Source organism: Emydura macquarii, unplaced genomic scaffold (assembly GCF_026122565.2).
Source record: "Emydura macquarii macquarii isolate MOO-44397 ecotype Brisbane River unplaced genomic scaffold, CSIRO-AGI_Emac_v2 contig_561, whole genome shotgun sequence".
In the NCBI taxonomy this organism is placed as follows: Eukaryota; Metazoa; Chordata; order Testudines; family Chelidae; genus Emydura; species Emydura macquarii.
Window position 1 is genome coordinate 7,134,813 of NW_027130698.1, and position 288,358 is coordinate 7,423,170.

The window sequence follows — 288,358 nt, forward strand, 5'->3', positions numbered from 1 at the left end:
GATTGCAGCAAGATTTAGCATACCACCTCCCCTCCCCCAATGATTGAATCTAGCTAGTCCGTCTAACAATAGCAGTGAAGATACAGTGGTATTGACTTCAGTGCAGGTTAGCTATGCAAGTATTTACCCAAGATCCCTGGCATGTTTGTACAGCCCATGCTGAAATCTGTGCTGCCACGTCTACACTGCTATTTTTTGCCATGCTAGGTATATTAAAGCTACCAGGGTATGGACAACCATCCTGAAATCAGACTTCCACTTCCAATGTAGACATACTCTCCACTTCTATTCCCATTAGCACACACACCTGCAATTAAAACTTGGTGAACTAATACCTGCACATGAAGCTGCGAGAATGTAATGCACATGAATACAGATAACACTTTTTAGGTATGACTGTACTTTGAGCTGGAGGAGATATCTCTGCATTTTCCCTGATCAAGCTAGCATCCTAAAAATAAGAGTGTAGCCATGGTGGGGTACGCGAGGCAGGCACAGCTTGCCACCCCAAGTACGTGCCTGGAGTCTTGGATGGGTATGTACTCAGGATAGTTGGTCCCTCCCTCCTCTTGTGCCACCTTGGCTACACTTTTTTAGTGTGATAGGCTGATCAGAGCTAGTGCAGGGATATCTCCTCCAGCTGGGAATTAAACCTCCAGCTTAAAGTACAGCTCTAAGTACTTCACTCAAAATACAGACATACCTAAAAAGTGTTATCTGCATACATGTGCATTACATTCTTGCAACGTCATGTGCAGGTATTAATTCACCAAAGTTCAACTGCAGGTATGTGCACAAATGTGAATGTAAGTGGAGGCCTGGTTGACGAGCCACTGAAAATTTGGTTCTCAGACTTTTGTGCATTTACTGACGGAATAGTAATTCCTAAATCCTTTGCACGTGTTCAACAATAAAAACAAAGGGGAGATGATCAAGCTTCAGATATGCACCCCTCCCCCACGAATATCAAGGACTAGTGCCCCCACTTTATAATAAATGTATAACTCAAACAGGGCTGAGCCAAAAATGTTCATATTTCCCTCAACTTCAAAACTGTGTTTTGTGGCTGAGATTTTCATACTGCAAGACATAGTCTGTCACAGATAAATTCCCACTGATGTCTGTGGGAATTGCACATGCTGATCCAAGTGTATAGTCATAAGTTTCAGCGGGAATGAATTTAATTTTAGCAAAGTTATGAACACCTCCAAAGAAGAGTGTATATAATGGTGAGTGCAACACAGAGCACTCTCTGCAGGTATCACTCTAATTATAGATTTTTTTCACTTTAGAATGCTTTTAATTTGGACGTTGGGACAGTGATACCATGTATTGTAAGTAATTAATGCAATATCCTTTCTTGCAATCAACTCTGCTATTCTGATGTTAATTGAGTCTCCCTCTTATAAGGCTACCCTACTCTAGTTTGTCGGCTCAGTCTGATTCTAATATGTTTCTGCATATTTTTAATATAACAAGAACAGCCTCTTAGATTACATTATTTATTCTTTCACTCATTTAACTAGAAAGCAATATCATCAGAGAATGTAAAACTTGTCATTAGCAGGGCTATCTTGGTAATCACTCCAGTGTACACTGAAACTTTTCAAGGAGGTCTGATAGTAAATTACGGAGACATCTATATTTTTCATTTTCTTTGGACAGTTAGTTTACATCTACTATAAATGTAAATCTTGCTCAGATGTGACTCTAGTACTGTATAGGATATTTACTGCTTCAGTAAAGCTTCACTTGTCTTTTATTCTGTCTCTCAGGGCTGGCTGGTAGGCCAAGCAATGCAGTCATGTCTATGTGAAAGAAGAAAAGTAATGATGAAGTCTGGTACTTGGCATAATATCCTTCAATGTGGAAATTATTCAGCAGAATATATATTCCTGGAAAACCAAGAATTATGACCTATATTTTCAAAGGGCCTGCACCCAAATGTCACAAAGCCTAACAAGCGTATGCAAATCAGCCACCTGGAAAGAATATACCTGTGCAACCCTGACTTGTGCATGCATATTTGGTGTTTTACATGTATGATTTTGAAAATATGTCTGTATCTTCTTATAATGTCAGTGAAATTTGCTACTGAAGAGTATCTCAGATGAGGTGAAGGGGGCTGTGATCCCTTTAACATAGCCAGCCCTCATTCCCATAGAAGAAAATCTCCCCTTTTGTTTTCTTTGTTTTTAAAATGAGCCTGTACCGCCTTTCTTTATGAAAATAGCCTTTAAAATGTAAACCTACTAGTGCAAACTGACTGCTAAGAATTAAATGAATGAATGAAAATTAAGATGGGATCCACCTCTGAAGTAGGAGGCTGTGGAACCTAAAAATTCCTCTTCCAACCTTCCACAAACATTTTTTTTATGTAAATGATCAGCTAAATTTTGGGTGTATCTGAAGGAACCATATCACTAACACTTCCAAAACCTCAAGTCAGCCATTGTGCATAATGGTGTCAGCAAGAAAAGCAAGCAAGAAAATATAGAGATATGGTCATATATAACACACACGTCTAATGTCTCCCACACAATAGTGTATAATAGTGCTTGTTACAAAACTAAAAACAACAAATAATTCTGCCTGGCGGGGACCCACTCTCCTTCCCTATATTCTTTTTTTGTTATTGCTAGTTTCTGTTTATCCAAGGTCAGTTTGTTCTACATCTTCTGCCACTCCTTTGAGGGAAAGCCTGCTTATACAAGTGGATCTCAACTTGATCTCTTCTGGCAGAGAGTTCCTCAGCTTATTGCTCTCCGTTGAAAATGTTCTATCCCTGTCACATTACATTTTCACTCTGAGGTCTGCCAGTCATGGTGTCCAGAGGTCACTGATGATGAATCATGGTATGAATTATTTGTTTTGCACATATTTACCTCAGTGAAGAGTCATGACATGAGTTAAAACACTTGCTTAATTGATGGAGTTTATAGACAGATTATATTATTTTCAGAATGTTGTATGAATCAAATGCACATATTTTGTCTTCTTTCTGTTTTGCAATCTCCCTCATTACAGTTTTATCAAACTAGGTGAATGCAGTTCTTGCCAATTTTGCTCTGATTTCTGCTTTTTTTTAAGTGTCTTGCTATTTCCTTTACATTGTTTTGCAGTTGTAATGTGATATCATTTCACAATGTATAAAAACATCATCAGGAAAAAAAATAGGCTAATGTAAATAATTAGCTTAGGAAGGTGTCTTGTTATTTATAATAGGACACCTTGTGAATTTTCACCTGGGCCGCATCTCCATCTCACTTTAGCAGATGTTGCTGATCCTCCTAGGGATGTTCTAACCTTCAATGCTTTATTTTCTCACTGAGTAACCAGATGCTCAGCCATGGAAATATCAAGTTCTGGCAAAATGTGTGTCTGCTTCAAAAATCAGAATACAAATGAGAGGCATTAATCTATTCCAGCAGAGTAGTATAAGAAAAAATGTTTAAAAATCCTATCCTTACTCAGCCAAAACTCCCACTGACATAAACTCTGCAGCTATTTTGAACACACCGATGCTTAGGAGAAATGGTTTTGAGATCTTGACTCTATTCCGGGATCTGCCACTGACTTCCTGTGTTACCTTTGCAAGATATTCTTTCCCTTTATTTCCCAATCTGTACAATGGGGCTAATGCTCACCTACGGCACAAGTTCTTTGTGTGTCTTAATACATCAGCTTTTGAAGTTGGAGGTGTTGGTGTTACGAAATACCAACTGGTAGTGGTGTTTAAAATGATACTAGAAAATTCAGTGAAAATATGTATGCTTCCCCAAAATTGTTCGGCGGGAGAAGTAGGCGTGGGCCTTTTGCAACATTGTCTGTTTATTTTCTTTGTCAGATTGCAAATGAGTATGATGCTTGTTCAGATTCACTGTATAATTTAGATTCAAATCTTAAGCAATGTAGATCAGGATAAAATGCTGAAACACTCTTTGTAATATGTATGTGTAATCTGGTTACTATGAGCATGTGGGACCTAATTAGTGCAGTGTATTTAGTGACTAGGGATACCAACATCAGGGAGAACACAAACTAAAATAATATAGAAACTGTCACTAATACTGCAGTCACACATTTCCACCTAGAGAACACAAACTGGGCATGCTTCAGGCTGAATTGCTTATATGACACCCATTTCCTATAAACAGGAGGGCAAAAACCTGGTCATGATTGCATTTGCAGTCTGCTGCTTCCCAAGCTAAGACATACCACACCTTAAAGGAAAAATGATCATACATTAAAGGAAAAATATTGTAAATGATCATTAGCATAGATGTGATTGTTACTAAACTTGGCCAAAAAATGGAGACGAAACAAACCTGCAGAAATTTCAGCAAATTTGTAACAGGTTTTAATTCTATTGTGTCTTGTCATTGTCCAATTTTCATTGTCTGGATTTTCTTAAGAAGTGTTTTTGAAAATAGAGCAGAGAAGGAATCTGGTCCATTAGGAGTACCTTCACTTAATCACTGGTAGAAATATTCTTGTAAAGTACTTTGTGCCCATGGGGAAATGCAAGCATAAAAACGACATATATCTTTTTTGTTCCTGATCTTTGATGAAAAAGATTCTTTTCTGGATACTCATTATTGTTTAATGTTTTCTCAAAACAGATTTGGTTTCATACAATAATGGTAGTGAGACCACTCCTTGGGGAAGACTTTATCTAATGATGTGACATATACAACATTTCTGTGCTTTGGAGATCTCGACTGCTGATAAATCTTTATTCCCTCTATGGTTTATTAAATCTCTTTTGTTTACCTACATACAAAAATATGACTTCTCACATATTCAAATACAGATACAGCTCCACATAGTGAAAACAGAGTACCATAACCTCTCAAGTCCATTCAGATATGTTCATTGTGATCCAAAAATTATTAATGTCAATAGATAGCCTCCATTGGCTTCAGAGGTCCTATTTTAGCAATAGTCCAATATTTTCTATTCCAATATACCTCTTGAAAATATCTGAACTATGGCTTGTTCTGTGTACAAGTATTGGCTGGCACTGCACTTTGATAACTTCACGCTTACCATTATATTTGAAGAAATATTGTGTGATTAACTTTCAGGGTAACATATAGCAATGGTATGCAAGCGATATGCTGCTGTACCTTCAACATGTTAGGAGGAGAGGGAAATCATCAGTTTAAAAGAAACATTTCAATCATTCTCCTTAGTAATCTAAAGGGAGATGTAGGAGCTTTCAACAAAAAGATTAAAGAGCAGAGGAGATACATTGGTTAGATCGCTCTTTCATTTGGACATAATAAATGATACGCCATGTGTCACTATAATAAATAATTTCTAGTATGGGGAATACACTTAACAGTTAAGCAATAGGTGAGTAACTTATATTGTCAGGTCAGTGGAAAAAAGACGAAGAATTAACAGAGTACTTAAATGGTAACTGAAGGATGGATAAAAGTAGTTAAGAATTATGTCATGTGACACCACTGTTAGATCTTGTAAAACAAAATGTGATATTATCTTAAATGACAGTATTATTGTTGGAAATTTAATTGATTAATAAAAGCTATAGTGATGATACAAATCTGAGATGGCAGTTTATTAAAGATTTATCTATCTTGCATTTTTAACAACTTCACTTTTCTTATTATATCTTCAACTACTTATCTAATACTAAGCAGGGAAAGCCACCAGATACAGTATGTATTATCCCCCATCAAGATTCTATAGCATCGTTATGGGTCTAATTCTTCTGCCAATGAATTTTCTGAGAGCTTTGCTATTGATTTGGATGGGACCTAAGTGTATTTAGGATTGTGTTTAATTTATATTCACACTGGATTGAGATCTAATCTCAACCAGTCCTGATCCTGGATTCGACCCTTTTGAACACCTCCTCAGCTGTATAAATCAGCATACCTCAAATTCAGTCCATGGAGATATGTTTATTTACACTAGCCAAGGATCTGTCTCCTTAACCAGCACCAACTTCCAATATTCCAACATTTTTAAACAATGTTCAATTCTAGTTTATGTTTGTTAACCAACAAATGTGGGGGAAAATGTTCTTAATTACATCTACCATTGCCAAGAGAATTTCTTACTCTCCTCCATTGTCCCCCTCTATCATCACCTATTCATCTTTGATGAAAACATTTCACATTTCTCCTCTAAACAGAAAATCATCAGTTACATTTTACCAGACTTCACATGTATTAATGCCAATCTCCTCTGCTTCTCTCCCACATGCACACAAACACAGCACATTGATAGTGTGAAAGCTGACAGATGAGGGGAAAAAGCAAGCTGAGTTCAGTGTTGATTTAGAAACCATCCAGGCCTGTAAAATATTAATTTTTAAAAAGCAAAACAGCAAAAAACCCAACTCAGGTTTATATGCCTTATTTCCTCATTTACATATATCCATGTTCCAACAGATACTAAAGTTTCTCAAATTATTATTTGTTCATGGCACGCAGTGCATTAGGTTCTCCACAGACACATAGAATACACAAAGGGGCAGATTTACCTCACTGTTACCCTCCCCCTGGCCTAATTATTTACCTCAGTATAAAGTCGATTATAGTGCTAGCAAACTAGACTAGTAGTGTTTTGTACCCATAAGAGCTGCCATACAAGGTCAGACCAATGATCCATCTAGCCCAGTATCGGTCTCCAACAGTGGCCAGTACCCGAGCTTCAGGGGGATTGTACAGAACAGGGCAGTTTCAGAGAGATCCACCCTTTTCTTCCCCTCCTGGCTTCTGGCACTCAGATTTTAGGGTTGCCGTGATCATGGGGTTGTGTCCCTGACCATCTTGGCTAATAACCAGTGATGGGCCTATCCTCCATGAACTTATCTAGTTCTTTTTTTAATCCAGTTATACTTTTAGCCACCACAATATCCCATGGCAATGAGGTCTACAGGCTAATTATGTGTTGTGTGAAAAAATATTTCCTCTTGTTTGTGTCAAACCTGCTGACTATTAATTTATTCAGGTGACTGATGGTTTTTGTATTATGGGACAGGGTAAATAACACATCTCTATTCACTTGTTCCACACCATTCATGATTTTATAGACATCTCATATCCCCCTTAATTTTGTCTTTTCTAAGCTAAACAGACTAATCTTTTTAGTCACTCCTCATATGGAAGCCCTTCCATATCCTTGATCATCTTTGTTGCCCTTCTCTAAGCCTTTTCCAATTCCATTATATCCTTTTTGAGTTGGGGAGACCAGAACTGGACACAGTATTCCAGGTGTGTGCACACCATGGATTTGCATAGTGGCATCGTGATATTTTCTGTCTTACTTTCTATTCCTTTCCTAACGGTTCCTTACATTTTGTTAACTTTTTTTTGACTGTTGCTGCATATTGAGCTGAAATTTCCAGAGAAATATCCACAGTGACACTTAAATCTTTTTTTGAGTGGTAACAGCTAATTTAGAACCCATCATTATATATATATTGTTGGGATTATTTTTTTCCAATGTGCAGTACTTTGCACACACCTATGTTGAATTTCATCATCTTTTTTGTTTCCCCGTCACCCACTTTGGTGAGATCCCTCTGAAATTCTTTGCAACAGCTTCGGACTTAACTACCCTCTTTGCACTGCAGTAAATGAAAAGAAATGATGAATGAGGCCCATCATCCTCGCTGCGAAGATCTTAATGGTAAACATGACATAATACGTGAAAGCCACAGGGGTTCAGATAGGGGAAAGGAGGATAAAGTCACACATAGGTATGTAAATTTGCTGTGCACACATCTTCATGGTTGCATTTTATCTATAAATATTTTCCATCCTAGCCCATTTACAACTAGAATATTCCCCCAATCTTTTTATCTGAAAATATTTGGTCAATTTTAGAATCACAATTATTCCAAAAAGCATATCAAAGCAACAATCACATCTCACAATTTGTATGAACTTTCAGGGTGCATATTTCTGATTGGAGAACTGGAAATCCAAGGAAGTTTCCGTCTGTGAACAAGTTGCATATAGGCAGCTGCAAGGTGGATGTTTCATAATTTTGTACAAAACATGGCAGTTTCAGTTTGCATTGCTGAAGCAAAATTAAATAAGACTGCTTGCTCAGTGGGTTTCATGTCTCCTATGGTTCCCTTTCTAACATCTCAGGGTCATGTGAACATCAGGAAAATCCTGATGAAAGTCACTGGTTTCCCAACAAAATAATTAGTTTTGCCCCCAACAGGCTTTTGTCCCCAAAGTTTTAAAACTCTCCTGCCATGTCGCCAGCAAAGAGACCTAATTGTCTTCAAACTTCCCAAATCTATAAGAAGGCTCTTAAAAGGAAGTGAAATGCTTGCTGCTCCATTTAACCTTATTAAACCTGTGACCTCTCAGACTGTACTCTAATCAAAGTTTCCAGAACTGTTCACTATATGCCATAAGCACAATATTGCAAATAGCTCACTCAGATTCTCCTTTGCCTCAGGTGGGAAAGGCCTGTGATCTTCTGAGCAAGAGGATCTGTATCCTATTCCCATTGTTGATAGGTAGCATTGAATGGCCATAGTGTGCAGCACAGAAAACTGTGATGTTCCTACACAGGTAAAGCAGAATTGTTAGGATATTACAGTGGGTAAGACATCAAAGAACTTGAACTCAATTCACTGTCTCTTCACAAAACTCAAATACTGAGGAAGAGAAAGAAAGGTTTATCTATTTTTTTCTACCCTACAATGTGGAGTCAAGATGGTGAGTAAAGATTTCTTTGGTGATCTCATCATACTCTCCTTTCTCCACATCAGAAACATGCCATGCAATTTGACACAATTGGAAACCTTTGCTGCACTGGAAGAGTGTAACTCTTTCAGGTCAGGAGTGAAGTGCATTGGCAGAGCTGTATGTAAGGAATGGTATCTGGCTCAAGCCAGTGTGATTAGTACCTTATTCTATTCAATGTGATATTCATTTAAAATTAAGCCCCTGTTGCAATCTGAAATATGAATAAAGCTAGAGTATTGCCTTAGCCACAATAATGAAATTACATAATGTTTTACTTTTCTATAATCACCATTCCAACACTCAGGGGTGGTACCAACTAGAATGGAATATGAGCAAATCTGAAAGAAAGGCAGTTACCTAAGTTAAATGGTTTTGATCCTAGAAATGAACAAAGCCAAATTGATTTATTTTCCTAGATATTCAATTATGGAGGATTTAGTGCTTCAGGTATCATCATCACTTATAGATCTGATCCAAGTGACAAAATCCCAGTATATGATCAACTACAAAATTCTCTGTGATATAGCTTGATAAAGCTGTACAGAATATTTGAAAACCTTCTGTCATCAGGAATTCCCTGTTATCCAGTCACGGTGAAATACTGTATGTCAATAATAGTGTCACTTAGCAATTGTTCACATAGGAATTCTATTACATTTTCCAGAAGCACTAGAAATTCTATTGACAACCACGGAAAGGACTGATGAAAAGCCTGCTTTGGATTACTAGAATTGCCTGTCTCTGATTTTCTTCCACTACAAGGATTGTGTGACAGGGAAGATGCATCCCAAACTGTGCCTGGCAAGCAAAAAGTTAACTTCAAGTCCTTTCTTATATACCCAAACACCTGTTCTAACGCTGCCACCATGTCATGGTGATGAAGATACCTGTCTCTGTGGCTTATAAGCCACCCTCTTACCTGTGAGCTACATGTTAATACTATCTATCTCAAGACAAGTGATTTGTCTTAGAGGGTACATTCCCAGGGGGATGGTCAGAGCAGGATTTTTGGAGACTATCATATCCTATAACATTATCAGTACATGACGTGACAAGTTAATTCTGTAACAGCCAACAGAACATAATATATTACTAAACCAAATGTCATGAGGAAATAGGCAAGGTTGAAATGTGTATCCAGAAAATGTATAAGTTCTGTAAGCTTCCAATTCTTCTACCTCCAGGAAACAGACCCCCAAAATATTAAAGTTTTCAAATGAAATATTTGTAATCCTTAACTGTTCACTTACGCCATATTCTGTGGTTACTATTCTCTAAAACCTTCCCAACCTTAATTTTGTCCCTTTATAATTTGTGATCACAACAGTTCTGTAAAGTGGAGGTGACAGCATATACTACAAACAGTATCAGAGATGTTTTACCACGTGCAGATGGTGGCCATCCATAAATTAATCATTCCTATAGTTCATTCAAGGAATAATCTCTAAATATTCAGATACATGTTATTTGGATTAAATTAAAAGTGAACAATTATATTAAAATAAACTTCTTTTTAATGAGCCGTTAAATTGCATCAGCATTTCAATATTTAAAGTTAACATGATTTACAATATTGTAAGTAAAAGGCTGCCAAAGAAATGGATATAATTGGAATTAGGACTACTTCACAGAATGCAATAGTTAATCATGATTAGCTGCAAGTTAAAAAGACAGCAAAGTTTAGGAAGTGTTTTATTTATTTCTTTAATTCTTTTAGTCCGGGGACTGGGATATGTGTGTTAAGTATTAAAAGTTTTATTCTCCTATCATTTATACAGAGTATAACTCAGATATTCATACAAATTTGATGACTGAGGTGAACTACACAGGTCTGTATGAAAATGATATTCTGCCCTTAAAAAGGTCACACATCTTGGCAGTTATATAAATGAGAGGGTCTTAATCCCAAAAATGAGGCTGGAAATGAAGCAAAAGAGTATGGAACTTCTTAAAATGTTGGCAAAAATTATACCGTCATCTGCTCTTCCAAAATAATACATATGTGTAACTCCCATTTCACCTGCTCCAAACCCATAGGAGAAATCCTGACTCCTCTGAAGTCAATGGTAAAACTCTCAATAACATCAGTGGGGTCAGATTTCCTCCTTGGTGTGAAAGTCAAAGCATTCACACTAGCACTGCCATCATACCCAACACATCATAAGAATGTACTGTTGCAATTTCCTAACTACAACACAGCACATTACAGGCTCCTCATTGGATACGGGACAATAGTGGAAACGTATTTTGTGAACATTCCTTACAGAATTCCTTAATTTGCTTCACTGGGATTCATGGTCAGGAACACAAACCAGGCATTTTTTGTTAGTGTTGTTCAGAAGAACTTTTGCAGAAAGTAAAAGTGTCTAAGTATTCATGCAAGCACCTGTTCATGTAAAACTTTGACAAACATTTGTGTCATCATCTTGAAACCTCTTTGATTTCTTGCCTGTTTAAAAAAAGGTTGGAAACAATATCATGTGGCAATGTTGACCAGTTACACACCATAAATTAGAAATAGTCACAGCCGTAGGTGAAGTAAATAGCATGTAAATAACTCAGAAGTGGAATTTTCTTTTGCGCAATGTTCTCAGTCACTGAACAATTTCAAATAGCAAACAAATTCACAACAGTTGAGGTTTGTACAGACAATTCATGAGCAGGAAAAAAGGAACCATTTCTTGGGATAATTAGTTGCTGAATTAGTTGATGAATAGCTTGCCTAATACTGATCTCGACACTATGTGTACAATGTTTGCATTCCGAAATGGACAGAATAATCATTGATTCCCCAGGATATGCATCATGTAGTAGTTAACTTCCATAAATTAATAGTGTGGATTAAACAAGATGCTTTTTTATAAATAAAACAGTAACATATTTCATCCAGTTACAGGCAATACCCTTCAATAGTGGGGATTTAAAGATGGGGCATGAATTGAACTATTTTCAATATGCTGATGATACTCAGATTTATCTCTCCTTTTTTTCTGACACAGATGATTGGTTAAGTGTCCCTTTTTTTAGTCTATGGTAGTGATTTTGGCATAGAAGAGTGGCTGCAGCTCAACACACATAAGGCAGATGTTGGGGGAAGCAATTGAAGATAAGCACAAATTAAATCAGCCCATCTGGTTGAAGATGTGTGTTTACTACTAAGTGTATGTAGAACATGACATAGGCATGCTTTTATGTTTTAAATGTTGAAATCAAAATAAACCTGTAGTTTTGTGTTTCCTGAGTGGTGGTATAACACTGACATTGTGAGGATATGTAAGCCTTGCTAACTAGGACAGCATTCCCTGCAGGGGCTTGTGGGGGGAGGGTGAGGGAATAGAAAGGAAAGGAAAAAAATTTGATTGATGCCCAGCTATTTACCTTAGTTGGAAGACCATGGCTGTCAAATTGTGGAGTCCAAAGATTTGGGGTCTTATGGCTGTAAGTAGATGCTAATGTTCATCTGTTGAATATGGGTGGCTGGGTGATGTGTACGTGTGTATTAAGTATATATTGTTTGTGAACAATAATTGTGATGTCAATGGGAATTTTGCTTAGGTAAGGACTATGTGACAATGAACATCTTCATTAAATGAATAGGATGAAAAGAGCAGATCTGACAAAGGAAATTTAAAATATATTATAAGCCACATTACAGAACATTCTTAAATGTTTGACATTGAAAAGAGAATTAACTCACCAGTCGAGTAATACCATGGCATTATTTATATATATATATATAAAATAGAGATTTAGAGATTGTGTTGATATGAGAATCCATTTTTCAGATTTGCACTGCTCAATCTTGTATAACTCTTTGTGTTAAAGTACCATTGAAAGGGTATTGTATAGATTAATCGTGGGTGATCTTTTCTTTGTCTTCTCTTACAAAAGGTCACAATAGGACAGATGCAACATTTTGTTTCTAAGGATATCTTGAGTTTCTTAGATAAAGGTATAGAAAGAATAATAATACGAAGGAATGGCTATGTAGATAATTATATTGGTTCAGATACACAGAGCATCAATCATTTTACAGATCACTCAGTTTGGGTACCAATTCTGTAATGATCAGTTTTTCAGAGGTGGTCTGATACATACAGAAATCACTTAATTACAAAGAAAATGTTTTACTGAATAGTAGAGAGATTCATGGCAGACTTATAATGTAAAATTTCCTATAACCAGAACTGCATGGGTAACTCGCAAAGCAACAAATACCATTTTGTTTTAGCATGTCCCTTTAAAAATAATCCACCCAAAGAATCCTTTACTTCTTTAACATTTCAAGGAACTGATTACAACTCCATATACATCTATCTCCTCAAACTATATTGCTCTTCTCCCTACCCATTTACCCAACACACATGGCTCCAATCAAAATAGTTCATTTTAGTGTCATTTAAAGCCTCTGAAATCCTAGATGGCATGTGCTCCCCATCACCTTTGCTTTTGTATGCAATCAGCTATCCATTACATAATTGTTGCTTTTAGCAACTACTACCTTTGGGCCATATCCTGACATTGATCTGTATGCGCTGAACTTCCCATTGAAATCAATGGGGAGTTCCGTGGAAAAAAAATCGAAGGCAGGAAATGGCCTTCGTAATGAACACACACAAAAATCCATTACGACTCTAATGCAACAAACTACAATATTAGGAAGTTACTGATGTTAAATGAATGTTGAGTATTCTAACTGGTGAATATGCTTATTTAATCAAAAACATAATCCCAGTTCCAGCCACTCCCCCCGCCCTCCAAAAAAGCACAATTCAATTTATTTCACTCACATTCTCTCTCTCTCTTTTTTACATAATAGTACATTCCCAGGGAGCTGCACTAGATGACCCATTAGGTCTTTTCCATCTCTAACATCTCTGATTGATTGACCCAGGAGAGGAAACAGCCTTGGAAGAGAGATCAGATATGGCAGTGCATTATCTCTAGAAAGAATGCTATGCAATCGTACAACAACAAAATATTAATGAGAAAAGGCCTGTGCTGTATTCTTTTAGCAGAGTGCCTACTCCTCCAGTCCTGTCACAGGCTTCAATGGAAGGTTTGACTGCAAAAGGATGCTTCCTGTTGCAAGGATTTATAAGATGGTGCTCAGTTTCTGCAGCAATTTTAGATGAGTCAAAGGCAGAGCTGGCAGGCAGACTTTCAATATACCCATGAAAAATAGAAAATATTTTCTGCAAACTTCTTTATTAATTCCCCCTCCCCATGAGCATTCACTAAAGTGGGTTGAAAAAAATGAAGTAAAAGATCATGAAATAAAACTGCTCCACTTGGTTATGTATCTCTCTGCATTAGGCCCAATCATGACCTACTGTTCAAGCACTGTCTAGGTAATAAGGGGGCATGAGGCATGGGATGGGGTCCAAATATTCCAAGAAATCTTTTGAAAGAGACCATTAAAATGACAAATTATTAATATATGTCAAATAGCATATTTGGTATTTTTTAACTTTTTACTAAGAGGTACTTTTATATTGGAGAGATACGTTCAATAAACCATCACACATTTTTTTTAAAAAAGCATTAAATAAAAAAACCCAATAATGATACCTACTCCACTAGCAATGAGCCACTCTGGAGTGTGGAATACTAGCCATTGGGGCTGTTTGCTGGTACTGAAGGCATCATGATACCTTGTGATCCTGGAAATCCATGGTAACTCCATTGAAGACAATGGAGATATTCCAGACTTGGGTGAAATCCTGGCTCCACCGATATCCATGGCAAAACTCCCATTGATTTCGATGGGGCCAAGATTTCACCCGTAGTGTGTAAAAATGAAAACCTGAGAAAGCACATATGTGTACAGATAGTAACATAAAAAGCAACAGATTTTTTGTATCCTGTTTGTATACTGATATATTATATTGTTGAGTTTCTTTTAAATAAGAAATGCTGTGGTAGCCTAGTAAACAATTACAATTATCTTTGTAAATACCACTAGGGCATTCAGAAATTGTCTCAACCAATGCACTATCCTGCCATCTTCTACAAAGAAGGCACATAGACTATAGGTTTGGTGAATTGTTCATCATGCCAGGGGTTTCACTGCCTAAACTGGGATTTCTGTAGTAAACAGATTATCTGTGAAAATTCCACGTGTTAACTAATTTTTCTCTATCACATTTTCCAGATTTACAAAATATTTAGGCTAATCAGACATTTTGAAATGTTTTAAAATGAAATTGTAAAACTACTTGATTTCATAACCTTATTGTTTCTCACATTCGTAAATGTTAAACACATAGTTTAAAAAGGTGTGTCTCATATAAAACATAAAAGTTAGGTATAGAGAGAGAGCTCATGCAAATGACACATTTATCACATATCCTCTGTATTTTTCATTGTCTGAATAGCTGCAGAAATGGAAGATAAGAACCAAATAAAAGAAAAAGTTTTAAAGAATTTTGTCCTTCCTTTGAGCCATGAAGCATTAAGTAATTGCATTGAAAATATAGAGTCTGATCTTTCAGCTTTTCCACTTCACCAGAATAAGTACAGGGTCTGATCTTGCAGCCTTTCCACTTAACCAGCATAAAATCCAAGTAACTGGTCTTTATATATGTGACAAATGAAGGAGCAGGGAAGGAAAAATCAACCCCTTTAACAGGGGATTAGAGAAATGGGTTGCACAATGCCCACTCACAACTGCTTCTCCAGTCTCTTGGCTGGAATAGCAGCCCCTCTGCATCTCTTGGTGATTGGGGTTATTAATTTATTATTATTATTGTTTATTATTTATTACTGTAGTGCCGAGAGTTGCCGGTCAGGATTTAGGCTTCATTGTGCTGAGCACTGTACAAAAAGGATTGCCCTGAAGGTAACTTACTCAGATGAGTAAGTACAGATCTGAAACTCTCCCAGGACTGTTCCCTAGGCTCTGCCTTAAGTAGTGAAGCTTTGCTCAGCCTCTTCCTTATCATTAGGCTAGTTTTTCCTGCCTTGGGTCTCTGTCATGAGAAGAGCATCTAACCAGCCTTGCCACCCGTGCCGTGTCAGGAGCATTCTGACTTCAGTAGCAAACTATTACTCGTGGTGGAAGGAATTGTTCATTGATCCCGGAGAATAACATAGCTCTTCCACCTCAATGTGACTCAATTGTGCCTAGAGATAAGGGGAAGCTAATACCAATGTTATTTATATGGGTGATTGATGTACATGCCTGGAAGGAATATAGGCATGCCATTTCACCAACAGATATTAATAAAGTCAAGGTGAAAACCAAAATACGTGCTGACACTCCTCTAGCAATTATGGTAAAATCCTAAATGCATTCTAATATTTGAAGGATGTCACATGGCGTTTAGAAATGTCTTGTAATAAGTATTTACCAGTTGAGTGTATATACTACTTATGATTAAAAACAACCTGCATGTCTGAATATTAAATTTCATTACTTATTGAATATAATAGACACTTTAAATTAAAATAGTTAGGCTGAAATATTATTTTTTAATACATCATGGACCATTTTACAGACAACAGATTCTTTTACAAGGCAATATGCAATTCTAATTATTTTAGAACCTTGGACTATATATGGAGTAAAGTGAATTAAGAATGTGATGTTTTTTTCTTTTTCCTGTTCCATTGAGTCCTTTACTGTAATCTGGTTTATACCTGTTTTAATTTTGTTTATGTGACCTCTAACACTGTACTTATTTTTTTAAGTGCTCTGCAATAAGCTGTATTGAATATGCCATGTTACTACTATAAATAAATGGCATTTCATACATTCTGCTTGCAATGTATATTTCCATACACTCTCACTGATAAAGCTGAAAAAAACCACATAACTACTGTAGGCTAATACAATATCAAATAGTAAACTAGTCCTGAGCTGTTCTGATAAGCTATAAAAGGACAGTATTGAAAGACGCCTATACAGCAGAGCCCACACAAAGTCATATGAGACTCAGAGGCCACTAAGACCCTGATTCAAGAAAGTGCTTAAGCACATGCCTTCTGAAATCAATGAGGCTATTTACATACTTAAAGTTAAACACATAAGTAGCTTGGGGCCAGAAACAGAAGCCCTTATACCCTTTATCAGACTAAACTCATTTTAAGATCTATATCCATTGAGAGACCCCTCTGCAATGGGGCATCTTGAAAAGGGGTACAGGTACCAAAGGCCAGCTAGAGAGTGAAGCAAGACTCTGTTGCATTGGTCTCTCTTCCATTAATGCTCCTTTGTTGTGCTGGTTCACAGAGGGGAAGAAATGAGGGCCATGGTTGCAGCTCTCCTTTGCCTCCCTTGGGATGGTTTGGGCTCCTAGCAGTGCAGAGAAGGAGCCATCCCCACATTCCTCTGAGTGCACTGATTGCAATTTCAACTCTTCCTGTACAGGGTGCAAAAGAACCCAGAGGAGGGAGGTTTCTGGTGTCCTCCCCCTAAAACTGCACACACACATACACACACACAATCGACCCTCTGTGGGTGGATCTAAGGTCTGATCCAGAGCCCACTGAAGGCAATGGGAACCTTTGCATTGACTTCATTGGGCTTTGGATCAGGCCCTAAATGCACTGGTGTCCCAGAATGGGATAGCTATTCTTTTTAGGCATAAGGAGGGCAAAATATCACCACTCAGAAGAGATGAAATCTGCCAAGCTTCACACTGAAGTCCTTAAACTACAAAATGAGTGCTGTTTCTCGCACCATCATTCCCACAAATCCTCTGCTATTGCAGAGCATGGTACCAGGTGTCATCTTATGAGTTCTTTATTTATAAGAAGCTGGTCATTGCCAAGCATTATTTTTATATTACTTGTTATTAGTGGCCATCCTCTGTGCTACTTTGACTTCTGCTGTATTGGGATCTCTGGTTAAGCAAAACCTTAATTCTAGATGTCAGCATGCATGGCACTAGCTGTACATTTGTTGCTAATAACCGATCACATTTTTCCAGGTCCCTCTGTGATACAGTACTTGACAGCAAATCAATGAAAGCTGCATTACAATACTTCTTTCTGTCATAGCAGTTATTGCAGTATGGTATGGCAAAGGGAAACTAATAGTTCTTTACCAGTTTTATGGAGCTGTATTACAATAAATGCAATGAAAACATCTCTCTTGTCACATTAAGGTTGTTGATGTACATAGTGATTTTTTTTTTTGTCTTTTCTTAGTAAACAAGAGTGTAAACCATTTGGAAAGTTAGAGATCTCTTTCATTTTTTTGAAAACTTGTCTTCTCTTTGCTAGCTAAAGTATTCATTGTGAATTTCAAAGCCTTTCGCAGTCTGTAAACTGCCCTCAATCTGTATGCTCACTGGCATTTTTGTCATGGCTCAAGGGGCATATACGGTCCATAAGTTAAGATGTGACATGCTTACTTTACTGTCCTCTTGACCACAATTTCTCCCTTCTAATTTGAAAAGCCCAATTATATTAATTCAAAGCAATCTATTGTTTAATTGGATCAATTTCAATTGCAAGTGACGACCATTGATTTCAACTAAAATCTCATTTAAACCTGGCTATGAGATTGTTAAAAAGTTTTGCAGAAAATGATCTGAGACAACAGAGAATAACTAGGGCATTCATTTGTGTACTAAGGTGTCACTTGGACATTTAATTATACTGCAGCAGTTTGTTTTCCACTCTCTAATTCTCTAAATTAAAAACAGAAATAGACCACCTCTCCGGTGGTGAAAAATATCATGGGTAAAGAGCGTTGTACATATACTCTTTATTTTTTACTCTTATAACTCAGAGTTTTTATATCAACTACTTTCATTGTTTATTTCAGACTATCTTCGTAAAAAGGCAGTGATGATTTTTATGTTTATTTGCTTTAAAGAAATTAACTAGAACGTATAGCATAGCTGTGATGGAATCTATAAGTTCTTCTCTGCTCCTGCTCGAGGCAGCAGTGCCCTGGCATGCCCTGCTGATGGAAAAACCACTCAGATCAGGCTACCAACAAAAATTAGTCCTCCAGAGCCTTAAAAGGGCCAGGAAGAGACACTGGCCAACTGGGATCTAGCAAGCCAGTGAAAACAATTTGCTTCTTCTCAAAGCATTTTGAGGTGAGACTGGGACAGGGAAGGAGCTCCTCAGTGCTGGTCTAGAAACCTAAGGCCAAGTCAGGCTCTAGCCCTCTGGTACTGCAATTAAGAGCTTGCCTCTGAGTTCTGTTCATTTATTTAAAGGTGCTGACAGCCAGATTCTGAGTTTTGTTATCCCTAGTTAACTGTTTAGAGACTGACATTGAGCTTATGGCATGGGACCCCAAGCTCTGAGTATGTGACCACAACTTGTGGCCTAAGGCAGGGACAACATGAAACACTGCACTTGGCCCCAGAACACACAAAGAAAAGCCTGAAAAGAGGGACTTTTCAGAAGAGCCGGTAAAAAGAGCTTGCCAGAAAAGGGAACCTAGGAAAGGTGCTCCTGGAAGGAGCAGATTCCGAAAGGGGTAGGAGTAGCAAAGTCCTAGGAAGCTCTCGTCCCAGTGAAAGGACATTACCAGCCAGAGGAAAGACGCCCAGGCTGTTGGGGAACTACATGCTGCTCCAGAGAGAGAACTGCAGCATTTTGACCTCTGCGAGGACCCTGAATCCAGAGGAGGAAGCCTTCCCTAGGTGAAGGAAGGAGGCCTGTCTCCAAAAGAGAGTCCTGCATCAAAAGGGCCATCCTGGTGAAGAGACTGGATAGAGGGGTTGGGTGGGTGAACTCAGGTGAGGCAGACAGATTAATATTAACTTGCCTCCCACCTCCCCGGCTAGGGCACTGGGGCAAAGACTTGCTTGCATGTCTGTTTAGCCTTTGGGTAAATAACTTAGAGCTCTGAAGGGGCACTGTTGCCTACATAAAAGCCTTATTGACAGCCTGTGATGCTATGTATAAGAAAGATGACCAGCTGTATCCTTGTTGTTATACAATTGCAACAAATCTTGTACAAAATATTTCATATACAGTGCCAATGGAAAACTTACAATCTACCAAATATGGTTATCCTGGTTTAATCCATGTATCATCTCTGTATCTGAAGTTATGAATATTGGCTATGTATTTGGATCTGAAGCCCATGTTGTATTCCTGGGTGACACCCACCAGATGGATTTACATCAGGGCTAGTCAGCTATTATTGAAGGCCCTTCAAGGACGCTTAAATCTCACAATGGGCAATAGAAGAAACTCATCCTACCCAGAGAGCTCTTCCTGTTGACATCTCAGTCTCCAAGGGGACAATAGGTTCCCCCTGTGGTTCAGTGAACTATATAAGGACATGTGATATGCTCATGTGATCCTGGACTCCATCTTAGCCCAGTAACTTTCCACAAGCAGAGGCTGTGGGGTTTCTTTGGAAAAGTACATTTCCATGCGCACGGCAGAGATAATAAAAAAGACAACTGAGACATTTCCATTTTGTCTTCATTTCCTGCTTCATAGCTCTGGACTGGATTTCTAGAAGAAAGCTCTAAGCAAGAACTGATGATCCCCAATCTGTCTGGGTGTCTCCGGAGAGATTTTTGCAAGCTAGCAGTTTATTCCATCTCTGCTACAAACCTAATATAAAGACTTTGCAATCAGTTGTGTGTATATGATTCCTTAATCATTTATAACGCTTTTCTTTTCTTATTAAATCTTTAGTTTTTAGTTGCTAAAGGATTGGCAACAGCGTGATTATTGGATAAAATCTGAATTATATATTGACCTGGCTAAGTGGCTGATCCCTTGACATTAAAAGGACCCTATATCTGATTAAATTGGTTTTCAATAACCACTCATCATAAAGTCTAGTGTCTGGGTGATAAGCCAAGAACTGGAATATCTAAGGAGACTGGATTTTTGACTCCTTGTTAACCAGTGTGGTGGTACAAAAGTTTACTTTTGTTACTGGCTTGGTATAATCTACTGATAGAATAACCACCAGTTTGGAGGAATTCTGTCCTTTTTCTCAGCAATTTGTTCTGAATTTGGCATTCTCAGCTATGACCCCCTGAGGCCTAGTGACACAGTCCATTAGGGGAGATTGAGACAGGGATACACTGGCTGCTATGCACCAGGCCAACGGGGAAATGCCAGCAATGACACCAGGGGCTAATCTGTGGGTGAGAGCTCACATTATTACAGTCATACACAGAACCATTTAAAAGGGAAAATGTCATGTGAAAGGGCAGCATCCCCACTCCAATCTCAACCAAGTATACACAGTGAGTTAGCATCCAAATTCCTTTCCTAGGTTTTTACCTTTGTTATGAATGTGAGAAAAACAAACCATAGCCTAAGCTTCCTCCTGTCTGGCTATTTCAAGAGAGTTTCCCAGCATGATCACCTATCTTACACTTATATCTCTTTCTTACACTGAAGACTCTAGACATGATTTTAAAGTTATTCCGTTTCTTCAGTACATCTCAAAGTGCTCAGGCACCTAAAGAGGTAGGTAGGTGCCTATGCACTTTTGAAAATCCCATTACGTGCCCATCTGTATCTTTAAGCACCTAAATATCTTTAAAAAGCTGGCTCTCCATCTTTTATCCTCCTGAGTTGATAATGCCACTCCCCTTTCTGGCTGCCAGGATGAGTCATAAGAGCAACGCCACATCTCTATTTAGGTTGCTACAAGCAAAAATCCCCTCACAACTCATATCAATGATTCATGAAGAGGCTTTAAGAAAACACTAAGTACAATAGCATTATCAGAAGAACTTCTCCAGCAGTATAATGTTTAACACAAGTCTGCTGTCAAATACTTGATAATCTCTGGGTTTCTTAATATGATTATACTCTTCCTGCAAGTACAGCACTCTGTGTTGGGCAATCAGTATTGGGAGCAACCCCTATTTTCCAAGTATGGTATTTTTCCCATGATTCCCCACCCCCACTTCTGTTTGATGGATCAGTGTATTTAAAACACCAGCATGCTAAGCCAATTATCCTGAAAAGTTCCTATTAAGGAACTGACTGAAATAAATGCATAAACCAAAAGGCATTGACTGAAATTCATTAACAAATACTTATGTTAAAGCAAATGCAATTTTTATACTGTAAACACTATGGTCTCTGAATTATATTTGTAGGCAGGTATAAGAGAAAAGGAAGTGGAAATTAAAGAGAGAAGCTTTGCAAATTTGATTTGTAGGACAAACATACTCAAAGGAATCAGTTTCTGTGGAAAATTATACACCCGTGTACACTGATACAATTATTAGTGTTTTCATTAAACATGGAAGTTAAATCGGATACTTTATATCAGATCAGTATTTAATTTGGCTTATACATGAACAATTAACAATTTGGACTGAATTATACACACTGATTGCATTATTTATTTATTTAGATTTTTACAGAGCTTAAACTACCTTATACTCTTCCCCACCCACCAAAGCAAATCCTGTATCTACCCCATTCAGGGCCCAAGCATAATTCTTTTGGGCCCAGTACAAACTTGTAACATGGGCCCCGCTCCACACACATACTACAATCCCTCATCCCATACATACAATCTCATGAGCCATGAAAAAAGTTTGAATTTTGAAATTACTGTTACATATTCTACATTTCTGAAAAAATGCCCCCTTCTCTGCTATTTTTGTTTAACATAACACCCAGCCTAAGAGTCCTACAAGTTTGCTGACTATTTTGTAACTTTTCGGTCATTATAAAGGTATTATATCCTGTCAATGTCTTGATTTTTTTATTCTAATGGACCAATGTGACTGCAAACATTTTATAATTAGGCCATTTAACTTTAAAGCTTTATTTTTCTGGCTTTTTTCATTGCAAAATCATGAATTAGCCCCCCAAAGTCAATTTTTCTTGCAAGTCCACACTCAGTAGACAAGATAGCTAGGTGGCTTAACCGTTCTTGCCCCATTGTAGAACACCTGCAGTTTTGATGAGTGCTTGCTTGCTGAAACTTCTTTCAGCTTCTGCCACAGACACTGGCAGTGTGCAAAAAAAAAAAAAGTGTTGCATGTTCTGACAGCTTTTCTTTGTCATCAATTGCCAGTGCCCCAGACACAGTCTCTATATTGAAATCATTTTCATCTTGATTTTGTTCATCTGCTTCCCTAGTTAATATATTGCCTAACTGCAGAAAGGCCTTGTCTGGTTTAAAAAACTGGAGGATAGATTGGTGTCCTTTAGCTTCTTTTAGTTCCCTTTCTTTTACCTCCTTACGTTCCTGGCTGCCTTGTTTGTATTTATAGCCACTACCAGACATGGCAGTATGAGGTGTGTATGTGTGACTGTGGGTGAATTAGACACTTACATATATTTTAGGCCTGCAAATTCTACCAGAAGAAGAAGCAGCACTGGCTCCCACTGTCTTATGGTGCTTTGATTTGCCCCTCCCACCAGTTGTCCCTACCTCCTGCCTTTGCACAAGGAACTCTGGGACTGGTTGTTCTTGATCTTGCTACGATAGACTATGTCACAGAGAGGAGCACAAATCTCTCTATCTCTCAGTCTCCAACTACAAGTCTTAGTTTAACCGCACAAGCGCACACTCTCTATTCTAGAGAAGGGCCTGGGCTGGGCCAGCAGGCCCAGCAATTCACTGTTCAGAATGTTGTTCGAGACTGCCCTAACATTGCTTCAGATTGGCTCCAGCCAATCTCACGAGAGCTGGACAATAAATACATAGATACAAGGAAATAAGTTTCTATAAATATCCTCAGGCATGATCTACAATTTAGCCTCAATTTTTTCCTCATGATATTGGGGGTTGCAGCCTGGGCCGGGTCCCCCCAGGGCCTCCAGGCCCCGGTAAAGTGTACCCTTCCCCCCCACACACATGTGAGGGCCCTGAGCCTATTACCTATAATCTTACCAAAGAGGGAGGGACGAGTTGGCTTTGAAGTTGCACAAGGTGCTAACAAATCCTGGGCCTAATACTGCCCCAGCTCTTCTGCAACGGAGCATCCTTTGTGCTGGTTACCATCATTGTGGGAAGCAGCCCCAGAAAGAACATGGTCTCTATAGAGTTACTAAATCTGCCTCTCCCTGACAAAAGCAAATGGTCAGGGCAGGAATGGAGTCTTGACCAACCTTGGAATAGACCTAGTAAAGTTTAACCCTCCCCAGAGCAGCAGGAGAACCAGAAGGGACATTGTGATTCAGACAGTCATATTCTCCCTCCGAGGCTGCTTTAGCTGTTTCTCAGGGCGGATCACAGTGGTTCCCAATCTTTTTGAAGGAAAGCCCCACTAGTTAACACTAGGTAAAACTAGTTAACACTAGGTAACACTAGGTAAATCTCCCCCCCATCCCCTGCTCTGCCCCCTCTCTGGCCATAAACACATATAATGATAATAATAATCATAACACTAAATTACATAAATAATAATAAATTACTCTTACCTGAGTAAGAAACTAGACCTTCCCTGGTGCAGATGCCACTGCACGTCCACTTCTTCCCGTCTCCGGTCCCTCATGAACAGAGGGTAATGGAGGCGACGGGAACTGGCGGGACGGCAGGGACTGCTCCAAGCCCTCACCGGTGCAAGGCTTCTCTGCTCTGGTTGGTAGCCCAGCCAGCTTGGGGCTGCTCCTCTGTTCCGGCTGGCATGGAGATCGGGGGGCTAAATGACCTCAATACCACTGAAGCCTCACGGACCACTTGTAATCTTTGGCAACCCCCCCGCAAGAGGGTCCCACAACCCAGGTTGTGAACCGTTGACATAGTCACAAGCCCTAAGGGAGAAAGCAAATTCCAGAGCAGAAGGGTGTTCCTTAAAAATGCCCTGTTAGCAGTTCCCTCGTGTTGTAATGAAAAGAACTACAGCTTAAGTGCCTGTCCTGATGGCAAACCTGTAGTATCACTTGAGAATTACACCAGGACTGCTGTGTAACTGGGCCCCATATCATCTAGGGTTGTGATGGTTAAGAACAACATCTTGAACAACCCCAGGAAACTGATTACCTGCCAGTGAAGATTATGAAACATGGGTGTGACATGCTTTCTATGTGGTTCTCTGCATAACAAGTGGATGGCTGCATCCTGCCCTAGCTTAGGGTTTTAATATCCTGTATGCAGGGTTGTCTTGCACAGGGAAAGAAGTCTCTGTAAATTTGCATTTATGGTATTTACTAGACTTCTTTTCACTGGTCGTGAGTCAGTAGTTTCTCACACATGGAAAAGAAATGGGGACTCAGCTCCCAAAATCAGCAGTTCCCCAATGTTTGAGGAGGCCAATGCTTTTTTCAAGGAGGCCCTGTGCCTATTCACTTGCTCCCACAACTTTCCTCATTTGCAGGCACTGTGCTGCCAGGGAATTCTTTGACTCCCATTGATCCAGCAACATCCCCATTTAGGGCTAGCTCCATAGAAGAGGAGAGAAGAAGGTTTGTTAACTTTGAAAAGCCCAGCTAAATATTACTAGTGGCGTAAATGTCATGGATTTTGTGCTAGATCCATTCCCTCCTTTCCTCTGCAGCTCAAAACACATGAAGCCTCTATGTAGATTCTTTTTGCAGGTTCAATGGAATTGCAAAATAATTACGGCAAACAGACAATCTGCCCTTCCAAGTTCTCACCTCCAGATCTTTCAGCTTCTGGGCTTCTTCATCTGCATAAATGTAGAGGACGGCAGGACACTAGTAATTTAAAGGCATTATAACATTTATCAGAGAAGGTATGTATATGGCTACTAAAAGTATGCATTTAAATTACTTTAAACAAAAGTAGTTAATTAAAAACAGGGTAATCACTTTTACAGAGATCTCAACAATGTGGCAGAATGTAACTAATACCTGAAAGAGTGTCAATAAAATCAAATGGAACCAAAAGGGATTCAGACACCTACCAGAAAGTATAAATAACACTAGTCTGACTAGTCTGTGTCAATGACTTACATGAGCACGGTGATAGTCTTACAATTACACATACATACATAGCCATATCTCTCTCACCCACTAGTTATCCACACAAAAATGAAAATGGGTTTGCATTCATCTAACTTGAACTCCAACTTTCTGACAGCTGAACCAATTTTACGTGTGAAGGATTTAAAAAGTGGTGAAGGGTGGATGGGTTGCACCTACTATATAGTAAATTTTCCAGAAATCTGCTTTATATTATATTCTACTTTGTGTTGATGTTTTATTTCTGAAATGTGTCATCTATTTTATGTAATAGAAGACTACACATCTGTACTGTAGCCACAAATTGGCTTGACAAAATAAGAAGCTGGCTGAGAAATAAATGACTAGGCTTTACTGGATAAATGATTAAGGAATTTCATTTAGGAAAAAATATATACTTTAGCACATTATTTTTGTTAATGTGTTGCAACAAGTGTATGCTGGATATCATAAAAAAATGCTGATATATAAGCTGGACATCTGTCTTTGAACACTATTTTTTTCCTAATTTTAGGTTAATATCTGGAAATCTGCAAATATCTGGATAAAATTCCAGCATTCAATTCCAGTTTGGTTAATAGTTTTTGTAAGTCTGTAACTGCCAACACATCTAGTATAAATTTAGATCCAGACCTCCAAAATATAAATTCTTTTGTCCCTAAAACTTATTCATAAGATACTTCATGGAGTACAAGAGAGTCTATTAGTAATTTCTGTTATCAAGCAGAGCTGTTTTCCACAAGAATCCAAAAAGCAGAGCAGAGCATCTTAAATCCTGACAACTTTGTGTCAACTCAATCCCATTTAAAATACAGACATCATCTTGTCACCCTTAGAAGACCTGGTTCCAAGTCTGGAGCCAAACCTCATTTGCTTGGCAATTGTTACTGTTGGCTCAGTAAATACCAGTATATTAATCTGCCAGCTGTACTCAGTAAATGAATCTAAGAAACTAATCTTATTTTGCTGGATGAAAAATGGCCTAAAGTACTATACTTTGGAACCGATCCTGTCAACAGGTACACCATCAGTAACTCTAGGCATGGGAGTAATTTTATGGAGTTCACTGGGGCTACTTACATGTACAAAGTTACTCATATACTTAAGTGCTTACAGGATCATGGTCTTACATCTCTGCCCTCTGCTTTCAGCCTATCACAAAACACCTTTTAAACATATATATTATTGGACTCTAGAATTATTAATTTATTCAGTTAATTTAAGAGATTCTATACATTGTTGGAGGTCTCAGTGCTTCCTCCTGTCCCTATCACAGTTTCCTCCTGTAACGTTATCTCCATCTGTCCCCAAGTCTCTGACCTTAATGGCTTCTCAAGACCTAACTTTTCCATCTCTTCATCAGCCATACCATGTGCATTAAGGCTCAATGAAGACAGCCCTATTTTACTGTGTCTTAGGAAAACAGATGACCCCTCTTTTAGACCTCTTCCACACCACTGGCAACCGAATACCTTCCTTCTTTAAATGAATTAAATCAAGAGATAAGTGATAGTTTATCAAATAGATTTAGGTGTGTCAATTGCGGGTCCCATCACTTTTTAAATTAAATATTTTTTTTCAATGGAAGGTAACTAAGGACAATTTTGAGGCTGGGTAACTACTCAGATCTTCATGATCAATTTAATTCATTAATTCGTGCATGATGATAGTATTAGATTTGTTCAAATCTTCTTCTTCATGAGATGAGGACATAATACATTAAGGAAGAGAATGTGTATGGGAAAAAAATGATACTTGGCTAATACAATATACACTGCCCATTACAAAAAATAATTGATAAAGTCTTACAAGAAAAGGTGACACAATGAAATCTGGTACAGTGCAATCTAAAGAAATAACTCAATCTAAAATGTGGCCATTAAGTAAGTGAGATGGGTGGCATATTGAATAAATCCATAAGTCATTAGATTGTCTAAAAAGGAACAATTGAAAGGGTTATCAGGAAAATCTATATTAATTCTGAAATCTCCAAGGATAAGCTAACTGGATGATATAATTACCAAGTCTGAAACAAGCATGAACAATTCAGTGATAGAATCAATGTTTCAACAGTAGAAAAACCAGACTTTGAAACTCAAAATAAAATGAAGAGGGTAAGAGAAAGTAGCTGCGACCCCATTGCTCTTGCCAAATGACAGACACAAAAGATAAAGGTACCATCTGGACAGATCTCATTTGCAGGAAAAGTTTTTGATTTCCCTAACCACATCTAAGTTGGATGTTGTGACTTATATCTTCACAGCTTGTAGAATTATATGTGAAATATGGATATTTTTTGCATTGCCTGGGGATAAAATGCATGTCGTATAGATTCAGCACAGCTATATATTTAACAAAGTAACAGTTCAACAGAATATGTGTAACTGTTCCTCCAAATCTGAGTGCATTTGCTGTCAAATAAAATAAATAATTTGACCTATTCTACCCACTAATTTACCCAGAAACAGAAACAGATTCTCAATTTTCTATTTCAGACAAACTGAAAAATTTCTGCAGAGAAATAAACTATCATTTACCAGAGCTGGTAAAAAAGGGACATTTTTCAACATTAAGTTCTAGGACAACAATCTCTTTCCATTGCTTACTTTTGCTTCATGTCAGCTTGTATTATGCTACCTGAAATACCTGTATAATAATGCAGCAATTTCACAACACAAGAGACCATCTATGAAATGTAATGTGATTTTTATTGAAAGAATAAAACAGCTTTGGAATTTGTGCTGTCAGAACATTAAAAAATATCTGTTTAAATATAGTATTTTTACTTTGTTTGGGAGATCTACGTTCTCACACCACTTAAATACTGAGCAAAACAAAAACAAAAATAGAATAGAGCCAAATACATCACTTTACCACTATGCAGTACATATAATTACATATGAAAATGAATGTTTTCTCGTTATCTATAAAATTAAGTATCATATAATACAGTTTCAGATAACTCTGTTCTTTGTGAAGTCCTCATAGATATTCAAAACCAAGACTGTACACCAGTCTTTAATAATAGGAAAATACATTGTAATGCAGATTGCATTTAGTTTTTTATCTTTAGTATTTTGAATAATATGACTGTCAATAAAAAAGAGAGAATAATAAAAGCATAGGTTACATGTCCATATCTTGATTTCCTGTAAACCAGTACTTAATTTAGGAAATCTGCTATATATGGAAATTACAACTATGCATGTAAAATACACTGGTAAGTAAATATTATTATATTCTAAGAATATACACAGATTTGTAGCAGCACTTTTAGATGCTGGCATAGTTGCCTTCCAAACAGTTCTCCTTGGTTTGATTCCTTGCTAATGGAGTATAATTTAATGTACATTATAAGAAGCTATTTTTCACAGCAATGAAGTAAGCAGGTGTGAAATCTAAGCTTTAGTCTTAGTTTAGAAACAAGTGTATTGTCTGCAAATAGGATGAGAAGAAAGAATTGTTTGGCATTGGAAGTATGGAGTTCTATATCAGTTTGTGCTGACTCCCAGGTTTTAAGTAAAGTGACTGAATCAGATTCGTGGCCCTTCAGAAGTCCACTTTTTACTGCTCTAGCTTATCTGGCATAAAACCAGAGTAGGGGATGAGGATGAGTCATGCCAAGAATGGGAGAAGCTGAGAGTTTGCAGCTTGGGCGTCTAGCTGGTGAGTCTTGCCACATGCTCAAGATTTATCTGATTGCCATATTTGGGGTCGGGAAGGAATTTTCCCCCAGGGTAGATTGGCAGAGACCCTGGGGTTTTACGTCTTCTTCTGTAGCATGGGGCACAGGTCACTTGCTGGTGGATTCTTTGTATCTTGAAGTCTTTAAACCATGATTTGAGGACTTCAATAACTCAGTCACAGGTAAGGTGTTTATTACAGGAGTGGATGGGTGAGGTTCCGTGGTCTGCGTTGTGCAGGAAATCAGACTAGATGATCATATTGGTCCCTTCTGACCTTAAGTATATGAGTCTATGAGACCTTAGGCTGTTTTAAGTTATACAACTGATTTTTTTTGGCCCTCAGATGCCCTAGGATGAGGTAATCATCATCAGCATCAGTTGGTGCAATTGACTAGTCCAATATTTTTCCCCCTACAAACACCTGTTCAAATGTGTGTGAGTGAATGAGATTTATCCATTTATTAACGCTCAACAGTGAAAACTTTTTCAAAACGGCAATGGTTGAAGATCGCCAACTATTTGAAATTGTTTATAATTCAATATGGTCTGGTAAAGAAACCTTTTCCAGAATTAAGTGGATATTAACTGCTTAATTTGCTCCTCTGTACATTTGTATGGATAATTACATTATTGTAAAAACAAAAAGTTGGAAGCTACTCAAATAATAGTTGAATAATGAAGGTGAGTTTTGTCTGATAGTAACAGCCCGTCTTTGTAAAATTTCATAGAGATTCAGAAAGCTATCATTAAAAAAGAGGGATGTTTGTGTTGAAGAAACAGATATAGAGCCTCATATATCATTGAACCTTCCTGTTCTAAACTGTGTATTGTGACAGGGCCAGACCGCATGGCTATGAAAGAGTGCTGGAGGGCATGTATTTTATCCCCAGGCTCCATAAAGCCCTCTTCCCTGGGTAACCCAGCTGGGGCTAATTCAAGACAATTGGGCCAATTAGGCCACCTGGAGCCTATCAAAGAAGCTGCCCCAGCAGATAAAAACCTCCACTTCAGACAGGCCAGGAGGGCTGAAGGGAGTTAACCGCCAGAGGAGAGGAGGCAGAGAAAAGCAAAGCAACACAGAGCAAAGTGAAGCGAAGCAAAGCAGAGCGAAGCAAAGCGGAGCGGAGAAGAGCTGCCCTGCCCTGCTGCAGCGATAGCCGCAGGGCTTGGGACTATCATCCGCTGCTGCTACCACACCAAGGCGGAGAGGCTCCAGTCGGGGAAGGCTGAACAACCCCTCACGCCAGTACAAGGGAGCAGGCTACAGGCCAGGGACGCCACGGACGCCAGGGAAGGTAGTCGGTCTCAGGGACTGAGCAGGGTGAGACCACTCCTCACAGGGTCCCTAGGTCGGGGGCCCGGGGCAGAGGGCGGGACCGGGTCCCCCCCCTTCACTCCCCTCCCAGCCGCACCACTGGCGTAGCCGGTGAAGCGCAGGATCCACAGGGCGGAGCAGGCGCACCCCGCCACAGTATCAAGTTTGGATTTTGACACATTAATCAGTCTGATTTCAATTTTAGCTTGTCTTGGTTTGATAGACCTCTAAACTGTAGAGGTACCCTGGAAGGAATTCAATACTTGATATTTGTTCTAATAGAAATACTCCTTTTGCCTGATCCAAAACCTATTGAAGTTAATAGAAAAATTCCAGTGACCATCAATGGGCTTTAGATCAGGCTCCTTAAGTCTTAAATTATATTCCTATGTAACTTTTAATTTGTAATTAAAAAAATGTAAAATGATTGGTGAACAATTAGCAAGTTTTAAATGAATTGCTGAATTACCACATAATCTTATTCAATGGCATCTTTTTCATTGCTTTAAAATTTTAAGGTGTGTCATAATAGCAATTTAGTTTGAGCCCAGTCCTTCAAAACCTTACCTGAGTTTCTGTAGGATTAGTTCCAACGTGTGTATCATTTATTTTAATACACTACATCTAAATTCCTAAAGTTTCCACAGCTCCCAGTTGGGGGATTATATGGGATCCAAAGAGAAAAGCAGAAATAAGCCAGTTATTTTTCAATAATCACACAAGGAAGAGTCTATTCTAATTCCTATTTATTAAAGCATTTAAACTGCTTGATTGAAAAGGATAAAAATCTTTGTGCATTTTAGGAGGATTTTCTGTTCTAAACTGATTAAGGTAAATTCTTTATTTATTGTGCTATAAGTTATTTTGAGATAACTTATGGACACAGGGAATTTTTCAATTGTTTCAACACTTGTTGGAAAGTTATATAGAATCCCCATTTAAAGGCCATGATATTTTAGAAGATTAAAAATTATAATTGTCTAATATGTGTTCAGACACCAATTGCAAGAATGAAAGGGTTATGTTAATAATGATTGAAGATGTAGTTCACATTGGGACAAATATTGCAAGACAAAAAAATCCCTAAAAGAATCTAAACACCTCTAAATTGCATAAATGTCTTGGGATATCTATGAATTAAGTATAGATCATCCTCTCCTAGTAACTTTTGATAGATCTCATTAAAACTATAGCAATAGAATCTGCTAATGGTCTCCTGAGAGATATTATGTGTAAATGCAGAAATTAAAAAAATGAATATTGAATGATTCTATTGAGAAATTAGGGCCATTCAATTGTGTTAATGCCAGTAGAATATCAGATCTATCTTTTTCATCTGTTTTCCTAGAAAGAAAATGGAAATCTGCATATAATGTACAAATTTGATTAAGTATAATTCAGATAGCACTTTTGCATAATACTTAAACAACACTTTATTAAACATTAACTCTTTGGTGCTAGTGATTTTTGTCGCACCTATTCAAAGCAATTGATTTTGTAAAAGAAAAATCTGACTTCCCTAGCATGAAATATTTATTGATGAAACCTTTCTCTCTGATCTATACAGTAGATCTCTTTTTAGGATTATGCACTTATCCTCCATATGCCATAATGGCACCAAAATGGTCATATGAGGGGTTCAAAATCTACACAGTGCACCACAAAGGAAAACCTTACCTTTATTTAGTTACTGGAAGAAAAATCAGGGCTTTTAAAATGATAACTCCGGACACTGAAAATGTGAAAAAGGGACACTGATGTTGTTTAAGGACATGTCTGTGTCATCTGTCTCTGACGGAGTGGGCCAAAATATTACCAAGGAATGCATGGATGTTTTTACTATCATTGGCCTGAATCCTAAAGTTCTTTTTCTTTAATCTTTGACTTTAATGGGGTTATGACTAAGTAAGAACTGCTGTATTTGGCTCATTATTATTTCTTAGAACAGGTGGATTTTTTAAATTAATTTTTGGAATTTATGCTGTGAAATTTAGAATGCTTTGCCCATCAGATTATTTATAACAAGAAGATAGGTCAAATTTTATACTTGACTATTTCTTAGTGTCCCATAAAGGTGACACCAATACCACATAGACAAATAAAAACTATGACATATAAGTCCATAAAAGATCATTGCTCCTTTCTGACATGAAAAGAGAAAAAATTGTGTGCAAACATATGTATGAATAAAATCAATTCCAAAAACAATAGTCTATGGTCCTCATTTTCCATATTCTATGTGCAAAGAACGGAAGATAGTAGGCTATTATGTATATGGAACAGGACTCAGGAAACTTTATTTGAAAAATTAAACTTTAACTGTATGTCCTAGGTTTCTAATGTTTGAGAGTTTTTGTAACGTTCTTGAAAGGTAATTGGGACTTAAACTATTGATATGTGCCTCAGACTTTTATTTTACTTTAAAACATGTTTTAATTATTGTTTCTTTTTAGAGTACAGCTACAGTGAGTGGTGATTGGATTAGAAATTGATGATTTCTTGTAATTTGATGTGCTGCATCCCCACTGCATTGCTAACTCAAACATCACCAGCATTGAAGTTTCAACCCATACTTCCTGATGGGCCAGATAGCTCAAGCTTAAAAAATGACTTAACTAAAGCTGGAGATTTTTGTGTGTGGATGGGAGTCAGGTTAGGATGACACTCGAGTTATACCTTCAGCTAGCAATAGAGACACACCCTTAGTTTCCTTATCTCACAAGTTAGAAAAACATTGTTGCTTTCTTACTGTTGATATTGTGACTGAACAAGCTATGCTTGTTCAACATGTAGCTCTCTGACTTCTTAAAAAAGTAAGCAATCAACTTGAGAAAGATCAGTTTCAGAACTAATTTAGGCAATGTATCCATTGTTCCTTCTCTTTGAGCATGAAAATAACACTACCAACTGCTCTAAACATAAAAGAGCAAAAGTGCTTTTAGGTGTTAGTCGCCGAGGTAATCTCATTCCGGTGTAAACGTTTTGTTCATGAAAGTAGAAATAAAAGGGTCACTGAAGTCTCTAAAAAAAATGGAGAGACAAAATTTCAGAGGTTCAGCAGTCCAGAACTCCTTTTACCACACAGAAAAAAGCTTAGCCTAAGCTTCGCCTAAACCGTCACCCTATTCTATTGATTAAGCGTTTAAAAAGAGCATATGAACATTTTGATGGAACTTTGAATGTAAGAATACTTTTGTTTTAAGTGCTCTTTGAAGTTAAAGTTGTAAATATCTGTGAATGGTTCTAAATGGCCAATTATCTTCTGCTAATATAACTAGTTACCGATGTGCTTAGGACATAGGAGATGATACTTCAGAGTTAGAAGTAATAATTTATTCATTGTCCCTAAACACTAATCCTAGCCCTAACCCCTTGCCCTAACCCTCGCCCTCACCCTAACCCCTCGCCTTGGCCCTCACCCTAATCCTCGCCCTCGCCTTGGCCCTCACCCTAATCCTCGCCCTCGCCTTGGCCCTCACCCTAATCCTCGCCCTCGCCTTCGCCTTTACTCTATTTTTCGCCCTCGCCTTCGCCCTCACCCTTATCTTCGCCCTCACCCTCTCGCTCACCCTTGCCCTCACCCTAATTCTTGTCCTTCCCCTCAATTTAACACTAAGCCTGCCCTAACCCTCGCCCTGACCATAAACCCACCCCTCGCCCTCACCCTAAACCCTCACGCTCACCCTACACCCAAACCCCAACCCTAACCTTCACCCAAACCCTAACCGTAAACCCTCACCCTATTCTATTGATTAAGAGTTCATAAGGAGCATATGAACTTTTTGATGGAATTTTGAATTTAAGAATACTTTTGTTTTAAGTGCTCTTTGAAGTTTAAGTAGTAAATATCTGTGAATGTTTCTAAATGGCCAATTATCTTCTGCTAATATAACTAGTTACCGATGTGCTTAGGACATAGGAGATGATACTTCAGAGTTAAAAGTAATAATCTATTCATTGTCCCTAAACACTAATCCTAGCCCTAACCCCTTGCATTAACCCTCGCCTTCGCCCTTACTCTATTTTTCGCCCTCGCCTTCGCCCTTACTCTATTTTTTGCCCTCGCCTTCGCCCTTACTCTATTTTTTGCCCTCGCCTTCGCCCTTACTCTATTTTTTGCCCATGCCTTCGCCCTTACTCTAATTTTTGCCCTCGCCTTCGCCCATACTCTATTTTTCGCCCTCGCCTTCGCCCTCACCCTTATCTTCGCCCTCACCCTCTCGCTCACCCTCTCCCTCACCCTAATTCTTGTCCTTCCCCTCGACCTAACCTTAAGCCTCCCCTTAACCCTCACCCAAACCCTAACCCTAAACCCTCACCCTATTCTATTGATTAAGAGTTCATAAGGAGCATATGAACTTTTTGATGGAACTTTGAATTTAAGAATACTTTTGTTTTAAGTGCTCTTTGAAGTTTAGGTAGTAAATATCTGTGAATGGTTCTAAATGGCCAATTATCTTCTGTTAATATAACTAGTTACCGATGTACTTAGGACATAGGAGATGATACTTCAGAGTTAAAAGTAATAATCTATTCATTGTCCCTAAACCCTAATCCGAGCCCTAACCCCTTGCCCTAACCCTCGCCGTCACCCTTATCCTTGCTCTCGCCTTCGCCCTTACTCTAAACTTCGCCCTCGCCTTAGCCCTTACTTTATTTTTCGCTCTCACCTTCGCCCTTACTCTAATCTTTGCCCTCGCCTTCGCCCTTACTCTAATTTTCGCCCTTACTCTAATTTTCGCCCACGCCTTCGCCCTTACTCTAATTTTCGCCCACGCCTTCGCCCTTACTCTAATTTTCGCCCGCCCCTTCGCCCTTTCTCTATTTTTCGCCCGCCCCTTCGCCCTTTCTCTATTTTTCGCCTGCCCCTTCGCCCTTACTCTAATCTAAGTGTCATCTACACTTTTAAATGCATATTAATCTTAATTCTACAACAATTATATAGGATTAATGAAACTGTCTCAAATTCAGTTTGTCTGTAAATAGTACTATTGGTTTTGGGAAATTTATTAAACAAAAGACTTTCTTCAGTATTATCAACATTTTTTGTTGACAGGGATTTAAATTATTCTGTGAACTTTTCTGAGGTGTGGATCAATGATCAAAATACAACCTAAATAGTTTTCTGAAATTATCAAGGAGAATAGACAACCATCTTGCCCCCCAAAAGCATAACAGTATATCATTGAGCAATGGTGTGATTTACTCTCCACATGAGGTCCACTTAAAAAGTGGTCATATTCTCTATGTTTACCTATGAAAATCAGGTGTGTAACTGTGCAAACATTTGTGTCATTAAATATTTCAAAATCCTAACATCTCTGTATAATTTCATATGTACAAAAAATATGTGATTTTTTTTTCTCTCCTTAGTACAATCCTGTATAGCAGCAGCATTCCATAAATATTCTGACATTTTGTTTCCTTAGGCCAATTACAGATCCCAGTAGCTGAACATAGAGGACTCTTTGGAAATTCTTAAAAAGATCCTAGTAAACATGTTTCTGTCAAAAGGACAGGGACAGTCTCCTAGAGGATTCCTCTGACTTCCATTACAGAAGACTCTTTCTGTAAGTTACCCATCTTGTTTCTGGGGGAGCAGGATGTTGGAGCACTTTCCTTTCACATTTAAAACCTAGATTTAATTTCAACAAAGGATTCCTGTGTAATTAGAGTTGTAATGGCCTCAGCCTATCTACCTTTAAATAAAATTTTAGCTCATCTGCCTTCCAGAAATGGTGTGTGTGTGTGTGGGGGGGGCGGGGGTAGGATAATTAAAGGAAATTCATGTCACTCCTACTAGAAGTTTCCCTGTATTCGGCTGATTCAAAATGACTATCTTGTTACCCCCCAAGAAATGCTAAATGGGAATATGACATTCATTTATTTAGTTATACATATTTTATTCAACTATATGTAGCAAGAAAAAAACCCACTGACACCACTGAAAGATCTGATACACACTGACGTGACGGTTGTGAAACTGAAAAGCATACAAAGTCTGTAGTACTTCGATTTGCATATTAATGAAGATGAAGGCCAGATGCCACTAATTACAACCTTCCCACTCTGTCCAACGTACCACAACCAAATACTCATGAGCAGACCTCTTAATTCTATTATGCAAATGATACTTAAGAAGTGCAGAAATAAATTTGAAATAGTGTCATCTAGAACAGTGTATTGGCAGGAGGTAAATTAATAAATATATTCAAGAAATGGAAATTAAAAATTATTATTCAACTAGATTAATCATGGCTGAATAAATATGAAAGGAGTCCAGCTTTTTCCCCCAAGTGTCATGTGTAATAGAATAAAATTTCCCGTAACTTGCTAAAATATTTTGAACAGTATTTCCAGAAAGAATCAGTCAGAGTGTTGAACTAGTGTGGAGTTTTGTTAATGTTAATAGCAGGAAGCTTTCTTACTAATTAAAATCAACATCACCAAGAAAACCATGAAACCAAAGGGCCTGATCCTCAGCTGTTGTTAATTGGCAGAGTTCCATTGATTGCACTGCTTTACACCAGCAGAGACTCTGCCCCTAAAACTGTTACTCACAGGCAATGCTTTTCTTAGTTTCTCTGAATAATTAGTGGATGAATTAAATAACTGATAACTACAATAGTTCCAGCCTTAATATAATTGATTATGGTCAATTTCTTCAGAACACTGATCCATTAGAAATTGTGAGTTTATTCTCATGTCAGGTTTCTAAAGGGTTTGAAAACATTAGAATTTACCAATGAATTAAAATGAAAATAATAAATAATGCTCCTTTAGAAATTATCAATTTTGTGCTCCAATTCAGGAAGCCATCTGGTGTGGTATTACAGGAACAAGGGGTTTTGGAGAAAAGTGAGTTTCTAAGGGTGGTCCTATTACTATTTATTTGTATTATCATAGTGTATATGGGGATGTCTAGTCTGAAATTAAAGACCTGCAGCTGTCCCATGTCAGATGATTTGGACTCGCGTAGCTCGGACTGCGGGGTTGTAAAATTGTGACGTAGATGTTCAAGCTTGGGCTGGAGCCTGGGCTCTGGGACCCTCCACTTGGAAATGAGAAAAGTGAGGTTGCTTTGTGGATGTTTACAGGGAGCTCCTCCCAAGTGTGAGGAGCAATAAGGGAGAAAGCACAAAGGTGCTTGTTTGACAATTCAATACATGGGCAATGGAGGCTGGCATCATGGTCTGATTGGAGGTGGAGTCAACATTTTGATAGTGATGAGAATGATAGGTAGAGTGAGTACAGATTGGGAAGGCCTTAAAAGTGAATACAAGCAGCTTATGTTTGATACTAATTAAAAGGGAACTAATGAAGGGATGCAAAAAAGGGGGTGACTGTTAAAATGGAGGGCTAGGAAAACTAGGATCTTTGCAGCAGCACGCTAAATGGATATGGGTGGGGAAAGATTGCATTTGTCAAGGCCAGAGAAAGGGATGTTATAATAATCAAGACATGATATGATAAGAGACTCCTCCTTTACTTGCTATGACTTGAATATTCTTCTGTGTCATGGCTATTGTGTAGCACATCTGATACCTAAATTCAAGTAATAAACTAAAAGGGTTAGGGCATGCCTATGCCTACAGGATGTGCCTTGCAAATAAGAACAGAGGAAGGTGTTTCATATTTTTTTAATCTGAAGACTCCTCTGAATGTGGTTTTGAGACTTCAGAAATCCACCTTGCCAAAAAAAGAAGCAAAACCCACTTACACTGACTTTATGCGGCAGATAGAAAATTATAAAAATCCATACTTTGCTCATATATTATGCTTGCCATCCAAGGCTGTCAAAGCATTGACCTCACTCCTGTAAGATAGGGAAGTATGTTACCCATGTAACAGGATACTCACTCGTAGCCAAGCATGGCCTAATTCCAGTTCAGTAGGGAACATGAAAATTCTGGAAGCTGTAGTTTCCAGAGGGAACCTGAGAACTGTAGGCTGGTATCAGCTTGGAAGGAGTTCAAGAGAGTATAGGAAACAGTCTTTCCACAGAAAAGCAGGATATTAGATAGAGAGTAGACCTGGATTTTGGATCTCCACCAAGAGAGATAGGAAACAGCCCAGAAGGGGCTGTGGATAAAGGCTTGTGAAGAGTCAAAGAAAGGCAGCAGAAGAAAAAGGAACTCTGGGATAGGGATTAAGCACATACAGGAAAAAGCTTAGGGCAATATGGTAATGGTGTAGGCTTGAGCTCTGGAGATGGCAATTTGTCTTGGTTTAGTGGCCCCAGCCTGGAGATTCCAGTGAGAGTGGGGAAAATCCCCCTTCATAAACAGACTATTTAGTCCATGGAGGGTGAAGGAACAAGGTGGAAAACTGTTGATCCAAGGTAAAGTGATGAGTGTTCTCTATTTTTTTGTTATAGATCATTTGGATTGCCCAGGAAGGGGAGGACTCTTGGTTTGGCAGGAGAGCAACATTCTGAAAAAACATCTACATTAACTCTAAATAGGGAAACTTCAGACCAGAGAAGGAGACTGCAGACCAGAGAGGAAATAGAGGCACCTAACATGGGAAAACTGACCAGATCCAGTGCTGGAGAGATAGGAACCTGTTACAATCTCTGTTTTACAGATGATGAAACTAAGCCACAGAAATGGTAGGTGACTTGTCCAAGATGACACAGGAAATCTATGGCAGATCAAGGATTTAGGCCCAGATCACCTGTTTCCAATTCTCACAAAGTTTCCTTCTCTTTGTACAATAATGTGGGAGGGTGAAAGATGTGATGCTGATGTGGCAAGGCCTGAAGGAGAAAAACTAACTTTGGTGGTTTCTTTATTCACAAAATTTAGAGACCCTGAGTGCGCACTGTTCCCAGCTAGGGAAGACACCAATATGAAAAAAATAATAAGGCTCTTTAGTATTCTTGCATGGGAGAGATGCTTTGTAGTGAAAAAATACATATATAGCTTGATAGGTTTTCCGTAACTCTTGCAGTGACATTTAAAATCCTTTAATAATTTCAATGGAGTATCTCCATATTGTAGAGACCCGTGGGTTCAGTGGAAATAACCTCGATCCATTAACATTGTTGAGCCAATACCGTTCCACAATAGCAATGTTGGTAACTGTTTTAAAATTGAAATACTTTGTTTCTTTTTATAAATTAGCAAATTCTTTTAACACATTTTTTTTAATACAGAAGTCATGCACATTTCTTGTAGTAAATACACATGGCCAGATTGTACTCTCTTGAAGGAGGATTCTGCCTTCAAATTCCACTCTTCCCATGCAAAATAGCCTCAGTCTATCTTGAAGCAGTGACCTCCCATTGCCTGGAACTCATGGAGGCTTCTTTGTAGATCCATGTAGGTGGGCTAGGAGAACGGAGATAGGGCTGAGGGATGCACATTGTCCCTCACCATGCCCTTCCAATGTGTTTCTTGAGGCAACTGGCAGCTGCCAGTTGTGGAGGACTTGTCAGTGTGATTCCATTTGAGCTATGCTGATAAAGAGCATGGTGGGAGTTCTCCGAAAACAAAGTACATCTACATGGACAGTTCTGGCCTTCCGTATTGCCAGTATTAGTGGAGTTTAAGTACAGTCCTCATGGTTCATTTTATGGAGGTAGAAAGAGAGACAAATGCTGCCATCCCAATCAGTGACAGTTCTGTACTGGAAAAACTAAATTTACTCCCATTTAGTCCCCTACTATGGGCTGATTATTCTGAATATTGAATCTCCAATAAGGATCATCTATCTTTCTTAAACATTTGGAGAAGTCTTTACGAGCAAGTTTCATTTTCTTATAGGCTGGGCCAAGCTGCCATGTATATGTGCGTCCCATATATCTCTCTGTTCCCTTGGCCCCTGCTGGATCCTGAAAGGTATCTTCCATAGTTTCCACAGTGATGCTCTGGTATCCGTTTGAAATTTCAAGCTGTGTGAAATTCCTCCTTCATAAAGAAGGTTTGTTTTCATGTGTATAACTGGTATTGTTGATCCATTGGCATCCATATCTTGATGCTTTGGCTTCTGCTGATAGTTAATATTATTTATTTGCGAAACACTCCAGTTTGCATTCCCTTAAAGTATATTTGGTGTTATTGGAAGGTAAAAATTATATACCTAAATCATAAATATATATCGAATTCAGCTTGTTGAAAATTTGTGTTGGTGGCAATTTACACTGGTAGCCTACCCAACCCTTACACAGAGCAAGAATTCCTGATGCCTTTCTGAGATCTCTACTAACAACTCTGAAAGATTAAGAGATTGAACCACTGGATGTAACAAACCTTAAAAATAATATCAGAGTATTGGACTTTAAATATAACTACTTATTAATTTTCTACATTCATTCAGATGATATTACTTTCATTGGTTGTTTCACCAATTATAGGATTCCTAATGATCCTACGGATGTCCAGCTAAACTGACCTAGAGCTGGCCCATCCAATCCACCCAAAGAACTTGTAAACACTCTTGTCTGGTCTGATCTAGCTTCTTCTTCCAAGAAGTCTGGTTTGGTTCTTCACAGTTTCTGTGGTAGTTTGTTAGTCAAGAGATGCTAGGATAAATGTAACGTATACAAGCGAGGATCAATTTATCTGTCTTATTGGAAGAACTCCAGCGACTTGCACTCTTTTAAAAGTTATGATAACTAATTTGGGAAGCAACAAGATTCTCTAGGGACACACACACTCACAGGGCAGCAACTTTAGAGGTTGCTGTAGAGTTAGCCTGCTGGTTTTCAGACTCTGTGGGATCACTGGAAATTTTTGGGCAATTCACCTTATGATTGGCTGACTCCCATGGCCCCACTTCCTGGGGAAGGGCAGCAAATCACAAGTGCTGCATGTGCTTCTTCCTCCCTCAGTGCATGGAGCAGGCAGAGCTCTCTTCCCTCTCCTCTTCCTCTTTCTTAAAGGGATGGTTGTGCTCATGCCTGTTCCTCCCTGGTCTCTGTAGCTCCTCTCCAGCTTTTAGCACTGCACTTATGAGACTTCCAGGTAAGTGTATCTTCCCTCTACCCCACCCATTCAGGGTGGGGTGTGTCTAAAGAGACTATAGGTGGCCCTCACACCTCCTCAACTTCATTCAGCACTAGTAGGGGGTCAGGGAGCAGGGGAGCTGGAGATGAAACTGAGACCAAACACTACAGGGAACCAGAGCAGGATTTGTGGAAGGGTATATGTAAGGGCACCAGGATTAATTCCAGGAGGAAGAACTGCATGTGGGAGGGGGACACTAATATTAACTGTGGGTCTGGGGATCATGAGTATGAAGAGGGAAGGCACCAGTATTGATTGTGGGGAGGGAGATTGGAGGGGAAAACAGAACTGAGTAGAGGAAAGAATCTGGTTCAATGTCTTTCATGTGAAATTTCCATTCAATTTCTCTCCTCTCTCCTGTTGATAGCACCAACAATTTCTTCCTTGGATGCTCATGGGTAAGTGGTCCTATACCCCTTAAATTTGCCCAAATTATTCTGGGCTACAGCACAAGAATCAAATTGAGATGACTTGGAAAAAATTCCAGATTGAAGGAAAAAGTGACACTCATTTATGGGGCCTGAACATTGATATTTTGAACACCCTAAATTCCCATTGACTTCAATGGAAATAATGCAGGATTGATTCCCATAAGGAAATTTGGGTAGAAAATCTGAGGAAAACCTTTGTCACCTGGATATTTAATCTGTTTTAAATTCATTAACCCAATTCTATATTTACACTGAAATCACAGCAGATGTGTTACTTTTGCAATCTCAGAAAATAAATATTTCTGCAGCTGAAGGAAGGCTCAACAATAGAGATGATTAAAACAGTCACATGTACACTAGATGTTAGAAATATTAATTTCAACATAAGAGAAATGGATGTCAAAAGTAAGTTAATTTTTGGAATTTTATTACCCTGAAAGAGAGTCAAAATTATTTAAGATTATATTTATATAGTGGGTCCCACTGAAATCAATGGGAGTTTTGAGATTAATATTGAAGAAGAGCAGGGTCCCACCCTAAAGGGAATCCAGCAGATCATGTAGGAATGCTTTCAGTGTCATGATACATGTCAATAGCTTTAATTACTTTTGTTTGGGAAATAATTCTTACCTAATTCATAGATTTTATGACAGCATTAAGCAAACTCGGGGAAGGCAGGTAGCAGTATCCAAATCTTTGCTATTAAAATGACCTGTGAAAAGTAATTTTATTAAATAAGGTGGATTCCTCTAATGCAGCTGTTTGAGGCTAGTGAAATAATGAGTCATTTTCTCTGGAAACTGGACTTGCTGATATTTATTTTAGCAAAAAATATTTTTGGTAATGCCTTATTAGCAAGATAGATATCTTAAAGACTCTTTATTGTGAAACTTGGCTTCGCTATACATCATGGAAGCAATCTTTGCAACTTTGGTCATATAATATTTGTTTAGAAACTAAAAGATGAGCTGTATCTTCATTTAAATTGGATTCCTGGTATGTTGTGCCCTATGCTATTCCTGAAAAGATTCTGTTGGCACATAGTAGGACTTACATCAGCTCCTATGCTGGTTAAACACCTAATTCCCATTCATTCAGCAAGAGAAAAAAAATTAGAATGCCTCTATAGCTTGGTGGTTATAGCCCCCTTCTCTAATTAATATTTAATTATTTATACACAATAGAACAGTTTCAACAGGAGAGTCTGAAAGAACCCTGCCCCAGAATATTTGCTAGCCAAGCGGTAAGGACACTCTACTTGCAGTGGTGAAATCTAAGTTTAAATCCTTGTTCCACACCAGGCAGTGAGAAATGTAGGGTTTTCACAGGTTAATTGTGTGCTCTAGTCAGTCAACTGAAACTTACAGGAGGGGCATCTCCTCCAGCTGTTAGACATGCTCTGAGTATACCTATCTGACGTACACAGGCAAGGTAGGCAGGGATGCCTACTTTGAGGATCCCACTGGGGCTTCAGTATGTGTTAGGCTCCAAGTACCTAGAATAAGGAAGCTGTGCACATGTCCACTGGCTTATTTTTAGGTGCCCAGGGGACTTTAATGGCAGAAATTTAGTCACCATGGGACTTTTGGTAGAGTTCTGCAGCAGCTCAGTGGGGTTTTGGGGGATATCACTGGTACCTAAATATTAGACTTAGGTGCCTAAAGTGTCAGTTAGACAGCTAAGTCCTTTTGCAGCTCTATCTCTAGGTGCCTAACTCACTTAGGTACTTTTGAAAATCCCACTAGGCAACTTCATCTTTAAGTGTCTAAATACTTTTAAAATACAGCCTTTGTTTTCTTCCCTTTTTGCATTCTGGGTTTTTTCCTTCATTCACTGAAATGCTCTACAGAATATTTGTTATGTTGTGTTGTGTTGTGTTATTCTCTGATCCCAACACCAGCTGGTTAGAAAATTGACCAAGTGCATTCTCTGCCATCTCCTCTCTAACACTTATTAAACAAGTGAGAAAATATAATTGGGATTTTCTCTGTTTCTCGCTTCATAAGGTTATACATCTTCAGGAATAGTAATGAGTGCATTTTAATATGGCTGTTATTTTATCATCAGACCAATAAAATAATGTAGAAAAAACCCCAGAAATTTGTAATAGTGAGATTTCTTCTACTTCTATTTCTTCTAGTTCCCCCCCCACTTATTTGATTAGTGGAATATGTTTTTCTTTAAAGTGCTGAAGGAATGTGACTACAATATACTAAGTTTCAGAAGGAAATATTTCTCCTTTACTACAGACAGAGAAACACAATGATTTCTTGGGTGTGTTGGGAGCTGGCTCAATTCTCCAGTTCTTACTCAGGCTAATGTACCATTGAGAGAAATCCTACAGCCTTTATTTAGGCAAAGCATCCGTTAAATTCAGTGGGAACTTTGACTACAGGGCTTACTTTGTGGTGCTAGTGTAAGATACATAAAAACCAACATGTTAGTCCTGAAGGTGCTATTTTGACTGATATTGTTATGCTTTATTCTCTTATACTGTTTGTTTTCTGCTATGTTTTTGGTTATGATTATATAAGGTCAGAATTTGCAACAGCTCCTTAATTAGATATACAATTAGACCAGAATATTTTTCTAATGTTCAGCTAATTTCATGCTGTCTCCATATTAGTTAAAGGTGTTTCACACAAATAACAGGTTAGGGTATATGTGATGACTGTCAACATCAGTCAGGGAAAAGAAATGAAGAAAAGATTGTTTATATTTTTTAACTATCTTGAGTCATAGAAAAATATAAATCACTTTTAGATCAGAAAATATTATCAAAATATGTTGCAAAATCATAATAATTAACCCATTTAAGTGGTCAACCAATCCCTGACTGTAGCTATAGAATGTCAATCATTCTATCTCTCTGTAGTATATGAGTGATTTTAAGGGCCAAATTTTAAAAAGTGTTCAGCAATCACAATCAGGGCCACATTGCTCAGCTCCCATTTAGGCACTCGTGTGAAGAGCTCAGATTTTCTAAAGTGCTCAGCACCCAGCAACTCCTACTGAAAATCCAGCACTTCAGCTCTGCTGCATGACCAACTCTGATATCTTTCTTGGTTTCTTACACAAGGTCTTGAATAACAGCTCATATAGGTGAAATTTACTTAGGTGCACAGAGACAGAGTGTCTTATGCTCTTTCAAATTGACTGAACTGTGGATTTTCAGTCTCGCTGTGTGTCGGAGCTGGGGCCTACTTACATGAGACCAGTTGCAGGATTGCAACCTATGCTTATATAAGTAAAAGTTGATTATTTAGATGTTTTCCCTTATATCTTTGCCTTCCCATTTAACCCAATAATTATAGTGCAGCAACACAAGGATACTGGTCTCTTTTTCCAAAAGGAGGTTCTCACCAATATTTTAGTTATTCCAGTGGCATATGGTGAGTGGTCAGTTTGGTTATTTAAATATTTTCCTTTCTTTCTCTGTTTGGAGTTTTACTTTAAAAGCACCAGTGTGACCAAACATATAAATATTTTCTGTTTGTAGCACTGAGACACAGAAATCCTTTGGTAACATCTTCTTTCTTGAAATATCTTAGTCCTCAAATTGATATATAATCTCTGTGTTTCTGGATTTTATTTGAAAGCTGTGATGTATTCTTATTGGCATGGCAATTTTCAGATACCGGTGCACTGACATACATATTTGCAATTGTGCATGGACATGTCTCATTCTTGTTTTCATATTGGTCTAATTTTTAACAGATTAATTTTATGCTTTAAATGGTCATCAGATCTCTCTAATATGGACAGCCTCTACATGTACATTGAGTACTATGAATCATTTTCTCACTGGTAGCTTTAATGTGTACTAATTTATATCATAGCCTTCAGAGTGTTGGTTTGCTTTTAGGAGGTATTAATGGTGTGGGTAAGGAAAGGTATTTAAAGTAAAAGGTAAATGATGCAATTGTTCAGTCTTCTGTTATATAGCTTTCTAGGCTGTATATAATCAAATATTCTTTGGCTCTCTTGTTCTGCTGCACTTTGTTTTTTGTTTTTTTGGGTTTTTTTTTTTTTTTTTTTTTGAATTATTACTTTGTGCTGCCTTGTTGTGAAATTTAGGCCTATATTTGTTTATAGTAGGAAAGTTCTGATTGCACCGTTCAGTGATCGTTTATACCGTACTCTGAATAGCTTTCAGATAGTGAGCCATTCTCAAGGGAGTTAATTTTTTGACTTAGTTAAAACAAATTATAAACCATCACAGACTATGTTCTAGTCTCTTATTATGCTAAAAAGGAAATTATGCTATTCACAGATTTGTTGTTTTTCTAGGTTGACATTAGAGAAGGTCCTAAACAAAAATGTAAGGAGCAAACACTCCTCATCCTTGGGAGTGTCAGAAATTTGGATCCAGATACATCAATAGTTAATGCTTTGCTCCTACATAGTTCTTTCTTTCTTTAATTCATATATCTCAAAGTGATTTGCAACTGAAGGTAAGTATAATTAGCGCCCTTTTATATATTAGGAAACTGGCACAAACAGGTGAAATGATTTGCCCAGTATCCCACAGCAGATCAATAACAAACCTGGGAATAGAATAGAATGCTAGTCCTCTTTACGCAGTATTGTACTGTGGACAACACTAGAGTACATTGACGAAGAGCAAATTATTGCTACATGACAATTCATTGTTTTCCACTCTACATCCCAATTATGATAATGAAAATAACAAGTTCTAGTGGAAAATCATAAATTAGACATAAAATTAACTTGTGAGAAACCAGTCTCATCAGTTACTGATAGTTTTTTTAACAAATAGAGCACAGGCACTCTTGTATTTGAAAGCAAAGCTGCTGTACTGTTCTGTAATAAAGACTCAAGGCAATAGTTTAATATGTGATGAGTATGTGTTAGAATATTCACTTTATAGAACTAGCCCATTTACATGTGATCTGTTAATTATCTGCATTTGATCTTTTGATGAGCTATAATTGGGTATAGATGAAATGTCAAAGAAAGGAACACAGAGAAGCGGAAAGTGAGAATTAAGACTGGATTAGAGGAGACTACTTCAGCCAATGACTGATTTAACTGTCTCTCACACTACCAAGGGCTGCGTTACAGTTGTATAAATTAATACAGGTGCATGTGTAAGTTTTATTTTCATCAATGGGTTGTATTCTCAAGCTTCTTTTCCAAAAAGAGAGTTATAGTACAGGTGGTTAATTTCAAGATGTTGTTGATATTCTTCCTCCCCACCCCGTGCTCTGTGTGTTTAGCAATATTTTATAATAAAGGTGCCATTATCACAACCAGCTCAACGGTGGGTCAATCATGAAATTTATGTTTCACCAAGCTTTAAACATTAAGGTAAAAGTCTTTAATTATATCAGTGTGAGGCCTGTGATCCCCAACCCCTAGAGGGGAAAGAGCTCTCTATTCCCCCTAATGTTGAAAACGGGAAAAAGTGTTGTCACAGAAAGCTTCATTTGCCTAGACTATATACCCACAATTCCACCAGTGGCACTAAGGAGGTCACCATAACTATAGATGAATTTGGATTTTGGGCGAGTAGGGAGATTACTTGAGAGAAGCTTGGTTAAGGGAAGGAGCTTTATGGAATGGAGTTTGTTTTCAAGTAGCTTAGACTGCTGGAAGGTCAGAAATACCCGTGGCTCCTTTCCTGTAGAGATTTTACTGCAAGAAATAACGCACACTGAAGACTTCACTGTGACAGATGGCATAGAGGAGAACAACAGAGTGGACTCGGGTTAGGCACTTTAATAAAGTTGAATCACTAGAGTGGGTTAGGTAGTAGCAGTTCTTTTGGGGCTGGAGGTAGACCTGTAAAGAAACACTTGGACTACTGCTACTCCCTGTCCCAAATCATGAATGGGGTTCAGTAGATGGGAGTGGTTGTTCAGTCAAGGATATTCTCACTGGTGGGTGGCTGGAGAGTGAGTTAGTCTACTGCCATAGTGATAGAAAAGTGGGGGATTATTTACTGTTTGTTTGCATATGTTATTTTATCAAGTTTATGACTATTCCCTTTCCTCTAATAAAGATTTGTTTGTTTATATATAATCCCAGAGTGCTTGTGAGTGGGGAAGCTCTTTTTGTTAAGGGCGCTCAATTTTCTCAGATATCTGAGTGGGGTTGAGTCACTTTGGTTAGTTGTCAAGAGGTGCCCTAGCTACATAAAACCTGGCCCTTTTGCTGCTGTTAACTACCTTGCAGAAGAGTTGTACCAGTAACTACCATCTCATGCAAATTATTTTCTGCTACCGCAGAAGCAGATTAATCTTCACTAGACAATATTGTTCTATACTTTGAAAACTCATATGTGCAACTTACTTTGATATACCATGTCATGGGGTGAACTTAACCTTTTAAGCCCACCTGTGCCTCATTAACAACCTTAAGGGGACCTAATAGAGGACAGAGGTAAAGAGCCAAAGGGGAACAGGAAATAAGAGGAGGAAAATATGGAAGAGTGAGTGAGTGCAGTGAGTAAGAGGTTCTGTGACTGGGAGAAGGGTTGGGACCAGAAAGTTAGCACTAGAAGGCTGAACTCCATTTGGGAAGAGCTGGGAATGGCACCTTCATGAAGAGCGGAATGGGAGAGAAGAAAAGCTCTGGTTGTGGTAGAAGAATCCAGGGCTGATTATGAGCTTTTGTGTTGTGGTGATGGACTTTATTTGGGAATATTGAGGATGGCTTTGAATTGTTTCTGTTATTAAACCTAGGTATTGGTGATGTTAGTTACAAGATACTGTGGAGAGACTATAAGGGCCTCTGAAAAGGGGAAACAAAGGCAGGGTGTTGCAGAACCACCTGTTTGCAGGGGGGGAAATTGCAGGGGGCAGAGGGCAAGTACTCAGGGTGGTGGCTTCCCTGTTATGAATCCAGAGATGTGTTAGAATATGGCTCAAATCCTCTGCTGGCAAAATGTCTCAATATTATTTGTATGCATACTACTGCTTGGTTGTGTTTTTTGTTAAGACAGCTTGTTCAGTAGTATCCTTTGGCTATTGCTCCTACCAGTGCCATTTGTAGTCCCTAGTAATCTCACAGTTGTTGAAATCTTCATTCCTAAATAGGCTTCTGTGCACAAATTGGATATATTCTGAAATGAGCCATGCTGGTTGGCTGAAGAATACTTGTTCTTGGGGCTCCAAGCAGCAGGTTCAGTATTAAAAAGTAAAAAGGGGGGGAGGGAACCTGCAAAAACTTGTATAAAAGAGGAAGCATTTTTAGTGATCCTATAATCCCAGTGACGGCCGAAACATCCGTTTTTTTAATGGAAAATGTTGTGCAACACTGGAAATCCACTTATGACAACCAAATCATTGTTAATTTGTATTGCAGTAATACCTAGGTACACCAGTGAAGGATGAATACAGTGCCCTACCGCATTAGGCACAGTAAAGGATGCTATAAGTGCTTATGACTGAAACAGTTTTGGAGGCGTGTCACTTCTGCAGCTTGTGGTTGATGGAAAACTGACACATTAAAATTGTTAGAATATATATATTGTAGAGGTAGGCCAAAAGCAACCCCCTGTATTCTTGGGTACCCGTCAGTCTCTGTCAGCATTCTCCTTTGGATCTGAATTCTGCAGTTTTGGTAGCCTGTACAATAAAAATCAGAAATCCAGTCAAGATAATTCCTATTTCTTATTTTTCTTAGGTTTATTGGTGTCTTTCTAATTTCCAGTAGGAAGATATAAATGTCTAAGGAAAGTGACATGGTTTACTTTAACTTTTGACAATTTTTTTTGCAGGTTGTTAACCAATGCTGAAATGTAAAGACTTATACAATGAATATCAGCTGCTACTTTTGTCAGTAATGCTGATCATCTGCTGACTCCCATTGAAATGAGACTCACAACCTCATGGGGCAATGTGTCTGACTAACACTGCATAATGTTGGTGGCAGTACTGTTTGTCGAGGATAGGGACTTTCGATCTCTCTGCTGGGCAGTCTTACTGGTAAACAGACTGCTACTTAGAAAAGCAATTTCTCTTTATTTTCCCTCCAAAAACATATTGATTCATGCTACACACATTTTTTTAACCTTGGGTGCACTTATAAAGCTGGATCTACTTCTCAGGTTTGCCACTGACTTGCTGTATGATCTTGATCAAGTCACTTAGGCCCACATACCTAAATGTATTTTAGTCATTGCTCGATTAAACATCTGAAAGCCTAAGTGACTTAGATGGCTAAATCCCACTTTCAAAAGTGACTTAGTGACATTCAGTGAAATGTAGGCTCCTAAAACCATGCAATACAGAGCACAGTAATGATTTAGTACTCTTAATCTGGGACTAAATATCTCTCGGCCTCAATTTACCCACTTCTAAAATGTCTGTGCTTACCTAGATATTCTTAGCCTGACTTTACTCTAATTTACAGGATGTGTGCGCTAGTTAATGTAGAAAAAGGCTTTTAAAATCCTTGGATGAATGATAAGTGCAAACTATATAATTATGTCACAGTTTCATGTATCTGTACTGTTGCATAAATTAAAGATTCTGCAATCTGGACCCATCAACAGTCAGGTCAGTCTAAAAATTGTTTGTTTCAGTCACATGAAGAAAATAGGAGGTTTATCCTGAACTCTAAGTAAAACACTACTGATTCAGTTCCAGATTCTTCCCAGTGGCTTGGTTAAAATACAAAATAGTTTTGAACCTTGCAATAAAAGTTGAGCCTGATCATTATGTAGGATGAGAGTGAGGCTTTGTTCTTCCACCCTCTATATGTGTCTTATGGGTCTGCAAAAACTTTTTTTTACTCAGAGGTTGACTGTCGAGCAGGGAAGTGAGTAGACATGATATCCCCTTATTCCCCTGTATAGGTCTTGGTTCATTGTGAGTCTTCTAATATTTTTGAATGCTGTAAAATAATAAATGCAAATAATGGTGTTAATTTAATAAAAAGTCTAAAACTGATGATTTGCCAACAGATGATGCTTAACATGTTCCCCTTTCTGCATTGCTTTGGGGCCTGTTCCTCCAGCAGACCTCTGATACAAAAGGAAAACAATATATGTACAATCATGTATGAAACTGAGTATAATAAAGGAACATCTAATCATACTTTAGCCCTTGAGATCTTCTGGAAAGGTAAAAACTATAATGTCTGGACATACAGAGAAGATGTTAATCTTTCCTTTGTGGTTTTCCTTAACCTGGTTGACAATAAATAGTTTTAATTCAATTTAATTTTTTCCCTGTGTTATTTGTGCTGTGTTGTATCAATGAAATGCAGTAAGACAGCATAAAATGCTCTCAGTGCTCACTTATCTTCTGTTTAAATTTTGTAACAGAAGCAAATGCTTGGCCATTTGACATCTTTCAGGGATTAATGTAGCTTATTAAAATGGAAAAATGTTTTAACCGTCCCTTCCTTCCATCCCATTACTTTTCTTGGACTGTTGAAGATAGACACAAACATGAATGAACAAAAAACGTAGCACATACATGTTTTTTATCCTTTTCATATAATCCTATTTATCCTATATATTTATATTACTAATATAGAGATGTATACTACCAAGAGGCATTTCTGGTTGTTTATTTATCCATCCTGATCGCTCTATTTTTATAGTGTACCCAATACAATAGTAGTAACTTAACTTAAAAACATATATTTGAATGTATGGACCCTACTGTCTTCTCCGTCTTGTTTACTTAAATGGTGGGATTATGTTTTTTTCCATGATGATGTTGGCTGGTTCTTTTGCAATCACTTGTATTGATGGAAGGCCTGTGCAATGAGAGAAGTCTTAAATTTTGCCCTGAAGGTAACAAGACTGAGGCTTAAGGTGATGTCCAGAACTGGGGACTTCCACAGTGAAGGACCTTCCATGGAGAATGGTCAGCCCTGTGCCCAAAAGAGTTTCATTTTAGGATCCATCAGACACAATGTTCCTAGTGTCCCAGTAATAAGCTAGCAAAGATTATTCATCTCTGAGATATCTAGGTCCTAGTCAATCTAGAATGTTGAAAATGAGAACAAAGATCTTGGAGAGAAAAAAATCTGTAAATGGATCTTGTCAGGGTGGCTGGTTCAAAGATTCTGTGTAAGCATATAGGATTTCTTCTACCAAGTCATTCCAGGCTTAAGTGGTAAACTCTAACCTGTGTTAAGATTGAGGGTAATTACTGATGAGTTCTACAGTCAGGTGTACTCATTTAGTTCCAACCAGAAACTAAAGAGGGTAGAAATGTCTCTGTGCAAGAAGGAATTAGGACAGATGAAGTCCTGGAGGAAAACTTGAGGAACAGCCAACCTCAGGGAGGAAGAAAAGAAAGCTGTTTGTTATTAGTTTTGAATTACCATTAAACCCAAATCCCTGGAAAGGGCTGTGTTTGGACATTAACTCAGTGATCTGTTTTGGATGGGGTAGAGACTGTCTTAATGGATTAGTGGCCCGTGAAGATCTGAAAGAATTCAGTAATGTGCTACCTATATTCCATCACTTGGGAGGCAAGTTACTTTATATGGTGCATGAAGCAAATGCAGCTTCCATGTGTTTTTTCACCTTCAGTCTCACTTGCAATGATTATTAACAATAAACAAAGAGAGAAGTATAAACGGATTGCTACCAGAACTAAACTATGTAATTTTTGTTGCTTAAATTAATGCACATTGGTTAGGTTTAATGATCATATTGATATGTTTGCACTGTATTTTCAAAAAACTAATGATGTCCCTTGATCTGGTCTTCTTTTTAGCAATTTGTCAGCACTTACGTAGCATGACTTGCCAATAAAATATTCTTGCACTGGACATGTCTGTATCTGTCTTTACCCAGAATGTGCTGCTGAATGGGAGATTATTAGTGCAGTGAGTGAGCTCCATGTTAGTAATTTTTCCTCTTGCCTTCTGTGCTATTCTTGTCTGTCATTGAACTTTCATTTTTTTGTCTTGTCATCTTCTGTGTCTTTTTTTTCTTACAAAATTTTTAGTTGGACTTTTTCAGGCTTAAGATCTCCTATACAATATTTTTTCACTAAAAAGGATTGGTTTGTTAATGTATACTTGCCGAGTTTCTATTATGTTCCTTTTTTGTATGCATTAGGAAATATTCTTCATATCAAACCTCTGTCGTCATGAGTGACATTGCTAAAGCTACCATTGGCAATGTTTTCTTGCTGTTGTTGCAAAGGTATTAATTTGATGACCATGTGCTGCATTTTGTCACAGGTGGATCAGTTGCTTGTAGTACTAAAATTAGCTAAATCCATCCAGTAATTATTCACTATATATTTTTTCATAGCTGTTGTTAGCTAATGAACCTAAATAGTTTTAAATCTGTGTTTAATTAAATATAATCTTTATTTGTAATTTTACTTATCTAATGTATTTAATTTTTATTTATCCATGTACTCTCGATGGTATTGTTTGTCTAACCATGAGAACGATACACATTTCTCTTTCATCAAAAAGCTTAAATAACTGAAAGCATACACTATATAAGAGAAACTTTGGAACTGATTACATTGAAAGCTGTGGATGATCAACACCTCTAAAATTCAGTAAATTTACAAAAGTGGCAAAATGTGAATTGTAGTACCAAATATTAGGCAGTCAAGTTTGGGAAAAAATTGCTATAGTGAATAGCAATAGCCTGTGTCACAAAGTTTAGATTCATCTTCTTCAAAGTTATGGAGCATTAGGGTCCAAAGTCTTGCCTTGTCCGTGGTCTACATACTATTTTACTTAAATTAGTGTTCGGGCATAACAATTTCTCAAAGTGTATCTAGTGTTGCATTAGTCACAAACTACCAGGTCAAAGGGACACAAGACAAAAAGTGTGGGGCACTAGATACCTTGTATCTGCTCTATTAACCCACCTTGTTCACTATTAAAAAGAGGAGTTAAAATATTTTGGCTACCTGACAGAGTTCCTGGGTATTCTCTTCAAAAAGTCCACTCAACCGAGCCAACATATATACATACATATGCCCATGTATATTAATCTGTTAATTTAAATTAATGAAATATGGGAATTGGAACATTTAAGACAAATAGCACAAGTCCCCTCCCCCAAGTACACCTGTTACTAGATTTATAGTGTGGTAGTATCCAGAGTGTATTAAATGCTATACAAATACACTGGGGTTGCAATATCTGCTTCAGTCTACAATCTGAGGAGCAAAAAACAACTGAAGTGGGAGGGGTATGTAGATACTAAGTGCAAGCAAAGTAACTGGAATGACCAATTATATAGGTATTAATAATCCAATAGAGTGTGTTTTGTAAAATATGATTTCAATATTCTCTTTTATAATCCTGCATTTCTTGCAGTTGAAGTTACTCAGTGGTGAATTCCACTCTTCATAAGACTTTCAAGCCTGCTTCAATTGTAAATTGATTTTAAAAAAATCTGATATAGTAGCTGCAAACCGTGTATCATATACTATAGTCTAAAATTGTCTTGTATAAATCCATAGATCGTCTCTATGAATGTTAAATTAAGACATTTTGCGGGTAAATGATCTGTGGTGATTGAGTATCTCACTCTAAGGCCTACTTCTTTTTAAGAAAAAGGCTTCTATTTATTACAGACATAATTTACCTATTTAGAAGACTCTCCTTGATTACATCTATGAATGAAGTATTGAAATATTTAAACTGGTGACATGAGGCCACATTTAATTATGCCCATATTTAACTCTGATTCCAATATTAGAGGCTGGGTTTAAACCCAATGAAAATTCCGGGTTAAAGATGATAAATTTTGATAACTGTGGAGTATAATCCTGATTTCCTTTAACTATCTATACAGTCTGTTCTTCACTATGCAGATGAGCAACTGCTCCCAAATGTGACTGAACTCTGCAATGTTTTCATAACATTGTTCAGTTTAATGAACAATGTATCACATACTTCATTATAAAGTTTCCTGTTATAAACTATGAATTTTTATCTGCTTGGCTATCAGATCAAGTAGTGGCCTGCAATGTAGTTTCTTAATGAGATTTTTATTGCAAAATTTAAATCATCACTCTTTGCATTTAAAATTGAGCAGCAGAATAAATGGGATTTCCACACCATTCTTCTTATAACTAATTATAGCACTTGGTCCTTTTTCCTTTCAACTTAATTAGCCATAGAGAGTAGATTGAAGATTGAATCTGCTAGGGACTCATCACACCCAACTCATACGGAAGACTATGAGAGTTTAAGGTGCACAACATCTTGTAGCATTTGGTACTTATTTTTCAGTTTGTAGGACAGCATGTATTTGGTACATATTTACCACGAGCCATATTATACCATTTTATTTTAGCTGTTGTTTTTTTTAAATTGGTATGGTTTAGCTCTAGATTATATTTTAAAGACAGAACTGCAAAAGCCAAAGTCAATTTTTCAATTTTTTTTTTTTTTTTTTGAAATTGAAATTTTGAAATTGTGGGAGTTTTCCTACTTTGACTGTTGTCCATCTGGCAAAAATTAGAAAACAGTCAAAGTGTGGAATATTTCTTTTTCTTTCTTTTTTTCTTTTTTTTTAAATCTTTGTCAATTGGAACGCAGTTGAAAATAGCACTTTCAGGGAGAAAAGTAACCCTTTCATTTGTAAAAGTTATTTAAAAGAGAAAAGTATTTCCCCACCACCACAACTTCCTTACTGCTTTCCAACTTCTTTCAACTGGTAAAGAATCATTTTCCCATATTTTTTTGACTTTCATGGAGGAAAACTTTCAAAAATTGTCAGAAAATTCCAGAGGATTTTAATACATGAAAATGGCCTATTGTGTTTGTTTTTTGCTTGGGACTTGGGATTTCTTCTTCAGTAATATGGCCATACATTATTTTAAACCCACTGTGCCAATCTCATCTCAGACACACACAACAAAGGATTTGTATGAACTAAGCATTAGCTGGCTGTGAAGTTAAAAGTTAGGAAGGAGAAGAATTTTCCATAATTAAAGAAAATAAAGACCAAAGAAACTCATCTGTCATTGAAAATCCAGTGACAGAATTTAGAAAGATGGAAGTGCATCAGAGAATTTTCTGACAGGGATGGAATAAAAGGAACTTTGTCACCTTCATCCCAACATTTCTGAAAATAGATTGCATCTATTTTTTAAAAAAATGAGCACAGTTCAGCTAGACAGGACCCATAGAGATCTATTCCCACCTTCAACTGAAGAAACTCCACCCTGGGATTCCATTATGCACCTAAATTAGGAAAGAAAAAAAAGACCTTGCAGATGAAGAAAACCAGAACAGAGTTTTAAAATAAAGTTCACGATGTCTTTATTTTCCTAGATATGGCAGTTCTGACCTTTGAAAGAGGAATACAGTTGTAAAACTCACCGATATCTTAAAGGAAAAGGAGATTTGGGACAGATGGGGGGGAAGGAGGTTGGGGTCCCATTCAAGCTGCTCTTTATCTTTAATAATCTGAAGTATTCAGATGGAATACAGGAGGTAGGAAACTTTGTTGGGAGCAGAATCTAATTAGCAGCCTAGTTGGGTATGTCTACCCAGCAATTAAAACCCATGGCTGGCCTGGGTCAGCTAACCTGGTGCTCCAGTTGCAGGGCTATAAATTGCTGTGTAGATGTGAGGGCTCAGGGACTCTGAGGGCAGGGTGTGTGTGGGTGGGGCGGGAGACACAGAGCCTGGGCTCCAGCCTGAGCTCAAACATGTACACAGCAATTTTAGCCCAGTGAGTCCAAGTTAGCTGACTAGGGCAGCTGCAGCTGTGCCAAGGTCTTTTATTCCAATGTAGGTATACCTTTAGAGATCTGCATTATTGATGCAGCAAATGGAGAAGAAAAAACATCCTTTTTCCATCAAGCAAAACCATGGAGGCTTGTGATTAAGAGAATGGTGAGCAGAAAAATATAAAATGTGAAGGAGGAACATAGTGGAAAGAAAATGCAAGGAGAAGGAGGAATACTAGAAATACTAATGAAGTATCGTAAAGGGCATGAGATAAAGACAGCCTTCTCATTGACTTCAGTGGGCTTTAAATCAAGGCCAAATTGAGGATCACTTTTATTTCTATGTAAGAACATTAGAACTAGTACTGAGTGAAATGTTTCAACCAAAACCTTTTTCTGCCAAAAATGCAGATCTGGGGAAAACAAAATGTTCACGTCAGGGTGGGATTAGGGGATCCGAATAAGTCAGTTTCATTTAGATATTTTGATTTTTGTTGTTGTAGTTAGAATTCCTTTATTCTGAAGAGAAAAAGAAAAGAAAAGAAAAGAAACATTTAATTCAACCTAAAATAAATTTTGTTAACTTCGTAATTCTCCAGAAATTGGAAGAAAAAAATCACTTTTGGGAAATAAGTCACTTTGGGAATGACCCAAAACAATTTTTTTTTTCATTTTTCCGGAATTGGTAATAAACTGAAAAATCCAATATTCACACAATTCTAAGTAAGGCTAAGGAACATTCATCTGCTAATACACAGTCTTTAATCTTTTGTGTGTTCTCTCTGTCATCAGCTGTACATGAGAAAATAGAGAGGAGGAGGAAAAATAAGAATTAATTTTTAAAGAAAAAATGTCAACAATTATATTCCTGGAGGGTACTGATCCTTGTGTGCACATACCATGTGTATGTACATATAACAAGGAGGTTCTGTATTGCTTAAACTGAAGAGGCAGTATTTTCCTGGGCTACTCTGAGAAGGGGGACAAGGTGAATGCAGGCAGATTGGTGAAATACTGTAAGATAAAGTTTAGCAGTCTATGCTGATGAATATAAAAAAGCAAGCAACAGAAGGGGAAAAAAGGAATGGAAAACTAACATGTAAGAAAATATTAATGGGACCATTCAAAAGATTAGCTTTAGCAATATACTTGTATACTTAATGATTGCTTTCCACTTTGGAAAATTTGTTGCACAAAATTTAGTTCTTGACAAAATTCTATTTATCAACCCTTCTTAAAAAAAACCCCACAAACTTTTTTTGGTAAGAATTTTTTTACCAGCTTTGGTTTTCAGGTTATGTTTTGTTTTGTTTATTTTATGTACAAGATTAAAGCTGCCCTTTGACACCCTATGGATTTGGCAATAGTGAAAAGCATATTTTTGAGTGGTCTTTCTGGATCCTCTCACTTATGCAAAAAGATGTAGTATCTGATATGCATCGTATGTCTGTCTGTCTCCAGTACCTTTTCAGGACAGCCTTCTTATTTTCATGAATCATGTATTCTAATAGCAATCTGTGAATATAAACTCATTCCTTGCTTTAAGAAAATAAATATTTTTACATTTTAAGGTAAATGAAGGTACACTGGCTGCACAGTTACTCTATAGAACGGAATTTGGTTATGCCTCATTAGATAATTTATTAATTCTAAACTATTTACTATTAATGTCAGCAGTGATTCATTTGATTCATTTTAGGAATAAATCATATTTACTGAGCCTTGTAGCTAATCTTTCTGTCCTCTTGCTTTTTTCTTTTAGTAAAGCAAAACTGTTTTTTAGAGTCTACTTCATTGGTAGTTCCCCATTGAGTTACTGGTTTGGGTTTCTTTTATGATGTAACCTCATTCTATCTCTCATATCCTATTTTAGACATATGGAATTAGGGGAATATAATAGAATGGGTTATTCAGAAATATGCTGATGCTTCATAGTTCTTTTTTTGTTATACCTGCTTCCTTACAATGGAAAAGAGAAGATGACTTTGGTAGATGGTGCTGCAACGTTTGTTACATTTCCTTGTTTCATTACAATAAAGTGGAACAAAACTGGTATTTCATATAAATCACTCACTTTCAGATCCAAGTACTTCCCTGCGGTGCATTTTCTTGGCTTTCAATGAAACAAAGCAGAACCACAAGTCAGATAGAATTTCTATCTTAAGGAGTGCTTGTCTGCACCGTGTTAGTGCACCCCAGCTGGGGTGTAAATTCTAGTGTGCATCAGTCTGTTGCTCACTAACTATCCCTGTGTTTATACTGCTCACACTCTACAAGTTCCCTAGTCTGTACTGACAAAATACTGATTGAAACCAAACCAAGTCAATGTGCAGTAGGGAATTTATAGTACATGCCAGCAGGGTACACATACAGGTAGTTAGTGTGCAATGTGCTGGGGCACACTAACACACCATGTAGAACAACGTTGAGATCCAAAAATGGTGTCAGTCCACAATAACTCATTGTTTGTTTTAAATTGGGAGCGATTAAGTCGATATAACTGAGATCAGAATCTGACCCCACATTCCTGCACAGTAAAATAACAGGCACCAAGCTCCTCAGAGGTATCTTGCTGCCTAACCAATGAGAGTCAGGTGCCCAGATACCTATGAAGATATGAGCCTGAGATACTAGCTCTGTGTTGCCTGTATGGCAAGAGTAACAATCTAATATTAGCTGCATCTCTAGTCACTATTCTTTGCAGAGATATTTATGTTAGCCATAATTTTATATGTAGTTATTTGTTCACATTTCTTTGTAAAGTAATCTATATTCAGATTGTGACAGTGGCAGGCAGCACTGAAAGAATGGTGTTTCTTATATATTGAAATAGCCCATAATGGACAATGGCAGCCTAGAAGTTTGTCTATACTTGAAAGGATTCACTGATGTAGCACTTCAGTTTAGACACTCGCTACAGTGGTGGGTGCACTCAGGCAAGTGCAGTTTAATTTTGAACCAACCTAAAATGAAATGTTTCAATACAGTCCAACCAATGGATATTAAATATTTTTATTTGGGAATGTCAAAACAGTTTTGATGTTTTCAGTTGAAATGAAATAAGTGTTTAGACACTTCCAAATGGAAATTTTTCAGAACTTTTTCTTCCACAAAAAGTTAAATGTTCACTTTTTGTCCTAGTTCAGAATGAAAAGAAATGTGAAACTCTGGTTTTCATTTGGTTTCAGCAGATAAATCGGGCTTTGTCAAATTATTTGTCATTGACCATTAAAATGAACAGGCCTGAAAATGGGAGAAATTCAACGACATTCACCTTCTATTCAGAGCATTGTTTAGAGCCATCACTTTAGCTGTTTTTGTCAAATATATCAAGTTGATTTTATTGCCACAACCAGTTTTTAAAGAAGGTGCTCATATACAAGGCCTGGCTGGCAGATGGACTAAATTTCCATACACGTAACATACATTTTGAGCACACAAGTAATGGCGTTACAAGTTTCTCCAATCCATGCCACCAGAGCATGTCAACGGTGACTTGCAGAAACCAGCTGTGGGCAAGAAGGTAATTCACTGTTCAGACATCTCTAGTTTGTGTTCTATAGTCATTACAGCTTGAAATTAGCTGAAAAATTGTCAGATTTTTCATAAACAATGTGAACATTTTTGCAATATTTTTCTCTCACTTCACCAGCTTCAGATGACAATGATATTGGACACTGCTGTGTCACATTAGCTTCAAACTACAACCTTGAGATGAAAAACCATTAACTCCACTGAACTATCCAGTCCCCTGATAACCATTTTCTTTAAATAAAGCTCATTTTCCTAAGTAAATAGAAAAACTAGTGGAGTGAAAAAAGTGATTCTCTCGAGAAGCTGATAGTACTGACCATTGGGGAAACTCACATTGCTTCTCATTTGTGGGGGAGGGCCACACCTGCTTTAATGATATCCCAATTAAAAAGGAAGATAAAAAAAATACTAGAGGACTGTCTTTCTAATGAAGATGCTGAGAAAACTATTTCTCTTCACTTGTTGTCTGTCCTGCTATTGATATAGCTAACTAAGCCATTTTATTTCATCTAGAAAAAACACAGGATACAACAGTGATGTTACAGGAATACGTCCTATTATAAGTGGTGCAGATAGCAATGCTTACAGTTGAAAATCTCTACAGTCTTTGGAACAAGGGCTTGAAATTCAGTAGAGAGATCATTCTAATGTCAGGGATGAATCTTTGCTGTCCTTGTTTGTATAAATTATAAGGATTCTCAAATCTGTTAGTATGTGCTCAGTAAAGACATGTTAGAATATGGCAACTAAATTCTCCAAACTCAATTTTCTTTACTCTGCATGCTGCAGCCTGGCATTGCAGGGGTTGAGGAGGACTTTGCCTGCAATTGCCCTTAGCTGCTTAGAGCCAATGTGATGCCAGAAACTGAGGAGTCTGCCTCCCCTGTGCTCTCAGAGTTCCTGCTGTTGGCACCCAGGAAGCCAGCAAGAGGAGGAAGCAATGTGGCTGTAATGCAGAGATGTGGGGAACTGGTCCTATGAAGTGTGGGGAGTGATGAGACTGGAACAAATGACTGCAGGGGGCTGGATTGGGACTGGAATGTAGAGTCAAGTGGAGAAATCAATAAACCACCAGGACTGGGACAGGGATTGGGATAAGCATCTGGAGGTGGAGGGGGACTGGGATCAGGAGAGGTTTGGGGAAGGGGTCAGATTGGAATGTGGAGGCTGTGTGGGGGAGAAGGGAGATACTGGCTAGGTTGAGTAACCAGGCAGGCATTTGGGACTTGGATGAAGAACTGGGGAAGGGGACAGGTTATAAGATATAGTGAGGCTATGATGAGGAACTGTGAGTGGTGGGGGTGGTGACTGCAGAGGCTGTCCAAGGCAATCTGCTGCCATAGGCAAAACTTAAGTGTGACACTCTCCTCTCATCACCCATAATAGAGGTTCTCAACCAGGAGGGTGTGGTGCATGAGACTTTTCAGGGAGGTATGTCAAGCCTTCTGATGGTTGGGTGGTTATGGTTGAAGTGTGTGTGCGGGGGAAAGGAGGGCATGTGCCGGGTCACAGTGCTCACACTTAAACCCTTCATATATGTGCATTTCTAATTGGTGGGAGAAAGATGTTAGGCACAGGCCAACTCAACATTTATGACATGTCAGGCAACACACCATATGCAGTGTTTCTATATTCTGAAAATTGTGTGACAGAGAAAAATCCGTGACATTTAATCTTCATAAATAATGTAAGCATTCATTTTAGTCAGTTACATTGTTATCAACTGTCCAAACATTTTAGATACCACCAATCAAATGCTTAGGAGTTCTATTGTTTCACTTTCAAACAGAAGGCTGAAGTGAGATACGCACCAGAGAAGCTTTTGTGGGGAAAGTCTAGTGGGGTTAGGGAGGTAGGGATTTGAAATGACTCTTGCTCCCTAGAGCGCTGTGCTCATTAACTGAATGCTAACTAGTCCACAGTTATGGCCTTGCTATTGGACCTAACAGGAGGGTAATTTGTCATTGCTGTAAAGACTGAAAGAACAGAGAAATGAATTATAATGTTATCTGTTTGTTGTTTGGGGACATTGAATGATGCAATCTGAAACAGAGTACAGCGTTGCTTAAATTGTGGAAAAACTCCTGGGACTAGAGGTGAGAGAGAGAGAATGAGACTCTAGCGGTGTTCTATTTAGCACTGAATAGAGAGATTACTGAATGAGCATATTGCTTAAGTTTTTTGGGGGACGTGAGGGATATTAAAAAGCAATGCCTCATCTAATTGTTTTAATAAACTTGTGTTTAGTTAGTGTGAATATATCAACCATGTAAACTAGTCTACATTTTGGACAGGACACTGACCCAGGTCAGTCCTCTTAGCAGTTCTATGGTGAGTTGGAGGGATGAAAGATGTTTTCCCCTGAAGTATGGGGAGTCCCCAGGAGGCTTCACATGGGTGTAGTGAGCTTGCATGCACAATCTAATCCTAAATGTAGGGGATGATCCTGAGCAGGCCAGAGATGTGGCTAAAGGACAAGCTGGAGAGTGAGGGGCTTAAGTGATCCCTGATTGGTGGACCTCTCCTTGGAAAAGCATGCTAGCCAGCATCATTTAGAGCAGTCCTTTGGCTCCCTCAGAGCAGGGGCTAAAAAAGTAAGATTTAGATCCACATTTCCTCTTTAGATCCTCCTTGCAGGTGAGGTCCTGCACTGAATTCAGTTCAGTCAAATGTTGAGATATGACTTTCTGTCCTCTACTACATCCCCTGTTCCAGTGCCCTATCCAAATAGTATGAATGTCATCAAACGGGCTGAGAAGGAGAGGAAAGAAGCTTCCTTCCAGAATCAGTGGAGCCAGCACATAGAAATCTGACATTTATTGAAACAAACTACTTGGTGGGTTCTTATAATCTCTACACTAAGGGAAATCTTGGGTTAAATCTGCAACAAGTATTTGCACTTGCTCATGAAACCAAATACTTGAGTAGAGGTGGGTTTGAAAATTCAGTCCTAATAAACTTCCGAAAACCATGTTTGCTATGAGAGCAAAAAGAATATGTAGTAATAGCAGACTAGTGCTCTGTATGAATTCCTTGAGCACCAACTTATTTTGAACTGCAAAGGTCATAAAGTAGATTGTGCTGTAAATTGCCATAGTTTAAGACCTTAACTAAACCCTTGTAGTATCTTTATGAAAATCTTACCTTTCTTTATTGTGCTAGAGTCTAGCCTTGCTATGAAATCTAGGATACAAATGTCTAAGGAGAACCTGAAATTTTGTTCTTTCCTTTTAGTAATGGGAATCTCACTTTTTTGCTAAAGTTCAGATGGCAAATTTTCACTTGCATCTACATTCTAGATAACTGCTCTTTCCTTCTAATACTTTACATGTAGGGTAAAGTCACTCCAGTTCGGTGGGCCTACACAGGGTGCATATTCCATTGAATTATCACTTCAATTCTGCATAGGCCTTGTATAGTCTCTCTGCACAGGAATGAACTCCATCTTTCTTGCTGATCTGTGTTTCATTGCTATTCTCTATACATAGCCCACTTGCCCCACCAAAAAAAATGGGAAGGTCTGTTCAGTTATTTGAAAATGTCCATTTAATCTGAATTTTTTAGATATTTTTTAAATTATATCAATGATATATATGATGATTGTATCAATGATATAATATAATAAATGTTGATTTCAAGTTCCTTATTTGATCTGCACTTTGACAGGCAGTTAGTAAAGAGAACTCCTAGACACATCTTTATTTCATCTTCTTCTTCCTAATCTTAAACTGCACATCAAGATATTTTATATTGTCTGCATTTTTATCTAATCAACTAAACAAATATAACTAATTCAGTTGCTTCAATGGTTTCAGAGCTCTTTAGGAGATGTTTCATTACTTATGCAAATGTGTTCCTAAAATAATGTGAGTTTCATTATCACCGTGTATTTTGGATGGCCATGAAAAATACAGAAATCTCATTTATTTGTGGGATGACTTATAAAATACAGAAGAAAAAACAGTGCTTAAAAATGTGCATTAGATTGGCTATGCTCTGTTCCCTTTGGTTACTTACTATAGCCAAATGTGTTTATATTCATGACAATTTTCTATCTTGGCTATTTTCAGCTAATGTATTCATATATTACATCTTCTTTTTTGGTGCTGCATCAGTTAGTTTTCTTATTTGTAGTTATGGTATCCAAAGGTGAGGATCCTGATATGATTTCGACCCCTGCCTGAAAGAACAGGTATCTTCTTGCAAATTCACTCTTCCTTCAGTGAGTTCCTATAAACTCATGCCTTATCACTAAAAAAAAGTGGGTGGTCATGTCAGAAATACTATATTGGTGTATTACATCGGTAAATGGTTTCAAGGGAAACTGAACAGAAGACAGAGATGGTATTTTTATATTTACTTTCTGAGGCAGGTATAATATCATATTTGTCTTCTAGTCTGTCTTGATTTAGACCTTCACTCTGCAAAGACTTAAGCATATGAATAACTTAGCCCGTGTGCAATCTCATTGAACTCAACTGAAATATTCACATGAGTAAAATTGAATACTTAAGACTTGTTTGCATGGTTAGGGCTTTAGTTCTGTGGGGCAGGAATTGCATCTTCTATTGTATACAGCTAAGGTTATGCTTTAGTGCTGATTAAACAATATCTTTTTAATTCACTCAGAGTATATTCACCATCAGTTTTGAAACCCTAACTGATACCCTTGAGGTTGGTCACTTGGCATGCACAGGTTGGACATTTTAGATTTAGTCAGGTGAGTATAAGTCTGTAACCTGTACATTTTTCAAAGCTCGAGGCACTGTACAGTAATCCTAAATTCATATAAAAAATCCACATTCATATAAAAAAAAGATATTCATACTCACAGTGATCTTATCCCAACCCCTTCACTTCAAAAGAAATATTTGATCTCACGTCCCCTTTTCTCTGGGAACATAAATTAGTTTTTTAGCATGTGTTGTCAGCTACTAGGTTGTGACACACCAACCTGGGACACTAATTCCATAGCTGAAAATCATTCATTCCAAATGCCCTGTCACTTCTCACTTAAAACAGAGGCCTGCTAGCTCAAACATTTCAGCTGGTAGTTTTGCATGCAAGTAAAGCCTACAAAACTGGGTCCTCAGGGATAGTATTTGATAAGATATAAGTAAAGAATTAACTTTTCAATGCTGTCATAAAGTGTGCTTAACCCCTTGTGCGTTATTGTACTTTGGGAGTAGAAAAAGAGGAGGTGCTAATTATTCACTATATGACCTAGTTTTGGTCACTCACCAAAAAATTATACAGAGCAAAAACAGAATGATGACATCCATATTGAATTATGACAATAATATTTTGTGTAAAGGCCAAATCCTCAAAGCAACATAGCCTAGTGGATAGTGCAGTGGACTGTGATTCAGGAGACGTGGATTCTGTCAGTGGGTTGCTAGGTGATGTTCGGCAAGTTACTGACTCGCTCTGTGCCTCGGTTATATTCACCTCCTTTGCAAAGTGCTTTAAGACCTACTGATGAAAGGTACTATATGAGTTGGGTTATTATTATTTTATTATTGAGATGTGTGTGTGTGTGTGTGTGTGTGTAATTAATTTCCTTACCTTCTCAAGTATATGTTGAAATCTTTAAAAAATTTGCTCTAGAACTTTCGTCTTTTGGGAAGTCAAGAATTTGGTTTTCTTTTTAATGTGTTAGCTAAAAAGCAGTTGGAAAACATCTAACCATGAGTAGTAGCCCAGACTATCATTATTTTTGTTTCCCTATGTTCCATTCCCTTGTGCTGGCTGCCACCATAATAACTTTCCTCCAGTCAGAAGGGCAGAAAGTCCATTTCCTATTGATGCTGCACTTGGTGTGCCTCTGTAAATTGGCTTCTGTCTGGGAATTTAGAAGAGTGGTACAACTATAATCTCTTTCAAGGTGTCAAATAGCTCACCTACAAAGTGAAAGCCTGCATATGAGTATTTGACTCTCTATTTGTTAGGTAAGTAGACTTTTCACAGAGAAATTAGTCTGGGGATCAGAATATGAGGGCTCATCTAAGTCAGTTCTCTATATATTGTTTTTGTTAAATGGCTGGGAAGCAGTTTAGATGGACAAAGAGTGTCACTTCAGCAGCATGAATTTCATCTGTCAACCCAGGAATTATTCAGATGAATATGGAAGGGCATTTATTTATTTAGATAGATAGTTAGTTAGTTTTGGAAAGCTTAATTTAAATCTTCAAATTCTACCAAACCTGAAGTTGGCTCTGTCAGATTTAATTGCTGATGGTCTTTTAAATTAGGTGACAAATTTCATGCATGCTGGTACAATGAGAAATTTCCGTTGTAGTTTTTTTATCAGTAAACTTCAGAGAACTCAGTCCTGATAAACATACAGTGGGTCATCAGACGATGAACATTAATTTTCTTGTCCCTTTCTTTGATGTTGAGATCAGAAATGATCATAATGATTCCATCAGCTGAGTCAAAAAGTACACATTGTAGTTTTGTACTGTGGGCAATTCACTACTGAAAGTTCTGTTTGTTTAAGCCCAAAGGGTAGACACGGTCTTCATGCTCCAAAGGTGAAAAGCTTTATTTAATGAGCCTTCAAAGCATAGAAAGGAAGATGTATTTGAAACAAAACAAAAAAAAAAGAATTTATATGGCATGCTACTGTTTAAAAGAGGTGTGGGGGGGAAATCCAATCTCAAGACAATTTTCTGAAACCAGAAAGAAAACAATGCAATTGCCAAGAAAGCAATCAGACACTTTTTTTTATACTACATGTCTTGATTTTTAATAGAGATAGCTTTATCTTTCAAGAACACAATTTGATATTCAATATAATATTTTTGGAGACTACAAAGAACTTTCAAATAGCTCTGTTAGGATTTCAAAACCAGGTAATTTAAATATAAAAAGCTGTTGGAGAGGAAAAATTCTTCAGTATTGCAAAATGTAAGATCTATTTTCTTGCCGGTATACAACTATGTATAATATTAAACATATGTATGGATTAGATATGTGTGTATACCAGTACTTTCCAGTATTTAGTTCCCTTTTGGTCTACCCGTAAGCACAGAGTGATTCCCTGAGTTACTATATTCCTTTTCCAAGACAAGATCAAATACTGGTGCAGTATTTTATTCACGGAAACTATATTAGTTAGTAGCTAAGATAAATAGCATTATTTCAGATCTTTAGGTCATGTAGAGGAAGTAATAGGAAACCAAGAATATGTCTTTGCTATAATTGTGCATACACATCTATCTAATTTTATCTTATAAAACAATAGTGAATGGCATTGCTGGGAAAGAATATCCAATTTACAGAAGCTAGAATTTCATTGTACTCCATGACCTTGAGAGCAAAATGAATGTTAACCATTTAAGTTTCCTCAGAATCATTAATAAAGCTGCTGATTCCTTATCTTGTTAGTCTACTACAAAAAAGCATTGTTCTGTCTGTTGTGCCCTAGTTTATTTTAGATTACCATGTGCTGTGATTTTAAACAGTAAATTAGTATCTAAAAATAAAATTAGTTGTTTACTGCTCAGAGATGTATCTTAATCAGTCAATGGAATGGAAATGTACCTCGTCATGTCATACAGCTGACATACCTTAATGCTCTATCATGTTACATTTTTGAAAGTGTCACATTGGGGAAAAAATTCATAGTGTTTTGGGAGCAATCTAATCCTACTTGCTGACAGCCTTTAAATATGGTCCATTATGCTTCTGATAGAAGTAGAGAATAAGATTCCCTTTTTAAAATTATTCAGTTTTTTCATGTCTGCCCAGAAATAGGTCTATTTACCTTTGTTTTCCTGCCTACCAAAAACATACATTTATTTTTCTGGAAAAGAGAAGATGGTGGGGCATCACAAAAGTTCTACTACTCAATCTCTTCTCTCCCCCCACCCTTTAAAATATTCAGGTGTTCTTTTTGTCCTAGCCTGGCTAACTGCATGACTCTATAGAGCTATAAAGATACTATGTGCAGTAGTTGAGTGACTGAGGTATAAATGAGCTGTCATTTAAATATCAAGGATTCATAATTTCATTATAGATGTTTGAAATCTCATGGGCTTTATTACTGTCAGCATCCTAGTAAATTATGAATGAGTCTTACTCAATGTTTTAGCATAAATAAGAGAGAACTGATTATGGAAGCATAACACCCAACATTTCAAAAAGCATGTTACAAGTTTTTTAGGTCATCATTTTCCTGAAGGAATTTTTGTTTCTCCCCTGTCATGAAATGCAGTTAGGGCCAAACTGTATAGGAAGGTTGTGGATGTACCAGTAAAGCAGCAGCAGTGGCTGGAGTCATTATGACTTTGTAAGGATTTACAGATGAAATCTTGGCTCTAGTAAAAGAAACTCTGTTCACTGCAGTGGGGACAAGATTTCACCCTATACCTGCAGAGGCAGTCTGAGGAGCAGTTGTTGTTGTTGCTGAAGTAAGGAGCAACCAGTTCCGCCCTTGCCTGCCTGCACTGGCACCATCTGGTATCCGTTGCTATAATATCTACAACCAGATTATGGCTGCCTCTACTTTTAGGCTCACTCTGCCCTCACCCTTCTTTCATACACCTGCACAGAATTTGACTCTGAAAGTGGCTGTGCTTTAAACAGTAAATGACATTAAGCAACCTGGATTACAGTTTATTTGCTATCTTTATATTGTAGACATGTAGAAGATAGTGGAAGATGCCAAAGTCCAACATCTATGGGCCATTGCTCCTTTGATGCTAAGACCTTGGTTTTGTGCAGTGTGATAAACCAGATCCAGATACACAATCCATACTCACTGCTCCAGAAGGTTACTGCCTATGACACCAAGTTCCATGCCAATGTGCCCTCCTGGGGGAAATTCCTTCTTGAACCCAAACTTCGGAGTTAATTAAACCCCATGCATGTAACAAAGACTTACCATAGCTTCTAAAGTTAATTGTACCCCCAAGATTAGAGCTGCTCAGAAAAATGGAATTTTCATCCCAATGTCAGTCATGCCAATATTTTGATATTCATTTTTTTCCCCCCAATTCAGGTTGAAAACAACTCTTGAACTATTTTGTGGAATGGAAATTCTGAAATATTTTAGGTTTAGAAATGTCGAAATGATCTTATCAAAATACTTTGTTAATGTAAAAGCATTCTAATAGAAAATATTAAATATGTATGTTTTCTATATGCTATAACAAAATTAAAATTCAAAACAAATAAAAAAATAAGAGTTGAAACAAGCCATTAAATTCAGAATGAAACAAAATTAGAGACAAAGTCAAAACAAAAAAACTCCATTTCTATTTCAAATTGTTTAGAAATTCTTCTGTCAAATTTTGTTGTAATTGATATGTTTCCATTATTCTATGCAATGCTGTAGCGGTATCAATCCCAGGATATTAGAGAGATGAAGTGGGTGAGAGGTGTAAGTTTCTGACTATACAGAGCACTTCTTTAGGTCTAAAAGGTATTAAAAGTGTCCCAGGCCTAAAGTAGAGTTCTGTGTAGCTCAAAAGCTTGCCTCTATCACCAATGGAAGTTGGTCAAGTAAAAGATACTACCTCATCTATGTTTCCATGCAACATTTAGATTGCAACAAATCAGTATTTTCAGACAGAAAATAGTTTTAAGGGCAATTTTTTGATCAGTTGTACCCAAGATACCACTGACATCCAGAAGATTGTCACCTTTTTCCTGAAAAAGTGAATTAGCCACTATCTCTCGGAGCAGAGAACTCCAGATGGAACAGAGACATAAACTTTGTGAATTTAACCTAAACTTTCGTTTTGAAATAAAATCTTCCATGAGGGTCCATTATTGCAGTTTAAATCAAACTGATGTTTACTCAAGTCTTTGTCATTCCTACTAGTGCAGGTATTTCTGTACTGCAGTGAAATCCACATCCTTCCTACTGCCCTTGGCGCATTCTGTTTTCCAACCTCCTTTTATCATCCCACCTAGTGCACAAAAATTTCCCTTCTTGAAGTTCTGCCTCTAGGAAGCAAAACTTCAGAAAATAGCAGTTGACCTTATGGTATCACCCCTATGGATATAAAATGGAAAAGAGATTTTGACAGCTTGCAGTATGAATACCCTGTCACATAACGAAAATCCTTTCCTAGGGACTTGGGATCATTTCGCATCCAATAATATTAATATTTAATATGTCGTGGCATCTGTCTTACAATATATGAATTGTGATTTAAGATCTATGATAAAATCTTGCACATTCAGTAAATTTGAAGATCCAGTTTGTCCTAGCCAGAGAGCATAACAATAAAAGGCATGAATGAGCAGTCTGACATCTTGAATGCATTATACAATTGATTCAGTATATCCGTTTAGTCTCCATATTGAAATGTTAATGCACATTGCTGTGATAGCTATGCAAATGGCTGAGGAATATATGGGCTGCTATCCTGTGCCTGAGGAATCACTCTAAGATCTAGCAACAGGAGAGGCTGAAGCTGTTTATAACTTCTGTTGGTGAGAGACAAGCTTTTGAAAAGAGCTCTGTAGAAGCTGAAACCTTTTCTCTCTAACCAACAGAAGTTGGTCTAATAAAAGATGCTACGTCCCTCACCTTGTGTCTCTCATATCGCCTACGGGGCAGATCTGTATGAAGCTGCTCTGTTTTCTTCTAACAATGCAAAGTAGCTGAAAACCCATTTTAACTTAATGCCAGTGAATCTAGTTCAATGTCTCCAGTCAAGAATAACCAGCATAGCATCAATTTCATGTACTAATACTTCCCATGAGCTGCTCATGGATAATCTTCAGACCTAGAGTCATTTTCCAAAAGTATTTGGTGAATAATTTCACATAGCATATAAATTTAAGAATATTACAAGGTCTTCTCCAAGAAGAAGTGAAATGTATCAAATTATTTGTGTCAAATTATCCATTAAGTACTAGAGAATACCTTCCATTGAATTTTGCTATCCTAGACAAACCATCTTCCACACTGCACTGGAGTTTTAATCCCCACACCAAATTCACATGCATTAATTTTAGTTGTACAGTTCTACTTGAGCATCAAGAAATGGCCCTTCCTTTTCTCTATTAAACTATAAGACCATTCCACTGCATCTCAGCTATTTCCAAAGTGTGTGGGTTTTGGTTTTTTTTCATTTTGAATTACTTGCTAAGTAACTGAGACACAGAACCCTACCTGTGACAGGGTGCTGCCTGAGAACTGAAGGTTGGGCCAGCCCTCTGCCCCTGGAGCCCTAATCAAAGGGGAAGTGGAGCCAGCTGAGCTAACCTGCAGGGACTGGGCTAACAGGGAGCAGCTGTTATGCTTATTAGACTGGTCCTATAAAGGCTCACAGGAAGGCATGCAAAGGGGGTTATCAGAGACTCACAGCAGAGAGAAAGTGGGTGCGAGAGAAGCCTTGGTTGGAGGGGAGATTAGGGGCTGAGACTGTGTGGCCCCTAAGTGTGGACCGTACTTGTAAATAGTTGGTGGTGGGGAAAGCTTGTAAATAAAGAGCACTAGGGGAAGCACAAAGCTGTGATCTGCATGTGGTTTGTGGGAACAGAGGCATGGAGCAGTGGCAGAGCCCTGTGTGAACCAGTTACACTACCAAAATGATCAGCATATTGGTCATACTGTAGCAGCTTTGTATTGCTGTGGTATCCCAATACTCTTCAGCTAGCCAATGCTGGGCAGATTTTCAAAGGTGCTCAGCACTCAGCAGTGTCTGTTGAGAACAAAGGGAGTTGCAGGGCGTCTTGAGAATCTGGACATTAATTGTCCTTGCATTGGGCTGTCATAAAAACCTCATAACAGCTGTTTCATTTCTCCCTTTTGGTCCCTGGTAAAGGGCATGTCTGGGGGGAAAGGGCAGTGTCTACAATATTTATGTGCCTTTTGAAATCTCTGGCTGCTGGAAGAGGATCACTAGTAGCCAGCACAGTTTATAACAACCATCAGACTGCTCTCCTCTGAGGAGGACAGGTTAATACTAAGCCACATGAAGACTGGGATGGGAGGGCTCAAACAAGACTCTTCATAAGGATCACAGAATGTTCCTCATCCACAGCTCAGGATCTGGCCCATTATGTTTAACAAATATACAGCATGGACAGCAATATTTAACACTTGGTAACTGCAGCTGTATTCTCATAGAGTGTCTAAAATGATTTAAAATCACACCACTTCTTAGGAATAATTAGCAGTGTTTTCAGCTTCTTTTTAAATATGTAGTTTATTCAATAGACTTTAACTCTTGCAATTTCTGACTTAACTCGCATAGTGCACTGTTTGTGTTGCATCCACACTTTTTTGCATTAGATTTTATGGTAATTTCACTATTGTGTATATGGTAATTTGTAACATATAATGAGGGGATAGAAAGGATTCTAATTTTTATCCCCTAACTTGTATGCCTCATGTTGAAAGCAGTACCTGTGGAAATAACTAAATGAAAATTACATTAACAGCACACTTAAATGTTGTTCTTCTATGGAACTTTTCTATCCCACTATTAATGTTGTAATAGATCTTCTGAGCGATCTGCAATATAAACAAATGAAATCATACTGCTCTGTAAATTGCCTGCTATTCCACTGGTGTGTACCAAGTGGCACTTCATGCATATCTGTCAAGCTGTGTGTGTTCTTCGTACCTGAGCTTTCCCATCATCCCATACTTATGCCATTTTTAAATTCCACAGCAAGGTATTGCTCTGCTTTGTGGCTTTGGGAGGCTGGAGTTTTTATATATTTAGGGCCTTTGTTTGAGGGAAAATCGGTTACTGTTATTCCTGAGTGTCAAAGGCTGACTGGCCCTGTAAGACAAAATGGGTTCAGTCTTCCGGGTGACCTAGCAACCTAGTGAAAATTAATAAACACAGCTGAATGTGGTAGGGTGACTTAATTATAATGAATAACCCTAGATGCAGGGAATCAGGAAGGACTCCTTAAAAAGAGCTGGGAACACAGTTTATGTGGAAGGGCTAGTTTGCTCCAGAATGAGGGGTTGCAAAGAGACCCACAGGAAGCAGGTTAGACTCATGTGGGGGAGCACTGAAATAGAGCCTACAAAGATAAGGGTAATCCCTAAAGGAAGCTGCTCAAGTCCCTGTAGAAGGGATACAGTTGGGGAAGCCTACTGGGAAGTACTCCCTCCCTGCCTCAAGAGATAGGCTCCCATCAAAAAAACCAAGACTTACTTCTATTCTTCCTCTTCCAGAGCAATGTTCAACTCTTGCCTTCTTATCATCTTCTCTTCTTACAGCAAACCTGAAAGCAGATCAGCATACAGAATGCTCTTGGCTCTGCAGCAAAAAATGACAGTATTGTGTGTATGTGTATATATGAATACATTCATGGAATATATACTTTACATTTTCACTAAATAAACTAAACTGTACAGAACCCCTCCTGGGGAGCTTTTCTGGTCATCTTTCCCTGTTAGATAAGGCAGAGATTTCTTACTAAAATAAGGATTTCTACTAAAAAAAAAAAGTGTAAAGAAAAATAGACAAGGGCAGACTGAACAGTTAGCTTATGTTACTTACCTGCTACATCTTTGGCAACTGATACAAGATGAATTAGCTTCATCCTAAGTATACAGCTAACAGCTATTTTCTACAGCACATGTCCAATTTGGAAATGTTCTGAATTTTGCAAAACAATGGATTTAAAATAACCAAGCTAGCCCAGCATATATATCTGTACTCGTGGGTGAAGGATTTCATTTCAGATGTGAAGCTTCAAAGATCAGCTGTTTTTTTAGTTATTTACCCACCAAAAAATATGGGAGAATTCCTCCCCCACACCCTCTGTGGATCTTACTCAACCTTTCAAGAAAGAAGTTTTGAGACATGGAAAATTTCAAACCAAAATGTGTACAGAGGCACATTTAAAAAGTTCATGCTGCTTTGAGAGAGATCACCAGTTCCAACAATATTCCCAATACTTAAATGGCTAATACATCTAGACCCATTCAAACCTCTAGATCTAGGATAACATTAAGTTTGTTCACTAAATGCCTAAAGACCTGTTTATGTGGAGACAAGGAGTTGTATTTCATACCCTTTTCCTTTTTTTACCATATAAGATGTGGAATGAAATAGGAAAAACAGTGGATTCCGTTAATAGCCTATTTGATGTTAGTATATTTTGTTATGTAACCAGCGAGTACTTTGAAAGCAGGTTAAATACCTTCATATTTCTGTATTGTTTTCCAAGGATTTTTCACTCTATCTTGACTTATTTCTCATACATTCTCCTTAATCTGATACTATGGCAACCCACAAACTATGCATCAGGGAATAAATAAAATAATGCATGGGGGAAAAAATCTCTTGTTCAGTCAATATACTAACAGATAGTTTAGTCAAACATTTCAGTAAATTCAAAAGTGAAAAAATCCCTGACAAATACATTTCTATTTTGTGGTGTTTCACTAGTTTGTTGTTTGAGATCAAGACCATACATGTATGTACAAGAACTAGAATTATTCTTTAAAAATTAATAGCCCTCTCAAGTTTAAAAAAAAGGAATATCAGTCAAGGTTCTGCACTTTTCAAAGTCCATTTTCGCAGCATGACAAATATTGATTAGAAATAATGTTTTTTTATCAAAATGTTTATAACTAGCCATTTTAGAAGGATAGTGACCTTTAGAGCCTGATTATCTTGGATTCTATGCTGATTTTGTGTCTGTGAGTAGACATAAAATGTCAGATAGTTCCAAACTTATAAATCTAAGGAAAATAAGCTCATTGTAAATGTTGAAAAGGACAATGACCAATTTTAACTCCTTTAAACCTCCCAGTATGTCACAAGAAAAGACTGCTGAGTAGCCGTCCTTGGAAAGCTATAAAACACTAGAAATCCCTTACTGTTCCCAATGCTCTTTAAAAAATCTGGCTGTCATAAACAGCTGTTCACTCACAAATATATGGTTAAATCAGGGTACAGTCCTGAAATCCCTGCCTTCTGATAGTACAAATGATAGCTATTGTGTATGTCGTATATATACTGATTGTGTTTGTCCCTAATTCATTGGGAAGTCTCCTCCTATTATAGTTTATTTCTTGAATTTATCTAATATGTACCTTTTAAATGCCACACACAGGCACCTTTTGTTTCAAATTCCTCCTTCCTTTCCTGAATTTTGCAAAGAGTTTTTTCATAGGGGAGAGGGGCTGGAAGATGATCCTCCCAGGCCTAAGAGAGCCAAGGGAAATCTTAACAGGGGCTGCTGTGCTCAAAACTTATATGCTGGGGAGAGGTTTGGCTGGCAGATCCATATAAACAGAGATCCACCTGTGATGCACATAGCCCAAACTTTGCCTCAAACCCCTATATGCTACCATGGATGGACCCCCAACAGAGCACAACTTCACAACATGAGGAGGGACATACGTGGTGTGGTAATTGGTATGTTGGTCACCAATGTTTATCAGTGTAGGCTGCGTGCATGTGTCCCTGTGTAGATGCTGTCCCAGTTCTGATCAGGAAACTGAGACAGCTCTCACGATCGAATGAGTCGACACGACCACAGATTAGCTGAGCAACAAAGGCACCCAGGCCAGGTTTATTGCGTGCGGCACAATGAGAAATGACTTAGAGTATCTCTGGGTCAGTTTCGCATAGGCGGCGTTACAATGGTCTCGGCCCAACGGCGGGACTTTCCGTTATCCCCTAGACCGGACGCCTGTCTTCCCTCTGACACCCTCTTTTATACACTGTTACATACACTTTAGTTCTGCCCCCTTGACGTAGGTAGTTGCCACCCTCCTGACGTAGTCTAATACCACCTTTTTCCGTTGATTGGCTGATTTGGGCACTGCCACTCCATGTATCATTTCTATCCATAAAAGTGTCATTTCAGAGAGTTAGTATCTTGGTACCTCTTATACCTACTACATATTTTAGTAATATTTTGGCAGTCTTACAATGTTGCAGTATCAGCACTTTCCTGTACCAGTTTCAATTAACTTGAATGACCCCTTATACTTCTGTTCACTCGGCTTTTTCTATTTAGGCCTTAGCCTGTTTTACAGACCTTAAGCTCTCAGTTCTTACTACACATGGGTTAGTTATTTCACCATACTCCTTTTCTGCAATGGAACGGCACCAATTTTACTGTCTTTCAAACGAAACTTGCCATTGGTAATAAGGTTGTTGAGGCAGGATTTTGGTTTTAGCACATACCAAAACTTTATGGCACAATATAAATTATAGGCCATATTTATGGCTGGTGTAAGTGATTACAGTTCTATTGACTTAGTCTATTGCTTTTTCATTAGGAAAAGGAATAGATAATAAGATAGAAAATATCATATTGACTCTCTATAAATTCATGGTATGCCCGCATCTTGAATATTGCATGTAAATCTGGTCACCCCATCTAAAAAAAGATGTATCAGAACTGGAAAAAGTACAGAAAAGGGTGATAAAAATAATCAGGGGTATGGAACAGTTTCTATATGAGGAGAAATTAATGAAACTGAGACTTTTCAGCTTGGAAGAGAGACAACTAAGGAGGGATATGATAGTCTATAAAATCATGACTGGTGTAGAGAAAGTAAATAAGGAAGTGTTATTTACTCCTCATAACACAAGAACTAGGAGTCACCAAATGAAATTAATAGGTTGCAGGTTTAAAATGAACAAAAGGAAGTATTTCTTCACACAATGCACAGTCAACTTGTGTAACTCTTTGCCAAAGGATGTTGTGAAGGCCAGGACTGTAACAGGTTCAAAAAGAAACTACATACGTTCATGGAGGATAGGTCCATCAATGGCTATTAGCCAGGATGGGCAGGGATGCAAAATCATGCTCTGTTTGTCAGAAGCTGGGAATGGGTGACACGGGTTGGATCACTTGATGATTGCCTGCTCTGTTCATTCCCTCTGAAGCGCCTGGCATTGGCCACTGTTGGAAGACAGGGTACTGGGCTAGATGGACGGTTGGTCTGAGCCAGTTATGGCCGTTCTTATGTTCTTGTGACTTATCTGTTGTTATGCTAACAGTGTACCTTAATTGAGCACATGGGTGGAACTTGACAATGGGAAAAATGCATCACTTTGCTGTGGCCACTTTATGCTAACATAGCATTTCTCTCCATCTCTCTGCCCCCCAGGTGCAAATAACTGCCCTGTTCAGTGCAGAGCCAACTCCTGCTCTATAGAAACTCTGGATTCTGAAAACATTCCAGGACAGGTCAGGGGCAGAGCAGAGGTGAAACAGAAGATGAAGTGGGTATATCAGAGTTTGGAGGGTCTTCAGCTGAAGCACCCCTATCATTAGTCCCACAGGTGAGCAACTTAGAGCAGTACAATGTCGGCCCTTGCTTGTGCCAGGGGCCAAATTGGTGCCTGCAGCCCCTTAATGGCAGGCATGCAAATTGCCTCTCTCCAGTCTCCACACTGGCACAGTGATTAATCTGGCCTCATATGTTAGCATTTCTGATCATGCCTCTCTTTAAGGCTCAGTTCTGCTTCAATGACTTCAGTGACCCTCTCCTGTTCCCAGTGATTTCATTCAAGCCAGATTGGGCCCCTAACAAATGTAAACTTCTGACAAGTAATTAGCATGAGAACATAGCCAGCTACAGTTATTAAATTAGTATGTGTGTCTGTCTCTCTGTGTGTCTGAGGGGGGACTATGATAGCCATACTGAGTAACAGAGCCACTATATTTAATGATAATCAATTAAATAAGTGGAGCTGAGAGTGTAAACAAGTACTTCCACTTTCTGGGATGGACCATATAGGCTTCATAATAATGTGAGATACTTACTTCCCTTGTATTGCACTGACAATTTGCAACAAAAGTATCTGAGTTGGCAGAGATACCAAGAAGGTGACTAATGGGTTGAGGGTCAAACATTAATTTAATTCATCTGAAATCTGAGATTATAAAAAATGGAGGCCTCAGGGCTACCTTAACCTATGCTCCTTGAATAGACCATGTTGAAATTTTTTTGACAAAATGGACTCTGCTTGATTCAGAGTAGGGAGTTGAGCCTGGACTTCCCATATTCCACATGAGTGTCCAAACCATTGGGCTATTGGCAGGATAACTTGCTCATTTTTTGCAGCAAAATAAAAAAAAAAATCGAAAGGTCTGTGTTTCAGCTCAGTGCAGAATGAAAGAAATATTGAAGTCTTAAGTTTGATGGGATGGGAAAACCATTTTCCATCATGTTTTATTCCCCGAAAGACCATTTCAGTGGCAGTGAACTGCCAGGATAATATCCCATTCCTCTTGGGAATAGCCTCTGAAAATCGTCTCTCTTTATCACTGGAGATCCCATCTAATGGGAAAATGTCCCATGCATTGGATAAGCTGGCATTACAGCTGCTTTGCCTAGGCAGAGTGGTGCAAATCTGACATTTCTGAACCCAGGATCTTCAAGGGAGTTAATTTTGCATTTCACTGTTGTAACTGAAAGAAGAATCAGGCCTGTGGTGTACTGTACTATACCAAACACTATCTGCAGCTGGTATTTTGGAAAGGGAGCTCATTTTGTTAATATGTATGAATTACATTAATTTTAAATGTTGTAAGATACTTAGTTCTTGCTGGGTATCAGCATTTTATAAATGTGTAAATACAAAAATGTAAAAACACTTGAGCCCAATTCTGCCCTTCCTTACATAGGTGTAACAGCAATCAATGAGCTGGATGTTGAGCTGGCCAAAACTACTTTATCTGTTACTTTCTGGAAAAGTTAACAGTATACGGTATCAGGAGAATGATGCTCTGTGGGATACTTCTCTTTATTGAACAGAAAAAAGCAGCAGGTGGTTTCTGAGTATAGAAGAGAGCTATGTATAATAGAGAGGTGGAAGTCTGAAGATAGGTAAGCCTGGATGAAACAACTGTAGGTGAGATGTTATAAGAGGTTTTATCACTTCATGGGCTATGTAAAAGGGGCAGGGAGAGAGCCTCGCACACACAAAGTGCTGATAAGGTTAGTAAGTGGTTTTTACATCTTGGCTCCTTCTGTTGCATGTTGGGGATCATTATCAGTTTTCTACTTCAGTTGTCCACACACTTAGGCACCTGGTGGTCAGTGAAGTTCATGGCAAGTGAAGGTGAAGACTGGGGAATGCACAATCCCTGTAACTTGGCTTTTGAATTTTCTGAACTCTTTTTAAATTAGAAAGACAGACTTTGTCTGCCAGACAGTTGGTCTCCCTGCCTAAAAAATACAAAAATCAAAACAATTCCGCCCCCCTCACCTCTCACAGTTCTGAGACATTGTGACCTTCCTATGGTTTGAATGACATTCCCAGCTTATTTCTTGCCATTATAAATAATTCATTAGGCATTATAATTCACATTCCATGCAGCAGATTGGAAGACATAGACATATCCATGCATCTTCTGTCTGGTTAGTTGTATTGTTTAAGTTGTTTAGGTCACAGTTCAGTGAGTTATTAGAAGCATATTAATTTTTCCCTATTCATTAGGCAAGACTGCTGTGAAAGATTGGTGGCATAATGCTAACTGGTGGAGGATCTGACACATTGTACTGCTGATAATAAATTAAAATGAAACAATTCTATACAAGTTCATAGTCTCAGGGGCAATAATTAATTCTTCTATTAAAAATTAAGTTATGTTCTAGTATGTGGGGAGTACTGGGCAGTGAACAGATAATCTGTCATAATGATACTTTAATGAGGGGAAAGGTAGGGATGTTTACTCATATCTACGTGGAATCAGATTGGTTATTTGATATGTGCTGAGTAATAAAGACCTGTATATCACAAAGTGATGCAGACAAAGCCGTTTATCTCTCAATTATTCAGTTTTTGTTGAGGCAAGCTACAGATCCTTCATTTAAGGACAAAACATACTCAGAGAAAGAAATCCAGTTAAAAGAGTATTTTTCTTGTGTTCTACCTCAGTCTTGCATTTGACAAACTGCCATAAATGTCTCTGGTTCAACATAGTACTGGCATTGTCAAGTTTCAGGTCATTTCATCCCTTAAAGTGCAATACAGTGAAAAGTGACTGTGTAAAAGATGGCATTGTGGGATCTCTATTTTTTGTTTCGCTGATTTCTGTATCAGATTTGTTCAGTTCGCCTGTAAAAAGTATGTTTATTCAAACTCGAACTCATCCTGGGCTCTTATACTTTAACTGGCAAGTTTTCTAATACTTACACATGAACAATCCAGTTCTTTCCATCCTGCCTATTAACACCAATAATCACGGTTTTGCAGGCTGAATACAGCCCCAAAGTAACTCACTTGTTTAATGCTTAGACCATCAGTGACATTAGACTTAAGTGGATTTACACAGGTTTCATTGTAGCAAAGATCTGAAGACAATGGGTTTCCATGGATATAGCTGAGGTATAATTTTTATTGTGGCTCCCTTATTTCTGAAGGATGTGCCCAAGATAGAAAACCCCACAATTTTGCTTTAGTCTCTGACCACCAAGTTAAGCCATTTGGTTGGGGAGGAGCAGGGACGGGTGGAGATATTTTTACTTCACTGAGAAAATGTGATACATAAATCAGTGGAACACATGATCCTGGAATTTTTCCGTCACTCTTCTTGGGTAGAACCAGGCTTTCATTGACCAAATTGAAGGCCTAATTTCAGAGGTGTGGAGAACCTCCAGCTCCATTTAATAGTTGTTGCCAGTGAACAGCAATTCTGAAAAGCAAGGCTGAAAGTGTGCATTCCCTATATTGACCATAATAACATTTCACATTATAATGTAGTTTATTACGTTTTGTAGTTAATTTACACAAAACAATCCTTGCCTGAGGTAGAATCTCAAAACCGAAAGTTGCCTCTGAAATGTCTTTTGGCAACATGTGCAATACATTATTTCAGGGCAGCCTCCCACTAAAATGTCCAGGAGGACTCAGGAAAGTCAGGCCTGTGTAATTAGCCTTGCCCTGATATACCTGTGGTCAGTGTGGAACTTCGAAGGAGCTCCTGCGGAAGCAGCTATAGGTGAGTGTTGCAGGGAATAGTAGAAGAGTTTGAACTGAATGTAGCTCTGGAAAGGAGTGATTTGGGGGGGGCGGGATGCTCCTGATTCAAGGAGGGAGGGGAACTGGACAGGACCTAGCTTTGGGAAGGAGGGCTGGGGACTCCTGACTCAAGGAGAGAGACACTGAATTGGAGATATGTGTAAGGACTAAATAAATTGTACCCCAGAAGAGGATGGTTTGCAATTACTACTGACATGATGTGGAGTTCCTAAGGAAACCTGAGCAAAAGAGGAAACTGAGGCAGGGTACCACAGCTCCACCCCAGGCCATGAAGTATGATCATACATCTTTAATTTTCTTTTCATTAGAAAGTTATTTCAGTGTACCCTTTGACATGTATATTATGCCTCTCACAGCAAATGACTAGATGTTGATTAATGCTGAACACTGAAAGCAACAACTGTGTACATTTTAGAGCCCCCTACCTGTGCTTTTGTTAAAGTAATGTCAGTCTTTCCACTATAACCCCGGTTCTCAAAAACTGATGATCTCGTGGGAGAGGGGGTTACCCCATGAGACATAATGTTTAAGGGATCACCTCACTCCACAATAAGTCTCATTAATTTTTAACAGGACTGCTAGTACAGAGCTACATAGCATGAGAAAAGACCTTTGCAAGTACATCACTACACTGATAATAGACCAAGTTGCTACTTAGAAACATGTGCATTGACTTGTACACTATGAAGGCATCTTGTCCATTAGCAGTCGGTACATTTTTAAATGTCAATTATATGCCTGCACACATTTCCCAAATGGAACATGTACTTTTAACTCCCACTTTTTTCATTCTGGATCCTATTACTGGCAATGGGATTTACCGAAGAGATGATAATTATCTAATCATGCGTTTGTTGTTTATGTAGTTTGCAGTTAATTACATAGTAATTGGTTTATTTCTTGTAGACTTGTTTGTGTAAGTGTCCTCTAACAATTAAAGGCTATGTATTTAATATCCTCTACCCTACTGAGTCTAAATGAAATATGCTTATGTTAAATAAAAAAGACACTCTTCCTTTTAAGGATATATATTTCTCGGTGTCATGTTCATTCCATATCTTTGCATCTGAACTGTGCCACATAGTTCAATCAGTGGTTGATCTGGATTGGTCATGTTGTTAATTTTTACTGACAATGGTTAGCTTCTGCCAGTGTCAGGGACAGTGCTGGTTTCCCACATTGTCCATGTTGTTAAACATACACAAGTAATTCACCAGTCTGCTTCCTTTATAACTTCTTACATGTGTTTTGGGCCTACAGTTTGTTCATTGTCCCAATGGGTTCCAAACAGATCTTTGTCACTGAAGAGATCCACATTATTTAATATTTTGAAAGATAACATACCTTATCTTTCTTTCTTGCCTGCAGTCTAAACATATTCATAACTACTGATGCCAGAGACTCCAGCCAGTAGGAACTGCAACAGAAACAGCTGAAGCAGGGGCTGCTGCACTAGGGTGAGGGGGTAAAATAGTTCCCCACTCCTAGACCCAGAGCTGTGCAGGCAAGCTTCCTAACACTACTCTGGATGCACAAAGGGACCCAGGTGGTGCCTCCACACCAGGTAGCCATGGGGGGAGAACTGCAGGAAGGAATCAGAGAGACATTCCAATAGGTAGGAGCAGCTGCAGAAGCAGCCCAAGCAGGGACCATTGGACCATCAGAAAAATGTCTACAGTTTTGACTGGATTTTCTCTGCCCTGTGCCAATTGGCTGTTTGCTTCAACCCTCCCCCACCACACACTCTCTTCACCTCACTCCATACCTGCCCATCTTACCCTCTTCTCCTTTGCTCTGTTCCCCTCATTGTCTTCCCTTTAATGGCCCCTCTCCCTTCACTTTTCTTTCCATTTAGCTTATCCTCTTCTAACTACACCCACATCCACTTCTCCATCCCCCCACAAAATTGCAGCACCGACACATTTTCTGCCACTACACTTTTCACTCTCCTTGAGTGTTCTGCCCCTTCCTCCATCCCATGCCTGTCTTATCTATTTTCATTTGTAAACTCTTTGAAGCAGGAACTGTCTGCTACGGTGTGTTTGTACAGTGCCTAGCACAGTGAAGCCCTATTCTTGGCTGGTTCTTAGTCACTACTGTAATAAACATGATTGCTTACTTGTGCCCAGCTAGATTTGCTTTTTGTCTAAACAACTAAGAAAACTTGATAACACTTCCTCAAGGGCAAGATTCTTCCATTCTTGTTTCTTCAGCTTGTCTGCATTAACACCACAAGACAAGTAGGAGGAAGCTGCTTTCCACTGTAAGCGCTAAATAAAACTGTACATTCTTAAAGGTATGGCTCTTGTTTACTTTCTGTAGTGACTGGTGCAATGGGGTCCAGAGGTTGATTAGTGCTTCTAGACACTGTCATAATAAAATATATTTAATAACAAACACTAAATAATCAGAGTAAAGTGAAAGCACTCAAGTGTGTTGATGCCATTCGAGGACAACTGGAGCAAGAAAGACAAAAATTAGCAACACTAGGAGTGTCTTCCTTTTTTTTTAGTCCACTCTTCTTACTCCAGAACCCAATTGGATTGGAAAATGAACTCGCATGATAGTTCAAAACTCCATCACTAAATGAGAAGGCTGGTACCTTGAAGCTTTAGTTACCCCTGTCTTTGTTTAGACTGCGAGCATTTGAACACTAGGCACCCAACTGAATAGGGGATTTACTTGTGTTCAGTCTTCAGCCTCAGTTTAGTTGCGTAGGAGCCATAGCTGAGAACAGAAGCTTTAAATGTTATTGATAGGCAAATAGTTGGATAAAATATATTTGAAAACTCATCTTAATTTATTGTTTGCTACACGTGGAAGTTTTATAGTGTTTTCTGATTTACTAATTAAACACTTAAAATTTCCCTAATGAAAAAGAAGTCAACTGAATGTTAACCCTATTAGTGGTAATTGAAAAAGTTTACGTGCCAAATCGTTTTCAGTAAGGAGGCAACATTAGCCTTTTAAAAGCTATAGTATCTGAGATTAGGGGTGAATCTCTGCTTATCGGAGAGTGTAGGTTTGGATTCCTGTTAACTATTTTCTTTCCTACATTTACACTGAAGCTGTAAAATCCAAATTAATCTGCTCAGCCATAGAGCTGAGTGAATTTCTAGGCTTATTGACATATTAACTCCTAATAGAGTCAAAACTTAACACTAGAGTGCTGCAGAGTTATGATCTGGATCCAAAATGAAAATCCAGGGATGTTCCAGGGTTCTGGCTTAGGCCTATAAATGTTTTCTTCCCAACTCTATGTTCATTAGAAAGAGGATTAAACCATTATTTTGTTTTAGTTAAAAAAAAAATCAAATTCTTACACACTATTTTTAAATGACAATTTTCTTTCATGCCAAAGCAGCTTTCTGTGACTTTTTTTTTTCAAATTAGCATATCATTTTCCATTTGTTTTTAGGTGACACAAAATTAATCCCCAGAAGATTCCATCAGAGAATGTTAGAGTCTTGCAAGTGGAGTACAAAGGTGCAAATGGTTTGAAATACAAATAAAACTGGTTTTAAGAGTATTAGTTTCAATAATGACATCACAACATTGCTGATCACTGCTGGCTCTTGTGAAGTCACTAGCAACAGTATAAGAAGTATATACCATGAGTTATGTGGAAGTTTACAGATCTTCAGAGCCTATGGCACATTTATAGGAGTGCTCACTCCATGTAAGAATGATAATTGATGGACATCTATAGCTAGATTAGATAATGCAAACAAATCGGTACTAGTAGAAATCAAGCATCTATTTTATTCATAAAATGGATGTTGACTTCTGATTCTTTGGATAAGGTTAGAACACATTTACTTTCATTTGCAGAAATTACCCCACCCGAAGACCTATGTTCTGTCCATACAGAGAAGGTGAATGTGAAGATATTAGGTATGTTCTATCTCTAGAACTAGAACTCCAGACAGTGGTTGATACTAAAAGTAAATGTTTGTCAGTAGTTACTGCAAAGTGCTAACTGTGAGATTCTGCAGTTTACTCCTATCTCTAGAACACTCAAATGTTCAAAAGAACACTTTTACTAGTGAACACTGCACTATAAATACACCAATTATATGTAACAGTGGCACCTATCCATAGGTTACAATTGTTAAGTATCGATGTGAAAATGATACTTTCCTCTTTCTTTATTGACTTTTTGGTCTCCTTGTATGATGTGAAGGTCTGCTTCTCCTCTCGTAAGCATTCCTTGAATCTCCTTGATACAGTAATTACAGATATGATGGCAATGCTTGATTCTGTAGTGCTGAACTGCAGTTCAGTTCACCAGCTGGGTCAGTGAAAATAAATGACTTTCTTTGTCTAGGTTTGCCTTGTCTCCCTTAATAGTATCATTTCATATCCTTAGTTCAAGGACACAATTTTGCTGTGCTGGAGCATATTAAAGGATAAATATACTACAAAGAAATCATTTACTTGTAGACCCTTCCCCCTCCCACTCCTAATATCCAATAACCGATTCTTTTTTCTGTAAAGTAAAAGCTTCTCAGAGGTTGAAACAAACACTGTTGACTACTTTAACTTTGTGAAACATTGCTAAAATATATGTGTGACAATATAATATTATACTGTGATGATAATGTGTATGTATTACAGAATGATAAGTAGCCATAGTATTAACATCATTACTAGTGAAAGGCCTAAATTCTTCATTAACTTAAGCTGACAATACATTGTCCTTTTACTGCCATATGGCAGGCAATATTTACACAAAGTTTTGCTGGCCTTCTTAAGAGCACCACACTTAATATAGACATAAAATTATAATCTGCAGGCGAGTCCAAAATATAATATTGAAATTTGAATTCTATTCATAATATTCTATTGCCAGTGGCTAATAAAGTTCTGATCTTGTGATCAAGCACATAAAATTCCCCTTAAGTTCAATGTGAGCTACAGTGATCATTGTAATAACAGCAGCATTTGCCATATAGTTTCCCATAAGGTGTTTTATTTCTAATATGGTTTTATAGTTCCAGTTTGTATTCTTCTCTTTGACATTTAAAATGTCATATGGTGAGTTTCCTCAGGGAAAGTAAATCAGCTTTCCTCCTGGAGTGCAAACCACCTAATAATAAAAAAAAATGTGCTGTTTGAGTGCAAAAGTATTGTACAGTTGTTATGGCAACTGGAATCTAAAAGGAAGTGTGCAGTTTTGAGGGGGCATCTGCTTGATTTCCAAACAAATTCTTCACCCCCAGCTGCCCGCAAAGGAATAATTTAAAATCATTCTTGCAAGATGCAAAGAGTGACTTCCAGCTGAGAAGCTTAGTGCAGTTCCCTGTGGCTCAATCAAAAGGAGGCTCCCTTTATCTCACCTGAAAGAGTTTCTGCCTATGAGCCGCAAGAGTCCCAGCTTGTGTCTTAGTTCTGTTAATGTGCAGGGCGTATAGATGGCAAATCCATCTGGGACACCATGGAGTGATTATGTCTGGCCTCTGGTTGGCAGATGCAACTGGGTAACTTTTTTTTCTATATAAATATATCCTTAAAGGTTCATTCCAGTGCAGGTAGGAAGTATTGTAAGCCTAAAGTAAAAGATGATGGGCACGACAGAGGGCAAATGGGAATTCATTCTGCATTTATGCTAGTGGTGTTGTGGGGCTGGCAAAAGCTGCTCCTGCTAACTAGCAGATGCAAGGCCTACAGTGGTTGCCATTAAAATGTCAAGCATTGCCAGAGGTTACAACAGAGATAAGAGAAAACTCTGGTAATCTCATTGTGGCGGGGTACCTGCCCAGCATTGGCATGGAAAAGGTTAAAAGGCCCCATGGCAAGGCTGTGTGAAAGGTAACCAATGGGATGGGGCTGTGTGGCAGCCAATCAGGGCCCAAGAGGCCAGTATAAAAGGGAGCTGCAGAGCAGAGCAAAGGGAGTGACTCCCAGGAGCTTGAAGAGGGAGGACTGTCAGTCCCTCCCCGATCACCATAGGAGTGGTAGCTGGACTGCAGTAGTCATGAAGGAAAGTGGCTTGCATGAACCTCAGAATCCCCCAGAAGGATTGTGACTCAGCCAGAGGGCCAAGTCATGAGGAGCATCCAGTGGACCATGATGGACAGCTAGACACTGCAGAGGGGCATCTGCCCAGCTGAGAGCTGATTTCTCCGGTTAGCCAGCAGGAGGTGCCAAGGTGGTGATTTAAACCCTGTTACTCAGCTATTTTAAAAATAGAAAATATCTATGTCAAATATTACGTTTAATAGTCTTTACTGTGAGTGGGTTAATGCATTTTTAAATAGCAATGCTATGCAGGCAAAGGTCTTTATTTCTCCCGCCTCCCCTTACATTTCACTTACATATACAGACACAACTGAAAGAGGTATATTCATTCAGGATCCAGTTATGAAACCTTAATGGGACTAACTATTGTGTGTGTGTGTGGGGGGGAGGAGTATTATCAATCAAACAGAAAAATACCTATGATCAGACAATAGCTGGGCACTAGGTGAACAGGTCTGATTCTTTTTGGAAGGGCAATGATGTTCATACATACAAGCCGGTACATTACAATGTAGGGTTCACCAGTCTAGCACTGACTGGAGCAAACAATACAGTAACCTTGACAATGTCAGTGCCAACAAAGACTTCGATTCAGGGAACGATTCCCATTCAGGACAGAACTTATGCATGATATTGACTTAAGCATGTACTTAGGGTTAAGCACATGCCTTAGTGTTTTCCTGTGTCAGATCCAGAAACTCAGTCAAACTCATCCCATCTCATTTCAGTGCAAAGTGGCGGTCATATTTTGCATGAGTGGGAAGTGTATTTTTATAATAAATAGTAGAAGTAAGATTCAAATTAAATTAACAGTAATATTTAAAATTTATTAGAGATCTTAAAATGGTACTTAATTGCTTGATATGTGATGTCTGTTTTATAACTGTTTTTGTTCTTTCAATAAACTTAAAATCTTCGCAACACAAACTTACAATTAGTACACAATAGTAAAGCATCATTCTTATTCTGTATCAATAAAAGTAGTAAACTTGAGGAAAACATTAATAAACACAGAAGAAAGGTACCTTTCTATAGGACTGTCCCATGCTGTTTTCCTTTTATTTATGAGATTTTTTTTAAATGCCTTCCTGTTTGCAATTATGCTTTCAAAGATGAGCTTCAGATGGTTATTATACACCCTGTGCATCTTTTTAAAAAAAATCACTAAATTATATCCAGTTTATAAATATTGCCAACCTTCTGCACCTGCACTGAATAAAGCCAGATTTCACATAAAGAGGAATTACATGTTCACAGATGCATTTTAACATAAAAGTCCATTTCATTTACTTGACCCTGGAGCCTTGTCCAAACAAGCTCACTTGAGCTTTACCCAGATGGTGGCCATTTGCTTGAGCCTCATTCATTACTATTCCCCAAAATGAGGGTAGTCAGCCAGCTGGCGGAGAATCACAGCTTTTTGCTGTAGAGATTACATCGCTGCATTGGTAAATAGAGGATCCAGCTATAAACATACTAACCTCTGCATCATTTTCTTGCTTACCCTTCTGTGTACAAGCTTTCGTCTAGAACTTTTCAGGTTCATTTATGCTAGAAAATTATAAATGGATTAATAGATATTGTCATGGATGGATTACATGAATAATGGAAAAGTAAGTGCACTGAATTAGCAGAATACTAGTGCTGCAGTCCAGAAGACTAAACTGAGCTAGTCTGGGATATAAAATACAATATCCCAGCCCATGACAGAGAAGAAACACGATACTTGGAAGGGTAAACAAATCCCATGTCTTGATTTAGTAAAGTATGTCTTATTTCAACTCTCCTCTTCAGAAGATCAATTTCCATCAATTGCTGACAGACCCATTCTCCTGGAACTAAGTTTTGCTATTGTAGCATCTGCTAATAAAGGAACATATATTCTTCCTTACGGAGTGATTACTTTATATCTGGAAGTCGGTGTTTCCTGCATGAAACTAGTCTTCAGCTCAGCCAAAATGTCCTCATCCAGACTTTTTTTCTAATGTGGGTTTTAATTTCTACCATATAGTTTATTGCACCTTCTGTGGAAGAATACAGTAGTGCATATCAGTCCCTAATAGAATCATATAAAATATTTATAAATAAACAAAGGACTTGGTTCATTAAACATTGACAGTGTAATAATGCATTATGGTTTTAGTTTATTAGTATTACATAATGAATTATTGTCAGGGTATGTTTTGGTTGTGGTGATTATTTGCATTACAGAAGTGCCTAAAGGCCCAGCCTGTTGAGTTAGGCACCTCGTAGCAGACAGTCCATGCCTCAAAGAGCTTAAAATCAAAAGGGAAAGAATATTTATACGGTTAGTATATGTAATCTAATTATCCTGTTGGGTAGGTGATTAGGAATGTCACGTATGTATTTCAAGGGTGGATAAGTGGATAATACTGCTTTACTATAGAAGATATTTTTAGGGATATATACACAGAGAAATGAAAGAAATACACTCTTTGTTTCTGTTACCACAGCCAACTTGTTGTGCATTCTATAAACATCTAAAGAGCCACACAGCATAATTATTACAAGGTACTATATACTGCCAATGGAAGTACCTCCATTATCATTGACATTAGAAGTAACCATCATCATCGGACAGAGAAGGTAACCAAACTTTCAATCAAATTTAAACTAGTAGTGATCAACATTTGTTTGTCTTATGGAATCAGAGAATGATTCTGTTCTAGGGCAACTTTCAAGGTTTTGAAATTTGGGGGTTTTGTTCCCCATTGGAACAAAGTCAAAGTCTTTAGAATGTTTGCACAAAAAGGTATTGTGTCAAAACATCCATTTAGGGATTAAATTTACCAGATTTTCAATGTCTCTCTCTCTTCTCCTCCTCCCCCCTTCCTGCCCTCTTCCCCACCAATCACTTTTCCAGAAGAGCCATCTGGACCTGAGAAGCTTTCCTTTCAAATGTTTTAATCAAAATAAATTCATTTTCATGACACATTTCAGCTTTGGCTAAACAGCAGTTCTAAATGAAGAAACATTTTGTTTAAAGATTACCGATTAACACTACTTTCTTATATTACACAGTAACTGCCTTAATAGTTAATGTATTGCTTTAAGCGCACTAAAAAAAATAAGAGTTAAGACGGCAATCACTTTGCCAGTGTGTGTTTAGATGCAGTCTTTGACATTGACTCATCTCACTTGGTATTCAGTGTGAGCAAACTGTCTAGGACTGGCCATCAGCAAAAAACTGACAAAGGGAAAACAGAAGCTCTGTATATTGGGCATGAAGACTTTAGAATTTGCATGATATGATCATTTTAGGTGTGTGGAGAAGAAACTCTAATGCGTTTGTCATGAAAGCTTGAAAAATCTTTTCAGAATACAGACTAATGAAATCTGAATTGACTGACGATATTCAGTTCTCAAGCCAAATAGCCATTTCTGTGATATTAATCTTACATATTTATAGGAGAATATCTGCAATATTCTTGGAATTTTAGAATTAAGGAATGAGAGGGTTTTTTTAAATATTGTATTAATTCAGCACCCTTTTGATTTAATTACCCATCTTCTGTGTATTGTCGTCTTGCTCATCTCTGCAATATTATAGCTCTGTGTGCATTCTGAGTGGGGCAGCAAACTGAAGTGTGGCAAATTCTTTTGGTGGTGTTAGTTTTTCAGGGCTTCGTGTAATGCAATTTTGATTGGATCTGGCACTTAATTTAGGTAGTGTATTTTGAAGTTTCAATAGCAAGGTGACAGATTTTGATTATTAATTTTTTTTAAATAATAACTTCAGTACTACTACATCCTATATGGCACTAAACATCTCCACTCTTGTCCTATATATTTGATATAACCTCATTTAAGTGACAGCATTCCAAATTGAATATTGGTACATTTATAAGGGCCAAATTCATTACTGCATTGATACACATTTTCCTGCCACTGGTGGGCGGGGGGGAGAGGGAAGCTCTCCAGCTTTGACCTATGCCTTGCATTGTAGCAATAGGTAGTGTAGTTGTAGTCATAGGTTCAAGGATAGTAGAAGTAAGGTGGGTGAGATAATAACTCTTATTGGACCAATTTCTGTTTGATGAGAGAGACAAAGCTCTCCCACCTTGTGTCTCTCACATAGTAGCAGGGCAGATACCTAGCACTTAATAGAACACTAGGGAAAAGAAAGTGCTACTCTGCAAGCATGTGCACAATTGCCCCCAAAAGTCTGCAAACTAAAGAACTGGGCCAAGGCTACAGCCATCCCTTTCGCAGGGTGCCATTATCAGCACACAATCACAAGGGGAGCATGTTGCTCTTTTTTTTTTTTCCCCCCTCAGTGCAATGCACATATTGAACCATCATGCTCTGTGGTGTCAGGATTACTCTTGTAACAAAGTGCAATGAGCACCACTCAGCTGTACTCTGCACCTCAGCTCCAACTAGACAGAAGGATGTTCTAAGGGCTCTGCAACATAAGGGGGTAATTTTCAGACCCTGGGTTCTGCAGACATGTATTTGTCCACAGGCACATAGTTGAGTGCATGGTTTGAACTAAATTCTGCCACCCATATTCACACAAATCAATGTCACTACTTGCATTCTATGATATTACTCAGAATTGGTATTTCCAGTAGAACATCAATACCTTTATAAGGGATAAATTCATTACCGCTTGGATACACCTGTGTCTGTATGTGGCAGGGGTTCTCCAGCCCTGACCTTAAAATTAAGCATGTGCTTTGCTGAATAGGGATAGCCCTACACCTGTGCTTAAAGCTTTAATGAAGTTGGGTCCATTACAAAATATCTGAGATCTCCTTGTACCTACTGTGGTGCACCAAGACGTTCTACACCCACTTCTCTGCTATGCAGACCAGAGCAGATCTGGCCTTTTGCGAAGCACCATGTCAGTTGCCTTAAGATACTGTAAGTGGGCGGTAGGAGGGCACAAATGGTAAATAATTCACAGTACTGCACTTCTACTTGAAGATATTTATTTTAAAAAGTCAGTCCTTGGGATGCAGTGTAATAAGGGAACCAAGGCAGACCCATTACATCTGGACACAGAACTCTTATTGAGGGAATATTGGGACTCCTAGAAACCATCCTCAAACTACTTGCCACACAAAGGGTTGGCCTCCTCCAGGACACAACTGACTTCCTCCACAAACTCTGCAACATTCGAAAGCTCCCCCAGAACACCATTCTTGCCACCACGGCTGTCACTTCCCTATGTACCAATATACCTCACAATGAAGGCATAGCTACCTGCCTCAAATAATTACAAGATAATGAAAAACCCTCAGATATTCACCCCAAACACATTGCCAAACACATCTATTTCATCATCACCCATAATAATTTTACATTGAATAACAAACACTTTGTCTAAATCATGGGAATAGCTATGGATAATAGAACGACTCTCCAAAATGCCAGCCAACCTCTTCATGGGCCACCTTGAAGAAGAATTTCTGGATAAATGCACCCTGAAACTAGTGATATACATCAATGATATTTTCATCCTCTGGACAGATGGCTTAAACTCCTTCCTATTTCCACCACAACTTCAACAACCACCACCTGTCCATTAAACTCTCATGGAAGCACTCTGACAATAGCATCAACTTCCTGGACACCACAATCAGCTCCAACAATAAAAACCTACAGACAACCATATACAAGAAACCCACAGGTCACCACACCCACCCTCATAGATCGAAGAATCACCCCAAACACATCAAGAAATTTCTTATCTACAGCCAGCCATTCAGATACTACAGAATATATTCTGAGGAGAAAGCCTAGGACATATCACCTTAAGACATTTAAAACCACCTTCACCAAATAAGGACATTCCACCAGAGAAGTAGATTGCATCATGGAACAGGGCCACGCAAATACACCGAGAGAATCTGCTTCAATACCGAAATATCCCCCCCCTCATATTATACCCCTAGTTGTCACCTGTGACCTCATCTTGAAACCCATAGAGGGTATCCTCAAACAATGTAATCCATACTCAATAGGGATTCCATCCTTAAAGAAATTTTTCCTGAACCCCCATTTCTGGCCTTCAAAACAACCCCCGAACCTCTAAGTTCATCATCGGAACCAAGAGCTGTATAGACCAGGACACACCAGCTCAAAATAGCATCAGACCCTGCCAGAACAGCAGATGCAAAACCCCATCATAGCATACCTTTCAAGAGTCATGGATCCTACACATGCCTATCATAACATGTGGTGTACCTCATCCAGCACACTGAATGCCCTAATAACAACTATGTGGATGAAACCAGACAATCACTACACTCTTGAATGAACTCATAGGGTTTTTTTGGTTTCTAATTTTCCCTTATCACCTGTGGGTGAACACTTTTCACAAGATTAGCAAAAACAAATTCAACAGAAGTGTCATAATGGGAAGTGCTGGGCTCACTTGAAAATCTGGTATTAATTAGGTGCCTAAATGCAAATTGAGCTCTTGACAATCTGGCCCCAACTTGGTTTTTTTGGGGGGAGGGGTGTTTTAATGTACTATTGCTGCTCAATAGCACCTTTCATATTAAGATTTCAAAGTCCATCATAAGTACAATTATTAATGGACAAGTATTAACATTTTACAGAAGGGGAGCTGCTACAGTCACTTTCATCTGGGCCTGTCTTTTGCTCTAATTTGTGTGTGAATATGTGTGTGCTGTTAAATAAGCTCTTTTCCAGTAAGAGGGTTTTTTTTTGTTTGAGAGCAGGTCGGACAAAAAGAAACAACTCTTCTCAATGTTGCAATTGGTCATTGGACAATTTTATTTTTAATAACTTGCCAATTTTGTGATCAATTTTTTTGCACAATTTTACTTGCAATACTTGTAAGTAGTATGATAGTGTCAATTGAAGTATCTGATGTACTTCCTCTGACATGGTAAGAGTCCCAAAGGAGTCATTACCATGACAATGCAAGCACTGGAGCTGTTATGATGTCAATGAAGTGACTCTCATACTTCTATTGACATGGTAATGGCCCCATAGGAGTCATTACAATGTCAATGTATGTGTCAGGGTGGTTAAGATGCCAGTGAAAGTGCCATTTTAATGTCAATGTGGAAATTGTCCCACAAACTTCCACAATCATTATGAAAATAAGAGTGGATGCCCCAAATACTATTAGAGCAATGCAAAGGATCTAAACTTAAGCCTCAATGGGAAAAAGATCCATTCTTAATTCTTCTGTGCCTTGGCACTCGGGCATATTCAGTATGGCATGCCAAGATCACTTGTAGATGTAAAACATCTACACTATTGAGCACTTTGATGTAATAGAGTGCTGACAAATGTCCTTGCGTTTCACTGAGCTGGAAAGGATGGCTGTCATGAAACACACGTGTGTTCTGGAACCACAAGATCATATTGTGGAAAGCTCCATTTTCCCCTTCATCCTATTGAAGTAGATGCATCAAGTTTTATTCAGTTCTTGGTTTGGGCACCTTTCAGATGAGCCCTTAAACTCAGATCTCCTGTCTGCTCTGCATAGCCTTTACAAAACCTGTCAGATTAGGGGTTTGCCTCACTGCACTGGGTAAACATTTCTGATGCACAGTATGATACTGCCTTCCTAGCTCAGGGTGGGTGCATCTGAATGGGTTCATATAGAATCATAGAATATTAGAGTTGGAAGGGACCTCAGAGATCATGTCCAACCCCCTGTTCAAAGCAGGACTAACCTCAGCTATATCATCCCAGCCAGGGATTTGTCAAGCCTCAGCTTAAAAACCTCTAAGGATGGAGATTCTACCACCTCCCTAGGTAACCCATTCCAGTGCTTCACCATCCTCCTAGTGAAAAACTTTTTCCTAATGTCCAACCTAGACATCCCCAACTGCAACTTGAGACTGTTGCTCCTTGTTCTGTCATCTGCCACCACAAAGAACAGCCTAGCCCCATCCTCCCTGGAACCCCCTTTCAGGTAGTTAAAGGCTGCTATCAAATCCCCCCTCATTCTTCTCTTTTGCAGACTAAACAAGCCCAGTTCCCTCAGCCTCTCCTCATAAGTCCTGTGCTCCAGCCCCCTAATCATTTTTGTTGCCCTCTGCTGTACTCTCTCCAACTTGTCCACATCCTTTTTGTAATGGGGGGCCCAAAACTGGACACAATACTCTAAATGTGGCCTCACCAATGCCAAATAGAGGGGAATAATCACTTCCTGAGACCCGCTGGCAATGCCCCTCCTAATGCAGCCCAATATGCCATTAGCCTTCTTGACAACCAGAGCACACTGCTGACTCATATCCAGCTTTTTATCCACTGTTATCCCCAGGTCCTTTTCTGCAGAACTGCTGCCCAGCTCGTCGGTCCCCAGTCTATAGCTGTGCATGGGATTCTTCCTTCCTAAGTGGAGGACTCTGCACTTTTCTTTGTTGAACCTCATTAGATTTTTTTTGGCCCAATCCTCCACTTTGTTTAGGTCCTTCTGCATCCTATCCAATATCCTATATGTATAGGAGCTCTTGGTTATGCAGCTACTACCACCCATTGTGGGTTTTGCTGCTACATAACTGAGGGTAAAAATTGGGCCTGTAGTTTGCAAAGGAATTTGTGATCCTTGATGATGAAAGCCCTACTAGTTATCATGAATTGAATGTTTTTTATATTTACTATGAGGTAATCTTTTTCATGGCAAACCATTAGTTTTCTATACAATGCAAAATTATTTAATGTAGCTGCAGATAGCTTTAAAAATCAAACTCACTATTCAGTACCTAAAAAACCACTAGCTTTTTATCATCTTTTTCTTTGCTGTGTTACTGTTTGTGTTTGAAAATCTGCTTTTATATTAACTTAAAATGACAATTGAGCCTCAGTACTAGGGGATGAGAGAATACCACTGAATCTCTTGCTATTTGCCAGACATTAACTTGTTTGTTTCTTTCCAAATGAACTGGTATATGTGGTTTTCATAAGGATTTCTAAATGCTGATATTTTGTAGCCATCACCTGGTGGTTTATTATTCATGCTGTTATTCCCTTTGCACTCTGGGCTACAATTGTGTTCCTGGACTTTGATGGACAGAGTACTATTCTTTCTTGCCAGCTACTTTTAGAACTTCTGAGGTAAAATAAAGCACTGGGACTAGATTGCCCAATATTGACAGACACATCAGCATTACAAAATCCCTAGCAGCAATCACTGTGTCCTTCCCTCTGTAATTCACTGTAATGGGACGCTCTACTCACTGCCGGACTGGCACCTCCTGCTGGCTCTCTGGGGATTAGTTCCAGGCCAATGCCCACATCCACGGTCTGCACACCAACACTGTTTTGCCACCAGTGTCCTTAAGCCTTTTCTGCAACCATCCAGGACTGCAGCATCCTCTTCCTGACTTGGCACGGCAGCTGAGTCATGATCTGTGGTGTCCCCTTCCAGGGGAGGTTTGGCCTCAGGAGTCTAGCCACTTTCCCAGTGGCAACTGCAGTCTCTCATCCTGTTGCTCTTTCAGTGGTGCCTGCAGTGACTTATCCTTCTACTTCCCAGTGACAAATGGCAGTGGGGAGGTGAGGGGGAGAGAGACTCAGGCCCGCCTGCTATTCCAGGTCCCAGTCCAAGGACTCTGGATTGCAGCCTTTTGCCATGCCTCAAGTTCCCTTTCCTGCTGCTATCTCCCTGGACCACTTTCACCAATCCCTAGCATCTTCACCTGCTCTCAGGGCCTGCCATTACCCACTTTCAGCAGCCTGCCAGGAGCTCCTCTGGCTCCCCTGTTCCCTGCCAGCAGTAGCTCTGACTTAAGTGCCACAGGCCCCTCAGCCTGCAGGAGACACAACCCTCCCCCCTCAGACTCCGAGCCCTCTCTAGTCTACTCTGCCCTGAAGTTCTTATATGGGCCTGCTGAGCTCTGATTGGCTGTCACTCATAGTCCCTCTCTTTTTGGCTGCTTGCCACGCAGCCTCCCCGGGGCTCTGTTAACCTCTTCTCTGTCAGTGTGGGGCAGTTGCCCCATCACATTCACACTCATTTGATAACTTTGATCAAAAGCCTGTTTAGAAGATCAAACTGGAACTTCAAGGAATCCATTAAATAGAATTTTACGCTTTTCAGAGGTGTAGACTTAGTTTTGTTAGAATCCTAAGAATAAAGTGGTGTTTCTGACACTACAAAATTCAAGCGACATTACAACATGCAGGTGTGTGAGAGATACTGAGTGGGAGTAGGGAACAAGTGATTCTAAACAAAATCTCCATTAAAGTAGGAATGGGCAAACCAGTTCTAAGGTTAGGATGAGGCTGCCTAATTAGTTTTCTAACTCTTAAATGTCTCTGAGTGAAGTCAGAGGTGTTGAAACTTCACAAGAACAGGTGGTAAGCCTTCCCTGCCTTGCACATGTCAGAAGGGTGTTGTGAAAATCCCAATTCTCCCACTCAGGGAGCAGGAGAGCTGTTCCCAGTCCAGTGCCTATAGAAAGATTATCCTACACAGCAGGGGCTGTGGGTGACAACCACCCCTTGTCACAGAACAGCAAAAGTGGCCAGGCACATAGGAGAACATATACTGCATACTCTAAAATGGTGTGGCTGCACTTGGCTGACATTCAGAAATATTGTGCCTTCCAGGCTTACAGAAGTTCCCCCTATAGTTTGATCCATTCAGACACCACCTTCTTCCAGGGGCTGTACTTTAAAGTCTCAATTTAGCTGATAATCAGTGATGCACCCTAACACGGTTAAAAGATAGGGAAATTCTGGACAATTTCTAGACTAAAAAAGTGAGTAGGATTTTGGCATTGGCTATCTAGCTGCACCTTTTCTCTTAGATGTTGTACAAATTATTGGCAACTATAAGGTTTTTTGTTTGTTTTTTGTTTTGTTTTTTTCTCACCATTGTTTCTCCAGATTACACTCAATTACTGGTGGATGAACCTGAGTTGGTTCAGTTTGGGTAAGCACCAAAAAATGTGGATGCATAAGCAATCAGCTTGAAGATTCTTCAGGGATAAATTCCCTTTACTGGATTTAAAGGGATCCTTGCCTATGAAAATATTGCAGGATTGGGCCCTGGAATTTTAATCTCGATGAGAATTTTTAATAATCTGTTTTTTATTACAATTAATATATTGTTACTTACATCCTGAACACTGATAAGAAACACCTAAGTATTACCGAACATTCATTGTATTAGTGCTTCAAATCCATTGACCTCTGGCAAATGACTCTGCTGAGTCTGGTTTTCTTTTGGGGCACTCAATAGATTCTAGTAAGATATTACCCTATCACTTATCCACATTGATACTTGTGAAAGAGAAGAAAGAATGAAAGGCGGTTAGAGAGACAGAGAAATACATATAAAATCTATGTTAAAATAACTAAAAAAGAAAAAAATGCATGTAAGGAAATTCACAATTAAAGAGGAAATATACCATATGCCCTCCGAAAACAAGACACAAGAGGGTGCTGCCTTAATGACTTTCTGAATGTATCCTATTGTGTCTAGGCACAGTACTGGAGGACATATGGTACTACTCATTCCTCTCTGTGAATTTCCTGGCTTTTATTGTTTTCTGTCAGTTTGTTTGAATATCACTTGTGATATGAATATGCAAATTACCATTGTAATGACTGTGTTGAAAGCCCTCTGAATTGTCCTGGCTATTTTATTTCTGTTCTCATCCGTAACATTGACTAGGGGGCTTTATCCAGCATAACATCCAACTTTCTGAACACACAGGCTCCAGGGTCTCCAGAGACTAATTTAGGAACTACTGCAGCCACTTGACCTTAAAGAAGAACACCACAGTTTTACGTAAGATGTTGCCTAGGCTTTCCTAACAAATTTGTTGAGACTATGATTCAAGATGGCTCTGCTTCATTCTGTTAGTTTGTTCATATCCAGTGCATAGCTAACATTGCCCTTTCCACAGTTATCATATGTGCTCTTAGTCTTTTGCCAGCCAGGCACCAGAGAATTAGGACCCATATAATGTTGAACATCTAAGACTGAAGTTCTAGTTTGTTTTACTAGTCTCAAAATTAGAGCTGGGTGAAACTTTTTGGGCAAACGTTTCTGCTGAAAAATGAAGATTGGGATCGACTTCAACATTTCATGAAGTTGTGTCAAATTCCTGGACAAAAACAATTTAAAAAAAAAAAATCACTTTTTTGACATTTCTGAAATGAAACTGCAATTTTTCAGTTCAAAATGACTCTTTGTTTCTAATTTTACTTCATTTATTGTTTAAAATTTAAAAAAGCTTTTTAAAAAGATTTTCTTTCAGGTCAAAAAAACCATTTTGCTTGACCCAAAGCAATTTATCCTCTTCTTCCACACCACCCCCACAACTTTTTGGTGTAACAAGAGATGAAAAAATCAGTTATTCTCACTGCTCTACTCAAAAGTTGTTTACTCACCTTTATTTAAAATTAGCCCAAACAATTTATTTCTCTACCCATTATCTTCTACATGGGGAACAAATATTTAATAATGGGCTCTTCAACTATCAAGAAAAATATTGCATGATCCAATGTCTGAAAGCTGAAGTTGGAAATAAGGTATTCATTTCTAATAGTTAGACTAATTAACCACTGGAACAATTTACCAAGGGTTTTGGTGGATCCTCCATCACAGGCAATTTATAAATCAAGACTGGAAGTTTTCCTAAAACATCTGCTGTATGATTTATTTTGGGCGAGTTCTATGTCCTGTCTCATACAGGTAGGTGGTCAGACTAAATAATCACAGTGGCCTTGGCATCTATATGAATCTTGGTTTTTCATTGACACCCATCACTAAAGGAACAGAACACAAGGTCCCTTTGTTCCCAGCCCAGCAAGATCCGTCTCCCTTCTCATCATATCTTTCCAGTCCATATTGCACCCCAGCCATCTCTCTCTCTTAGCTGCCTCACCACATCATCTGGTCTCCAGCAACAACATCAGTACCCCAGTGATGCCACTACTTTGTCCCCTTCATACCCCACAAGCAAATTGAGGTGGCAATGAAGGATGGGGAGTGAATGATGTCATGGCCATCAGTATGCAGAGCAGAAGAACTCACTAGACACTGCAACCTTTCCATAGCTGCAGAATATTACTTCCCTTCCAGAGCTAGAATCTGAATTCTTTTTTTTTTTTTTTTTTGCAAGGAAGGCACAGCTGTGCACTGCCCCATTCGAAGAGTTCACCCTGAAGGTTCAATCTAGTTCATATACTCGAGGTTTATAGATATAGATACACCCATCACAAGCACCTCAACAAAGATAGTCACTTCCACTTACCTTGGACAAACTTTGCAGTTCCTAATCAGGCAAAACTTTCATTGAGATCAAGTAATTTTGGGAAGGTGTTTTGAGGTCAACAGTGGATTTTGTCTGAGGATTTGGTCCATTTAAAAAATACACTGACGGTGGAAGTTTTGTGGGTATTTTCAGGGCAAGTGTTTTCCGTCTGAGCAAGCTTAATTAAAACTAATGAGACTTGAGGAAAGGGAATGAAATAGAAGCACTGGGAAAACTAGAATGGCTGGAAAAAAGACAGCAAGAGCTCGGAGAGTTATTTCTTGGGTCATTATTTTAAGGATAGTGTGTATTATATGGGAAATGAAACTGGATAACATAAAGAGACCAGGAAAGTCCACTATCAATCCAATACACAGCTGCAGTAGATGAAGAATAATGTTATCCACTTACTCTGGATAGGAGTACAAAAGTAATTTCACCCTCCCCCCACACCAGTGTTATGGGACCCTTCTGTTATTCCCTTCCAACAGCAGTTTTATTTCCATGTGGATCTGGACACCATGGGCTAGATCCACCAAAGGATTTAGGTGCCTAACAGCCCCTCTTTTGGCACCTAAATCCAAAATTCAGATCCTCAAAATCTGATGCCTAACATGTCACGGCATCTAAGTTTCCATGGCACCTAAAAATGTGCCAAGGGGCATGTGTATGTGCTGACAACTGGTGCCTCTTACACCTAAACCTTGGCAGGTTCCTCAAACTAAAAATTCCCTGGTCTACCTCACCTGCTGGTCCCAATCCAGTAGGTGTTGTCAGAACCACCTAACAGATCTGGTGCACACAAAACACAGGCAGAGAAAGAGCAGCGCTCCTTATAATCTTTAGCCCAGTAGTTGAAGCACTCATTCAGGATGTGGGATACCTGGGTTCAATCCCCTCCTGCCTGATATGCAGCAGGGATATGAAACTGGGTCTTCACTCTTTCAGGTGCCTAACTACTGGGCTATGTGATATGATACATTGGGGTGGGGCTCCCTCAATCTCTCCCATTGAAACTGTTCTACTTTGTATAAATAATTCAATAGTCATTGGGCCAGAGAAAGAGTATGACTGACTTTGCTACCTGATGGCTAGTCACCAGTGATGAGAGAAGGCCAAGTTCAAGTCCCTGGTCCAATGACATTTAGTTAATACACAGTGGAAGAGTTTTAAGGAGGAGAGAGTCAGACAGCCACAGCCAATCCATTAGGGTAGTCTCATGAGAGGTAGAAAATATGGGTTCAAGTCCTTGTTTCAAATCAGACAGCGAGGATTTAAACCTAGTTCTCCCTCATGCAGGGCTTAAATTCTCAGACTATTTCCCAGAGTCACGTGTACCTCCCACCCATTCGGGGCTTTAGCTCCAAGGGGGAAGAGGGGTGCCTCAGGGATCATGGTTTCAGCCCCACAGGAGGCTCGGTGTTTCAGTCCCGTGGGAGGCACCAGGGCTCCCATGGATTTGAAAGTATTTACCAGAGCTCCACTCTGGTTGGCTCTGGCTGAACTTAAGCCCTGCCTGTATCCAACATAAAAGCTGTAACCATAGGACTCAAAGTTAATAGGGGAGCATCCCCGCCATCATTGTTTGTGAGAAAGCGCTTAGGAACCCAACTCCAGGAGACAGCCCACAGCTGCAAATCCAAAGTGAAGATAGACATGTCCTTCTTGCCTGGAGTTAGGCATGTAAATTCTTATGAGGGGTGGGGCTGAGTCCAGACCCCACCTCTGCAGCATTTCCCACTGGCTAGCATTGGTGGCTGCTTGCTCAGCCTGCTGGCTTTTGTGGATCCCATTTTTGGCCAAATTCTCCTCTTACATGGTATAGGTTACATGCCTAACTGGTGCTCTGGATTGCTTTAGGCAGCATGGTGACGGAAGTTAGGCAATGCAGCTCTGGATCCTAAGACCCCTTTGTGGATCCATCCCCAGAAATCTTAACAAACTGAATCTGCCATTGAAATGTGGATGAGGGAAGATAGTCAGTGGTGAGCTCTACAAAGGGGGAAATGAGCTTCTCCCCCAAATGTTGTGGAAGGGGATGCAGGATGAAAGTGGAGAGTAATCTGCACACCATATGGTGCCTAGGTAAAAAAAGAAAGTCGATGCCATTCCAGAACAGAGGACAGTGATGTCAGTGAAAATGAACCGAGCCAAAGCAAATGCCTTGTCAGCTTTTGTGCAATGGCCGTGCAGGGTCAGCAGCGACACCCACTCCTGATTCTCTCTCCACTGTTTCTTTCAGTGTCATTAGTCAGTCGTCATGTTTAGGGCACAATAAGTTTGTTTAAAGCATTTTAGATGGATGACCATGAAATATCAATGCCCTGGCATTGGAGGATTAGCAAATTTATGGGAAAATTCTTTGTATCTCGTGGGCCCCTCCTGCAGATTTTTTCTCCTCATTTTGCCCAACTCCTGTATTATTTGTCAGGCTGGAAACAACGTTCTTTCCTTTTCCCAGAGTGAGCAAGTCCGCTCTGTCAGAAATAAGCAAATGAGTGGGATTTGGCACCCAGGGCACTCTAACCTGCCCTCTCCCTCTTTATGACATTTTTGAGGCTTCAACAACATACATTTAAGTTCTCTTGTGGTATTTTATCTATGCTCATCCTCTACCTCTCCCCCCCCCCCCCCCCCCCGTGACATGCAGTTGCAAGTCAAGTCAAGGGCTTGCCTCTTGCACACAGTGGAAGTTCAAAATTACCTCCTGGGCAGGATGCCATTCAGGATATTCCTGTAGAGTTCAAGAGTTCTGTTGGCTCTCACAGCTGAGAAACTTCTGACATTTCTGCTGGTTTAGTGACACAACTTTCTGCTTTTAACTGTTTCTTGAAAGCCTAAGGGACAGCAAACATGCTCTTTCAAGATTTGTTTAACACTGGTGAGCAATTTGCTGAAGTAGTTATTTCACAAGTGATGGGCTTTATTGTGACCAAGCCATCGTAGACCCTCAGGGTTTAAAGAATTTCCACGTGCACAGTTCACTTACAAGGAATTCAAAGATGTTCTGGTTGTTGTCTGTGTACGTGCGGCCATTTGCTTTGCTAGTTATGCAGTTCATGTATATAGAATATTGCATGATGGCGATGTGACTAAGCAGACTACATTAGTGTGACTATTTTGGGGAATGTACATACAATGATTGTCTGATGGATTTTCTATGGATATCAGTGTCCTACTACAAACTCCATTTTGAATGTGGGGTTTGTCTGCCTTCTCTGTCCTTTTCCCTCCAAGTTGGACTGAAATTTGAAGGAGTGGTGACACAGAGCTAAAAACGTAAGATCACTAAACATTGATAGTCTTCTATTCACATGAAACACTCTGGGACAAAGAAGGTGGCCAGACCAAGAAAGCCAGTCCACCCAGATAGGCTAATATCTATGCAAAGGATCTCATGATCACCTGATGATGCTGATCAGGAGGAGGTCACCTGACAAAAGAGACTGAAACTTTAGAGAGAGGAAAAAGAGACCAGAAGCAGAAAGCAAGACTGTGCTGGAGGAAACTCTGATCTAATCCCAAAGAATGCTCCAGAGGAGTGAGAATAATAAGGAAGGGGGATTGTTTTGCTTCGTGTGGATCTGTATGTCTCTTAGGCTATCTAAAGTAAAGAACAGTTGTGTTAGGATTCCTTTTCAAAGCTTCTGTTATGCACTTTAGTTGTCATGTGTTCCTGGAGAGAGAAACTTCAATACCAGAGTGGCCACAAAACTGGAGTTCAGGAAAAGGGTGTGCTTAAGCAACTAAGGTGTCATGCAAGGTCAGCACTGGGTCTGGGCCATGAAGAGGGAACAGACATAGTCTGTGCCAGAGAGGTCAAAGAAAAAGACAGTGCTGGAGTCTACCCAGACCAAGGGAAGCACCACAGGTTGAGGAATATACAGAAGAGGAGGCTTTGCCAGGACTGTGGTGACAAGCACTATGTTTAGCAGCAAATCTTCTTAAACTAGATCAGAACAGGGTTCCAGAAACTAAAACAAACAGCAGTAAAAATGTAATTAAAAAAAAAAACAACCAAAATTCTTCTCCAGCCCGGGGTTCAACTTACTCTTGAGAATCAGGGTGTGAAGCCCTGCCTTCCCTTGAGTATTGTCCTTCTGTAGCCCCCTAGATTTATAACCCTTTCCTTGAGCATCTGTGTGAGAGAGAAGCCAGAGTGAATCCCTTGTTCACTGGGATCACGATTACCCTGCCCTCTGTCACTGAATCATTCTCCTGGAATTGAGTTGCTCTTAAAGGATGCCTCCTACTCAACATGCACAGTTCTCTCCTCAGCTTAGCCAGTGAGTGGTGCCGGCACCATCAGCTGTGCAAGGCAAAAGTTAGTTTTCTATTACACCTTCTTCCTGCAACTGCCCTCACATATTGATCATTTTTCAGATAGAAATGTTTGTTGATGTGTATCACCCTTAAGTGCAGACAGGCCTCTGAGCTCCTCTCCTCCCTCCGTCTGCCACCCATACTTTCCCCCCGTGTACACCTGCAGGTGCCCACAGTTCAGATGTGAATCCCTCCACACATCTGCTCATTCCTAGGTATTACTAGGAATTACTCATTCCTAGGAGATGCAGTCGTGGATGATCTTGCATGCCATAGGTCCTGTAATACCGAAGCACAAAACAACAGGTTAAGGATGGAACTGTAGTCTTAAAACCTGTATTTTTCTACTGTTGCAGGTATAAGGACAACTCTCTAACCTGCCTTAGCATAGATTTGCAGTTTAATGTTTGTTGGCTTTCATTATACAACCTCAGAAAGGACTCCGACATACTGGGCAGATGTAATTGCATTTGTGCTTAAAGGCAACAATAAACATGGATGTGAGAAACCAAATATACTGCTGAGTGACCTTGGAGAGGAATGCCTGAGGCTCCATGCTGTGGCAACTGACATCATTAACAGTGACTGTGATGCCTGGGCTCTTGGAATAATCAGACTTTGGAGGAATGTTTCACAGGGGACACCTTATGGATGTCAATCTTTCATGCACTCATTATGATGCCCTGTGTGTTTGATTATGTGAGAACAAGCGAGATCTACCTTGAGGCATATCAGGAACTCCAGCCGGAGGTATTAGAAATCTTGACAGAGTAAAGCAGCGTATTAAGAGCTTAGCCACTGAGGATCCTCTTAAAAAACGAGACTCCAGAGTTCTCTTTGCATAGCCCGTTTCATCTAAGACATCAAATAATACATGTTCTTAGCCTTTGACTATGGACTTATTAATTTAATGGCAGAACTGAAAAATAAAATTATTAATTTTCACGATGTCAGTTGAACTTCCTTGACTCATGTGCAAACTTATTTTTTCTTTAAAGATTTATTGTTTAATCATTGTGAATTAATACCTGATTGAAGTCATTTATGTCACATATAGATGGGATAGTAAAATTATATAAACAGGTGTAACTGTTTTTATGTTGAGAGGTGATCAAAATTTTGCATCCCTTCTAAGCAAAAATAATTTACCAAATGCCTTCAGAATGAACTAGCTGAAATGAATTCAACAGGAGAATGTCAGAAAGCCAGAACAAACGTACAACACTCAGTGTTCCAGTCAAACCATTTTGTTTTTTTATAAACAGGTGTTTGTAGCAGGAGCCCCTGAGCAATCTTATCAGGTTAGGGATAATCTGTTTATTTTGAAATCATTGGTAGAACAGAGGTTGAAAGTCAGGCAGTTTTAGCACTAACATGAAAACATGTACTTCAGGAAAAAAGTTACAGCATGTGTCAATGTTATAGATCACTCTCAATAGGCAAGACTGTGTCTCAATTTATGCACCAGTTCAAGGAAGTAAAAGGGAGTGAGAAGTTCCCCTTTGCCCCATTTTACATCTGTGTGGACTACACATGCCTTGGATCCAGGTGGCTGAAATAACCAGGGCTACTCATTCACTCCTCCCTTGGCCCAGGTGAGTAAATAATGGACAAAGACTTGGCTCCATTCCCCTACTAGCTGGCCAAGTTAGCTGAATCAACCAGGAGCATCGAGGAAGCAGGGAGCATCGAGGGAGAAATTCAGACTCAGGGATATGTCTGAGTGACCCTTTTCTTAGAGTTGTTCCTAAGGCCCAATCTAGCCCAATCTGATTGGCTACAAGCCAATGTGTTAGAATAAATGTCCCAGCATGCAATAATCTAAATAGAATCTGGAATTCTTGGGCACCAAATGACAACAAAAAAAGGCACTTTAAAACAGCAGCATGAAAAATAAATTCTTCTAAAACTTGTATGGCCAATAGTGAAAGAATATGCCACAAAATAAACATGTGTAGGATCATGCGCTATCCTCATTGCACCTGCTCTGGTTCCCTTGGGCCAAGATGCTAAGATGACCCGTGACTGTATAAGCAGGAACGAAGCCTAGAATGGCAGCAGTGGAAGTCTCACTCTGAATCAGAACAACTGTTCTGTAGCATAACGAGTTTCTGAAAATGTACTCAAAGGCTGTGTTGAGTGGGTGGAGGCGAAGGGGGATATCTAACCCTCCACCATAGCAGCCTCAAAGCCCAAGTCCCCTTTTGGCAACTGGAGGCTCTGGACTTCCCAAGTCTCACTATTTTCCAAATGGCTTAATCTGTCTCTTAAGATACTTCATTGAAGTCCATGACAAAACTCCCATTGACTTCAATGAAGCCAAGATTTCACCCTTAGTGTACTGTTGATTAATTGTATAGACGATTGACTGAGTAAACTTGGGGTTCATTATGAAAAATGTTCAAACACTCTAATACTACATCAGAAAATCGGCAGTCAGTAAAAGAATCAGGAAATTATCAGTAAGAATTACACATTAAAGACAAAGCTTTGCTTATGTGGAAATATTTTATTGATACAATAATGAGTTGTATAGTCCAGTAACTAGTTCTGCACCACAGAATACACAGGTTGGGCCTAATACCCTTCCTCAGGTTGAGGAGTTCCTTACTCTGCTGACTGAGACTAGTCAATGAGTAAGGGTATCAGAATGTGGCCCACAGGTTTCATACAGCATAGAGATCTTTAAACTAAATATATCTGCATCTAACCTCTAGCAATGTTTACAATTTCCAGAAACATTCCCTAAAGTTGAAGGATAATGTCTGCTAACTATTTAGGAATACAAAGAACTGTGTTAAGAGTCACCACTGTTAATTACTGTAAAGCAGTCTGTGATTGGTATCCTCGGAAAAGTTAATTGTCTCATTAACCTTAGCCATTGTAATCTAGTCATATTATGAAGAGGAATCAAAATAACAGACCAAGATAAAATACAAGTAACTACATTTAAAAACTACCTATTTCTCTGCTATGAACTTTTGGAGTTAAATACACAGGAGTCAGTTTCCCCAATTCTTCTCCCAAACAAAACTGTTGTCAGTCATTTTTCTCACTCCTAACAGCAGCACAAAGTGATGGGAGGAAGAAGGGAGTAGGGCTAAAATCAATCAAGGGGCTACAAAGGAAGTGTTTTGAAGATCTTGTGGAAAACATAATGGCTCCCTTCTCCTCGGCTATCTAGAAATAGATGGTAGAGCTGGTTAACATTTTTCCATCAAAACATGTTTCACACAAAATGCCAAACAAAATGTTCATGGTTTGTGTGGTGAAAATGTTCTTACATTTGTCATTCTAACTGAGCCTAAACCAAAGCCAGTTGAAGGCAATAGGAGTCTCTCCATTTATTTCAGTGGGCTTTGTTCCAGGCCTGTGCACAAATCAGGTATTTGCATGCACAGTTATGTTTGAATGTGCATATATTTACACTCAAATTAGGATTGCATTGGTGCAAAATTTGTGTGCCAATTTAGAGCCAGTTCAAAATCAGCTGAACATTTGGCACAGTATACATTTGTGTTGCCATGTGGTCTTTGGCTCCATCACCTCCAGATTCTGTTCTACATATCAGTATGCCTTAGACAGAGCCTCAGCTTTTCTCTTGAGGAATCTTGCGTATAATACGGATTTCAGAATCATGTGCCATACTATAAGCTTCCTGAAGGAATCCTTTAAAACTCTTCTATAGGAATGGAGTGTATAGTGTCTATTTGGTTTTTTAACAAACAATTCATTCTCCTGTGGGGAAAAAGAAATACTGCTTTTTTATTGTTGTTGCTATTTTGAATTTACTATGTCCCTGAATTAGATTATCTAAAGGTCATCTGGCTTTCAGTATTAGCAGCAAACATTCTAGAGAAAAAGAACTCACCATGAATATTACAAATAGGTATATCAGACTGAAAGCACCTGGTTAAGATTCATTTACAGGCTCTAAATTAATATTTCTTTTGTAAAAGTCATGTCTGGCTTGGACCCTGAAATATATCAAATGCAAAGCATGTGTAACATTAGTTGCTGAGCATTTGCATATGGACGCTTAAACTTTCCCAGAAAATAATTTTATATCAGCACTATCACATTGTGCTTTTGGGTAAATCTGAATTCCGCAAGTACAGTAAATTAGCTGTTTATTAGACCAAATCCTGGTGCTATGATTCATCAGTAATAGTCTATTTTTAAATTGTCCCTTATATGATCCCTGTCTACTACAGTCTTTACTACTCTTTTAGTATTAACATTAGTATTTTTTTTCTCTAAAGCAAATTAAAAATATGTCCTCTTAGCTTAGCAATGTACTTTAATTGTCTATTTTTGTACCTGATCACATTGTAAGCATTTTAGAATGCTGAGGTTTCTGAAGTTGTTACTATTTTATGCATTATGGCCCTGATCCTGCACGTACACACATGCCAGGAATACTCATGATAGTAACGTGAAACGTGTAAGTATTTGCAGGATTTTCCCAAAGGAAAATCTCCTTTAGCTGTTAATAATATACAGCCTATGGAACTGTTGGGCACTTCTTATTTTAACCAGTACACAGTAGTGGCATGTAGCACATTAGCCAGTTAATTGCAACATTTTTGATGGTCTCACACTCAAAATAACTGGGTATGATGTCAATACATTTTCCTAATGTATTGTTATAGTGCATAGGAATTTATTCATGGTAATAGCCCTTGTATGTCCCATTGGCTTTTGTGAGTGTATATGTACATATGCATAATGAAACTGCTAGGGAAAGTTTTATAGTTTACTTTTCATTACCATAAGTGGGGTTTTTTACTAGAATAAACATATAATGAAGAGAGAGAGGCTAGTTGATCACTAGTACACTTAACCTCCAAATACACGCATATATGGTTATACTTCACAAGTGACATAATTTAAAATGGAATAGAAACAGCTATATAGTTTATTCAGATTTTATTCTTGTTGTAATATGCTTTCTATAATAGGATTTCTAAAGAAGTAAGTTTATAATATTGTAATTGTACTATATATAAAAGAGGAATCCTTAGTCATATAAAGAAATAAAGGTTGTAGAGTGCTAATTTAAAACTGTTTCTTCTTTTTTTCATGGCACCATGCCCTTTGGGAGAATATACAAATTTATAGCTAAACCCAGCTCTTTTAGGATCAAGCCTTTCTTTTTATTGCAGAGGGAAATAACCTTTAACAATATTAATAAAGGCTCTATATATTTACTATATTTCTTTGACTTATAATGTCAGAAATATAGATTACACCATTAAATCATGCATTTCTACCTTCATGTGGTATTGCTTCACTCTCCTTTACAACAAATATGTCCAGATTTTTACAACATCTGGCACATTTATAGCAATTAGTTCTGGACAGACTTTACTGCTGTCGTTCTTGATTGCAAATCCATACATACACAAATTATGATTAGTAATGATTTATCCAATGACTAAGTAATTCATCTTAGTCATTTAAACCTTAAAGCTATCAAAGCTGACAGCTCTGACTGGTGAGCTGCTGTTTTCTTTGATAACATTCAGCTAGTTTATAAATGTTAAACCATTTAGATGAATAAAAATGTAAATGTTGGTGTAAATATTGTGCAATAAGGAGATGTGATTCTTTACACAAATGAGCTTTGTTTATAAAAAAAATTGTGATTAAAATGGCTTTCTTTGGCAATGCTTACTTGTAAAATGGGTATACTCATTAAACAGTGAGAGGCATCTCATGTTAATTAATACCATCCCCATTAACTAAAAGGATGCTTTGGCTTGAAATAAGAACATAGTTTAAAAATCATAAAGAGCCATTAACAGTAACACAACGTTAACAGCAGAGACTTCCAGGATAACACCCCACTTTTAACTTTAAGGCCTACCTATATTGGCATCTGTATGTAGAGCGAACTTATTTATGTGTATTTTTTTTGTTTCCCTTTCATGTCTTCTAATCTGAGCAGGTGAATGTCGGTATGCTATTCAACATACAAATTGCCAAGTAATTGCACTTTGTTGACATTTCAGACCATGTTGTTATGAAATATAAGCAAATAATGTCATCTTTTGCCCATGTGGTATGAGATAATTGCATGTGTAAATACAACTTAAACATTGTGCATTGTACACAGATTGCAGCAGCAACAGTGACAGAGAACCAATTTCCACCACTGTGAGAGAGCTTGGGACCAGCTGGTCTAACTGGAGGAATGGTCCAAAGCAATACACTAATATTAGGTTATCCTTTGGGGTGGTGGTGGAGGTAACATTGCACAGCCTTTAGTTATTCATTTAAAGGACACATTATGAATCTTCACAAGGTGCAGAGAATAAAATCAATTTCAGTATCCCAGAGACTAATTGGCTGTTGCACAAGGTCACTAAATACTACGTAGCTGCTTTTTTGATACTAGGGATTAGAAAGGGAGTCTTAAATAAAGGTGGTTGAGATTTCCAACCCACAGTTCCATTAGGACCTGAGAGCGTTGCCTTTTCCTGATATCAGACACAGTAAATATGTTTGTTCAAAAGGAGAAGGATGAATAAGAAGGCATGCAAGATTTGGGAGAAAGAATACATTACTCAGGAAGAGTTTTCTTTAGAAAATGTGGTCACTTTAATGTTGTCATGATTAGTATCTACAGCTTTGCAGCCAGATGAATGCTTATCCAAGATTTTTAATATTCAGTAAGTATATTTCATTGGTGCACTTCAGTTATCTATGAGTTGTATTTGATTAACAGAGGATTAATATGTGCCAAGATTACTGTGCTCTAGATCTGTGTTAAATTTAGGACTTTGTGTTGAGTCATGAACATTTAAGACATATGGCAATAAATTACACTAAAAGAATACTATGTAATTGTAACTGTGTCAGTTCCAGGATATTAGAGAAAGTGGATGAGGTAATACCTTTTACTGGATCAACTTCTGAGCTTGTCTCTCCCACCAACAGATGTTGGTCCAGTAAAACATATTACCTCACCCACCTTGTCTCACTAAGAGAATAAGTAACTGGGTGAAAAATCAGCGCTCAAAGCAGTTTAGAGTTGGAATGAAGAAGCCAGAATGTGTACAGTAGTCAGGAAAGTTTAATCAAGTTATTGAGTTTTTTGTTTTGTTTCTTAAATTCCAGTTTTTATAGAGCACTGAGAATTGAAACAGAGCAGTTGAAAAGCGAAGAATGCTTGACTCTTTCTCTCTGACAATCCCTAGACAAAGGTAATCTTTATTGTATGACCCCTTCATGTCTTTCTTTCATTGTAAGCCAGCAAAGAGGCACAGACATTTGTGATTGTATAGCTGGAATGCCTAAAGCACATCTTTCTAAATGCTCTGGTTCAGATGACTTGTCATTCAAAACACCACCTGCCACATGGGAGCAAGACAAACTTTGAGAAGAAAAGGGATCTGTTACAATGTATAATAAAGATGTAGTTTTCCACTTAACTTGTATTTTCTCCAGTTTCTTGTTCTGTTAAAAAATAAAAGTGCAAAAGATTTAAGGTTTTGTTTGTGAACAAGATTCTCAACTGTTGCAAAGTGGTGAAGCTCTGTTGAAGTCAAAGGAGTCAAACCAATGTAAACCAACTAAGAATCTAATAAACCAACTATGTATGCACATACAGAGTAACATGAAAACAAGCTGTATACCAAGATACAATTCAGACATCAAAATTTAATCTAAAGACCAGAACGATAAACATACATAATACAAGTCTTCTTTCTAACTTTCAGTCCACAAAAATTTTGGAGCATATTCATGGCAAATTACTTCTAGAATTCCTGAATAAATACTTGACACACACATACTTCTACACTTCCATTCAACAATGCCTTAAAAACTGAGGTCTTGACCACTGAATGGCCGTATTTTCAGCAAGTCTCTGCTCCATTGATTGCATCTGCAGAAGTGGGAATACACCCATTTGGCTTTTACACAAATTGAAGAGTTGGACATTCAGCAGTGCAATTTGCATGTCCAAATGGTCGTCTGAATGCACAAAATGGGTGCCTATGCTATTTTGTGGGCTTAACCCATTTTCATGCAGAACTTGGCCTGAAAATATGGAGAGAAGTGGAGGAAATTGGGCTCTAGCAACCTGATGACATTTTTTAGCCCTTGTGTTACAACCAAATTCCAATTAAGGCAATTGTAGTCTAGCTCATTCTCCAATTCTTCCTGAAATTTCAGTTAGACAAGTTTCTTGTCAAATTGATGTAGTTCTAGTGAAGTCAGCAGAGCTGACCGATGTAGCTGAGAATTTTGGCCTGCATATTTTTCACTTCCCATAATAAACTAATGTTTGTGCTGTCAAACAGCCTCCATATGTTGCCCCAGAAATGGCTGAATATCTGTGGTAATGAACCTGTATATACAGCTTTTAAATACCTTAGCATGGAAAGCACTACATAAAGATATGTTATTTTATACCATTATACCATTTATACTTAATGACAACTTTAATTGATCAGATCTTTTAATATAAAAGCTTCCAATGGAAGTTTGGCATAAGAAAATTGGGAGAAAATATGCATTGAAAATAAATAATATACACAATGTATGCTTTCATGTGAAAAACCAACCACTAAATAGAAAGCAGCTAAAATGAGGATAATCCTTCAAAATAAATCTCTAATAAGGAATATTTTTTTTCTTGCTGAGTGACACCTTAATCTGTGTGTGTGTGTGTGTGTGCGTGTGTGTGTGTAAAATCATTTTCAGCACACTTCTTAATGTAAATAATGCTGAAACCTGATGTGTATAAAATCCTTCTTTAATGTTTTAAATTAACTACTTATGGTTGTATTTAATATTTAGGATATTTAGATATCGAATATGGTAATATAAGAGATTTGTGGAAGTAGAAATCATTATTTGATTGTAAAACCCAGGAGGCTGGAAGAAAATCCTTCATACCAAAATGTATGTGCTACTATATAGAGACCAAAAAAACCCTCTAAGCTGTCAAGAACTGCAATATGATAAAAGGAGAAATGATGAAAGGGAATGGCACCTTGCAGCTGACCGTATAAAAGCATAAATTCCTCCTGGGACTTCTGTATATAAAAGATAGGTTTCAGTACTTTCCTAAGAACACTGGATCACATTAACTTATTCAAATAGGAGGTCAGGTCTCAATGTTCAGTTTTAAAGCTGTCCCACACACTCCTTGATAAGGAAAAATTGACAAATCACACTTTTGAATAAACTCATTTTAATCCTTTTCTTCCTTTTGAAGTAATAAAAATATCCTTGTCATGCAGTTACCATTGCATTTAATGGCTGTCATTTAGCAAAATGGAGAAATGATATCTGAGCATAATGCCTTCAAATATGGCTAATAGCATTTTACATGAGGAAAAATACTTTTATTTTACATGAATATGACTATTACATGATTATTATTGAAAATTCAGTTGCTTCTCCTATTATGGTGGATTGATAAGAATAGCTATATCTCTTCCCTATCATTTATGTAAAAGAATAGTAATATAAACCCATCCATATTCTTAATGTTTGGTGTAACACCCATTAGTGCTCAGATTCTTATCCAGAGTCTCACCTAATTACCACTTTGCATGATTTTTATCAGCATTTTAAACAATAGAGATTCTTAAAATGTTATATTTTAAAATGGTCCAGTGTATGCCTTTTTTGTTCTGTTTAGCTAAATATGGCTTTAGCTCAGAATTTGTCACTTTTGTCATAATTTGAAGCAATACTTCTAGATAAGTGGGCCTTAATTACTCCTAAATTACAATGGAATTTATATGGAATTACAGGTGACAGCCACATCAGTACCAAATGAGTTCATCATGTTTAAACTTATTACCATTTCTAATTAACCTTGAATGCTCCTGGATGCAAAATTCACATCCTCTGAATTACATATATGATTTGCAGTTCCACTGAAAACAAAACCTGCTGCTCAAGAAGTCGCTATGGAAAGTGACTACAAGGCCACCTCTGTGCTGAGCTGACACATGAAAGACTTGAGTTCAAGAATAGCACACAGGTTCCAGATCTGCTGATATGGGAAATCAAGCAAAGTACGCCACTAATAAACAGAGGTCTTTGGGAAAGTAAGTGTATATACTTCTCTATCCCAATGCTTCTTCCAGGCCTTGTTTTTGCTAGAATCTTCTTTAAAGTGGCATTAACAGGAGATTTTAAAATGTATCTCATTCTCTTCATGTTCCTTGAAGGGAAGAGTGAAAAGAGAATTTTACTGAAGCCACAAGGGATTAATTCAGAATAAACTGTATGGACTATGCCTAAGATCCAATGATCAAGGAAGCGTAGAATGTCCTGCCAAAAAACAATGCCTAGACTCACTCATTTAAATCATAACTATTTTCACTAGTACATTAAAAAAATTGGCTGCCTCTTTGCAGAGCTTAACTGGTATATGGAAGCAAAGTTATATACTTGACTTGACTTTTGGCAAGTGCCTGAAATTATCTAGTTCCTACTACTTGTTATTGTAACCCGTTGTTAAAAATAGAATAAAACAAAGAGGAGAAAGCTACCACTAGTAAATAAAGTTGGGGATTTTGCGTGTGTGTGATGGATCAAGAGCGTTGAATAATAAATCTTTTTAAATGCAGCTCTTCCGTTTTGCATGATTATATCCAAGGAATCATGGATGCCTCCAAGGAGGATATTGGGTCAGCTATTGCAACGTTTACTCACATTGGTGAACACTGACTATGTGAATGGTTCCATTTTAGTCACACCTTCCCAACAAGAGTTCTGGGGAGCACTGGACCTCCATGAATGCCCAGGTTTTCAGGGGGAGGGTGATTACTGCACCTTCTAGTACAAGAGTACACTATGAGCCCCCTCTCATGTCTGTCCAGCTGAGTGTGATGGAAAGGTAGCAGGGCCCTGCCTCATTCTCATTTCTCACTGCCCTTTCTCAGGTGACTTCTGCCCCAAGGAATAATGCCCCCCTTTTCCCATTGTACATCTCTGGAAGGGGTTAAACTAATAAGGTCATCAGTGTATTCAGATAGAGACATATGTGGAGTTTCTAATATGTAGTATGTCTGCTGGGATCCCATTGTTTGGATTGGAGGATTTTGTAGAGGATGACCTTCTAAGTAAATTTATTAGAGGTAGAATAAGAGAGATCAACTGGTACAAACCTGCAACAGATTGTAGGTGAGGACTGTCTCTGTGTTATTTACTTGTATAGTATATCTGTGATTTAAGAAAATTGCAAAAATCCATTAAGATGATTAGTCCTAGACTGTTTCATAGACACTTGTTTCCCCATCACTACCATCTTCAGGAATGGGGGGAAAAAGCACCCTCCAAGTCAGTCTACTGATTTCCTGAAGGGTTTAAAGTCAGTCTGCACTTTGGGATATGCAGTGTTATCATAACCGTGTCAGTCCCAGGATTTTAGAGAGAAAAGATGGGTGAGGTAACATCTGAGAAAGAGCTCTGTGCTGCTCATAAGCTTGTCTCTCTCACCACCAGAAGTTTGTCCAATAAAAGATATTATCTCATCCACCTTGTTGCTCTACTTTGGGATATATCAATGTAGCAAGGGGGAACACATCTTTTATACTACTCATTTTCATGATGAGTTGTCTTTATATTTGATCATTAATGTAACTGCATTTACTATTTGATCAATTAATTTCTGATCATTGTGAGACTGATACTCTGGATGGTTATATGGAAATTGTATCTTGGATGTATTATCATGTGATGTCCCAGAGCAAAATTGAATAGTTAATATTTCAGACACATACATCATCAAAACATTTTTTCATAGTGACAGTAAGGATAACTCTTTTGCAAGATACAAATGCCCAGGTCTTCACAGGTATTTAGTCACTAAATTCTCATTGAAATCAATGAGAGTTAGGCATTAAATACCTTTTGAGGATTTGGGCCAAAGACCTTACAGCTGACTCAAGCAACGACAGTCTTTAGGATTGATTTTTATTTTATAGAGGAAGAAATTATTTTATGCTAATGGTGTCACTGTTTGCCCGCTAAAGAGAGTTGTCTCTGGATGTAGAATGTAAAGATAAAAGTTTAAAAAAAAAATGCAGTCACTGAAATAAGTTAATTACCCTTTCTTTTTCAGTTAGCCATTCTGTAGGAATTGCAGAGTCCTGCCTTGGCATGGAGTTCACTATTTTAGCAATTTAATCCTGTCAAATCTCATGGTCCAATTGCCAGCTTGCAGGCATAATCACAAACCATCAGATCTGCAACTTAGGTTGGTTCATTGTGGAGAAATTGGATGTCTCTCTTCTGGATCCAGAAAATAATTATGGAGAGGCTGCTCTATAGGCTAATTAAGACACAGCTATGGCAGGATATCACAGGTACAACTGGGAAAATAATAGATTTTTCAATTCACTGGCAAATCTGAAAAACTGGAAAAAGGTTGAACCATAAATGATTTTTATTCATCTATTTATTGGAAATTTTTGGCAAATTAAAAAGTTGAGAGAACTTCAAGTTAGGTTGAAATAAAGTTTTGTGTTTTCCCAACTCTATTTTGTTTTCGTTTTGATTTCAGACATTCGAACAAAAGCAAAGAAGGACGAGATGCACAAAATGCTGGGAACTCTTCCCTCTTATAGCTTATAAGTTTCACCAACCACATGCCCAGTGGTTGATCACTTTCCTGCATTGCGGGAAACCCATGTTTAATTCTTCCCTCTGACAGATGTGGAGAAGGGATTTGAACTTGGGTGTCTCATATTGCTGGAGCATATCCTAGCCACTGGCCTGTCGGGTATGTTGGTTTTTTCTCATTTTTCTGTTGAAGCTCTTCTATTTTTACAACTAATTAGTCATTGAGCCAGAGATTGAATCTGAGTCTCCCACTGGCTGGAGGACTGCCCTAACCAGCAGGTTAAGTCATTCTCACAGTCTTTTTCTCAACAATGACTATCCATTGACATTATGAATGACTATGAATTGCTATATTAATGACAATGGATAGTCATTGGATACATAGCCCTCCTGCAGCAATGACTTCCTTCTGTTGGGAGCAGCCGTATGAGGGAGTGTGTTTGAAATTGTTCTTGGTAAGATGCACACACATTTTGGGGACATTATGGCCATTTACAGGTGTCCATCATTAAATAGCTCCCAACACCTTTGTGTCTAAGGGTGTATCTACACTCACACTTATGCCAGCAAAACTTTTGTTGCTCAGGGGTATGAAAAAACACCCCGCTGAGTGACATAAATTTTGCTGGCATAAGCACGTGTGCAGACAGTGCTACTGCCAACACTGATACTGCCTTTTGTGTAGGTGGTTTTATTATGTTGACGACTATACTCATGCTTATGCCAGAATAATTTGTCATCCAGTGCGGTGTATTTTTATCACCATGAACAACAAAAGTTTTACAGACATAAGCGCAAGTTTGGACAAGGCCAAGTTGTTGGCATTCTTCCTACCTAAACTATGAGAAGGGTCAGAAAACCCACTACAGATCACCACGCTTTCTCTGGTGCCTACATCCCCTCAAATCATGTGTGTGTGTGTGTGTGTGTGTGTGTGTGTGGGGGGGGGGGGGGAGAGGGAGAGAGAGAGTTTTCTCTGTGAAATTTTAGACATGACACGTTGGGTCAGAGATGGATTTTTTCAGCTTGCTCAGGAGACATTTTTTGGCCTGTGAGACCCTGAACTCAAAAGCTGTGTGATATGATTTGGCAAGAAGCTCTGCAAACTTTCATGGAATAAATTGCAGCAGTTACATCCTTGTCCTACTTGTTAATTCTCAATAATGAAACTCCTAATGCTCATTTGGTATGAAGAGAACTTTCCTATTAAACAAGAGAGACTTGTTTCTACCTTCACCATTCACCAAAACCTCCAATTAATTTAAATGTCTTCAATGGACATTTAGATACCAAAGAATTTAGGATAGCTCTCATTTGACATAATTTACTAACACAGATATATAATAATAAATGCAGATTTCTCAATTGAGAAATAATTTTAAAATCTGACAATGATTGAGATTTTTATAATGTACTGACAATATAACTTTTGCACAACAACGTCACAAATACTGCATATGTGAAATTGTAAGCTATGGTACTTTTCTGTAGTTCATTGTGTACCTCCTATGACTGCAAGTATGGGATAAAAGGATTTGCTTTTCATTATAGGACAAATTAAATTTTAATTGCCTGTTAAAACACAAATGTCAAAAGCAAATCTTCAAGCCAGGTTTGTGATCCTCTCATATAGCATGTTATATCTTCATTTAAATGTAAATTAATTCTTTTCTTCATTTTAAATATATTTTTCACAGAACATATTAAAGGTTTATTTCAAAACACTGTGTAGTGAAATATCTGTACTGAAAAGTATATTTGACAGCATAGACAGATCTAGTTTCAAGTTTCATATTAGAAACTTTCCCTCGTGTCATCATATCTAATCTCTCTGTATTTACAATGTCTGAACCTTATTAATGAATCATTTCTTAAACAAAACAGGTTTTAAAACTGTATCCTGAAATATGCACTAGGCACAGTGCAGAACTAGTGACTAGTTACCAGAGCTAAGGGCAAGATTCACAAAGGTACTTAGGCATTTGGATGCTTAATGAAGTCACCTGGCAAGAATCAGAGGAAGCTGAGCTGGGAGTCACCTGACAGCAGGACTGGAAGGTTTTAAAAGGGCAGGAGCTGATCTCTTCAGGTCTTTGGCCATTTGCACCACTTTAAGCAGAGAAATTGCTACAGAAACTTGATGAGGCAGTTCCTACATGCTGAACGCAGAAGGACAAGGAAGGGTGAGTAGGAGTGAGGACCATGGCATTTAGGATGTATGTTGTTTTCTATAAAGTAAAGAGCAATGCTGTATTAGACTCCTGTGCAAGTATCTGTGCAGTTTTACAAGTTTCACCAGCCATGTGCCCCCTTGACCAGGTAACTTTGGGTGGAGTTCTGGAAAAGGGCGTGTCTAAGCTATGGGGAGACTTAGCACTGGCCTTAGGGGCTGAATTGAAGATAGATTGCTCTAAAAAATGGGGGCTAAATAGAAGATATGCCCCAAAAGTGCACCTATGGACCCAAGATGGGGGCAATGCCTGGCCTTTGTTTAAACTCTAGAGGATTAAATGACCCAGGGAATAAGCAGCTAGACCCCGGACAGAAATCAGGTGAGTAGCTAAAAGGGGGTGCTCAGTTTGATGGAAGCTGTGACATGCTCTGACAATGCCTACCGATTCAGGCCCTACCGGGGAGATAGGCAGGAAAACACCTTGTTTGAGAATACCATATTGGTGTGTATCAGTGGAGCTCCATTGACCTTAATGGAGCCCTGCTGACTTGCACCAGCTGCGCATTTGGCTCTAAACCTTCCTCTGTAACATTTTTGCTCTGATTCATATTGTGGTCATCTAGGTTGTGTAGTAAAATAGATCATGATTAAAAATTAGTATTAGGAGTGTGTACCCATTAAGTGTAATTTAGCCCATATGACTTATGAATTGAAAATAAAAAGGCATTATTTTAAAGTTTGTAGGGATACGGACATGCCCATAACAATTTAATTTCATTCAATTATCATTCAAATATGGCATGTAATTGTAAAACTTATGGAACTATGAAAGTGGAAATTTATAATGATGCAGTCTTAATTTCATTAATTTAACACATAAAGCAGATATACCAAGACAGACATCAAATTAGAAACTCTCAGACTCTAATTAGCTTTAGAAGTCTCTTATGTCTAATTGATATGGCTGTCATAATTAATTTAAATACTGATTTCAACCTGGCCACAATGCATTCACTAGCATTCCATTCACTAGCAGCCTTTAAAGAAACATAAAATGGGACATGTTTTTGTAATCAAGTTTTGATTTACAATAAGGTCTTGGGTTAACTTTGATTAACTTAGATGTGCTAAGGTATTTTAGATAAAAAATCATGTGAGATGTTAAACAGAACTAAAGCGCACACCATTAAAACTGCTTAAATGAAGTTGCCTGCACTGCAAAAACCAATGCATGACCATGGAGATTTCAGTGCCCTTTATAACAAATGCTGCAGAGCAACTCAATTATAAACATGCTTATGAGTGATGCCTTATAGTTTTGAAAATCTTTATCTTAGAGAAAGAGTAACAGTGCAAATTAGGGGCCCAGTTCATCACTGCATCACTCCACTTTAGCCCCAGTATAATTCCATTGATACCAAAGAAGTTATACCAGCAAAGTAACAGTGGTGAATTAGATCCTGGATGTTTTCTCTTGTTCACTAGCCATTAGGGCTGTCTCAGTCCCTAAATAGCTTATCCCAAATTTCACAGAACTGATGACCTCTACATATCAGGAGGCAAGAGTTAACCTTAAACTTGAAGTATTGTTTTACAACTATTGTTAATTAAGGAGTAAATCCTGTACACCTTAATTTGGCAAGCAGCCTTGAACAGTTAACTAGAAAACATTGACTTTAGTGTGATTACTTGTATGACTAAGGAAAGAATTGTTAGGTTCTAAAACAGTTGGAGAAATTGAACAATGATTAAAGCTGTTTCCCACACTAGAAAAGTAAATTTAGTGTATTCCAGGCTATAAATATGACCTGCAGCTGTATATCCTTATTTGCTACCATACCAAACTAGATGTGTATTATTAGATTAATTCAAATATGACAGTGCCCAAAAGCTCCAATCAGGGCAGAGACTCATTGTGCTGGGTGCGGCACAAAGAAAAGTGATTCAGAGATTATGCTTATCTCTTTCTTGAATGTCAGTGCCATGTACATTATATATTTAAGTTGTGATTATATTCATATTACATCTTAATACTGACTACACCTAGAACTAGCAAAATGAAATGCACTGAATTTTTTTTAGCATAGCAAAGAACAGCATATGAAGTTCTATAGCTCGTAACTGTTGAAATAACAAGTTTGTTGTATAATATATGAATAATGCCATTAGGTTGCTCCTAAAAGCAGATTAACATACTACAGTGGCAGCTGCAACCACAGCTATATAGTAGTTAATGGTCACCAGTTCTATTATTAATCCTCTAATTTTATCCGGCCATTGGTGCCACAAAAGCAGCAGCATGCCACAAATGTCAGGCGCTAGAGAGATTATATATTTATACTGAACTAATTTTTTTTTAAAAATTACAATCTAAAGGATAATGGGTAGCCATCCCAGCGAGTGTATAGGAGAATGAATGTCTATGGAGTGATAAGGCCAGGAAATGAACCCCTATGCATGTGGCAGATCAAGGTTATAATGAGTGTAAGGCCAAATCCTGCTCTCTTTACTCACTCTAGTGCCTTCATTGACTTCAGTAGGAGAATTTGTTTGAATAAAATTAGGCAGGACCTGGCCTATAGTTTATAAACCATGGTGGGAAGCACCTGGAATTTTTTCTTTGACTTTTATGTGCCCAGATTCTCAGCTGTTGTAAATCAGGATAGGAGTAGTGAATGGAGGTACACCAGATGTCTCCACACTCTGAAGAATTCACATCAATCTGATAGTTCTTCATACGACACTGTTTTTCAGGTAATCAGTCAGATTCCTTAGAGCTTTACAGTCACTGGTATTCAGTGTTTTAATGAATGTCCATCTGAAATTATATCCATAGGCAAATTCTCTTCACACATGCACTGTTGCACCTTGAAGGCAGTTGAGTTACTCCAATTTACAGCAGACTAGGATCCAGCCCACCTCCAGGCTGCACTGGTGAAAATGAAGAGAGAATTTGACTCCCTGTTTTAGTTTCTCTCAGCTCAGCATAGTTCTGAGTAAAACAATTCAATCTAATTCTTAGCGGCAATTGAAACCATGTTTGCTATTATTTTGCTCCAGATATTGTGGTGTTTTTTTGATCAGAGAAAGTGTTTGATATTTTAGGTGAACACACTCTAGGAGTAAGAAACTGGATGCATTTCTGACCCAAAGGGGCTAAGAATGGAAAATCAAATCTATCTCTGACCAGTCCAACTTTACCACTCTCTCTGGAGCACTTCAATCTTTGACAAACCACAACATTTAAGGTTTTTCTTAAATCATAAATGAAAAAAGAGGGAAAATTAGATGAACTTACACTGAAAGACATTAAAATCCTCTTCCCCATTCTGCTCTGCCCATGTGTCACTCCCGCCTAATGTTTCTCTTAGAATTAGAGATCACATGCAAATTTACATTTTTAAAGAGTGGTAAATTAGATAATTGTCTGAAAATGAAGAGTTATATAAAGCCATGGCAACATAATAAGACAGTCATATAAGACTAATTATCACTTTTTTGACTTACAATAGCTATCATCTTTTCCTGCTGAAAATCAGAACACTACACACCAAAAGAAAAGTGGAAAACAATAACAACTGCAGAAGCATGTAAAAGAGCTATTTTCTGCCTTGCTAGATGTAATAAAGTGCTTGCATATGAATAGTCATTCATCATGCAAATGAATAGAGTCATTTGTTAAACTTATATTTCATAGAAATGAAAAGAAGCTTAAAAAGAGTCTCTTCATTAAAATTTAGACAAGATTTTTCTATTTTACATTTTTCCTCAAATTGTCTGGCCTTTTAAGTTCCACAAGAAAAAAAAATGTGATTTTGTTGTTGTTGTTTCTTTACTTCTCATCTGGTTCACTTAATTGCCTCTGGGCTAGATCCTAGGCTGCTATAAATTGGAGTAACTCAACTGCCTTCAAAGGATTTATGCTGCTTTATACAAGCTGAGGATCTTACCTTCTGTGCAAGGACTTGGGGAAGGGCATGGGCAACCCTGCTTTTTGGGAATAACTTGAGTATGCATGCTTAAAATTTGCTTTTTGTGAGTGTTCGTGGGAATAAGAGTCAAAAACTTGAATAACCAGATAAAGTGAAAACCGAAAGCTCTCGCAAGCCTAGCTGAAGTGTGGTCATTTATAAGTTATGAGCAAATATTGGGGAGAAAAATGTGGGTAGTATTCACCACCTCTGCTATTTTAGGATACAGCTGGAGCTGAAGGTGTAATTTCCATTCTGAGTTATTGCACTAAAAATAAAATCATAGCCATGGTGGCAAGAGCAGACTAGTGTTCATGCTAGAAAATGCATCTAGTCTTTCAAAAGGCATTGTACTTTGGGTGGCTAGCCTATCCCGCAGCTTGCATGGCTCGGTCTATACTTCTATTTTTAGTGCTCTAGCTCAATCCCAGCTGGTGCAGCTATGTCGAACTGAGGTGGAATTTACGCATCAAGCTCCAGTGTAGACATATCATTTGTTCAGGTAGAGAGGCTGCAGGAGAGGAACAATCTGAGTGGGGTTTTTTTCAAAGTGAGTTTGTGTATTTCTTACTCTGTCTAGTTTGTTCATTATACCATTTAGTGACTTTAAATGTCTCACAACCATCCCATTTAATGCTGTTAAAGATGTGCAAACCATACAAGGTCTAGAGAGGTAAGGATTGACTGGGATAAGAAGACTGGGATAATGAATTTTTAGATGCTTATCAAAAGTGTAATTAACCTCTGGATATATGGAAGCTCTCTTTGGGTTAAGCCTATATGACACTATTCCTTTCCCCTCCACCGATAGTTTTCTTTCACAATAGCCATGGAAACCTTCATGTACTCCCCCTCCCCACACCCACCCAAGAAATAACCATGCCACTTCACTCCCATCCAGGAACCGGTATACATGACCCACAGTTTGTCAATCCACTCCACCACACCTTCCAGGCCTACAACTCCGGCACTAGACCTCCAATTTAAAGCTCATGGCCCTTTCTCCCAATTCTAATTTGAGCCCAACTGCCCCTGAATCTTACCCTCTTTCCCATTTCATACAGCCTCTGCACTCTGCCAACCACTCCAAATCCCACAACTCACTCTGCCAAGCATTCCAAATCTCACAATTCAGGTACTCAAGAATCTTTCTCGTTCCCAAGTCCAGCTGACCATGTTTACATAACTAAATGCAGCTCTCAAAACTTCGGCCACAAAAAAAAACGTTGCAGTCCTGGAAATGTTCCGGTAATAAAGTCACAGATTTTATGTTGAGCATGTGTCATTACATAGATCATTCTCTCTGCTGATGAGAGACCAGTTTACCAGTTAAAATCTGGGATCTCATCTAAATGCTACTTGCACAATTCTGTCCAAGGCACTGGTATCCTCTGATATTCTGAATGCGAAAAAGAGTTGAGCCAGAAGAGAGTTCTACATAAACACAAATTTTAAGAAGGCCATTTTCTCATATGAACAACTGAAAAAATAAATTGCTCTCCTCTCCAATCACTATGAATGTTTTTTATTAGAATTTAAAAAAAAAATGTATTAAAACAAACCATAGAACCAAATCCTCAGGTGGTGTAAACTGGTAGTGATCTGAGTTCAATGAAACTACACTGCTTTATACCATCTGAGGTTCTGGTCTATAGTACATTCTAGTTGAAAGCATTTAATTTTCAGTGCAGCCACATTGCTCTGAACTCTCAAAGGTATTTAGACATATAACACTCACCAGAATACTTTTGAAGTAGGGGTGTGTATGTGTGTGTGTGTGTATATATAACAAAATTTCTGGCAGGCTGAAGATGGGAGGGCCAGATGGGAGTGGGGGGACACACTATGACAATTGCAAGAAAGGAAATGTGGTAATATACAAAGGGCTGACATTAAATAGAATTAAAATTAAATAGAGAGGTATGATTCCAGGTAACTTTTTCCCAAACAATAATTTCAGGCTTTCTGCAACCTAGTCAAAATGCATAAGGAAAACTGTAGCTCATTCTTTTATCACTGACATGATCTCTCTCTTAAGACTATCAACATGTCTGAGCTGGGCAATATTTCAGTCACCCACTAAAATACTGTAGGTAAGACATATAGAAATTCCTTTAGTGTTCTCCAGTGTCGTCTTGACTGCAGTGAAATTGACAATCTGCATCGGTACAGTTGTCATGATTTACATAAGAAGTGCTCTTTGCAGGATCATTGGAGGTCATGGCATTTGTAATCTACAGAAAAGAAGGAAAGAAAAAAGCACACCGAGTAACTGTTAAAAAAAGGAGGTTTTGCAAAAGTGTTAGAATACAAAAGTTTAAAGTAACTCGTTAAGATACTATTGAAAATGCAAGTCAGCAATGCTCAGTTAGAAAACTATGAGTGAATATATGAATATATTATACCCTTAATCTAGATGCTGCTGTGCTATAGACATACTTTTGCATGTAGATAAAAAAAATCCTATCAGTTTAAATAAACAGCTATAAATATTTTAATGTTCCAGCACAATCTTTTCATATCCGCTAGAGAGAGGTTAAAAATGTTCCTGGAATCAGAAACCACCCCTCCCCACACATTAGGAGTGATGTGGAGCTGGAGTTTGGTCTTCCGGGGCAGAATCCACCATTGCAGTTTTAGCTCCAGGTCAGATCCAGAACTTGAAGTGAAAGGATGTTTTTTTTTTTCTGTGTGTGTGTGTGGGGGGGGGGGGGGGGGGATGCAAACTCGGATCTCATGAGATCAGACATTCTCATAAGATTTTAGTCCAATTTAGTAAGTAGCACATGAAAAGAGTTGTACTTGTAACTGACCTGTTCATTAAATGAAATTTAGGTTTGTGTTTTCAGAAAGTAAGTTATACCCAGTGTTTTTATGTCTATGTTGTCCCAGGATGTGTGTGTGAGAGAGAAAATATAGGCAATAGGCTCTCCTCATTAGACTGTAATCCTCCTTGTCCTAAATCAATTGACATGCCACTTATCACTAAAGTACCATTCCAGGTTTTTTACCAGAACTTACTTTAGTATTATTAAAACCCTGTACACTGAGATCTGTGACATGGGATACCCATGTAAATCATCAGCAATCAGTTTAGTTATCCGAAGCACCTATTTCTTTAATTCCTCATGGCATTCCATAAAAGCATTAATAACATCACGATCCCATTTAAAGCAGTGATCAGCCAATGGAAATAATTTCATATTGCCCCAAAGTGAAGCATCAGGTGAAAGCTGCTAACAATACAAGAGAAAATGGTCTGGTGCACATTTCCTAAAACTCCTTTAGACTTTGGGCTTTCACAGAGAAGCTCTTGAATCCTCAGGCTCACTCTACAGTCCAATGCACAGTGTGACATATTGAACTGCATTGCATGGAATGCTTTATTTTAGCAGTTTCTGTGGCAGTCGTGTTTAGCTGTGTACATGCTCTGTAATGATGCTGTTCTTGTCCATTTTGTCAGGAGCTGGATGTGTCTGGCTTGCTGTGAAGCTGTCTTCTGTCATTCACTAGTCTCATGTCTTGTCAAGTCATTTCACTCACCATCAGACATCAGGATTTCCACTCTATAATTCCTATAGCAACCTCTTTGAATATTGTTACATTTCTCCATCCAAACTCCTTGCCACTTAAAGAATTTATAGTATTTTTGAGAAAATAACTGCAGATTGTTGGTGATTGGAGAGGTTGCAATCTTCTCTGTGGATCATTATTCAAACAATATCTCACCAGGATCATAGGGGGTATTTTGTATGTATGTGCAATGTTTAGACTAGAGCTGATGGGGGGTGGGGGGATCATAGCAAACAACTTCAGACAAATTTTGCTTTCTATCTGTTCATGAATTAGCTGTAAACAGATCAAAAGAACTGGATTTCATTTATCATTCAAAATGATTAGCTGAGTAAGTCTTCAGTTTGAGCTGACTTGGGCTACATTGAGCTACATTGGGTAGCTTAAATTGGGGACACTGTTCTTGTGTTTCTGGTCCTTGAATGGTTACTTTTAATACTTAGACTGTGTTCAAAAACTAAATTTGCTTTCCGTTTATAATCTTCAATACTCCTTGAAATTTCACTGTTCTGGTGAATTGTCCTTCTTCTGAATTTGTTTCTAGAATGTGGGCAAAAAGGGAATTCAAAAGGGATTTAAACTTCTAATAAATACATTTTTGTAAAATGATATTGAAGTATGACTAACATACACAATAAGTTAATGATGCAATTTCCTTTCCTTCTAAAAATCACAATGTTCCTAGAGCAATTCTCCCATTGTTTAATGTTGTCTTTCTGAGCTACATCATATCAGACACCATGACCTCTTACCATTGTTTTTTCCAGTGTCTGTCTTACACAGAAAGTAGCTTTGGGCAGGAATTCTGTGTTCTGAAATTTCACTTTGTTCCCCAACATTGCTATATAAAAGACAATGTTATTTTGCCATTAAGCATATTCAATGTACTCTTTTCACTGATATTCCTCATGGTGGCCTGAGAGACATTAATACATAGTGATAGCGTGGGCACTCACTCCAAGGGTGCCCCTTTGTGCAATGTTGGCATCGCTCTGCACACCCCCTGACAGCCCAATGCAGAGTGGTGGGTGAATCCCTGCCTCAGTTTCCCTTTATGAGCTATCATTAAGTTCAGTGAGTATAGGACAGTGAACGGTGCCTTTAGTGACATCTAGTGCATTTAATCAGAGGTCAAAGAGTAAGTTTTTGCCTCTAGCTGGGGGCACAAGTTAATATTAGTCTGTTTTCCCCATCTGAGTCCATCTTGACCCTGGACCCTCTTCTGGAGTTAGGCTTACTGCCATCACCTGGGGAGGGGTTCCTTCTCTGGACTCAGGACCCCTGAAGAAAACAAACTGCTGCAGCTCTTCTCTGTAGCAGTGTGGAACTTCCCAACAATCTAGACCTCTTCCAGCTGTCTGATTAAAATCTTGTCACTGTCAGCCCTCTCAGAACCTGCTCCCTACAGGCCCACCTTTCCCAGATACCTTTTCTGGTGAAACCCACTCCCCGGACAGCTACCTTGCCTTAAGCTTTCCAAACAGGTTCTGCGGCTTCCTGCCTGACCACTCCTACCTCTTTATAAGGCCTAAGTGTCCTCTAACTAATTAACTATTGCCTAGCCACCTAGGTAATTATCTACTCATGGGTGGCTATAGTTTGGCTTATTCTCTTTAGCAGATCCTGTGATAGGTAGGTTGGTCCTGTACTCCTCTGGAAGAGTCAGCCCCAGTGACACACTTATTTAGTACTTCTGGGGCCTATGACTCCACACTCTGCTCCATTAAAGGGCAATATGTTCATACCAACCAGTACTAGGGCTTTTCTAGTAATATTTAATCACACACAAAAGCAGGACAGACAGTGCATTTAATAGAAGACAGTTCTGCACATACTATGTGGGAGTCAAGAACATACAGACAAGCAGACACACAGACACAAACACAGTTTAGTTCTGTATGGATATACTATGTTTTTAAAAATGCTGTATATTCCAGAACTATTTCTTTCTCTTCTTGGCTGCTATTTTATTTTGTAACTAGATTTTCTTTCTATATTCTTAAAAAGTTATTACATTGGCTGTGGGAGATATAAGCTTAGGGGAATTTCTAACTGATCTGACACTTTATCCTCAGATTGTTTCTTCTTTCACGTTCACTACTAAATAATTTTATTTATGAAGTACCTCCCTGCAAAACTCCCTGAGCAAGCTCTGTGCATCAAATAAAAATAATTTAGAATCCATGAATAAAACATTATAAGCTCACCCTGTAAGAGTTTAACAAATAAAAACAATCCAACGTCCTATAAAAAGAGGAAGAATAAAGAACAAAAGGAAGAGACAAAGGACTAAACACAGGGCCAATGGAAGTTAAATTTAAAAAAGTTTTAAAATATATCTTGGAAACTATTTTTCTTCTTCAAATCTCCCTCTGCTTATTTCAGTTGTCTCCACTAGACCTAAACCATGACACTGGTACATCCTGGCTGCTGCCTCTACTACCCTTAAGTTTCCATGTTCCTATCAACTGCTGCTTCTATATTACTTCTTTCCCTTTTGACACAGCTCACTTGCCCTTCTAGCTTCATGCAATCCCTGGCTCCTGGGATGTGTGAAATGTCATGTAATCCCAGCCAACCTTAAAGAGACATTTCGGAGAACGCAGACCCCAAAATATTATGATTACCTGGAAATTTCATGATCAGATTTTTAAATGGGGTCAAAATTCCCCTATGTTTTTCTCCCACAGCCAATATAACAAATATTACTTTTTAATCACAGAAAGGAATCTAATTATGAAGTAAAATAACAACTAGAAGAATTAGGTCAGTAGATGGTGCTATAATATTGGTTTTAGCTTGTCAGCAGCAATTTTTAGAAAAAGATTTTTATTGAATAATTAATTTTTCTAAACACAATAAAATAATGCACATGTATGTTTATATATACAATTACTTTACTTTGCAGTTTTAAATAAAATTTATTTTATTGTGTATAGCTCGCCAGAAGACTAGACATATCTCTGGAAGTCGTTTGGTTCTCTCTCTCCTGGCAATTACATACAGTTATTAAATACATTTTTTCAAAACTTTTCACTTTTTTAATGGATTCGCTTTTGCCCTGTCTTCATGCAAACATACTTTACTTCACTGACAGTGAAAGATCATCAATATTACTGATACTAGTGATAAGGAAGGCAATTCAATTAGAAAATAGAGTCCTATTGTTATCATTATTATTTGTTAATGCACTGTTATGGAGCTTAACCCCCATTACCTGCAACACAAGGGGAATAATCCCTATTAGTCATGCTCGGCATCTGGGGGTCAAGGCAGAGGTGATTAATTTATTACCTCCTATCCAGAGGAAGCTGAGTTATGAGTAGACTGAGGGAGTGGGAAAGATGGTAAAGTAGAGAGGTCTTTCTGATTAAGAGAAATCCTGGGTTAGGGTGTAACAGGAAGGATACAAAAAGGGAACTATAGTGATGTAGCCTGGGTGGGTGGAAGGGCTATTAATTTGATGACTTGTTTGACTTTATTTGGACTTGCTGCTGCTGCCTCAGAAGTGATTTAAACTTTGATGTGATTTGGCCAGAGGGTCAAGCTACACAACACCCTGAGTGAGAGTTGGGAGAAGATACATGCTGAGAAAGGCTATTCTAGGAAAAGTCTGTTAGGGGGCACCAGAGATGAGGACTGAAATACTACAACTAGAGACCGAGTGTCCATGAGGTGAGAACTCACTCTTACGTACACCATGTGTGTACATAAATACACTGCAGAATACCCAAGGAACTGACTGAGGTGATATCTGAGCCATTAGCGATTGTCTTGGAAAAGTCATGGAAAACTGGAGTGATTCCAGAGGACTGGAAAAGGGCAAATATAGTGCCAGTTTATAAAAAAGAGGAATAAGGACAACCTGGGGAATTACAGACCAGTCAGTTTAACTTAAGTACCTGGAAAGATAATGGAGCAAATAATTAAGTGATCAATTTGCAAACAGCTAGGAGATAATATAAGTAACATTCAACATGGATTGTCAAGAACAAATCATGTCAAACCAATCTGACAGATTTCTTTGACAGAGTAAGAAGCCTTGTGGATAGGGAAGAAACAATCGATGTCTTATATCTTGACTTTAGTAACACTTTTGATACTGTCTTGTATGACCTTCTCATAAACAAACTAGGGAAATGCAACCTATATAGAGCTACTATAAGGTGGGTGCATAACTGGTTGGAAAACCATTGTGAGAGAGTACTTATCAGTGGTTCACAGTCAAACTTGAAGGGCATATTGAGTGGGTTCCTGCAGGGAGCAGTTCTGGGTCCAGTTCTGTTCAATATCTTCATCACTTATTTACCTAATAGGCATGGGGAGAGTACACTTACAAAATTTGTGGACAATACCAAGCTGTGAGGGCTTGCAAGTGTTCGGAGGATGGGATTAAAATTCAATATGATCTAGACAAAGTGGAGAAATGGTCTGAAGTAAATAGGATGAAATTTAATATGTACAAATGCAAAGTATTCCACTTAGGAAGGAATAATCAGTTGCACACATATAAAATGGGAAGTGACTAAAAAAGAGATCTGGGGGTCATAGTGGATCACAAGCTAAATATGAGTCAACAGGGTAACACGGTTGCAAAAAAAGCAAACATAATTCTGGGATATATTATCGATAGTGTGGTAAGCAAGAAATGAGAAGTAATTCTTCTGCTCCACTTTGTGCTAACTAGTCCTCAACTGGAGTATTGTGTCCATTTCTGGGTTCACATTTCAGGAAGGAGAAAGTCCATAGAATAGCAACAAAAATGATTAAAGGTCTAGAAAACATGACCTATGAGGAAAGATTGAAAAAAATGAGTTTGCTCAGTCTGGCGAAGAGAAGACTAAGAGGGGCATGATAACAGTTTTCAAGTACCAAAAAGGTTGTTACAAGGAGGAGGGAGGAAAATTATTCTCCTTCACCTCTGAGGATAGGACAAGAAGCAATGGGCTTAAATTGCAGGAAAGATGGTTTAGGTTGGACATTAGGAAAAGCTTCCTAACTGTCAGGGTAGTAAAGCACTGGAATAAATTTCCTAGGGAGGTTGTGAATCTCTATTATGGAGATTTTTTTAAGAGCAGGTTAGACAAACACCTATCAGGGATTGTGTGGCTAATACTTAGTCCTGCCATACATACAGGAGACTGGACTAAATGACCTCTCGAGGTCCCTTCCAGTCCTACGATTCTATAATTTTATGGTATTTAATGCACAATTGAAATGCTAGGTCCTTGCCCTAAAGAACTTACACTCTAAGGTGTGGTATATGAGAAATGGGGGAGTGGATTATGCTGAGTGCAGTGCAGATTTGTCATTGTTCAGTGTGGGTTTTTGCACAGTTATGCATTGGGACGGCTGGAGTGATTCTGTTTCAGGGATGTACGATGACTCCCAAAGATACCTGTTGTGTTAGACAAGTGCAATTTGCAGCAATCCTTTGAAAAATGCAGCATATGCCTTTCCAGGCAGCCATTCAGCTGTACTAGCAGTCATGAAGGGAAGGGATGGAGCCAAGTCTTTGCCTGCTCCATGCCTCTCGCCTTTGCCAGCCCTGATTTTGGCTGAGTTGCTCCTGAACGAAAAAACTTGGTAATAATCCCTGCCATCCCTTAGACACAGAGCTGCAATACTGGCCATTCCTTACATGTGCTACCGATGGGTGGGGAGGCTCTTTACTCCCACTCCTATTACTACATGACAGTGTAACAGCTGATCATAATGTGGCCTTATATGGTCTGGGCTTGTTTATGGGGCAAGTTACTATGCAGTGAGCCAGGATAAAAAATTACAGCACATCAGTTTGCTGTGAAGTAAGTTGCCATTTGGACACTTCTAACAGTGCAGTGAAAATCTCAGACTGTGACAATAGCAGTGACAACAGAGTAAGTTACTATGTGACAAGATGGTGTGAAAAGTCACACCCTGGTTTGAGCTGGAAGTGATGGTAATGCCAGTGATTCAAGAATCACCTGATGACATTCAAAATTAAGGTAATAGGTAGAATCCTGTACAAAGTTATTCTTTTTGAGGTATATGAAGTAGCAGGGGGCACCCAGCTGAGGGTTGCACTTTCATCCCTTTAATATCCATGTGTGACTTGGCTAATGTGATGGCTTAAACCAAACCAATTTGAGTGTAGAATATTCTACACTCAAACATCAAGGAATCATACATTTCAGCTCAATATTTATGAAATCTGCCAAAACTGTAAATATTAAAGCACTTACTGCATTTGGAATATCTTCCACAAGCACACAACCTGTGGCAGAAATATTAATTTGTAGGCATTATCTGGAGCAAACATTATAGCTATATAAAGGCATTTAAAAATGTTTCTGAATGTACAATATGATCTAATTGAAATAGTTCATTCATTGTGGTGATGGCCCTGAAGAAACTATTAGATTTTGTACTGAATCCCTCATTCAGAAAGGAAATGGTGTGTTGCATGACTTTCTCTCCAGACTTTATGCTGGAGGAGGATTTTGGGAGGAAACTCTGCTGCCAGAAGTTGAAATTGGGTTTGTGTGCCTGCCTGGTTCTTGAGGATGGAACAGACCAGGAGTAACTAAGGTTTGGAAGGACTTCAAGTGGACACTTGTCTTGCCCTGAACATGGGTTGACAACTGAACTGAGACATGCCAAACACGTGTTATCGTCTATGTTGGGAGCATTCACAGGCTGACCTGGAACAGGATTATTTGAAATTTCCTTTTTTTACTGGACTTATATAAGGTTTTAGTTCCTTTCTGCTTGGACCAGGTGAGAATTCTGCAGTGATGTAATCATAATGTGAGCAGTGGACAATACTGTATATTATACACAACGTTATGGGAGGCCACAATACACTAGATATACAGGAGATACCAAGGAGGGTCAACAGAGAGGCTTCCCATTAAATTAAAACGATAATAGGTGGCCCCTAGAACTCAATGGGACAGAAGGAGGTTTGTTCCTTCTTCAGTGATGAATTGCTTCTTTTTTTGCCATCCTGCCCTGTTTTGAACCCCCTAAAAATTCAACTTAAGGGAATCATACTACCACTAATGCTCTAGTTTGTAGAAGCTTCTTTAAAGCAGAACTAGGTAAATTACTGCTTTCAGATGAGTAGCTAATATGCATTCATTTAAGCTTCCCACATCCTGATCAATGAGGCGTAAAGATATAGTAGCATAGTAGGATTTGCAAAGCACTTGTTAGGGTATAGGCACTAGACTTTTAAATATGTTTAAATTCTTGAATCTAAAACAACTCTGAATAAGTTTCAATTAAAAAAAAATGTGGTCATTTTGGAATGCTAACTTCCTCTTAGAAAGTGCTTGGTAAAACTGCATTATTAAAAAATAAGTCAAAGGGCTGATTCTGCCAGTATACACAAAGAGCATCTCTACAACAATCAGGGGAATTCTATTAGCGTAAAAGTAGTTTAAGTGAGAGGAAAATGAGGACCATGGTTTCAAGACTCTGTCCATTAGTACCAGTAACTGCTCATGAGAGTAAAGCCTGCTTCAAGAGTCTTAACTTCACTGAGAGCACAGTTTGGACATTATTGCAGATATGCTCCAAAGAGCAGAATTTGGCTCCATTCCTGAAATAAAGGCACATTTAAGAATAAGAGAATATCTGTCAGATGTGTCCTACAGTATTAATGTACAAATTGCTTCCGTTACTTGTGAACTAAGACAAAATGCACTTTCTAATTTAAAAATTCTGTATGTTGATGAGAGGCAGGAGCCTATTGCAGTGGCCTTATGTTTAACTATTGCTAAGAAAATTCATCTTTCTTTGCCAATATATGTATAACCCAATAAGGTACTCTGCTTGTTGCAAACATATCCCGTTTAACTATATTGGAGCCTTACGGTGATTCTAAATGGCTGACCAAAAACTTATTAAAATTATGTGAAGTCTGAACTGCACCACTTAGTTAATTAAGAGACCTTTGAGGTCTCAGAAGTTTGCATGAATTACTGAGTTCAAGATTTTCCCAAGAAGTCCTTCAACTGTGGAAAGATTTTTAAAGTGGGATATGTGTGTGTGAATTGGACTAATTTCTACTGGGGAAACTGAGATCATCAATGTTGTTTTCAGTATGTTGAATACAAGTCATACAATACAACTCTAAAGGTTAATGGTATTAAACTTCATACTTGGTTATATTTTGTGCTGTTGATAGTTGTTGTTACCTTTATATGATTTCCAAATCTGCTCCCAAGCAAGGATGTGTAGCAATAACACACAAGTACATTGTGCAGTTAGGATGTAGCTCATTATAACCCCATCTCATCATGTAAACCACTATCTCTGGAGTGCTTTAATGCACTTAGAATATGTCTTATGGGCTTGCGTAAGAAACTGATTAATGCTCTTGAAATCATATTTTAATTTTTAAATATTCTTTCAAGACAAAAGAAATCCACTTAATGCTGTGCATAAGTAGTATTTTAAAAAAGGCTGGTTTAAAGTGACAATACCCAGGAAGCTAACTAATCTTCTTCTGAACTGGTAATGCAACACATGCAGTCCAAACTTAACTTAGTTTCCATATTTTGGGGGCTTTTCTTCAATCAAATAATTTCTTCATATGATGAAAGAACACACAGTAGCTTTTAATATCATTTTAATTCTTTCATTTCATCTGATATAGCCAAGTGTTAAAAATTGTTCAAGTCCAAGGAAATAGTTAGGAGCTCTAGCGTGGGACTGAGGAAAAGGACATTTAAATTGGGTATCAGAGGGAAGATGTTCTTACAGTGAATCCTGCTTAATGTAGAATAATGTCCAAAAGGCAGAAGGTCATTGCTCAAATCATCTGAAACTAGAATCTTAGACTAAACAAGTTACTGGAACATATATAATGAAAAATTCTTCATTCACAGAGAAAGCAAATGGATGCAATAATGAATGACTGAATGGTAGGCCCTGATCCAGCAGAGCAAGTTGCAGAGGTGTGTGTGCTTATGCCTGCATGGAGTTCACTGACTAAAGGGTATACAGGCTACCCACATGGATTTTCTGGCAGGAATAGGGCCCTAATTCCTGTGTGACCTTGAAATCTTATCAAGAATACCCTAAAATATGCATTCTTTCACTAATAAATACAGGATTTATTTATCAGATATCATAGTACCTATTATGGTTAATGAAGTCGCATATGTAGCGATTATATTAGAAAAGTCATAGAAGACTGGAGAGATTCCAGAGGACTGGAAAACTGTGCCAATCTATTAAAACAAAATGTTTTGGAGGGGGGAATAAGAACAACCTGGGGAATTACAGACCAGTGATCTTAATTTCAGTACCCAGAAAGATAATGGAGTAAATAATTATGCATTCAATTTGCAAACACGTAGATGATAATATGATAAGTAACATTCAACAAAGATTTGTCAGGAACAAATCATGTCAAACTAACCTGATAGCCTTCTTTGATAGAGTAACAAGCCTTGTGGTAGATGTGGTGTATCTTGACTTTAGTAAGGCTCTTGACACTGTCTTGTATGACCTTCTGATAAACAAACTAGGGAAATACAACCTATATGGAGCTACTATAAGGTGGGTGCATAACTGTTTGGAAAACCATTGCCAGAGAGTAGTCATGAATGGTTCACACTGAAGCAGAAAGGCCATATCGAGTGGGGTCCTGCAGGGATCAGTTCTGGGTCCGGTTCTGTTCATTATCTTCATCACTGATTTAGCTAACGGCATGGAGAGTACACTTATAAAGTTTGTGGACAATACCAAGTGGAAAGGGCTTACAAGTGCTTTGGAGGATGGGATTAAAATTCAAAATGATGTAGACAACCTGGAGAAATGGTCTGAAGTAAATAGACTAAAATTCTATAAGGACAAATGCAATGTCCTCCACTTAGAAAGGAACAATCAGTTGCACATGTATATAATGGGAAATGACTGCCTATGAAGGAGTACTGTGGAAAAGGATCTGGGGGCATAATGGATCACAAGCTAAACATCAGTCAACAGAGTAACACTGCTGCAAAAAAAGGAAACATCATTCTGGGAAGTATTAGCAGGAGTGTTTGTAAGCAAGACACGAGAAATAATTTTTCCACTCTACTCTGCGCTGATTAGTTCTCAACTGGAGTATTCTGTCCAGTTCTGGGCACTACGTTTCAGGAATGATGTGGACAAATTTGAGAAAGTCCAGAGAAGAGCAACAAAAATGATTAAAGGTCTAGAAAACAAGACTTATGAGGGAAGATTGAAAAAAATGTTTGTTTAGTCTGGAGAAGAGAAGCCTGAAAGGGGACATAACAGTTTTCAAGTACCCCTAAAAAGTTATTACAAGGAGGAGGGAGAAAAATTATTCTTCTTAATCTCTGAGGATAGGACAAGAAGCAATAAGCTTAAATTGCAGGAAGGACAGTTTAGGTTGGACATTAGGAAAAGCTTCCTAACTGTCAGGGTAATTAAACATTAAACATTAATTATTACATTAATTAAAGTAATAAGTTGCTTAGGATGGTTGTGGAATATCCATCACTGAAGATTTTCAAGAGCGGGTTAGACAAACATCTTTCAGGACTGGTCTAGAAAGATAATATTTAGCCCTGCCCTAAGCGCAGGACTCTGGAGTATAAGACCACTCAAGGTGGTCACTTTATGTTCTATGTTCTTTCTACACTTCTATGATCCTATGTATATAACTATGTACAATAACGAGCTTCCCTGAACAGCCTGTTCAACTTCAGTGGATGGAAATACAAGGATGTAAATCAGGACAGACAATGTCTGTTATCCTTTCAGTTTGTGCTCGGTGTAATTGAATGATGCCATTGAAGTTTAAACTAAATATACAGAAGCAGATCCTCTGCTTGACTTCAATGGAGCTATGATAATTTACATCAGCTGGGGATATGGCCCTGTGAGCACAATTGTACCCTCAGAGAGAATCACGAGAGTTACATTAGTGTAACTGAAGGGAGCTTTTGGCCCAGTATGTGGGGGTATCTTCTACTTCAGTGCGACATGTTCAAAACCTATTGCCATAAATGAAAGTCCTGCTTGTGGCCTGTGAGCTTTACAGCATATGGCCCTAAATGTGAGTTTTATGTCCCAGCAATGTCTCTGAGGGCAGTCAGAGGTATTTAACGTTGGTGGAGAAGGTTTTTTGCTCATCTCATTCAGAGTGCAATTAGAACATAAAGCAAACAAGAAGCATAAAGAAGCCCAGCAGGGAGACTGATATTAGTCAAAGGGCAAGCAGCAAATTCTATGATAACTTTGATTAATAGATATGAGCCAGATTGCACTGGAATAATTTACTCAAATAAACTGTTACAACATTCTCTTTTACTCGACGATTAGGCAATTTCAGATTGGGGCTTTAAATTGTCTGGCTGACAGCAATAGAAAAAAATTCTCAGGAACTATGCAGCATATGATATACGTTATCTAGTACATATACCTCCTTTTGTCATTAGCCACTCACATAGTATAGTCTGGCAAAATAGTTGCCAGATAATTCTGACCCAGATCCAGCAAATCACTTAAGCATGAGCTTAACTTTAAGCATGTGAGTAGTTGCATAGTACTTAGTGGACTTGCTCATGTGTAAAGTTATGCACATACTTAAATGTTTTGCTGTTCATTCAGGGCCCAATCCTCCAACATCTACTCACACTAGGAATCCTTGCTCCTCTGAGTAGTCCCTTTCAGGTCAATGAGAGTAGTTCACTGAGTTAGTAAGGGCTCTAGGTTTAGATCCTTCCTGCTGATTATCCTGATTAGTAGAAACAAAAAACAGAGAAAGAGAGAGAGAATGCCTGTTTACTAGGAGACTGCAAGTTCATGATTTACTTACATGCAATATAATAAAAGTTTTATTAGATCAATATCACTTCAGCCTCAGACGACTATATCCTTAGGAAGAGCTTTCAGTGTCATAAGTCCTGATTACACAATATGGTAGCTGATTCTGTGAAAGTAAGAGGAGACCCTTGAAATAAGTTATCCTAGTGGGACACTGAATTAGAACAATTAGAAATGCAATATATACATTTCCAAGCTCCTGTTCTTGCCTCCAGCATTACTGCTACTAAATTGCAATACAATATACTGGCCACTAAATCAACAAATCGATTACTTCTTCAGGAAGATGCAGGCTGCATGAAATGGACAGCCAATATCTCAACTCATTAGAGAGGAGGATAAAGTGAAAAACATCTCTTCCAATGAATTTGGAAATGATGTATAGGTGAAGGGCTTAGCTGGATTTCTAGAACTGAGATCAGTGACAGCTGTCTGAAAAAAAAAAAAAAAAAAAAAAGCATCCTTTTGTGGGGTGTCCATGGAAGGATGTGGTCTTATTTAGTAGTCTGAAGGTGTGAGTGATAAGAGTGATAGAGAGATGTTAATATGAAAATAGAATTAATCCTGCCAATTAAACTGATGCATGAAGGGAAGAGTTCCTGTGATAACCACCTGATTTGCTTTGTATAACTCCAGTGAGAAATATTATTAAATATGCATGATCAATGTCTGATTGGAACAGATATCCTATCTAAGCCTTTAAAGTTGGCAGAGATGCATGTGATATTTGTACATAATAAAAATTCCTTTATAACTGGTTTATATTGTCAGATGGAACAGATGAAAAATGTTTGTAGATATAAAAAATTGTTTACAAATGTGGTATATCAAGACCAGTCCTGCCAGGAAAATCTCCTAAATAGCAAATATATATATATATATATATATATACTTCATATAATCTGAGGAGGCTCTATAAACTTCTGTATATATAATAAGACGACTAACATCACTGTAAATACTGAAAAAAGCTCAGAATCCCAGTTAATGGGAGTATTTATTTGGGAGAGCACAAAAATTCAATTTTGGATTTAGGTTTTATATCCTAATCTCCCTAGTATGATCTGGAGTAATGTAATTCTCTCAATCCCATTTTCAGTTTTCTGTGCTAGCAGATAGAAGTCTTCTGTCTCCTGCGCTGTTTGTTCTGGCAGTAGAATCATAAGCAGCATATATTGATGTAAACCCCGAGCAATATTGCTCGTTTACACTGCTCTGTGGATCGATATCCGGTGTAATTTATCTGTATGTGGCTACACGCTACTTCTGGGGGAAAAGAATTAAATTCATTACACTCGTGGATAGGGTATTAAAGGTAATTAATGAGTCTGGCAAGTCTTCTGCTCTCAACATTAATTGGGAGAAATCCAAGATCTTTCCAAAGTAATAAAGCTTTGCCCTTTGCCAGGTTTCAAGCATTTCCTTTTAAAATGAAGATCTGACTCTTTTGAGCAATTAGGTGTTCATGTAATAACTTTATAACTTAGCTCACCAAATGGGTTTTTGGAACAGATTCTAACAGTTTTAATTTACTGAATTTCTCCTTTTTATAATAGGAAAGTAAGAAACAATCAAAATAATAAACAGCCAGAGATTTGTGGAAGCTTTGTATAGGATCCCAACTACACCTTGGGCAAGCCACCTCAGCCTCTTTGTGCTTCAGTTCTATCATCTATAATGTAGCTCGATTAAATAAAATCAGGTTGAAAATACTAACTCTACCAGGGATGTTCATTACCTTGGCAGTTTAGTTTTACTTCTCTGGGGATTATGTGAATAGTCTCCTTAATTTCTCTTCACAGGGTTTTGCATGCTATCACTTTAGATGCACCCAAATATCTCAATGATGTTGAGTTTCACATGCTTTTCATGCTTAAACCAGGTGAAACCATCAATTTAAAACAACCTCAATGCAAAACCATAAACTGGCCTGGATTCACTGGAAACTCACCCCAGTTTCCATCAAAAATGAAGCAAAGCTTTTAACTAACATGAGTTGAGCTTCATGTTTGTGAGAGAACTTGAATCCACATGAGTGAACACAGCAGGGGGATTTGCTGCTGACACTTTGTGCCTTTCTGATAAGTAAGACCTGATTGTTCTCTTCCATGACTGGGACTGAACTGAAAGAAATATTTCTTCATTTTTTCTCAGGAGTATTTCTCGCTGATCATGTGATGTGTGGTTTGGTCTGTCCACCAGTGGAATCTATCCCCAAACACTAGATTCCCAGATTTATGCAAATCCTGGAACCTAAGAAGGAAATTAGAATCATCCGTGAAGAATTTTTGTACCTTTGCACTTGTTATGTGCCCCATTTGGCCACCCTGCTTTCTAGCAGCGCTTCTCCAATGGAGGCATGCTACCAGGATATTTCCAGCTGCCAACTGTTAGGGAAACCACCTTACAGATTTACAGAAGCAGCTGAATTCTTCCTTTCAAGAAGAGAAATGCATGGATCCTGTGGTCATGACAGGGTACTGATGTTCATTCATCTGTCTGGAAAGCTCTTGTGGCATTATTATTTATATTATCATAGCATTTAGGAGTCATGAGCTAGGATTCTATTGTGCTAGGTGCTGTACGAACACAGAACAAAAAGATGGTTCCTGCCACAGCTATGCAACAAGCCAAATTTAAGGTGACATAAACAGTGCAATTAAATTAACGGCATCAGAGTCACCCTGTTTACACCGCAAATGTGGTCATCTTCAAACAAGTGCAACTGGCACACATCTTATTATGATTGGTGCTGGATCCACAGTTTTCCTGTGAAATTGTACTTGGCTGTAAGGAGCAAAATGATGAAATGCGAGAATACAGATTTATGTTAGTTATCATGGAACATTTGGAGTAAGAGAAATTGATTTTTTTAGGTAGTGTATCAGAGTACAAAGGATCATTTTTAATTAGTTAGCAGACCCTAGTGGAAACAGAAAAATGCCAATTAAGCAATCAGCCCGATTATTGGAGGCTCGTGGGGATATACTGTGTAATTTAACTTCATGAATTCCTTGAAATATAAATATTGCACGAAACATTAAAAAAAATTCTCTATAAAATGAAGATCAAGTCATTTTGCATAATAATATATCAATGAAGCAACCTGAAGTGAATAATGGGAATAATATGCTCAAAATCCCCAGCAATTCACATTTGTAATCTGTGATTAAATAATAATACTTTACCTGTTGCTTCTCATCCAGAACAATCCCAAATTGTTTTATAAGCCTTACAAACTACACCTAAATGAAAATCACTTTAACCATCTGTGAAATGTGGTCCTCTCTGGGCTTGCACACAGCCTCTTCTTAACAGAACCCAAGGGCATAACTCAACTACTTGAGAATGTGAATTCTGGACAGCTAGTAAGATGCTCCACAAACAATTTTGATTCTCCATTTAAATGGATGAGGCATGCGATTTTTCTATTTTTTGGACTCATTTAAAGCTATTTGATTGGTGCCACTTACCAGGGAACTAATGAACTCCCTCAACCCATCTCCCCTTCACCCTCATTGGCTTGTCTCACTCCCCACAAAACATTCACATGCACACACACAAAATAGTGGCATGCAGCTTATTTCTGCCATATCTTTTCATGGACAGTAGAATTGCAGATACTCAACATATGCCAGCTGGTTAGCTATCTCTGAGCCAACTATTTGTCCATCCAACTCTTCTTACTGATTCTGCTGCCAAGTTCTCTCCCCTTTTGCATTCAATTTTCATTAATGTGTGACCCGTTTATGTACACAAGGACTGTAAAAAGCGAACATTTCAAAACTGTTCAGATAAATGTGGAATTTTAATTTTGTGTGAGTTACAATTCCTTAAAGTGTCTGCACACTCACCCAGTCATGGAACCGAAACCCCGCCATCTGACAGTACGCTGCTAATCTAGAAATCTAGCTAGCATGGGTGACAATAGCATATAAATGGTGTGGCACAGGTTTCAGCACAGGTTAGCAACAAAAGTGCAAGCCCTTCAGGGACCCTCAGTGTATATTAGTGTTGCTAGCCCATGTCTACACTACTATTGTTACTCATTCTAGCTAGATTAAAACTACCATGGGTATGTCTACCTTTGCTACAATGATACCTTTCACTTACAGTATAGACATACCCTATCTGACCAATCCTAAGTAAGCAACAGAGCTAAAACTTCAAATATCTGTGAGTCGTCATAGCGTGAAAATATTTGGAAACATTTTCAGTGAACAGGTCCAAATAGATGATCAAGTGATGGAAATTGAGTTTTGATTTCAAATACTCCGTGTACAGAAAAGAAGCTAAGATTGCTGAATTTGTCGTCATTTATTTGCTAGGCACTAGAACTAATGGGAGAACAGTGTGAGGAAGAGAAAATTTGAGCAATAGTATTAAAACAAATGACTATTCTTCAAACTGTGCCATAGAGTCTTTGCTGCCTCTGTGCAGAGCAGACAGAACCTCTCCCTTTGAATTTGTGGAGTCAGGTGCTGCAATAAAACTCTATTTAGTCCAGTGAGGCCCCTTGTGTAGTAAGGAACCATTCAACATGAGAGAGGGCATTGGAATCGGTCCCTCCCCATTGATTGCTAGCAATGAATATTGCATAGGGAAATCACACTTGCATCACTACAGATGGAGGCATGGTAAAAATATAATAAAACTATACATTTTGATTTAAGGAGGGTATATTTTATTTTTTCATTCCTGTCCATAGACATTTATAAAAGTGGGTTGAATGTCTAAGATCAGTACATTTGAAAGAGTGGGTGGGGGAATGGAGCTATTAAAGATAGGTCTACAAAAATATAAAATTTATAGATTTATATTTTATTAAGAGTTTAATTTCTATTACATCTTTTAGAGGACCCCCTGAGGAGCCATGTTCTTTAGGTAGTGACAGCAATCACTGTTTCAGTAACTACTGCACTGATTTCAGCTGGAGATGTGGTGCATCTGAAAAATCCCAGATCAACTTTCATTCACTGACAAAACTTAAAATTCCCCTGTATGCTCTCACAAAGAAAGTTAATGACATGTGTGGTTAGCTCCAGAAAGTAAATTTCTTGCAAGGAGAACATTATTTATAAATTAGATTACTGTGTAGGGAGGAAAAAGATAATTGACCAGGTAGAACCCCTTTTTCAAAATGGCATCTCTCAAACTTCCAGCTAAAGACATGCCTATAAGCCTATTTCTACTGTAAATATATAAAGGGACAGATTGTGACCCTGGTTATACTTCTGCACAGGAAAGTAAGGGGGTGAGAAATTGCTTTGCTGCCTAGGGAGTAAGAGTAGGTAGAACCTTGATTCCACACTCCTCCCGATACCCAACTCACACAAAGGGGGGAAGAGACATGCAGGTTGCGGGCTGGCGCAGGTTCCTTTCTCCAATAGCAAATGAGATCTGTGAACCAGATTTTGAGATCCACAACCTCATCTGCATCCTCAAGCCACACCAACTACATGCTGGTCCTTACATAGATCTTGCAACTGAGCTCATCAGGAAATCAACCTTGTATGTCTCTCTTAGGTAGTTATATAACCCCATTACTGCAGTAGCTGAACACCTCACAATCTTTTCATGCATCTATCTTCACAGCACCACTTTAAGCTAGGGAAATCTATATTGTCCCATTTTTTTACATATGTGGGGAACTGAAAAAACAGAGAAACATCCCAATGTCACAGAGAAAGTCTGTGGTAGAGCAAGGAATTGAACTCAAGTCTCCTTGTGTCCAGATCACAAGACCATCCTTTCTTTCTGAAGTTTCATTTGTAAAGTGATTAGGAGCCCTTTTGGGTTGACAATCTCTATAGCTATAATGACTAGGACATTACATACCAATTTTCTTCTGCCTATTGAACAGTCAGAGAATTAAACTCCACCCTCCTCAGTGAGATAAGAAATATTACTGTTACTAGGAACTGTATCATAATTGAGTTTCAAATAGGTATTCAACTAAATTCTGATCGAAATTCTAGGATTTGGCTTTGCCTGAATAATTTTTCAAATATATATTCGAAGCAGTTGAGTAGCTGCAAATTATGGGATACTTTTTGAACCTACAGGGCTCCTGTCCATGAGCTTCAGGAAGGAGCACCAGGCCTGCTAGGCCTCCAAAGCCTAAGTGTCAGTTGGGTTGCAGCAAGGACACCATCCTGTTCAGACCACTTCATGATCCAGGAGAAATAAAGACTCTTTCTTTCCAATGCAAGACTAGGAAAAAAAAACACCTGCTTATGTTATCCGCCTATTTCAAGAACTCTCAGACCCTGACAGATTGCAAAGTTTACTGATAGAAAAATTTACTCAACCAAGGGACCAATGAGCACAAGAATTTGAGAAACTGCACTAAAGAGATCATAACTTGATGCTATAGACCTCACAAACTGCTGTTCTATGTCCGGCCTCCTTTTATAGCAGAAGACAATCTCCAACACTACCAATCAGCTGCTAGTATTCCTTTCAGCCAGGCTTTATGTCATGGAACGATACAGAGACAGCATTGTCATGTTCTGATGAATGGATGATCTGTTCATAGGGAAGAGAAATAAATCTATATACATCCTATTGCAGCTCTCTCTTCCATTTGATATACAATGCTTCTGCCTTGCCTCCAAGAAGTGCAGGGGGGGAATAGAAACAACTTGGAAGAGCTCCGCTTAGACAAAATCCAGAAGGTCATTGTGAGCAATTTTTCCTCCTCCTTCAAAGTCTTCACCTGTGGAAATCCACAAGGCACAGGCCTTTCTTTCATATAATTCAAAATCTATATGAAGCCTTTGACAGAGCTGGGACGATGTCAGTTAACTGTTCAGATAATGCCCAGTCTCCACACGTCAAAAACATAAACGGTACTGTCTTCCAGCTTACTCAATGCTTAGTAAAAATCAGTACCTGCATGAAGAGGAACAAACTAAGTCTGAACCTTGGCAAGACTGAAGTGAAGCTGTTAGGAAGAGGAAGGTGCTTCAGATAACTTGAATCCAAAGTTTAAAACATTTCCTACTTAACTTGTCTCAGGGGCATCTGTTCTCATACTGTTAAATCTGTCTGCAGTGTTATAATGTTCTCCTCTTCTCTCTGTTTCAAATAGATTAGATGGCAAATTTGCATCTAGCTGGAAGATTGTACCCTATCATTTTGGATGCAGACCTGATCATGACAACTCATGTTATCACTACACGGCTTGATTATTCCAACTAGAGTCAAAGCCCAACACCCTGCAAAAAGCTCCCACTGGCACAAAACTCATCAGTCTGTCTGTTTAGGAACACAGGTCACTGTGGATTCAAAATCCTGATGCTCCACTCTCTGAACTGACTCCCTATTGAATATAAAGTCCAGTTTGCAACCCTGATATTCACAGCCCTCCAGAAGATTGACCATAGCTTCAGATTACTTGGGTTACTTGCATGGGAGATATTAACGTGTTCATACTTTTAAAGTGGATGGAGATCCTCAAATGGAAGTTGGTATTATAAATCCAATCTTTACAGAGATTCATAGATTATAGGACAGAAGGAGCCATTTTGATCGCCTAGTCTGACTTCCTGTATAACACAGGCCATAAGAATTCCCTGAATTAATTCCTGTTTGAACTGGAGGATATCTTTTAGAAATATCCAATCTTGATTTAAAAATTGGCAGTGATGAAGAATCAACCCAACTGTTGGTTAGTTGTTCCAATGGTTAATTACTCTCACTGTTAAAATGTGTGCTTTATTTCCAGATAACAGCTTGTTTTCAAATTTCTTTTAAAACTTTAATTACCAGGCAATCATTTCCACAACATTTATAAGTGTTTTTTTCCACTACAAACCTTATATACTCTGAAATGATGCTCTGCTCTCTTCAAAACATTTCTACAATCAGCTCTCCTTTCACATTTGATTCTCAATTGTTGCTGAACCTTATTTAAATAACTCTCATTTTCATCTTTAAATTTATTCATTTTAGCAGGTCAATGACTGCATTAGTCAGGCATGTGCCCGGTGCACATTCTACCTGGCAAAACACATATCAAAATATGGAAAAATCTTCCAAGCTGGTATCAAATCAGAAAAAGGAGGGAGGGAGGAATCACTCAAGGGAAATCAGAACCTGACTTAATTCATGAAGACAAAAATTGGACTACCTTGTCCAATAGCTAATCAGGTTGTAAAAACCTCTAGCCCCTTGTACATGTCTTGGGAATGATTTGATGTAAAGTGACAAATTGCTTCAAGAAATTGAAACAATAACTGATTGCTGTAACCAATGGCTTACAGAAATGTTAATTAATAGGTCAGTATAAAGAGTCATATTTTAGATTTTGGTAAAGACTAAAGCCTCAAACTCACCATTTTCTCTTCTTAGGATATAATAGAATAAACGTGAAAAAAAAACCCTAAATGATCTCCTGATTAAAAAGTTTTGTCTATGCAGATTAACTTCTCTATTTCATATGTGATTTTGTTGTAAAAGACATGTTATCCTTGAAAAGTATTAACATTATTATACACACGGAAGAGAAGGTGGATTTTATTTCTGGTAGAACTGGGAAGCCTTTTATTTAAATGACCACTAAATTCCTTCCAAAGTAAGACAGTTTGCAGCAACTTACATTTCTTTCCTTAAATTGCTGTGACATTTATAATCAATCTCATGGATTCATATTTGTTGCAGGTACAAGAGTTGTTTCTTAGAAAGAGCATGTGACACAGGTAACTATGGCAATTATGGATTTTGAGGACAGAAAAGTAAATATGCATGTAACACGTCAGTACATCAGTTAGTTTCTTGTGGGTGTTTGAGCTTCTGTACAACGTCTGTTTTTAAAACTGGCCATGTTTTTTAGTAAGTTGGTTAGTTTTTGGTTTATTTGAGAACTAAATTAATTGGAGCTATGAAATCTATTTTGATTTAACGTCATTTGGAGAAGGTCAAGGAGATAACTGACAGATCATTTCCTCCCTTCACTGCTGTAACCTTCTCTTTTCTTGTCACCTTTCTTCTTCTGTGGCTCACATTAAATCCTAGACCATTCAAAATGTTGGACCTCAAACCATCTTTTCTCCTAGACAGTCATTCCCCTTTTCCTTTGTCTCTCTCGACTTCCACTCACCTCCATATCCTTGGTTTGTACTCACCTTAAAAATAATCTGCACAATTCACCCATTTCCTATTTCTCACCCTCACTTCTTCTTCTCCTGTATACTAACCTTGCTCCTTCTGTTTCTGTCCTCTCTGCACCCATCTCCCACACTCAGTTTTGTGTTTTCCCTTAAGCATTGATTCTTTGGTCCCTTAACCACTGATTCTTCTGCCATTTTTGGAATTGTTTGTCTTTCTATGCTCTTTAGGACAGTGATCATTCTTCCATCTGTTGCACATATTACCAATCATACTATTGCTCTTTAACAGCTGAAGATTGACAATAAAGATATATATGCAAGAGGAAAAAGTTCAGTGCACATAACAAAAGATGGTACAGTAATGATAAAAAAGTGTCAAGTGTGTGACAACTGGCAGAAAAAAATAGGTTAACTTTTTTGATGAATTAGGTCCTGGGAAACTCATAACACCACACAATATTTATAGCTCTGGATAAAGAGAAGCAGCTGGTATTGATCAATAAGTTCAATAAAAGGCAACACCATTTTTCTATCCTCAATATGGCTGTAAATAAAAACTATCATCCAAAATTCATGGGCTCTAGGCTGGAAACTATGGGCTATCCCCCGATGTTTTAATTCAAAGAAGTTGCATCAGGGATGAATTTGACTTAATCTCTTTTTTTATGCAATATACCATGGACTATACATTTATATGAAACTGAAGTGCACCCTTTATTTAAAGGCCTGTTCCTGATTTTATTGAAGATGAGATTTTTTGCCACTCATTTCAATGGAAGTAGGATTTAGTTCCATTCCTTCTATTCAGGTCTGTATATTGTGCCCATCACAGAGTGGTATCTGAGCACTTATATGGACTGTACCTATATGGACTCAGACATAATTTTAGTTTCAGAAAGTATACATAACTCTTACCAAAGACCATAACTGAATTTTTAAATAAATATCATAAATTAGAAACTAACAATCTCCTAGTGTAATAGAGTAAGAGCAATAGATGTTAGAAATGTCGAGTTGTTTGTATTAATAAACAATTTTCGAAATGCAGGAACAATTTCCATCTTTGCTTAATGTGTTTTTTTCACTAACAGACATAGCTATAGTATCTCTTGTATATGCTGCAGTCTTAGGATGGAGGAAAATAGAATCAAATTTTTAAGATGGATATAGAAAAAATTATCATTTTGATTGTGCTGAAAAATCCATTTTTCATTTCAGTGATATCATGTTGTGATGAGGACTAAACTGAGAATGAAACTCTGGAAACCTGATTATTTTTTCCTGCTGCATTGTTTAAAGATCATTTTAAATAATATTTCTGCAAAGTTGTTTTAAAAGTTTTCCAAAGTATCTGTTAAGAGTATAGAACTATTAGGAATTGGTCAACTAGTTCCAGATAAAAGAATGATCTCTTGCCCTTCACGTAAAATTCAGACTGTAAATATTTTGAACCTTCAACTGAAAAAAATAAGTTATATATTAAGATAAATACACATGATAATTATAGTTCATTTCCAAGCACCTATGTATTTCCTGTTTCCATTAAGGATATAGGAATGCAAAAATTCCAAATCCCATGTAGGTTGTATAGTTGTAGCCATGTTGGTCCCAAGATATTAGAGAGACAAGGTGGGTGAAATAATATCTTTTACTGGAGCAACTTCTGTTGGTGAGAGAGACGAGCTTCCAAGCTATGCAGAGCTCTTCTTCTTGAGACAGACATTTCTGAATGTTTCTTTTCTGAAGAAGCAGGAAGCAATGGAAATTCTGCCAGAAATCCTGTCCTCAGAAGGCTTCCAACCCAGGAATTTTCGTGATTATCTGAATCAAACCTTAGAACCGTTTGAAGTTTACTCTTTACTAAATACTATAAAACTCTTTGAATATCGGAAATATTTAACTAGGCCAAAGTTATGAAACATAACTGCAATTTGTGTATGCCATTGAAACTTCTAGGACCCTGATTTTTCAGAGGTTCTGAGCACTTCCAGGTCCCTACTAATACAGCTGACAATCAAACCAAATGGTCTCAAGGTGGTCAATGAAAAATTCTCTCATCCAGAAATCAGAAGGCATGTTTGAAATTTTTGTCTAACAGCCCAGTCTTGCTAGGTGCTGAGCATCTTCATCTCCTGTTGACTAGTTGGGCATCTGACAGGATTCAGCAAGTCACAACAGGCTCTCAGCACCTCACAGGTTGGGCCATTCAGTTGGTAAACAATAGCATTTCAAATGTTATATAGTTTTAAGGCGTTTTTGTGATCATAAACATAAAAATGGGATTCCAATAAATATTCCACATTTCTCAAAAACAAATATAATTCACCAGCATCTGGACCACATTTGAACCCCTGCCAAGGTCTAGATCTTCTTATCAATCCTATCAATTATACATTCCTCCAGGTTTCCTAACTTTTGCATAGTAATAGGCTGTCAAAAAATAAATAGTTCAAGATTTTTTTCTATTCTGCAGGTTTTGTTCAACTCCCCTGAGATGTTTATGTGAATTACAGACATACTGTCACTGTAGTGGAAGCCTAACTGACTTCCATAGTAAACATTAAAGAGAAATAGAAAAAAAGGTGAGTTCTTGCCCATTCAAAGTGACATAAAATTGCTGAAGCCAGTTCATAATGGGGAGGAACTCTGAGTTTCCCCTTTTTATTATATGAAAATTAAAGTGAATCCTTCACTTATTGTTGACATTTCTGTTGCAAATATGTACACAAAGTAAAAAGTAGAAATAAAATGCCTGGTAGTATGTCACTGTGTATCTCTACTCCTGAATTATTCATGTGATTTCTTTAAAAAGTGGAATCTGGGAAAATAATTAATGGAAAAAATGCATGATTTATTAATTCTATCCAAGGATGGTATTTATAACATGAGTTTCATGCAAATAGCATTTGAATTGTGGAATGAACATATTGTACTTGTATTCAAACAAAGAATATTAAACTAATAAATAAAATCAGAATCTATTTGAGTATATTTAAAGAAATTCAGACTCTAGTGATTAAATGTCCTGTTAAAAGTTTTTGGGGTGGATCCCCAGTGTAAATCAGCATAGCTCCATTGAAATCAATAGCACTACATCATTTAGACCAGCTAAGCATCAGGCCTATTATCTTAATGTTCCACACACTTTTAAAAGTATTCACATAATGCGAGGGCAGAAAGCACAACTGATATGTCATTTGAATTTGTTTTATTCAATTGTCACAATATGGAATCACTTTTTTCACATCACCCAGCTGTTACTGGACCCTTGTCATCCCTGTCTGGTTGCTTCTTGTGGCTGACGATTCTAGGCTTAGTCCTCAGGTGTGTCCAATAAGTGCTAGGTGTTGCTCCACTGGGGAACAATATAGAAGCAGTTTGCAACAATCTGTCTGGTGTCGATTATATAATGCTTTTGGTGTAGCTTAGAGCAGCCTCATGGTTACTCTAAATTTGCCCCTAAGCAGACAGTACACCAGCCCAGGATCACTGGAGTGTAGTAGTAAAACAGCCATGCACAGGCAGCCACACATTCATATCTCCTTTCTGTAATTTGCACCGCAGAATCTCAACTCCAGCCTCAGACTTTCCCCATGACCATATATATCACATCATGAATTCAAACAGTAGAGTAGTGGGAACACTACATGGATAATATTATCTTTGATGAGGTCAGAGTTAAAGCTTGCAGTTACAAGAATGTTGTGCATGCTGTATGGCTGCTTGGCAGAGGAGTGGTTAATGTGAGGAAGGATATTATGGGATGTGGATTAAGGTATTTTAACTGATCAATTTCCAAATTATCCAATGCCAACTCAATGTGGTGCTCTGTCCCCTCTAATAGTGTGGATCACATATAGAAGTTAATGAGCCTGCAATATTCTTGGGTAACAGAGCTGGGGTCTTCAAGACTGGACTGTAAAGGCACTTTCTTTTAGGTCAGAAGTCTTGTTTTCAATCCCTTCTTTCAATCTCCCACCAGGAGTGCAGCCTAATGCCTGCATTCAAGGTTTTGTGTGGGTGGGTTTTTCACTTAAGTAATCTTAACTGGTTGCTAATGAAGCATCATACCCTCAGCTGGCTTAAATTGGTAGAGCTCCATCAACATCAGTGAAGGTTCTGACCCAAAGAGGGGCAGGTGTTTATTTTATTTGTGGATGATATATAAATACACTCACCAAGCAAAGTTTTAGATAAAGTTATCTGAATGCCAGTCCAGGCAGTGGGCAATGAGACCTTCTACAAGCAGTCAGTGACAGGAAACAAACAAAACTCAGTGACAACTGTCCCAGCTGCATACCCCATCACTCTGTCTCCTAGCAGAGGCTTCTGTCTGACAGAGTCGAGGATTTTAGTCCTCTTTAGATGTTTTAATCTTTTCTCTTTACCTCCTCTTTTGTATTTGCGGGATTAAATTTTGCTGAGGGCTCCCTATCAGGGATTTATTTATTTTCTCTTTCCCCACCACAACCCCTTCCTTTTCCAGATCTCTCTGTGCAGAGAGGCTCACAACTCTCAGAAGCCTATTCCTGCCGTATAATCCACATATACATATTTCATATCATCCCTGCCCTTCCCCTTTTCTTGTTGCTAAACATTTTTGTCAGCTAAATGAGATTGATAGAGAAGATGGATTCTGGTACTGTTGCTAATGGTCCAAATGTTACACTGTTTTGTCAACAGCACTCTATTGTTGAAAGCAATTTCTCTCACTGTGTCAATATATATGCCATTCTGTGCTGATATTAATGGATCTGCCAGGAAAGGCATTTAATTAATCAGTTCCCAGAATAAACACTGTCAACTTTAATTTCCTAGCTGATACTAAGGTTTGGGCCAGCATGGTGGTCAGTCAACAAATGTTGTAATAAGTTAGATTTGTGTTGAAAAGGCCTTGGTTCAAGACCTAAAAATGCTGCTTAGGTCAGCAATTTGTTTCTTTCAATCAGTGGACAAGTTTCAGCTGCCTGACAGCTCTGGCATTTGTATAGGAGAGGAAAAGAATAGTTGACAATGTTTCAACAGGTCATAACAGCAAGAGTGCTTGCTGGAGTTCTAAGGGAAATCTATATAAATTCATTCACGGTAAGTCTGCTGTTCAACAGCAATTCACTCTCTTAGAAATGCTGCTTTGGTTAATAGGATTTATAATATGGAGCTTCAGGGGATTTTGCATTAATTCAAACAGCAAGAGCTCCCATTTTAAAAATAAAGGAAGATCCCTCTTCCTTTTTAAAGGCACTTCCTATATCTACACCACTGACCTTGTACACACCTTCAAAGGTTGCATAACACATCCAGTTAAGATTTTTCATAGTGGTTTTACTTGAATTTCCTTACGTAGATGCAGAATGAAATGGTTAGCACATACTGCATTACAGAGCAAATACAAGAGCCTGATCCAGTACCTATTAAAGCCAACTAGTTCAAACAGGAATTAATTCCTGTCTGTGGAGGTCAGGTTCGATGATCACAATGGTCCCTTCTGGCTTTATAATCCATGAATGGAAAAACTCAAACAGATTTTAATGATCATTGGCTCAGTTCCCATATCAACAGTATAAGACAAAATAAACAGCACAATGATATTTATCACAATAGTTTTCACTTAAAAAAGGAAAGGGGAAGATGATGGAAGAAAAGAAAAGTTCAAAATATTAATTGAATTTTCTGTTCAATTTTTCCTCCCTCATATGGAGTCCATAGGTCTTTGACGGCATGGGCTTTGTATCATTAGAAGCTACTTTCCTATCTGGTTTTGTCCAAATGTGAGTTCATAAGCTGAGATGATTTCTTAAAGTTTTTCAGAGGAATTTTGCTCAGTTCTAATCTCCCAGAAAAGATGGTGCACTAATGTGTCATATAGGTGCCATCAAGGAATTTCCACATTTTGGAGTGCCTTCCTAAACAAAGATGACAGGTACTCCTACATTCCACACCCTACAGAAATATAATCATAGAATTGTAGGACTGGAAGGGATCTCAAGAGGTCTTCTAGTCCAGTCCCCTGCACTCAAGATAGGACCAAGTTATCTAGAGCTTCCCTGACAAGTATCTGTCCAACCTGCTCTTAAAAATCTCCAATGATGGAGAATCCACCACCTCCCCAGGTAATTTATTCTAGTGCTTAACTTCACTGACAGTTAGGAATTGTTTTCCTAATGTCTAGCTAAACCACCATTGCTGCAATTTAAGCCCATTTCCTCTTGTACTATCCTCAAAGGTTAACAAGAACAATTTTCTCTCTCCTCCTTGTAACAACCTTTTAGGTACTTGAAAACTGTTATAATGTCCCCCTCTCAATCTTCTCTTCTCCAGACTAAACAAACTCAGTTTTTTCAATCTTCCCTCATAGGTCATGTTTTCTAGACCTTTAAACATTTTTGTTGTTCTTCTCTGGACTTTCTCTGATTTGTCCACATCTTTCATAAAATGTGGCATACAGAACTGGACACAATGCTCCAGTTGAGGCCTTATCAGTGTGGAGTAGAGCAGAAGAATTATTTCTCGTGTCTTGCTTGGCTTCTGGATAAGTTGGTGGTTGTGCTGTCTGAGTCAGTGAATGTAGAGCCTGCTCCTGTATTGAACATTTGCAACTTTCATAAACTTCAGTGTGAGCTGCAGGTGCTCAGAATGAGAAGGTATTTGCTAATAATCAGGCATTTGGAAAATGAATGTGTGTATCCAAGTCCGGCCTTTTTCAACCAGTTGGCTCATCTTTCAACAGCACATTTAATTACACATGTCTCCCTTACACAACTGTTTTTTTCTTATTTCATGTAGGTAACTTTAGGTAACTTACAAAGAATGTATTTGTACAGTACAGGTTATCTAAAACTCTGTTGCCATCCTTTAAAAAAAAAAAAACTGTCATCAGCAACACCTGCAGTACTATATTTGCATATGTAATTTCATTCTTGTTCACTGTGTATCAAATCCATGTACAGAACTCATCAATATGCCAATTTAAATTATAGACTACTCCAGTTTTTGTTCTGTAGAGAAGCATTTTAGTGCACAAAGCTATCAGTCAAAAGTTAATTTAGGGCCCAAATTCATTTTAAAAAGGCACAGGAAGCACATGATTTTTTTTTCTGAAGATCTTTTTAGCATGAGTCTGGATATGATGCATGAATGATTCATGAAGAAAAATAAAGGATGAGTTACAGAGATACATGTCAGCTTGTGAGAGAATTGCAATGAGTTTGTATATTAAACTGTTGACATTGGGGAAATACTTTCCTTTTATTTTTAATTGTGTTATTAGTTGTTAGAATTTAATATTCATATGGATGAATAACGCTAATAGCACAAGATTAATGCTGGGGTAACATGGGAAAATACTCTACAAACTTATTCACATACCCAAACCCCATGATCTGCAACACTTCTGCTAGTGTTGACTCATTTGAACAGTTATAGTATGAGTTTTGTGCAACTGGTGGTACTGTGAAGATTACATATACAATTGCTCTTGTTCCATCCCATGTCCGATCAAAGCAGCTGTGCTCCTCTGGGATAATGCAGCTCAGAAGAGTATATGACAGCTGAAGATAAAGCAGTACTGATTACATGACTATGTCATGGCTATATTATGATCCTCCAAAGTGGATAGGCAAGTCCAGAGTCTGGCCACTTTTTTAGGTCATGCTGCAAGCGAGGCTCCTCTTTGATAAAGCTTCCCCACCTTCACCAGAATGATAACCCAAAACAGAGCTTCCTAGAACCAGCAAAGGGAACAGAGAAGACTCCAGGAAGTCTGCTAGGCACCTTACCATACAGATCTAATTTATGCTTAGATACTATGGTTATGGCTCCAGAGATGTGGAAAAGGCAGCATGAAAGCATCTATGCTGGCTGTGTACCACTTGAGGATTCCCCGCCCTTGGAGATCATGTGGTGGTCAATCACATGGACTTTAGGGCTGTCTTGCTGAGTTCCTTTTTTATAAGAATGTTATTCTGGAGGCTTGGTGAAACCTCATTGAAGCTGGTGGGTGTAACAGCAGCCATTCATTCAGGATAAATGTAAAAGGCAATTCAACTCCTTTATGGACTAGATAGCTGAAACAATAGGCTATATGCCAGGCAGGAATAGGGGCTGAACCATGCCGTCTGAGGGATTTCCCTTGGTGTCTGAATGCAAATGTAGAGAGCTGTGTATTGTTTGATGGAGCTGTGTGTGTGAGAGAGAGAAACAGCTAAAACAAAGAAACACATAGAGAAAGCAGCCAGGAAGCCCACAGTCGCATGCAGAACAGCATAGCATGTAGGGTGACCCTGAGAAAAAGCTAAGAGAGAACTTTTGAGTAGAGTTCTGTCTAGAAGCTTGGAAATGTGAGCAAAGAAACTGTCTCCTATTGTTTGTTTCCCATTGGATTTTGTGTACATTCTTTGTAAATAGTAGGATTGCATCAAAGAAATACCTGACTCTATCCTCAGTTTCTCCGCCTAATGAAAACAACTTCCAAGATCTCAAATATTGGCTAGCTGCTCAGGTCAAAAGGGGTAACACTGATGAGATTTAGTTTCTAGGAACAGAAATTGTGAGTTGGTATTCTGGTTGAACCAAGATGGGGGAAAAATATAATGGAGGTGTTCACAGAAAACAAAGATGCTCAAAAGGAACTATAATAAGGCCTGCAACAGCTGGGAACTTTGCAAAAGAAATTAAAGCAACAATCTGGAAGCTTCCAGAAAAAGCTAATATGACCTGCAGGCAAAAGATTTAAATCTTTGCTGGGGCAGCAGCTACAAGGTATTTGGACAGATTAAGTAGTCTAGATGCAACAGTTCCAGCCTGGAATGACAAAATGGATCAATGCAGTAACCAGCAACTGGACTGCCATGGACCAGAAGGTTTCCCATGAAATACAGGAGGCCAGGAAAGCTTTGGTTAACTTAGAATTTACTAACAGAGAGAAACTGCAACAAGGACTAAAAGAGCTGAGAAATCATCTTAAGAAGGAAATCAAAAGTCATAGACCACAATGGAAGTCAGCTCCTGGATGCGGAATTGGGCCAAAACCCAAAATCTTTGAGGGAAAAGCTGCCTTGAAGGCTTATTTGGCTCAGTTCAATATCATAACCCAAGTGACTGGCTAGGAAGATTGACAGAGGGGTGTTTCTAGCTGTCAACTTGAGTGATCCAGCTCTGATGATGCTGCAGAACTTATCCCCAGAACAGATGCCGAGTTATCCATATCTGGTACAAATTCAGAATCCCCACACACACAAAAGAACTGCATGGGCACTAAAATAAAGTACTGCCAAACTCTTGCACTTGGCTACTGGATAACAAGGCTTGGTACGTGGTGTGGAGCCTACCATCAATCTGAGCTGGCCAGGGCAGAGCTAAAAGCTAGAAGGACAGGGAAAGAGGAGACACCAGCTGAACGGGAAGAGAACATACAGAGTCTTATATTCCTGGCATATCTAGATACCAAGGAGAATAGGGTACTAAGATGATATACTGATGCATGCTAAAACATTTTAACAGGAACTGATACATATGCAAATAGTCTATGGTAAAGAGAAGGCTGCCAAATCTGAAACTGAACCTAAAGAAATGTGGGTTGTTTCAAAAAGGGGTAATTTACCCTGGGCGCACACTGATGGGGAAATTTCCACTGACAACACAAACTGAAGCTTTGAAGAACTGACCAATTCCCCAGATGCTCACAATTGTGTAGAGTTTTGCAGGATAATGCTCCTATTATAGAAGGTTTTAGTTTACTAGAAACAACCCAGAAGATCCTGAATATTGGCTAACCACTTGGGTAAAAAATGGTAATAATACAATATTTGACCAAAGCCTTATGTTTACACAACAACTGAAATGCACATTGATTCTACAATGAAGTTAGAATATTTGAAAGATATATATATTTTAGTGTCAGTCCTTTTCCTCATACTGTATCAGCTGTGGCCCTCTCTGAGAATGGGAATAGATGGGTAGTAGCAGATATTTAGAGATGTTCAACACAATGCATCACTCATTAGAAATGAGATCATGTCTACTGTAGTGACAGAATCAAATATGGTGCTTAATAAAACATATTTTGCCCACAAAAGGAAATAGGGACTTAACACATTACATTGTCTCAGGTCTTTTATTCTGTCTCCCCCGTGCTTTGCTTTATTTGTTGACCGAATGAAAGGCCTTGAATTAATGCATTTTATCAACAGAATCAGAATTATAGAAGAACATTGTTAAAATCCAACCTCCTACCCCGATGTGTGTGTGTGTGTGTGTGTGTGTGTGTGTGTGTGTGTGTACACGGTGAATTAAAGAGCTTGGCCATACCTTGTGTTGACAGAAGGTGGTAAGAACCTTGATAAAAATGTGTTGTTGACAGAATAAAGTGAAGGACTTTGGGGAAAAAATAGATTGTTGACAAAAATTAAATATGAACTTGGCAGACTGTGTTGGTCAACAGAGTGTAGCACATGGTTTGAGTGGTAGAAATGGGGGGAGTGGTGGAAATGCAGTCCATCAACTTGTTAATGTGCTATGGTCGACACAGTGCATTTAGTTAACAAAAGAAAGGACAATTAGGCTATTTGGTGAACACTGACTCAAGTTTAATGTTTAACTAATTAAATATGTCCATGGAATTAATTTAGCACATTTGCCTCACCTGCAGCCCACCAGCCAGAACCAGAGTAATTCTTACTCTATCATTACATTTTCCCCTATTCATGTATTCCTCTAGCTAGGTAAACAAGTTGGACTAGATCTAGGTCAATTTACACTAGCTGAAGATCTGGCTCATTGAGCTTACTTAGCTCCAGAGTTTCATCTTACTACTCTACCCAATTTTATATTCAGTAGAAGGTGAAAAATCAGTGAACATAGAAGAAAAGTGCTGTACAGTATGGGAGGACTGTTAGTAGGACTTAGACTCAGAGACTTTAAGGTCAGAAGGGACCATTATGATTATCTACTCTGACCCCCTGCACAACGCAGGCCACAGAACCTCACCCACTCACTCCTGTAAAAGACCCCTAACCTATGACTGAATTATTGAAGTCCTCAAATCATGGTTTAAACTAAAGACTTCAAGGTACAGAGAATCCACCAGCAAGTGACCCATGCTGCACGTCCAGGGCCTATGCCAATCTACCCTGGGGAAAATTCCCTGCGGAAAATTCCTTCCTGACCCCAAATATGGTGATCAGTTAAACCCTGAGCATTTCTCTGCCTCCCTCCCTCTGTTATTTAGCTATTAATTTTCCTGTTTCCTAAAAAGCCCATTTAAGATAGGATTTAATTATGCGGATTTAATACTTACTTGTCCTCTCTGCTTTTCTCATACTACACTATTTTACGGTATGATTCCGAGTTCAGAAGTGTGTACTGTTACCTATGAGAGAACACAATATATTCACGAGGCACTAGCAGAAATTTCTGCTCAGAACTAGCTGTGCTAGGATAGCTTTGTTTCCCAAACAGCCCTTGAGGTTGTCTAATATAGTGTCTCTCAAACTTTTGGATACCAGGGACCAGCTGGCTGCCTTCCTAATCTCTCATGGAAATCTCAGGCACCAGCAAGGAGGCTGTCACGGATTGGCATCAGTCCACAGACTGGCCATTGAGAAGCACTGGTCCAACACATCCATTCTCAAAGATCTAAAGGGGTGGCTTAATTAACACACGCTTTTAACCCAATACACTAGGTACGGATATACTATCAGAAATGGACACATAAAATTGGCTACTAAGAGGTGAACATTTTAGCTGCGTCACTATAACTTGTTTTAACTTTGTGTGTGGTCATTATTAAGGCCTATGAGGGGCTCTGTCAGGCCATCTCTTCCACCTGCTGGAGGCAGAGGTGCCCTGACACCCCCCTGCTTAAGGAAAACCCACTCAGGTTGAGCTACCAAGGAGCCTTAGTCCTCCAGAGGCCTGGGCCGGGAGGAGACTCTGACCAATAGGGAGCTAGCAGGCCAGTGAAGAAGGCTTTGCCTGCTTCCTTTGAAAGGCAGTGCTGACTAAGCCTGGGGCAGGCAATGTGCTCTTAAGTATTAGCCCAGGCTCCGGGGCCATTTCAGCTTAAAACCTGTTGTGTGTGTTTAGTTCTAAGGTGCAGATAGTCAAATCTTGACGTTGGTTATTGTTAACCATGGAAGACTGATGCTGAGCTCAGGGCACGGGCCATTCTGCTCCAGCTTAGTTGCTGTGGGCCCCTTTGAATGTGCTTCTTGGTGGACTGCTGCCACCAATCTTTTCAATGAATTCCTCCTGCTGCTGTTGTCGCTATAGAAGCCATGGTTGAGTAGGCATTCTGTAGTCTGGGTCACCAGAGCAGATGCATCAAGCAGATTCTTCATGTGGAAGAAATCTTCTATTAAATGAACAGCTGTGAATGGGCTGTAGAACTAGGATGAAAGTAGTCTTATTTTACCATGGTTTTATCTTTTCTTTTTTCTGAGAACAGCAGAGGCTTCAGGTGCCCTTTTAGTGGCAAGTATGGGGTATATTTCATGAACACGACGTATCCCACACGCTTCCTAGAATAAACAATGTGCATAGACTTTCTCATATTTCACCTTTGACAGCGAACATATCACTGGGGAATTCTGGATATCTGGGAATAGGCATAATTAGTAAATCATCTATAAATGCAGTTATTTCTTTATCTAAAACTGATATAATTGAATAGTAGTATATATGGGACAAGCCAGATTTTTGAAAAAATGCAGGTCCGAGCTAGGTAACTAGTAATGCTGCTGAGAGAAATTTAGATTGAACCATATTCCATCAGAATATGCAGTTTCTTCAGAATCAAAATGCTTCATAAAATGGTGTCAGTTTCTCCAGAACTTCATTTTGGAAGAAAACCAGGAAAAGAATTCTTATGTGTCTGTTGCAGAAGAGATACCAAGTTATTCTGCAACAAAAAGAATTTTAGCAGGCAGATCAGAAATTTAGAGCACGTAGTGTTGTCTCTGAAATTACAGTAAGATGTACGAGGTTCCCTTTTCCAATTTGGGCTCATTACTTGTACATCCAAGTATACAGAAACTTAAGAGTGGTGTCAGGATCAGCACTAAGAGCCTGATCATGAAAGCTAGTGATCACTTCAGTAGGCCTCACCTCCTTTTAAATCAGTGGCAGTTACGAGTTCTCCCTGGCCTGCAGGAATTAATCTTACATTCTTATGTGGGGCTGTCATGGTGCATTGAGCCGGGTATGGGCCCTCTGCATACAGATACATTTCACTCTTAATTGGGGTGCTGAAGGAAGGTTTAACAAATGCATTAGGCCTTATATATACACATTCCTTTTTCTCAGTCCGAGAACCTACATTATGATCTCACGTTTCAAAGTTAAACACCGTTCATCCCTTAAATGTTTCCTGTGCCTAGCTGGGTTTTACTATATAGTGCTGTGATGGGGCACGCCTACCACACCCCAAACCTTTTCACCAATATATGCCAGTGCAGCTACACCCTTGCTCTGGTTTACAGTCCCTTCTCCATGTGTGCCCTCTATCCCATTTGTGCTCTTTTTAAACCACTTGTCTGTTAATGGGCTAATTAGCTCATAAATTTCCTAATCCCAGTCTGGCCTGTTAATCAGACACACCTCTGACCAATTAGGCCGCCTCCAGGGAAAACTATATAGTGCTGGTAGTGGCCAGAATCTAGGTCAAGCTCCATCTCTTAGCACTTTGTCACAAATGCTCATGATAGCTGATGGAAGTTTCACATCAAGATCTTCAAATACGCTTTAGAACTATAAAGGTACGTGTTCACTAACTTTCCAGAAAACGCCATGATTCCTCTTTTGTGTAATTATATATTTTCAGGTATACTCTAAGACACAGACTTACATATTACATATGGAATTTATATATTTATTTTTATATATTACATGTGGAATTTACATATTCCACATACTCCACGGTGCACATCACTGGAAAGTTTCAGAAGAGACCTAAAACAGCACTTTCAGGCACTCGGAGAAAGAGAGATTTCTTCTTTTTCACACTCTCGTTTGCCATCTTTATTACTTTATAGTGTACACATGGCGAATGGCTTTTGAGTGTGATTAAATGCCAGAGCAAAGTTGGGGCATTTAATATATAGCTGAACAGCTATTTACTGCTTTGTATAAAAACAATGGAGATTCTTCTTAATAACTACATAAATCTATTTCAGAAAGTCTACAAATTTTTCACCTTGACTTTGGTCCCCTTGCCCCATCTTTGCTCCTAGAGAAAAGAAGCAGTAATAGAATTGAAGCAGCAGAATAAAGCAACACTTCACAAAATCTCAATATCTTTACAAATCTAAAGGGATAGGGATAGGCATTACAGAAAACCAAAACATAAGTAGGAAGACAGATTTGTGGATTGAGTTGTGATGCTTGATGAAAACAATATATAACTCAAGTACTTTATATTATTTTGACAACAAGCAAGGTGAAAATTGGTAGTTTTGGAATTTTTTCCCTTAGGGATTTAGCTTACCAAATCTACAGATATATCAAGCCAAAAAAAAAAAAAAGTTATGTGCATTTTTTTTCTTTCCTGTTTCTTTTTCCTTTACCCCATGAACCAAAACTGCTGTATTTTGCACAAATCTTAGTTTGGGGAGCAGAGGGAAGGATGCACCAGGGGAGGGGAAGTGTGCTACACTTAATAAGGGGATACAAGAAATTACTTATTCCATGGGAGCAAGGTGGGAATTGTGACTCTGGTCCTAGTAGCGTGCAATTAGATTCCACTTTCTTACACAGGACTGTGTCTAAAGACTCTGCCTAGATCTAAAAGACACAACTTCTAACTGTCCTGAGAGGTGCTGTAAAATATTTTCACACTCTAAAAGTCACCACAGATTTTTGTAGCTGCTCCTCAGGCCTGGTCTATACTTACGGGGAAATTTGTTGGCAGTCGGCAGGACATATGCAAGCTACACAGAGTTGACTTCCTAAATCCTCTTCTGCACACCATCTCCACTATGATGCACTGACAGGAAATGCGCACCCTTCGATGAAGCACTGAGCTTTTTTTGGAGGTGGTTTTATTGAATCGACTTCTGGATTGATTGAGCAGCTCTTCACTTCTGCTCAGTCGATCCAGATAAATCAATCTGATGGCGGTGAATTTCCCGCTGACAGTGAAGAGACATCCTCAGGCAGGACAGTTAATTCTCATCCCCACCACCTCTTACTCTTGCCTTTTCCCCTCTCTCCTTTCCTTTCTTTATCTCTGTATGTTCATTTCTCTTCCTCTTTCTCTGTTTCTAACAGATCAATATGGAGTTAACTACAGATTTTAAACTTGACCCTTCTCTTCTTGTCTCCTATACTAGCACACTTTAAAAAGTTACTTTTCCCCCCTTAAACAACATCAAACACTCTGGGCCAAGTGGAAACCTTGGATATTTCCCTTTTGAAAGTTTTCCCCCAGTGTTTGCTGATATCAAGTGACATTTATTTATGGAGAGGTCTTCTGCAGCATGCTCTTCCACCTCTACCTTTCTTTATATGACTGTATATTCAGGGGGAGGGAGGAGAATTGAAATGAAGAAGAAAAAACAAACAAGCAACAAAACAATTCTTTTGATGGAGCATGGGAAGGAATGGACTCTAGCTTCCTTTCTCTTTCACTGCTGAATTGGTTCTTGGATGCTAACAGGAGTGGGAGCAGTAACTTGTTGTTATATATTTATTTTGCCGTTGCTGAAGTCAACAACCACTGCACTGAATATACATGTAGAACAGATCTGTTAGGTAAAGGGAAGTCCCTTTTTACATAGGCATTTTTCAGAGTAGACCTGCATCTTAAATCTCACTCTTAGTAAACATAGGTATGAATATTAAAACGTCTGCAGTCTTAGTAACCTACGCCCAGATCTAGGTCCTCATTTTGCAAATGGCCCCTTTCTTTTATAATACGCAAAACCAAAATGCCAACTCCAAACTTTGAGGAATTCAAAATCTAGATATAGATCCTGTATCTAATTATTAATTTAGTGATAACTACTATAAACTTGCCAGTTGCCCTAGATAACTGTACCTCAAACTATGATGTACCCTCAGACTTTATGAAATAAAATATTTCTAGCCACAACCCTCCATAGAAGGAATATGGGGGGGTAAGAATACAAAAACCTGCAAGCAAATAAAATATTTTGTTTCTTTTGCTCCTCACCACACACACACTCTGGAAAATATACCTATTATTTTGATGTGCATTTTCAGTGATTCAGATATGTGGAGCACAGCCTAACTGAATCTTCTTAGATTCATGGCATTAAGTAGCTATTGAGTACCGAGTACTTCAATGTAATTTTCTTGTCTAAGACAGTTTAGCAAACATCAATTTTTTTTTGTTGATATTTTGTTAGCAGGTCTTGCAAGCAAATGGGATGGTTATTTATTTATTTTCAATTTGGCTTTTTCCATTAGCACATCTAAAAGACTATATTTTTTAATCTTTATTTGTCAAGGATAATTTAAAATAATTGATGCCAAAATAAATGTCGTGTTAAAACAGCATTCAAATCTAGCACTGTTGTTGATGGAAAATATTTTTAAAATATTAAGTTGAATCATTAGAAATGCAGCTAGAGTGCTGTGATACCTTTCTCCTTCAGAACAGAATGCCAAGGAAGCATAGCTGCAAAGATATCCCATGTTGAAAAAGATTTCTGTTTGTATCAGTAATATACTGCAAGTTGGGGCTAGATTGTACTTTTAGGTACAGTCCTGAGAAAGGAGGGGATATGGATTTGTACAGAACTTGTAGTCCAGTCATAATACTATATATGTACCAATTGTCACAGGGTGGTCTGCCCCCCTTATGGAGAGATGCCTGGTGGTCAACCCACCCCATCACATAGCATAGCCCGTACAAGTATTTAGGAGATATTGATTGTGTAGAAGAGGTTCTGGAAGAAGTGATGCTTGGGAGGAAATCCCATCACTGTGTCTTTAGGGGCCAGGAGCTTGGCAGAGAGGGCGGAGCAAGGCTCACTTCTCCCCAAACCAACTGGGGATGAGCTGGAGAAGACGACCAGTATAAATGCTGCCTCCTCCTTTCCAGCATGGCAGATGCCAGTAGGAGAAGGCTGGCCTGCTGATCTTTCTGAGCCTGAGGACTAACTGGAGGGAATGGGCCAGCTGAGGGAGAAGTGATCTAAGGCCCAACAGCGGGTTAAATTGCAACCCAGCTCCAAGAAGCAGAGCTGGGGACTCCTTCCCTCACTCCCCCCCACCTTCCCCCAAATAAAGATTGAACTCAGTGACCCAGCTGAAGTACTGAATCAAGTAAATGCTGGAGAAACTGAAGTAGGGCATGTCTGCATCACCGCATTCCGCCAGCTAAGGGGGATACAGTGCAGTCACACCTTGTTACAGCAATGTATTTGGTGAAACAGGTATTGCAAGCCAAAAATACAGTTTCACCACCTATAATTGAAGATTTAGGTCACATACCAAACATGTGTCTTGGAGCAGCTGTATGGTAATGTGCATTCCACATCATTCTATATGTAGGCTGCCAGTAATGCTGACTATGGAATCCAACTGCCATATCTTCATCAGGAGGGGGAAAAACCCATAAAGGTATTTCCAAAGATATCAATTATGCCTAGTACAGGCATACTGCACAAAACTGACCTTGCTACTAGAAGCACAGTTTTAAGACTGAATTGTCTCATTTAAACAATAATCTAGGCAAATATATATAGCTAAGATCATTTGTGTCCATGCATTAAACAAACATTTGTTAACTCAGTCTGCATCTAATAATTTGATGTTTTTAAATACCCTAGTACATACAATGCATCTTCATGGATTAACCAAATCCCAAATATCTAAGAAGTAGATTCAAATGCATCAGCTTTTATAACAAGTTAAACCAATTTGATGTTATGGAGAAATTATGGGATGAGTCATACCCTCTTCATATACAGTTTTCCATTGCAATTAGGGAATTTTGTCTATGAGAGAACTGCCAGACTAGGCTTTAATCATGTATATAATCAAAACAACTGGGTGCAATATTTATTGCAACAGTATTTTAAATGAAGTCTGCTGAGTTTTTACCTCACCCATCTTCCATGAAAATGCAGCATTGCAACACTTCATGCTTGAAATTAAATAGGTGTGTAAAAATTCAACCAAGAAAAATAACATGATTTTTGGAAGAGGGGGAGATTGTGCCATAGTGAGTAAACTAAAGAAAACATGGTTGGAAGCATTCCAAAACTCTTGAGATCTAAACACACCTCTGCCATTGACTTGCAAAGGAGATTTCCTACCCAGTCTTATGGACATGACAGACTATTCCACTTTGGAGGCTAAGAAAAGAGCTTGGGGCTTTGCCTCTGTTGATGGGATATTGCATACTGAGTGTTTAAAAGATGCTTAGGACAGATGGCATTTGCAGACTGTAAATCTTTTTTGCATGTTGGATCTCCAGCTGTTTCTGGATGTACTTGCAGCTGGAAGAGCACACACTCATTTGATTTTGGCACAGTGGTTGTGTCCTTAACTTTCATAAATGGAGCTCATCACTGTTATCCATTCTTTTGTTACCTCAAGGTTAAACTACGAGTGCAGCATGCTCTGCAGTATTAACACATGCCGCAGGACACACTTGTGAACTGTAGATGGGGGAAACTAAGATTTTTGACATATGAAAAACCAATCCAAGGTCACACAGCAAACCAGAGTCAGAACCAGGATTAGAAATGAGGTCTCCTCCTCATATACAGGGACCAGATAGCAAGTGTTAAAAATCGGGACGAGGTGAGGGGTAATAGGTGCCTATATAAGACAAAACCCCAATACCGGGACTGTCCCTATAAAATTGGGAATCTGATCACCCTATCCTCATATCTAATCCACTAGAGCATAATGTGTGCCAGGTGAGGTATTTAACCTCTTTGAAGCACAGATTTTTATACTAAGGGTGTGATATGGAGTAATGTTTGTTTTTTCTGTCATGAAATATTTTCGTACTGTACAGTAAGACATCCTTTATGTATTCAGATTATTTTGAAAAGACTTAAGATGGTAGAAGGAAATCAAGTTGCATTTGGACAGCCAAATTGTGAGATGGATTTGAAATGCAGGTAATTTAAAATGGCTGAGTTATAAAGTTAGAAGAAACACTTTGTGACTGAATACACCGAAAGGACCTTAGCTGTTGTGTGTGCTGGTGAGCTTTGTAATAATTGCTCAGCACCCCTAATTATAATTCACAACAGCTCTAACTACTCGCTTAATGCTATGTCAGGACTACAATTTTAATGGTGCACCACGCTGTTGCTAAACAGCAGTTAAACCCAGCGGTTAAATGACTGCATTGAGTGCTATTGAAAGTCAATACCACGTGGCCACTTTTTTTTTTTTTTTTTTTTTTTTTTTTTTTTAATTGCTAGCTCACTGAGGCTTTCACCGGCACTCAACCTCCAGGGCCAGCTTTTCCATTTTTCTCAGAATGGCAAATTGTGGAGATTATAAACCTTTAATTTTGCTTCTTTAATAAAAAGTGGAAATTAAAAGCCAGTTTGACTTAAAGTAAGTGCTTCTGAAAACTGTGGTTATGCAAATCCCATTATACATAATAATAAAAAAAAAAATCCTGGACAATAGGAAGGGAAGGGGAAAGACTGCAGGAAAGGCCAAGAAAAAGCTTCATTGGCCAGTGAGATGTGGGAACATCAGATGATATGGGAAACCTCAGGGGAGAGGCAGTGATTCAGGCAGTTGCAATGGCAGCCCCTGCAAAATGCAGAGTGAGGCCCGGGGAAAGAGAAACATGAATAAATGCCAGGGGAACAAGAGGAAATTCAGTACCGTATAAAGAAACAAGGACAGAATGCACAGGGACAAGAGCAAGTTATATGCAGGGCAGGGATAAATGAGGTAGCTGTCTAGAGGTCAGAGGGACAAGAGGAAAGCTAAAGAAGGTCAAAAGGGAGTTGATTTATGCAAAGCAATACAAGAGGAGGCAGCAAGGAGGGCAAACAAAGAAAAAGGATTTGAGCAAAGGCAGTGGGGTCAAACTGGAACTGAAAAAGAAGGGGGAAACATGCATATCTCAACTCTTCAATCAGTGGCATCAGTTATACACACATTTAAAGAGAGGAGAAGCAATTGTAAATAGACACATATAAAGATGGTGCAGACATTGGTATATTCAGTACTTATTACACTATTGTTATCCCAAATTAAGATTATTGGACAGATTAGGCACCTAAATCCCAGCATCTGGACTCTCTCAGATCCACAAAACCCCTGCTCATCTGCTTCCTAACACTGTAGGTGCCTGAACTCACTCAGAACCTAAATTTTTGCAGTAGAAATTTCCTAAGTTTCTGTGTCTGGGCATATTCACTGTAGCACCATGCTGCACATCCAGACATTTAAGCCCCAGTGTGATGCACAAGCCAAAAGAAGACAGGCGTGCCTCCACCTAACTTTCTTATGGGGCCTGATCCAGTAGGTGTGCTCAGAGTTCACCTACCAGATCTGCAGTTCTTATAGGCGAGCTTAAACAAAATGGCAAAAGGAGGCACCTCCCTCCAGCCTGGATTTAGGCACCAAAATCCCTGAGAGGGGTAGGGTTTAGCATGCACCTCTCAACTTGACATCTCCCATTGACTAGTTCAGGCAAGGTGCTGCCTAATGTGCTGGATTTTGTGAATCCCATTCTGAGGTTTCTATCTCTCTCCATTCATTATATAGGGAGCCTGGGTAGCATAACTGTGGCTTTGTGAATCCCAGTGATTATCTCAGTTCCTAAAAAAGTTAGCATTACCATGAAAATAGCCCTCAAAATGAGGTTGAGGGTGTGTGAATCCTAATCCTGGACCTTTGTCTTATAAACCGTCAAGGTGGGGAATGACAGTTAGCCACAGAGAAGAGGTGGACCATTGAACAAATGGAACTTTGATGGAGTGGGATTGCATCATACAATTGCCACAATTGGCCAATGCAGTGTTATATTCATGTTGGTACCAGGATATTATAGAGACAAGGCAAATGAGGTAATATTTTTTATTGGACCAGTTCCTGTTAGTTATGGAGACAAGCTTGTGAGTTTAACACAGAGCTGTTCTTCAGGTCTGGCCAATGTGACTTAGAAGCAATGCTCTGAGGTATAATATTCATTATTTTCAGCAGAAGGCTATTGCAGGATGCTGGCCTGGTGTTCAGGCCAGTGTGTGAGACCTTAGATGGAAAGGTCTTCTCCAGGGTTGGGAGATGGAAGGAGGATTAAGAAGAAATGGAATTTGTAAAAGTAAACTCTCAAACAGACAGACTACTTAAATAATAGACCTGAATTTCTTCCTGTGACAAGTCGTCCCACAAGAGCTTGCTCTAAAGGGGCAAGCCAAAAAACCAGGCTTGATGACAATTCTTGGTAGCTGTTGAGGCCTCCGCCAAGTGCTAATGTAAGCTAGGGTCACATCTCTGCAGTCAAAGAAGAGAAAATGTTTGGCTGTTTAGTTTTGTGAACTGTTTCCTTGGTTAATATTTTAAAACAAATGAAGCCTAAATGTGATACTTGCCAGTGAAATGTTACCACAAACCATGGTGTTAATTTCCAATAGATAGTATGGTCATGAGTATCACCCTTGGCCTCAGCTATGTTTTGTCTTAACATCTTAAAATAACCAAGAAAATTATAATTTTAAGGACAGATTATCATTCAGTGTAAATCCACAAACCACAATGAAGTTGTGCTGTTTTATACTAGCTAAGGATATTGCACTTGATTTTGAGTTTTTGTTCATAAAAGAGGGAGAAAATAAAAAGAAATTAAAATGTATGTAATCACAGATGTGGCCCTATAGAGAGCCATATTTATAGTGCTGCTACAGAGGAATCTAGAGCACAAGATTTTAATGCATATGAAGCATTACCCAAAATACATAGGATCAGAAAATTAATGATATTATAACTGTGTTTTCTTATAGTGAAAATTGCTTAAATGAACTCTGTTTGCTTATAAAAGTCGTATATGTAGGAACATTTCAGCTATTTAAGGCCTTTTCATAGTAGCTAGATATAGATATAGATTAAAAATAGAGGGGGGAACATAGGGTAAGCTTTTTATCTTGCAACCTGTCTCTTTATTTGGCAAGCTTCTTCATTTAATCTTAGTTTATCTTTTCAGTTCTTGTTAAGAGCCATGCATTGTTCATTCTTCCATATCTTTTTCACTTATAAAACCTAGTAAATTCTTTTCAAAGATGTTCCTTTTGTATTTTTTATAATGGGTTCAGCATGCCACAAGAAGTCATGCTACTCTATACTTTCCCACTTCACAAGATATCATCAGGGCATATTTTTAGGTATCTCGTAAGATTAACTTTCACATAAATCTATTTTCTAAGCCCTCTGAAACTGAAGAGAGCTTGGTGTTATTAGACTGTATAGTGGATATTAATTCCTGTATTTTTAGTTGAATGGCGATGGAATGAACCTATTCTGAAGCACATTAAATCTGCAAATTTGAGTGCTTCGATGCCAATGTTCATTTTTTGCAGGGTATCTTATTTTAATCTTCATAAAATTAAATGCTTGCCATGTACCATATAATTAAATTTAGCCACACCAGAGACTCCAGTCTGTGCATTTATTAACTTCTGACTGCATCTCTATTTATACTTTGGTCAATTTTAGCAAATCAGTTAATTTATCCAAGATGAAGCTTACAATTTAGTAATAAAAGTGGTGTGAAAATATTCCTGTTTTCAGCCAGTCTTTACTACACTGGGAAAAAAAAAGTGTGGACAACGCATCTGTTTGTACACACCACTGAGGTAAGTGCATACTTGAATGGAGAGCTGGGAGCCTGCCTTGGGTCCATAGTTATCCACAGTGTGAATTCTAAACACAGGGTTTTGCATATACACATGACATGGCCACACATTTTTCTGCAACATTTATGTAGGTCTAGAGAACATTTACTTCACAAGATTATTTACAGTATTTTTCCTATGTAAGTGTGTGTGTGTGTGAGCTTTGCTAAACAAATTTCCCAGACACACACATGATCACTGGAATTTGCCTGTTAGGTTTTCAGTGAACAAGAAGACTCAAAAATAGATTCTACTAAGTGGTTGATAAAGATCAGATGTAAGAAAATTACCCAAAACATCAGAACAAATTTTGCTGCTCTAGCAGCTTGTCTACACAGCAATACCCAAGACAGTTAATCTGAATTAATTAGAGGTGAATTTGAACTGGATTCATTACATAGCATTAACCCCCTCTATGGACACTCATTCAGAATTAAAGTGGCCTTTATCTGGTTTATCTTAAAGTGAACTAAGGACAGTATAATAACCTAGACATACAGTGAAAACGTGAACTATTTCAACATGCTGCTGCTTACTTTATAATGAATAAGTGAATCAAAATAGTAAGAACACATTTCACCGGTATTCCACTCTCACTAGTATCTACCTGTCTTCTACCTTACAGTTTTATACTGCTAGCCATCATGGTAGTGTATAGCACCTTCTACATAAAATCAGTAGCAAAGTCGGTAGTGGATTTCAAGGGTCTCTGATACTTTCACTCTTTTGAGGTCAAATCCCTATTTGGGGGTAAAACCTATGCTTGGGATAGGGATCTTGTATTTTTTGTTTTTTAAAAAAATATTTATTAGCTTTTTGTGGTGGTGATGTTGAGAGTTTTATTCCTATACTGAATTTGATGGAATTCAGACTCAAGTGGCCTAAAACAAGGGAGTGGGGCAGATCTTTGTTCCCTTAAGGATAAACCTGATTTTTCCCAATGTATACATATGGTCTAGAGAGGCTTAGACAAAGTTCTTTATGTATTTTATCAGTGTAATCCTGAGCAAAACCTCGGTTGTGACAATAAATAAAGAATATAATTCTTTCTCTTACTCTCCCTCAACGAGTGTTCTAAAACAGTGAGTGTTCTAAAATCTTCTTGCCAATGGCTATCTAGTAAATACCCCAAAATTGCTGGAGGATGACGGAGAGAAGGAAGAGAGAAGAGTAGAGAGACAATAGGAGATCTAATATGCCATGACAGGAAACTAGATGTTTACTTCAAGTTATGATGGGAGGAGGTTCCATTGGAGATCGAATCTAAATGACGCTTTGGGTCTCCACTCTAAAGAGTTTGCCTTTATTTGGCATGTCGACTGCTTAGTAATTAACTTAAAAAGGAAAGGAACAGCATTTCCACAGTATGGAGAAAGTTCTATCCTCGGATCCAAAGGAACTACAACAATTCTGAGGCCTTAAAAGATTGTATTTTACTGTTTGTGTGGAGCTTAGTCAGCCAGTGATAAATGAGCCACAAACAAGCATGAAAGAGTTAGTAAAATCCATTTTTTTCAAGGTATGTACCAAACAAGAAATCTTTGAAAATGAAAAAGCCAGAGCCTTCAGTGCCTACCCTTTCTGTGAAGCCAACCAACAATTCTGGATTCTGGACATGTTTTACGGACCATAATCCAAGCTTTCAAACTCCTATTCTCTTTGATTTTAGCAAAAACACATGCCATCATTATATGAGGAAGCAAGGCTTTCAATAGCAGGAACTCTTGCCTTCAGTTTGTTCATATTGCCAGACATTGCCTTTAATCTTCTATTTAATGTTAGAGAGGGACTCCTGAACATTATCCAGCTGTATCGATAACACAGCTGCCTTCAGATCTTATGCTGTGCCTCCCGAAGTGTCAGAAGTGGCTGTTCCACCAACTTACCCGGCTGTCTAAAGACTTAGCAAGTAGAAAGTGGTCCTCGTTAAAATCCACTTCGGATTTCAGCATTTTTTCCATACAACCGATAGCGAAATAGCAATACTGATAATGGAAAACAAAGTGGATGCAACATAAACGTGAAAAATAAAACAAAAAGGAAAAGGTTGAAACATTATCTACTGATTTCACCAAGCCTTACATGTCTCAGTTATGTCCCCCAGTGGTTCTCAAACTTTTTACTAAGACTATCCACCAACCATATTTTGTCTTTTTTTTTTTGCATCCCACCCAAGGTTCATGTGTATGTAAGAGAGAGTCGGGGGGGGCAAACCACATGCACCAATGGGGAAATGGGCCAGGAGCTGCAGCTGCAGGGTGAGTGCATAGTGGGCTTGCTCTCTAACTGTCCTTTCCACTTTATGGGGCTTCTCCTCCACAGTGGCTCATGACCCATTAGAAACTTCCTGAAACCTACTGGAAGATTGTGGCCCACCATTTGGGAACCACTGACCCATCCTACAGCCAATAACTCTCTCTCTCTCTCAAAGCTTTTTCCAGCTTCTGTTTAACTTTCCTTACTGACCTAATTACCTCCCAGTTTTAATTTCTTCCTCTGACATTCATTAAACGCTTTGTAGGTTCAGCTTTTTTGCCTAACAGTCTCCAGGTATAATATTTGAGCTAGTCCATGCAATCAAGGTTTCCTCTAAGCTTGTAATATTTCTGCCACCTCTTCATTTTTCTCCCATTGCTACTTTGTGATTAGTGCTCATGCTTCAGGCATACACTACAACTTTCTGCATGTAGGAATGTGTGCGTTCCCTGAGAATAGAGAGATGGATTTTTTGAAAGCTCTCTTTTCCTGTCTCATTTCATTTTTAATTTAAGTATACTTTTGTCATTATATGCTTTTTTATAATCTTTCTAATGTGCGGCACCCTTTTAGCTGTTTGTGATCTTGAAGAAAATGTTTCCTAAGTGCTTTGGGAAGCCTGGCTAGATGCTATACCTTTAGAAAAGGTGAAAATTGTTATTGCTGTCATGCTGCTGATCTTCGGCTTATTTACTCTCATTATAATGTCAAATTCACAACTGTATTGATACGGTTATGCCAGGCTTTCTATTATAAACCCTATTTTTAGGTTTTGAACTTGTCTAGGAGTGTATCATTCTTTGCTAAAACATATCATGTAATGTTTCACCTTAGGAACAAATTTTGGAAAATCTGGAAAAAAAAATCCAACTCTTTGAAAACTCTGAAGTCTAAAATGGAAAAAAAAAAGAAAAGTTAGGAATTATACCAAATATCTACTACAAGGAACAGATGATGGAGTAATGTGCTTTAATGAATGATACTAAAAATTTTACACAGCACTACTCTGTCAGATAATCTGCATATGTTACAGAAAAACTATTTCATTAATTTTTAATGCCTACCCTCAGTAGTGTAAGTGATGTAAGTGATCAGCTTCTCATTAGATTCAAGTGGTATATAACATACACCTATACCAAAATATTTCAGATTTTGCCATACCATCTTCAAAAGAATAATCTCTTGTTTTAAGCTATCACCTCTTTGAACATTATTACAGGAGAGTAAGAAAACACAGGGGATATATAAAGGGTATGTAGGCTTAGCGGAATTGGGATAGACAATAGTTATTTAATGGCAGCAGCTGGTGATATTAAAAAAGTTAAACCTTTTTAACGGCTAAAACATAACTTGTCACTATATACAAAATCAATATTCTTAAATCAAGCTCAAGTTCTCAGGCAAAGTAAGGAAAATGCTGCTTATCCGTAAACTTCAGTTGTGATTGATGGAATTTTTTATTTAAATTTGTATGTACGGTGAAATTAATATTTACCAATTTAAAAATTGAATCCTTCCAAACTTATTAATATGTTACTTTCACTAAAGACCGTGGGTTAGAATTCTGTTAGCAGCTCAAGAGGGAATCAGAGAATTTAAGTCATGCTTAAAATAGCTCAAAATAATTAATTAGAAACATTGGACTATGCAGTTGGGGTTTTTTTTGTTTTGTTTCTTATTTTCAAATTTGATCTTTAGGAAGACAATTATTTCTTTGGGGAAGGTTTATAAAAGAGGTTCTCTTAGGGTGCATTTAGGTCTTCTATAGATCCCCTATGGTCAGGCATGAATGAAGATAGAGACCCCTTCACCTTGAATGGCCCTTGAAATATGTGTTAACTACTTATGCTAAATAATCTGTTCAAACCTTGTATTTAGCAGTGACACTTTGAGCTGGTTTCCCAAAGCTGAAGAAGAGCTCTATGTAAACTCAGAAGCCTGTCTCTCTCACCAACAGAAGTTGGTCCAGCAAAAGATATTACCTCAATCACCTTGTCTCTTTAATATCCTGGGACCAACATGGCTACAACAACACTGCATACTGGAAATTGTGTCATTGTGGGAGACTTTAACTTCCCAGATATAGATTAGAGAATAAATTCTATTAACAGTGGTAAGGTCCAGAGAGTCTTGGATGTAATTAGATGACAGATTTCTTTACAAAATAGTCACTGAACCAACAGATGTGATGCTATTTTAGACTTGGGTCTATTTAATAGTGAGATCATCACAGAAGAGCTGGTTGTAATAAATAAATAAATAACCTTGGATTGAATGATCATATGTTAGTTTAATTTGAAATTAAATTGAAGAATAATCAAAAACAGGTTGGTAACTAACATTTCTGAATTTGAAAGAGCAGATTTTGAGAAACTAAGAGAGAGAGCAGGGAGCAGAGAGAGCAGAAACTAAGAGAAGAGGCCAGGGACTTAAATATGGTCAAGACTTGCAATTTCTTGAACTCAAAAATGCAAAAGATATCTGGAATTTGCAGCCGAAGCATGGGACAAAAAAACTTGAAGGGAAGGACTCTGGTTGTTTAAGCACCTCAAAACGAAAGCGTACGAGGAATGGAAGAAGGGATTGATTAGCAGAGAAAACTATTTCTTGATGATCAAAACGGGTAGGAATAAAGTAGAAATGCCAAAAGTCTAGCTGAGTTAGACTTTACAAAGTTAATTAAAACAAACAGTAAAAGATTCTTTAGTCATATGACTAAAAAGAGGACAAGAAAAGAAAAAAGTGAGGATTGGGTAAAAATGAAAGATAATTTAGATATAGCTCAAAAACCAAACAAATACTTTGCCTCAGTTTTCAATATAGATTATAACGTAGAAGATGGGTGACAAAAGCAGGAGGGCTAGTGGGAATGAGCATATAGAAATTTAAACGACCAGGTTAAAGATGTTAGCTCCTATATGTAAACTGTGCAGTAATTTTTCAGTCATTAATGTATCATGTTAAATGAGAATGTGAGAGATGATCTCGAGTTCAAGACTATTGCAACTATTGATGACCTCCAGTTTGATTCTGAAATATCCCTGCATATGAGACAATCCTAATTTTGAAATGGTCCAAAGATTGAATTTTTCCACAAGTGTGAGATAATTGTGAACTTTAAATCTTAAAGAGGCTAAAATCACTTGACTTCTGCATTACACTAACTTTTAGTCAATGTAAACAATACCTGGCAAGAGGTTTCATTTTGCCAATTTAAACTTGAGTTATAAAAACTACTGGGATTATTTTTCTTTAAACTTGGCTTGTTCTGCAAATCTGATCTTGATATTTAGATCTCACTAAGTCCAAAAACTGTATGCAGTACACCTACAATGTATAGGTATGTACTGTTAATTATTGTAAAGTTGTTTAAGTAATTCAGTTTTTATTAGAGTGTATGAATTAACATTTATCTTATAAAAAAGAGGACCCATATTTTAAAGCATGAGTACAAGGAGGAATTTTCAGCCTTAAAATGGCACTTCCTGACTTTTGAGAGCCTGATTCTTCAACCTTAACAGTGCAGGATAGTAATGCATGTATTATTATAATATTTTTTTCAGAAATTCAGCAGCAGTGATATGATCATTTAAACTTAGAGTATATTTATGGAGAAGGAGGGATTAACAATAAACTGTGAATAGTTTCTCGTGGCCCCCAAAAGAGTAAATACATGGTATTCTAAATTTATATAATACATAGAGTTATATATTTTTATAAGATTTAAGAAGATATCAGATCCTAGTCACTGCTGAGATTTCCTGCACGAATAATACCTTCAAAGAAATGCTTAATGGGTACTTCATCTCTCTCATTTGAATTTAAAACTGTAATCAGTTGTAAATTTTATGCTGTTGCCATAAATCCACAATTTTCTTCGTAATGCTTTTCAAGGAAATCTTGTCTATGCAGTCTGAACACACACTCATTGTAAAGCTGTCAGACAGAGAAACCTTCTCCTGAGTGAACTAAGATTTACTTTATGAAATACTAACTATTTAGAGGGCTCTGGGCTATAATGGTTACTGCCTTTCATATGATATATTTAATGTAATCTAATGCATTGAAGTTTAAGTTTAAATAACTTACACAACACATAATTGATTCTGGCTTAATATTTGTGATGGCTACAAAGTACATTTATAGAAAGAATATTATGGAAGGTAGACTTGCTGAGTTTGTTTTATCACTTGGAGGGAGACTTATATTCTGGTATGTTACCAGATTCAGACTCTATAATTTCCTGACTAATTTAATTTTTACACATACTTCATAGTAAGTGCATTAACTTCTGCAGCATCATAGGCACACTAACCCTCAATAATTAAGACTGAAGTTAGTCTTCTTTTCTAAACCTGAGTGTGACATGCACATATTCTCTGTTTGCCAAAACTAAACCAAATCCACCTTAAATTTCATAGACACAGTCTTAGAACTTCATTTCCCCCCCTACAAATTGGACAAGCTATTTGGGAAACATTAGGGCTCAAAAATGGGGCGGGGGGTGTTGTCACTTCTCATAGTTTCCTAACTTTTTTGTCTCATTTTAGATCCAAAATGGCTTGTTTTAGAAAATCTACATTAATTTTAATCTGTGACATGCTCTGACTAATTTATGGGACCTTGATGGAAATGGTTTCTCTGTGCATTATAACTCCATGGAGATTATGAACTCTGCATGGCCCTCAAGTGGACAGCCATGATGGAAGGCATATCAGGCAGGGTACTACACTGGGAATAGATAGGGAGATGTTGAAGGAAACATAAAATAGAAAGTCATATGAGGCACCATTGGATTGGTGTGGGGACAAAGAGAATACTTGGAGGTCTGGGGGGCAAAGGGAGGCCCTATCAGCAGGGAAAGAGGGAAGAATTTAATTATCTAGAAGTCTCTCCCCAGTTAAATTCACTAAACTCTGTTGACATAGCTTACCTTCCAACACATTGCTATCATTTCCAGATGGTGAAATAGAGGAAACTGTGAGAAAGAAAAGGAGCTTTTTATAGGGACTGAGTCTTGATATAGATTTGGACATATATGCTTCATTTTCACCTAAAGCTAAACTAGGTCCAGATTCTAAACTGCCTCCTTGGCCCACCTCTTTTCAAAGTACAACAGTGCAATTTAGCCAAGTACGAATCATGAGAATTGCTGGATCTGAGACACACAATGTAACCATTTGACCACAGTCCAGCGGAGCACTTAAGCATAGGCTTAATTTTAAGCACCCGAATAGTCTCATTGAACTCAAATCATCAAGATGAGGATAATAATAGCAACTCACTTTACAGGGGTGCTGTGCAGTTTAAATCATTATTATCTGCAAAGTGTTTTAGATCCTCAAAAAGTGTTAGAGTAATAAAATGTGTGTACTACACCATGTAACAACACCATGTTAACAATGAGTTGTGCTACCCTTTTCTCCCCATAAGGATGATAATCAAGCTTTATACAGTGTCTGCAACAAAATATTATATATAATAATGTAAAGTACATATAAATCTTAATATTTAGCTCTTGGGTAATGTGATGCCTTTTAAGAATTCATGAATATATAAACATTAAATGGAGGCATGGGATATAGATGTAGTGGATTATCCATTGCATTATGTGCTCATGGTATTCATTTCAAAGATGTAAAATTGTACAATAATATATCAACTCTGTTTTATTACTGTGATGTTTCTATTATGCTAATTTGTGACTGAGATCACTTCCACTAATGTGTAATTTCTTTCTTTTCTTTTTTTTATAAAAAAGGAAAATGTCAAATGTCTGTATTTTCTGATGGTAAATTTACATAGCTCACAGTTTAATAAAATAGGTTGCATGGAGAAAAAACCCTAGTTTTCCATAACATTCATGTTTTTCCACTGGGAATTTTATAGTACAGAACAGCTGTATATCCATATTAGTTTTGCCACCTGTTCTAAACATTTGGAACTTCTGTATTCTCAAACAATTATCCTGATGAGATTTTGCTCACTTTTCAAGATCATGAATGCTTATAAATACTTTCTTTGATGCTCTTTATGGAAAAACTAGCTTTGAATTTTCAAGGGATAGGTAGAATTTTCCTCCCTCCCTGCCCGCTCTCCTTCCTAACCCCCCAAAAATGTAGGGTAAATACTTCTTTACCACAAAACAGATGACCAGATAGACAGAATTTGTTTTCCCTATGGAACGTTTTAATGCCTAATTTCCTTATTGTAGAATTTTCATTTTAGTATAAAGCAGCATTTAATTCATTCCCATTTTTCCTTATGATCAAAAGATGTTTTTTGGCTTAGTGAGGGAAGGGATAGAAACAAAAAATCACAGACAAGATAAGCCACGTTGCCGTTGCTGATTTAAATTTGTGAATCTGCAGTATTGGACGCTGTCTCATGTAAGTAAATCTTATTATTCTACAATTTGATTTTGATTTTATGAAACTTAATGGAATCTAGCACAGTAGGTCATAAATAAACCAACTCTGATGTTGAACTCTCTTGTGACCTTACAATGAGGAAATATCATCAACTTTGTCATTTCACAGGTGTACCCAACCCCATGGTTTGTCAGGTCAATGAAGCTGACTCATCACTTCCACAAACATGTTACCTTTGGGTGTCAGAGTGATGATAGTTCAATCGATCACTGTGATGAGATACAGTTTTGGCTTCTAGGGACAAAAATATGAGCAATGAGGCTAGGTGAAGAGGATTAAACAGATAAGCACAGCAGTTCATTCACAAAGAAAGCTATAAACCAATTTAGAGAAAAATATAACATGATAGATCCATAAAATCCTTATAAAACTCTGTTTTGCTTAGTTTCAACCCAAAATACCTCTACCATAGGCTATGTGCATTCACACAGTCAACATTTATATACAAGTGGTGTAACTGTCATGGGGAGGGCCAAACTAGAGAGAAGCTTCTCCAAAGAAGTAATTTGTTCTTTTCCCCATTCAAATTCCCAAATGGGGAATTTCTCCTCCTATAATTCTACTGTTCTGAGATGCAAGAAAGGCAATAGTCAAATCCTATGGCAGGGACAAGTTTAAGATCTATATTTTGACTCCTCAAGGCTGGAAATTAAAGATGTATGTCATTAGAAATGCAAGAAAACTCTTCTTCAGTGGCATAAGATTATTAGCCAAGATTTTCAAAAACAGTTGCTTAAAGTAGGGCTCCTAAATAAGGGTCTGTTCTACAAAAGTGCTGAGCACCCAGCAACACCCACTGAAGTCAGTACAAGTCAAGCCTCCTACATGTGTTTAGGAGGACCAATAGTACAATGCGAAATGTGACAACTTTTAAGTCAGTCAGATCGTTTCCCCCTTTGAATTTTGTTAACCAATCATCAACTAAAAAATTGGGTTGTTTTTGGACCATCGTTAGTTTCCTTGTTGGCCTATTTTCTGCTCTCCCCAGCTTATGCTCAACTACAAATACAACAAAAATAATTTGATGAATTTGCTGAGTAGTAATAGATCAGCAATGGGTAGGCTAATAGTTGTAAAGTGATCATCAAAGGGTTCACTGGGTTATTCAGAGTATTAGGTGATGGAGAATGCACCTCCTCTCCCTTACCTCCTGTCAGTTAGTGGGAGGTGGGATTTTCTGTGCTCTGCTCTGTGGTGATGAAGTTAAATAAAGCAGCAAGTTCTTAGCCTGCAGTCCTGTGATCGATTGGTTTTGTTGTGGTCCCCTAAAAAAGTAATGAATCTGCTAAGAGAGAGCACACTTGATGTTCCTCCTGCTCAGTTGGAATATTGATCGCCAAGAAGGAAAAGTTCCATGGCAGTTGGGAGGCTGGTTGTTCAGTGAGGCTTAGTGTCAGCGGTCTCTGGGAGAAATGTGTAGTTTGAGGCAATGGGGATGCACCAGATGCCAGAGTCTCAGTATATAACCCATCCTCAGTAATGAGAGACAAAGAATGCAACCGAGGGCTGTTTTGGGACAAAGATTGTTACTGCTGCATTCCATTGACCTCATGTGGGATCATAATGCTCATTAAAACAAAGTGTAGACAGAAGGAGGGATACATAAACTGCAAAGTTCAACAAAACTTCAACGGCATGAAGATCATTAAGCTCCCTCAGAAAGGAACCTAAGTTTATGTTGGCTACATTGTAGCTTTTAATAAACAAACAAACAAATAAATAGTTTTGCAATTTTCTTGGCATTTTCTGGTCCTACACAGCCCACTGATATTTCTCCATCGCAACAGCCACACTTTTCATTTGTAAAAATAAATGCCTACCTTGCATTATGCTGCAGTAGCTGCACCATTTTAGGTGGGGACCTAAAGGCTGTGGGGACTCAGTCCTTCACTCTCACTGATGTTAGTGAAGTTGAAGGTGCCAGCAGCCCACAGAAGGTAGTCAACACCTCAGAGTCTGGGGCCCTTTGTGAGTAGGAAGGCCTGCCAGCAAACGCACTACAGCAGGCTGTGCAGAGCAAGGTAACAAATACATTACTTAATTATTGTCATGAGACGTTCCAGAGACACATTCTCAGCCAGTATAAATCCACACCAGTTTACACCAGCCAAGAACTCAGGTCCCCAGAATCTGGTATGTGCAGTAATAAGAAATGTCCTCTCTTCCAATAAGATATAACAACAATAATACATATGGAGCAGTCATGTAACACTTTTTATTCATGGAGCTCAAAACATTTGACAAAGGAGAAGCTAGGGAATAAAGAGGTTAAGAGATTTGCAAGGCAGTGGCAAAGCTGGAAATGGAAGCCAAGTCTTGTAAATAGAGTGCTGGTCCAAAAACACTGAAAAAAATGAAGTGTCAAAAAAAACCCTAAAACCTCAAACCAACATTTTTGCTAAGATTTTGTGATATTCCCCCAGCCAGTTCTCTAGCCAGCTTTACTTCTGATTGCCACGCCTGTGGCTTATCCAGCGGATCACTCTTCCGCCCTGTATGGAAATAAGTTAATAAGGCACAAACATTTACCATATAAAATCTTGACCGCTTTAAAAAAAAAAAAAAAAAAAAACCCTCACAACTTAGATAATACATTTTTCCCAGTATTCATATTTTCTGATCCTATGTACCAAGTTTTGAAACATTCATTACATTACATTTTTGTCACATTTCTTAAAGCCAAATTAGATTATTTTGATCCACAGTATCGTGATAATCAGTCAGCTGTAGATTCCATAAAACTTGAGACATAATCTTAACATAAGAAAGATGGAGTATTATATATAACATGTGACAGACACTTTAAAATCTGCACCCAATGAAGTATTTTATATAAGCAGTGTGCAAGTGGGAATCTGAAATTAAAAGCTAAACAGACTCTCCCTTGTAAATTATAATAGTGGCATATAACAGCATGGTAGAAAGTCAGATACACAGCATACTATAACTAAGTATATATTAAATTTGGATTTCTAATAGTATAATGTTGATTTTAATCTTAATCTTGAGTAGGAACTCTGTGTTCTAGTTCAGTACTTAATCATATTCCTGATTTTAACCACATAATAATAATAATAATTAATAAAATAAATAATAATATAATGCCCATATATTATATAGTGATTTTTTATCCATAGATCTCAGAGAAGGTAAGTATCATTATCCCCTTTTACAGATGGGGAAACTGAAGCAAAAAGAGGTGAAGTGGCTTTCCCAAGGTCATCCCAGGTAATTAATGACAGAGCTGGGACTAGAACCCAGATCTGCACTCCAGTGCTTAGGCATTATCATACTGCAAATAATATTTTATTTTTAAAATCATAAGTTATTCACATTCATTTCATTTTCAGACAGTGATGGACTGAATCAAAGGTCATTCTTTTCTTACAAGACATTATTGAACAAAACAAGTTAATTCATATTTATACATTCACAATAACGGTAAAGGAAACACAATTATTTTAGTGCTAGTTTTGCAAAAGTAATGGTCAGCAAAATAAAGGCATCTAAACATAAGCCATCAAGTTTTCTCAACACCAAGAAAATGTAATTCAATTGAAGGACAATGAGAGATTTTACCATTTATTTTTTCTGAGTTTAATGTAGAAGATAGCAATCCATAAAATCTTATGTTTAAGAAATTAATCAAATCTTGACTGTAGGTTTCTTATGCTTTAAATAGACAGTAACCTTTTATAACCTTAGGACTTTCAATTTCCACCAGCTGTGTGAATCCCTTTCATTTACCATACAACTAAAAGTCACAGAGAACAAAATGATGTGGCCATTATTTATATCTAGCATTTTAAAACACTGGATGAAATAGTATCTATTCTGTGTTAAATTAATGCACCTCCGTTTTGATACTTTTTAAAAAATAGTAAAGGTTATTGAGTTAACTAGTATCTAACAACCTAGAAAGAGTTATAGGTTCCATTGCTTCTTTTAAAGTGATTGAAAAAAAGATATTTTAATATGTTGATCATTTAAGTTACGGTGACAGCTAATACTATTTGAAAAAAACTTTTCTCAGAAGATGAAGCAACCAAAGCAGAAAAAAAAGAAAGTCACTTTTGCTGACAGTTCCACCATAAAATGAATGTGAACTTTGCCAGTGAAATTACAGACCTTTAAGGGGAAAATCCTGCACATCATGCAAAGCCCATGTGAATGGGCACAGAGGGTTAGTTGGTCATCTGACACTGGGGCTTGGTCTACACTAGGAACTTACATTGGTATAACTATGTCACTCAGGGGTATGGAAAATGCAGACGCCTGAATGACAAAGTTATACTGACTCAATTCCCTATGTCGATGAGAGGGCTTCTTCTGTAGACATAGCTACACGTCTCGGGAAGGTGGAATATCTACACTGACGGGGGATGCTCTCCCTTTGTTTTGCTTAGCAAAGATGCTACCAACTCCAATCACACAGCTGCAGCTCAGTAAGAGTAGACAAGCCTAGGTGCAATTTGAGGAGCTACCGGGCTCTGTCCTAAGCTCATATATCAACACCAGCACTAATAGCATAAATCATATATGTCTAGCTGGTGTGAAAATTTCCAGCTGAACATTTTTCCATTGGAAAATACTGATTTTGTTGAAAGTGAAATGTTTCAGGTGAATGTATTAATCTGACACAACTTCATTTTGAAAACAAATGGAATGGAACATTCTGATAAAGTCAGATCACTCTGTTCCACCCTTTTCAGAAGAGAACATTCTGACTTTTCCACTTCGAAATGCCTTGATTTCAACTTAATTGTTTTATGTTATATAATATGAAATTTTAAAAGGTCAAATTGGAATGAAATTGTTTGATTTTATCTAGATGAAAAAAATAAAAACCTGAATTTTGTTTTGCAGGAAATTGTGATTTAAAAAAAAAATTGTTCTGAAATGAAAAAACAAATCCCAAATTGCACAAATTTATTTGAAATGAAAAATCTGGTTCCCACTCAACTCTCTAAATAAAGACTCAATCCTGCAAAATATTGAATACCTTTTGGATAGAACTGAATGACCTCCACTTATGGACTTCTGTGGGATGTGCACTCAGGCCCAGATCCTCAAAAGTATTTTGGTGCCTAAGTCCCTTTGGATGATCTGGGCCTCCATATCTCTCAGGAGAGGCTCAGCTCCTTACAGGATATGGGGCACTAAAACAACTAGTATGTCCTATGGGAAGTTGTATCTATATTTGGAGTATGCTTTGCAAGCTTGAAGAGGCTCCATTGGTATCAGCCTAATACCACTATTACTTAAACATCATTGCAGTTTGCAAATCCAGTTACTAAAGAGCAAAAGGAATTGCATACACTTCCCCCTATCACTTCCATTATTTATTTGTGGCTTCCTTTCTAAGATGTTTGTTCAGTTTTAGTTCACAGGTTGGCTTTCAGAAGCCTTTATGCATTTTTTGGTTTCTTCCTATAAATTCGCCTGTTTCAGATACTTCTACAGGATTTACAATACCTTTAAATTTATGTTGCAGCCCATCTAGAAGAGGTGTGAAGGGGCCATGTGACTGCAAGAGACCCCAGGAGAAATTCTGTTAGCGTCAGGTAATTCTGGCTGATTTATTTCTGTAGGCACTCAGGAATGCATTTATAATGGCAGCTTTGGCAGCTTTTCAAAGGATGTAGTCCCCGTGTTCACTGTGTCTCTATTGCCACAATTTCTGGTGAGTTATGTCCTGAATTCTCTTCATTTTAAGTAGCCAGTCCTTATCAGGGTGTTAATAGGGAGCAACACCTGTAGTCCCTAACATTATTGTGACCCTAGTATACGAGTTTGGGGAAAGATCCAGGGCAAAATTAATTCCATGGCCGGTGGATTCTTAGTAAACTGGCCATTTCTTAACAATTAGCAACATATTCTATAGTACCCATTTGTTAACTTGCCATATAAAGCTCCTTAACTGATTTGATAAATGGATTTTTACTGGTTTAGCACAGAGAATTTGTTTTAACTACATGTACTGTAGAGTCCTTTTCATATATATATATTTGTGCATGCACACACACACACACACGATATTTGTGGCTGCACTATTGGTAATTCATGTTTTAGTATATTTCCCTATTAGTGTGCTTTAATAATACATACATATATATTACACATTATGTATCACTGAGGTGCATTTCACTGAAAAAACAAGTGGCCTGTGAGACTCTCTATTCAGTAACAATGCCTAAGCTGTGATTTTTTTTCATGTTTCTTCTCTTTGTTGTAATTGTCAGAAAGGGGCTTTAAAGAACTCTGAAAGTAAATTCTTATCAGTGTTGGGAGGTTTCCAAATGTCTGTTCAATCCATCATAGGACCCATAGCGATATTGCCTTGGTGTTAAAAAGTAAAGGTAATATTTAACCTATATACAAAAGAGGAGGAAAAATCTGAAGAATTTTGCTTTTTACTTTAATTATTCTGACATGAACTATTTCCCAACAAGATATAGTAGATATTTTATGTGCCTATTATATTTTAAGCTTTCAATTTTTCCTGATTTTATTTATATATGAACAACTAAAAATAACAATGTTAAGGCACTGCAGGGTGTGAATTATGATATCTAATGCTTTCAAGGGTGCTTAGTCTTAAACCTCGTTACTAATAAAGCAACAAGCATAATATGAATTAACACCATAATTCTCACCTTGTTGTATCTGATTAATTAAGGAGCAATATGTGAGATATAGGTGTCTGGATGACCTCTTGCTTTGACAAGAGTGCTTTACTTTGCAAATCATCAGACCTGGAATCAAAGTTTCCATTTTCCATAAAGCAACGGAGATTAAGGGCCTAATTAAATTATCAGCCATTTGAGTGTCAAATGATTTTTCCATGACATTTTATGTAGGAGTGAAATCACACTTCATATGCCAAACTTAAAAATGAAACAAACTCCAGTTCTACCATCTGTGTATCAGGATGGTTGAGATGATCACATTAAAGACTGCTAGTATCAGATAAGTCTGTGGAGAAAACAGCTGTTCTTCTCTTAGAAGATGTATTAAGATATAGGTGTCATTTCATAAATGAAGAGCAAGTGTAGTGAACACATCACAAAATGGCCCAGAGACGCATGCATCCTAGGGCATGTCTACACTCCAAAATTAAGTTGACTTAAGTTGACCTATGGCTAGCTGAGTAACTAAGTCAGTTGTTCATGTCCACACTACGCTCTTTGTGTCGACAGAATGCATTCACAGTAGCAGAGCTTATATTGACACAGAGAGCAATGCACTATGGGTAGCCATCCCACCGTGCAACTCTAGCGCAGGGTGTCTTGGGAAGGGGATTGAAAAGTTCAATCTCAGAGGAAAAGTGTGTGTGGGGGGGATATCATTCTGAGACCATAACAAGAGTGTGACAGGGTGCTGGGGGGTGAACAGTTAGCCAGCTCCCTGCCATGCTAGCTTAGCTAACTCACGGGCAGCAGAGCGGGTAGCTGGGCTGGGGCTTGATTGCTTGACGGGAGGCAGGTGTCTGTAGGCACAGGCTGAGCAGCCTCCTGGGGGTTTGATTAGGCCATGAGCTGCAGCTGCCCTGCTGGCCCAGCAGGGTTTATAAGCCAGGTCCCAGAGGGTTTGAGAGGGCAGAGGAGAAAGGAGTTGGGGGAGTGCAGAGGTGTGGCCTGTCTCCCTAGACCATGAGCAGCCCCAGCAAAGGCTGGCCCAGGCAAGGCCCTGGATGGTGGTGGGAGATTCTTCTAAATGTTGTAAATAAACCACTGATGACTGCAAACTTGGGGGTCTCCAAGTCCTTTGTGGTCCAGAGAGGCATGGCGAGGGGATGCTGCACTACAAAGAAGTACATTGGCAGAGGAGAGCATGCAGCTCCCTGTGAAAGCAGCATGTCTTCGACTCCACGCAGGAGCAACTGTTCTGGGCAGCGGAGTTGAAAACGGTGACCAGAGTGATCACATTGTGGAACAGCTTCTGGAGGCCAGTTAAGTCGACATATGCAGTGTAGTGTCTACACTGCCACTATGTCAACCTAGCTACGTCGACTTAAGCACTACACCTCTCGCGGAGGTGGAGTTATTTAGTCAATGTAGCAGGTAAGTTATGTCGGTGGGAGGAACATTGTAGTGTAGACACTGACATTATTACGTCAATGTAAGCTGCCTTATGTAAACATAACCGTGCCAGGCCCTAGGCTGATAGTCATTGTCTACCACTTATTACTCTCTCAGCATCAGGCACAGCAACCATAGAAATTAGTTAGTATTAGTGGTATTGGATCACTGAGAGAGTGTGAAGCATGAAATATATGCAATAGATACAACAGAATAAAAAAGGAATGGATTAAGTTCCAGCTCTATGGTACTTTTATGCAGAGCTATTGTTTTTTAGTTACCTTAGTCACTGGTAGAGAAAAGACTTCCTCTTTTGCAAAAAAAATCATTCATTTTGTTTAATTCTGCTGCGAGCACACATCCTGGAGAACAAGCAGGACATAGGTGTTCATAAAACTTTCAGAGTATATGTGAAAGGATGACTGAGTGGAAAAGGGAAGCATCATAGGGATGGCCAGAGATAAGCCCACACAATCTATTTTCAGAAATGTGCAGGGCCAATTTAGGAAGATTTAGACATGACTTTGGCAAGCAGAAGCCAACAGGAAGGGTTTCCAGTCAGTCCATCTGCTGGATCTACCACTCTGGTTCAAGAAAGGTGGCAGGTGCCATAGGGAATCTATATCTACTATCTACTCAGCACTTGCACTTAGAAGGTATAGAGGGTTTTTGTTTGTTTGTGAGAGGAGTTGTGAGAAAGATGGAGCTTGGGGCAAATAAAGTCAGGCATGTTTTGGGGGGCTAGAAAAAAAGAGGAGCTTGGGGGGAGAGGGAAAAAAGTTTTGGAAGAGGTGGCTGAGGAACAAACAGGAGTTGTTCTGTTTGTAGTGAGACAGATGAGGAGGTACCCTTACCAAGGAAATAGTCAACAATCCACGTACCAGCTTCCTGGACATGGAAGAGGTGTAGATGCTCCAGAAGCACAGGCTGGCCATGAAGATTATCTATAGCCACTGCAGAAAGCTTGGAGTCAGTGGAACCATGTCTCCGGGAATACTGGCCATGGAATTATCCCAGAGGAGTACTGAGAACACCACAAGCATCAACCAGTCATTTGCATTTGTATTCTTGGACCAGTTCCTTATGACACTTTAAAGGATCTTAGATAGCATGGTGTCTGGTGCTAAAGAAAAACCCCATATAGGTAAGCAGGAGGCCCAGGGCTATATCACTTTCCCCAGTTATAGACAAAGATTACAGCAAACTGTGTAGAATTTCTTTACAATGATAGTTTCCATCTACCTTCGGCCTCATGGACCACACACATTTTGCCCTGAGGATAACCAGATAACATAACACAGCTTAAAAGCAAACAAACAGAAATTCCTCTGAGCCCACCATCAGCAGCATTTAATAAGGAGATTATTCAGTTTTGGCAAGCTCAGCATCCCTAGTATATTTTGGGTGGTTTTGCACAGGATAATTTATTATACATAGATGGGCCTTTAGCATATGCTAACATGACAAAGGGCAGGTAAGTGGCTGCACAGCCACTACAGAGAGCAACTTCACTGAAGTACTGGTTTTGAAGCAGTCCTCCCACAAGCCATCAGAAATATGTCCACGCCTGAGTGGAGTGTGCGCATACTCCAGCCAATGCCGGGTGATAAATGTTTTTCAGGGAGGCTAGTGAGGGCCTGGCTACCTAGAAACCACTCTACATAAAGCAGATTAATAGTAAATGCACAGTGTTTAATTTAAAACAGCAGGGCACATTCCTGGCAAATTGTAAAGTGCCATTTGTTTGATTTTAAAGTTGCATAGCAGGTGATGATGAATTAAGAAAAGTCCCCCTCTCTTCCTCCCAAATGTTCTGAAATCCCTTAGCCCTCATCCCAAGGGCTCCTGAATCTCCTGTGTGATAGCCAAGTTCCTCTTGAGTGAGGGTAGGAGGCAAGTGAAGTAGAGGACACAATAGCAGGAACAGCAAGGTGACGGGACTACAGTAGGCAGCCTGAAAATTAAAGGAGCATTTTGAGCGAGTTATTCAGCCGCTATTTCATTATACGTCTGTGGGATTTCCACACATTGTATGCTGCCATGATGAAGCAAGTGTCAATCGGCTCAGGTTCATTTAAGCAGCCGCCATCATTGATGTGCTACAGGAGCCGGCCTCCAATGAGCTCCAAGAGATCCAACATAGTTCCTCCTCTTGTTTTCTAACATCACACACACAATCCTCAAAAATAACATTTTACATTCAGCATAATATGGAAGGGTTTCCTTGTTCTTATTTAAAAAAACAATGCTATTTTAAAAGTGAAATCTGTTTTGAACATAAACCTCAGACACGGGCTGCAATGTCCTTAGTTGTGTTTTCCTCTTCATGAAGAAGCTGCCTGATAACATGTGGAGGAAGAGAAGGGACAACAAGAACAAAGAAGAGTTTATTTTGGCCAGTCTCTGGCAATTAGAGCAGCATAGTGGTGTCACAACCATTTCTCCAGTTTGTTAACAAGGTGTCTAGGCAAAGCAGATTTTTCCTCACCCACCTCCTTTTCAATCCATCTGTGCTCAGGCATAGGGCTCTTGAAAACAGACATTTCTTAGGAACATACTTTTCTGTGCACAATGTACTCCATTATGTGTGTGCAGATTATTCCTTAAGATTATGGCCCTGAACCTTTTTCGGAAAGATGGGGTGGGCAGAATCATTTAATTCTTGTTCTAGAGTAAACGTCATGCGATTCTTTCCCCGTAAACTGAAACTGGATTAGATATTGCAAAATTCTGACTATCCTTACCCATTCAGGCTTTGTTTACATGAGAAAGTTGCACAATTTAACTTTAAATGTTTTTTTTAATCAATTTAGTTAATTGGGTGCAAACACCTGTGGAGACATGAATGCTTTATACATTTGATCAGAGCACACACAACTTTTAAAGCATGGCAGCAGGAGCCACCCAGCCAGCTAATGCATGGCAAGCTAATGGGCTAAAGATTCACACCCATCTTACTGCACACTAACTCTTCATGTAGACAAGTCCTTAAACCAAGTGAAATAAACCAATCTTAAAATATCTAACTAAATAAGTTTAAAATAGCATCTTTCGTTAAACTGGTGCCCCTTTCTCATGCAGCCAGGTCTCACTGATGTGAGGTTTTGAAGAGACTCAGCAACACATCTGAACAGAGCCATAACTGACTTCCTAAGGCTATGATGAGGAAGTAGGGTGGAGGAGTTGAGGTATCTTGTGTGCATCTTGTGGGCCATACACAATTCAGAAAAGAGCCCAGTAAACAGAAGGATTCAGGAGTAAGAAAAATAATATTTAAAAAAATATAATTTCCCAATATAAATGTCAAATCTCATTTCCTATTCCAATCACTCATTGTTTTTTTGCCTTATGTGGTAAGCCCTGAAAATTGATTTTAAGTGCTAAGAAAAGACATCAACATTCCATTGTGCTTAGGTGAACTCTGCTGATTTTCTTTTTTTAAACATAATTAAAAGCCAAATAAAATAAATGGAAATAAAACATTAAGACCTTCTAAGCCATCCCTGCTAATATTCATCAAGAAAGAATTAGCACCAAAAAGAATTCTAACGTCATGTGTGAAGTTGTTCATAACCTGTATTTATTTCCTATTCAGCTGATTAAATGACGTCTGAGTGACTCTTAATTACATTTTGTTCTATGATTTCAAAAGCTTCCTATCTTTAAGATCTGTTAGTAAACAAATGAATATAAGAAACTAAAATATGTCCAATTTAATTCACATAGTGTAAACGCTTAATCATTGTCTTTTAGTGAAAAGAAGTTGCCAATAGCTTATGTGGTAGTGGTTGTGAATGGTTAGAGCTGCTGCTAGCCGGCACTGAGCAAAGAGGTGTGTGTAAATAGGAAATAAAGTCAATATTGCATCTGCATCTGTCATGGTGTGATGGGTCTTCGTAATCTCTAAAGCTGACACTTCCAAGTTGGCACTTAGCCACAGACAGAACTAATCAATTCAAAAGTGGAAAAACCCTTTGGGGGGAAAGACCTATATATGCCTGCAAAATAAAACCTTGCAGCATGCTTCATGAAAGGTCTCTTAAGGAAGGTGAATTATCACCACAAAACCACCCAACAGGGTTTTCCAGAGAGGAAAGAATTTGATCATTTGAAAAACACTACTTCATTTCCAGTAGGGTCCACCAATGAGTCCACAAAACCTGATGGTCAACAGTTTGAAAAGACCAGTACGTACACTGATGGACTCCTTCCTAAAAATTCATGTCTGACAGACCCATATCTGAAGTTGAGACTCTAAAATCTGATCAAATGCTACCTTACAAATTCAAGAAACAGCACAAAAGAAGGATATTAGTAGTAATAGAATAAAGTTACAGATTGTTTTATTATTAATTATTGTAGTGCCAAGAGGCCTTAACCAAGATCAGGGTCCCATTGTGCATATTACATACAAATAGTAAGAAATTATCCTGCCCCAAATTGCTTGCTGACTATGACTTGCATCTTTAAAAAAAATATTGGGGATATGATATTTATATGTGAATCTTTATGCTATATGTATTCAGACCAAGATTTTGAAAAGTTACTAGTGAAGTTTGGCACCTCAGTTTATTTTTATTTTTTTTAATCTACCCTCTGAGGATCAGCCCTTTTTAAGGTGTCTCAAGTTGGATACCCAAAAACTGAGCACATGAAGTCACAATCGCTTTTGACAACCTTGGCTTAGATTCCTAACATTCTTTTAGTATGATTTTTCATTGATTAATAGATTTTTAAGGCCAGAAGGGATCATTATCCTGTTGTTAGTTGAATATAAAATATTCTGTTCTACCTATGTGATATCCAATTTATAACTCTTTATTATTACACCACTCACATTTTTCAAAGCAAGTTAGACAGCCCCAGTGTATTTGCCAAGCAATTTATCAACATTTATTCATTATCCAAATGGCAGACTACTTGTCATAATTAATTATTGAAGTAATAAATAGTCTTATTAATAAAAACTGATGACAAGAGCAAAATGACTTCCTTGATAAAGACTGATGACAGATTTTAATATCTGACACCACACTCAGTACACAGCGGAGATTGAATCTAAGGCCTCCTGCATGGATAATAAATTGTTATTTCAGAGAATAAAATGATTGATACATTTGCTTTCGGAGGGGGAAAAAAAATCACCTGGGAAAAGATTCTACTCCCTAACTTATTTAAACAGACTATGGTGAAATTTTCTCTCCTCGTGACAAATTTAACTTTCCAAGAAAAGTGACAGCTCTTTGGCAGAGAGAAAGCAATTGATGCCCACTTGGGTGCTTGACTTACAGATTCTCCTAAAAGTCAAATTCAGTTTGAAAAAATCTCCTAGCATTCTTGCTTCCATACTTTACACAATCCCCCGGCAGTACTCGGAGGCGTGGTTGCAACCTAGTGAAGGGATGATGGGAAATTATGGCATATGACAGCGTAGCAAGGTCTACACTGAGACAAACCAAGTATGTCAGATTACTATGGAAAGACTGGCACTATTCTGATCAGTGCATGGCTGAGCTGGCCTGTTGCACAAGCTCATTGTATTTTTCCGTTGGTTTGATCTTACCTTTTATGACAAACCAGCCCCAGAGACCATGCATCTTTTGACAACCTGGAAAATGGCTGTGGAGGGGAGGGGGGAGTGGGGAAAAAAAGAAATGCTTCCATACAGAACGGGGGGGCGAGGAGGGGCGGGAAGTCTTCTGTATACATTAGTAAATGTTTTATTCATAACTATTACCACAAATTAAAATCTAAATGACAAATACTGTAAAAATGTCCATTCCCAGGGAGTACCTAGGTTCCAAAAGATGCCTTTCATTCAGTTTCCTCAATATGATTAGCTTTCCCTATTTTGTCTTTTGTCTTTTTTTTTTTTTTTTTTTAAACCAAAACTAGTAAGTGGTTTTAGATATTACAACCCGTATTATAGATCTATATTACAGATTTTAGATTTAGATGGTTTTAGATATTACAACCAATATTATAGATCTAACACATGCTGTGAAATTTAAAACTAAAAACAAAATGGTAAAAGCTGCATTTGCTTTTAATTGTTATGCTGTCAATAAATTAAATGCAACATTTTATATTTTAATATATACATTTTAAAATTACATTCTATATATTACACACAAGCAATTTCCTCTTCTGGTCTCAGAATCTACCCTGTACATTATAAATTCACTCTTCTTTTTACTCTTCTAAATTATGTATAATGAAGGTAGCAGCCTTTTGCAGATAAGAGATACCTTTGTTCTCCTGCTTTAAAATGTTTGTGCTGAAACTAGATATAGTGTAGTCTATACTTTAGCCACACAGTTGTTTTTAAAAAAAATGCTATTGTACTATGATCTGAAAAGAGAGATACAAATGAATAGAGCATTTATTTTTTCAGCCCATTTAAATGTTCTGCCTTAAAGTACAAACATAATATTTCTTGGAAATGAGCAGGCATCACTATATAATTTTCCGTTAATTATTCCTTTTGTATCTTTTATTTTAATATGGTTTGTAAAAGCAGCCTTAGCAACAATAGAGTAATGATATGGAAATTTAAAATAGGTTTTTTAAAACTGTGGTCTTTTAAATGTTTTTATATTGAAAATATCATCCAGTAAGCCGTGCAGTTTTGCTATATACATTATATACTGCCAGATTCTCATATAACTTAATTATTCTATTTGGTTTATATTATACACTATACAATATAATTATTCCCACACTTCTTTCTAAATTGTAAGCATAACCATTATCTACCTATAAGAACAAATGCGATATAGTTGTCTTTGTTTGCACTGTATCTGGCTCAGAATAATAAAACTAAGTATATGAAAGAGCATCATTTTATTAAAAAAAACACACCCTAAATAAATAATATAGGAGTACAACTGTGGGGTTTAGCCAAAAACTCAAGTAGAGGGCCAAGAAAGAACTCCGCTTACAAACATACATCAGGAAAAATCCAGAGGTCCTTGCACAGTCCTTAATGAGTCAAAACACTCCATTTGTCCCAGAAATAGTCACATGCACAAAATCTCCTCTAGAATGCAATGTGTTTATCATTCATTAATTAAACATAGGAGGCCAGACACTGCCACACTTTGAGTAGTAGCTAACCTTACTCTGCAAGCAATTTTCTTGAAAGCAGTGGGGCTACTTGCACAGTAAAATTTGATACAGCAAGAGCAGAGATGGAAGAATTCATCCTGAAACTAGTATATTTATATATTGTAAAAGGTGTGAGTGGGGGGGATATATTGTAGAGCCCTTATTCACACTGACTGTGTAAGTCCTCACCAATTTGAACAAGGGCTCCATAAGTTAGCCCTCAATCAATAGTAAATTAGAATGATTTTGAAATCTTTTGTGATATTGTGCTACCTCCATCTTGGCCATAATTCCATACCGACTTAATCCACAGCAACAGAAGTCTTTACTTTGACTTCAGTGCATGTCAGGTCAAGCCCTTGCTGCTAATTTGTCAGAACAATGGATCTAAGATAAAACTAAAAGGTAAACTGATCCAGATAAATGATAGCTTGTTGCCTGTATGTCTTTACTAGAACTAGAAAAATCTATAGCATAAACTAATCTGAAACCACATAACTGTTTGCAACCTTATCAAAGTTCATAAACTGAACAATGTTGGGCCTTGTCTGTACTGGAATGGGAGATCTCCAAAAATAAACTAAGGACCTGAGTCTCCTCCGCTTTACCCCTATGCAAAGTGAATGCAATGGATGTGAAACATATAATTTAACTACACAAAGCGTACGGTCCCTATTTTCCTCTTTCTATCAGGTTTATCAACAAGTTGTAGATTTTCATTCTTATTTTTCTATAGGAAAGTGCTGTAAAAGATGTTTCTATCAGATAAGAAATACCTATTTGGAGATAAAACAGTACAAAACAGAATAGGGTATATACAATTCAAAAAATGGAATTTGTCAAAATGAGTTTTTTATATTTTGAACAGTGACATTGTGTACTGTAGAGAATATAATTGCCTTTTCCACTGCATGTTCTTAATTAAAGAGGATTTATTCACTTCTGTTGATCACGTGGGTACTAGTTGCTTATTGCTAATTGTTGAAAACCAGCAACGTGCAGTGACAATGAGATACAAGGAACCTTTTGTATTTATTTTTCTATAAGATGTAATGAGCCCAGTCAACTACACAGATCTACAGAACTGGTGGTTGTGGATCTCCAAAAGCAGGGTGCTGTGCAGATCTCCCATATAAAACTAACAGGACATTGACTCTAACTCCACATTCACCATCTGACTGCTTATTCCCGATGCTCTGGTGGCAACAAAGGGGAAATTGGATTGGTCAGATGGAAAAAGTGGATGGTTCCAGGTTCTGATTACTTTGGTTTCAAATTGACGTAAACTGCATTAATGCAAGTTATTGTTTACAGCATTGGCATATTGAACGTACACTAGGTAGCCTAGTGCGGCTACATTGGTGCAGCTAGGTTAATGGCTAAAACCCCAGTGTAGACAAGGGGTAAAATTTCTAAAAGCAGCTATGTTTAGTTTCTGAGCATTTTTTAACCTTTGTTTAATTATTTTGTTGTTAAACTTGAGTGGATTTTTGATATAAAAGGTCAAAGCACTAGATTTCAGTAATGCCAGAACAGTTGCGACATTTCCAGGAGAAAAAAATATTTGCCTGAAACAATTGTGCTGAAATCCACCCAAATTTATTAATTGTTTTGGTCAAATCGAACCCACATTTTTCCACTGGGAAAAAATTGCCTTACCCTGCTTAGGAACTAAAGTCCCACCTGAACTCTGGGAGACTTGGGTTCAAATGCTTGCCCAAATTAGGCAATGTGGGGAATCAGAGGTGGGTCTTCTACAGCCGAGTTGAGTGCCCTAAACACTGGTCTGTTGGATATCCTGGAGAACAAATGTCTTTTGCTATCTTTTGGACAAGGTATGCTCTGAGACTATTTATGGGATTGGGATTTGTAGGCGAGATTGGAATGGAAGACTACAGCCAGGGATTTAACACGTATGACAATTCTGAGCAGCTTGTTAGTTGTGGGGCAGTATCAGGATTTAGATGGTATTGCGTATGCCTACTGATGGGAATTTAGGTGCCAGCAGGGAGGCTTTAAATGCCTCAAGGGTTAGATAGTGGCTGAGTGATATTTTTAAGAATGCCAGTGGCAGCTAAATATTGGACTTCGGTGTCTGGAAGTGGCAGTTAAATATCTAAGTTCCTTTGTAAATCTAGCCCTTAGTTTCTTAAGCGCAGCTGAAACTTTTACCCAAAGCCATTATTTGGGCCAAAATCAATACGCTTGGGTAAAAACTGGACTTAGGCATTGTATACTATTCCAGGGAACAAATTCTGCTCTCAGCTGGGAGGTACTTTGGATTTATATTGGAGTAACTGAGGGCAGAATTTAGCCTCATGAGTAGTATTCAGTGGAGTCCCATTTTTAACCCAGACTATTGAACTGGGACAAAGGATCTTTTTAAAATCTGACATGAACATAGACCATGACAAAAATAATTAATGGCACATGGAAAATACTGCGCATCATTAACACATTTCTGTACATTTGAATTTTGGCTTGTGCAAAATAACCCACGCATGAAGTCATGTTACTAATTTATAATAAATTTTGAATCTATGTCAAGGAAAGGAGCCTGAAATCAGATACAACTATGACAAGTAGTTCATTAGATAGTTTTTGCTAAGAAAGATGCTATTCAAGAAATCTATTCAAAAGAAATTTTCATATAGGCATAAACTGTACTATACATTTAATAGTAGGTAAGTCTGTCAAATGCACATTGCTATACTAAAAGTGTACATCTTCAGATGGTCTGAAACTGCTTATCTGAACTTAGCCAGACCATTTGGGGCTGGAAATTAATTGACACTCAAGAACAGATTCATAGTGATTTTTTTTTTAAACTGACAGTTAAATGTGTATCAATGATAGCCCCATTTAACACTTTTGGGCTAAATGCTCAGATCATTACTCAGTTTTCACTCAGTCCTTACTCAGTCCAACTCTGCAAAGCACTGGTGTGAATTTCACCCACAATCAATAACAAACTTATTTTGGAGCTACAAGATATTGTGGCTAAGAATAAGATTTAGGAATGATCCATGTATAGTAAGCTAAATAACATAGGATAAAATACAGGTGGGGTGCAATCACATCAGGCTACAGGAATACACTAAGGGCAATTAAGACAAGCCTTTTCTATATGAAGGTTATTCAATAATTCTCTGCAACTGGGGTTTTTATACATTCTTCCATAGCATCTGATAGTGGTCACTGTATGAGAAAGGACAGTAGATTAGATGGGCCATTGATTTTACCTACTATGACAATTCTACATTTCTTGTGTGACTTTTAACATTTCCTGTTTTTTGTTAGATTAGAGATACCATGAAAATAACTGTTGTGGTTTTTCTGCTTCTGTGTCTGGACAAATGCAGGAAGGGTGGAGATATGCAATGGGGAGACAAGTCAGGGAAGAATTATTTTGTCCAAAAAGTTTGCACATCCTTACCAAGTATTAGTCTTATTTAGTATTTATTTATTTAATAATTAGTCTTACTTATTTATTTAATTATTTTTGTATTTCAAAGTTTCATGATTATTTATACTTTGTAAATTACAGTTATACAACTATTTAGTACCATACAAGATATCACTTGAACTCTATGTCATATATCTATCAGCATCTGATGTAATATTCATGAGTAAGACATGAAATACAGATTTTATATGAAAATGATTTTGTTTGTGACAAAACTAGAGAACTTTGGTAGTAGTTATATGATATTTTTATCTTCCAGAAAATTGTCCAATCATGTATGTATAGAAATTTTCTGTAGAATATATTAGAAAATGACATTTCTGCAGATTTTTATAAACCAACCAAGAATTTATTCCCCTCATAAATTCTAAAGTTTGGTTTAAAAATTCTACGAATAGGATAACATTCTGATAGATTTAACAGGGTTTTAAAACTCCTTTCTGTACTATTTCCTTGGCTTCATCCCTATTAAATTGTATAGAATTTTAAAATAAAGGCTAAATAAATCATTAATTTCAGGGCAAGAAAAGCCAAAGGAAGGGAAGAGATGTAATTTACACTAAAGTAGAAGTCAGCTGTGGAAAAGAAGCTGAAAAAGTAGGTTTTGATGAGATTTTACTAAAACTGGGCACAATATAACTATTTTCAATGAATAATGCAGATTCAGTGATACTGAACATTTTTGTGAATTCATGTCAGTTTTGCTGAACTGTAAAAAAAAAATCTGAAAAAGTCTGAACTTTTCATTTTGACACTTTTGAAACATTTCAGTTTTTTGATTCAAGGTGACTTATTATTTTGAAATTTTCTTCAATATATTTTAAAATAAAATATAATGCTAAAAATTGAAAAGAAATGTCTTCCTTCGGGTTACCTGAAACAATTTCCCCCCTACTTTCTGCTGAAAATTTAAAAAAAGATTGTTTGGGGTTGATCTGTAAGATTTTTTAAAAAATTATTTTCAGCACTGTCAGTGAGCCAAAAAAAATCAGTTAATTCACACAGCCCTAAACTAATTAACATCTGCTCCCTATGCTCAAAACAGCCTTGAGTTCTGAACATCTGAAGGAATTTGTCTATAGGGCAACCTTAAACAAACTTGAGGGAGAAATCAGGAACAAGCCAGAACTCATTTTTATGTATAACATTAATAATAGCATAAATTAAGAGTCGATTAGATGACAATAAGATATTATGAATGAAGTGCAGATTAGTCAGAAAAGTGAAGATTAGTCAGTCTTTATGCAAGGTTTTCCAGGTTAGGCTAAATGATAGGAGATTAGTTGGCTGCTTGTCAGCTAGCTCCATCATGAATTTAGAACAGCTAAGTGCACTGGTCATAGGCATTTTTGGACAGCTCTTAATGTAAATTTTGTTTATACAGTTTCGACATGCATTCAGATGAAACATCCTATTTTCATTTTTTAAAGTAAATTATACTGGATGGGAAGATGATTTGCAATGTAATTGGCTTAAAGTGAAATCCAACTTTCATGTAAAGGTCAAGCTATCCTCTGTTTCATTGTTTTGCAAAGTTTTTATATTTTCCTCTGTGTGTCCTTTAAAGTTTGTCTGAGCATAGTTTGTAAATATGTCCAACTGAAATCACACAAGTACAGCAATGAAATATTAACATGTTTGTACTGGAGCAGGGCAAGATAAAGATGAGCTAAAAGCACATATATGGCAGTTTAAAATAATGTATTTATATCTACGTTAGCAAGTGTTTGTAGCTTTGGATCTGGCTGCTCCTGACACCTCCACACTAAAGTGATGTATATTTGTGTAGCACACAAAGGCATGTTTGAGAACGCACTGTAGACTCCAAGAAAGCCAGTCCTGGTTGCCTTACTCATGGCTTCAGCTTGGAGGAAGGATGGGTACTCCATGAGGAGTAAATGTGGTTGAGAGGGTGGAAAGCTTCCAATCAACGTTTTTGCTTATAAGATCACAGAGCTAGAGCTGGGCGAATACTGATTCATGTTCAATTTGCCAGTGTTCACACCCCTTTCTGTTCATACATCCAAAAATGTTGCCACGGATTGTTGCTAAATGGTTCTTCTGTGCTGGTGAAACTCATCTCTGTGCAAAAGCTGAACACAAGGCTAATACATCCTTTAAATTCCACTACAAACAGGGCTTACCTGAACCAAAGGCCTTGTGTAAGCCTTCTCAATAGGAGTGAATTCCACTCTGTCTGAATAGTGGTATTCAATATAAGCTAGAGGATTAGTGTGCAAATGTGCACATCTTTTATTTACATCAGCGGTGGTCACTCCCTGGTCATAAAGTATCATGGAGCACAAACAGCACCACTGGGTATGACTTCTAAGGAGTGTGGCAAGGGAGGCCTATTCGACCACGTGGGTCTGCGCTCCCTTCGGCTACACCGCGGGTGTGGCTGGGTGGGAGCAGGGGTGGCCTGGTGCCACCCTTTACCCCGGGCCCCGACCCAGGGACCCTGCGAGAGGAGTAGCCTCAAATTGCTTAGTTCATGAGTTACTACCTTCCTTGGGTCACTTGTCCATGGCCCCCCTGTGGTCCACTTCCTGGAATCGGGTAGAAGGGTTTTCCCCCTTCCTCACTTGAGTTTCTCTGTCCAGTTGTTTGAGTGGCACTGGTCCTCCTTCAGGCCTTCAGGGCCTGCATCCCTCGGCCCTGCCTGGACGGGCTTCTCCCTAGGTCCTGTGGCTTGGTGCTGTGGAAGCAACAGCACTAGCTCCAAGTTTTGTAGCAGCTCTGCTCCACTCCTTCACCCAACTCCCTCTCAGCTCCCCTGTCTGCCTGAAACAGAGGCTTTTACCTGCTGTGGCAAGCTCCTTAATTAGCTTCAGGTGACCCAACTGACTGGGAGTAACCCTGGCTGTATTACCTAGGGAACAAGGATTTGTTAAGCCTGGGGCTGATATATATGCCTTCCAGCATCCAGGCAGAGTTCCTCTGGGCAGCATCCGCTGGCCCTCTTGACGTCTTCCGGGGGCAGTGGGCGCTGTCCAGGGTTCTCTGCTCGGTGTCCCGTTCTGATTTTCTTCGTTTGACCCTGTGACCCCCATACTCCCTCCTGTTTTTTTCATTTGTTGTCTTTGGTCCGGTGGCTCCTCTCCTTAGGCTGGGGGAGGGGCCTTTAGCCCTGGCTTACAAATAGTAGCACCCTTCTGTAGCCATCAGGTCTGGCCCTGTCACAGGAGGTAGGATATATCTTCATGTTGCAGATGTGTAGACAGAAGAGAGGCTTCCTCATTTGCCCACCACACAGCACAGGGCTGGATTTGGTCTTATAGTTCACCAGTATTGTGCAAGCTTTATCCTTTGATGTCTGGCTTGTTTGCCATATAATATTGTCTTACAATATCTGTATCAACTTATATTTTAAGCTCTTTTGGGAAAGGGCTGTCTTCTAGTTATGTGTTTGTCTAGCAACTAGCACAATAAGGTCTGGTGTATGACTTAGGTCTCTATATGCTATTGCAATACAAATATTAACAGAAGAATACCATATTACAAACTGGCTTGATGCAATAGAAAACAAAAGTAAGCAGGGTGTACTTACTCAAAATGGATTCTGGTCATGGCTTAGGGTTAATATCTCCAGACATCTTCACCGGTGTAAATTGGAATAGCTCCAATGAAGTCAATGGAACTATGCTTAGTTACACCCCATATATTAAAAAAAAATAAAAATCAAATTGTGCACTTTCCGACTGGACTATTCCCATTTTTTAAAATGACCTCGCATGTCCATAGGATTTTTTGTTTAGTTTAAATTCTGCCACACAAAGCACAAGAAAAGTAAGAACAACTCACTTCAGTTTGAGGGACAAATGCCACCAAAACCATTTTTGTATTTCTGAGTACAGCCTTAACATAGCTGAGATCAGACACGACACTTGTGCACTGGTGTAACGCCATTCAATTTACAAATCATTTTTTCCCAGTGTAAGTGAAAAGATAATCAAGCCCATTTTTGTACTGATATATAAAGAAGCATATATATGCATATATATAAGCATAAGCATGCTTGGAAGCATATTCACACCTTAAAGCTGCTAGAACACAACAGAGGATGCAAAGAGATGATTCGTAGCCAGCTATGAATTTGAAAGTGTTATCCCAGGACAGGAGTATGAAACTTTACTCTCCATTGCCTTAATTTCAGTCAGATTTGAAAGAAAAAAGACTTTCCTTCTTGATTTTCCATACTCCTTTGATATTAAAGTAAGACTGGAAAAATGACATCTAACTATCCCATTTGCTCTGCAAATGCAGAAGAATAATGACTAATGATAATGGCATACATTGCTGCAGCACTTTGTCCTGAGGCATGCTCAGCACTTTGTAGACTTGACAAATTATATATATATAATATAGGAATGTTTTCACCCTTTACTAAAATATAGGCTTGTCTGGAATAAAAATCCTCCAGGGCCAGATCCTCAGATGGTTTAAACTGGCATAACTATTCTGACTTCAGTAGATTTCTGCTAATTTGCACCCATTGAAGATCTGGCCCTATTTTCTTACAGCAACAGTATACCACAGTTTAGGACTGGAAATTAATAATATATCCAATTTCAACTGCAGGGTAATTTGAGGTAAGCAGAGTGTACTTGCTTGTAATGGATTCTGGTCATGGCTCAGGGTTAATGTCTCTACACGTGCAAAAACTTTTGTGGTTTTTTTAATAAGCATAAGGTCAGGATCTTATTGTTAAATCTCATCCGAAAGATGTCACACGCAGTAGCCTATTGACTCTATCACTGTGAATGGGTGTTGACTCATTAGTGACCAAGAGGACGGATTTCCCCAACATTACTCCAAACAGTACCTGTGTTTTCCTTGGAGATTTTTCTTTTTTAGTGTAGACCAGGATAGATGTTATTGCTTGGCATATATTATAATGTCAGATAACACCGTGAAGTTGTAGTGCAAGTGGTAACAGAACACACATGTTCTAATCTGAGGCAAGGTAACCTTACTGCAGTGGGAGGGAGAAGAAAACAGTTCATCTTCTGCCACCATGAAGTGGAGAGCGAATAGGGAAGGCAGGGGAAGCATTGGGGATGCAGCTGGTAGGTCTACAACCACATGGCTCCACAAGCTGTAACTTCTGCCACAGAATGGTGTGCGAGGTAGCTCAGTCATCTGAAGCCATAAAGCTGCAGTAGAGGTCACAGAGTCTGAGTGTGTCCATGCACTTGCATGCCTGGGGGGAGAGGCGATAATCCAATCTATCCCCCTATAGCCTACTTATCTCTGCACATAGCCCATTTATTCAAAGTTTTTTTCCCGAATGAGGACTTTGATCCCTCCATCATGTAAGGTACATTAACTACATAACACCTGAGATGCAGGATTGATGTAATGGCATCTAAGGGTCTGTTTGTTTCTGAAAGTGGAAGATAAAGCAGTGTATATTCCACTTTTCCATGCTGAAAACATATAATAATCTCAAATGCACAAATTCTCTTGCATTGATAGAGTGGCCTCTAAATGCTATTTGTTTTGCAAATGCAGGATAGGCAGTATATTGTAGGGGTAGAGGACAGTTATCAGCATCTCATTATATATTGTCTAATACTTGAGTAAATTATTTAACCTTATGTAACAAATAAATTCTTGAAAGAAAACTGCTTAAATGTATGAAATCTGTATATATATATTTCATTTTATACAAGCATGCACTTAACTAAAGAGCACAGCACATCTGTTTCTACAATCACTAACTAACGTGACAACATGATTTTATTTGAAAGATGGTTACATTAGACTTGAGAGCTTACATGGATTTGCTTATCTGCATTGTCGATGGGGTTTGGAATAGCAATTCATTATAATGCATTATACTTTATTTATAACTCACAAATGGCTTAGAGATTTAGATTTTGCCATTTTATTCCCAAATCCCTTCTTAATGCTTAGTGCCAGTATCCATTAGGCACAATTGTTAAGGGCAAACTAAGTAAAGGAAAAGCATTCAGAGATTCATAGAACCATGTATGACGATTCACGCATAGGAAGCCCCAGTCCAATTACAAGGTCAAAGTATAAGCAAGTTTTCTCGATTTTTTTTTTTTTTTTTTTTTTTTTTAGGGCTAGAAAATGCAAATAAGTAGTAACTAGACAAATATCATATAAAGTTGATTCCCAATGTACACTGTGATTGCTTCAATTATCTTTTTAAAATGTATAACTTAATTCTGTTTACATAACGCTATTGGTTCTTGCCTGACTCTGAGAACTCCATGTGAGTTGAGGTGCTCAGCATTCACATAACGTTCTCAGGATTTCTTTCGCCAGGTCGGGATCTTAATAAAAAAGTATTCTTCAGTAGTAATTGTATTACTGTCCATACCCCAGTTATTACATCTATATTCCTATATATGCCTTTGTATGGAACTCCAAGGATATAGCCCTCAGAAAGGAATGATCAGGTTCCAGAGAGAATACCATAGGCAGAATTACAACAGAAAAATACAAAACAGAGGCAAAAATACTGTATTTGGATGTGCTTTTAATCAAATGTGCTCCCCAATCTTGTCTTTAGGGCCTGTAGGAAGCATACTGGTAGAGGCTACTTTCCCTTGAAGGGTGGCTAGGGGAAGTATCACATCGCAGAAGATGCACATGAGAAAGTTAACGGTGTCTTTCTCAATATTAACTTACACTGAAAATGGTAGTAGAGCTTGGTCTCATGAGAGGAGTGTCTCAGCTATCCTGGTTGAAAAATGTTGTCAAAAGGACTTTGGGTAAACAATACCCTTATTTGCAAGAGGGCATCTTGCTAGTTACGTTTAGGCTCTGAAGCACAGATTATGATTTTGTTTTCAATATCTCTACTTGTTATCACTAGGCTCTCTAAGCTTTGCTCAATAAACTTATTCTTCTATTTTTTATGAACCAATCTGACGCTGCATCTACACTACATACCACTGACGGTGGCATATAGTGTGTATGTAGCGACACCGCCATGAAAAGCAGGCTGCATCCACACTGCAGTGTGTAGCTACACGTGTCCGTGAAAGTAGGGGAGGCAGTGGAGAAAGGCTGGGCAAGAGCCTTTCCTTGCTGTGATATAAGTCAGCACAAGATATATTCCCCCCCCCCCTTTATTCTATTCAAGGGCAAGCACACTCCATAGCATATACATGACAATATATATGGAGTCTTTCCCTGTGGTGAGGAAGGGCTCCAGCAATGGGGAGCTGCGCAAGGCTGTTCCCACTGCTTTTCCTCTGCTGGAGCCTTTCCCCTTTGCCAGCATCTTTTTCATGCTGTGGGGAAAGTCTCAGACAGCTGGGAAAGACTCAGCCTCTCCCCACTGCCAGTCTCCTACCAGAGCCTTTCCTCTCCTTCCGGAGTCTTTCCCTGCACTGGGGGAAGGCTCTAGCTGTGGGGAGCTAGTGGAGCTTCTCCCCAGGGCCTTCCTGCCAGAACCTTTCCATGCGGGGGGGTCTTTTTGCCTGTGGCGGGGAAAGGCTCCAACAGCAGGCAGGTAGTGGGACAGACATGACTACTAAAAATAGCAGTTTAGAGGGTGAAACATGGCTTGGGTGAATAGGGAACATGTACAGTATGTACTCGCATGCATACATACCCACACCCTCAGGCCTGTCTTTACTCACCTAAGCCAAGCCTCACCCCATGCTAGAGGGACTATGTGGGTATGTAGTCTACACGCCACAGAAGGAAGCATGCAGTGCAGGCACACCCTCAGGGCTGTGGTGTAAGAAGAGCTGGACTCTAAGGTGTAACTTGTAAGCTGTGGTGCACTGTTCCTTTGGGAACAGCTGGTCTGGTAGTTTTGCATGTGTCAAGTGGATTAAGGGGCTGGGCACCACAGAAGCTGCTCAGAGAAGCCAGGGGTTATAGTGTGCCTATCACTAACCTACATGGGGAATAGTAGAACTTGTGTAAGCTGAGAGGGGAATATTTGTGCTGTCTGTGGCCGGGCGTGTCATGGAGCTAACCCAGGACAGGGATAGCCAAGGCTTCCATCGCTAAAGGCAGGTGGTAGTGAGACGCCCCCCAACCCTGAGTACCCCCAGGAAGTGTCACACTGGAGGGGTGGGGGTTCAAAGGTGGCATAAAAGATTGCCCTTGAACTCCTGTGATCCCGAGCTCATTGTGTGCAGAGCTGGTCCCCCTCAGACCCTCTAACTCATGCCAGCCTCCAATGGTCTTGTTGGAGTGAATCAGCCAGCCATACCTGCTATACCAGCAGCAAGGACCAGGACAGTGTAGAAACTCTTACACAGTCTTTAAACAAATATTCATAACAATTAGCTTGATCAGCTTTATGCTCTACTAACAATCAGCCCTCTGCTTTGCTGTAGTAACAATTAAGTCATTAAATAACCTTTAGGAAGGGCCATCAAATTAAAGTATAGTTGTGATACTTCATATAAACTCAACCATGTGTGCTGAAAGGAAAGGAACAAATCCAAACATGAAATTTAAAAACAGCATAAGAAGGTTTCAGAGAGAATTAGTAAAGTTTAGAACAGGAAACAAGTCAAGCGACCCTAGACGACCAGATAATTTAACAAAAATACTATCACAGAATAAATTTACAATAATATAGAACACACAACAGCTTTTATTAAAAAGGGTCCATTAGATTACATTTTAGACTAATGGATAAAATTCCCAGCTCAATAGAAGTCTTAGAGTAGTTACATGTAAAGTTCAGACTTGTCCACAGATCTGGTGATGGGTCATGGTACCACAAGCTATTATTTAATTGGAAATAATGCTTCCCCACTATAGTTAAACATGATAAATGCATTAGCAGAATCACATTAGCTCAGGACAACAGTCCTATTAAGACTTGTCCCCACTTCACTTTGAAGCACTTCCTGAAAGTTGGTGACTCAATACACTCAGCAGAAACCCCACTTTGATCAGATATACTAGCTGGGTTTTAAACTACCGCATCCTTAGGGACTTGCCCTATGAATATATAACTTATCAACAATAAGCGACTGAATAAAAATAATCAATTCTCAAGTTCTCCAGAAAGTTTAAAGAGGAAGGTAACTTCAAGAGGCAAACATTTTCTAATCTGAAAGCATAAAACATTTCCTCCCCCCCGGGATACTTAGGATTCAAATGTAAATTTTGTAGCTAAGGATAAATTTCCACAATGTCAGATCTAAAATTTTAAGAAGATGTCAGAGTTACAGTCCTCTTGGCTGGAAAAATATTTCAGGGTTGAATTCCTCATGACTGACTACGTTCTCTCCCTCTCTGTAATAGACCCCTTTACTAGTTTCTTGTCCATGAAAGCAGTGTTAAGAATTTTTACATTTTTCATTTAATTACCATGTATATTTTGAAGAAGTCTTTAGAAAAGTACAGACTGATCTGCTCTAAATTTTTGAAGTGTTACTATGTCATTTCATTTCTTGACAGATACACCTTTCTTCCATATTCTATAGGATTTCAGTTATGCAAGTACTTATGAATAGAGGGCTATCTTCTTTAAACCACTGGCATTTTATATGACTGAGACTTGGTCTTGTGGGCCAACTTTGTTCAAGCCAACATTTTTGGGTTGGGATATGGGGGGCTTGAGACTTCATGGTTTGTTTCTAGAAGAGAGATGGACATTTCCAGTCAATGGGTCTGATTAGGAAATACTTTCTGGATGTTTACAATTTGATACAAGTATTTGTTTTGTATTCATATACTATTTCTTGCTTAAATATCAACAAAATGAGTAAAATTACAATTACAATTTCATTTTCCATAGTGTTTCTTACTTTTTCATTAACAAACCTTTGTATCTATCCTTTAAAGCTGATATTTTTAATTTTCAAATAATATAGCTAGTACTTAATATTTATATGGAACTTTCACCATACAAATATTAATTAATTAATTAATTAACTTTTTTTTTTACCCTGAATTATTTTTCTGCATCTAATTCTTCTGACTTGATAACTTTGCTTCAACCACTTACTGTAGTTACTTGATCTTGAAGAGATATTTATACTATGTTTTTAACAGCAAAGCGATCTTTGCCCTGGAAAGAGTTAATGACAAAATATTGTAAAAAAATATTGTAATGACAAAATATTGTAAAAATATTGTCATTTTGTTAATAATAAAATATTGTAATAAATTTTGTGGGTGTGTATGCGTGTGTGTTGCTGTTTATAACTTGCATAATTCAGTTTTTCCTTCAATTTAAATCAATGACCAAGCAGTCCTGCAGTGATTCAGGAAAAATACTAAGATGTTCCTAACTTAACAGATATGTAATTTTACATTGGGAAACCAGTCTTCTGCACAGCTCCAGAATAAGAATTTCAGTGTAGCAAAGACTGACATCTAAATTATGATATCTGGAGAAAGTAAAATGGCTTTATTTGAATGGAAGAAGAAATGTAATAACTTTAAAAAACATCACTAGTTGACATCTTCTACAGACTCCTACATCTATTAATATTAAAATCTCTCAATAAACTAGCATTTTAAAAGATGGTTTAAAAGTGCAAAAGATAGTTCAGAGTTAGTTCCTTCATGAAAAAAAAAAATATATATGTAATTTTGACTTTAACATTTTGATAATCTCATAATTTACTTGCCAATTCTTTTATCTTCAGATACTTGACATAAAATAAGAGTTATTTGGAAATGCTACATTTTTGGAGAAATTGAACACGTATTATTCTAGTTAGAAAATTGCATATTGCCTCCAGGAGGGCAGAAATGTTTAACTGGCAAAATATTAACACACTGCATCACAGTTTCTAAAAAATATTTCTCATCAATTCTTTTGACTTATCTTAACCAAGATCCTTATGAGCTCCCAACACCTGAATTCACACTAAATGACCACTGCCTTATCTTCTTCACCACTGGTCACATCCCACCCACCTTGCAATCCTCCTCTGTACACCAATCCATCAATATTCCTAATTTATCTAAAGCTCTGTTTTTTTCCTTCTCTCCCTCATATCCAATGTTCTAGTGTCTCCCCAATAATTATATCCAGCATTCTCCTCTCCCTTCCACCAGTCCCTAGCCATGGCTTCACTGTCACTGTTGTTTCCTCCACTGCTGCTTTTGCCTACAGAGCACCTCCAGAAAAAAGTACAGGGCTCATAGTGATATCCTTCCTGCATATTTATCCTCACCTCATACCAAGTTGGCCAGCAAACAGCAGAATCTCTTTTACTTGATGAGTTCCTATACTTACAACCCCTGCTGGCACTTCTCCAACTTTGGCTTGCTCCACTTCACTCCTCTTCATTCATTCTCCCCTTCAACCCATAAGCTTTACAACTTTTTCAATCTACAGAATCATTAGGAAACTATCTTCCTTCTCTCCCCTGTGCCCTCGCCCTCTGCTTCCTGTACTGTGCTAGTGGAAATGTTCATAAAGCCGCTTTAATCTGCACAGCCCAAATGCACAGTGAATATGTTACAATCCAATTCCTCTTAAGAAAGAAGCTGTTATTATGTTCCCCAGCAACTTGTTTTTAATCTCATTTATTTTAGGGGAATATAACTACCTCCACCACATTTGTATACATTCTAGAATAACCATTTATCTTTTTGTCAAACTGGCATATGTAGAAAAGTCCACCTCTAAGAGGTTCAGCGAGGTGACAGGAGTTTTAATCTAACTATGGACATTTACATCATCCTCATCTCTCCCCTAAAAACCCTGATTCTGAAAAAGCCCCCTGTTATCTATCATCTTGAATCAAAATGCCAGACATTGGCACATAACATCAAAAAAGTAGGTTGTTTTTCAAGCAGGGGCTCATTCAATTCCCCAAGGACTACCAAGATTTGGTATAAGAAGACACTGTATAGACATAAACTATGAAAAGTCAGAGGAACAATTCTTTAAAGAGAAACAAGTAAATGAGCAAGAATACTAGCAAGTGTTGGCTGCTGGGTCACTATTCTATTTAGCTTTGTGGGGAAAAGAGTGCAAACTTTGGGATGGCTTCAAACAGCATGGTTTGGCTTCAGCCCCAATCTTTCAACCCAGCCCATGTGGGCAGACTCTTCTGACTCAGTACTCTCAGAGTTGTCCCACTGAAGTCACTGCCACAGGATTTTTTTTAAACAAAAAGAAATGTTTTATTCTATTTCATGTTGAAACGGCAAGCTGAAACAAGCATTTTTGTTTTAGCCAAACGTGTCATTTGGTTTCAGTTTTTGGAAACCAAAACATTTCAGTTTTCCTTTTACAATTGCAGGATTTTGGGGGTCCCCCTCTTTTATTTTATGCTTTTCTCCTCTTTTTTTCCATGGAAGAAGTAAAAGGAAAATAAGAAAGTTGTGAATAATTCACTAGTCACATGTATTTATTGTTCTCCAATTGTCCTTTCCCACCGACCTGCAGAAAGAGAGGATGAAGTAGCAGAGCCTCCTTCCCCTCCCATATTGCTATCCAGGATGCAGTTAGCCGGCATCAGGCAAAAGGGGGTACCTGGTATCTCTTATGTTCCTGTTCTGTCATTCTACCAGCCCACAATTTGGCCTCACATAGCATTTCCAATATATTTTCCGTATTTCATAATGTTATTCTCAATCTAATTAAAATCTATGCTCCCAAATATGCAATTCAAATATAAAATTGGCCAATTTTCATGATGTTTTGGTGTAACCTAACTGGCTCTATTTAAAATGGGAAATAGATTTAAAATATGGGCTAAATCCTGCAATGCCAATGGGAATACCTGCATGAATAATGGTTGCAGGATCAGCCTTATATTGTACTATACCGTGAGATCATCTGGGTTTCATAATGTTCTTACTTGCGCAGTTAACTCTAGAATACAGCACTGTACTTGTAGAAAAATAAGAGGGAAAAATGCAAGAAGAGATTATATTAAATTCTTCCAAATCATCTGATAATAAACTGTACTTGGCATCTATATTTGGTATTTCTTTTGGTTATGAAATATCAACTCTAATCAATATTTAATATATCTTTGTATATTTTAGAGCGGTCCTTTTTGCAGTCCCAATTGATTGAACTAGAAATGCAGATATTAAAATCTATTTTTAAGCTTTAGAGTCTATCAATTAAAATCTTTATTAATTTATAATGAGAAAACACTGTCACTGATGGGCCAAACACACCCTGTCTCCTGTTATTTTCTTTCTGTGTGATGGTAAATACAGAGGTGTTATCTTTGGTATTATAAGAACCACAGGCAACATATACACTGCCAGAGAATAGCACTTTCATTTAAGAGCAGGAGAGAAAAGATGGAGGGAAAGCTAAAGATAGACGAGGAAAGACAGGCTAGCAATTAGAAGTTGAGGAAAGGAAGTATTGCTATAATTTTGGACTCAAAGAAAACAAAAAAGAAAGGAAACAGATTTTAAGACACTTACAACAAGCTAAAACTTCAGAAACAGCACAAAACCTAGGAATCATAACTTTAGATGTGAAGCTTTAGTTCTGCAGGAAAAGGGATAGAATAGCCATCTCACAAACATAATTTTGGGTAGTGTCTCTTCATGAGAGCTTTTTCTCTTAGTTTTTTTTATAAACTAGTTCTAAAAAGTGAGACGATTTAATAATCCAATTTCCAGAATTGGGGCTTTATTCATTTTTCCATGCTTGCTCTGAACGCCTGTGAATGTTAATTATATAACACTTATTGTAACATTTCAGTTGCTTGTAATACTGATTGTATGGGAGTGCACCACACATGGGAAAGGCCAAATCGATGGATTAAATAGCAGGTTGTGCTCTCAATATTTCCACGATGAGTCTTTCCCCATCTGAGGCCAAAGTGACTACTTACGCCCAATGGGTGAATCAACTTGCAGAGGCCTCAATGAGTGACTGCTGCAGGGTGAGAAAAGAAGACCCAGACAATGGCAGACCCAGTAGCCCTGCCTCTCTCCTATTGGTGTGCACTGCCACATAGGGAACCCCACGGATCTAGACTTTACATAAGAAGTGTGCAACCAGCTGCATAATTCCCCAGATCATCCCCCTTTGTGTAGTATAATCACACAAGCTCCACTGTCAATGGAACTCATTATTGAAAGGGGGGTAGGCTGGCTTTGCTCCAAAGGGAGGCAAATCCTTTCTATTGCTGTCAGGAGAACAATCTATTATAATGTACAGCTTTTACTGCAGGAGAGCACTGTGTCCATTATAAAATTGGACTGTGTTGCCAATGTAAAGCAAGGTGATGTATTGGAAACACAGGCTGAGAAATGGAAACCGTAGATTGTATTTGAGAAACCTGGAAAACTTCCCAGATTGTATAGCTGTCCTTTTTTTATTATGTCACCGGAGAAGAGGCTGAACCAGAAGCCAGTTGTTTTGTTTAGGGCAGGTCAGGCAGGGAGGACATTTCATTAGAAAATCCATAACAAAGCAAAGCAGCATTGTCCTTCTCTTTTCTCTCCCCTGTTATGTTTCTGAACTCGTTTCTTTCACTGTGTGGCTCTGGTGTTGCATGCTGATGAAACAATGATACCTGAGCTAACCCTGAGCTGTCACTTTCTTATAATTTTAGATTCCAGTAGCTGACCCAGTTCCTTTGAGGTAATTGTCCATTACTTTTCCTTTTCTAGCTACAGGAAAGTTTGATGTCAATAACAAGAAGGATTTTTGAATATGGTTAATGGCTATTTACTAGTAATTATTACAGTAGAAAAGCAAAATAACTATTCGAGTAGAAGAGCTGCTGTGATACTATCACAGGATATTTGCTTAGACTTTGGGCCAGATTTTCAGTAGTTGTAAATAGGTGTAACTGGACTGAAGCCAGTGGAAATATGTTAATTTATCCCAGCTGAGGATCTAGCCCTTTATTTTTTCCCCTTGACAATCAACGTGTTACTTGCCTCATATCTTCTTTCAATCGGCAGGAATTTTCCTCCTGTTGCCTTTTTTGATGTACCATTGCCAGGTAGAATAGCCATTATAAAATGTTGTTCTTGAATATACATACATATTGCATCCAAACTCATTATATTAGGAGACTGTCAGAGCTGCAGCCAAGCACTCAAAAGTGAAGTAACGTCATAATTAAGGTTGCCAAGAAACCTGGAAATAGGAAACACAATTAGTGGCCACTTTTGTGAAAAGTTTGGTTTAAGTGACTTGTCCAGCTTCAAACAGAAACTCTGTGTCTGAGGCAGAGATAAACACTATCCTGGAGAACTGGATACTGGATACTATCTTTTTTAACTTAATCTTTTCTCATCCTGCAATCTCCTGCTCTTTCCCTATACACCTTCCAATTTCTGCTCAAAAAGAGCAGGGGATCCTACAGACAAGAGCCTAATTCACTACACATTCCTGATTCATCCTCACAGCGCCATCCATCCAGTGCATTGAATGAGACAGACATCCTATGGAAAATAAAATATGTCATCATGTGAGTAAAAACAGTTCTGGTGGGAGTGTGCTCTAGAGTCTAAACCAGGGGTGTCCAAACTTTTTTCACCAAGGGCCATATGCGATAAAATACACAAACAGCCGGGCCACTCACTCGAGATGAAGTACGTATTGCCTCACCTGGTTTATTTAAGTAAGTAAACTAAATCAATCAGCCTACAACACTGCTTTTCATGAATGGGATTTTTTTTTAGAACAAAAAAGGTTGGCAGTTCATTCTCAAAACAGCTGCCTCTGCTTGCTTCTGGATGGTGGTCCTTCTTGACAGACCTGGAGGGGGTGGGGATATAAAATAAATTATATACTATATTTCAAGCTTGTTATGCAAATAAGTTTGGACTGTCAACAGATCAACTAATATTTGTTTTAAAAATGCTATCAACATAAAATGATTACATTTATTAAGTAATAGGGCTTAATAACACATGGAACGTGTAATATATTTTGAACTCAGGGGAACACGGTTGCGCTCAGTGGGAACAATGAAGTTGCGCTTTGGCCTGCAGGATTGCTGGCAGGTCCGGAGTCAGTTTTGTGGTTGAGATGTGAAGGACGTCACAGAGATGGTCGTTGGTCATTTTGGTTCTCAATCTGCTTTTGTTCAGCGTCATCAGAGAAAATGTTTGTTCACATATGTATGTTGAGCCGAACAGACTCATCATTCTTTTTGCATGGCGTCTCATCAGAGGAAACTTGGCTTCTTCCAAGCTCCGGTAGAAGTCAGGTAAGGAGAGAAGCTGATGTTGATTCTTCAGAGAATCATCACACTGCATTTCTATAAGTTCTAATTGCAGACTCTCTTCCACTTCTTCTGCATTTATCATGAAGGGAGTCGCGAACAGCTTGATATCGTTCTCAATGGTAGAAAAATCTTGGAAGCGCTGAGAAAATTCTGTCATGAGAGATGTGATCACAGACACATATTTCCCCTTTTTATCAGTGAGATCGGCCTTTGGAAACGCAGATCTGATTTTGGACAATGTGGGGAAGTGCGCGACATTGAAGGTGCGCAACTGTGCCTCAAACAGTCGGAGCTTCACACAGAATGCTTTCATGTGTGCGTGAAGCTGCGGTACGAGTTGGTCTTTGCCTTGTAGGTTTTTGTTGAGGTGTTCAGTGAGATCAACTAAAAACGCCAGGTCTGCCAACCATAGAGGGTCACTCAGCTCGTGAAGAGGTCGGTCCTTTTCTTTCAAAAACTGGTCGATCTCTGATCTCAGAGAATAAAACCGCCGAAGCACGGAGCCGCGACTTAGCCAGCGCACTTCTGAATGGTAGAGCAGGTCCCCATATTCAGCATCAATGTCAGTTAAGAAAGTTTGAAATTCTCTGTGGTAGAGTGCTCGTACTCGAATTATGTTTACCGTTTTCACAACAGTGTTCATCACATCGCTAAGCTGTACTGTCTTGGCACAGAGTGCTTCTTGGTGGATGATACAGTGCATTTTAACTGCCTCACCTCCGCTCTCCTGCACCTTGGCACACACCATAGAGGCCATTCCTTTGCGCTCGCCTGTCATAGCTGGAGCTCCATCCGTTGTAACTCCACACAACTTGTCCCATTTAAGTCCTGTCTTGTCAATTGCATTTGACACAGCTTCAAAAATGTCTTTACCCGTTGTTGTGGTATTTAGACTGCTGAGATCAAGCAGCTCCTCCGTAACGCAAAAGTTATTGTCAACTCCCCGCAAAAAAATTAATAACTGTGCGGTATCTGTGGCGTCTGTGCTCTCATCACATGCAATGGAGTAGAAATCAAAAGCACACGTTTTGTATGACAGTTGATGTTTTATGTTGGCTGACAAGTCTTCGATTCGCCGCACAACTGTGTTTCTTGATACGCTAACGCTGTCGAATTCTTGACTTTTTTCTGGGCACATTATTCCTGCGACTTTAGTGAGGCACTGTTTTATGAATTCACCATCTGAAAAAGCCTTCCCATGCTGGGCAATGAGTTGAGCCACCTCATAGCTGGCTATTGTGGCATTTTCTTGAGTTTTTTTGGCACAGGAAAAATACTGTTGTTGAGCTAGCAAGATAGTTGTCATCTGCTTAACCTTCTGTTCTCGTTCCACACCAGTGTAGGACATGTAGGATGTTTGGTTTCGTAGTGTCGTCTTACATTGTACTCCTTCATCACTGCGACACTCTCATTACAAATCAAACACACACACTTCCCCTTGACTTCCATAAAGAAGTATTCATTTTCCCACCGTGTCTGAAATTTTCTACACTCACTTGCTATCTTGCGTTTGTCATTTGGTGTTGTCATTTTCAGTGTGCTGTGGCAAAATTTTTCTTTCCTTAATTTTGTTTTGTAGAGGAACTGCCTTGATCAACTCAGTAGCTCCACCTAGAGTTAAAACCAAGAAGTGCAATACCGCCAGGTTTCATGTGCGGGCCATATTCTGGTATATTTTTGGAATTTGCTGTGGGCCAATTAAAAATGGATCACGGGCCGCAGTTGGCCTGCGGGCCGTAGTTTGGACACCCCTGGTCTAGACCCATCTGCTCCTGTCCCTTCCTCTCTCTCTTCGATCTGACCTCTGTCCCCTCCTTAGCAATTGTCTCAGTTCTCCCCTTCACCATCCTCCTCCCCTCAAAAACTCCTGCCTCAGTCTTCCTCTAGTGATATGATTCCCTCCTGAGCATGTGGAAACTGTCATATTTCAGAGACCAACATTAGGCAGATTTCCATGGGGACAGAAAAGGCAAACTCTGACACTAGGAAGTCCTGCTGTCAAATTTCAATACCCCGATTCAAGCAAGGCATGGCAGTCCTAGAGCTTCTCAATGAAATCGGTTACAAATTTTTACCATGGGCAAAATAACACGTTTTTTTCCCTAATTTTGTTCTCAAAAATGGCTAAACTATATTTGCTGAAATATTCCAATGCAATTCCTCCTGGAGCATACATTCAACATGGAAAATTTCATCCTGAACAGTTAATTGTTGGCAGTATTCTATGCAACTGAATACAAAGTTTTATAATGAAAAGTATTAGGCAATGTTAACTGTACTTGTCATTACCAGAGCTACCTATAATTATAGCAGAAGAAACTGCTTACGTGTTTCAATTTTAACTCTCTGATTTTGGTAATTACATCTTTCGAAAATTTTTAACTTTTGGGCTGAATTTTGTTTAGGTCTTGTTTGTACCCCAAAATGAATTATTTATGCATTTCTCTGAGTCAAAAACTCTTCCATCACTTTTGAGTAGAAGGAGAACTGGATGAGGTGGGAGGGGGGGAGTGAAGGGAAGAGAAGAGAGGGAAATACCCTATAAAATATGTCATTTCTTGAAACAAGAAGGGCCAAGGATAAAAAGTAGCTGTTTGGCATGGAGATAGTCCTCATTTGAGGAAAATTGACTGAGTCTTCAGGTGAAAATTTAATACAACCATGTCCTGGACCCTTTAATGTTATACTTTGCCCAAGCACTGTAGAAATTGAACGAATTGAATTTTTTTAACACTTCCTAGCAAAATGTAGGAAAGGGTTGCCTGGTCAAGAAATAGGTAATAAAGACAGAGAACAACAACTCTAAGTGGCATATTGCTGTTCCTACATAGACTATCATATTGCAAAGGAGCTAGTGGTACAAGAAGCAGCATTAATGATCTCTGTTCACTCTGGGGCAGATTCAGCTACTCTTACTCACATTGACTCACTCCGCAAATGGTCTCATTGACTTCAGTAGCACGATTGTGGAGAAAATTGATACTCTTTCTCCATGTTAAATATCAGAATCTGTCTCTGTGAAGGGGTGGGATACCGATCACAGTACTGCTACTTGTCAGTCAGATCATGGCCACAAGAGTGCTCTGTTGGGCACTGATAGAATTGTGGGTCCCCTGGAAAGACCTTCTGCATGTCTGCCTGGGGACTTTCAAGATTGGACCAGAAAGACCTGTGACTCCCTGGCCCCTGCAGTCTTGTCTGGCGTTTCCTTTGCATGCAACCACATCCCTGCTTCTCCTGCAGCCAGGGAAGGGTATGTAGCTCAATAGTATGTAAAATCCAATGGAAAATAGAGGATTGATATCTTCCCCACCTTTCATGTTTATATGGGAGAGAAACATAATTCCCTAAGAATAAAAGGCTGACTCCAATGCCCATTCAAGTTAACAAGAGAATTTCCATTGACTATAAGAAAAACTGGATTGCGCCCATACAGATAACATGTCTTATTGGGCCTTTAGATTTATATTGATTATTATGAAGACAATCTTAGATCTGATTATTATGAGCTCAGTACAATAATTGATCTGTACTCAGTGAAGCACTATAATTACCTTTCATTTGAAATCCAGAGTTTGCTGACTGAGTTTCCAAAGTGAGAGTTTGTTTAATGGAATCTAATGAATTTCTTCCGAGAATTATTTTGTTATTAATTATTAGCTTGAATTAAATGTGGTACCTAAGTGCTCCAAAAAAAGAAGAGAAAAATCAAAACCAGCATACAGAGGAGGAAAGAAAGATCTCCAGGTGTCATTGAAGTTAATGTTCATACACACACCAGAATCATGTTATTTTATGTTTCTTATTTAAAGAGCTTTAGTTTAATTTTAAATATGCATGCAAAGCATGTACCTATTATCACAAAGAAATGCCAAGCATGAGATTACAATTATTTTTTAAGTTTAACCCACTTGCTTCCCACCCATACTGATTGTTTCACTAGACTTGCTTTATCTTTCACCACCATTTACAATACAATATAGGCAACATAAAGGTATAATTAATGCTCTTTTTCTGTTTTCTTCTCTGAAAAGAAATGCTAACCCCATGAACTTTATCAATACCTACAGTATTTCTTTATGACAATGTCATTTTGTGTGTTGGAAGGTGGAAAGCTAGTAAGAACAAATGAGATTATGTTAGTGGTACTACTCACTGGGCTATGTCAGCATTTCATTAACACAGAAGGAAGCACTGCATTACAGCCAGGACTTAACTTTCCTATAAAAAATTATAACATTAAGTGGCACCTACGACACTGAAATTGCTACATAACTAAGAAGAAACTATATAGTATTTTTATGTATTACAGTTACATCCCTTATTAAAAATATATTAGTCATGAGTACTGAGAACACACTGAAAACTCACTCCAAACTACAAAATGATCATTGAAATATATTAACTTAGTAGTAATTTTGTAAGGAATGGACGTACATAATAACTATTTGCACTAATCACAGCTACAGCAGTTGCAGATTTTAACTGATTTGCCTAATGTTGCTGGAGAATATCTGTTCATGGGGTTCCTGGCCTCAAATCTCATGTAGCCCTTGCTTCAGTTGCTGTTTCCCTGTGCTGTGCCCGACTGAATCATCAATGTCAAGAAAAATATACTTTTGGTATCCAAGAACAACAGGCCTGTGATTTAGTAAATTTGAGATAAGCTCTATTTGAAATAATAACAACAAGGAATAGCAAACTACTCCTACAGGAATGAGCCAATTCTGTCAGGTTAAATATACGTCACTTATAACAACTTGTGGGAGATTTTGATCTTTAAAACTCTTTTCAGGAGTAAGGGGAGGAGGGCAGGGGGCAGCCTCCGCAGGGCTGTTACACCTCTGCCTCTTTGTGCATGTGGGCAAGGAGTGGTAATAAGTGCAAAAGCATTTTTCTAGGTGAACCTGTTGCACCTTCTTTTAATAGTTTGGACTATAGAATTACCGTGTTTGCATATATATATTTTTTCCTGCAATGTTTTTAAACATTATCCTGTCCCTGCCTTCTTCTTTTGTCTCCTCTCTCCCTTGCCTCAAAACAAACATATTATGTGGCATACTTAAATACAGGGATTTCTTCTTCTTTGGTATGGCAAGAGAGGTGATTAGCAATTTTCCAATAGCCAAATCCAGATTAGCGAGCCAATGAGTGGCTTTGGGAGTGATTTAGTGTAAGTCTAAGATGCCAGCAGCAAATGCTTGAACCACGCACTTATTTACTATGTGATCCATAGTTTGTGACTGGTGTCCACAATCACATTGTTTGTTTGTTGTCTCTCATCTTCCAGAGATATAAGAGATGACAGCATATCATGTGCCGTAGGATGATCTAAAATGGTTCAGTACAAAATGTTGTTTCTGGAATACGTGGAAGTCCGGAAGTTCTTTTTGAGGGCTGGCAATCAGATGTTAGTTTGGGACATTAGCATTATTCTAGAATTCTTTCCAGTAAGCCTCAGGATTGATTGTGGATGCATTAAGAACTTAAACCCAATCCTGAAAAGGTTTACAAGTTTCCAGGGTGTGTCTTCACAACATTCTGGAGGTTCTCATGAATTGGTAAATTCCAGTTGGCCATCATTTGATTGTACACACAAACTGTATATGCATGTGTGTCCAGATTTTGGGTGATGGTATAAGTGACAGAGTGGAAAATTTTTGAACTGGTATTGATTTTAATGTCCAAGTTATGATCGTCCTTATGGAATTAAACAGCATATCCAGAGAGTTGATATGTGAGCAACCTGCCCAAACTGGTGTACGATATTTTGTTGTTAAGTATAACAGTGCTAGTCTTGCTGATCAAAGTGTGTGTCTAAATCCTCACTCGTGCTGTGCCAGCAGGTAAGGCCCCCAACTCATTAAAAAATAAAGTTATATTTTAAGCACATGCTTAAATCCAGTTGATTTTACTGGCTTAAAGTAAAACACATGTTTTAAGTGCTGTCTTGATTAGGGATGTTTTGCTGAATCAAGGCTCTCAAATCAATCCTGTCATATTTTTCAGTTTACAGATCTCAAACAGGATTATTCATGTGCTTAAAGTTAAGTACATGCTTAAGTGCTTTGCTGAATTGGGGCCTTGTGCACTAGGATTACATTCTATGTCCCTCCATCATTTCCCACTGAATAAGTTTTACTCACAAAGCCAATCCTTACATTTTATTTCTTAGTCTTGTCTATTTTTTTCCAATTCTCATATTTATTTAAAAAAACAACAACTAAGGAACCACTTCAAATGGCATTCAGTTATAATGAGACTGAATGTAGCCGGAACTCTGTGTGTAGTGGCTTTAAACTATGCAACTCAGAGTAGTATAACAAGGAATGAGACAGAGAATTTACAGAATATTCCACAATGATGGGTCTGGCAAGAGCTCAAACCAAATAAAACACATGCTTTTCAGGATGTGGAGTATTTCCTGTCTCTTTCCCTTGCACTACAACTCATCCATACATTGGAGTTTAAGATGTGCACATGTTTTGGATTGGAGCTGGACTTAAAAATAAAAATCCACATCAACATGAAGAATTTTGGAAACCATCTCATTTAAGACCATATATTCTTAAATAAGCAATGTAGTCTGACAAATGTTTAGAAGTTATCTTTCCATCCAACATATATGTTGCTGTTAAACTGATACATTCTTGAATAATAGAGGCAAATGCTATTGTTGCACTTCAAGGAACATACTGACATATGGCAGTCAGTATTGCTGGATTGTCCAGAGTACAGTTTGACAGGATAGTCTTGTAAAGTGCAACCAATTAAACATTATACTAGAACATATTACTTCTAACGGGATTAGGTTATGATTACATTGCATGGCATTATGGCAGCTGTTCAATACCATATAACACCTTTCCTCCTCCTAAATAAGTCATTCATGAATGCTGACATGACATTATTTCAGAATAATTGTATCAAACTTGGTTATAATTCATATGTGAAACCAAAAGTAAAAGTGTTGTATGGAATTTATACTTTGTCTTACTAGCTTTTAACTTTGACAGCCAAATGAGTTATATGGAAGAGACTCATATAATATAGCCCAAGGATCCAATGTAGGATTAAGGAATCTTTCTGAAGATATTAAGAAGAGATTCAGTAACATGTTGGCAACCATGTCTACATTTTTATTATTATTAGTTCTATTGCAGTAGTGCCTATGAACCTCAAACAGGAAATATGACCCCATGGTACTACATACATTACAAATAAGTAATATAGGCAATTCCTGCAACTGAAAACTCATAATCTAGGATTTAGACAACATACATTGGATGAATAAACAGACGTTTGGAACTTGAAGAAGACGAGTTGAGAGCAGAGACAGGTATGGCAGAGAGCAGAGAGAGGTTGAGAGCAGAGACAGAGACAGTCACTGTCTAACCAAACCAGACATTTTTTGTGTTCTTGCTATAAACATCCAGGTTGGCACTTGACTAAGGTGATGGTGCGAGCATGCATAAAGGATTACATGAATAGCATGTTTACAATACAGACAATCGGCAGGTGGCAACCGTGGATGCAGCTGGAGAAACGTGGCTGTAGAAAAACACATCACAATAATTTGTCCTAAAGTACATTGATTATATGTTCCAGGGCAATTTATGAAGTGATATTAATAAATAATACATATCTTTTCTAAAAATGTATTAAAAGGAACTTAATGAGAGGGTGAGTGGTGAATAGAACATTATATGTAGAAACATTTCTAGAAGCTTTCTCTCTCTCCTGTTTTCAAATGGCATGACACAGCATTGCTCTAGGCGGATATTGACTGCCTACAGGATGGATGGCCAGGCAGCACATTTACTTCAGACTGTAGTCTGTACAAGCCAGAGATTCTGACAGATGGTTCTTCTGCCAGACAGCCACACAACACCCCTCCGCTTAGGCTACACAGCATTGTAAGCTTCCATGAGAGAAAGAAATTACCCTCTAATATTCAGTGACTCTAGTGACCTTTATATCATTTTCTCATCATTTTATTACTTTTCTGCTTCTGTTCAAGATAGTAAAAGGATCAGTTATATCCTTGTACTATTAAATCTCATATTTTCAACCAGTATTAAAGGATACTGAAAGGCACATTTATTATCTATTTAGATAATCCATTGAAGCAGGTTTTGAACTACCTGCACAAATTAGATGAAAAATAAAACATGCTTTACAATGCTTTTCTTCCTTCAGTTTACCTCCTATAGAAGAAGAGAGGGACTTTTTCATGAAAGGGCATCTAACAGGACAAAACTAAGCCCATATCTACAAACTTATGTTGGTAAAACTACATTGCCTGGGATGTGGAAAATCCACACTCCTGAGCACCCCAGTTATACTGACCTAATTCCAAGCGTAGAAAGAACTATATCGACAGGAGCGCTTCTCCCTTTGACATAGCTACTGCCTTTTTGGGGAGGTGGAATACCTATGCCAACAGGGAAAGGTCTCCCTTTTTGAAGCTAGGTAGCATCTTCAATAAGCGCTACAGCGCTATAAGTGTAGACAAGCCCCAAGTCTGTTAAAGGCTTCATTTTAACATGCATGAATTAATTTAAAAATTAAAATCTATTCTATTACATATTGGGGTGGTTTGTTAATTATGTGCCATATTTTCTGGTGCACAGTGGCTGCTTTGCACTGTCCAAATATATATATATTTGAAATCAAGATTATATAATCAAAACAAGTGTTTGATTTCATAATATCATTCCAAAGCCAAAGATTTCATTGTGAATTTTCCAATCAGAAAATTGAAAAAATTAATCAAAATAGAAATTTCCCATAAAATTTCAGTTTTAACAAAACCATATTTTCTGAGAGGTATATTTTTCAGTCAAAAAGTTTTGACCTGCTCTAGCTTTGAGTGAGTAACTAAAGCCCAGATCCTCAAAGGTATTCAGGTGCCTAACTCTCACAAGAGCAGATTTTGGCTATATGGGATAGAGCTGGTCAAAAATATATAAATATCATATAAAATGGTCATTTCCCCAAATAAACATGCTGCATTTGCTCTGATTTTTATAGCGAGATTATGTTATTTGTTATTCAGATGTCCACTAACTTTATTGGTGGAAAAATTTGTTATTGGTCCCTGTGATGGTGAGATGTATAAAATTCAAAGTACATAAAAATGTATGAATTCTGTATGTATCTTACCATGCTGCAAACAACAGCTGGGCAAAGTTTTTATTAATAATAATAATTTCCCCAAAAATGCATTTTTGGTTGACCCAAAATATTTGCACATTTGATCTGATTAGTTTTAATAAGGAGGAAGGCTTTCTGGGCCTACTACTTCAGCAGACGAACAGTCACCTGTGTCCCCTTATAACCTTTAAACAAGTGGCTAGGGCATTTGCCTTGAATATGGGAGACTCTCATTTGACTCCCCACTCTAACATGGGGACTGTGAACTCATATTTTCCCCTTTCCAACTGAGCATCCTATCTAGCAGCCTGTTCTAGAGCTGCTTTTTCTCACTTTCTCCTGTTGAAGCTGTTCTACTTTGTGTGAATACATAAATAGTCATTGGCACAGGGCCTTGATCACCAGTTTCTAGCCCCTACCTGTCTGGCCTCAAACTTTCCAATTGAAGCTGTTCCACCTTGTATAAATACTTAAATTTTCACTGAGTCAAACAGCAAGAGAATGACTGTAACCTAGTAATTCAAGTCTTCTCTCTGCCTGAGTTAGAGGACTGATTTGAATCCACCATTCCTACCTCCCAGGTGAGCGCTTTAATCACCAAGCTAAAGAATCATTCTTTCTCCTGGGCTCAATGAATATATCCCCTAGGAGGAGTGAGAGCTGACTTTGAGTCCTTGCTCAGGATAGGGATCCAACTCTGGGTGTCCCTGATCCTTTTAAGCACTTTAACCCCTAAGCTCAAGGTTTTAAGGGGGGAACACATGCAGTTTTCTGAAGCTGACTGGACTCTTCTGATTTGCTGACAAATTCTGAACATTTTCAAAACTGAATGAAGTATTTGTTCTGATTTTCAGTTTGCTGGCTGAACCAAAATATCAATTATTCAGCCAGCTCTCCTGCAAACTCTATTTTAAAGGTGCAGCCTTTTGTCTTCTCTGTTGTTCTTTCACCTTCATGTTGGGCCAATATTCCAACAGGGACAGTGGCAAAGGATCTACAATAGAGGGTCATTAACTCTTAATGATCTTCTATGGAAAATGGAAATATTGTAGGCAAAAGATTGGCCCTTGCCCAGAGGAACTGGTTTAGCAGAGCAGAGAGAAATCACCTGCTAGGGGTCAGTGATCAACTCCTGAGGCTGACCAGTGAGTCACCTGACAAAGAAGACTGGAAAGTTACAAAGGGCTGAACCTGTTCTTTTTTCTCTCTCTTCAGCAAATTTTCACCAGCTTGTGTTGAGGGAAGCTGCTGCAGTAACTGAATGAGGCAAGGTGGGAGAGAGCCCCAGCCTACCTAAACATAATGGTCCCTCAAGGATTCTCAAGGAAAAAGGTAAGCTAGAATGAGGTATATGGTTGCAAAATTTATAATTTTGTATGGATCTGTGTATTTCTTATGTGACTAAAGAACAACAATCTTTTAGAAATCTGTGCAAAGTGCCTCTGCATGTTATATGCTACAACTACCACATGCTCCATAACCAAGAAGGCTCACACTTTCAGTGAGATTTTGGCAGAGCATAGATTAAGTTATTGGGGTATATTGTGGGTCAGCACCAGAACTGTTGGCTTAAGGCAGGTGGATTGAGGGATTCCATTTCTGAAAAAGAGCAGCTGGCAGAGTCAGTGCTCAAGAAATGTGCCAGAGAGGCAATAATGCTGCAGCCTTCTGAGGCTCAGGGAGCTTAAAATACCCAGGGATCCAGATGCTGGGTCCCTCGACAGCACGCCAGTGAGCTGCCAGCAAGGGAAGCCTGACATGATCTATGACAGTCTGTATTTCAGGTTTTTTTACTAGAACAATGCTGTCCATTATCACTTGTTTCTTATTCTTTAGCTCCTTTAAAAAAAAAATATTTCCAATCAGGAACCTGAAAATAATACCATGACTCAGGTGACCAGTCCCACCCCTTAAATAATGAATAATTAACATGATTTGTTTGAACAGACTCGAGGCTGAAATTTGTTCTCATAAATTCTTTGGTAATTATTTTTAAAAACCAAACAAATATTTTAATAGATTGGTTTGCAATTAAAATGCACTGGACATTTTATTCACAACAAGTAAGTGAGGGGAAGGTTTAAGTCTGGTGTACTGAAGACCAAGTATTTTGGATGTTCTCCCCTTCAACCTTACCTCCCACATCAGTCTTCAGGAATTCTGCTTTCTGTTTGAATCTTTTCACCAGTCACGCTAATAAGACACCCAAGCCACAAGATATCCCTTCATGAAAACACACCTTGCTGTTTCTTACTGTTTTTCTCTATACAGAAAAATTCTCTTAACTCCTATATTGTGCAGTCCCAAGACCAAAAATAAGAAATTGGTCCATATTTTACATTGTGATGTGACCTCACCTACTATTTAGGCCATCTGGTAACAATTATGAACTTTTTTTTTTGTAAGTCATTAATTAGGAGGTCTGTGTGAACTCTGGCAGAACAATTAGGGTGCCTAATTTCACTACTTCCTGCATAAATTAGTTAATCAAAGAGCTTGTGTTTGTTCTGAGTGCTTTGAAATTTCTATCGCTTGAACACACCACTTAGGCCAAACTCTGCTTTGAAATGAGAATTACCTGTAATTGACTAGTCAGAAGTATTGAGAAACACAATATATGTACCATTATCCATTTACAAGCTTTCAAAGCTAAAAGAGTCATTGTTTTGTCCTTGAAACCTAGTGCTTTGAACCTACAGTAATAATTAAAGAATGGCTTTTAAAAATGAATGGCTTTTTATCATATCAATATTACACTTAACATTCTGCTATCCTCTGCATGTTGCATTTGATCTCTCCTTGGACCACTCTGTACTCAAGTAGGCTAGAAGGCCATTGTCCTTTTACCATTGCCCTTTAAAGAGGGGGCAATCTCTAATTATTATAAACAAACACTGAACCTAAGACTCTGTAATCTAGATGTGATTACATCAACTCATTTATGTTAAGCATGTGTCTTGAATATAAACATAGGAAAGACTGGTTCACCTTTGTGTTCCTCACAGCCAGGCAAACTGATGATAGAAAGCCATCATCGAATTCATCCCTAACATTTACTTCAGTGATGTTATGCCTCAAATGTAGCTGGCCCATGATATTTACCAGTTTGACAAAAGAGATGCAAGTCATTTATTTAATTGGACTCTGGCATTTTCTCCTCCGGGTCATACAGGGCATTCTTTATGATCAGTGTGAAGTTAGCAGTAAGACACAGTATGCCCGATTTGCAGATCAGTCAGGTTTAATGTGCAAGGATTTCTTAGATCGTTAGTTCAATACAAAGCCAAAAATTAACTACAACATATCATACTCACTAGACCCAAAGAGTTATGTGTTCACTCAAGAGGCTGTATACAGGAACGGCTTGCTTCAGTAGTCCTGCCAGGGGATCAGCATCTCGGAATCAGGAAACAATGAAGCTTGCCCCTTTACCTGGATTGTGGCCTTTTATCCTCTTTTGTACACAGCATGCTTTCATTCACTTATCTTGGGTGATGTTCCCATATCCCTCAATTTCTATATACTTCATTATCTATAATAACTATATATTTATGTTCTCACCATGATAATTGGAGCAAAACAACATTTGATAGTGGGAGAGATGGTGGGAAAGAACGCACATTAATGTAAAATGTATAAACTCTTGCCCTTTTTCATCTTTATCTATTTGCCACTATAAACTAACAAACCACTTGCAGTGTTTTGCAAAACCCACACTTTTTACTGTCTGCTGTGGTGTGCAGAAAGTGAGATACCACAAGGTTACTTAGCAATATTGGTCTCTGCCAATTGCAAAAAGCAGTCAGGTTGCTGAGGCTAGGCTTCCAACAGTGGTCATGTCAAGCAACTCAGTTCCATGCTAGGACTTCAACATGGGTAACAGTCATGTTCTCTGGGCCTTTGTGCAGAAACATACAGAATATACGATCATATGCAGATATCTTACACTTATGAAATAAACAGCAGGATCTTATTCAGGGGACAAGACAGTATGCTGCATTTATTATGAATACAGAAAATATTTGAAAAAGCAATTGTCTAAAACACACTTCCACACACACACACACTTCCACACACACACACACACACACACTTCTGCAGGAGGGATATAATTGCCAGCCTCTGTGTTGCTCGTGACTCAGACACGAGGATGGAGCCAGGCTCTGTCGGTCACGACACAACGCTCCTTGTGGTTTGCAGAACGAGCCCAAAGTCCAGGTTTCTTCACCCCATTTTTATACTTGCCCACCCCCATTCGAGTCTATGGATTTTGTCATGTCAGATAGTCTCCTTGTTTGATGTAATCGTCAATTACGTTTGATATTGCAAGTGTGACAACTTTCCCATTATTCTTTCATTCCTGTTTCACACTTTGTCTTGTTCCTGTCCTTGGGTGTTAACTCTCTTGTTTTACGGGGTTATCTTGATCTTTGGCCATCTGGGTTGTAAAAGTTCTTTAAACAAAAGCATCTTCTCTCCCTCCTGCCCTTGGAGGCTGAGAACCATTACCTCAGCAATTACTTCCTCGCCATCTTATCTCAGCAGACTCAAACTGCATTCACTCCTCCTTCATACTTACTAAAAATCATTACATTCTTATCCCATTACATTGGTACATTATCTTATACTTACTTACTAACATAATAAAATTCTTATACCTAAACCAATTTTATTAATACCAATTTTACTAAAAGAAAATAAAAGAAATATTATTTGCCTCTCATTGCCCATGATTTACACATCAACCACATTCCTGATATGCATTGGGCACTTTACTTCACTTGTAAATTATCACAATTAGATTTCAGGATGTTTCCAAACATTCATACATAGATCTTCACAAACAGGGCCCCAATGTGTCATAAATGTTAAATCACAAAATGTTTAGGCAGGATGTTCCCACTCATATGTTCAAGCAGTCAATTATCATAGTGGAGCCTGGGGTGGCATGAACAAACAATCAATGTGTCGGGAATATCCCTATCTATAATGCCTAGTTTTATTCTTTCTCGGTGTGAGGATTAACCCTTAAACTTCAAATACATATCCATGGTCCAGGCCTGCTCTGGTTCAGGCCTACATCGCAGCGCTGGGGCCTACAGATATGGTGCTGAATCCCTAAAAGGAATGAAATAATCTAGTATAGTTTGTGATATTCACAGTGATAGTTTATCTACAAACTGGCAGGCTGCAACACAAAATGGTCATTTCCCCATCTCTTATGAGGATGCAGATTAGGCACAAAACCACATTTCAGTAATGTGCTTCAGGTACCTGTTACAATGAAGATGAGAAGCTGAATGAAGATAGAGATAAATAACATGATTTTGATGAGTGATATATATCCAAAAAGCACTGATTTTGCATGTAATTTTTGTCTGGAAGCTTTGGCGATATTAATTAATTGCTTAATCTTCTCCTAGCAGGGTCATAGCAAAGGAAAATGTAAGAAAATCTAGGCAGGGAAGCCGGCAGGCAGAGGCAGGATGATAACAAATTGCATTCTCAACCCCTTCTTATTCAGAAACACACTTATTGCTGGTATTAGCGGTGTTCCTAAATAAGGAGTGCAAAATCAATACCAAGAGTAAAGGTGCTAAACTTTAGGATTTAGAAATAAATACTTAACACAGACATGTACCTACTTGGAACAGATTTAGTTGGTGTGTTGGAATGACCCCAAAATCTCTCAGTAAAATGAGTTTAATACTTTTGCACTAGAATCAGCCCTATCCCACATTTAATAAGGATCCCATAATATGTTCAATCCATAGCAGAACACCAAATAAATTAAATAGGAAGTTCACTCAAAGATCAAGAGACAAAGTAGTAAATAAACTTTTCAATATATAGCTATGTACGTTCCTTTGAGAACTTGGTTTGACTTTACTGTAATGTGAAGCAGATAAGTCTCAAATATTAAAATCAACAAGAGATTTTAGTAAGATAAAGCCAAACATTAAGAGTACAAATGCCACCTCACTGGGATATTGACAAGCCATCAAAAGAGGCTGCAATAAGAATCATTCAAAAAGTGGTTGTGAAGGATTCATCCTACCAATTCTCAAGTGTGAAATCAATACCATACATATTTTGCATACGTATTGTAGTGCTTCACACTTATTGGACTTGCTTCCAAAAGCAAAACATGTTTTGTTTTTGCTCATGCTAACCAACCTCTTATTATTGGATTATAAATATAATTGAATTACTCAGTTCAAATTTGTTGCAACAGTTAACGAGGTAAGGTTTCAGCAATTGATTGGTACACCAGCTAGAATGTTTGTGCAATATGTTTTATGGTGATTAGTCATGCTATGCCTGCTCTGGCTGAGCTGCTTAATACATAGGCAAAATCTTAAATATTTTTCTGCATTCTAGTGTTTCAGATGTCTGAGATCAAATAGACTGATTTTTGTTGTTGATTAAAATAAACACCAGCCACCTCTGGAAGGGAAAGCTCTGCCAAACCTGACCTTGACCATTTGTTTTACTAACCCACACCATTATGGGATGAATTGTATACTGATTTTCTGGGGACCTTGGTGCTAGTTTGTTACATCCAGTGACTAGCTACTCCTGCCTCCGCAATGGTCTAAACAGGATATAAGTACAGGCCTCCTGCTTGTTGTATATAAAGAGACCTTCTTAAGGATAACATAGTAAGGTTATAGCATCCCAATTGTGTCCACAATATATGAGCCAGTGGGAGATGCCAAGCTGAGGGAAGTACGCTAAGACCCGTCCCTCTCTCCAAAATAGGTACCTAAATCCAGGCTGCAGAGAGGTGACTTCCTCTGTTTGGGATTCTCAGCTGCAAGCTCTTTTTTGGCATTAGGTATCTACAATGTTTTAGCAAGAAGCAGTGGTTAGGATACTTGTTAACTCACAGACTGGGATCTGCTTTTAGTGTGCTCAGGAATTGACATGACTCTCATTTGATAATGACAGAAAGGCTTTAATTACTATACTTATATACATATAAAATGAGCCCCCAAACCAAAAGTCCAGTATATTTTAGCTGCAAAAGCAATTATCCTCACCAATGCAGGCAAGAAGCGGTGATGGTTTCTTAGCAGCTTCCCCCGAGAACCTGGATCCGTGGTCACAGAAGGCAGCTGGGCAAGATGGTAGTTCTTTTCAGTTTCTTGTCAAGAGTGATTCTTCTTCTCTTGAAGCTTGCCTGCTTGCTTATTTCCATTGCTTCTCTTTTATATTCTTGAATCCAATGTTTTTCAAAGCATTTTGGTAATTTACATGAGTAAACACAGGAATTCCAGAAAACAATACTAGAAGGGGAGACCCATGTGTTTTAATTAGTGAAAAGGTGCTAGCCACCTAGGTGTGTTCTTTAGTTTCAGTGTTCCACCCATCAGACAAAGGGGTATTGGGGTTGTTGTGATTAAATTGAGCAATACCTGGGGTGGCATCCAGCCATTAGCTTTGATCATAAGATATTTTGAGAGGTCTGGAGCCGTGGAGGTCTAGCACGCCCTGCATTTAACACATTTCTGTTTACTGCATAGATGAGTTACTCCCAGAGGATAAATTCATTAGGGAAAATGGTCCAGACAGAGAGGCAATTAATAAACAGTTATCTTAATGAAATACCAGACATACTTTGAGAATAGAAAGACAGCATGGGTGTGTCGCAATGAGAAACAATCACCTCTTTTCAAAAGGGACTCCAGCCACCATTTCACATATTCTGCAATGTGCACTTATTAATTTGGTAGTTTAATTTTATAAGTAGGCCCATATTAGCTGAAATTTCATGGTCTACAATACTCACCTGCAATGTGGGAGACACCTCGTTCAAAGTCCCCCTCCAAAGGAGAAGGGATCTGAACTGTGATCCGCTACTTCTCACGAGTGCCCTAATCATTTGGCTATGGGATATTTCTGAGGTGGGGCTCCCTCAGTCTCTTGTTAAAACTGTTCCACTGTGGATTAAATAATTTTTTAAAAGTCATTGGAGTAGGGGGACTGGATCCTGCATCTCACACCTCCAGAGGAGTGCTTAAGCACCAGGTTATAGCATCATTCTTGAGTGCATATGCTCACTCATGCTCTCTCTCTCTCCTCCCCACCCAATGATTTTTCCATTATTTTTCCACACTGGAAGTTTCAACATTGGGCAGGGTCAGAGGAAAGAGGGGAAGGGGGAGGGGGAGAAGAAACAACACAAGAATGACGCTATAGCTTGATGGTGAGAGCATGCACCTGAGAGGCGGTAGATCTCCATTCAAATACCTTCTTCTCAGGTGGAATGGGGAATTGAATTGGAGAGATGACTGCTTATTTGCTATTTTAAATTGTAGGGAGAAAATAATTATGTTGTATGTGATAGCAAATGTTAGCAATCACTGCATCAAGATTCATCATGCACAAGCTTATTCTACATTATTTATAACTACTCCTATTTCCTTACATCAGCAAAAATTCAGACATGGGAAAAAATTGTCAGATTAGTCTTGTACCATTTATTTTGAACACAGGAAATGTCTTTAAAATGATGACATTCAAAAATCCTGAAAGAAAAATACAAATAAAGACAAACAGATACAAGTAGTACAATCTGAGCTATACATAATTAACGGTTTTATTTTTATCTTGGGCTGGAATGACAAGTAGTAACTTTTCAAGCTTTCAAATAGTGCAAAAAACTTAAAGAAAAATACAGCCCTTAATTAGGCTTTTTCTGAAATTTCCATATCATTATTTGGAGGGGTGCAGAACATTGACTATTGTTAAACTTGCCTGACACATCCCATTATGAGATTCTATTTTCAGTTGCTTAAAATTTGTGAAGCTTTAACCATTTGGCCTGAAATTTTACATCCTGGCCATCTTCCTCAGTCCAAATTGTGTTGCATAATTTCAGTCAAAATAGTCCAGCCATTTCCAAGAACGTGGTTTGAGAAAAATATGGTTTTTGCCCATGTTAAATTCTGGCGATCTTTGTTTTGAGTTGCCCTAGCACCACGATGCTTTGGAGTAAAGACATGGAATTTCACAGAGAGGTGCCTTTTGTGTCAGGAATGTGTCTTTTCCAGTCCCCTTGAAAATCTACCCGAACTTGATCAAGTTATAAGCTGTTGGGGGGGGGAGTAAGGGGAGTTTGCATATGCAGAGACACGTCTAGAGTGTCACACCTAAATTGTTTGAAGATTCTGTCCTCAGAGGCATGCTCCAGCCTGGGGCTAAAGAGAGCAGCTGAGCAGGATTTTCCTGCAGTTGCAGCTTTGTGCTACTCTTTGTGCTTGGCCCAGGCTGGGGCCAGGCACCAGAACTGAGACCAGCGAGCCTGTCTCTGCTGTGCTTTCAGTGACTTGACTATTGTGCCCAGGGACCACAGAGGAGGAAGCTGTCAGTTTTAAATGCTGAGGGGACAAGAGCCAGACCTGGGTGAGAGAGGAGGAGTGAGAATGGACAAAGGAGCCTGGGGGGGGGGGAGGAGGGGACTGGGAGGAGACTGATGAGGAACCAGGGACAGAATTGGGACTGGCTGTGCAAAGATACTAGGACAAGTAGCCCATGTGGACGGGGGACACAAATTGGATTGGGAGCCCAGACAGGGAGATTGGGACTAAGAGCCAGTATGTATGGGCAACATAGGCGGGGAACGGGGGCCTTTGTGGGGTGGGCTGGCTTGGTATGGCTATACAAGGGATGAGAAGTTTGAGGAGTGGAGACTGGAATGGGTTAGGTGAAGAGAATGGGACTGGGACAAGGAAATAGGAGTTGGGAAAAGATAGGAATAGAACAGGGAGAGGCTGGAGGGACAGGGCAGAAGTGGGTCAAATTGGGAGATATGTGCAGAAGAGTCTGTGCCAGCTTCAGCACACTCTTCTCCAGCCTGTCAGGGAACCCAGTATTCCTGAGTCTCATCATTCCCCTGCTGTCAGCAAATATCTGTGAAACCCACTGGCAAAGCATCCCTTCACCCTCTAGTGCTGGTCCATGTAGAGGATGACAGCCTACTGCTGCTATCAATTACTCTGTTAGCTCAACTGGCAGATCCGTGTGAGACATCTAAAAGGGTCAAATGCTGCTGACAATCCATGTTGCTGTTAATATGACAGCCCATGATGGAATGTTTTTCAGATTGATTTTTTTTAAAAACCTAGGAAATTACACACCCACAAACTATGCTCAAAACATTAAAGTTTAACACTGAAGTATTTAGGAAATCTGCTGTGTAATCTAATTTTGCTTTGTTGTGTGTATGCATTATGATATACTTTAGTTACATGATCAGATACTATTTTTTCCATAGGACCTCTGCCTCAATGCAAAGGATGGGCCTGAACTGGGCATTAATCAATGTTGTGTGGTAAAAGACTTGTCTGTAATAAATTAATGTTTAAATTAGCACTCCTACTATAGCGATAAGTCCACAAGGAAATTACTCTTCATGTCTTCTGAAGAGGGTTTGACTAGTATTTAGTAAATTGGAAGAAAACAATGTATTAAATAACTTCTCATTAAGTGAGCACTTTCCATTTCGTGTACTGAATGAGACAGGAGTCCTGTGGAAAAAATAGTATCTGATCAGCTGGGTGGGTCAGGGTGCTGAGAAATCAGTTAAATATTATTCGATCCAACCTCACTGTGGAGTCAGCTCTGTCATCACAACTGCTGGCCTGGTAAGACCACACCATAGAGTCAGCTCTCCACTGCTGCTGGTCCAGTTAGGCCTCCTCCTGCAGATTTATCCATGCAAGGTACAAGCTCTCCAGATGGGGAGCTCAGAGTAAACATTGGGCCCTTGTTCCTGGGGTTAGTGCTCCTTCTCACAAGGACCCGTTTCATTATCAAACAGAGTCCATGTCTCATAAAGCTACTGTGACTTCTCACCCAAAGCACATCTGCACAATTCCTATTTCCTTTCATTAGTTAGAAAGGATAATTACTTTTTTTTTTGTCATCGTTACACATCAAAACGTAAATACCAACCAAACAACAAAATTCAGGAAGTGAATTATGGAGAAACAAAATGTAAAATGAAGCTGGCCAGAGCTTTTTTTTTTTTCTTTTTCTTTTTTCTTTCTCCCCAACAGAGGGAGCAGAGAGCTCTGTCCTCTAGATCTTGTGGCCATGGAGGTTACATATAAAATCACTAAAAAGCAAAAACAGCTTTCTCCCTCTACTAGATCAGATAAAATCTATATCTGTAAATAAGATACAATACAACATATCCTTCAAAACTTGGATGAAGTTAAACAAGAAAAAAAATCTGGATAAAGCTAGTTAATTAACTTTAAAAAGTTATTTCTGTCTGATGGATCTGTAGAAAGCAATGGACACCACTGAGGGAATCAATCAATTTGCAGTTTCCTGTGAGCAGCAGTTAGAGTCTGAAACTCAGCTATCTTAATCAAAAGAAGTCTTAGAATGAGAAGACCAGAGTTGCACTGACTACAGACAAATTCTTCAGAGCCAGCATATGTTCAGCATATGTGTGAAAATGAGCTTGGCATATAACATCTTATTTTCAAGAAAGATGCACTCAGAATCTTAACTATATTTTAAATGTTAGGTGCATTATAATATATGTGAAGTTCAACACATTTTCAGTTTTCTTGGTGCCTTCTGGCAACAGAGAGTGCAGAGTTCTGTTGTCCAAGTTAATAATGCTTTTTCACCTTTACTTTTGTAAATTGTTATAATTTATTCATAAACAGACCAGTAAGGCCTTTAAATAAACAAACTCTCCTAACACACAGCAAAAAAACAAAGGAATATACTGTCAGACTATCAGGTTTATGATCCACGGATCTGATCTAAAAATGACTGAAATCAGTAGAAACATTCCCATTGACTTCAATGGATAAAACATCAGGCCCTAAATAGATCCAAAACGATATATCCCGGACTCCAAAAACATAACTCAGATGAGAATAGGGGGCACACTCAGCTGAAGATCATCATCCCCCATCACTATGGTCTCTGAACTAGTATCTATAGCAGTCTCTCCAAACCATCATCTTCAGCCAAACTGCAGCCATGGATTTGCAGAAGCACATACTGACTTCTCAGATAGTGACAATCTGGCAATCTGAACCTATGTCAAAGTGAATTGTGAACAATCGCTCCAGCAGGTGGTCTTTTCCTATAAAAGCTAACCCTAGGGACTTATAGAAAAGCACAGTGGCAGACTTCTGACAAAAGTCCTATTCATTTCCCTACATCCAGTTAGTGCTGTTATAACACTTAGTACATTTTGCTGCAGCTCTTCTAGTGTAGATTCAGAATTCCTTTTCTCTCCTCCTGGAGCTCTTCCTTAAGTCGCCCACAAGAAATTCCACTTTCTAGAAAGGGTTCCTCATGATGTGCATACAATCTTCCATAATTTTTTTATGAAAACCATGACAAAACTCTGATTAAGATGTTTACAAAGTCCTCCTGCTTCCTATCATGCATATGGGTCAAATCAGAATTCATATGGGTAAATATATCATACAATGTATTTGAACCTTCACTCAGAAAACCAAGTGAAATGGAAGATACATTAAATGGAACATACAATGAATTTGATAAAATTGCCTCAACTATTCATTACAGTATTATATATATATATATATATATATATATATATAAACAAACACACAGAGAAGCTGGATCTGTTCAAGCTGAGCTCAGATGTTTGGCAGCAGAATCCAGTTCCAGCTTGGATTTTGTCCACCAACTCCTGGACCATTTTTGGAGAACATCCAATGGGCATCCACCAGTGCTTTGATTCAATTTAAAATGTCCATTAGCGTCAGCTTTTCCATTTATATGATATTGTAAAAGCTTTTAGCCTTTGATCTTGAAGAGAAAATAAAACCCCAGCAGTTCTGTCCTGTCACATATCTAACCCACTTCCATTCTCAACGTTGTGACACATATACAGTATAGAACATTTTGGGTGGCATTTTCAACTGCTCTACAACATGCTCTGTGTGCACAGAACTATTGACACATGAGAATTCTTCTTGTCAGGTCCATGCATTTGTCTGTCATGAACTTTTGCAAATTACTTTCCTCTGACAAAACCCAGCAAGACTCGGAATTTCACAAAAGTTAGAGACTTTTACTTAAGGAAACAGTTTCTTTACTTCCAAATAATTCTCAAAAATATTGAAAAATTATCCTGGAAAGACCTTTTTTTCTTTGAGGGACCAAGTTTTGTTACTTTTTCTTTAATTAATAAATGCATAAATAAATAAATTGAGGGGCCATGGCACCCAGTGCAAACAGAGGGTTGCAAAATTCAGAAAGTACAGTGGCTTCAACGGATTATTTCCCCTAGGCAATAAACACCAGGGAAGACCCATTATCTGGGATCAGATCTTGTAGCTGCAAGGAGATGGAGCTGAGGATCAGTGGTTTGAAGTGTGGTCAAACAGACCAAAACTCAGCTCAGATTTCCTTTCTGTTTGTCTTGGGTTTGTGCAGAACGTTTCATAGATGAGAGAGTCTGGTCTAAGTGTTGGGTTTGTGACAAAGTTCAAAACCAGTTGAATTTTGCCTGGGTTTTGACTTCATTATTTTTTCCCCATAGTTCTAATTCTTTATCGATTTTTCTGTTTTCTATAAGAATTAGTGACTTGGCTTTAACCCACTCTTGTTTTAAAACAAGAATTATTCATGTTGACCTGGAAAAATTTGCATTGAGCTTTCTGCCACACCTACCTGCAAAAGGCTCAAAAGGGGAGCGGGTGTAAATGAAATATGCAAAACAAAAAAGAAACACTGGGTTTTCTTTTTTAAACACTAGTAAAATGTGTGGTTGGTAAGTAATAGGTAATCATTTAGGTGTATTTAAACTGACGTTGCTTTCTGCAGCCTTATCTGTGATCAGCCACTCTGGCCCCAATCCTGCAAATTGTTACATGTATGCTTAACTTTAAATATGTGGCTACTCCTATTGACTTCAAGTTACATTGTGCATAATTGTTTGCAGGAAAGGAGCCTGGAGTCAAGATTTTCCAAAATAGGCACCTAAAGTTAGGCACCTAAATCTGGAGTTAGGCTCCAGAATAAATAGCCTGATTTTCCAAACTGATGAACACCCATTCACTTCAGTGGGAGTTGTTGGGTGCTTAAAACTTTTAAAAATCAAGCCACTTACATTAGAGTCTAATATAGACTTAGAAGCTTAATAAAGCTATTTTTGAAAATCTAGGTTTACATCTATCTTTTCTTCTACATAATTATGAAATATTATCACCTATAATATTTGCTATATATTTGATTGAAACATTATGTATGTTCTCATCTGAATTAACACTCGTTCATCTCTCATGTTTGTTTTAAATTTACAGAAAGAAATAACAGATCATTTTAACACAATATTTCTGGGTCAGAGAGATACCATAGGTCCTGATCTTGTAAACACATCTGCACATGCTTTATTCTGATTTCAACATTTCTGTGAGCAGTAAAGTCTGCATGATTGGAGCCTTACTTTCATTACTATTAATAAAACAAACAAAAAAGGTGTTTTTAACTGGGTTCTAAAGTATACAAAGAATAGATAAATTATTCAAATTAAAACAAGAAAAACAATTGGAAAATCTTTTTGTTCTTACTGTAGATTAGATTATTTCCTGAAAAAAAGTATTATTCTGCTGAATATTGCAAGGGATGAACTAGACAGTCTTTTACTGATTTTTGCACACATGGGCGCACACACACATAGAATTAGATAACATTCAGTTGTATTTTACTAGTCCTCTCTTCAATCCCGATCCCTTTAAGGTCAATGGGATTTTTACCACTGATTTAAGGCTTCAATCCTGTAAAGATTTATGCATATGCTTTAATTTTATGTTCTAGGACTACTCATAGCTTGTGACATTAAATACTTACAGAAGACTTTGCAGGATGGAAGCAGAATCAAGCCCTCAGTGATGATACAGAATTTTATCTATGTCCGCTATTAAAAATAGGTATGCATGTACAAAGATGAACAATTATGTCTACACTTTTCTACTCAAACTGACTGTTCAAAGCATTCAACTGTTGCACTTTAAGACAGTTACAGCCACTGGCTTGTTAGTTCTACACAGGTATCATATTTGTAATCATTAATATGCAGACAGGAGATGATTAAATGGAGTTGTGATACAATGTGACACCATATAATAAATGGAATGGAAAATATGTATTTATAACATAAATCATGTATTAAAATTTGTGACAAGCTCACATTGATGAAGACAATGCAGAAATAACAAAAAACTGTATATGCCACTTTAATGATAAAAAAGAGAAAATTTGTTTCTTTTTAATGTTCTGATTCTTATTTCTATCATCTATTTCAGATTCAGTTGTTAAGAATGAAACTAACGCTCATCTCATTACAAATATAGCTGTGACACAACTAATTAATTTAACATTTAATTCCAGTTTGATAGATATCAGTCAACTACTTTCCCTCCATGCCCCCCGTCACATTAGATAAGATCCTGAAGCATGGTTTCTTCTCCAGAAAATGTTTAAATAAAATTAAAACAAAACAGAAGAAATCTTTATTTAGCAGGATGAAAGCTACATTACTAGCACATTACTAGTTAATATTTCTATATGACGTTTTGCAGTATAAATCAACTACAAAATTTTCATAAAAAATATAAGTATCAAAACATTTCAATGTTACACATTTGGGCCCCAATCTTTGAAAGACTTATGTATGTGCTTAATTTTACTACCCTCTGGGGCCACTCACACATGCCTAAGTGCTTGCAGGATTAGGGCCAAAGCAGTTTCACTGAAGTCAATGAGAGTACTACGTGTGTAAAGTTATCCAGGTGTCCAGGTGTTTAAGTCTTTGCAGGACTGGAGCCTTGAAAATCATAGAATTTCAAGGTTCAAATCCTGAGGCCATTATCTTGTTTCTCAGTCTAGTATATGTACCATTGAAGTCCTTGGTAATTTGCCTGAGATGGACAGCAGGAGCTGATCCTTAAATAATCAAATGGTTATAAGTCCTCAAGGCCTTGAGTCTGTACCTTGCTCACAGAAGTTTCTTCAAACTGAACAGGGTTACTCACATCTTTAAAGTTTGCTGGAACAGAGTGATAACATTGTTTTCTTTTCCCTAATCAATCAACAAAGCACCATTTAATTAATTAATTTACTTGGGTTTACATTACAGTAATTTTGAACAATCAAATATACAATGTGAAGTTTTGTTTTGGTGAACAGTGAAACTTAAAATTTTACTTTTTGTGACTATTTTTGCTACTCAAGTCCAGCCTCTCAAAGATGAAAAATGTTGCTAACATGGTTAAATAGAAATTTGTATTAAAATTCAAATGAATATTCATCGAAGTTTCATCTGATGTTTATGTGTTAGAAGGGAATACACACATTCTGAGCTAGCTGAATTAAATTAATTTTATAAGTGCATCAACACAAAGCTGTGCATTAAAAAAATCATTTCAGAAAGGAATTTTTTTATATTCTTATACTGTCACTGTCCATCTATAGATTTATCTAATCTGTTTTATATTATGCCCATCACTATGATATTAGAGTTCCTATTCCTTTCAGTTGAGAAAAACTAGTTTTGTATACACATAATTAAGAACAAAACAAACCAACCAAGCAAACAAACAAAACACCAGCCCCTCCCTCCATGCATCTTATTACTCCTCTTGCTCAATATTAAACATGGCATCATTTGTGAAATAAAAACTGAAGGCCAGATCCTCAGTGGGTGTCACTTGTCTTCATTGATTAGAATGAAGCAATTTACACCAAATGAGGATCTGGCTTGGAATGTTATAGTGCTTGGAATGTTATAGTTAAGTTATAGCGCTACCTGGGTGACAATCAGCCGTCCTTCAGCAAATGCTTTTCTTCATCAGAAACTTTCAAAACATGTTAAGACAGGAATATCTTGTGGGATCTTTTCTTGGGGAGAAAAAAATTGCTGTCCAAGTAGCAAGCTCTAGTTTAGGGTATATTGAATGGAAAACATGGACAACCTACTAACAGTTAAATAATAAAAGTGTTGAAAGTGAGCAATTTTCTTTTACTGAGAATTTCATTTTAGTTCACTGGAAATAAATTTCCGGTGCCATCTCCCTGTGAGGTTAGAGAAAATGACAACTTCTCAGTTTTGTAGGACAACTAACTACAATTCTCCAGCGATCATTCATTGCAGTGGCTCGTGAATGCCAACAAAGAACACACATTCTCTTGCGGCACACATTAGGCTTGCAGCACAAGAACTGTAGAATCCTTGTTGTAGTATTAGTACATCCTCACCTGATGAAGAACAGTGACAAAAACCTAACATGCCATGACTTTCCTGGGGCTTGGATTTGAACAAGAACAAGTTGAAACACAAAGACTAACAACGTGTGAAAGACGGAAAAAAGAATTCAAGAACAGAAAGATGATTTTTTTCCTTCCACAATATAACATTAGAATGGGACAAAATACACCTAATACTCCATAGAAAGTCTCTCTATGCCTGAATATGAAGAAACTATTTAAGTAGTCTGAAATGCACTAGCTGTTAAATATCATTCACATCATCTTCTTATTCATGATCAGAAAGACAATTACTTTTATTTGAATAGATACTTCATGAGTGGTACATCACATAAAAATAAATAGTAGGTTTCTCTAGCTGGGGACTGAAAAAATGAGGCATCCAAAATGAGAGACCCCGGCTGAAGATTTTGGTCATGTTTTATAAGTAAAATGATTCCACGTGGTATTATAATAATAATATTATGGTTATAATTTTATTTACTCATCCAATGTATTATAAACAGAACAACACATAAGTTCGTCAAGGATAACACAATGGGTCTGCTACAGAGGCTCTAAGTCCAGTTATGCCTGCACTTGCAGGTGGCAGAATTGTTTTGAAAGCAAACCTAGATCTGCAGGAAAGGAATAGCACCTATGTCTCTCAGTCCATTATCTATTAGATCATGCTGTCTCTCATGAATGAAGTTAGCAGATGGCAAGGATCAATGACAGAGGGAAAATTCTCCTTTTTTATTTACATTTTAAAATCTATTCTACTAGCCCAACAATGATCTGATCAAGTTTTAGCAATAAAATGCTAACTTTAATACATGTTAGCAGTTGAGTTAAAGACCATGGGGGAGGCTGGTCTTTAACTTGACCTGCTCACTCATGTAAAAACTACAGACTGCCTTTTCTGCATTAGCATTCTGCTTTGGGTTAGCTAACGAGTTAAGAACACACTCTTCAACACACCAGTGAAGTGAAGGCTAGAGGCAAGATTAGTATTTCTTGGGCCAGGGCCGCAATGTCTGGCCCACGAGTTCTGTGAGAAGAGCTGCCTCTGTGCTGCTTTCCCCCTACCGCTGTTCAGCAAAACAAGACTTATGCATTTTGTATATGAACAAATTACCCTGACTCTGTCTGTCTGATTTCTTATTCAACCAGAAACCACCATACAAGGAACTGTATATTGGCTACTGCTTGGCCAAAGTGGCAAAAAATATACTTTCCATAAGAGATTAAATATTTTATGCTGATGCGCCCAAAAATGTATAAAAGAGCACAAGACTAGAGCAATTCTTTCTGTTGATTCTGCTACTGTTTAAAAGCCAAAGACTACCCATTTTATTAGAATCCAGTGTATGATTTGACAAGGATGTTGGTAACCCAGAACAGAAGTATTTTATTTCAGGAGCCTCACACCATGCATAAAAGTGATGCTTAATTGCACCAATTGTACTGCGACTATTAGTTAACAACCGCAACAAAAGAGCCATTATAGGTTTTATATATAATTGTTAAAGGGATTCAGAATGGAGTCATATAATATAAGTGAATTGTGTGCACTCATTATGCGCAGCACCATGCCATTCTGAGGTCTAGGAACATATGCTAGTTCAAAGATGTAACAGCAAAATTCTTAATCAAATCTTTAGAAAAAATTTACATAGCTAGCAGTTAGCGATTAGTAAAGTAAATAGTTTCAGAGTGATTACTAACACAACATGATGTGTATGTCCAAACTGGGAATTTACTTGGTTTATTTCCACTGTAAATAAACCATTTGAGTTTCATTTTATTTGGATCTATATATTTTTCCTTTTCGCTATACCGATCCAATACAGATCAGGAACAATTCTAACAAAGGAATTAAACTCGTGATTAAGGCAGAAATGTCCCTAATGGATGAACACATCAGTACAATAGTAAGAACTTTCATCTTCAAAGTCATTGCTATGACACAATCCTGTGTGGCTGCTGTTGTCTCCTGAAACCTCCCCTCCTCTTGCCTATCTGTGCAGGTCTGTGTATTATCAAACCTGATGTTTTTAAACACCAGAGAAATCTCTTAAACAAATAGAAAAAGGAAAGTCTCCTCACTATCATTTTGCCAGCTATGTACCCTAATACATTTTTGGCTGTACCAATCTGTTGCTGTCTTACCTGAGATCTCTTTCAACAGAGTTTTTACAATTTTCCTGGAAGCAAGTCACATATGTACACATAAAGCTTCCTTTAGTGGCTGAATCTCTTAAATCTCTTTATTCTCTGACAGAGACAAGTTGAAATTTCTAACCAGATGATACTATAACTAAGTATTGTCTTCTATGCAAAAACAAGACAATCCAAAGATTCTAATAAGCCAAATTAGTTTTAAAGTTACAAAAAAATCCAATATTCTTGAAGAAAAACACTACCAGCCTTCAAACTAAACACTTCCATGACAATTTGTCATCTGATCCGGAAGCATGGCAATCACAAGCAATATATCTCCTCAAATAGGAACAGATAGCTGCTCTCTGCTCTACATCAAAACTAGATAATTGTATTTAAAACCAGCTGTCAGAGACACTGGATACAGCACATCTGACCTTTGGAACTCTGAGTGAAGTTATGGGATTGGGACAAGGAAATGAATTTCTAGGATCTGATTCTCAGTTACATAAAGGCCCTTTTCACATTCTGGAAGTGAAGGAAGGATGTAAAGGGTTGGAAATGACCACTGGACTTATCCCTCTGCACCAAGAATCTCCTTGGACAATACAGATCCCCAGTAAATCCTCTATATCAACCTTGCCCCCAGACCCAGGCATGTTAGGTATATGAACAAGTTGCACTGCATTATGGTTATCTTCCATTTCTCAGATCTTATAAGTGGCCATGCTGCCCCCATGTTGCCTCAGACCGCTGTATTTGAAGCCTATTGGATTATTCATGTGCTTAAAGTTACACATTTTAATTGCTCACTGAATGGGAGTTCTACACCAACCATCCAATACCACCATGCAGGCAACTTTTTTAATGCTGGTTTATGTATTACAAACCTGAGAATTGCCCCTATTTTGATGTTGCCCAAGCTGCCAGTAAATAGGACTCTTAACAGCACATATGGCCTCAAGCTCATGAAAATTGCACTGAGGAACATTGATCACTGACAACTACAGAGGATGGATTCTTCCCCAGACTGACTAAAACTCCATCAGCCAGGTGGACAATTTGCAAGCAGCACACATAGAACTGTTTCAAAGCCTTTTGGTTTTTTGCTTTTTCCCCAAATGTTGTTTTTCATTAAAGAAATTTCAACCAGCTTTAATAAGAGCTATATTTGAAGAATAAATTAGTCACTAGGAAATAGTTTGACCAACGCGTGCATTTCAAATATAATTTAATATATACACTATAATGTATAAATAATACCATCGGGAATAACATAATGGACCTCAGGTAACACAAAGTGGGTGAAGGAATATCTTTTACTGGACCGACTTCTGTTGGTGAGAGACACAAGGTTTGGAACTACACAGAGCTGCTCTTCAGGTCTGGGAAAAGTACGAAGAGTGTCACAGTGAAATACAAGATCAAACAGATAGTGTAGCATAAGTAGTTAGCACATATTCTAAGGGACCATTCCAGGTGAAGTGTCCTGTTAACAACCTAGGACAAAAAGGAGGGTTAGTGGGTTACAGATTGCTGTAATAAATCATAAATCCAGTGTCTTTATTAAACCCATGATTTTTAGTGTCTAGCAAAGTTATGAATTTAAGCTCCCAGGCTCATCTTTTGAAACTGTTGTGCAGGTTTCCTTTTAGGATGAGGACTGATATGTATACATATATCTATCTCTATGAATGTGTGTATATGTTTGTGCGTATGCTTTGTAAAAAGTGTTCACCCATAGGTGATATGGTGTTTTCTCTTTTATCATTTTTCTGTGTGAGTTCATTCGAGAGCATACTGGTTGTCTGGTTTCACCCACATAGTTATTGGGATATTTCATACACTGAATGAAGTACCCCACATGCTGTGATAGGCATGTGTAAGATCCATGGATTTTGAAAGGCGTGTTGTGAGGGTGTTGATCATTGTAGTAATGGCCATATATCCGCAGGTTTTGCATCTGTTGATCTGGCAGGGTCTGGTGCTGCTTTGAGTTGATGTGTCCTGGTCTTGGGGAATTTGCTTCTGATGATGAGCTTCGAGAGGTTGGATTATTGCTTGAAGGCCAAAAGAGGTAGTTCAGGGAAGATTTCTTTCAGCATGAGGTCCCCATCGAGTATGGGTTGTAGCTGTTTGGTATCCTAGTTGGGTTCCAGTGTGGGGTAGTAGATGACAACTAGGGGTGTGCAGTCAGAGGAGATTTTATTTCTGTATTGAAGCAGGTTCTCTAGAGGTATTTGGGTGGCCTGTTCCATGATGCAATCTACTTCTCTGGTGGAATGTCCTTGTCTGTGGAAGATGGTTTTGAGTGTGTTAAGGTGTATGTCCTGGAGCATATTCTCTGGTATCTGGGTGCCTGGCTGTAAATAACAGATTTCTTGGTGTGTTTGAGGACAGACTGCTTAAACTCCCACACAGATTTCCACCACAACTTTGACAACCACCAGCTGTCCATTAAACTTTCTGTGGAATGCTCCCACACTAGCATCAACTTTCTGGACTCATGATCAGCTTCACCAATGGAACCAGACAACTATATACAAGAAAGGCACAGATCACCACACCTACTTTCATATATCCAGTAACCAGACTTCACTTAAGTCATAAAATAGATTTAATAACTAGTGATGTTTGGAAAAAATAAATCTCTCACTTATTATCACTAAACCATCACAATCTGAACTCCGTGTTAGCCCTATATCTAAAAAGCTTACTTTTTATCTTTTCCCCACCTCCAGAATCCATGCAAGGAAATTTAATTATATATCCAAAATTAACAACAGCACAAGGAAGTTCAATGCTGGTAGCATGACTATGCAAGCAACCTGAATGATTTGTAATTAAGTTTAAAATATAGTTCCAAATTCTTTGGTGGTAGGGGTTATTCACTTATAATTGTTCAGCTAAAAGGGCAATTTCAATGTACTAGAAGCTTCAAGGTAACATTATGTTTTAATTCCCCCCCTTCCTCTGAGTGGGATATGGAAGATTTCAGTGGAAAGGACTAGGGGAACTGATTTAAATAATGTGTGTACTAGCCATCAGTATGTAGGCAAAGTAATACCAGCAAGTCCGATTTTAAAGTTCCTTTTGTTTCAAACTGGGGTAAATGGAACAGGTACAAGCCATTTTTATACCAGTATCTATGCTGATGTTGGTACATCAATGCACAGAAGCCCATGCAAACAGGACCTTAGCACAAACAACTGAAAATGGAGGGTAGGAGAAAGACTAAGAAAAGCTTAGTTGTAAATTTTCAGATACTCAAAAATCTCCAACTTGCTTTAACAGTTAGAACCAATATCCAAACAAAGCCTCCCAGTTCTCCCTACAACTAATTTTTTTTCTCCTTTTCCCTCCTCCTCAGGCCTATGAGAAAAAAAGCCTGAGAGAATGAATGGACTTTACAGCAGGACCTGGTGGAGTGGGAAAAATGAGGGTCTTTCAAACCAGGAGGGATCAGCTCACACAGCAGCCCCAGGATCAGTGCAGAACAGAAATCTGCTTTATGCGTCTTTTCCGAGACTCCTGGCTCCCACACAACCTGGGTGCTGTGCTCCTTGGCAGTAGAGCTGAACCCTATTCTCTGCTAATTTGTTTCCACTGCACAACAAGTGAGGTTTCAGAAGCCCAAGCTTCTTTGATTTCTTTTGTGTATACCACTATTCCAGCTCTAAACTTCCTCAGCTCACTGTAGTATTAGACACCTGTGGTATATAAGGGGTCTATCTTCTGCAGTTGGGTGACTAAACACCACTGTGCAAAACAATAAATTCAGCCTACTATCCTGATCTAAAATCCCTTCAGCTAGTGGTGTGGCTTCCTTTGGAGTTTATGAATATGATTTTTGGTGCTAGCTAGAGGAAGGCATTCAAGTATGACATAAAGACATTCCCTCACTCCTGGGACTGAGTCCATTTCCTCTTCTGTAGCCAGAAGAGACATCTCTTGCCAAACAAAGTTTGTGTCTTACCAGTATGGGAAAATAAAATAAAACTTTTTTTTAAATGCTGTCCTCCATGTATTTTTATAATTATGAGGCTACCTCCATAAAATAATGATCTTTTGCCCCTTTCTCATTTTTTCACTGAATCCCTGTCAATCATGGTTGATGGTGTTTGTCAGTAAATGTGTTGATAGATCTTACAGTGCAGGGAAGTGAGATTATGTAGTAAACTGTGGAATTTAGCTTTGTTTGAAAATCTTTAAACACACAGATTTTCAAAACATAGGAATTGAAAGTTAGGATCTTAAATAAGTGGCTGGGTTTTCAAAAGTGCAGAGCACCTAGTAACAGCTATTGAAGTAAATGGGTGCTCAGAAAAATCAGGGCTCTTATTTAAAATTCTAAATACGGATAGAGGCGCCTGGAGGAATTTTTTAGGATCTTGACTCTAGCTAATGGATATCTCCGGCTAATTAGATTAGTGGTAGATCATCAGTGGAGATGTTAGGTTCCATTGGGTTTGTCAGAAACTACACAATAAGTGCTAAACAATGTTGAATTTACTTTCAGAGTTTAAAGGTTTTTAACAGAATAGTGGAGCACTTTAAAGAGAAGTCTATAAAGTTAATGATATTTTACAATCAAGATTTAACTTTTAAAAATAAATTATTAAATCAGGTTATAAATCTCATTAAAATTTAATGTCATTCAGCAAATCTGCCTGGTGTGTATAATATGGAAAATTGGATTTCACTATAACAGGTCTATATACAATATTTCAAGTTAATTACAAAGGCTAGTTTTTCCAAAATGTAACGCTAGCTTACAAGGGCTGCCCCACACTGCAATCAGAATGTACATGTTCCTAAGAGCGCCGATTAAATAACTAGTCACCAATACCATTCAAATCAATAAAACAAACCTCCCCTGTACTAAATATTAAGTCATGTCCTCCCAAATCACAGGGGGCTCAGTCTTCAGAATAGCATTTAGTGTACCTAGGAGAGAAGCAAAAGTAGTTTTCTGGATCCAGTTCCAGTCCCAGCATAAATCAGAACAGCTTTATGCTTCTCTTCTCCTGCCCTCACCCTCGCACCTTGATTTGCCCCTTAACATTGCTCTAGTGAGGACCACTGGGCACCACTCTGTCCATGCTCCAGATATTCATCTTAAAAAGGGATGGTATACAGCTGGTATGGCTGGCTCTGTGACTGCCAATGGTTTTCCACACACTGGGGGAATCATCAGGGCACATTTACAGCAACTTTGGAGTCTTCTCTATATTCCTGACATAGCACAAAGGGGACTTAACAAAGTGGAGGATTTGGCTCAAGAAATTAAAGCCAAATATCTGCAATTTTGCTTCTCATTATATTTTGAAATTATAAACAAAAGATCAAAGGACACTGTCCATGTGGCCCAAATGCATACCAACTGTTGAGGTCACTAGAGCACCACACACAAATCCTGATGCAGCTCCCATTGAATACACTGTAATGACTCTCGTTAACCACAGTGGGGGTTTCATTGGACTGATGGAGCATTTATAGGTTTGTAATACAATCTAAAGAAGTTCTGCTAATATACCTTGTGTCATTTTTCTACATGTAAACCATGGTGTAACTGATTAAACTATTTTGACATAATATTGGGTTTGACTAAATGAAATACTTTATTTAAAAAAAAGTGTATACTTGCCATGAAAAAAAAAGATTTTTTTTGTCGAAAAACTGAACTCCTGAAAACTGAAATGTGTCTAGCTGAAAGAAAAATTTTTAAATTCCAAGATGCCGCTGCCGTACACTATGGGAATTGTAGTCTGGATGCCTCATTCTCATACTCCTTTGTATGGACCAGTTCTCCTGGCCAGAATTGGCCTCTTATGTTATACCATGGCCATACAATGTTTTGGATTTACATTTTTTTGGCTGAAAATTCAAAAATTTACCATGGAAAGTTTAAATGAAAATGAACTTACTTTCATTTTTGTCAAAATTCTCAGTGGAAATTACTCCATTGTTTAGAAGCAAGTGTTAACATTATTGTAAAAAAATGTTTTGCAGCTAATTGCTATTTGAAAATACAAGGGTAGTGCCTGGTCGCTTATTTTTTCTTCAGAAGAAGTTGTAGTCTGGTCTCCAGTGTTTTATTGTAAATGAAAATAGAACATACAAAAGCTGGAGAAAAACTCAGTTTAAAATTACAAGATTCATCGATTCCAAGGTCGGAAGGGACCACTGTGATCATCTAGTCTGACCTCCTGTAAAACACAGTCATAGAAATTCCCCAAAATAATTCCTAGAGCATGTATTTTAGGGGAAAAAAAATCTAATCTTGATTTACCACCACGACCCTTGGTAAAATGTTCCAGTGGTTAATTACTGTTCAGAATTCCCAGTCTCAATTTGTATAGCTTCACCTTCTGGACATTGGATCATGTTTTACCTTTCTCTGATAGATTGAAGAACCCATTACTCAATATTTGCTTCCCATGTAGGTACTAATAAACTGTAATCAAGTCACTCCTTAATCTTCTCTTCCTTAAACTAAATAGATTGAGTTCTATGAGTCTATCACTATTAGCCATGTTCTATAAACCATGCAAGGTCTAAAGAGCACTAATTCCCCCATATCTAGAGCATCCAAATTGTAAAAACAAAAAGTTATCTCTATGTAATGGCATAGAAACAGGATGGCCAGATTAACACAGAGCTTTTTATTTCTTTAGCTAAATAAGTTCTAAACCTGGGCTAAATCAATATATCAAAAGATAATTTAATGAAAAGACTACAGACATTGTATTTTCTTGTTTTTTCAAAATAAATTAATTCACAAGGTGCTTTATCTTGTTTAAAACTTGTCTATGCCCAAGAAATACCACAGAATATTCTTTAATGTGGAAAAATAAACTCAGTGCAGTGCAGAGATAGGCTTAAATAACACTTATAAATCAAATTTAAACATCAATACTTTTTAGCATTCCTTTAACCGCGCTCTTCTTACAGCTAATGAAAACCTTAGAGCAGTTCTTAGTGCCCCAGCATTATTGATTACAAAGTACCATAATTTGCTTCTTGAAAACCTGCTTTACACAAATATGTAGAGGTTCATATTTTCCATCTCCCAGAAAAACTAATAATAATTGTAAATGAACCAAATAAACCCCTACTGAGATGCCATTTTCACAGCAAACAATATAATCTGTAATAAAGTTTGAGAAAAGTACTATGAAGTCTGAGTAACAGCAGCAATTATTTTGTTAACGGGTCTTGGTACAAAAGGAGGGTGTAACAACTGTAATTCTACATCTGTCTTCTTACATCCCTGAAAGCTTCCTTAACAGTGGATGGAGCTGAAATGCATAACTCCTAACATCACAGCCACAGTGTATGTCTATGCTGACTTCTAAAAGGATTCGTGTTAATCTAGAGGCCTTCTCTCACAGTGCTCACTGTGGAAAAAAAACTCCTATTGATTTCTATCTGCCCAGGTAAGGTCTGCAGGATCAAGCGCTTCTGATCAAATCTTGCTTGACTTACTTGCAGAAGGCCACTTTTGGTAAATCTCAAGGATTTTGAGAGTAAGGTGAGTGGGATTTGGACCTCTGTGTGAAATCTACAAATAAATATTGTGTTCTGGTGAAAGGCTAGTCAGTAGTTTTATGTGGTATCCTTGGTGGTCTTTTCTTGCTATTTAAATGTCACTTTAATTTAAAGTGAAGTCACCTCTCTTAATCTAATCAATCATGAGATTTAAATGTGCATATTGCAAAAGCATTGATGAGTATCCATAATGCACAATAACAGGAGTTACTTAAACACCTGAAGTAAAACGAATAGGGACTCCCGTGCATTTTGAAAAACAAGGCCATAACCTAGCCTTTCTTACACTGCCTTAACCAGCCAGCTGAGATTCACCACAGAAAGGAGAAATCCCTGAATGAGTAGAGCTGGCATAGTCTAATACATCATCCCTTAGTCCCCTCAGCACCAGATGTAAGGGACATATCAGGGAAGGAATAATGGCCAGAGCATTGTACATGAGAGCCATGACCAGCTGGTAAAGAGTTGCAACAACTCTGAATCTGCTGGATCAGGGTGTTTCCCTCAATCCAGATTCTGCAGTTAGCAAAGCTAGGCAGGGCTCAGTGATTAAGAGCATACTAGTAAAGATGTTGTATTTCTGCATTTTTGGAGCCCTCAAAACTCCTGAATACATCTAACAAGAATACCTTCTACAGGTAGACCATTGAAAGGAACCCTTTCTTACTAACTTAAGAGGGCAAGTAAGTGTTCTCGTACAGCAGAATTCCCAAATGGCATAGAGCAAGCATAGCAGGTCCTACACCTCCTCTTAATCATCTTGCATCACGAAAGGTGTGTCTGGAGTCAGCATTACAAACCAACACAAGTTCCCTAAACTTGCCAAGTCTGCCCTAACATACAGCCAGGATCAAAGTGCCCCCAGAAGTTCCAGGATAGGGGAAGCTTTAAAAATTGTGGCCCAGATCCTCAGGAATGCTGGAGTTCTCCCTGGCACTCCTGAGAGGGGCAAGAAAAGATGCCACTAAAACATTTTAATTTCCTATGTTTGTATCCTAGAAATATTCTGTGTACACTTTATTTGGATTACTGAGGAGTTGTATGTGGACTCAGTTCCACAAAACTTGAGCCTCGAAATATAAGTACAATTTACACACTTACAGAAATATGAGAACAGTAAAAGAATCCTGCACAAAATGTCCCTGTATAAAACATGAAGCAGGTTTTAGTAATAACTCATAATTACATATAGGCCCTGATCCTACAAACTGATACTCACATGAGCAGTTGTACAGAAGTTGAGAATCCAGGCTCCTCCTATAATCTGTGAAAAAAATATAAATCTCAACCTGAATAGTATACTGGATGGACTTTTTATTTAATGTTTCCTTTTATGTTTTTTTTTTCACTATTGAGGTTGTGCTGAAATAAAACTAGTAAGTTTCATCAGTTATGTATTGTTATTATAGGGTTCTAGAAGTCAAAAAACAGTATCTTCATATACAGGAATGATAACCAGATTTAAGGGCTGTCCAGAATTTATGTAACACATTTTTTGTTGATCTTTCAAGGTCCACCCACCCATTGTAACACTTTGTAAAACTGAAACATGCAAAATTAAGGACCCACCTACCCCCTAATGTCTGACTAATGCCTAATTTATGGACAGCCCCTTATGTGAACAACTATTTATACGAACTGCTTCAGTGTCAATAAAATGGTCCTAGTGATGACGGATTGAAATTACAGCAAACATATGGCTCATATCTATAGGGCTATACAAACGCTCCCACTGAATATATGTCTTTCGTCTAGAAATGGCTAAATAGTAACTGGTGAATATTGTTGGTGAAATCCTGGCTTCATTGAAGTCACTAAGACTTTTGATGTAGATTTCATTGAGCTCAGGGTTTTACCTTATTATTTGGCAGATATAGACTTTTTGTACTCCATGCAAGAACTCCTGAACCAATCTTGTATTATGCGAACATATCTGGTACCTGATTTCAGGTACACCATTGTAAAACCAGAATTATTTGATTTCAGTGGCACTATACCAGATTTACACTATTTTAAAACAGATTAAAATCCGTCAGTGACTCCTTGTTGTTCAACCCTTTCTCAATTGCCTGTTGAAAGATATGTTTGCCTGCTTTAGACTGAGCATAAGTACATAACCCTTCCATTCAATACTTTGCAGTTCCCCCCCCCAAACAGATTAATGTGTATTCATGCCCTCATTCCCTCAATTTTCATTCGCCTTCACTAAAGCCATTTTCCTTTTTACTAGATCTGGGTTGTATTCAGAGAAACATTAGATGAAATTCCATCAAATTATATTTCTTCAGTACTTGTATGTTTCACTATGATCAGTGGCAGCGGAGCATGAAATCATGATGCTGAGAAAAGCATATTTGGCTTTCACTTTTATTTCATTTTAAAAAAGAAGCTTTTTCTTGATTACATTTCTTTTAAAATGGGGAGATACATTGAGTTGCCATGGGCTTGGCTGTCAACAGTCAATGACACTCAACTTTATCTTGTTCTCATCACCACCACTGAAATATCAGAATACCTACAATAAATCCTGATCCAGGCAAGATCAAATTGATACTGGTTGGAAAGAGGAAGCGCTTTGCAGAACCACCCAAGATTTTGCCTCTACCTTCCGATGAAGACATAAAGCCTCTATTCAAAGTGGTGCAAACCTTCAGGTTTCCATTTGACTCATCACTAAGCTTGGATGATCAGAAACCAACTAGCATTAGTGTCTAAAAATGCTTTCTTTCACCTGCATTTTACTAGAAAAAGTCATCCCCTTCCTCCCAGAAGAACACCTGGTCACAGGGATTCATGCATTTGTCACCTCCAGTCTAAATTGCTCTAATCGACTGTGCCTAAAGCTAAATGTGAACACAAGATGGTATAAAATGCAGCTGCCTGACTTCTCCCTGGTTTAGACTATCATGAGCACATCATGCTTGTCCTTACATCCCTTCACTGGCTCCCAGTCAGCATCTGATGTCAATTTAAGGCTCTGGTCCTAATTTTCAAAGCCATTAATGTATCAAAACCCAATGACAACAAAGACTTTATTTTGAGCTATGAATGACCTACAGAGCTGCCCTCTTCTGCAGCAATGTCAATCACTGAGCCCAGGACAAAGTGCATGCATGAGAGATAGAGACAAAGCACTCTCATTTGAGGAGATCCAGCTCTGGAACAAACTTCCAGAGGAGAACAAGCAAATTCTGAGTCTGACCTTCTTTATGACCTTCCTCTTCAAAAAGGCCTTTCTACTATAAGAATGACACTCACAATACCAACACCCTGTTTTACCCAATAAAACCAATCCCCCTGAAAAGGCAATGAATAATGTATATAAAAGCCCAAAACCATGACCTCAAACAGAGTTTTTAATCCCTTAAAGGGAGAAGTACCAGAGACTCCATGAAATCCACTAGGGATTCTGTAATTACTATTAATTTTACATGGAAGGTGCTCAGATACTGTGGTGATGGGCAGCAGTGTAAAACCCAAAGGTAAGTAGATTTATTCAAGATCTTTTTTGAATAAACAACATGGGTGCTTGTGACAATAGCTAAAATACTGTAAAAGAAGTAACCAGAATCTATAATTCTTAAAGAAGATTACATATGCAGATCCACACTTGTTTGGATGCTCATTGTCCCCTCAATGTTGAGCCAGAACTTTCTAGAAGACCCTGAATAGCCCCACCTCTCCCTCATCTGACGTTTAACAACGATATAAAAAAACTCTCTGATTTAAATACCACAAACTTTCTTGTAAACAGGCTTTAAAGAAGGCTAAGTGAACAAACATTTGCACTACTATTCAGAAAGCCATTGTTTTCAGTGTATATTTTTCCAGTGCAGAATCACGTGTATGAATGTTTATGGGAGAACAGATACATAAAAAGTGTTGCAAATAATGAAGAAAATTATGGGGGTTTAATTCAAATAAGTATTTGCATATACTACTTGCTGCATTTCACTAGTTCTAGTCAATACGTAGATGGCCAGTGTTTACCCATGCTTAAACAAGACAAATTGACCCACTGTCTGGATAAAAGTCCTAGAGCAAAGGATGCCAAAAAACAAAATACCAGGTTACCAGGTCAAATGACTCATTATCTTTGTTAAAATCAGATTAACTTCCCACAGAAACTGACCTTGATATGTGATTTTTAGAAAGACTCACTAATCTTTAAATTTTAAAACAATAATGAACAACTTGAAGGATTATATTCCAATTCACATCAGCATATTGTTAAAGAAAATTTTCCCATTAACAATATATTCTATAGATTTACAGTAGTTCATCAAGCAACAGTCAACAATTTATTCATACTGCATGTAACAGCTCACTCCTGCACTGCTCAAAACCCCCACTGAAATCAGAGCAGTTAACCTGGGTAAGAACTGAACTGGGCTCCATCTTCCCATCTGCTGCTGTGAGTAATACTATCTGTATTTCCTTTTGGCTCATGAGCAGCCAAGGATAACCAGGTCAAGATGAACAACGTCACCACGAAAATTTGATGTTTCATACCAGACTTTTGTAGCTACCACTGTGCCAACAGTCGTAGCCAGTTCAACAATCTACAGGATATATCCAGTTGGTGAAAAGCACTGGAAAAAATAAATGGTACAAAGAATCTCCCCTCTATTACACCACTCATTACATTGATGTAATTATTGAATCAATGGAGTAATGCTGGCAAACAACTGATGCAGCAGCTAGGAGAATTGGGTCCGTAGATTTAAAACATGCCAAATGCTCTGTGTGCACAGAGGCACTTACTAACATTTTGGAAAAACCTTAAAACACACTGGATGCAGCATAAACAACAAATTCCTGAAACCCTTTTTCGGGGCAATTCTTTAATAACACTTCTTTACAGCAATTCAGATGGCAAGAAATAATTTTACAGGTGGTATTTTTTTAATCAAACTATTTTAAATCCTTGCAATTCATAACCCCATTTTTCTCTTCCAATACAATTTTTGATTCCGTCTCCCCCTCTCATCCCCGCCCCATCAATGCTCACACACGCAGAATAGAATCAGTTCTATTCAACTACAATCACAACGTCCAGCTGCTGTAGCCTCCAACATGGACTGTGCACAAACAGACTCCAGCAAGTCACTCCCAGTTACTTGTATGCTGCAGCCACACTTTGGCTTCTATCAGCCTTCGTTATGTTGCAGGGTGACCCCAACACACCCCCAGTCCCAGATCTTCCCCCATTAATGTGTGTCTTGTACTGCCCAGCCTTCTCCTGAACAGTACAAATATGTTAAATCCATTATTCCTTTAAAGGAATAATATGCCATCTTCTTATTGTAAATAGTTATCCTGACACTTCAACTTCAATGTACTGGATTAGATAAAACAAGTTTATTAACTCCAACGAGCGGTTTTAAGTGAGTGCAAGTAATGAGGCATAAAAGTCAGAAATGGGTACAAGAAAAATAAAGATAAAATGTTTACTGGTGCTTAACAATCTTAGATTCAAAGCAAAGTTTTCTCACCACGTGCTTTCAGCAGTCTTACTGACCAAATTCTTTAGGTCCAGTGGCTGCTTCTGTTGTCTTCTCAGTGCAGAGAATGCAACGGGCAGGAAGAGACAGAGAGGAGTGCCTGTCACTTTTGAGAAGCATTTCCAGCTGGGAGCAAGGTGACAGGCAGTGTGTGTGGAAGAAAACTTCATGCTGTTTTTTGCTAAAATGGAGCTTTTTGCCATTGCCCCCTTTCCTGCCAAAGAATGGCCACTTAGTAGGTAATGGTCCATCAGCCTTGTTTACACCTGGATGAGGCATCAGTTTGCCCTTTGTTTCTGATGAACTTGTTTAGCCACCCCCAACCTTCTTGGAAAACATATTTTTAGTCATGATCTCAATTTATGTCTATAACTTCATGTATAACACTGCTACACACATTTTGCCATGATATTATTGATCTGCAAATTATGAGTTTTTAAATTATACTTCACAAGGCACTCCTGATACAAACATTACTACAATAGTGTGTAGGGTGTGACTACAGGAGTTTAATCTGTCACGTCATCACATAATTATGATACATTTCTCTGCAATGCATTGAAATATTGATTTTTTTTAAAAAATAGGTAATATTGGTATGCACATACATGGTTATGTAACAATTCATATTTTATTATCACTATAATTACTCTTTCTGCTTTAATGTTTTGACAATTCATTTCATGCTTTTCAGTCACAATTTTTGGTTTGAAGTCTACACCAATTCAGAGCTTCTCATATGGGAAAGCGTATGTGTAGGAAGGTCCAATTTACTAAAAGAGAACAGAATATAAAAATATCATAATCCATGCAGTTCAAATGAAATCTTGACAGCTGCTATTCACAAATATTGCTGACATGGTTTATATTATATTAAAATTCAGAATTACTGCATTTTCATCAGTTTCTTGTTCCACAGCTGGCATTTCATGTTGTCAGCATCCTGTGATTTACAAGACTGTGTATAGTGTAAAAATGTTGTTCTAAATGGACATTTTCATAAGCATGTTTACTAATTGATAGGTTGTGGCAACTTAAAGAGTAAACATACCGTATGTTCCAAAAGCCAGACTGCTTTACGTAAGAAAAAGAGATGAATCTAATAGCTTGAGTTTCATTAAACTTTTATGAAAATCACTTGGAAAACAAACATTTGTATGCAAATTTAGAAACAATGGTTTAATTTGTGAAGTTACACCATACCATATTTTTCCAATGTCACAAATGTAATGTAAAATACATGAAGGATTATATTGATATTCACTACTTCAATATATAAAAGCTGTTAACCAGACAGTGCATGGAGTCTTAAAAAGAAAGCAATGTTTCTAATAATGTTTATATAGGATTAATTATGATATTTAATAAAGTGATGTAAAGCAAGTCCAGCAGAAAAATGTAAAAGATCTGTACCACGAATATTCTTCTGAGACCTGCAGAAATTATGTAAATCTCTGGGAATTAAGTCAATATATTATACATTGCATAGAACATCTCATATCCAAATATAGAGAGTTTGCAAGACACTGTCAATATGTTATTAGATTTCTAAATCTTGCTATATAAAACTTCAATCCTACAAACGTTAATGCATATATGTAACTTTCAGCATATGAATAGGCCCTTTGAACTCAGAGGGATTACTTGTGTATACCATCTTGAAAATGTTGAGTTCCCTGTGTGAATACCAGAATACTAGTACCAGATTTGTCTGTTTTTTCAGACACTGGTCACTCGATAGTTTGCACAGAAACTTTATGAGTGATATTCAGAGTGAACCTGAAGGGGTAGGCAAATCTCTGATGCTACTAAAGAAAAAAAGTTGTTTTTTATTGTTGTTTTGGGTTTGTTTGTTTTTTTAAATAGAATTTTAAAAAATGTTTGTTATTAACACAAGATGATTCACTTTTATAAAGCTTTCACATCCACAATCAAAATTGAATGTCTGAAAAAAGTCTAAAGAGAAAGTATCGGCTAAGATTTTGACTACATTTCTTCAAATAAAGATGATTTACATCCAGAAAAAGGCTTCCTCACATCCCTTTATTTTTTTCTGGTGCTCTGATACTTTTATAAATAGAGAGAGGAATATAGGAGTTAGCCACACCAGATCAGTTTAGGTGCCCATTTGGCCCTTAGCCTTTCTCTGAGAGTGAACATTTCTAGATGTTTCAAGAAAGGTGCAACAAATCCCAGAGATGACCATAAAGGAATAACCTGGCTATAGGGAAAGTTTCTTCTGAATACCTCCCCTCCGACCGATCAGTTAGTGGTGGGCCATGTGAATTCTTCTTGCATAGCCGTCGCATAAACATTTAGATGAATATTCATAATATTTAGTTTCTGCAACTGTTCATAGAAACCTGAAGGTACTCAGATGACAGATGACTGTTCATAAAAAATGAATTTAAGGTTGTAAACAATGTAGCAGTGCTTTTTAATTTTTTTTTAAATATTCATCTACCTGTACCTAAAATCATGTTGCAGCCACTTCAGTTCTTAAAGACTTTCACCCTTAGACCAGTTTGAAAAAAGCCTGATGATCTGGAAGTAGGCCTACAATTAAAAAAGAAAAACAAAGTATCAACTATTCTATCTACTCAGGCAGGATAGAGGAGTGAGCACCCCCCCCACCATCTCATGCCTTTCTGGCTGTGATGATGGTAAACCAGCTGCTCAAGTGAGCACTGACAAATTCCTAGCTGGAAATGAGACCAGCTCACCTATATGTTCTCACAGACTTTAAGGTCAGAAGGGACCAGCATGATCATCTAGTCTGACCTCCTGCACATTGCAGGCCACAGAACCTTCCCCATCCACTCCTGTAATAAACCCCTAACCTCTATCTGAGTTACTGAATTCCTCATATCATGATTTAAAGACTTCTGTAACTATTGTTTAAGATAGGTGTTAAACTTGTAAGGATCTGCTCAGTGTTTAGACTTTAGAAAATGCTCATAAATTGCTGCATCCATTAATCTTACTTGTAATGTCTGTATTCCATGCTACAAAGGAAAACATAAGTTTATTTTATAATTGTAAAAATGCCTGCTCTGAACTTGTGAACTCAGTGGCAAGAGTGGCTCACTCCACCCATCCAGGAGAACTATCCAAATGAAGTGAGCTATCATAGGACAGAAGTTCTGTTACTTGCCTATCCAACCATGGAGACGTATATGCAAAAGGCCTCATTCTATTGGTTTGAATGCTGGAAGAGGGAAATAAAAATAGCTAACATGCAGATTTTTTATCTATTGCTATTTGAACTCTCACAAGGGCTTGAGCTAACAAACAAAAACACAGAGATTCCTCAGTGCCAACTTAGGTTCTGCCCTAAAAAGACATTCAATGATGACAGATTACTGCATCTGTCACCTTTTGAATCACAAACTGTCTCTCATGTGTGCATCTATGTTGCTGGCTTACTTCCTTGTTCCTAATTAATAAACCTTTAGCTAATTTATTACAGGGTTGGCTACAGGCATCATCTTTGGTGTGAGATCTAAGGTACAAATTAATCTGGGGTAAGTGACTGGTCTCTTGGAATTGGAAGCAACCTAAACATTTTGTCATTTTTGGTGTAAGTGACCATTTATCACTAAATGCAGCTTGCCTGGGTGGCAAGATAGACTGGAGAACCCAAAGGGACTGTCTATGACTCCACAGTAAGACTGTTACAGTGATCCAGGAGTTCACATCTCTTGTTGGGTTTTGGTGAAATCTAATTATAGCACAATTTGGGGTGTCTGCCCTTCTTTTGACAGTCTGACGTGAGGTTGGCACACTCAGTCATGAGCCACTCTAGACAGCAAGATACTGACAACATAAGGAAGATCAATATGACAGAGATACAAACAAGGTGGTATAAAGAAAACAAAGAGTATAATGACCTGTGTAAAGAATTGTCATGATTTTTAACTATGCTCCCAGAAATTGGGATGCATATATAGTTGGTTTATAACTCTAGAAGACCATGTCTTTGCAGACAGTGTACCATCTTCATTTGAAAACGATGGCATCCTTCCCTCTTATCTGTTCTGAACTAGAAATAAGCATCATCCGAAGAGTTGAATTTACCCAACCTATATCCATCATGGATATGTATGTTCTCTACTAAACACTCCATTATAACTCATTTTAGAATGTTGATTTACCAGCTCTACTACTGTACTATTCTGCCCAACTGAGGTTGGTACTAAGGTAGGGAAAATATCCAAAAAAATTATGTACTTTGTTAATTCCAGTTGATCTTAATATTGTGACCACTTCTCCGAATAATCTCTAATATTACAGTTAAATATTTTTGGCTAGAAAATAAAATATATATTTTGAATAGTTGCAGTTTTGGATGATACATCCAATTCTATCAAACTTTCAGGCAGAGTCAGGCCTTTTGTCAAATTCATGAAATAGAAATTTGTGTGTTTTCTTTTTCTTTTTTAGTGAACAAAAACCCTCTCCCCTTCCCACACTTATACTCATTATAACCACATATTTGACCTCAAATACCTTCCTGGAAAATCGGGCAATCTTTTACTGCACATGTTCAAATACTTTATTTTTTGGAAAAATGATGGATCTGATCCAACACAGCTATTTAAGGATACGGTTGATAGATTTATACAACTTTTTAGGCATACATTTTCATAAATATGTATGTGATAGCACATATCCAGTTAAACTTCCTTCTGAGCATTTGTATAGAAAATTACCAAAATTGAATGTTTAATCATGGTTAGTGTGGCTACTAGATAGGCTTGCATAGTTTTGCATGTGCTATTGCACACATGCAATTATGAAAACAGAAAAGGATAGTACATAAATGGATATATAGTTTTGAACATGCACAGGTCCATGTTATGCATGTGCACATCAGGAATTTACAAAATGCCATGACCTTGTTTGCATGTAACCCAACTTATAGTTTGTTTGTTTTTTTATACACATGCATTGGGTGTTATGGGCACAACCAGGGAGCATGCAGCAGTGTGCACACATCTGCAAATGCTGACCCTACCAGAGAGTCTCTTACTCTGTAATGAAAGATGAGCTTCAGTTGTTACAATGATGTGGGGATATAATGAAGTCATCACACTGTTGGTGGTGTGGGTCTCCAGGCACATTGTTCCATTTTAGGTCCACTTCTGCTCTGGATACTGTTGTCTTTGGAAAGAAAAGTAATCTCAATTATGAAATAATGCACTCAACTTTTGCCTTTGGGCATCATGGGTCTGAGCCAAAGCCCCTAAACCAGTAGAAAGACTCCATACTTCACTGGACTATGTATCAGACCCCATATAACTAGCTCAGTATATTTTCTACCCTAAAAGCAATATTTTACAATGTCGTTGCTTGACAAATGATGCACTAGTTATTTACTCATAACAGACGGATAACTTCAGTGTTGCAACAGGATCACTGCAAAATTGATACAAACCAGCTATATGTGCTCATTTTATGAAAAAAATTTGTATGGCATGGCCAGCCTTAAATGAAGACTGAGGGCCCAACTGAATCTTTCAGGTTACATTCAACGGGTGAACTATACTTTTATGGAATAGTCTGTGCGTTCATCTTCTGTTGTGCCCTTCTATGTACCCTGTTAGTTTTCAGAGCTACACATCTGTGCTCACTGCCTCTCACAGCTGCATATTCTGGATTTGTGACATGAGAAACTCAAAGCCCTCAGGCTACCAAACTCAGCCTTCCTCCTCAGGGATGGCTCTCCTACAGCACCTCTCCTGATTTTTTATGTACGTCTGTGTCATATTCAATTTTCACATCCCCCATTCATGTAAGGAACTGACTCAATGGAGGGATGGCTTACTCATGTTACTGCCTGTTTTCTAGGTGATCCCACTTAGTCCGTCTCCCCCCACCCCCCGCCCCTCCTTTAAAGTCTCCATAGTGATACAAGCAGCTGTTGACAAATCTCCTCTACTCCTGCTACTGAAGAGCTTTCTGACCAGCCAGTTCGTTCAATTGCCATGTCTTCTGCAGTTAGATTTCTGAGGTCAGTTCTCTTTTTGAACGCTTGGGAGCCATGGAGGGGATGGATACTTTTAAACAAAAAGTACTTTTTCATTCCAGGTGCATTGGGTTTCTGCATTAGGAATCAATTTGGAGCATCAGTTCCTGAGTCTCAAATGGATGAAAGGTAAGTTCAGCTTCTGACATTTAGAAATGTGCTCTCAAGTGGATGAAACTGTGTCAGACCTTTTCTAAGTTGGATAACTCAGCTGGATAACCCTTGGCTCCTAAACCCTTTTATTATCTCAACTATATCCCAGTCCTTCAAAAGAAGTCCTCAGTCTTCAGAAGCCCATTTATTTCAATGCCTTCTAACCGTGGTATTCTGATTTCTCCTTTCCAAGAAGGGCAGCCTCTATTCTGTACTCTTTTGTACCATGCCCTGCTTGGTAAGAAAATAAATATTCCCAGTAGATGTCATTTGGAGAAATATTCCCCAACAATTGGACAGGCAGATATATGAATATACTCCTCTTACCATTCTTTAATGAACATATACTGAGAGAATTTGTCTTCTTCCATAGAGTTTAGACAATGACTACATATTCCTCTGCTGTAAAAAAGACTCTAATGACAGAAAGCAGATATTTCAGCCTTCAGATTGTTTTTCATGTTGCATCCCTGTTATTCGGGACAACCCTAGCTTCAAGAGTCGCAAATAGTGCAAATGAGACCAAAAGTGAAAAGTGCCTGTGCAGGGGAGACATAAGGGAAAAGATTTATGGCAGGTGACGAGTTAGATGAAAAGGGCACTAGTTTGAATGATTTCCAAGCCCCTTTCTGAGTCTATGCAAGACTGATCGAAGAAGCAGTTGCTCAGATATTCCATACCCCCCTCACTACCCTGCCAAACCCGGTTGTCCTCAAGACCATTCAGGCCCAGTCAAAGCTCCTTTATATAGATGTGAAGGCTTCTGTGTTCTTCAGGACTTGCTCCAATGTAATTTATAACTATATAATTCTCTAGTATAAATTGGAGGGAAAAAAGGAGAGGGTGAAGAAAATAATTATTGCTTTCTTGAGGGGCTAGTCCATCAATTTATATAATTTTCCCCTAGTGTCTCATCAATGCACTTATCTACTATTCCAGAGAAATGAAATGTAAACTCTTATTTTATTTTATAAAGCTTAACTTCTTCCAACTTGACTTTTGCAGAGAAAGTGAGACCTCTTGGGTCTCATGTCATTTACAATAATGGCAATTTATTTGTTTAGGATGGTATACCGTTAATAGTTTTATAATTTCCTATCACATTCAAAATGCATAAGTCACAGGAGTTTACATTATAACAGCAATCCTAATGACTCCAGCACAGAGAGATTTGCTTTACCATAACAGTTCTATGTTATTAAATTTTGCTTTGGAGAATTTTTTTTTTATTTAGATTTATAGCATCCTAAACTGAAGGCACCCTTGACATTGTATTTTAAAAATGCAATAAACACGGCCAGCAACTTTCCCAAACCAGGACATGACCAACCAAATATATTAAATCCCTAATATCCCTCCCTATCTGCCTGCTCATCCATCCATGGGGCCATTGTCACCATAATATCAGAGCCTGTCTCCTGCCCCATCTTCCCAGAAATCTGGCTAAAAATGTGGTCCTTGAAGTTTGTTCTGAAGCTCAGCAGATTCAGCCTATTTCAGATCTATGGAGAATCATTTCTAAAGTTCAGGGCCCCTCATAAGACCCTCTGACAATAGTTTAGAAGAAATGAACTATTGTAAAATGAGTTAATTACGTAATATCAAGGGTTGTTTTATTCAAGAACAAATCATCTTCATAACATAGCCCCTAAACCCTGTTAAATACCATAACATTCATGTTTGCAGAAATATTAATCACTTTTAAAGTGAATGCAATGCTGCTATTATAAATAGGAAAGCTTATTTCAAATAGTGGTCACAAACAATGCTATCAAGGATCATTTTTTAAAAAAAAATCCTTCTGCTGAGATCTCTGTCACAAAAGTCATTTAATTTTTCTCTGATTCTTAATTAATTAGTCTCATATACCATTATTGTTTAATAATTTTTGAATAGTAAAATGTTCTGAAGGTTATTCCAAAGATCTGTAAACAGGAACAAAGATGTTTGTTAATTAGGAGAACTTTTAGATAAAGTGGAAGCTACTTTTGTAAGCAGGTGCATAAAGAGAAAAAAAATCTATATCACGAAAAATAATAAGTATTTGTGGCAACTCAAATAATAAAGGTTTGTTTGCTTTACTTTTCATTTTTTCCCTTCAAAAGAGGTAAGCTATAACTGCAGAGATAACAATGCAATCCATATGGAATTCAGTCTTGTTGCAGGCTGTCATGCCGATGTGTTTGGCATCTTCAAATCCGTGACAGAAGAAGTGAGGTGACATTAACCTGCCAGTCCTTCCACCCCAGTCTGACTTTTCTGAAGGCCTGAGGCAAACACATGCGACCAGTCACTAAAGGATTTGGTACCATTCCTATGGCGCAGTAAGTCTGTAGCACAGCAGCTGTTGTTTAGTGATAGATCAGTGAAGCAAAAAATTATGCTGGTATAAAAAATAGATCTTGAGCCACAGCACTCATTCTTATGCCTTTGTTCTGCATTAGTAGGAAACCTCTGGGATTCATTTAGCTGTAATCATTTGTTACTGAGGGGCAGAGCGTCTTTCAGACAGTGATGATGGAGTCACCTTTGAAACAAGTGCAAATGAGTAGAAATCGTTTTCCAATCTATCCTTCCGGGATTACATTTGATAAACTGATGCATACTCCAAGAGCCTGCTCAAAATGTAGAGAACAGACATACATACTAAACAAGCATTTTTTGCTCATTTTGTTAGTATTTTTTCCTGACAATTTAATTATTTTACCTTCTGGACTTTCAACCCTTCATTCAAGACCCACTGATAGACATACGAAACAAAACTAAAAACAAACATCAAGAGGCAAATTCTGTTCTCATGTACACCCACTGAAGTAAACACACACACACGCTTAAGTGTCTGATCCAAAGTTCCCTCGAGTCAATAGAACTCTTCAGTGGCTTTGAATCTGGATTTAAGAGCAGAATTAGGACTAGAACTGTTCCATAATTCATTGTAATAAATTCTGATTAATTTAACCTCTTTTTTCCTGTTCACAAGCTATCAATGAGCAGGTCATGAGAACTAAGAGTTTGTTTATTATTTGTACATACATTTTAGCCAATAGTTTGTTAATCAACATGTGGATATTCACCCTGGCTCACTTAACCCACGTAGTATCATTTCCATATGAATTATCTACATGAAATTGTTCGGCAAATCCATTGTACAACTTATAATGTTTTCAAGGTGAGCACATCTGGAAGGACTATTTCTCAAAAATATTTCATCATGCAAGAATTCATGATGTATTTGCTTTCCCCAGTCCCTGTATAAAACACATACAGCAGAATGTTTGCAAATATGTAAATAAAAGAGTCACGAATGCCAGAGAAGTCAATTGATGGGTTTTATTCACTAGATTATTTGCCCATTTATACATAATTAGGATGTTGGGTTGTAGTTTGGAACTACCATCAGGACCCTTACAGTAAAGTCAGTAGACGTTCTGCCTAAATAACGTGCACTTTGTGTAAAGCAGAAGTTATCATGTGCAAACCAAGAGACCGCTACTGAAAGTCTAAGACTGGAAAGATAGCACTAGCTTGTGTACTCATAATTAATGTATACCAACCTGAACGTAAATTCTCTAGTGTAGTAGCTTCCTTATGCAGATTGCTGACAGACTATGGTCCTAAAGCCAGTATATCTGGCCCCAGAATTGTCACTCCAGTATAGGGACATCCTACAGTTGCCCACAGACAGCACAGTTTCTCCTATGACTATCCCTGTTAATGTGATGATGAAATATGTATTTTGAAGTTTGTTGTTCTAGCCCTATACAAATTCTAGGCAGCATGAGCATCCTACAGGCATGAGTATTAATCAGATGTACAGTTATATAATCATATGGACTTTTTAGGCTGGATGATATCAGCTTCCTAGGGTGTTCTTTTCCTACTAGTATCAGGAATAATTTGCCAAGAGGCTCGAGACAGGCCAAATTATGTGGCCAGGATTGCTACACATGAGTGCATAAGAGTTTCAAAGCATGCTTTTGATCTCTTGGCCATGTCCTGTCAATCCTCTACCCATTAGAAAATAAGTTGGACAGACCCTTTGGGACTTCCCAGGAGGCAGAATCTAGGAGGTCAGCGATCATTCTTGGCTCCTTCTGCAAGCTGGGTTGTGTACTTCTGTGCAATACCAGTGAGAATTGGGACATAAGAATTAAGTGCATTGTAGGAGTATTCTGAAAGACAAAAGGTTGCCAAGAAGATGCACACCAATAGTTTCAGAGTTTAATAACTATCTACACGTACAAATAAGGTATACTTTCAAAGGTTGAAAGTGTTAATATTCTTAACATACAACAACTGGTGGAATAGTCAGCTTCTGTTTTAACCAATGTTAAGCATATCACATGACGAAAATACCTAGCAGAAATAGTGAACATTGTGTATATTTGTCTGCCTCTTCCTTTGTACTCACTGGGACTTAGAGTTGCTCAGCACATTTGTAATAAAAATCATTCCTCTTCTATTTAGATGCCTAAATATGGCTTTAGGAGCCTTACTTTAGGTACCCAGGTTTGACACTTCTGGCCTACGTGTTTTCTTTATGATTTTGAAGAGCAAGAGAAAGAACCTGGGCTGTGCACAAAAACTGCATTCACATTTGCCTAGTGATACCCATGTAAATCCTTGCTCCTTCCTATTCAGTCCAGAAACTCTTCATGAGAAGCAGTGTAGCCTAGTGGACAGAGCATTGGCCTGGGACTCAGAAAACCCTGGCCTGCTGGGTGACCTTAGGTAAGTCACTTCACTGCCTTTATGCCTCAGTTTCCCTATCTGTAAATTGGACAGAATGATGCTGACCTAATTTGTAAAGTACTTTGAAATCTACTGATGAAAAACGCTGAATAAGAACTTGGTGGCATTATTATTTCTATTTTTGTGCAGTACCTGGCACTACAGGGACCTGATCTTAGTCAGGGCTTCCAGGGGCTGCCTTAACATTTGCACTCGCCCACTGCTGTCATCACATATTATTTTCAGACTGTTTGGCATATCCCTGGAAGAGTCACTCAATCCAAGTCGGAGGAGCAACCTCCTTCTCTTTACTTTTAAGTCCTTTCATATGTCACTACAATCTTTTTTTCCCCCCTCTAGTGATCTTGGCATACCTTCCACTACCCAAATTATTTTCATATGGGTTGTGTATGTGTGTTGGTGTCTCAAGTAACAGAGCAGGGAAATTGTTTAGACTGTCACTGAGTGTGTACATTATGGGCATTATAGAAATGCTTCCAAATAATACTAATCAATTGTGATGTTAGACATAGTATTGTGAGTTCAGGTGAAAATAAGCAAAAGGGCAAATAACCTTCTGAACCACAATGATCAGATTCTCATGAAAACATACATAGCAATACCTAGTGAAAAAGCCAGGGAGTAGAAAAAAATGTTTTCAGGAGTATTGTGTTTGCAAAGAAGGTTCGCCAAAGTTTTCCAGTGAGTATCAGTCGGTTTTGTTTGTTTTGTTCTGTTTGTAACCCCAGTTATGCATCGCTAGATCTTAAATGTAGCCGTAATATTAGATTTACAGAATTAGAACGATTGATTTGAGTTAGTATGAAAGAACTGTCCATTAATGTAAGTAATTACTGTATATTAGATTTTTATGTGATAAGGAATAGTTCATTTAAACATTTTATTTAAAATATACCATTTTCATATCGCTTCCTAGAATTAAATATGTATCCTTAAAATGTGTAATTGTAGTTCTAAATGAATTATTTAAAAGGGCATTTTATTGTTAGAATATAATACTGTAAATAAAATACTGTAAATAAAAATAAAATGTGAATATGTTGTTTCTTTGTAAATAAGTTACACTTCCTGTTCCTCTTCCTAGACCTAGGCAGTGAAATTGTGGTCAGCAAAGCACAGTTTGGCACATTCTCCCCTGAGAGCTGAACCAGTGTGGGGTATAGGAAACACTGAGTTTATAGTCAGTTTCCTTTACTTTGTTCTGCAGGGAGAGATGAAGATTATACACCTTCTTACTCCCTCTGCAGAACAGATAGGTGGATAGGATTTCCTTTTCCTTTGTGGGTAGTCTTACCTCCTCAGTCTAAAAAAATGTTACCACTTCATTTGTTTAGCGAACACTGGTGACTTTAAAATAAAGTGCTGCAATGCTTGAAGGTGGGGTGGAAAAATGGTCATACTGAAGCTATTCTTTGTGAAATCAAGGCTAGTGAAAAAGTTTAGACCCATTACAATCCATGACCAGAAAAAGTCCTAGGGACAGATTCTGCACTGTTCTCCTGAGATACACAGTACAGGAAGAAGAAAGGGCAAAGATGGATTTGAACCATCTTTTTGCTGCACAGATTTTGGATTGTTGCTTGGTCTGAAGGTCAAGGGACTGTTCTAATTTTAGGGACAGCCTTCCTGTGGCTACCTATGAGTTGCAATGCATAATCCCCATAATGCTGAGCACCTGATCTGCACCTCCACCCCTGATCCACACACTCATATCCCTACGCTATGGGAGGAGAAGAACAGGCCAGTATAATGCCACTTAGTTTGGCCTATTGGTGCTCATAGAACAGGGTATGCTTCCCAGATGACTGCATCTCCATTATAGCCCATATATGCCTTGGAGAAGCCAGACACAAGTAAAAGCTCATATTTCATATCCTGTGAAAGGGGCAGGTTTTAAAAAATAAACATTTTCCTCCACCATGTGCAGAGGCAACCTTAAATCTGGCATCTCTCAAAAATGAGTGCTTGATTTTCAAACCTTAGTTGTCTTTTATTTTAAGTGGGGTGTGTGTGTGTGTGTGTGTTTAGTTACAGCCATCAGGAACATTTCAGAACTTAGTTAGTGGTACCTTATATTTTTTCTCAAACACACTACTTACATATTTTATACTTATACACATTAAATGAGTCAGATTCTTAGATGGTGCAAATCATCATAGGTCCACTGAAATCTATGGGGCAATGCCAATTTGCAGCAGCTAAGTATTTAGCACATTATACGGGTACTCTCTTTATCTCTCCGTTCTGAGGAATGGTCAGTTTCAGTGGAATATTATTGAATTACAACAAAACTGGGAGGCAGACAGCTAGACTAAAGCTCACACTGAGTTACTTCACATTTTAACTCCAACAGAAATGCCATCATTGACCACTCTGTTTTGTGACAGAATCTATTATCTTCATGTTTCTCTTTCTGCAGTGAGGATGCTATGGCCCACCCACTGTTCTTTTAGCTACTCAGCAGTGCAGAAAAGTGAAACAAAGGTTTGACACTACAGCTTACAAAGTGGTCTGAAGGGAAGATTTTCCAATTTTATCTGACTTATGTTCAGATTCTGAAAGGGCTGTACTTTGTGCTAGAAGTCCATGCTTGATTCTGGAAGTTACTGTCATCCTCTCTTCACGTAGGATTACTATTCCTCTGGGTTTTCCTGGACATGACCTCTTTTTTAGTAATCTGCTCTCCATACAGGCAGATTTTTGAAAGAAGAATCAAAGTCCAGGATTATTGCAGACCAGATATAGAAGTTCAGAAAGAGTCCAAATTGGTCCACTTCCTGATTGGTCCCTCCCCTATATCTGCAGCTGATTGGTTCATTCCCCCCCAGTTCCCAGCCCTGGGAAGGGATCCCACAGGGAGGAGACTGACTGACAGCTGGTGCTGAGTCCTGGGCTTGCTCCAGCTGCCCTGCCACCATGACAGGGAGTAACACTTCTCCCCCCACCTCCAGAGGTACCCCTCCAGCATCCCTCAGGTACACCCCCACCCCTCCTGCACCCTCAAATACCCCCTGCAGCACCCCCATCTGTACCACCCAGCTGACCCTCTCCCCAGTGTTCTGTTTTTGGGAACCTGAAATATGGTAACCTTATCCTCGCCATCCATGCAATTTATAACTTTATTTGGAAGACTAAGAAAAAATGTATATTTTGTATCTTAAATTATGTTGTTTATATTTCAATAATAATAATAATACCTATTCTGCTCTTTCATAAATAATTGATTTACTGCATACAGCAGGGAGAATAATATGGGGAAATATCCAATGCATTCAGGCAAAGGGCGTAGTACACATATCGTATAATGAGCTGTTTGTTCATGTTAATAAGGTTATGATGAAGGCTGTGCGAAACCTCACTGAAGCTGAGTGTGATAGACACCCTCCATTCAGGATAAAAGAAGCACTTAAGCTCTTTTTTGATGTAAGATAGTTAAAACAGTTGGAAAACTGTCCAAAACGCAAGGCTGATCAGAAACTGAGCTATGTGGATGAAGGCTTTCCGTGAGTGTTGAATGCAAAGGCTGTGTATCGTGTGGGTGGAGATTTATGTATCATGTGGGTAGAAGCAGCCATGGAGAAAAGCACTGGTAATGTGGCCCTGATAAAAAGCCAAGAGACAGATGTATGGGGGGCAGAGTTTTGGCTGGAAAGATGCTTTGAACTTTGACCAAAGAAATTGCCACCTGTTCGATTCTCACTGCGGTCAAGGAAACAAGGTTGTGTACATTCTTTGTAAATAAACAGGATTGCATCAGAATGTCAGGATGTGACTCATCCGCTGTCATGCCCCTTAGTGGCTGGACATGGCATAGCACTCTCACCTCTTCATAGCATCTCTTCTGCTGGCACTTTCGTGGTCTGCTTCTTTTTGCAACTCAGGTCACCAATAGTCCCACCCTTCTGGCATAAACTAGTAGTACAACCATTAATAGTCTTCACCTTCATGTTGGAGTCTTGGTCCAAGCTCAGACTCACTATCCGTACTCCTGTTTCAGTGGGTTTCAGTAGTCTTAATTCCTTGTTGGGAGGTTTCCGCTCCACCTTCCTCAGTGGGCTGGTAGGGGAACCCAAGGCCATCCTTTACACTAGGTTTGAATAGGCAGTCAAGATCTGACCCCTTTGGTGCTCCCTGGACCACTTCCTACCTTGCTCAGTCTTGGTCCTTTGCCTCAACCGCTTGTTGGGCTCCTGGCATACCAGCTCCACTCTCCCTAAACCTCTTCCAAACTTTTTGCTTAGCACTTTCTGCTATCCATCTAGTTGTGCTGCAGGAGAGTTGTCTCCATTCCCCTCACAGGGCAATCCCTGAATCATTTGGAGTCTTCCTGCTCCATTCAGGCCCCTCCACCCATGCACAGAATCTGGGGCAGAATCACTTCCTGCCACTTTCTTTCCCAACTGCCTTGGGCTCCCTGTTGCAGAAGTACCTTTGTTCGGGGATGCCCTATCTGCCAGCTGAGCCACTCAGCATCCTGACTCCATCTCCCTGATGGGCAGCCAAAGATCTGCCCTCCTTCCTGGTCAGCTTTAACTGAGCCTGGTTCAGCGCTTTTAACTCCTTTTTCCAGATCTGATACTTAGTGCAGGTGCAGTGGGGTGAGGCCAATTGCACCACAGGCTCTCATTCTCCCACTCAGGCCCAATATGGGCTCAGTATATTCCATCACACAGAGAAATACCTGATTTCATCATCAATTTCTTCTCCTAATGGAAACAATCTGCAAGACCCTGAATATTGGCTAACTGCTCAGGTCAAAAGAGGTAACAATAATAAATGACATTTATGTAGTGCCTTTCAACCAAATATCTAATAAAATTTACATTGGTTAAGTCCCACCGCACCCTTGTCAGCTAGGTAAGTGTTATACTTCCCTGATGAGAACACATAAACAATGAGACCAATGCCATAATGTGGTTAAATATGGAGGCCACTACTTTATTGAATTGAATAGCCAAGAGGTAGGTCCCCTCCTCTGCCTCAAACTACCCAGCAGGTCTGTTCCAGTGAAGAATTCAACTGGGCACCAATGTCTCCAGGTCCCACAAACCTGAGGATGAATATAGAGGCAATGGCCCCCTCTACACCCTTCAGCCAGTCGGGACCATTCCTCTCCTTCAGACAGGAGGTAAGAAAGGTGAGATGAAGGGGACTGTTATGCAAACAAATCTAGAGCAATTCCACTGATGTCAGTGGAATTACACCGTATAAACCTGGAGTAATTGAGATCAGAATTAGACCCTATGTATATATAAATGCTCCTGGGAAAACATGACTAAATATTAAAATGAATGCACCCTAACTGGAAAATGTGGTTATTACATGACTTATAATATTCCCTGCAAAGTGCTAACTGGTTTGCAAGTTTCTGTTAGGATGTACAGTGGCTGAATTTTGATACTCAAATATGGTATGTACAGTTTATGATTACCATGCAAACCCTGGGAACAGAAGCTTTTAGGATTCAGACTCAACTCATCAAATGTAATCCTTGACAGTTGGCTAATTCAGAAACTAATCACTTTGTACACTGTAATCAGACCTGCTCATGTGTTTGTGATTAGGTCTCCATCTAGGGGCTGGCCTTCATATGGCATATAAATAAAAGACTTGAACTTTAGAGACTATTATAAGGAAGGGTGAAAATGTGGGCCAAATGCTCAGTTGGTGGCAAACAGCATAGCTCCATCAAAGTTAGAGATATGTCAGTTAACACTAGCTAAGGATCTGGCCAAATCTTATTGAGATTTAAAAATAAAACAAGAACAAAACAAACAAAGAAACCATCACTCATTACCCTTCCAGATTAAAAAAACAAAAGTAAAAAACCTGGTTTCTGGATTTGTTTATGTATCATAAAGAGAAAAAGTGGCATAAAGCAATTTTTGCTCTCCAGAACATCTGTAACTCCAGTGGCTAAGGTCTGTGTCTTGGGATCAATAGCTCCTGAGTTCTCTTTGCCACAGAGAATATTTGAAATTTAGCTGTTTAATTATTATTATTATTATTAACACAATATGCATATTGTCTTGAGCTTTATTTGGCTAGCAGTGAGAAAACGCCACTGTCCTTTAGAATGAATGCATTGGTGCAGATGTTTAAAATGAATGGGCTTTTTGTTTTTTAAAAAAGGCACATATACCTGTATTCTTTTGCTAAACGTACCTGTGGATCTCATCCTTGTAATTTGATATGCTCATTCCTTTCACAGTGAAAAGCTGTGCAACTCCGTGATGTCAAAGAACTAGGCTGTGGTTATCACTGGGAAATCCCTTTTAACGAACTTCCCAGATTTGTAAAAGGAAGTGTTAGGAAATGTAATAAAGTATGTTAACCGCTGTTTATCAATAAGCTTAGGCATTTGAACTTGGTAATTGTATTATACTGGTGAGCACGTTACTGAAACCCTAGTGGGTTGTTATATATACACACAATGTTCTGTTCAACAAGAGTTTGCTCAAGGTTGCCAATTTCTGATCAATACAATAAGGACAGCATCATCATATTATGTACAGTGATACAATATTCTGCAGAGAGTCCCCTTCCACTAAGTGTGTCTTGTAAATGAAAGGTTCTTTTTAAAATAAATAGCAAGCCTTTGGTTGAAACATATGCCCACTGGGAACATAGTAGGCCACTGTGACTCATATAGTAGAACCCATTTACTGCTGTTTGTTTTCTTCTTAGTAAGTAGGAGATGGTTATTCAGGACCAGTTTTCATGTGTCCCTTACATGGCTGTACAGAGAAAACAAGGAGCCTGTAGCAAGGGGGCATAGCCTCCCACTGAGACAGACAAGGAGGGACTGCCACTCAACCCCCTCGTGGGCAGGGCCAAGGAAGCCATGCCCATCACCCTGGAAGCAGAGAGGCAGGACAGGAACAGGAAGTAATAAAAGGCGGGCCCTATAGCTCAGTTGAGACACAGCTGCTGGAGGAGAATGATATCTCCTGCCTGTGGCTGGAGGGGGAACCCAGCGAGGACTGTGGCTGCTTCAAGGACTCGCTTGACCCACCCAAGCAGGTCATCAGCCCAGACAGAGACGAAGTTGCTTGGGCTGCCACTAGCGACATACCCCGAGGCAGCAGATGACAACCCTTGGCCACAGGTACATGGGCACAGGGATGGAGCAAGTAGCCCAGATACAGCCCACTTCGGTTTGGCTGTGTTCATGCCTGAGCAACTGTCGGTGCATTTCTGGTGGAGCCCCGCTGACCAAGTGGTGGAACTATGAGGGCCCTGGGTGGACACGCAGTGGAGTTGGGTGGCCCATGTCCCCCTCTCCTCTTGCCACCCCACCTTTGGGGCAGCAGCCTCACCACTGCCGGTGAACCCTCGGCAGTGTTCAACCCTCTGCCATGAGCCCAACACTGCGTCAGAGCTCACCCTGTGCCATGAGTCCGAGATTGCTTATTTGCCTCGCCCTGCCTGAGGGCTGAGGCTGTTGACTGTGTATTTTTCCTGCCCTGTCAGTGCACTGGGCCCATTGACCGTGTAACAGCCCTGTGATGCCTGGGGTTGGTGCCCCAGAGACAGCTAAACTCCTGCCTAAAGCATGCCCACACAGGTGCGGCAGCGAGGGGACATGGCCTCCCTCTGAGACTGAAAAGGAGGGATGTTCCACTTCCCTACAAAGCCTCACTACATACGGCTATTGAGAATTTCAGTCCTTGCATTCAAGGAAGCAGAGGAATGCTTCATCTCACTCCCTTAAGGGTGCATCCCGATAAGGGGTTGATCTGGAAGAAAGATCCATCCCCCCAATACACCAGTGGAACTGGCTAGCCACATAAGGTTGGGAACCTGCAATTCACAATGAAGCAGAGTAGCAAATATGCAATCTCCACACACCCCTGGAGAGATGGTGCAGAAGCCTCCTTATTCCCTCTCTAGCGTAGGATTGCTCTGTCCTACCTCTTATTATGGGCTCTTTCTAAATGGCTCGAGCTGGTCCTCATTGTTTATTTAAATTTTTATTTAGGAAATAAGATTTGGGCAATTTGTGGTGATGATTCCTCAAAATAAAACACATTAAAGAATGCATAAGACAGACTATGCATCTTATATTCGCAATGGCTGACTACATGTTACTAGAGCTGGTCAATAATGTAATAATTCTAATCTGTCTTTCAGTCAGCCCATTGTGTTTGCATACAGTCACCAGTGATTTAAACTCTTTGTTCACCTGTCAGAATCAGAGGCCAAAACTAAAAAAAAAACTTTGTTTGAAGACTATAACCTTTTGTGGTAGACTCAGTGAGTCAATAAAATTGATGCAAGGTTCCAGGCATATATCTGCTCACTCTTGAGTGCTAACCGATGGAGAGGGAGTGAAGACAGTGGAAAAAATTAGGTCTGGAGAGTTTGTAACTGAATTGGATAGAATATAAAATATAACATACAATCAGTGAACAGAGGGAGAAGCATGGAGGAGATCATAGTGGGGGGTAGGAGTGGAAAGAGGATTCCTCTAGGAGCCTCTCCTTGACGATCTGTTACTGTCACTATTATCTCTGCTGGCTTGGAGAAAGACTATAAAAGTCCGGAGAAGCCATTTGCTGAAACAAAGCTAGAACAAAGGATGAGCCGGGAAGACCTGTGAGCCTTGAGAATTCAATAAGCTGTTTGCCAAACAACTGAATTTTTGCAAGTTTATCACAGTTCCATTGTAAGAATTTTTTCCCTTTCAGAATTCAGGTCATCAGGTGGCAAGAGTATAATTGCTCTTGTTACTTATTTTAGTTTTCTATAATACACTAATTTAAATAACATTTCAGAAACACATTAGGCTTTTTTTTAAAATATGCTCAAATATTCTAGACATTTAAATAAATAGATTAATTTTGAAATCAAGACCCACACTAGCCTCAGTGGAGTGAGCTTGTGTGGAGAAGGTGTTGGTATTCTCCCCTTACCTTACCTCACTAAGAATAGTGAGTAGAGTATCCATGTAGAGCCTATACAGCATCGGTTGCTTGATGAAATCACATCCACAGCCTCTGAATGCAGAATGAATTAGTGGATCAGGCTAGAAATTGACCCACTAGGCACACCTCCACCCTACTCTGCCTCCAAACCACCTGTCCTATTATCTCTTGGGTCCCCACTGTGTACAATGGGGCCACTCTGCTTCTTCGTATAGGGCCTTCTTTGATGTAGAGGATTTAGATGAATCTGTTTACTATACTAGGCCTGGATATGATGTGAGCCACATATCCAGGTGGCACTTCAGAACAATTACATTGCATCTAAAAGAAAGGAATGGATTTTTAATGAACTATAAGTGTTTAATTTTATCCTGCATCTTTGCTGTCAAGAAGTATTGCTACTGACTAGCTGTACACTAATAAAGTAGGTTCACTTTTAGCATTTCCAATAATAAAACAGACAGGCTGTAGTAAAACAAATACATGGAAACATATAGTGGAACTCAAGCATCTGTTTGGAATATATAACTCCTTTTTATTCCATAAGAACCAGTTTGTTTTCTCTTAGAGGGAATATAATTATGATGAACAACAAGTTCATATAATGCTACTGAAAGCATGTAAAGGCAAAAGCCCACGTTATAACACGAGTGAGTTATACATAAAATATTGTGCAGAACTATGAATCCCACAGAACTGCAAGTGTTGATGATGCTTTACAGACAAACGAAAGTCAAGCCTGTAGCAGTGGCTTACCTTTTCACATTAGAGATGTGGCTGCTGCCTCAATTTGCCCTCTTTATCCGATTAATTTATCCTTCTGGTTAAATTAAAACCCCAGCCATTCTGGGGTGACAGAAGCCCATCTTCTCTTTCTGGGGTGTAACAGCAACAATTCTTGGTGATCTCACAATCCAGGGAAGCTTCCTCCCACCCTCTCCTGGAAACTCTGGTCCTGGATCCCAAAAAGAGGAATTGTGCCTTGTCCATCTCCACAGGCCCTTCTTCCTCCCCTTCCTACTAGAATTCTTCCCATTCCAGGATTACCACACTAGCAGTTTCACAAACCTTTCCTTCCTAGGCTTTCCCCCTCCATGTATTTCTTCAATGAACAACCACACCCTGCTACATGTGAGATGGTGACCCACAACCTGTTCCCTTTAGGCTTCCCATCAGTTGGGCAGCAGAACTACACCTCCCATCGGGCCTGAGAACTGTTGATTCTGGATGCTTTATGATCAGTGTGGATACCAGTGAGACACGGTACGCCTGATTTGCAGATCAATAAGGTTTAATGTGCAAGGTTTTCTATAAATATACTAGTTAGATACAAAGCCTAAAATTAACTACCATATATCATACTCACTAAGCCTGGAGAGCTAAGCAGTCACTCAGAAGGCTGTATACAGGAATGGCTTTCTTCAGGGGCTTTGCCAGGGAGTCAGTGGATCTTCTGGTCCAACCGGCAGCACCTCCCATGGAGTCAGGTGTTAATGGAGCACCCCCCTTTGTCTAAATGGTGACTACTTATACCCTTCCATAAACAACCTTCACCTAATTATCTCTCTCATTATCGTATATGCTAATTACCTACATTGGGTTTCCACCCTTAACTATATTCCATTCTCACCATAATAATTGGAGTCATCAAAATAACATCTGGTGTTAGGAGGGGCAGAGTAAAAATATGCCCCTTGGCAATAAAACAGTGTGCCCCCAGACGTTCAAGGATAACTTGTAGTTCCCATCACCATTATCTATGTGCAGCTGCAAGCATACAGTATCTGTATGTTGTCTTATTATGTGCCATGCCATGTAGAAACTGAGACATCTATAAGGTTATTCAGTCTCTGCCAACTGAAGATGTCATGCTACAGGAGTCAGAAAAGCCAAGCAAGCAACTGAAGCTACGTTAGGCCTGTAGAACAGTGGTTAAGTAACTCAAATTGTACTGGGCTTCCAACAAGAACTACAGATCCCAAAATGCTAGGGTTCTGGGTTGTATCAGACACCTGGCTATGCAGGGTTTGTAGCTTTTCTTAAAGGGCCAGCACATTCTACTACAGAGTCCTTGTCCCAAGGAATTTACAGTTCACTTAATCCTGCCATGTGTTCTGGATGGATGGATCCCTACAACCATGCATTCTCCTGAGCTGCACTGAACTCAAGGGGCCCCATGCAGACACATGCATGGAGTTTATTGCAGGATCAGGGCCAACTAATACACTCTAAACTAGGAATAAGTGAACCAGTTTGGACAAAATAAAAACAAAACTCCAAATATTGAGTTTCAGTAAAGTCACATGACTCCATACTTCCTGGTTTTGATGGAAGGAGAGAAATAACACTCTGGGAAAGAGGTGTTGGTTTTTTTGTTTGTTTGTTTGTTTTTTTGTATTGTATATCTAGCCCAGCTGAAATCTGGAAGTGTTGAACACCTCTCTGAAAAGGCTGAGCTTGCAAGATGACAATGTTCCAGGCCACCTAAAATAAGTATTAATAAGCACTAATATCTATACATTTAGATATTTATCCTATCCGTGCCCCCAGAACCCCTTGTTATTTTGAAAAGCTATTATTATTGCATACTCTAAGGATGAATGTTAATAATTTGAAGGTATTGTCTGCTTGTGAAGAAAAAAGGACACAGTAGAGAGGATGTACAAACATTCTTCATTCTTTATAAGAACATGTGGCCGTAATTAAAACTGGAAAATAGACTACAAAACAATGAGAATTCAAAAGGACCTATTTGACTCTAGAACCTCTTGATTTTCTCTCACCTTCAAAGTGCTTTCTTTTCATTGTAACTAAATTTAACCCTTCTACATAGGATCACAGTAAAAAAGTTTAGGTGTTTGGGATAAGAGTTACAGTTTAGTATGAACTCTACAATTTTTCCCTCCTCTATTAAAAAATGTGGGCTAGAAATTCAGAAGAAATAGGAATGCAGCAGCAGCTCCCATTTAGGCATCTAAGAAAGTGGCCAGATTTTCAAAAGTACTTCAGTGACTCGCAACTCCCAAATTAAGGCTTCTATTCTTGTCGTTACAAAGAAATAATAACAAATATCATATTTTATTTCAATTCTTGAACTATTGTTTCACCAAGTGGCTAACATCACTTTAATTTTTGCATGAATCAAATAGCTTTTGAAGGCCTAGAGATGAATAAGGCCTTCCATTACATGGTCCCTCCTGAATTTTAGTTATGTCAAAGGTTGTCTGTGGCTGTGACCAATAAATATTCAGTGAAGTTCCCTTAATCATCAGGCTGTTAGTGCTACTGATGATTGTGAATTGGTACCAATCAGGGCAATAACACTTCTGAAGGATCATCCAGTTATGTGGGATAATTATTGTTGCTGTCAGACAATTTTTTTTTTTTTTTTTTTTGGTGTGTGAAATAACTACATCACTTATCTAATATATGGGTTGGTTGCAGAGTGTTCACTTCAATTTTTCACTGTTTATATTGTGCAATTAGTTATATAAGTCCCATGGTATTGTTCTATTGAATGACTGTATCTTTTATAATCAGAAAAAGGGCTTAGTATTTTAGAGTGTGCAGACCAAGAGGTGCCAGTGTGACTACAATACCTTTTAAATAGCCTTGGAAGAATTAGATTTTTGTCCATTTCACCATACATGCACAGATCAATCAGATGTCAACAATTTGTGTTTTAAAGGTTATAAATATTTATTTTTTGGAATCTCAACACATACTGTCATTAAATAATTGTCTGACACATCCAGTGTCTGACTTCTCCATAATATCCTGCAATGGTGAACATTTAAACTGATTAAAAATTGCTTAAAAATAAACTTTAATATTATCCATTGAAATTATAAAAATAAAAAAAATTCTAACTCTTATTTTAAGAGTATATTCCCAAAACATGTTTGCAATGTTCTCCTAGCTCTGAGAAAGAAAGAGAGAGCTAGTTAGTTAGTTAGTTAATTGGAAAGAAGAACTATAAATATCTCAGGACGGTTGATTTTTGTGAGCATTCTATGCATTAGTAGAATTAAGCAGGTTAAAAAGTTCAGGTGTCCCAGCCAAACTGTGGAAGCTGCAATAATTAACCTGAAACAAACTGAAGTTCACTCATCAATAATCCATACAAATACTGAAGATTATTTTTACACTTGGTGACTAGCCCAGAGCTGAATATCCCTGAAGTTCAGTACTTTCAGGGGGAAATGAAGTCACTACACTCTTCTCTTTATGGCAGGCAGTCCACACCTTGTCGTTTTGGACTCCATTTAAGTTGTCTTCTTCATATGTTCAGTACAAATTATGGGCCAGTCCTGCTTGCATTAAATTAGTGGAAGATTGTGTGGGTATTTGGCAATACAGTCAGTTGGAATATTTTGCAGCGGAGACTGGCAAGGGCTGAAAATAATGGAATGTGAATATCAGGCAATTGTTTTGCACTGAAATGGGCAGTTCCACAATGCTTTCTAAGCACAATTAGTGCTTAACAATGGAGTCTCATTACAGTGACCTGATATTAAATCTTTGCTAAGAAGCATGGAGAGAGATTCTGTGTAAACTATGAAGCGTGTGGATCAGCTACATGTGATTTAGCAATGGCTCTACTGTAGATATTTGGTACTACCTCAGACACATTGAATGGGAGAAAGAAAGCAGCTTTCATGTCAGATAAAGATTTCCAAGAAAAGTAGCCAGAAATGTAAAAAAGTATATGTAAAACTCAGACTATTTAAAATAATCATATCCATATCTTTGGGTGCTACAGAGATATACATACAATTTCCCTGATGAATCATTCAAAATACTTAGCAGCAATTTTTAAATGGCTACTGTATATAAAAATGAGATTTGCTAAGAGTAACAACTGTTATATATTTTGTTGTTACATGTATAAAGATGATTTATTAACACTACCCCTTGTTTTGCATGTTTTTTTATATTATTCCAAGTTAGATAATGTATCCATGGTCTGTTAATCTTATTTGATTTTTTTTTTACCCTATGCATTAATGCTCAATTATAATAACATTTAGTGTTGCATCTGACTCCTTGCTTTCTAATACAGAATCCAAAAAGCACTATTAATAGTGGGCTCAATCAATTTCTAAGTGCATGCATTTCCTCTAGCTACTGATCTAATTGCAATCATAGAAGACATTAAAGGAACATGCTGTAAGAATGGGAAAATTGTGTAAGTTAGAGTGCTAGGGACAATGAATAAACATGTATATGATTCTTCTAAGTGCTTTTGGAATGAAAGTCTATTAATCCACTTATCTATTGAATGATTCAAATACAAGGAAATAAATTTTCTGATCCAATGTTAGGAGCTTTATGAATGCATATGGGAATGCTACCACAAATGCAGGAAATCAGACCTCGTCATAGCTATTTTTAGTTAAATGTTAGGCTGCAATTTTTAATGAGGGTACTTAAAATAAAAAACAACCTCTAACAGTCACTTAAGCAGTCATCTAGCAGTAAAATTATATCTGTCCAAAATGAATCCCTCTCCCTTCAAAGCAACAGACTATCTAGCCTCAAAATGAAAAAGCCATATGGTCCCACTCAAATGGGATTAATTCCTCTCAGCCTAAATTCTTCAACCAGCCCTTTTTGTTTCCCTACAAGAATTCAGCTACAACAATAGTTACCTTAAATCTGTGTAAGATATTGTAGCTCTTCTGCTGAGCATTGGAAGATACGCAGGGCTTTGCAGGTTGGCTTCCCACTGGAAGACAAATCAACTAGATGGAGTCTGGGAATAATTTAAGTGTAACTTGCTTTATTTACGCAAACACCAGTCCAAGAACAGAGATGGTCACAAGTAGCTGGAGTACCCTGAAAGCTGGTCCGGCCTCCAGAGCCCTGATTGGCCAAAGGATAAGTAGACTGGAGAAATTGGCCTCTCTACCTATACAGAGTCCTGGTTCGCTAGCGAGCTCCCAGGACATTAAATCCTGCCCTAATTCCTGGCTGCCATCTCGTCTCTGATTGGAGGAAGGTTTTGTTATTCCTAAAAGGGATTGTGTAGGCTGAAGGGGTGAGGCTGGGACACAGTTCCAGGGAACAACTCGAATGCGTGGACCCTATGAGACTGCACTGCACATATGAACTGGCCACAGCCCAAAGAGAAGGAGGGGCTTTAATCTGGGACTAAGGACTCAGGGCTAGATGGGCTGTCAATACAGTTTGTGACTGAAGGTGGTAAAGTTCCTTTTAGGCATCTGAGGTTTACTCTACATTCCCACTGAGTGACTATTTACTGGGGTATTGTACATCCTGGTCAAAGTGCTGTGAGAGATCTGTGAGATTGATTTGATTCCTGGGTGAATTCATCCCTCCCCAAAGAGTTTGGAACAACCTGACAAAGATGGGAACTCCCACCACAAAACCTGGAGGCAATGACTTCTTTGAGGAAATCTTAGCCCAACACCAGTGCTTAGATCCCAGCAAGCAACTCTGAATCAAGAATCCACTGCAGTCAGAGATCAGTGCAAAGGGCTTGCTGCTTGCACAGACTCCCTGTATCCAGAAAATTAACTAATCAAAACTAACACAGAGCATGTCTTCCCAAGACTGGAACCTGTTCATGTGCTAAGAACGAGAACTTGAAACACTAAGTGTAGCAATTCTACCCAGTGACACTAGCTGCTATGGAATATGGCCATGAATACCTGTAGCCATATGTATATTTTGGTCTGTCTCCCAAAATGTGATTTATGTGCTTGACTTCTAAAACAGGATTAGACAGTTTCAAAACCTTTATCTACAGGAGAGAGACACAATGCACTGAGACTGAGTGGCTCTAACTGACCAAACAATGGAGTAGCATTCCCCTGCATAGTCCCTGATGGATAATCCTTCTGACTGGAAGAAAACAGTTTGAACAGTGTGAGTTAAAGAGAACCCACAGACTCACAGGTAAGGGGGAGGAGAATAGCAGGGTATGCTGTGGGTGGCCCTGAGAATGGGTCACAGATATCGCTAGGCTTGCTAAAGAATGTTTGCTGGTTTTGCTCTATTCCTGTAATCTAGGAGGAAAGCCTATCTAGGTTAGTTTATAGTGAAACATAAGTTTAGATGAGAATAAATATGCATATAGGCTGTTTGTTCTTTTTAAAATTCTTGCTTTTTTTCATACTTTGTCTTAAAAAGGCTGTTATTTCTGGTCACAGCTGCTCACAGGAAAGAAATATGAGTGCCTGAAACCCAGCCTGATAACAAGCAAATGGAATATAAAATAAATCAGCAATTCTTCATTTGGATTCAGAAATTGGTGTTCTGTGAACTGCAATCTGTGTCAATTACCTTTTTCACTATTCACTAGCTGGTACATGCTGCTGGCATTAGAGGCTTTATCCAATGATCACTGAAGTCATTGACTAGAATAGGTTTTGAATTAGACCCTATTTTATTTTGTTGACCAGCTGGGAAGTGCTTCAGCTGTATAATATTGATGCACCTCTCATCTTCTTTGTTCCTTGATGTTCTGGTTTTGCTCTATTAGCCGTGATTCTCCATCTGAAGCATCTTTACTGTTAGCAAATTAGTTTCCATGCTAACAACATTTTTAGCACTAAATTTTCCAAGACCTTAATGCTAATTTTTGTGCCCTCATTCAACTGTAGGTCCACATGACAACATATAGATGTCTACCAGGTTTGTGGATGTTTACAAATCTTGTTCTCGATAGTCTTAATTACATCTACTTGAGCTGTCATAAATCAAGCTCAAAATTACAATGTTTGATGGGGAAAACAACAAATGAATGTCTCTCCATTTTTGTATTGTTTAGAAAATCTAGCAGATGAGCACAGCAGTTCTGTAACTAAGGTGTAATTTATATATATATATATATTTGTCTCATCTCAGCCATTTCTGGAAAATGGGATCTTGTTCACTGAGGCAACTAACATGTATATGTAACCTGGAGATCTTTAGGCAAATTAAAGGGTTTCATTTTTACCATAAGCAATAAGTTACTTTTCTAAAATCCTATCATTTTGCTTTTATTCCTGCTTAAATGTTGGACAGGGTGCACACCATCTTTCATGGTACCAAATAAAAAGGAAAACGAATCCAGTTTTAATCAATATTAATAATGTCTCAAGGTCATTGTTAGCTATTACTGTTGGCAAAAATACTGTATTTCCATAGGGTACAGCACTACCATCAAAATCTTGTTTTTCCTCAGTATCCTGTTTAGAAAACATTATGTTGCTGTTTCCAGTGCAACCACTAGCTGGCAGTGGGGTCAAATCTTTCCTAACTAACCTGAGCTTTTTATCCTAGCAATGGGACAGATAATCTTGTTCCTTTCTACAACAAGTGCTGAAAACACAGGAGTATGCTATCCTCAGTCTCCTCACAGTCCTTGTTCTCACATTTCCCTTTCTGGTTGGTGTTCACATCACTTCACTTTTCAGGTGTTCTTTTGTCCTCTTTTTGACTGATCCAACAATCTTTGCTCTGAAATTGCCAACTGCTTCACAACTGCAGAGTTAGCAAGCACCTGAACCTGCTCAACAAAAAGGTTTCCTTGTCTGGAGGAAAAGAGTGACAGTCAGGAATAATTTGCAAGATAAATACTTGTGACTAATAGGCTAATTGCAGCTCCAACCATGCTAGTGAAGTGAGTTTAATAACGTGCAGTGGCCCATTTGAGGGATACAGTTCCCATTACATCTTATAGGCAAAAATCTGCTTCTCCCACGACAGCACCTTTCCTGGGTATCTACATCCATTTAAAGTGGCTTCACCCATACTTGGAATATACTGCAATACATAGTAAATAATGTGCTTGTAGTAACGTATGCTTGCTGTTCATATACCCAAAGACATATTGGTTATAGCTTACAAAAATATGCATTTTATTATAAAATTGTACTGCAGGCTGAAAAGATCGTGTTTTATGATTTTCACACTAAGGAAGATGGTGGTGCTTCCACTCTTTATATAAAGCATAAGGTGTCCTCTGCTCCCCTGCATGGGCTGCCTCCACTGTTAGTGATAGTGAAGGGAAAGGGTGGAGAAGGGGTCTGAGAGCAGCTTCCCTGGAGATGTTACTTCTCCCCTAGTGGAGATGAGAGGGGAGGGAGTAGGCAGGGGCGGGGAATGGGTAGACCCTTATCGGAAGCCAGAAGGGAACCAGGGTTGAAATGTGACACTGATTCAGAGTTCGGTCCCTGGTCTGCTCCTGGGGCAGCTCCACTATACATCCCTTATTCACAGTTTGTGGTGATGACAGTGGAACCCATATTAATTTGTGTGGCAATATGTTAAACTGATTTCTTTAGTTTCATACCCCAATGATATACACTACGGATATTATTATATATTATCTATTAGTTAGGGCGTGGCGCCAGTTATTCTAGGTTCTGGACAAACACTGAACAGAAATACAGTCCTTACCCAAAAAGCTTACAAGTACTGTAGGACATTGATTCAATGGTATGCTTACTGCTTCTGGGAAACATATGTTAAACAACCTCTTTGTGTTCAGAGATGCTGATTTAATTCATCAATTTAAATGAATACAAATACAAATATTTTATTACAATGGTTTTTTTCAAAGTTAAGAAATATGGTACGGAGGACCACCTCTCTCCTTTGCATTATAAAAAGTAATTGATAAAAGCAAAGCTGAAAATGAGAGTTTCTTGGGGACAAGCTTTGATCAAATGCATGTAAATAGGGTGAAATACACTCAAGTACACTTAAAAAACACCTCACTCAGACATATTTTTCAGACTAAACTATTCCTTATTAATTCTAAGTGATTAATATCCAAAGGAAGCTAGATGAACACTATTTATTTTATTAATATATCTGTATTGTACCTCCACCATCACTGTACTTTGTCCTTTCCAAAATAATTTACATAAAGCTTAGATTATTGTCACAGAAAAAAATTGGCAAACAAGCATCTGAAAAAAAAAAAAAAAAGCCTTTATTGCTGGTGTTCATTATTTCACTGATAATAAGTGAAATACAATCTCAAATATATCAAATATATTTAGCAGTTTGAACAGTTATCTGCATCTAATTAGAGACCTGAAAATTATTAATATGCAAATTGAAAAGTTTTAATGCATGGTATTACCCTCAAATCTATTTAACACGTCCAAATGCATCTCTTCAGAATATTGGCCCATATTATCTGTATCATTTTTTAAAAGAATGTATAAAAATACAGAACTTGATTTAAAAAAAATGCTATTTCTCCCTTGGAACAAGAGCTGTATATCACATTAGACTTCCCTCTGGTAGAAGGAGGCCAAACGGGACTCTTGTTGGGGACCATCAATACTGCTTGTTGCACTGCATCATTAGTGATCTGGTGAAAGTGTTCCCTTTTCCACTCAGAATTGTCTTCACAGTGCTCCTAGCTTGTGAGGGAGGGACTCCAGATGATGGCTGGAATTTGTAAAGGGCTTGGTAATAACATTTGCAATTAAGAAACCAATGGCCCAATCCTGCTCCCATTGAATCTAATGGAAGAAGGATCTCTATTATCCCCAATAATTTACCAATAACTACCTTTGTGATTATGGAAATTAGGATAAAAGTAATCAAATCTAATGCTTCACAGCTTAACCTGACCAGACGGGGACTTTCAACCCCACATATGTTGCATGTAATCAAGTAGCTAACCTTTCCTGGCTTCCAGGAATGTGTCTTCCTCAGTTTCCCTTTTCCATGGTTGATTGATTGTTTTCCCCAGTGGTCCTCAGGCTGCCAGCATGCTTAGGTTCCTGAGATGACTTAGTCTTCTCCCTGTGTCATAAAGGTCTATCCCTTCTGGAACTAACAAACAAATCCACACACACACACAGTTCTTCACCCCCTTGGCTCAGACTTGCCCAGGAAAGTCATATGTACTAACTTCACCAAGTATCCCCTACCGTCCAGCTATGTTTTTCCACAATAGGAAGTCTGTTAAAAGATGTGGCTATGTTTACACTTGAGAAAGGTTCTGATATAGGATGGAACTTACAGGAAGACTAAAATATATACTGAAGGCTCTGGTGCATTTTAACATTCAAGAAATGAGCATGCATTTCTTTCCTTTATTGATTCTTCGTCATTTAAATATTACTTTATAATGTTCCTTCCTTTTAGCTTTTTTTCATAGCAGAATCATATTGTCACTGCAAATCAGGAACAAAACAATGAAACATTGTTTGATGTTGTTAAGCAAAAATTCCTTGTAAAATCCAAGGGCACATATTTAAGAGCAGTGAGGCACTCCAGGGTGTGCATTAATGGGCCATTAGTTTATTTCTTGGGTGGGTGAAGTTCCTTGGCCTTTAGCTTTGTGCCTTATCTTGCACCTGGAGCAGGCATTAATGGGCCATTAAGGCACTCCTTGGAATGCTTTTTTTTGTTTAATGTGATTAGACCAAAGTGTTTCATTACTTCCACATTTGCAATGTCCCTAACATTCATTTTGCAGAGTTGGACACAGCTGTGGGAATGACGAAAGAGAAATTGTGCTATCACATTATGCATAGCTGAGAAGCCGAGTTGAAACTCAAAACGTCTGGTCAAATTTAAAGTCCTTTTCTGAGCTGCATGTGACCTAGAAATATTGAACTATAGGCTTGATCCAAAAACCCATAGGAATCTTTCTATTAACTTTAGGGGTCTTTGAATTGGACTATCTATGAGTCCTCATTAACGAAGTATTGTGATGCCCTTGAAAGAGATGATAGAGGTGTTTACCATTCCTAGTGCTGGGTTATCTACTATTCTTGAACATCCATGCCTAATTCCACTATGGCAGTAGGATTCATTTGCCACTAAATCTTCTCCATTTCTATGAATCTATTTGCTGATTTTTGTAAAGCAACTCTTCCTCTCCAAATTTATATTGCATGTTGCATCAGGGTGCATGCATATGAAGGAGGTAGTCAAATATTACATGAACTCACAAAAGAACTAGACATTTATTGCCCTATCAGTCCATATTTCTGGTCATTCTGGTGACCAAAATGTGTTACAATAACCTATATGTAATCAAATTGCTTTCCCATTCCATTATTCACATGAGTATTCACAAGAATATTCACATGCCAGTGTGTTTGTGTGGTCACCATAAAAGCTATTTGAGGGTCTGGAAGGTATCCAGATGTTATGCTATCTGACCTAGGTGATCACACACTGACTCCAGGAGCTGTGGCTTTAAGAAAAGATACCAAATATCACAAGATCTGCTATAAAATCCCTAGGGTTGGCATCACTGAGCAGTAGTCACAATGAGTCACTCACAAGCAGTCTCCAACAATTAAATCCTCCAGTAATTATGAATAAAGGGGGGAAAAATCACTAAAATCCAAGCCAAGACCTTGGAATGCATCTAAGCTGTGTTTGGTGCAGTTCAGGAGATGAAGGGCTTCTCTACTTTACACATGCAGCCAACAGTCTAAAGGGATAAATGGAGTTTAGAGAGAGCCACGTGCTTCCTTTCCTTTTTTCATTCTCTTATCCTGGGGCTAGGGAAGGGGATGGTGGAGGAGCCGTTACAGGGGTTCTAAGACATCTGGAGATTTCTCCATGGTGAGGGAGGGAATATCCTCAAGTACT

General features: G+C 38.3%; 1 long non-coding RNA gene across 1 annotated transcript; it reads left to right on the plus strand.

Annotated features, from left to right (window-relative positions):
- The first annotated feature begins 119,441 nt into the window (after positions 1-119,441).
- On the plus strand, positions 119,442-238,698 carry LOC137147638 (uncharacterized). The gene is made up of 4 exons (XR_010918276.1): positions 119,442-119,498; positions 184,991-185,060; positions 224,658-224,774; positions 238,269-238,698. It is a non-coding gene; the product is annotated as an uncharacterized lncRNA (long non-coding RNA).
- Positions 238,699-288,358: the final 49,660 nt, after the last annotated feature.